The following is a 288,358-nucleotide window of genomic DNA, read 5'->3' on the forward strand; positions in this document are numbered from 1 at the left end:
GAAGTCATTGTCATCCTTCCAGGGATTCAGGTGCAGAGAGCATCACTAGGTTTCTCCAGCCACAGCTTGCTTTCCTTGGTGCTTATTAACATGAAGGCTTTCTCTCTCTCTCTCTCTCTCTCTCTCTCTCTCTCTCTTTCTCTCTCTGTGTGTGTATGTGTGTGTGTCTCTGTCTCCCTCTGTCTCTGCCTCTATCTCTCTGTCTGTCTCTCTCTTCTCTCTCTGCCCTGTGTACCTTCCATCTCTCATGTCATTTTCTGTGGAGAGTTCCTACTCTGGCCACACTTCAACCTCAAAAGTATCAGGTGTATCACCTCAAAAGTATGAGGTGAGTTAAATCACCTCAAAAAATAGTGGGCAAGGCAGAGATGATTATCCCTCCCATTTCACAGACGAGGAAACCCAGGCCTGTAGAGGTTTTGCTTGTTCAGGTGTTCATTCAACCAGCCTATGTTGGATGTCTGCTATGTGCCAGGCACTGGGACAGGCAACACCTTGGACAGGGGCTCACCTAATGATTCTGAGACATCATCGAGCACCAGGGCCCTTCAGGGAGCTTATTAAAATTCAGATCCAGGCTGGGCACCGTGGCTCATGCCTGTGATCCCAGCACTTTGGGAGGCTGAGGCGGAAGGATTGCTTGAGCTCAGGAGTTTGAGACCAGCCTGGGCAACATGGTGAAACCTCATCTCTACAAGATATACAAAAATTAGCTGGGCATGGTGGCATGTGCCTGTAATCCCAGCTACTCAGGAGGCTTAAACACGAGAAGCGCTTGAACCCTGGAAGCGGAGGTTGTAGTGAGCCAAGGTCACACCAGTGCACTCCAGCCTGAGAGACAGAACGATAGTCTGTCTCAAAAAAAATGCAGGTTCCAGGGCCCCATCCCCAGAGATGGCAATTCAGTGGGTATGGTTCAGGAGAAGACCAAAAATCTGCAGAGTAACCCCCCCGAGCTCTACCAAACACTGCAGGTGATTCTGGGACAACGGGTCCTCCCTGGAAAGACTCTGAGAAACACCAATTCAGGAGAGGTAGATTTGGGCCAGGACAGGAGGATGCGCAGGACCCAAGGATGCAGCGGAGCCCCACCCCAGGGTGGGAGGCAGGAACTCTCCAGCCAGTGGTTTCCCAGTGCTGGGGCCCTGCCCTTCCAGCCGTCTGGTCTCCCTCTGCCAAGATCTCAAGGCTGTGGATCCTATCCACAGAGCTAGATCAGCTGAGCACTCACATCTCCCCAAGGGGAGGTTTGTCAGGTGACTTGGGCCAGACAGGGACCAGAGTCAAAAAGTTTGAATTTTGTAATGTCCTTTTCAATGGATAAAGCACTCCACAGTGTATAAAGTGCTCACCCACATCGTGAAGCACTTCCCAGTGAGTAAAGGTTTCCAGAGTGCTTCTGCCCTCCTTGCCTTTCATCCTCACAGCCACTCCTTGAGGGGGACTTCTCATCACCATTTTGCAGTTGGGGAGACTGAGTCTGAAGTAGCCAGCCCAAGGGCCCCAGCAAGTGAGTTGAGACTGGAACCCACGGGCTCTGAATCTGAATTCTGAGCTTTTTCTGATCGGGAGGTCATGGAGGACAAGACGTGGTCTGAAGGTGTTTCTAACCTCAGATGACCAATGCCGCCACCCATTGATGGGGAAAATGCCCAGCACAGGGCATCTTGCCATACCTTCCCCCCTCCTAGCATCCTCTGGCTCCTGGCACGTGTAGCAACAAGTCCTCGTCACTAGTTGAGGTCAGCTGCCTGCACATCCTTCCCTCCGACCCTGCCCTCCACTTTTCAAAAGGCTCCCATTAGAAGACCGACCCCAGCCCTTTATATCTAATCCTCATACCCCCGCAATATGGGCAGCTTTATTCCTGTTTCACAGAAGAAGAAACAGAGGGTCTGGGAGGCCAAGTTGCTTGCCTGAACTCACATCCACTGAACCAGTGTGGCAGACCTGAATCCAGGTCTAAGTCCTATGTATGTGCTTCCCACAGCTGGGCTGCATTCTCTACCCTGTCTTCGAAGCCTGGATCCCGACCACAGTCCTCAGGACCATCCTCAGGCGGGCAGAGACAGTGGTCAGTCCATCTATCCACACCTGTCCCCAGAGCGGAGGGAAGGGGGCTGCATTGCATCATTCAGAGTGCCCCCTGGTGGAGCCCTCATCGCTGAGAGTTTTGGGATGTTGTTATTGCTGAATACTACAATTAATTGCAGAGACAGATTAATTGCAGATGATTCTAGGACAAGGGGTCCTTCCTGGAAAGACTCTGAGAAACAGCAATTAAGAAGGAGAGGCAGATTTGGGCCAGGACAGGAGGCACCGGGCCCACAGATGCCGCAGAGAGAGAGACAGAATTAATTGCAGAGACAGAAACAGAGAAAAACAGATGGAGACAGAGACAGAGAGAGAGAGAGAAGAGGAAGGGCTGAGAGGGCCCTTTGCTGGATTCCTCTGTTGGCTGCGTAGAAAACTAAGAACAGATTTTTTTTAGGCCAGGCGTGGTGACTCATGCCTATAATCCATCCCAGCACTTTGGAGGCCAGGGCAGGTGCATAACTTGAGGTCAGGAGTTCGAGACCAACCTGGCCAGCATGGTGAAACCCCATCTCTACTAAAAATACAAAAATTAGCTCGGTGTGGTGGCACAAACCTGTAATCCCAGCTACTCAGGAGACTGAGGCAGCAGGAGAATTGCTTGAACCAGGGAGGCGGAGGTTGCAGTGAGCCGAGCTCATGCCACTGCACTCCAACCTGGGTGAGAGATCAAGACTCCGTTTCAAAAAAAAACCAAAACAAAACAAAACAAAAACCAGACTCTCTCTAACCTGGTGAGTGAGTTTCTGTTAAAGAAATGACCGAAAATAAATCTATAAAGGTTAGGTTGGGACCCATAAGATGTGGCAAGGCCACCAGTGGCCCAGAGCCTCTGAGACTGAAACAAACTAGTCCTGGGGATCAGAAGAGGCTGCCACGTACAGACAGGCAGGTTGGTCCCTGCAACAAAGGTACTAGGCCAAGGAGATGTCTAGTGAGGGGGAGCAGTCTGTCTACCAAGCCATTGCCCCAGGCCCAGGGTTGTGCCCACCTGGAAGATGGGAAGCCTTTCTCTAATATGTACAAAGATGCCCTATGGGCGAATGACAGTGCTGGTTCAGAGGGAGTGGGAACCTGGTGACCGTCAGTCTGGAACTATCCCCAAGCTAGCAAAAGTCTGGAAGGAAAAGGTTCAGTTTCAGCCTCATTGAATTATACGGGAATCTCAACCTCCCACAGGAGAGAAACACAGAGCAGAAAAGAAGGAGATGACTTTCATTTGTTTTGATTTTCAAAATACCTTATTTGCTTGAAGATCAGAGATAAGCCATTGTTGCCAGGTAAATGCTACTTTAATTTGTTTTTCCTCTTTCAGGAGACTTGTCTTCTTTCAGTTTTGATGGGAATGTATTTTAAAGTGATTTTCATTGGAAACTTTCCTTTGGAGATTCAAAGTCTAGAATGGGAAAACAAACCCTTCCCAAACCCCGAGACTATCTAAATTCCATCTATCCGTGCATCTATTCATCCACCCATCCATTCATTCATCCATCCATCCTTATTCATCCATCAATTTTCCGTCCATCCATCCATCTATCCATCCATCCATCCTTATTCATCCACCAGTTTCCCATCCATCCATCCATCCATCCAGTTTTCATCCATCCATTCATCCTTATCTATCAATTTTTTTTTTGCTTTCTTTTTTTTTTTTTTTTCCTTGAGATGGAGTCTCGCTGTCACCCATGCTGGAGTGCAGTGGCACGATCTCAGCTCACTGCAACCTCTGCCTCCCAGGTTCAAGTGATTCTCCTGCCTCAGCCTCCCGAGTAGCTGGGATTACAGGTGCATGCCATCATGCCTGGCTAATTCTTTTGTATTTTTAGTAGAAACGGGGTTTCACTATGTTAGCCAGGCTGGTCTCAAACTCCTGACCTCAGGTGATCCACCTGCCTCGGCCTCCCGAAGTGCTGGGATTACAGGCGTGAGCCACCACACCCAGTCTGAATCCCTGCCCTTCTGGGGCTGACATTCCAGCTAGGGAAGACAGACAAAAGACAAGTCAAATAAGCAAAATCATGTCGGTCAATGCCAAGTGCCACACCAAGAGTTAAGACACGGTGATGTGCTAGACAAAGACAAAGACCACACTGAGACCACATGGTCAGAAAAGGCCTCTCTGAGGGAGTGACACATATATGAGATCTGCCTGGCAAGCAGGAAGCTCTTCCATGCAGCTGATCACCCAATATTTGCTAATTACAATATGGCGCACCAACATCATCAACATGAAAGCTCTGCAAAGCATTTTATAAAACCTGGAAATATTCACAGCCAGGCTCATGCCGGTTGGCAAGGCCAGTCTCTCAAGGTGATTGAGAATACACAGCTGGTCCTTGGTAACTATCTTCAGCTGACATCAAAAACCACGTATTGATTCTCACTGATGACAATGATGTCCTCCATTTGAGGGGTGGAGTGAAGTGTAGTGTGGTGGGAAGATCAGAGGGATAAATTCCCTCGTCCCTTCCTCTGCTGCTGCCACTCCTAGTCCCTCCCTTTGAAGCTTCTGACAGCATGGCCCTTGGAGATCTGGCTCTATCATTTCCAAGCTGTGTGACCTTGGACAAGTAACTTTGCCTCTCTGAGCCTCAATTTCCTCATTTGAAATGAAAACCTCCCTATGTTCTTGATTCGAAAACATGCATTTCCCCCCATATTTCAATGATGCCAAAATCAAAATAGGTTTTTTAATCCAGTGCCTCTCAGACTTCAGTGGGCACAAAAATCCCCTGGGGGTGTTGTTAAAAATGCAGATTCTGATTCAGGAGGTCTGAGGTGGAGGCCAAGATTCTGCACTTCTCCCAAGTTCTCAGGTGACGTGGATGCTGCTGGTTCACGGACCACCCTTCAATAGCCAGAAAGCAGCGGACTTATACATGTAATGTGGTTGTTATTAAATCTAGGGGCAAAGCTACAGTTGATGGAATTTTCGATTTCGGGAAATGCATTAACCCTGTGTTTCATTTTATTCCCCCAGTAACCCCATAAAAATGTTTGTAAAGCACCCAGCACACAGCTCGGTACGTCGAAAACATTAATAGATGTTAGCTCACTCCTTTGAAAACCTCAGGAGCTGGTGCGGGATGTGAAGGCAGACGCTGGACTTTGAGGTCCGTCTATAATTGGATGCTATCCCCATGAGGCCGAATGCAGGAGGGGGCGGGACGCCGGCAGGCTCAGCAGAGAGAAAAATGTTAATTCCTCTCTCCATCCCCACATCCTCCAGCTCAGGGACGTGTTTGATCAGGCCTGCATCAAACGACACATTTGCAACAAGACAAAACTGAACGCAGGGGACTTGAGCCTGTTTGAATTGGTCCCGCTCACCCCCCGGCCACCCCCCACCCTGACCTCCTTCAGACGGACACGTGCAAAAGCTTGTTTCAAGCCACAAAAACTGAGAAGCACCTGGACAATTCTGCCTGCTATGAGAGACTCCAAGGGGAGGGGCGGGCAGGAGAAGCAGGAAGGGGAATTTGGGTTTTATTTAGGGACTGGGAACTTGGGAGCAGAGAAACAAAGAGAGGAAGAGGGTTAGCTAGAAAGGAAGTTGAGGAAGCAGGGTACTATTTATAACCCTCCAACCACTCATAACAGGAATGATGCCATCTTGTAAACAGCGTATTCAAGTTTGCACCTTCCAGTCCATTCTCTCACCTGATATGGGCAACAGCGCTAGGAAGAGGCAGTAAAGGGCTTTATTACCTTTTATTTTTCAGCTGAGGAAACTGAGACTTGGAGACTTATGTGCAATTACCCTCAAGCAAGTGGTGAACTGGATTCAGTCCATGCAGATGTCTGGGGTGGGATACTGAGATGCTGCGTTGCTCATGAGCTCCCAGGTGATGAGAAGGGGCCTCGTCCATGGACTACACGTGGAGCAGCAGAGATGTATCGACTTGTCCATTGAAGAGACACAGACCAGGAAATTGATCTGCTGCCACCCCAGAACTGTGTCATTTATTTATTCTGCCCATACGTATTGGGTGTTTCTCCTGTCCCAGGCATTGTATTGAGATACAATAGAAGACTAGAAGACGAGACAGGCCTGCTCCCTGACCTGGTGGACTTTAGACCTAAAGCAAATAAATTAGACTCTTACAAAGTGTAATAAGAGGGGTTTTGCTTACAGCACACAGAAGTACATTATATTGTGGGGATGGATGTGATGTGTAAAAGGGCCGCAGCGAAAAGACATGGGTCGGTGTAGCAGAGGCAGGATATCTGCAGACAGGCTTGAGTGTCAGACTCTCACTTCTCTTGAGAGTCTCTGAGAGTGGTATGCCTTAGTATGTCCATACAAGTGGTGGGAAAATTACCCCCCAACCACAGTATGGACGCTGAAGCCCAGCCCTCAGTTTACTGTGAGAGTCAGCTCTTTGGATTTTTTGAATTGCAAAGGATGTCATTGACCCCAGTGTTACCCTATCTTCACGGGGTCCTCTGAATTTTCTGGGCATATGGTTGCCAGAGTTGGCAAATAAAAACACAGGATGGTCAGTTAAATTAGAAATTCAGATAGACAAGGAATAACTAGGGGCATATAAGTATAGCCCAAAATTTGGGATATACTTATACTAAAAAATTTAGCAACCCTAACTGGGAAGCTTTTAAAAATAACAGTGTCCTGGCCACAAGCCCAGATATTCAGGGTCAACAGGTATTAGCATTGTTTTGAAACTCTCAGGTGATTTTAATCAGTGGCTAACAGATGAGATCCACTGATTTGAAAGTGGCAAATCCAAGCTGGCGAAAAGAGCTAGTTCCACAGGGCAGTGATCACCTGGCCTTATTGCTATGACCCTGGAAGAGGCTGGGAATCTCCTACATTCAATTTTAAAAGCAGTCTTGGGGTTAAACATACTACAGATGATTTTCAGCCCCTTGCCAGTGCCTAATAAGAACTATTTTGATGGGCCAGGCGTGGTGACTCACGCCTGTAATCCCAACACTTTGGGAGGTTGTGGCAGGCAGATCACTTGAGCTCATGAGTTTAATAACATCCTGGGCAACATAGTGAAACCCTGTCTCTACAAAAAATACAACAACAAAAAATTAGCCAGGCATGGCGGTGTATGCCTGTAGTCCCAGCTACTTGGGAGGCTGAGGTGGGAGGTTGGCTTAACCCAGGAGGTGGAGGTTGCAGTTAGCTGAAAGCATGCCACTGCACACTAGCCTGGGCCACAGAGACAGACCTTGCCTAAAAAAGAAAAAAAAAGAGAACTATTGTGATGGACTAGCAGCTGTGAATGAAGGCAGCAGCAATGAGTGAAATAGTAACCAACTCCTTAGTCTAATATTTAATATTATTACTATCGCTTTTATTGGGCCCTTACTCTGTGCCAGGTACTGTGTTAAGCATTTTCACAACATGCTGTCAGTTTGTTAACTAACCCTTACAGCAATGCTATAAGATAGGCACTATTATAATGCCCATTTCAGAAGTGAAGAATTTGAGGCCCAGAGAGGTTAACTATTTTTCCCAAGGTCACATAGTCCTTTGATGAACTCTGACTCACTGGCCAGACTGATGTGACTGGCTTGGTGGAAATCTAAAGGGAGAAGGGTTGGTAGAGTGGGGAGTGTACCCCCTGCCCTTATCAGCCCTCCACTGGGCCAGCTCTGTAGAGGATGACAGCAACTCCAAAACTGTAGGCTTTCCTGGGAGGAACAGTTAGAAGCTGACATCACCTGGATACATAGTTCCAGACTTAGTAGATCCAGAAGACCTGTTGCAAAACCTTTTTTCTCAAAAACCCTAGAAGAGAACTCTGGACGAGAAGGAAGCAAACTTCTTGGCTACTGAGAAGGACAGTGTGTATGCTGGTCCCAAGGACAAGAAGGAGAGCTGGCTCTTGAGTCCCCTGTAGCAGAGAAGGGGAGGTTGTCAGGACCCCACGCACTGAGCATCTCTTCTGTATTCCCTGGTCTTCCCTCTCCCCCAACCTCTTTCTGTCTCTCTCTCTTTGTCTCTCTCTCTCTCCAGGCTTCTCCATACCAGTTACAACTACTTAGATCTACACATATGGTTTAATGTGGTCACCTTGCACCTGCTGAGTTTACATATCCTCGGTCAGCAACAGATAATTTAATGTGGTGATCAGAAAATGGACAAGTGAAAGTGTATTCATTTGGAAGTCTGGAAGGTGTACTAGTTTCCTGTTGCTGCTGCCGTTTGGGCACTTGGCTTAGCTTTCTGAGCCATCTTCCTTTTTTTTTTTTTTTTTTTAGTAGAGATGGGATCTTGCCATGTTGCCCAGGCTGGTCTAACTCCTGGGCTCAGCCAATCCTCCTGCCTTGGCCTCCCAAAGTGTTGGGATTACAGGCATGAGCCACTGCACCTAGCCATATTTCTTTTCTTTGCTTTGCTTTTTTTTTTTTTTTTAAAAAAATGATAGTATGTTTTCAGCTGAGCACTACCATCAGCCTATTTCCTGCCTGTAGAATTCTGAGAGACAGATAGCCTTTTTCAGTTTGTCATCTCTCTGTCCCTCTTAGTCCAAGGTGACAGTGTTTCTGCTGGTATAACAGTCTCAGAAACCTTGTGGATTTCCCATGCATGTCACAGAGATTCACTTCATTAGACAAGAGGCTCCTCTACAAATCTTTCCTGGATCGTCTCATCTCTATTCCTGTCTTCTGCTGAGATGGCTGAGGGAATCAACAAGTCACATGTTTAATCCCTCCAAAAGCCCTGTATGTGACTCAATACTGTGACCTTTGGGTCTTTCTGAGGCACTAGTAAGGTGCTTTCCAGTCATACCCTTGGCTTTCTCTCCAGAGCACGCTTTGCTGACAGTGAATCTACTAATGTTAGTATCATTTGCAATCCGAATAATCTGATAATATCTCAAATCTTCAAGTCCTGGTTCCTTTTTGTTTAATAGTTCTTCTCTGAATTTTTTTCTTTCCTCTCATATTTTACTTTAAGCAGCAAAAAGAAGCCAGGCTACACTTTCAACACTTTGCTTGGACATCTTCTCAGCTAAAATATAGAAATTCATCATTTGCAAGTCCTGGCTTCCACATAATTGCAGGATAGAATTCAGCTAGGCTTTCTTACAGTATATAACAAGTATCCCCTTTCCTCTACTTTCCAAAAACGTGTTTTTATTTCCTTCTGAGCCTTCATTGGCAGAATCGTTAGTATTTGTATTTCTATCATCAGAGAGTTTTTGATGATTTAGATACTCTCTTAAGATGATATGGACTTTCTCCATCATGGTCCACTATTCCTTCTGAGCCCTCACTGGCAACAGCTTTAACATCTTTTCTTTTTCTTTTCTTTTCTTTTTTTCTTTTCTTTTCTTTTTCTCTTCTCTTCTTTTCTTTTCTTTTGAAACAGAGTCTCACTCTGTTACCCACCCAAGAGTGCAGTGGCACAATCTTGGCTCATTGCAACCTCTGCCTCCCAGGCTTAAACGATCCTCCCACCTCAGTCTCCCAAGTAGCTGGGACCACAGGTATGTCCCACCACACCTGGCTAATTTTTGTAGTTTTTGTAGAGATGGGGTTTTGCCATGTTGCCCCAGCGGGTTTCCAACTCCTGGGCTCAAGTGATCCATTCACTTCAGCCGCCCAAAATGCTGAACAACCACATTCGTATCAACAGTCTGTTTAAGGCAATCTAGGCCTTTTCTGTCATGTGCCTCAAAATTCTTATGGATTCTACCTATCACCCAATTCCAAAGTCACTTGCACATGTGTAAGTACTTGTTACAGTAGCACTCCACTCTTGGTACTAAAATTTGTAATGGTTTTCTATTGTTGCTGCGAAAAATTACCATGTGCTTAGTGGCCAAAGACAACACAAATTTTTTCTCTTACAGCTCTGGAGGTCAGAAATCTAAAACCAGCCTTACAGGGCTAAAAGCAAGATGTTGATAGGACTGACTGCTTCTGGAGGCTCCAAGGAAGAATCCATTCCTTGCTCTTTCCAGGTTCTAGAGGCTGCTTTGGCATGCATTGGCTCATACCTACATCATTGCATTTTTTTCCTTCTGTCTTTACGTTGCCTTGTTCCCTAACATGGACTCCTCCTGCATCCCTTTTATAAGGTTACTTGTGGTTACATTAGGACCACTCAGATAATCCAGATAACCTCCCCATCTCAAGGCCCTTAATCTAATCACATTTGCAAGTCCTTTTTGCCATATAAGGAAACACTCACAGGTTCCACATGGATCTCTTTTGGAGACCATTATGCAGCTTACCACAAAAAAAAAAAAAATACATCAGGTTATGAACTGGTTATTAGGGCTAGGTCTGGGGTGGGGGAGGGTAAGGAAGTGGAAGGTATGCAAAAAGAAGAGGACAAAGTGAGGAGAGAGGGTGTGAGGGAGGAATAAAGAAAAAAACCCTCTATTATAAGAAAAAAATGACCATATTTAAGCCAGCACGTGTGACATGAGCCCATTCATTTAAAATTCCATTTATATAAAATTAGATATATGTGTGTGAGTTAATACACAAAGAAATGAATGAAAGAATGGTCACCAAATATAAATGGCTAACAGGATGATGGGCTTTCAGGTAATTTTTATTGCCTTCCTTCTATTTTTATGTAAAAGTTTGAATATTTTTTACAATCAGCATGTATTATTTACATAATTTAAAAATAATAAAACTATTTTATGTGACAGTTTTAAAAAATTAAAAAGAAAAAAGATTAGATTCCCAATTCCAAACTTCAGGTGAGAGAGGATCTGATTAGCTCATCTTGGATCAGGTGATCACCCTTGATCCAATCAGCCTGGGAGGCAGGGTCACATGACACCAACATGGCTCCCAAGGGCTTTCTCCATTAGGGGATGAGGGAATGTGAGGTGAAGAAGGGTGTTGACCTGGCACACGCCCCAGAAATATTGATTACTCCATGTTAGGGATTTTGTTAAAGAAGAACTGTATGTGAGCCATGATCAAAGTGTTATAACCTTGAATTTGCTATTTTAATTTCTGACCCAATCTGAGTGAAGACCAGCCATCTTGATGGAAAGCTCAGCTGTAATTCTCAGCCTTTCCTGGGTATGGATATGGTTTTAGGCATTCTTCCTTGGTGAAAGGCTATAGCTAAGATGCCCAATGGTTTCTGCTGAGACAGTGATGGGGCTGGCCCCTGAGCCAGGTTCCCAGGGAGGGATGATTTGTAGACCAGAGTTCCAGCCCTGACTGGGATTCCCATGGCTTCCCAGACTCCCTCCTGTAGCAGATCAGTGAGGTGAAGTTCCAGAAGACCTTGTTTCCAGCCCTGCTTCATGTCTTACCAACTGTGTGACCTTGATCAACTCATTTAACCTCTCTTGGCCTCAGTTTCCTCATTTGTAGAGTAGGGATAATAATGCCTATTTCTTGGAGGTGCCCAGGGGATTCCTGGAGATGATATACATAAAGGATTTAGTACAGAGAAAATGCCTGATAATTTTTTATCTTCATGATTATCATGATCATCATCATCATCACTATTAACAGCCACAATGTGCTTGGATTCCAGAAACGTCACACATGAGCATCCTGGGTCCAGATGCAAACAAGGCCCTCAGAAAGAGATACCAGGAGCCAGGAGCAATATCTGCCCCACTGGCTGTGTGAGGATTGAGGAATGAATGCCCATAAGTGTGAAGAGCTCAGAACAGTGTCCAGAACAAAGCACACACCCAATATATGCTAGCTGTAGTGAATACCTATAAAGAGAGAGGAGAGGGGGGGAAGGAGGGAGGAGGAGGGGAGAATAAGAAAGTCACATCCACACCCAGAGAAAAAACAGAGGAAGAGAGAGAGGGAGGGAAGGAGAGACAGAAAGAGATGGAGAGAGAGAAGGGGAAGGGAAAAGGGGAAGAGAAGGAGGAATGAAGGGAAGAGAAGGAAAGGGACAAGAGAGAAAAAGGAAAACCAAACATAGATGAGGAGACAGAGGCAGAGACATGGAAAGATAGAACGTGAAAGAGACAGTATGTATCTAGGGGTCTCTTGTCCTCTCCCCAGATCGCCACCCAAGCTGTTCCCACTGCCACCCTTTTATCCACCTTCCCCAACCTGGCGTGAAAATCCACACCTTCCACCCATCCATGCCACGTTGCAGAGGGCTGTCCAGCTTCTTCCCTACCCACAGGCTTACTGAAGGGGCTGTAGTGGGGGCTGGCTGTCTCTGCAGTCATCCGTCTTGGACTCATCCAGATCCTATCGGTCGTAAGTACCACCGACCACACTGACCTATCTGCTGCCCCGCTGGCCTCCACCCCAGCTTCCCTATTGGTCCATCAGAACAATAAATGTCCTGCTGTCACTTTCTGTTTGCCCACCACCCCTCCTGCTTGGATCCAGGACAGGCACGGCCACAAAAGGAGATTTATACAATAAGATCCTATCCCTATGCAACTGTCATCCTCCACCCATCTGCAGAGGGGCAACTAGGGGCAGGGGGCTCTGTGGGGGCACCTGCAAGGGGCTCCACCATGGTCCTCGCCCCTGGGCAGCAGCAGCGGCGCTGATGGATGAAGAGGCCAGCTTCCCTTGCACTGTCTGCCTGCACTCCGCTCAATACTTCTTGGAGTGGCTCTATTTGTGTTGGGTGATATATAGGTCTATCCGGGCACCATTGGAGTGGAGTGGATCCTGCTGCCACCTCCCCTTCCTCACCTCAGCCCCTCCGTCAAGAGGGAGGCAGTGAATTCAGCCAAATCGCTTCACCAGCCTTCTGCCTTCTGGTGCCCTGGGCAGTGAGCATGGCTGTGGCAGTCATGAGATGAGGAGGCCTCCCAGGACATGTCACATGCAAGAGGGCATGTAGATGATGGGTCAGTTCAAAAACATGTGCATCTACTATGTGCCAGGAACCATGCAATACATGCGGGATCCGAGGCTCCATTAGACATGTTCCATGCCCTTGGGGAGTCTGGTGAGTTAGGCAGGGAATGTGTCCAAAACCAACTAAGGATGAAGGAAGCACCAAAGTAAGTGTCCCTTTGTGTGCCACGATCACTTGCTTATCCTTCAAATATTCAGTATGAAATGGTCACAAGTTTCTGCACTTGGTCAATGAGAGGCTGGGAGGATGAAATATGTAGAATGCTCAGCACAGTGCCTGGCACCCAACAGGCCTGCAGTAAATAACAGGCAGCTGGAGTGAGGCTGCCGGGGTGCAAATTCCAGCTCAAGCTTGAGCAAGCCCTTAGTGTCTTTTTATTTCTGTTTCCTCACCTGTAAAATGGGAAGAATCATAGTAAGTCCCTCATCAGGTTACTGTGAGAGTGAAATGAATTAACATGCATGCAAAGCTCTTAGACCACTATCTGGCACGTCCGAATCTTGTGGAAGTGCAAGCTGTTTTTATTATTACAGCAGTGCCCCCTGACCTGAGGGGGATACATTTCAAGACTTTTAGTGGATGCTTAAAACCATGGATAGTAATACACAGATGGTCCCCAACATATGATGGTTAGACTTATAATTTTCTGACTTTACAATGGTGTGAGAGTGATATGCATTCAGCAGAAAACATACTTACAGTACCCATACAACCATTCAATTTTTTACTTTAAGTACAATATTCAATATATAAGAAGAAGCTGGGCACAGTGGTTCACGCCTGTAATCCCAGCACTTTGGGAGGCCAAGGTGGGAAGATCACTTGAGGCCAGGAGTTCAAGACCACCCTGGGAAACAGTACCTCGTCTCTACAAAAATAAAAATTAAAAGATTAGCCAGGTGTGGTGGCATGCACTTGTATCCTAGCTACTCAGGAGGCTGAAGTGGGAGGATGGCCTGAGCCCAGGAGTTCAGGGTTGCAGTGAGCTATGATCATGCCACTGCACTCCAGCCTGAGTAACAGAGCAGCCTGTTACTCAGAAAAAAAAAAAATTAAAATTAAGAGATGAGATATTCAATGCTTTGTTAGAAAATAGGTTTTGTGTTAGACGATTTTTTTTCAACTGTAGGCTAGTGTAAGTGTTTTGAGGATGTTTAAGGTATGCTAGGCTAAGCTCTGATGTTTGGTAGGTTAGAGGTATTAAATGCATTTTCAACTTAAAGATCTTTTCAACTGAACGAAGGGTTTATCAGGACATAACCCTATTATGAGTTGAGAAACATCCGTACTGTTTTTTCCTATACACACATGCCTGTGGTAAAGCTTAATTTATAAATTAGGCACAATAAGAGACTAACAATAACAACGAATGAAATAGAACAATTGTAACAATATACTGCAATAAAAGATACGTGAATGTGGCCTCTCTCTTTCTCAGAATATCTTAGCGTACTGTACTGTACCATGGGTAAAGGGGACTACTGAACATGGTAGCTATTGGTTTTACTTTCCTCGATGCTGCAGTTCTTTGGGAGCTTGAGGTTTCACCTGCAAAATGGGGATAATAGCAGTTTATCTACCTAATAGGTGAGGATTAAAAGAGATAATGTAGGGAGATAATGTATATTCAGGGCAACTTGAATCTATGTTCCTGGGTAAAAACATTATTTTTAATAAGACAGATAATGTATGCAAAATGCTGTCTTAGTCCATTTTCTGCCACTATAACAGAATATAAGGAAAAGACATGTATTTCTCAGTTCTGGAGGCCGGAAGTCCAATAGCAAGGTGCCAGCATCTGGTGAGGGGCTTCTTGCTGTGTTATCCCATGGTGAAAGGAGGAAGCACAAGCTAACATGAGAGACAGACAGCAAGAGAAAAAGGGGGTCCACTACTGCGATAGCGGTATTAATCCATTCACGAGGGCACAGTTCTCATGACCTGATCATCTCTTAAAGTTCTCACCTTGCAACACTGTTGCAATGGCAATTAAATTTTAGCATGAGCTTTGGAGGGGACATTCAAACCACAGCAAATGCTCATCTCAGGCGTGGTGCTTAGCAGGCACACAATATACTCGTAGTGATGATTATCTGTTCACGCAAGCTTGTGTTGGAATAATTAAGGTATTTGACTTCTCCGTCCTCCAGAGGAGGTTCATAGTGACGTACGTGGTAGCAAATATGTATCATAGGTGCTGTAACGACATAAAACAAAGGCACATGGGTCTGGGCAGCTAGGATAGACAATTCCAGCCTCATCTACATCTACTCTTCAGGCAGAGGAGGCATCCTGGCACCTCCATGCCTTTGTGCTGGTAGGATTTTCCTCCCTGTATTCATTTCCTAGGGCTGTCATGACGAAATGTTACACACTAGGTACCTTAAAATAACAGATGTTTATCATTTCACTGTTCTGAAGGCCACAAGTCCAAAATCAAGGTGTTGGCAGAGTTGATTCCTTCTGGAGGCTCTAGTAGAGAATCAGTTCTCTGCTGTCTCTCTTTTCAATTTCTTTTCTCATTTCTCTTGTTTCTATATGCATTAAGACTCAATCTGTCTTAATGCCAAAGGGTATTTATGAACTCAAGTAACTGCAAAGTCCAGGAGATCGTGGTGGCTTCAGGTGCAGCTGGACCCAGGGGCTCAAATGATATTTTCAGGCATCTGCTCTCTCACCATCTCTTGGCTCTGCTCTTCCCTTATTGGCTTTATTATCAGGCAGGCTCTTCTATCACGGATGCACATATTATCAGTAGCCCAGCAGAAAGAGAGTGCCCCTTTCAGAATAGTTCCAGGCAAAGCCCTGCATGCCACTCCCTTGGTCTGGCTTGAGTCACAGGTCCAGAGTTGAACCAATCACTGTGCATTTGGTTGTCCAGGCTTGAGACCTTCACTCATTTATAACTGGGGGAAGGAGGTAGTGCCTTCAAAGGGAAATTGGTTTGAAGTTTCTATACAAAGGGGGAAGGTATGATGAGCTTGCCAAAATACTGACTATTCTCCCCACTCTCCTTCCTTTCCTCTGATTCCACCTCAAATGCTGAGCTGGACTCATGATGTGTGCAGAGACCCTGAGTCCTGGGTGTTCTCCAAGAGCACATGCTAAGTGGTGGGTGGGGTGAGAAGAAACAAGCGTTTGAAAGGTGAGATGTCAGGGCAGAAGAAGACCACTCAGCACCAAGAGTTTCTTTTCAGGGAATAAAAATGTTGAGACTTGAGGCCATCAGGTCCACTGCCTTAGTACTATAAATGGAGAAACTGAGACTGAGGAGGTGAAGGGACTTGCTTGGGGTACCCTGTGAGTCAGTGGCAGAGCAAGAAGTAAAACATTCATCTCAGATTCCTGGGCTGGTCTTCATTCCCCCACACACTTGCATGGTCAGATGGGTAGTTGTTTTGTGGGATGTAGCTACCTGCTTGAAGGAGACTCTGGAGATGGTGCCCAAGAAGAGGCGCCATTTTGGATGGACACTGAAGGATGAGTAAGCTTTTGCCAGGGTAGAAGGAATGGAACCCATACATCCAAATCCATACATCCTTCCATTCTCCCTCCTTCTCTTCCTTCCTTTCTCTCCCTCTCTCTTTCATTTGATTCTCCCTCCGGCCCTCCCTCTGGTGTGACTTCAGAGGGAGCGATCCTGGCTAGCACCTGGGAAGAGAGGGAAGAATTTGTTACAGCATCCAGGACTGAACCCATGAGAGCCTGAAATGGAGGGGTAGTGGTGAGACCAGAAGTCATAGCGTTCAAAAGCTTCCCAAGAAATGCAGGTGTCCAAGCATGGAGGGTGCAGCTTCCCAGGAACAAAAACAAAACAAAACAACAGCCTCAAAAGCAGGAACTGTACCTCCCTTGCCCAGAGTGGCCACTAAAAAAATTAATTTTATTGTGGTAATCATTTTGCAGTGTATTCATATATCAAATAATCACATTGGACATCTTGAATATATGCCATTTTAACTTTTCAATTATACCTCAATAAAACTGGAAAATAAGTAAATAAAATAAGGAAAGACAAAAATTCCAATTCACCAGTGAGTTCAGGCGCAGTTCCCTGGGGATAGCAAAGCTTGTGTGTTACAAATGCTTAAGGAACAAAAGGGAAACCTCGGAGTTGGAGAAAACCATTTAAAGCTACATGCCAGCCTCTACTTTCCCTCTGTCCAACCCCACACAATTTATAATCCCAGTCTCCCTGGCAATTAGCCCAGATCTCCCTCCACAGGGAGGGGTAGTTAGAGTTGGTCATGTGACCACGGGGTCACATGGCCCAGAGCTGGGCAGAAGCAGTCCAGGTCCTCAAAGTGCTCCATGTACTTTGCTTTGTTGGGCTGATTTGTTGCCCCTTCTGTCCCAGCTTGGCCTGCTTGGAGGAACACCTGCCGTATTGGGGTCTGCCTCTGCACTTCCCAGCCTGGTTTGCCTTCTCCTGTGCTAGAGGGGAATGACTGGGAGAAGAAGCTGGGGTGGTAGGCTTTGTGGCCTTGGCAAGTCCTTTATCCTAAAAATGGAGGCTCCTAAGTGAGCCTTAGTCCTCTCCTAAGTGAGCCTAAGTGAATTATCTGCTAAGTAAGCCTTAGTCATTTTCTAAGTGAGCTTCACCATGGCTTTCCTCAGCTGCAAACTCCAGGAGATGCCCCTCTCAGGGACAGTAACAGCTGAAGTCCTCATGGAAGGGGGAACCTCTCCACCCTCGTCCCCTCACCCCCTGCACCTCTGGGAGGTTCCTTTCCCACACCAAGCTCGTTCCCTCCCCACTTTAGGTTTCTGCATTTGCTGTTCCCACTGCCTGGCACACCATTCCCCCAGCTCCTCCAGTGGCTAATTTTTTCTCATCCTTGAGGTCTCCTTTTAATTGTCACTGTCTCTTGTCATCCAATTACTGCCTACCCTCACCCCAGTTCCCATCATTGCCTCATCACCCCATTTCTCCGTCTTCACAGCACTCACCCTATCTGAAACTATTTGTTCATCTGTCAAATGGGCAATAGCCCATCTCCCTTCTAGAATGCAAACTCCATGACGTGTGTCCCATCTTACTTGTCTTATTCACAGCTGAATCCCCATTCCTGATAACTGTGCTCAACACAGTAAGGACTCAATAAAGTTCATGAATGACTGACTGCCTCCTTTTGCAGATGAGGAAACTGAGGCTCAGGGAGAGTAAGTGATTATCTTAAAGTCCACCACAAACTATCTGCAGACTCTGAAGTCCTTATTCCTTTCTTTAGGTTATACTTTTCCCCTCATCTGTAAAATGGGGACAATGATGGCTCCTGACTCTAATGAGAAAGTTACAGGACCTAGAAATACCCCTTCCTCTAGGTGGGAACTCGAATTAGAACAACGCAAGCCCAGGTTTCTTCTCCCTCTTCAGGTGGGAAGCCTTTCAAACTCACTGCTAGCAGTGCCCAGAGAAGGAAACCATAAAACCCGTGACAGCATGGTTTATTGCACCCATGCAAACACACCCTCAGGCCAAATCAAGTTTCTCCCAAATCATAAAACCCTAGAATGTCAGCGCTGGCAGAGAACTGGGGGACTGTGTAGCCTGGAGGCTGCCAGACCTCGCTCAGCAATGGCCTTACTTGGGGAACAATTTTGAAACTCAGATTTCTAGGCTCTACCCTGAGCATCTATGCTAGTTGGAAGTGCAGAGGGTTTGCTGGGCTCTAACACCTGGAAAAAACAAAGGGAGGAAGCAGGATGGGGCATGGGGTCGGGTCAGACCAGACCACAAATGTGCAGATATGACACATTTCTGCCAGCCCAGTGGGGAGCTGCAGATCAAAGGTGGTTAGAGGAGTCCTGAGTTGGGCAGAAATGACCATGGCCCTGGTGCCACTGCCATGCTCACTGGCCAGGTGCCACCCTAAGGAGATCATGCCCTCAATCTCCCAGGGCCTCACTCAGCCACTGGCCAGGGGCAGCCCAGAAAAAGCATGACCTTGAAGCAAGCAAACACAGATGAGCTGGAAGTTATCTACAGAACACACCCCCGCAGCGGGGCAAGGAGGCTTTTCTTGAAGGGAAGGCAGCGCATCTCCATGCTGCTGCACTGCTCAAATCCATAAATCATAAAATCCCAAATCATAAAACCCTAGAATGTCCCCTGGAGGGACCTGAGATTTGGTATTTTAGTAAGTTCTCTGAGTGCCTTAAGCTCCTAAATGACTCCTTTTCCAGTGCTCTTTCCTTTGCTCAGGCTTCTCCAGGCCAGCACAGTCAAGATGAGCATCCATCCCATATCTGGTAGCCACATTTCAGGAGAGATGGAAAGAGGCAGGTGGCCCAGGCTTCAGGATCTGAGAGAGATGGTTAGGGCCTTGGTTCTCAACCAAGGGTAATTGTGTCCCCAGGAGACATTTGGCAATGTCTGGAGACAGTCTGGTCATAACAACTGGGGCAGGAGGTGCTAGTGGCCTTTAGTGGGTGGAGGTCAAAGATGGTGCTAACATCCTACAATGGATAGGACAGTCCCCACCCCAAATAATTATCTGGCCCAAAATGTCAATAGAGCTGTGGTTAGTAAATCCTGGTCCACGACCTTCCTGAAATCAGGAATGGTATTTGGTGAGTACTAGGTGCATTTTCCTGATTTTGGCTTCCCCAGTTTGGGCTGTGACCCAGACTAGGTTAGGACCTTCTGTCCTCTGGGCTCTGGCTTGCCAGAGCCATCTGGTGCCTAAACCTGCCATCCTTGTGTTCCCTCCAGGCCTTTGCACTTGCTATTCCCCCTGCCAGAACAATCTCTCCTACCCACCCCCAGCCTTCTTCATCACCTGATGCCTTTATTCATCACTTACTCTGTGCCAGGAACTGTGCTCAGTACTTGCCTGGTTTTTCTCATTTAGTCCTCACAAGCACCACCCTCTGAAGGTGGTGTGATTGTTGTCCCCCATTTAGAGATGAGGGAACACAGACATAAAAGGGTTAAGTGGCTTGCCCAAGGCCACACAGTCAGGGAGTGATAAAGCTGGAATCCTAGCTCAGGCAGGCTCCAGAGCCCAGAATCCTAACCACTGCACCACCCTGCCTCCAACAGTTGCCTTCCCACACTGTCTGTCCGTGCACTGGTCTGCAGCCTCCTCCAGGCTCTGGGCTTGGTGTGGGCAGGGACCTTGTGCCTGGCATGGTTCCTTTTACAGAAAGGGCCCTCTGGAAACATTTGGTGAGTGGATGAATTCATAGCATTCTGGTCTCCTTTCTCAAAGCTCTATGGCTACACTCAGGTCAGCATCAGAAGGCAAAGAGCCTGTGATCCACCGTTGAGTTAGAATTGAGCATTCGAGTTCCTGGTTCTCATTGAAGAGTGATGGAAGAAATGACCACTTGAGGAAGGCTTCTCTAGGTTTGGTGGAAGCCATAGACACCTATGTTCATTACTGTGACTCCATGTCCCTTCTGTGAATGGTCACAGGATAGAGCTTGCTTTTGAGGACATTGTGTCTAGGGAAACACTGGGCCCCTTCCTCACCTTGGTGTTTCCAGTGCTGAGTGTGGTGCCTGCTGAACAGTGGTGCATTAGATTCCAAGGGCAGCTGTAATAAATTGCTACAAACTATGTGGCTTAATACAACAGAAATTTATTCTCTCATGGTTCTGGGGGCCAGAAATCCAAAATCAAGGTGTCAGCAGGGCCATGCTCCCTCTGAAGTCTCCAGGGGAGAATCCTTCGTTGCCTCTTTCAGCTCCTGGTGGCTCCAGCCATTCCTTGGCTTGTGGCTTCTTCACTCCAGTCTCTGCCTCCATCTTCTTGTGGGTATGCATGTGGTCTTCTTCTCCTTTTCTGTATCTTATAAGGACACTTGTCATTGGATGTAAGACCCACCCTAAATCTAGGACGAGCTTATCTTGAGATCTTTAACTACATCTGCAAAGACTCTATTTCCAAATAAGGTCACGTTCACAGGCATCAGGGGTTAGGAACTGGACATATATTTTTGATGCCACTATTCAACCCATGATAGTGAAGTAGTTACAATAAAACAACAGTATTGGTATCAATGATACTGATATCCACGGTTAATTACTGAATTCCAATCCTGAGTCCTTTTCATATGCCTTGGCCTTATTAAAGACTTTTTTTTTTTTTTTTTTCAGAGTCTTGCTCTGTCGCCCAGGCTGGAGTGCAGTGGTGTGATCTCGGCTCACTGCAACCTCCGCTTCCTGGGCTCAAGCGATTCTCCTGTCTCAGCCTCCTGAGTAGCTGGGACTATAGGCACCTGGCACCATGCCTGGCTAATTTTTGTGTATTTTTAATAGAGACAGTGTTTCATCATATTGGCCAGGCTGAACTCCTGACCTCATGATCCGCCCGCCTTGGCCTCCCAAAGTGCTGGGATTACAGGCTTGAGCCACCACGCCTGGCTGGCCCTAAAGACTTTACCTGCAGCGTCTTCTTTGATACTCATACCAACTCTCACTCCTCCCCAATTCGCAGACAAGGAAGCTGAGACTCAGAGAGGCAATGTGACTCTCTTCCAAGGTCTTAAATTTCCAAACCTGGCTGTGCATCTGAATCACCTGGGGTGGGAGAGCTTGTCTTTAAAAAAATGCAGATTCTTATACCTTATCCACAGATGATTCTGACTTATGAAGGTCTAGGATGAATAAAATAATCAGCATTTTTATCAAGAGGAAATTTCCTCCTAGTTAGGTTTGGGAATGTGTCCTGGTTACTGTTGCTATGTAACAAATTACCCTGCTCCTTAATGGCTTAAAACACTCATTTTAATTTGTTCTGGGTTTTGTGGGCCAGGAACTTGGGAAAGGCTCAGCTGGGCGGTTCTCACTTGAGGATCTCTCATGCGGTTGCAGTTCACATGTTGGTTGGGGCAGCAGTCAGTTGAAGGCTCAGCTGGGCTGGATGTCTGAGATGGCTCACTTCTGGTGACTGGCAGGTGATGCTGGCTCTCTGTCAACAGGGGCTTCTCCAAGTGGCTTCTTCAGCATGGTGGGCTCAGGGGCACTGGACTTCTCAGAGAGAGGCTCACAGGCTCCAGGCATGAGGAGATCACACAGCATCACTTCTTCCATATTCTTGGTTATAAGTGAGTCACAAGCTCATCCAGATTCAAGTAGGGGGAGGAAGGGGACAGAGACCTCACCTCTCAGCAAGAAGACAGTCAAGGAATTTGTGTTCATTAAAAAAAAAGACTATGACAGAGTGGCTGCACACTACCTAGCAATACCTTCCTTTTGTCTTTTGGCTGAATGTTCATTGAAGTAGGTTATTTTAAGATGAGCATTATCCTGGAAAAAGGACGTCAAGCCAGGCTGGAAGACCTCACTCCTACCTACCCCATCCACCCGATTCCTACCCCAACCAGACTGGAGAAATGTTGTTTAGTCACCAAGTAGGGGGACAAAAAAGAGAATGGAAACTTCTATGTCGGCTCTGACACTTTCTCCCCCTCAATCCCATCCATGCCATCTGCTGTGGTCTAATGTTTGTGTCCCCCCAAAATTCCTTGCCCTTAATGTGATGGTATTAGGAGGTGGGGCCTTTAGGGGGTGGTTAGGTCATGAGGGTGGAGCCCTCATGAATGGCATTAGTGCCCTTAGAAAAGAGACCCCTGAAAAATCCCTTACCCCTCCCACCACGTGAGGACACAGCTAGAAGGTGCCATCTATGAACAAGGAAACAAGTCCTCACCAGACACCTAATCTGCTGCCATCTTGATCTTGGACTTTCCAGCCTCCAGAACTAAGAGCAGTAAATTTCTCTTGTTTTTAAGCCAACCAGCCTATGGTATTTTTGCTACAGCAGCCCACATGGACTAAGACACCATCCCTCGTCATGGGAGAGAGGAGGAAAGAAGGAGGTCTCTGTGTGTCAGTATGAACCAGTTCTAAAGGCAGCCACAGCCTTCTGGTTCCCAAAAACAAAAGTGGATCGGGGGTTGTCTGTCCCTTGCCCTCCCTTGACAAACACTTCTCCCTCTATCTTTCTGGGTGACCAGCTCCTATTCTCTTTGCCTCAGTTTCCCCTCTATATCTGGGCTGAAACACAGATTGCAAACTTGTTAACAGATTTCATGTATCCCTTTTAATGCTTTTAATCTGAATGTGCTGTCATTTTTAAAAATAAGAAAATTTCACCTTTAAGCAAAATCTGGTTTAAGCAAAATCAGCACAGCTGGCCTTTCTGAGCCCCTCTTCCTGCATGGCAAAGACTGAATAGTGGCCACCCCCATACAGGGGCTGGGGCTCACATGTTGCCCATCCCTCAATGCCTTTCACGTGTCTTCCCACCTGCCCAGCCCCTGCAGGCACTGGAAGCTGCAAGCCATGGTTTACATTGTACACTGTGAGTTAGATAGCGTGATGCCCACTCTGCAGATGAGGAAACCAAAGCACAGAGAGTTTAAGCAACTCCCCTGAGGCCAAATGCACAGGCGATTGCAGGGCCCAGATTCAGGACTCCTTCTCCCTTTTCTCCACAGGCACTGCCGCCTCTGAGTGGTCAGCACTGCCCCTCAGAGAGAGGCCTACCTGGTTCATTTCCCAGAGAAGCACCTGAATGACGCTCCTCCCTGTTTGTCTCTTCGAGGGGCTGGGCTATTTCAGGGCCAACCTCCTCACCATCTTCACCTGCAAGGCATTTCTCCTACAAGCTGGGAGAAGCCTGTTTCAGAGAAGATTCAAGAGACAGAGCAGATCCTGCTTAATGAGCAGTGGGCAGCAATGGGAGAATGAATGTCCAAGGAGTGGGGGAGGGGATGCTGTAAGGAGAACCGGTGAGGGCACCCAGTGACTTCATGGAGCTGGCCACCCTCTCTCCTGTTGGTGCCTCAATCCACGGGGACTCCAGGTAAGAACTACCTGTGCCATGAGGGCCCTCTCGGCTCTCAGCTCCCATCAGGCTCCTCCTGTGCCCAGTGCCCCCAGAGAGCAAGGGGTCCGGGGGTTCCTGCCATTCATTTACTCATTTGCTCATTCATTTAACAGCACAAAGTGTATGTACTGAGCAACTACTATGTGCCAACACCAGGCACTGCCTTAGGACTGGGAACACAGCAGAGAATAGGTAGAAAAAGAATTCCTGTCCTGGTGGAGGTGACAGTCTGTTGGAGGCGGCAGATGGTAAACAAATACATTGACACACAAAATCATATATAGAAGGACATGCTATGCAGGAAGAGCAAAACAGAATAAAACGCCAGACCAAAACGATAAGGGTCACTATTTTACATGCAAAAAAAGAGAGGAGGGGAGGGGAGGGGAGGGGAGGGGAGGGGGAGGGAAAAACCCCACCTCCCTGCAAAGGGACATTTGTAGAGACAGGGGTATTGCTATGTTGCCCAGGATGGTCTTGAATTCTCGGCCTCAAGGTAATCTTTCCATCTCAGCCTCCCAAAGTGCTGGGATTAAAGGTGGGAGCCACCTTGCCTGGCTGGGGCAAACGGACATTTGAGAAGTCGCTGGCATGAACTAAAGGAGTGAGCCATAGAGGTGGAATGTTCCAGGCCAGGAACAGCAGGTTGGAGTCCCTGAGTGGGCGGGTACCTGGGGCACCCAGGCCGGGGTGGTAGGGATCAGGGGAGATCAGAGAGATCACAGGCAGGATCTGGTAGGTGCTTGGTTTTAGCCTGCATGAGATGGGAGCCGTGGAAGGAGTGATAGGATCTGACTTAGGTTGTCAGAGGCTCACCCTGGCCACCAAGTGGGAAATGGATGTGGGGGGCAGTAAGGCCAGGATGGAAGCAGGGAGACCAGGGAGGAGGCTCTGGTGTCATCCAGGTTAGAAGCAGTGGGGGCTTGGACCCACATAGGTGTAGAGGCGATGGGACAAAAAGGTCAGACTCATGGGGAAAGTGACAGGTTTGGGCACCTCCACCCCAGCCAGCTGTCCCTCCTCCCTTTCCTGCATAGGTGGAAAAGGAGCAATAAGTGATAGGCCCATTTCCAGATTCCTGGATGGGTGAGGGAAGGGCTCCCAGCTCCTCAAAAAAGATGCCCTGCTGGGAATCCACTCAGCCTCCCAGGAGATGGGGCCTGGGAAGCCACATTGGGGTTAGCAGCAGAGCTGGTGAGTTCAGTGCTTGGGCAATGGTATCAAGTGAGACCCATATTTCCCCTCTAGTCAGCCTCTCTAATGCTGGTCAGCCATCTCAAAATGCATGTCTTTTGCAAGAAGGGTCTATTGTGGCTCATGACATAAGGGCTAAGTCCCCACTCTGCCACTCACTAGCTGTTCAACCTTAGGCAAGTGGCTGCACCTCTGTGAGCTTTAGCGTTTCCATCTGTAAGTTGGGGACCTATAAATAGTGCTTATCATCTCAAAGGGTTACTATGAGGATGGAATGAGATAGCGTAATGAAAGCGCTTAGCACAGTGCCCGAAACTGGCCCTGTCAGAAATGGCCATGATATCTAGGAGCTCTTCCTATCAGGAGGTAGAGTCTGTTTCCCCAGTCCTTGAACCTGACCTGGCTCTGTGACTTGCTTTGTCTCCTAGAATGCAGGGGAAGTAATGTTGTGCCCATTTCAAGCCTCAGCCTTAAGTGGCCTTGTAGCTTCGGCTCTTGGAACCTGATGCCTACAAGCAAGGAAGCCTGCGCCAGCCTGTTGGATGATGACAGACCCCTATCCCTGCGGACAGCCAGCCAGCCGCCAGACACGGGAGTGAGGCCTAGATCATTCAGCCAATGTTCAACCTACCAGCTGCCTGCAGACACATGAGCAAGACTGGCCAAGACCAGCAGAGCCAGCCCACACCAAAAGTGTCACCCAGCCAACTCACAGAGTCACAGACAAAATCAATTGTTATTCTGAGTCCTAAATTTGGGGGTGGGTTGCTGTGTCATAAACACCAACTGACCCAAAGCCAACTCAGCTTGTGTGCCTTCCTGTTGTCTAGGCTTAGCACAGGTGCCATACTAAATAATGCCCCACCCCAAATGTCCACATCCTAATCTCCAGAACCTTTGACTATGTGACCTTCCATGGCAAAAGGGATTTTGTGGGTGTGATTCAGTTAAAGATCTTGAGCTGGGGAAATGATCCTGGATTATCTGGGTGAGTCCAATGTTGCCACAGGGATCTTTATAAGAGGGTGGCAGAGTCAGAGAAGGAGATGTGATAATGGACGCAGAGAGAGAGAGACTGGAAGATGCTACACAGCTGACCTTGAAGAAGGAAGAAGGAGCTACAGGCCAAGGAATGCAGGTGGCCTCTACAAGCTGGAAAAGGCAAAGAAACAGGCTCCTAGAGCCTCCAGGAGGAATGTAGCCCTACCAATGCCTTGATTTGTGGACTTTTTTTTTTTTAGAGATAGGGTCTTAAAAAAATAACCCTATCAAAACTCAGAACAATGATTGATTTTGTTTGTGACTCTGTGAGTTGGCTGGGTGAGTCTTTTGGTGTGGATCTGACCCTTGGCTATATTGCCGAGGCTAGCCTTGAACTCCTGGATTCAAGCGATCCTCCTGCCTCAGCCTCCCAAGTAACTGGGACCACAGGCATGCACCACTATGCCCAGTCTCAGGACTTCTGACCCTCAAAACTGTAAGAGAATAAATGTTTGTTATTGTAAGCCACCAGGTTCGTGGTAATTTGTGACAGCAGTAACGGGAGGCGAACACAGCATACTAGGTCTCTGTGCCCACTGCACTTCCCGCCTTCTGATTAAAAGCAAGCTGGGAACCCGTTTTCCTTGAGACAGATGACCCTGACTATTGACAGGTATAAGGAATCAGAGTGAAAACAGCAATCATAATAACAGTTACTATTAATTCTTGAACCCTTATCACATGCCAAGTACATTAGGCTAATGGCTTTGTATATGTTATTTCATTTAATCTTCACCTAAGTCATTTGAGGAAGTACTATTTCCAGCCCCATTTTACAGATGGGAAAACCGAGGCTCAGAGAGTTTCTAAAACATACCCAAGGCCACACCACTAGAAAGTGGCAGGAGAGAGTCACATCCGGGTCTGTATGATCCCTGACGATCAGACACTCAAACCTTCCCTGGGCTCAGCTCATGCAGGAGGAACCCTCTTCTCCCTCCCATCTCTGTTTTGCCTCTTCCCCAGGTTGGGCAGGGGGGCTTCCCATACATTTTCCTCACTCTCAGCCCCTTTTTCTTTCTCCCCAAGCCTCAACAAAAGGCTCTTTCACTCTTCACATGCCATTTTATCCGGCACAGACAGCCTGGCATTTTTGAGAGGAACTTTATTTTCTTTTGGCTTTCTCTCTGTTTTGTAGCAAAGAAAATAGAAATTGCAAAATTATAGACAAGTTCTCAGACTGTAGATTTCTGATCCCAAGAATTCCCTGCAGCCAGGACCGGTTGGCACTGATGACTGGCACAACGCCTGGCTTCCCCTCCTCCCAGCTCCAGGCCTCCACCTGCTGGGCGGCATCTTGTCCCCCATCCTTGCAAGAGATTTACCTAAAATTAACAGTACACGATGATCTCACTTGTAGAGGACGTCTGTGACTCGTACTTGACTCCTGGTTATGTGAGAAGCACTCCAGTTCTTTTAGGGGAACTGCAGCTTGCTCCCTCTCAGGCCAGGTGGCCTTGATGTAGCTGACTCCACCCCCAACTTGTGGGAGAGGCAGGTGACCCAAGGCCAACGACAGTGCCACATCCCCTCTCCCATAGTGACTGGTCCAGGCACGGGCATGTGCCCCAAGATGAGCCAATCAGAACTGAGGAACAAGGATGCCTGTATCTTTCCTGGCACTACTGGGTAAAAGTCACTCTCATTTTTTTGTGGTCAATGGCTGAGCAGCTGGTGACCATCGTTGCCAATGTATGGGGAGAGGGTGCCTGAGGCTGAAGCCAACACAGAGGAAAGTACCAGTGAGGTTTCAAAAAAGACAAACTCTTGAGGCCATTGTTTGAGGACCTGGATCCAGCTGTGCCTGAAGTCCTAGATATAACCATTAACTTATCAGTCAATGAGAACATAAATTGCTTTTTGCTTAAGCCACTTTGTGCCAGGTGTCTATCACATCCAGCTTGACCAATGTAATAGCCAACGTTTATGAAGACCCGTTTATTTTATTTTATGTTTTTAAGACAGAGTTCCACTCCGTCACCCAGACTGGAGTGCAGTGGTGTGGTCTCGGCTCACTGCAACCTCTGCCTCCCAGGTTCAAGTGATTCTCCTGCCTCAGTCTCCTTAGCTGAGATTACAGGCACCCACCACCATGCCCAGCTTTTTTATCTTTTTAGTAGAGATGGGGTTTCACCATATTGGCCAGGCTGGTCTTGAACTCCTAACCTCAAGTGATCCACCCACCTTGGCTTCCCAAAGTGTTGGGATTACAGGTGTGAGCCACTGCACCTGGCCAGAACTGTTTTAGTTTGGGTTCTCCTGAAAGCAGAGCTTGAGACAAGGACTTGGGTGCAGATAACTTATTTGACCAGTGATCTCTGGAAGCAGGAGTGAGGGATGAGGGAGAGTAAGTCAGGGAAGGAGGAACGTCAATGTAAAAGTGCCATTACAGATAACAAAGACTCAATCTCTCTGGAACCTGTTGAGGGGTGTAGAGAATGCTTTCCAGAATTGTCTACTGAAGACCAGAAAACTGCAATAGCATCCACTGTCCTTCACTGTCACGAGGGGCTGACCCCAGGGGCGATGTGGTAGGCAGAATGATGACCTCTAAAGCTACCATTTCCTAATCTCCAGAGCATGTGAAATGTTCGGTTACATGGCAAAGGGTATTAAGGGTGCAGATGAAATGAAGGTTGCTAACCAGCTGACCTTAAAACAGGAAGACCATGCTGGGCTATCTGGTGGGCCCCGTGTAACCACAAGAGCTCTGATAAGTGGAAGGAAGGGGATGACAGAGGGACAAGCAGAGATGGCAATGAGAGAAAGACTCAGCCCAAAACATTGCTTGCTTTGAAGATAAAGGAAGGGACCATGAGCCAAGGATTAAGGGCAGCTTCTAGAAGCTGGAAAAGGCAAGGAAACAATTCTCCCCTAAGCCTCTAAGGGTGCAGTTCTTGATTTTTAGCACAGCAAGTCCCATGTCAGGCTTTTGACCTCCAGAACTGTAAGATAGTGAAGGGGTATTGTTTCAAGCCACCCAGTGTGTGGCAATTTGATACAGTCGCTATAGGAAAGTAATACAAGTCATAACCCTCCATGTCCAGGCTGCATTGTGTATGGTTGAGTGGACTCCCATCACATCCAACAGGGCCTAAGACCAAAAGAGGAAAGACACACAGCTCATGCTGGAGGCTGTGTGCTGTCACCATGGTGAATCTCAGTTTGCTTGCACAGAATGGCCCACCGCAGCTGCAACTTAATTAGAGTTGGGCCAAAGGAACACCATGACATGGGTAACCAGAGGCAGCTGCCACAAGCAGTTCCTTTGTGCCAAGCACTGTGCAACTGAGTAACTCCATCCCTGCCCAGGACAGACATCACTAATCAATTACAGCATTCTTGCTCCATAAGTCCAGACATGGCTGCAACATCATTCATCACATAGTGCTCCAGGCAGGCATTACTGATTGGAGTTGGAAGGGTCAAGAGGTTCCATGGCCATTATCGGTTGAAGATGAAGGAAGGGGCCATGAGCCAAGGATTAAGGGCAGCTTCTAGAAGCTGGAAAAGGCAAGGAAACAATTCTCCCCTAAGCCTCTAAGGGTGCAGTTCTTGATTTTTAGCACAGCGAGTCCCATGTCAGGCTTTTGACCTCCAGAACTGTAAGATAGTGACGGTGGAGGATGAATCCACCATCCTCCTCAATAGCAAAGCTTCAAAATCCTAAAATTGAGAAAGGAAAATACTCTTGGGAACACAGCTCTGCCTAAGAGAAATGTTACTAAAGGGATTCCAAATTCTTCCCTATCTCCACCCTAAGTCCACATCACCCCAAGATTTGCCTCTTCCCTTGGGTCTTCTTATTACTTATACGACTACCACATGCTAGTAGATTACTAGTGTCTACAACCATGAAAATTGCTTCTACTTATTGAGCACCTATTCCATGCCAGACACTGTTATAGACCTGTCACCTAAATTTTAGAACATTCTCAGAATGAAGGTATTAGCCCTACTTTGAAGGTGAGGAAATTGAAGTTCAGAGACATTAAGTGCCTCTTACTAGCCTAGGGTCATATCATTGCCACTCCTAGTAAGGGAAGTGCTCCCTTAAATGAACAAAACATAAAAGCAAGCTGCTTGCATTTAATGATACAGCATGAGGGGCCGGGCGCAGTAGCTCACGTCTGTAATCCCGGCACTTTGGGGAGGCGGAGGCGAGAGGCTCCGTTGAGCTCAGGAGTTTGAGACCAGCCTGGGCAACATGATGAGACCCCACCTTTACAAAAAATAAAATAAAAAATTAGCCAGGCATGGTGGTGCACGTCTGCAGTCCCAGCTACTCAGGAGGTTGAGGTGGAAGGATTGCTTGAGCCTGGGAGGTCGAGGCTGCAGTGAGCCATAATCACGCCACTGCACTGCAGCCTGGGCAACAAAGCGAGACCTTGTCTTAATAATAATAATAACAATAATAATAAATAAAGTATGAGGACGGGGCTCGGATAGCTTTAAAATACTCAGAGCAAAAATGGGAGAAGTATGTGAAAAGGGGACTCATTCCCTCATTTATTCATCCAGAGTTTCCTAAGCAGCTACTATATGCTGGGTGCTGGGGCTACGGCACTGACTCTGCCAGATATAGTTTCTATCCTCATGGAGTTCACAGTCTCCTCGGGGAGGAGAGACCACACACAGGCCAATACACAAACAACAAACTTCCAGATTGTGACAAGTGTCCTGGTGGGCATGAGGAAGGTGCCAAGATAGAGAACTTCAAGATGGCCTCTTTGAAAGCAGCTCTTTTCCTCCTTACAAACTCCCTCCCATCTGCTTTCTGGGCTTCTCCCAAGCAGGTCACTTTTATCCTCAGTGCCCAGTGGTACAAGTCCATTTTCTCAAAAAGCTACCCATTTCCCATCATGGTTCTCATTTCAGTCTCCCTAATCATTTTGGCTCATCTTCCTGTATTAATTAATTAATTAAACATTTATTGAGCTCTGACAGTGTGTATGAGGATGGCCGTATAGTTCGCTCTGACTCTGTGATTACCCCCGTGAACTCTATCATCCTGGGCGCCCAAAACCATGGTGACTGAGGTATGAGGTCTACAATCCATATGTTAATAGATTGCTAGAGCCATAAGGATCCTGGAGTTTATTCGCAGAGTTTGAAAGTTCACCAGCACTTTGGAAGGCTGAGGCAGGAGGATCACTTAAGCCCAGGAGTTGGAGACTGGCTTGGGCAACATGCTGACACCCCATCACTACAAAAAATACAAAAATTAGTCGGGTGTGATGGTACATTCCTATAGTTCCAGATACTCAGGAGGCTGAGGTGGGAGGATCACTTAAGCCCAGGAGGGAGGTCGAGGCTGCAGTGAGCTGTGATTACGCCACCATACTCCAGCCTGTGTGACAAAGTGGGACTCTGTCTCCAAAAAACAAACAAAAACCCACAAATTCCTACACAGGGCAGGCAGTCACCATGAAGGTGTGAAAAGTAGCTGGGTGTAAGACAATAGGGAATGGTGGAAACTGTGGTAAACTGGAGACCTCATACTCTGCTTAAACATGGGGACTACTCCTCCTTTTCAGCACATGGCTGCCATGTGGAAATACAGGCCCAGCATGCATAGATTTTCCTATTTTTTTAAGAACCCAGAAATTAAACATTTTTTGCAAACTCTCCCAACTTTTAAATGCTGGCAATTAATGCAACTAAAAATAAAAACTGAATGGGGAACAGGGGGCTCATTGCCCATAGGCTGATCTGACTCTCCATCTATAACACTTTTTGTGTTACAGATGGGGAAACTGAGGCTCAGAACAGAGAGGTGGTTTGTCTAAGATTTTACATGGCAGCTCAGTAAAATTGTCCCATTTTCCTTAGAATCAGAAGCCCATGGTGCCTCTTTTCCAGGGTCACCAACCCTTCCCCAGGAACTCCAGGGCCAAGGAATCTCCCTGTGGATGGGGACCAAAGTGGGAGGTGGAGGCAGAGTTTTTCTAAGTTCAGGACTCAGCATGGGCACCCACATTCCTGATGCATTTTTCAGAGGCTGGAAAATGATTCCGGGTGTGTGGACACAAGAGTCCATGTTTTCACTCCAGGTCTCCCCCTTTGTGTCTCTCAGTCTCTCTGTCTCTGTACCGTCTATCTGTGTCTCTCAGTCCATTTCCTGGTCTCTCTTCTTTCCGTCTCTCTCATCGTTTCTGCCCATCTGTGTCTGTCTCTCTTCCTCTTCTTTCCCTCTCCTTCTCTCTCTTCCTGCTTCTCTCTCCCGCTTGTGTCTCTCTGCTCTGTCCGTTCCTCTCTGTCTCTCCGCATCTCTCCCTTCAGCTCTGCTGCTCTCCCTTACTCCCTTCCCACACCCCCGTCCCCGCCAGGTCTCTCCTCTCCTGCCCTCTGAGTCCCTCTGGCCACCATGGAAAGGTTACTGTAAACGGGAATGAAGCTGAGGGCAAAAGTAATCAACCCCCTGGCTGACCTCCGATCCCGCTCCCCACGCCCAGGCTGGCTCCAGCGGTGCCCCCTCCCCCGCCACAACCCCGGCCCCCCTCCCTCCCCACCCCCAGGTCCCCTTGCTGACAAAAGGCCTATCTTCTCTCTGCCTAAATGATTTAAATTCTAATCAAACATCATTTATAGTACATCTCGGAGCCGTCTCCTGGGAGCTGCTCCCACATGAGACGTTGCCATGGCAACCGGGGGGTCTTGTTTCAGAAATGTCAGATTGTATTATTGTCTTCACACTTCTCTGATAACCTGGTGTCTCTCCCTCTCTCTCTCCCGCTCCCTCACTCACACCACCATCCCCAGGATTTTATTCCTCCTCTTTCTCTCCCCCTCTCGCTGCCTTTCTAACCTCCATTCAACCCCCTAGACTCTTCCCAGGACCCCCCAGCCTTCCTCCAGCCCCAGGACAAAATGGCCTGATCGATTTCATCCTCCAGCCTCTCGCCAGGCCCAAGGCCCCCTCCCGTGCCTCTGGCCCCGGGGCCTCCTCCCTTTGGGAAAGGTGTCTTCCCCGCCACCACCCCTCATCTTCGGCAGACACGCTACCCCCTCTAGGGGTTTGCTGGAGTGCTCTGCTGTCATTTTATTTTGCTAGATATGAAAATGAGACATAGATTTTTTCCAGCGATGCGTATGTGAAGTTCTAATCTGGCTTTTCAGATTTTTTTTCTTTTTGGGGAGGAGGTAGTGGTGGGAGAAATCAGGCACCAGGCTCTTAACAGGATCCAAATGGAGAAGCAGAGCATGGGGCAAAAGATGTGATGAGGTGTATGCCCTTGTGCATGTGTGCATGTGTGTGTGTCTTCATGTCCGTGTGTGTGCACGTGTGTGTGCATGTCCGTGTGTGTGCATGTGCCTGAGTATATGCATGCAAGAGCATGTATGTGTGTATATGTGCTCATGTGAACGTGCGCTCATGCCCGTGTATGCATGTGTGTCCATGCATGTGTATGCATGTATGTGTGTGCGCAGGCCAGTGCCCATGCATGCATTCATATGCATGCATGAGTGTGCCCATGCCCTATGTGCATTGTGTACATGTGTGTGTGTTCATGTGTGTCCATACCCATGTGTGCATGTGTGCATACATGCATGTGTGTTTTTTGTGTGCATGTGCCTATGACCATGTGTGTGCATGCATGTGTGTGATATAGGAGATGTCTTTCCCAGCCTGGCTGTTGGCACCTAACAGACAGCTCTCAGGAGCTATGCGCTTGCCCTGGTTGTCGCACAGTCCTTCCTGTGCATAAATGGGCACATTTCAATGATATTTTCACATTTAGGTTAAATTCTTCACCCTGTCTGCTGCGGAGATGCATTATCCCTGCCATAGCCCAGAGAGATTTCTCTAAACCCAATGATCCCCTCATTCCACAGATGGGTAAGCTGAGGCCCCAGGAGGGGCAGTGGCATGTTCCAGGTCCAAGGTCACAGGAGGGCCAGAGGTGGCACTGGAGCAGAAGTTTCCCTCTGCCAGGCCACTCAGGAGACTGGCCGGGTCTCAGGGCTGGAACTGATGGAGCCCCACTGCCCCTCAGAGATGGCACCTTGGAGGCACAGGCTGGCAGCATTGGTGCAGCCCCTGCAGGCTTTTATAGGGCTGGCAATGATGCTCACTGCGTGCCACACACTGCTAAGCCATTACAAGAATTATGTCATTGAATCCTCAGAACAACTAGGAGGAGGGTCTATCATTATTCCCATTTTGCAGCTGGAGAAACTGAGGCTCTGAGTGGTGATGTGAGGCAGCCTAAGTTTGCAGAACCAGTAAATGGCAAAGGTGGGATTGTCTGTGGTTCTACAGTGCACCTTTTCCATTCACCACACTGCTTCCTGCAGTGAGGGACAGAGAAAGCCCTGCCCCCTTGAGTACTCAGAAGACTGGGAAGTGCATTTGGCTTTGTCCCTGACACCCCGAGAGTCACATCAGCAAGTTCAGGGATCAGTTGCAGTGGTCAGGAGCAGCAGTGTGGGGTGGAGGGCCTGGGATGGAGCAACCACAAAATGTGATTCAAAATATCCCCAAAAATCTTATTCCCCTATTTCACAGATGAGGAAACTGAGGCTCAGGGAGGGTCAGGAACTTGTAAACGGCAAGGATGGTGCCCAGCTGGGTCTGAGCAACTCTGGTGATTTCTACTGTGTGATGAGGAGCAGACAGCCTGGGTCTGCCCCTCCCTGGTTGAGTGACCCTAGGATCACTCCCTACTTGTCCGGAACCTCAGTTTTCCCATCTGTAAAATGCAGATCAAAAGCGTACAACCTATGTAGGATGGAAGTGAGGATGACGTGAGTTAATACTGGCCAGCACTGGTGCCTGGTGCAGGGAAGCCCTGGATAAAGCTCTGCGTGTGATGCGTGTTTTGCAGCTGGGAGCGCCTCTGCTTGGATCTAGGCCTCTTCTGTGGCTGTTTTCTTTCTGCCCCTGTCCCCGCAGCTGAGTGAGGTCAAATCCTTAATACATGCCAGATTCCCCCCTTTCCCTGTTTTTTTTTTTTTGCCTATCTCTCCAGTGAATGGGGCCTGGAAGATCAGTGCGTGGGCTCTTATGGGCCTTCCACCCCTCTAACCCCATGCCTGGTACCTCTGCAGCCCCACCCCAGCACACATAGTAAGAGAGAGAGGCTGCCAGGGCCCAGAGCTTGCCTCCTGTGCAGCCACGCACAGGAAATTCTTATTAATTTTTTAACATTTTCATTTCTCATTGGATTTTAAGAAGTATGGACCTGGTCTCCACCTAGACACAGCCAGACACGGAGAAACACGACCCGCTGTCTCTCACTGACTCTGTGGTTTCTCACTGTCTCTGTCTCCCTGGGGGTGTCTCTAGATTTCTCTGTGTCTCTCACTGTCTCTGTGTCTCTCTCTGGTGTCTTCCTGTCTCTGTCTCGCTGGGTCTCTCACTGTCTTTCTGGGTCTCTCAGTCTCTGTTTCTCTGTATCTCTCACTTTCTGTGTCTTTCTTTGTGTCTCTCACTGTCTCTGTGTCTCTCTCTTGGTGTCTCCCTGTCTCTGTCTCTCTGAGTCTCTGTCTCTATGTCTCCCTGGGAGTGTCTCTAGATCTCTCTGTGTCTCTCACTGTCTCTGTGTCTCTCTCTGGGTGTCTCCCTGTCTCTGTCTCTCTGGGTCTCTCACTGTCTTTCTGTATCTCTTGGTGTCTCTCTGTCTCTGTCTCTCTGGGTCTCTCACTGTCTTTCTGTATCTCCTGGTGTCTCTCACTATCTCTCTAGGTCTCTTGCTGTCTTTGGGTCTCTCTCTGGGTCTCTCACTCTCTCTCTGTATCTACCTCTGGGCCTCTCTCAGGGTCTCATTGTCTCTCTGGATCTCTCACTGTCTCTCTGTATCTCTCTCTCTCTCTCTGGGTCTCACTGTCTCTCTGTCTCTCTCTGGGTCTCTCACTGTCTCTGGGTCTCTCGCTATCTCTCTCTGGGCCTCTCTGTATCTCTCTCTGGGTCTCACCGTCTCTCTGTCTCTGACTCCAGGCGTACGACTCAGCCCCAGGGACAGCATGTGGAAGCGAGAGAGACAGGGAGAGAGACAAGGCGTCCCCGAGTCGCTGAGTCCCAGCCGGAGAGTGACGAGGCGCCCTCGGGCCCCGCCGCCCCACCCGGCCCCCGCGGCCGCCCCCAGCATGTTTGTCCAGGGCAGGCCGCATTGATCCGCCGCGGCCGCGCCACCGTCTGATAAATCCCGGCCGCGGTAATGAACCTCCCCGCACACCGCTCACAAAGCACACACTAGCCCTGGCCCCAGCGGTTAATATTTAACTGAATAAGGGCCATAAATATGGAAAATGGGACTTTTAATTAAATAAGCAGCTTTTAAAAGGGCCCTTGGGCGGGAGAGGCTTTTGTTTAAATATGATTGATTTGACATGTCCTTTAGCTCTCACACTCTCTCGAGCTCCCTTCCGACGTTAACTCTTGGCCCCCGGCCCCGGTAGCAAGTTGGCGAGGCCAGACCCTGTTCTGCTGGAGGGAGGGGGCTCCCTGCTGGAAGAAGCGGGGTACGGTGGGAAGGAGGTGCCCTGGGGACTGGGATTGAAAATCCGGCTGCCCGGGCCTCTCGCATTTGGCTTCACCCCCATTACAAGCTGCCTCCATTTCGCAGAATGCGTATTTCACCCTAAAAGAAGGGGCCAGTGGGGTAAGATGCCTCCAGATCCGGGGGCATAGGTTCCCTTTTAAAAGCCACGCCACCAGCTGCCTGTCCTTTGGCGGCTCAGCTGGTGGTCCGTCCCTCTGTGCCTCAGTTTCCCCATCTGTAATATGAGGATAACAATAGCACCTACTCCACAGGGCTGTGTTCGGATTAAGCACATCCCAGACCATGGGAGGGCCCACAGTGTTTGCCAGGATTCCAGCTGAAGGCTCTGTGACTGCTGCGAGGCGCGAGGCCACAGAAGCAGCTTGATGGGCACATTCTCCTATTTAGCGCCGACCCCTCATTTGCATTTTGCACTGAGCCCCGCAAAGGAAGTAGCTAATTCTACTCATACTCACCCAGAGGCTCACAATCTTGGTGGCTTATGACTCATCTGAGGAGCTTGGAATGCTCCAATTTCAGGCCGGCAAGAATTCAGCAGTCAGGGAGGTCTGTCTTCTGCCTCCAAGCTAATGGCCTTTACCTTTCAAAACTTTTCAAAAAAACAAATCATATCCTATTCTAAATTTAATATTTATGAAGCACCTTCCATACACCAGATTCTGCACATGCCTGACCTCAGAGCCATGTCATCTGCCCTACTTCCTGGGTGAGGAGGGATCTGATGCCCAGAGAAGCCAAGTAACCAGTCCAGAGTTGCCCAGCTAAGGAGCAGCTGGGATTTGAACCCAGGCTGCTTTGCCGCCAGTGCCTTAAGCCCCCTGTGGGCCTAGCCTGGTGCAGGCCCATGCCCTGGGACTCATGTCTGATCTGGTCCTGGCTTCTCTGAGCTGACGTAGAAGTCACCTTCCTGGATAATTCTGACATTCTCCATTACCTAAGGAGGGGGATGATGGTGGTCACACAGCCTCCTAGTTTATCAAGACTCTACCCCTTATGCCTAACCACCATTTCTTGCTCTCCCCAAGTCAGATAACTTAGTTTTTGCTTATTCCCACTCATAGGCTGCCTCTTCCAGGAAGTCTTCCCAGATGCACTCTGCTTGTTATGGTGGATCCCTTTTCTAACTCTTCCAGTATTGGTGAGTATAGTGAGCATAGTGAGTATTTAACTACGTTCTACTGTATTGTCATTTCCTGCAACCACCCATTCACATAGTCAATTACTATTTATTAATGACCTATGATTTTATTTCTCCAGCTTTAAGATGAACTTTTTTCTTTTTAACATTTTGAAACTGGGATCTAGTACATATATAATGCCCATTTTCATTTGCTCCGGCACTTTGGAAGGCTGAGGCAGGCAAATCACTTGAGGTCAGGAGTTCGAGACCAACCTGGCCAACATGGCAAAACCCTGTCTCTACTAATAATATAAAAATTAGCCGGGCATGGTGCTGCGTGCCTATAGTCCCAGCTACCCAAGAGGCCAAGGCACAAGAATCGCTTGAACTTGGGAGGTGGAAGTTGCAGTGAGCTGAGATCACACCACTGCACTCCAGCCTGGGTGGCAGAGCGAGACTCCATCTTAAAAAAGAAAAAGAAAGAGAAATACTCTAATTAAATGGATGCTGCCTCTTATAATGGATGGCATTTTCAGACTGTGGAAATAAAACCTTGTGCCTAGCCGTGTGCCAGGTGTTGGAAGGATTGGGGGAAATCAGACAGACTTTTACTTTGTTTTCTGCTCCCTGAAAACTTACTGTCTAGTGCAGAGTATATTAAGAAAGCACGCTTCAGCTGGGCATAGTGGCTCATGCCTGTAATCCCAGCACTTTGGGAGGCTGAGGTGGGCGGATCGTCTGAGGTCAGGAGTTTGAGATCAGCCTGGCCAACATGGTGGAACCCCGTCTTTACTAAAAATACAAAAAATTAGCTGGGCGTGGTGGCAGGCGCCTGTAATCTCAACTACTTGGGAGGCTGAGGCAGGAGAATCACTTTAACCTGGGAGGTGGAGGTTGCAGTGAGCCGAGATGGCGCCATTGCACTCCAGCCTGGGCAACAAGAGCAAAACTCTGTCTCAAAAAAAAAAAAAAAAGAAAGAAAGAAAAAAAGAAAGCACCCTTCTTTCTAATTCCCAAAACTCTCAATTCTCACTTGTTCACTCTTTTACACTTTTACTTAACCCTCTGAATTTTCATGGCCAAAAATGTGTTCCTCTCTTCCTAGGAATGGGGTGATTTTAGTGAAGGGAAGAGGTTATGGACATTAAGTGTTTATATTCTGCCAGGCCCTGTCCTAAGATTTATCACGTATTGTCTCATTTAATCCTCACCACAACCTAATAAGGTGAGTGCTACTGTAATCACTACCAGTTTGCAGATGATGAAAGGAGGCTCAGAGACATTAAGTAACTGGCCCAAGGCCACACAGCCAGTGAGTGACAGAGCTGGAGTCAAATTCAGGCAGGTCTGGCTCCAGAGGCCTCACCCCTAACCTCAGTTCTTTCGACCATTCCTTCATCCTCCCCCACCGCACCTGTGAGCTCCAGGCCCATCACAGAAAGGAGGCTTAGAAGCTCCTCTTCCATCAACAGTGCAGGGGGGAGACAGCCCCGAGGAGAAAATGGAAGCAGATGGTCTTCCAGAGGGGCTGTAATCAAAGGTGTCATGTAGAGAAAGCTGGAAGAGCCAGAGAGCTCCATCAGGAGGTTGGCCTGGAGCTCTGTGTCTAGTGACTAGTCTGTAGGAGACCTCTCCTTTGGCGGGATGTCCAGTGCCAAGTCCCCAGGGCCAGCTGCAAGGACAGTTTATGGTTCATGCACCCCTCTATAGGGGTGGCCAGCGGGCTGGGGATGGTCAGCAAAACTCCCTGTCTGTGCCGGCACATCTGTTGCCATGGTAACTCCTCTCAGGCATCACCCGGTTCTGGGTCTGTTTCCCGGGCTCAGTGTTGGGGTAGGTAGGGCTGAGGCTGGTTTTGGGGTCGAGGCACAGGGCTGGTGCTGGTGTTGGGGAAGAGGCACAAGGGCCATTTCTCATGCAGACCACCCACGGCGGTGGCAGGGGGTCGGGGAGCACTGAGCGAGGCATCTGTATTCCTTCCTTGTCAGCCCAGAGCAACAGGGGACAAAACCCTGTGTTGAGTACATTTGAGAAGAGACCTCCTCCCTAGAGAATCTCCCTACACCCCTCAGGCTAATGGTTGGGGTCCTGTACATTCCACTTCCCCGGTGACTCTCCTGCCGGCTCCGTTTCTTGCCAGCACACTCAGATGCACTCACTACCATCTCCTTGTAGACTGTTGTCCTCCTAACGGGGCTCCCTGTCTGGCAATCTGTCCCCACGGATACATCCTCTACAGGTGAGCTTGATTTATCTATTTATATAGAAACAAAGTCTCACTCTGCCGCCCAGGCTGGAGTGCGGTGGTGCCATCATAGCTCACTGTAACCTTGAATTCCTGGACTCAGTGATCCTCCCACCTCAGCCTCCCGAGTAGCTAGGACTACAGGTTTGTGCCACCACACTTGGCTAATTATTTTATTTTTGTAGAAATTGGGGTCTTGCTCGTTGCCCAGGCTGGTCTCGAACTCCTGGCCTCAAGCCATCCTCCTACCTTTCACTTTTGAGTAGCTGGAACTATAGTTGTGCACTGCCATGCCAAGCTAATTAATTTTTTTTTTTTTTTTTTTTTTTGAGAGACAGGATTTTGCTGCATTGCCCTGGCTAATCTTGAACTGGCCTCAAGCGAACCTCCCACCAAGGCCTCCCAAAGTGCTGGGATTAAAGGCATGAGCCACTGCACCCGGTCGCAGGTGTGTTTTCTTGAGCCAAAGGCCTCCACTTGCCCTGTCCCTCCCTACTCCTTCCCCAAGCACTGGTCCATCCAGGCCTCTCTCTGCTCCCTCCAGGCCACATCCATGCCGTGGGCAATGTGATGCCCATCAGGCCCAGTAAACACCGGAAATCAGTGAAGCAGGGAGCAAAGGTCGGGGTGAGGCCAACTCTTTTTGGTGTCAAAGGAGATTACGAGTCCGGCTCTCAAAGTTGAGGGCTGGGGCCAAAATCAGCCTGTGATCCCAAGTGGGATGAGTTCAGAGGTCGCCAGCTGGTTCCTTTGTGTGTCAATATTAACATGAGAGTCACCTAATTGGGGTGGGTCAGCCAGTGGCCAGAGCCAGGACACACATCAGGAGAAGAGAAAGGGCCTGATCATGCCCCAGGCAGTGTTGGGTGCTTGGCATAAGCCAGCTCATTCATTATATTAATATTACTACTAATAATACTAATATAGGAGTAGTAGAAGAATATCAGTGGCCACATACATTGAGTATCTATTAAGTTCAGGCTTGGTGGCTAGCACTTAATTCATTAACTGGCCTCATCGTTCCAACTTCTCTAAGAATTAGATTCTGTTGCTCCCTCATCCTACAGTCAAGGAAACTGAGGCTCTAAATGGTAAACCAGTGAGCCGTGTTCACACAACCAAATGGAGGAGCAGAGACTTGGACCCAGCCGTCTGTCTCCTTGCAACACAGGGATGACATCTCCGCTTTATTGATGAGGAAAGCAAGTCTTCCAGATGGATCAAGGCTGTCCAAAGCCACACAGCTAGTCAGTGACAGGGCTGAGTTACAAACCCAGGTAGGTCTTCTCCAGAGCCCACAATATCCTTATTTTATTTTATTCTTTTCCTGTCTCAAGAAAAGAATAAAAGGCTGGAGTGCCTTTCATATCTCAAATGCTCAGTAGCCTCATGAATAAAATGGGGATATTAATATCCCCTCAGTGCAGATGCAACATGAAAATATGTGTTAAACCTTTGCACATGCTGTTCCTTTTGCACAGGATGCTTTTCCTTGTTAAAATTAGCATCTTTGTTAACCTAGTATCTAACCTGGACTCTAGGCTGGAGTACAGTGGCATGATCATGGCTTACTGCAGTCTTGAACTCCTGGGCTCAAGTGATCCTTCCACCTCAGCCTCCTGGGTAGCTATGACGACAGATGTGTGCTAATTAACCAGTCCTGGCTAGTTTTTAATTTTTTTTTTTTTTGTAGAGACAGGGGCCTCACTATGTTGCCCAGGCTGGTCTCAAACTCCTGGCCTCAAACAATCCTCCTGTCTAGGCCTCCTGAGTCACTGGGATTACAAGTATGACCCACCACACCCAGCCTTCATCTCATTCCTTTTAAGCTCATCTCTTCTATGGGTTCTTTGAAGGCCACTTGTCCTTCTGTGTGCCACTGTTCCTGCCTTCCTGGACCTAAGGGAACAGTGACTGTCCATTGGCTGATGGATGAAGATCTGCCATCTGCATGGCTCAGGCTAGTCATATAGAGACCAATGCTCATCTCCATTGGTTTTGGGTCGGATGAACCCACGTGGACACTTGCTGCAATCATAGCATCCTAGTAATTTCAGATGCTCACTTCTATGTAGGCTGAGTCCAAAGAAACACTACTTACCTAAAACTTTTTTTTTTTTCAATTTTTAATTTTTATCTTTGGAGACAAGGTCTTGCTCTATCACCCAGGCTGGAGTGCAGTCACAGGATCCTAGCTCACTGCAGCCTCTAATTCCTGGGCTCTAGCCATCTTCCTACCTCAGCTTCTCAAGTAGCTAGGACTACAGGGATGCACCACCACACCCAGCTAATTTTTAAAAATTTTTTTGTAGAGATGGGGGCCTCGCTATGTTGCCCAGGTTGGTCTCACCCTCCTGGGCCCAAGCAATCCTGCCATGGCCTCCCAAATCACTGGGATTATAGGCCTGAGCACCCAACCTCCTAAAACTTCTGATTAGAGTCTAGTGCAATAGCAGTTAATGCACTGACCATTTCTCAAAGGCCTGTTCTGTGCAGGGTACTGGAGACATAGTGGTGAGCAGAAACTGACACTTCCCTGTCCCCCTGGAACTTACATTCTAGTGGGGGAGGTGAACATTAATCACATAGTCATGCCTAGAATGACACATTGATTCTTTAATGAAAGCTCCAGAGGATGGGACAATTTCACAGAACAACCGGCCTTGGCCAACGAGGTTAGGGAGATAGCTCTGACAAAATGACTCTTGAGCTGAGACTCTGAAGATGAATAGATGCTAAGTCAGCAAAGAAGAGAAGGAAGAGCATTCTGTGCAGAAGGAACAGCATGTGAAAAGGTTTAACAAACATTTTCCTGTTTCATCTGCACTGTGAGGGGAGATATTAATATCCCCAATTTACAGATGAGGCTACTGAGACTTTGAGAGATGAAAGGCCTTGCCCAAGGGCTTCAGGTCTGGAGGGAGCAGCAGGAATTTGATCCAAATCTGCCTGCCTCGGCCTCAGCAGTCCGATGCCACATTTTGACACTCTATTCCACACTGGTGCTTAGAAATAGCATCACATGGCCGGGTGCAGTGGCTCACACCTGTAATCCCAGCACTTTGAGAGGCGGAGGCAGGTGGATCACTTGAACTCAGGAGTTCGAGACCAGCCTGGCCAACATGGTGAAACCTCGTCTCTACCAAAAATACAAAAATTAGCTGGGCGTGGTGGCGCATGCCTGAAATCTCAGCTACTTGGGAGGCTGAGGCATGAGAATCGCTTGAACCCGGGAGGTAGAGGTTACAGTGAGCCCAGATTGTGCCACTGCACTCCATCCAGCCTGGGCGACAAAGCTAGACCATGCCACAAAAAAAAAAAAAAAAAAAAAAAAAAAAATATGGCATCACATGATGATGGGAGGAAAGCTGCTTTTGGGGGAAAAAAATAATGCAAACAGGCCAGACATTTGTGTCTGACAGAGCTTTTTAAGTTGCTGTAGTAGAAACCCAACTCACACTGACTTAAGCAAAAAAAAAGGAAATTTATTGTCCCATGTAACAAGAATCCAGGAATGGAAGACTTTAGGCTCAGCTGGACCCAGAAGCTGAAACAAGATAATCAGGGCTTTGTGTGTGTGTCTCCCTTCCCCTGATCCTGCTTCCTGGGTGTTAGCTTCCTTCTCAAGTCCCACGAGATGGCCCCCGGGAAGTCTCTTGCTTACCCCTTCCTGGCTGTTAGCAGTTGCTGAATTTCGAGAGACTCCTCTTTTCCAGCCGCTCCAGGGAAATGTCCCTGGGTTGGCCCCGATTGGACCAACTTGGTCATGTGCCCATCCCAAAGCCAATCAGTGTAGTTAGAGAGCTGAAATGTTCTAATTGACCAAACCTTGGTCACCTGCCTATCCTGGAACCAATCAATGAGGCCAGGGGCTGGACTCCTTTGGCGGGTGCTGGGTCATGTGATCACCCTTGTATCTGAAGATGGTTCAGCCTCACCCAAGCTCTATGGACTGAGCATGTAGGAAAATAGGAAAAAAGGAATAGGGAATGCTGGAAAGGAAAAAAAAATGGCTGGACCCCCAAAAAACTCAAAATAGAAAAGTCAGCCAGGTGTGGTGGCTCACGCCTGCGATCCCAGCACTTTGGGAGGCCGAGGCAGGTGGATCACTTCAGGTTAGGAGTTCGAGACCAGCCTGGCCAACATGGTGGAACCATGTGTCTACTAAAAATATAAAAATTAGCTGGGCGTGGTAGCACATGCCTGTAATCCCAGCTACTCGGGAGGCTGAGGCATAAGAATCGCTTGAACCCGGGAGGCAGAGGTTGCAGTGAGCCAAGATCATGCCATTGCACTCCAGCCTGGGTGACAGGGTAAGACTCTGTCTTAAAAAAAAAAAAAAAAGGAAAAGAAAAGAAAGCTTGCGTTTTACTGAACACAGGGATGCTTATGTAGATAATTTAACTTGCCCTGCCCTCATGAGGGCTCTGTCCAGCAAGCATCCCAGATAGTCATAGCATCATTTAATTTCCCAAACTTTTATGGTTGAATCTCCCATTTTTATCTCATACCCTGGGTTTATCCCAGTTTCTGCTAGAAATTAAGATGCTCCCTACTTCTGAAACTGCCAGTTCTCCCTCTGGATGGTTTCTTTACCTCATCTGGAAAATGGAGAGCATTCTAATACCAACCTCACACACTTCAGGGGTCGTGTAAATAAATAAATTTAGCCCAATACATAGGCACATAGCATTATGTCAGTGTTAGTGTTAGAGCTTTATCGCACCCATTTTGCAGACACATAACCTGAGGCTGAGAAAGAAAACACAGCTTCCTTTAGGCTACGTAATGGTTGGTGGAATCAGACGCGGCCAGATGTGGGTCTTCAAAGCCTGAGCTTTGTCATCTCACCTCTGGAAGGGTAAATCTATGTTGTTTGTTGTGGTTTTTCCTTTAGCTGCTTGGGCCAATTCATAGAATGGATGCATTTATGCACACCTCATTTTAATCACAATTCTGATTAGAAGATCCCTTAGACATGGATTCATCCACACATGGGTAAGCCGAGGGAATGTATCCATCACTAGAAATTAATGCTGTGTTCTACTGTGCCCTACATGAGAATCAGAATCATCAGGTCTAGCAGGGATGGGAGCACAAGGCAGGGATGCAAAGGAGACACCCCATATAAGGCACTTTCAGAAAATTGCTCTAAGTGCTTCTAAAGGCCGTTACAATGGCTACTCTTTCTTGAGTACCTACTATGTGCAAAGTACATTAACACAATCTCATCAGATCTTCCAACAGCCATATGAGGGAGGTATTATCATGCACATTTTAGAAATGGAGGTTCAGAGAAGTGAGGTGACTTGTGCAAAGTTGCAGTTACATGGTGGAGCCAAGATTGGAACTCAGGTCTGTCTCCAACTGACTCAGGAATCAATGTCATAACCCTGACCTTCCATCTTCTCTCAGGATGTCCTATGGTTTACATAGCTGCTTCTTGATTGATTGATGCTTAAACGGGTTCTGGGTTTTCAGCAGGGCTGGGCATTTGCATGACTCCAAGAATGGACCCTTCCTTAAAGTCTGGGCCTTCGGCACCTCTCTTGCCTCACCTGGTCCCGCTCCTGTTTTTTTTTTTTTTTTTTTTTTTTAATAACAGGCAATATGTTGATTCAACAAGCATTTACTGAACACCTGTGATCTTCAATTAGACTCCCTTTCTAGGAAGAGCCTTAGAGCCTTAGGATTCACATGAAGTCTTTTATGGAGGCTGCGTTTGCAGGAGAAACCCACGAGAAGTTAGGGAAGCAGGGCTGAGCAGGAGAAGAATCTGGGCAGACCTGATAGTAACTAGAGTCCAACCTCAGTCAGATCCCATAGGGAACTGTGGGGTGTTACTAGTCCCACAGAGTTGCCCCCAACCCTGAGGCCAAGGGCTGGCCTTTTGTACCCCTGTATCAAACAGCATTGGCTGTGGGCCGCCTTAGGGGCTGCACGTGGCAAAACTTCCTACTCAGTGGCAGCTCCCATTAGCAGAGCTCTGGTTCCTTCTCTGGACATGGAAGATGCTGACAGCCTAGAGGAACAGTGAGGGACAGGTCCATGAGTAAAGAGATCTGAGTGGGATACCAGCAGCATCTACTATACCTACTATGTCTTGGGCACTGTTTGCCCTTGTGGTATTACCTACATCATCCAGAAGGGCTATCATTTGCCTAACATTTTAGACATGTGGTCAAACTGAATTCTCCCTACAATCCTATGAGGCAGATACAGCCCATTTAACAGATGAGAAAGATGAGACTCAAGGAGATGTTGGTACCAGAGCTGAGAAAAACACAAAGCCCATCTTCTGTCTCTGAGTCCAGTCCGCAGGTCTGGGCAGCTCCCTGCTGTGCTGTCCTCTGCCTTTGAGAAGGTCAGCAGGGAGGCGGAGATCCAGCCAGCAGCAGGCAAGAGCTGTAGCCAAGGACGGCTTTAATGGCCCTGGCATTGGCTGACGTTTGGGTTTCACTCTCTGTGGGAAGTGCACTAATTACTCCTGTTCACTCAGAAGTCCAACTTAACTACTGCTTGAGTTTTATGGAGTGCTTTGGGGTTGCCATTTCTTGAGACCACGATGGTGACAGGGAGACTTGCCTCTTCCCGAGTCTCCAGTGGTGGCTCGCATGTGGACCATTTACAAGCCAGATGCTGGGGGAGCCTCTTTGATCTGTTCTCTCTGTGCCAGGCACATCATACACAGCTCTGTCACCCTCCCAACCATCCTAGGAGGTAGGTTCAACAAATCCACCCCATCTGGCAGATGAAAAGACTGAGGTCCAGGGAGGGTAAATGGTTGCCCCAGCTCCCTGAGCTAGGAAGTCCGACGTCAGAGCCTGGATGGTCTCGACCGCTTGGCATCATGGTCTCGACCGCTTGGCATCATGGTCTCAGCCTCTCTGACAGCCCTCAGCTCCCACAGGGAGAACTCTTCTCAATACCCGTGCTAGGTCTACAAGGAAGATACTGAGAGCCCCACTTGGTAGGTGGGGAAACTGAGTCAATAAGCCATACAGCAAAGAGGTGAAAAGCACAGGCCACGATGAAGTTAGACTATCTGGTTTGTAGCCTAGCCTCCCTACACACCAGCTGTGTAACGTTGTGTACCTCTCTGGACCTCTGTTTTTCATCTGTTGGGAGAATGAACTGTAAGGACAACAAATGGAGAATGGAAAGTTCTTGGCACATGCTGGCGATTGCTAGGGTAATGAGTCCAGGGTGAGTTTGGGGCACTACTTTACGTCCCCACCTCTCCCACTGTATGCTCTACCTGACCCCCACCTTAGTTCCTGGGTCTTTTCCCCAAAAAGCAACTGCTCTTAAGAAACTCTGTCACTTCAACAAGTGTCCTGAGTTCCTGTGACTGGGGACTGCCACGATTTCTGCCTTTGGGGAAAAATATCACGCAGGGAACAGATACAGGAGCTGCTTCCAGGGAAAAGGGGGAGGGGTTTCTCAGTCTCGTGTTAGAGACATGCTAGTTTCTCATCACATGTTAGACAAGAAGGAATTGCCTTATCCAATGGTCCCCTCCCCATGCCCCATTTTATAGGTGGGGAAACTGAAATGGCATCAACAAATATTCACTGATGAATGAATGAATGAATGAATGAGTCACACATGAAAACAGGAGGCAACACCTGCCAAGCCCTAGGCCAAAGGCTGGGATCTGACAGTGAGCAGAGCTGCCTGGTAAGGTGACTCAGCCTGTGTTCTGCAGACCTTTGTGGATGCTGGTCACTGGTCACGAGGTGGCAGGTGCCTCCAGAGTGGCCCTAGGTCTAGGACACAGTCTTTGCTCCCAAGGAGTCCATGAATGGCTAGTAGAGACAAAAGATGACCATTCCACGTGATAAATGAAATACAGTTGGCTTTCCATATATCCATGGTTTCACATCTGTGGATTCACCCAACCTTGGATAAAGAATATTTAAAAAAAAATAACAAATGCCAATATACAATTTTAAAAATGCAAAAAATATGGTATAACAAGTATTTACAGAGTGTTTACATTGCATCAGGTATTACATGTAATCTAGAGACAATTTAAAGTATAAGGAGGATGTGTGTAAGTTACATGAAAATACTATTCCATATAGGATATGCCTTATATCAAGGACTTGAACATTCATGGATTTTGATATCTCTGTGTGTGGCGGGGGAGGGGTGGGTGTCCTTGAATGAATTCCCCATGGATATTGAGGGACAATTACAATAACGGTAGGAGGAAGCACCCATTACATGCAGGGCACCACTCTAGGTATCAGTTGCATCTTCTCAGTAACTCTCAAAGACGGTGTTACCATTCCCATTGCATAGATGAGGAAATGGAGGCTCAGAGATGTTAGGTAATATGCCCGAAGTCACATAGGACACAGTTGGTATGGAATCCAAACCCAATCTCTTTAGGTCCAGAACTGCGTGGCTGGGACTGGGGACTGCCTACCTCTTCCCTCTGCCCTTGAGGGGAAATGAGTCTCTGAAGAGGCAGGAATGTGAGCCAGCTGAGGTTTCAGCTCTGGAATGTGGTACCCGGATGGGCAGCAGTCAAAGCAAGCCCATCCAAGCCAGAAGCTTCTTAGCAAACTCCCTCCTCCTCCCCATCTCCTCCTGGGACGGGATTCAAACTGAGCTTAGCCCCTTTGTGTTCCGTCTGGAAAGCAGATATCCTGCCCCCATGGGGGCTCCGGCTTCCATCCCACCCCCTACCTTTCCCCAGATTCCAGTGGCTTTCAGTGCCCCACCAGGCCTTCTAGACAACTGACAGTTTACACCGCCCCACGCTTTCCCCTGTGGTCAGCGCCAGGCAGCGGTAACAGGATTAACAACCCCATGGAGGCAGATCACTTAATTAAACTTTGGGAGGAAGAAGGCTGTCTCCTCATCACAGCTCTAGGGGAAGGGGAGGGGGCTTCTAATGGGCCAAGTTGAGGGGTTGTGTCCCCCTGCAGTTAATACTGGCTCAACCAGTGGCCGAGAACATCCACCCATTATCTTCTACCTGTACATCCGTCCAACAGTCACTGAGAGCCTCACCTGTGCCCTGGCATGTGTTATCACTAGGGATAAATCAGTGGTGGACCCAACTGGCTTTCCTCTATCCACTCTTCCCACCTTTTGCCACCCCGTAGTTCATTCCTCACACAGCAGCCAGAGAGATCTGTATGAACCGTAGTGGGATGGTGTATCTGCCCTGCTTAAAACCTTCCATGGCTTCTGTGGCTCCAGCTCTCCCCCATCTCCATGTTCTCCCTTTGACATGTGACTTACACTCCACTTTTTGATGGGAGGAGGAGGTGGGGCAGTTTCCCCACCCCTTGAACCTGGGCTGGACTTGGTTTGACAAATAGAATTTTGCAGAAGTGACATTGTGACAATCCCAAGACCTTGTGGCTTCCATGCTCTCTTACTAGTAGCCCTGCTTCCACTTTGAGAATAAGCCTAGGCTGGAGGATGAGTGATCACATGGGTGAGAGCCAAGTCCACCCAGCAGTGCCATTCTAAACCCACTGCCAGGAAGCTGACCCTCAAACAAGTGGGAAAGGCCAGCCTAGATCAGCAGAGCCACCTATGTGACCCCTAGCTGACCACAGAAGCATGACAGGGCCCAGACAAAGCCAGAAGGACTATGACACCTAGATTCATGAACTAATACTTAATGCTTATTGTTTTAAGCCACGGAATGTTGGGGTAATTTGTTTTGCAGCATTATTGTAGCACTCACTGACTGAGACAGTCTCCCTTTGCTTTTTGTATTAAAGCCAACCTCCCCCTTGATCTCAGCTCTTCCCACTCCTCCCCTCTCTCACTCTCGCCCCCTCACTCACTTTGCCCAGTTACAGTTTTTTTTGCATTCATTTTCTTATAAGAATCTCCCTTTTTCCTGCTTCCTGGTCTCCCTGACCATCCAATCTGGCAGATGATAGGTCCTCAATAAATATTTGTTGAGTGAATGAATGAATGCATGAATGAATCAGTTGATAAATGAACAGACACCATTACTCATTGTTCTCATGGGGTTTATCACCCAGTGGAGGAGATGATGTTACCAGATCACAAACAACCTGGCACGAAGGAGCGTGTCTAAGGAGGGAAAAGTCAGGCTATAGAGAAGGGCTTCCCCAGGAAAGGACATCAGAGCTGGGATCTGAAGGATGAGTAAACACCAATTAGGTAAAATGGGGAGGGAAGGGCATTTCAGGAAAAGAGAACAGCAGGTGCCAAGGCCCTAAGACAGGAAGGGGTGTAACAAAGTCAAAGAAATGAAGAGAAGCGGCCAGGTGTGGTGGCTCATGCCTGTAATCCCAGCACTTTGGGAGGCCCGGGTGGGTGCATCACGAGGTCAGGAATTTGAGACCAGCCTGGCCAGTACGGTGAAACTGCATCTCTACTAAAAATATAAAAATTAGCCGGGCGTGGTGGCGCGCACCTGTAGTCACAGCTACTGGGGAGGCTGAGGCAGGAGAATCACTGGAACCCAGGAGGCAGAGGTTGCAGTGAGCAGAGATCATGCCACTGCATTCCAGCCTGGGTGACAGAGTGAGACTCCTTCTCAAAAAATAAAATAAAATAAAATAAAATAAAATAAAATAAAATAAAATAAAATAAAATAAAATGAAATAAAATAAAATAAAGAGAAAAGGAAAAGAAAAAAAGAATGAAGAGAAGCTGGAGAAGGGGATTTTGATTTTTTTTTAAAGCAAAAGGAGCCTTTAAAGCCCCAGAGGATGGTCACCCCTTCCTTCCCCTGCATATGCACCCCCACCTTGGGAAGTTTGGGGCTATTTCATTAGTATTTTCCCACTCTTTCTCTTATGAGAAATAGGGGACCTGAATTACTAGGAAGCAGAAGATCCTAGGGTTTAGCTAACTACCCTCAAAACTTCTCCCAGGATTTGCTAGACCCAATTTCTTCCATTTGGGCTCAAATCTTCCAGACAAAGCCAAGTTGGAGCCAGTAACCTCGGAAGCTCCCATTTATGGGACTCATAGCAACTCCCATTTATGGGGCTCATAGTATTGTGCTAAGGATTTTAGAAACACTTTTATCTCAGACTTCAGGACTTTCCCGGTCATAAAAGAAACTAGCACTAAAGCAGCTATTTTCTTTCTTCTTATGGGGCCTGAATGGCAATTAGCTTTTATCACAAAAGCAACTCTATTTGATTTAATGGCTACCTAAGGTGGGAAAGATTGTCTTGATTGATTAGTAATGTCTGCCTTGGTATAGGAAGGGAACTTGCATAACGTGTGCTCCGCATTTGCCATTTTGCTTTAGGTAGCGCCCTAGTAGTTCCTCAAAATCTCAGCTTGGTATGTGAGCCAACTCTTGAAGGTCAACTCTGCACTGACCAGCCAGGGAAAGAGTAAAGTCATTTCCACCAGGGAAAACTTCAAGGAACAAGTTATTGGAGGGCCACAGGGCAGGACGGTGGGGCAGCAGGGAGTGACAGGAGGCATGCACTTGGAAGGGCAAGTCCAGGACAGGTCAGGGAGGGAGGACATCCAGGGCTGGCTTAAGGAAATGGTTGGGAAACTGATTCAGCTTTTGGAATTGCTTGTGTTTTCCTGCAATCCTGATGCTCATACACACAACTGAGGTAATTTCAGCTTGACAGAGTGCTGATCTAGGTGGGTTTCTCATGCTATGGTTTTGTTCCATTAGACCAGGGGTCAACAAACTGTGACCCATGGGCCAATCTGGCCCGTGGCTTGTTTTTGTAAATATGTGTTATTGGAACACAGTCACACCATTTGTTTACATACTGTTTATGGCTGCTTTACTCAACTCTGCTACAATGGCAGAGTTGAGTCATTGCAGCAAAGACCATCTGGCCTGCAAAAAGGAAAATACTATCTAGCCCTTTGTTGAAAGAGTTTGGAGAACCTCCAGTCATCACTACACTAGGCAGGTCACACACAGTATTGCTAATCCTCCCAGCAACCCTGCGAGATATTACAACCTGCTCTTTGCAGATGGGGAAACTGAGGCCCAACGAAGTAAAGTGACTTGCCAAGGGTCACACCATGGGTGATAGATCTAGGACTCTAACCAGATTTGTTTGATGATAAATTCTGCTTCTTTTTTTTTTTTTTCAACCTCTCACTTTAAAAGCTCTTAAGAGCTTTTTATACACATGAGAAATGGCAACTCCAAGGCGTCACCCACTGTCAATTTGGGGCAGCGAGAATATGGGTGGCGGTTGGTAGTTCCTTTGTCATTTCCTGTTATTTCTCTTATTACTACTATTGAGTGATTACAAGGTGCCAGACACTTTATCTATCATTCTCAGTTTGTCCTCACAATAGCCCTATGAGATATGGTGCATTATTGTCCCCAGATTACAAATGGGGAAACTGAGGCAAAGACAGGGGTTGCAATTTTCCCAGGTCCTCTTAGGACGGCACTGGGATTTGAACCCTGGCTTGTTCTGGTCTCTGCCTGCAGGCTTCGTCTGTCTTTGGAGAACATCGATCCTGTTCCTCCCATACCTTTGTTTTCATGGTCCAGATTCTCCGAAATGTTCCCATATGTTATCTCCTATGTGTGTTGTGCGGGAAGGGGTGCAGGTGCTGAGTGCAGGAGGGCTTTATTATCCCTGTTTTCTTAATGGGGAAACTGAGGCCCAGAGGGGGGAAGTGGGCCTGAGTAGCTGGGACAGGAGGGCAGGGCTCCATGCGTGGCTCAGTCCTTCCTCCCGCCCTTCGATCAGAGCTAAGCGCCATCCTCTCCCCTCCCTCCCGCGGCCCCCCTCCTCCAGACTCATCCCCCCTAGGGAGAGCCGAGGAGGACAGTGATGGATTTGGGCCAGGCTTCATTTTCATTGTCGATCCCTGCATCTCGCGCTCGCTCTCCCTCCCTCTCCACTTCTCCTCCTGCAGACGGATGACAAGTGAGAATGTCTGTGACCCAGAGAAATTATCTTCCCTTCTCTTTCACCGCATAATTTTCTGCCCTCTCGTCTGGACAAGCCTGGGTGATTTTTAGCTACAAAAAAGGGGGAAAATTATCATTCAGGAAAAAAAAAATAGAAGGAGGCTCCTAGCCATCCAACAGACAGGCTGTCTTCTGGGTGAAAATGAGAATCTCCTGTCTTGTGAACTCGGTGGGGGACTTTGCAGGGGGTGTTCACACCGCAGTATGACTGTGAGCACCCCGGAGGGCCAGGCCCATGCCCCAGCAGATTCTAGAGGCTTGAGGCCCCTGCAGATTTTTCTGGGAGTACCCCAATGTCTACCACATGTGGGTGTACACCTGGAGGACTTCATGGGGGAGGCAGCACAGTCATGAGGCCCCTGTGATTCCCTTGCATCACCTCACTCTCCAGCCCTGTGCCTAGCACCTGGCAACTTTTCCCCAGCCTGTGGCTTTCTGGAAGTTTCTTTCTCCCTCCCCACCAATCACATACACCTGCATGCCCAGACACTACGCTACATGCTCGGGGCCTGCTCCACAGGTCAACATACTAAGTCTTATTATTTCTATAAAAAAAATCTCTATTTTATTTTTCTGATTTAAAATTTCAAACATTACAAGAAAAGGTTTAGCAAGTAAAGGTCCATCTTTTTTCTCAACCCTTTTAGGATAACCACTGCTAATGGGTTGGTATCTGTTTTGCCAGACTTTCCCATGCAAGCATCATGATTATAAAAAGGTACACACACATGCATATGCACACGCACGTGCACACACACACGATTCACTGAGTTCCTCACTCAGCACTGCCATTTTCTGTGTGACCTTATGCACGTTGCTCAACCTCTCTGAATCTGCTTCCTCATCTGTAAAACAGAAACAGTTATAGATTGTAGGTTATAGGGAAAACTGAATAAATTAACACGTGTAATGTGCTTAGAACAGTGCTGAGTACATAGAAAGGATAGAGGAAGAGCATTGGAATACACTCTTCCCAGCCCCAGCACTTTAATCAGCCTAGCCTCTCTTTGTTTTACATATTATGAATTGTTTAGGAAAATAGGTTCTCCTGCTTAACACAGCACACACACACACACATACACACACATTAGTTGTAAAGCTGCTAGCACTGGGGCTGAGCAAGGCTGTGGTTAGCAGACTAAGCTGGTGTACTCCCACTGTGTGACCTTGGATGAGTGACTTTACCTATCTGGGTCCCAGTTTTGCCATCTATAAAATGGGCATAATAATAGCACGGAGGGCTCTTGTGAGGAGTAACTTAGGTAAAGTGTGTAAAATAGACAGCAGAGCCTGACATACCATAAAGATTGCCCCCAAATAGTAGCTGTTGTTGTTATTAATTAGCTATGAACATGACTTTGCATTGAATGGATTAGAGGGGGTGTGTACTTATTCAGGGCCTAGAAGCAACTATGACCTCCCTCTTTCCCAACCCCTACTGTCACTTTGGGGTCAGAGATGGGCCTCATAGGGTTAGTGAAACCTCTGGAATTAGGCGCATGCACACCGCTTTTGCATCCACTAAAAACCGTTTTCTTCTCAGGAAAGAGTATCTTTCTCTTTCATCAGATACTCAAAGTGGTCATTAACCCAAGAGAGTTAAGAACCCCTGAGGCTTAACACAGGCTCTCTGCTTCCTGCAAAGATCTGCTTTTCTACTAAGGAGGAGCCAGAGTTTGAATCTCTAAGCAGTGTTCTGAGGACTCTTGATGGTCCCAGAAATCCTTCCAGGGAACCTGGGGGCTTCTCCCTTTCCCACCTCATATTTTTGTACAACTAGATTTTCTTCATATGCCTCAAGCAAAACAACAGGTCGCAAAAGTGGGTTTAAGAATCCAGGTGTTTCTGGGAGCGGTGGCTCATGCCTGTCACCTGAACACTTCGGGAGGCCGAGACAGGTGGATCACTTCAGCTCAGGAGTTCAAGACCAGCCTGGGCAACAAGGTGAGAACTTGTCTCTACTAAAAATACAAAAAATCAGCCAGGTGTGGTGGCGTGTGCCTGTGGTCCCAGCTACTCAGAAGGCTGTAGTGGGAGGATCACTTGAGCCTGGTGGCGGAGGTTGCAGTGAGTAAGCTGAGATCATGCCACTGCACTCCAACCTGGGTGACAGAGTGAGATCTTGTCTCCAAAAAAAAAAAAAAAAAAAAAAGAAAAAGAAAAAGAAAAAAAAAAAAGAACCCAGGTGTTTTCTATTAAGTCAGACATTTGCAAAAATGTAGAACAATGCCACTCTGCAACCTCCGCCTCCTGGGTTCAAGCAATTCTCCTGCCTCAGCCTCCTGAGTAGCTGAGATTATAGGTGCCCACCACCACGTCTGGCTAATTTTTTGTATTTTTAGTAGAGATGGGGTTTCACCACGTTGGCCAGGATGGTCTCAAACTCCTAACCTCAGGTAATCTGCCCACCTCGGCCTCCCAAAGTGCTGGGATTACAGGTGTGAGCCACCGTGCCTGGCCCTCCTCATTAAATTTTTATTTTTAGAAAATTATTTGCTTTCTATAAATATGTTATATGTTAGTATATAATGACTTTATAATTATTATTTTAAAAAATTAAACCTTTTAAATGTCTCAGTTTTAATTTCTAAAACAGTAAATATGGATACACATAGCTTACATAAATAAAAGCTCTTTGAGATCCTCAATATTTTATGAGTGTAAAAGTGTCTTGAAACCCCAAAAGTTTGAGAACTGCTGTTCTTTGGAAACCTACCTGGTTGTGATAGAAGGAGCTGTGACACATCCAACTCTAACCCAGGGCTTTGGCTATGGGGCATTCTGGGAGATGTGGTAGGCCAGGCAGGCTAGTGGCAGAAAAAGGGGTGGATTAAGGATCAGGCCAGCTGAACAGTAGCCAGAAACAGCCACCCTTAAGGGTCATAAAATCAGCAATGGATGTGTAATAATATGGAGAAAATAGTGTTTTGTCCAATTCCTCTCAGGAGAGTCTTGTATGAGGCTGTTACAGGGATAAGTAGTGAGATCCCCAAGAGGCTTTCTCAAGTAACAGTGATGATTGCTAAACTGCCCTGTAAGGACTGTGTACCTAGTAACTAACTGCAAGGCCATTCTTTGCTGAAGAGGTTATGCAAGTTTGGGTCCAGAACGGAATTGCTGCAGTTCCTGGAGGAGAGGCTGAACTTTGCCACCAGAGGACACTCTTTCTTGCCATCTCCCCTAGAAGCTCTCTGCTACCCCTTAAAACAGTGCAGAGCAAATACCTTTACTGGCTTTTACTTGAAGGGGCAGCAAGTTATTGGTTATACTGGGCAGAAAATGTGGGCTGATTGTAAAGAAGGAGCAAATGGAGAAGCAGGTGAAATCAGCAAAGAGGCAAATCAGGACTCCTGGGCAGGAAAGGGCTCCCTTATTCATCAAGAGTGAGTTTGTGGATCACTCTGTAAGACTCAAGACCCAAGGTGAAAACATGAACTCTCCCGTTAGGAAATGATGCTTGCTGAGAAACATCCTCAGGGGCCACAAGGAAGGTGAAAATCCCAAATCTGCTCGGGAAGGAGGCTGGCGATAGGAAAGGAGTTTCCTTGACCAACTAGCATGGATCATTTAATATGGAATGCTTTATCTTTAAGAAATAGATTCAAAAAATTCAAACCCAAGGTTGACTCGCACAGAACCTGGCTGTCTTTGCAGGTTGGAGGTGAATAATCAAGATACCAGTCTGCCTTGTTAAAGAGGCTAAAATTCTTCTCCTTCCCTTCTGTCCCTAGTTTTCCCTGAACAAGGAGTGCAGTTACTGCCCACCTGAGGAAATTCTGAATGCTCTTGAAAAGCTTCTGGAATGCAGCTGTGAAGCCAGAGGTATTTCTTTCACAGATAAGCTCCGGGGCAGTCAGCCACAAGAGGGGCAAGTCATGCCAGGCTCTGCCAATGGGAAGACAGAGGTTTTGGGATTGGGGGAGCTGTGGATGACTCCCAACTCTCAAATCTTACTTCTAGAACATCCCAGAACATTCCTGTGGTATGTTCTTGGTTCTGTCACTGAATCTCCATCAGCCAGGGTTCTGGGAGGAATGAAATGCTAATTGAGGGGGGTTTAAAGGAACAAATGTGTGGATGAGGTTAAGAGACGTCAGAAAGGGGAGTGAAGCTACTTAGGACTGGCAGCAGTGAGGAGCCATTACACCTTGTTCCTATAAGGCAAGGTGAAGCAGAAGCTACTGGTGGTCCCCAGGGAGCTCATGATTTCTTAATAGGGTCAATTTCACCCTGAAAAGGGGCAAAAATTGATTATTGGGAGGTGAAACAAATCTTACTCTGTATGTAGAAAGCAGAAATATACATACAGCACATAAACAGCAACACAGTATATCTGCAGTATTGTAATTTCATGGGGAGGATGAGTGATTAGAAAAAAGTCTAGAAAGTCTTAGAGGGATGATCATTTTTAAAAAGCTTGGCTGAGTGTAGTGGCTCATACTTGTAATCCCAGCACTTTGGGAGACTGAGGCAGGCAGATTGCTTGAGCCCAGGAGTTTGAGACCAGCTGGGAAACAGGGAAACCCCCATCTCTGCAAAAAATAGAAAAATTAGCTGGGTGTGATGTCGCATGCCTGTGGTCCCAGCTACTCAGGAGGCTGAGGTGAGAGGATCACTGGAGCCCAGGAGGTCAAGGCTGCAGTGAGCTGTGATTGTGCCACTGTACTCCAGCCTGGGCAACAGAGTGAGACCCTGTGAAAGAAAGAAGAAATAAGAAAGAAAGAAAGAAAGAAAGAAAGGGAAAGAAAGAACAAAAGAAAGAGAAGGAAAGAAAGAGAAAGGAGAGAGAAAGAAGGAAAGAAAGAAATACAGAAAGAGAAAGAAAGAAGAAAGAAATAAAGAGAAAGAAAGGAAGGAAGGAATGGGAAAGAAAGGAAGGAAGGAGGGAGAAAGAAGGAAAGAAAGAGAAAGAAAGAAAGAAAAAAGAGAAAGAAAGGAGAAAGAAGGAAAGAAATACAGAAAGAGAAAGAGAGAAAGAAGAAAGGAGAAAGAAAGAAGAGAAAGAAAGAGAGAAAGGAAGGAAGAGGGAAAGAAAGAAAGAGAGAAAGAAAGAAGAAAGAGAGAAATAAGGAAAGAAAGAAATACAGAAAGAGAGAAAGAAAGAAAGAAAAAAGAAAAAGAAAAGGAAAGAAAGGAAGGAAAGGAAAGGAAAGGAAGGAAGGAAAGAAGGCCAGCCTCAGCCTCCCAAAGTGCTGGGATTACACGTGTGAGTCACCACGCCGGGCAAGACATGGATGTTTTTCAAAAACCCCCTAGGGGATCTTGATATTTATCTAGGTCCGGTCTGAATCATATGATATGCTTTATAACTATTATCTACCCATACATGTGTACATTTCTATCCTTCCTATGTTTTTTAAACTGAGGTATAAATTAGATAATGTACACATGTTGATGAATTTTGACCTAGGTATACACTGTGTACCTATCACCCAGATTAAAATGTAGAACGTTTCTCTTCCCCAAAGGCCATTGCTATCCTGTTACCACCTTCAGTTTTGCACGTTCTTGAACTTCAGGCCAGTGCTGCTGTGGATGCCAGTGGTTTCTTTTTCACTGCTGAGCTGTATTCTGTTGTGCGGATATACCACAATTTTATTATCCATCTTCTGTTGACAGACATTTGGGTTGTTTCCAGTCTTTCGCTATTGCAAATAATGCTGCTATGGACATTTGTATATAGATCCTTTGTCTATATTCTTATTTTAATGACATTTTATTCCTTTCTCCTTTCATGTTATACTCCAAGTCCAATTTTCTTTTTTTTTTCACATCTGCAACATATTTATTTTTCAAAGGAATGGATTTTGAGAGAAAATAACATGGGGCAGAGATATGGAACAGAAAATAAACACAAGGCCCGGTGTGGTGCTCACGCCTGTAATCCCAGCACTCTGGGAGCTCAAGGCAGGCAGATCACTTGAGGCCAGGAGTTCGAGACCAGCCTGGGCAACATGGGGAAACCCCGTCTCCACTAAAAATACAAAAATTAGCTGGATGTGGTGGTGCACGCCTGTAATCCCAGCTACTCGAGAGGCTGAGGTAGGAGAATCACTTGAACCCAGGAGGCAGAGACTGTAGTGAGCCGAGATCGTGCCACTGCACACTCCAGCCTGGGTAACAGAGTGGAACTCTGTTTTAAAAAAAAAAAAAAGAAAGAAAAGAAAAGAAATACAAATGTAGGCAGTTTTGCTAATTGTTTTATAACCATAACAAACTAGTTCAGTGACTGTCCTGTATAAAACACAATGAAGCTTCCAAGATCAAGGCTAAAAATTTCAGTCTCTGGTTTTTGGGACTTAGGGTGCAGTCCTTGATTTCAGATGGATCACTGGGTGCGTGGTACAGTCCATGCTTTTAACCAGATTTGAACAGAAGAGTGGCCACTTGGCCCAGGTAGAAACAGATGAAGCATTTGGTTTCATGTGTCACATAACTCCTGAAGTTCCTCCCCATGATGCAAGCCGCATGGGACTGGACTTCTTGTCAAATTCCTTCTTGATATGAGCTGGAATGTCCTTCTCTATATTATATTTCTCTAGCGCCTGAGTAGTGCACTCCACCAAGTCCTGTTGCATCTCTTCCAAGATGTCAGCATTTTTTATTATGGCCTTTAGGTTGCACATGGTTACCTAGGGAGCAAGCAACCCTCCCACCTTGGCCTCCCAAAGTGCTGTGATTACAGGCATGAGCCACCATGCTCAGCCATGTCTGGAGTTTTCTAGCTGCAGAACGACCATGTCCTGGTTAAAATGCAGCTGGAAGCACATTCCCTAGAGGCAAATACGGCATGTAGAATATCCTATATTATTTCTGGGACAGCTACCTTGACATCCATCTTTTATGATAATCCTTTGGTCTTAGATGATTCCAGCACACGAGGCGGTATGTGCACAGTAGGTAGGTATTTCTTCAACAAATGTTTGTTGGTGTATTAGTCCATTCTCACACTGCTAATAAAGACATACCTGAGACTGGGTAATTTACAAAGGAAAGGGGTTTAATTGATTCACAGTTCAGTATGGCTGGGTAGGCCTCAGCAAACTTACAATCATGGAGGAAGGAGAAGCAAACACGTCCTTCTACACATGGCAGTGGGGAGAAGAAGAATGAGTGCCTAGTGAAGGGGGAAACCCCTTATAAAACCATCAGCTCTTGTGAGAACTAACTCAATATCATGAGAACAGATGGGGGAAATGGCCCCCATGATTTAAGTATCTCCACCTGGTCCCTCCCACAACACATGGGGATTATGGGAACTAAAATTCAAGATGAAATTTGGGTGGGGACAAAGCCAAACTATATCAGTTGGTTACAAGTCAATATGCCACACACTTAGGCAGAGAGCTGCATATTTAGCATTTACACTATAGGGTGGATGCCTTCTCCTGGGGCATGATGGTTTCTCTTGGCCCAACTGGACCTTAACACTTGCTGGCATTAGATTAAGTGGACAGGATGGGGACTGCCCTGATGCCGGATTCTTGGAACCAAGGCTCCCAGTTTCATCTCATCCCATGTCATTTGTTCTCTCAGCCTTCCATGATTTTGAGACCTTAACTCTGCTATCTAGAACCTGTGGCCATCCGTATGATTTATATTTCATTGCAGACTTTTACTTTACAAGAATTTACATGGGACTTGAGGGAACACAAAAAGCAAATACACGTTCTTTTTTGTTTGTTTGTTTTCTAACACTGTATAATGAATCTGCACATCCCATAACTTTTCTTTCATATTCCACAAAAAGTTTATTGTCACAATATGCCTCAAATCCTGGAAGCCCAGGGGATGGCAGAGCTCATGTGGAAAGATGTTCTACTTTCCACTGTTGTTCACTTTCCATCATCTCCAGCCCTTCCCCATCCAGGCTCAATGGATACACAAATTAAACCCCAGGAAGCAGTCTTTCTGCAGTGGTGCTGTCTGTCCATCAAACTTGCTTTTGGGTGAAATAAGGATCACATATAAAATAAGGATTCTTGGAACCAAGGTTCACAGTTTCATCTCATCCCATGTCATTTGTGCTCTCAGCCTTCCATGATTTTGAGACCTTAACTCTGTGCTATCTAGAACCTGTGGCCATCCGTATGATTTATATTTCATTGCAGACTTTTACTTTTCATGCCTATCTTGATTCATTTCATCTTAGCCCTTCCCCCAAAATATGGAACTTGAAGTGGAGATATTTAAGTAAGCAATAGATTCATTTTACCATCAGAGATGGCTCTTTCAAGCATGGTGTCCATCTTAGAGTCTTAAGGCTGCTGCTTTTGAATTCAGACTCACCCATATTGTTATTCCCCCATCCACAGCCCCAAACCCTTACTCCACGGATCAACTCAAGAATGCATTTGAGAGCAAGTAACAGAAAAGCCAACTATGGCTTAAACAGATGGGAGCCATTCTTCTTATATAATGAAGAGTCTGGAGGGAGGTGACTGGTGTGGATTAAATAGCTTGTTTGTCTTTGTGATTCTTTTTTTTGTTTGTTTTTTGAGACAGAGTCTCGCTCTGTTGCCCAGGCTAGAGTGTAGTGGTGCGATCTTGGCTCACTGCAACCTCTGCCTCCCAGGTTCAAGCGATTCTCATGCCTCAGCCTCCCGAGTAGCTGGGATTACAGATGTGTACCACCACGCCCTGCTAATTTTTGTATTTTTAGTAGAGATGAGGCTTCACCATGGTGGACAGGCTGGTCTCAAACTCCTGACCTTAAGTGATCCATCCCTCTTGGCCTCCGAAAGTGCTTGGATTGCAGGCATGAGCCACCAAGCCCAGCTTCTGTCTTTGTGATTCTATTGGCCTTTGCCTCAAGGTTGGGAAACAGCTGTCACAGCTCCAGACATCACATCTGCCTCTGTTAAAGAAAGACAGAAAGAAGGCAGGAAGGGAGAGGGCCTATGGTTTCACTATCATTTTAATCAGGAAAACAAAAACTTTTCTGGAAAGCTCCTAGCAGATTTCTGGGTTTTTTTTGATGGAGTCTTGCTCTGCTACCTACGCTGGAGTGCAGAAGTGCAGTGGCACAATCTCAGCTCACTGCAACCTCTGCCTTCCGGGTTCAAACGATTCTCCTGCCTCAGCCTGCCAAGTAGCTGAGATTACAGGCACCTGCCACTACTCCCAGGTAACTTTTTGTATTTTGAGTAGAGATGAGGTTTCACCATGTTGGCAGGCTGGTCTTGAACTCCTGACCAGCGATCCACCTACCTTGGCCTCCCAAAGTGCTGGGATTACAGGCGTGAGCAACCACACCCAGCCAAATTTCTGTTTATGTCTGATTGGCTTGAACTCTGTCTTGGACACCCCCTAGCTGCCATCAGGGCTGAGAAATCAAGTGGAAGGCAGCACTGGTGAAGGGGATTGGAAATAACTGGTTATCCCACAGTGTCTGCCGTGTCCTGTTTTCACCCCATCTCCTGCAACTCTCTGTTGCGTCATTGAACCTTCCAGTTTCAATGAATGGCAAGCTCTCAACAGTTGCTTCTACGAGGCTAAATATCTCTCCAGTTCATTCCGCACATGGATTGTGTTCCAGAAACCTGGGCCAACTTTACATCCTCAAACACAAAGTCTCCCCGCTTCTGGACCTTTGAACTTTCTTTTCCCTCCACCCAACATACTGCTGGCCCCAGCTCCATTCTCAGCAAACATGGGTGGTATCTTCTTAGCCTTCAAGTCTTGGCTGAAATGTCACCTCCTCAGGGTGACCTTCCTGGGCCACTGCAACCTAAAATCAGCCCTTTCTTTACCCCTCATCCCTATCTGAAATGATAAATGTTTGTGTTCCTGGCTTATTATCTGTTTTCGCAGGAGACCTCAGAAGAACTTTCTCTCCTACTATAGTATGCCCACGTGCAAAAAACAGTGTAAAGATGTTGACAAATGTTTGTTGAATGAATGTGTGAATACGTGAAAGGGAGGAGGGAAAAATCCCAATAGTCTCCGAATTGTTGGTATATATTATCAAGTGCGGACCATGGTCCAAATAAGTACAGAACTTTAAATGGTTACCACAGCACTTGTTAGGAGTAAAATGCATGTACATGCAAACACGCACACACACACACGCCAAAATAAGACAATAAGAAAAAAGCAGAGGAATATTGAGGTAAGGGAAAGAAGTAGGGGCAAATTTTGTTGTCAGCATTTTTGCTTCATTATTCCATCTTAAGGAGTACGAGGCTGAAGGCAGGCAGCCTCACAGAACAGATAACAGAATTTGTCATTTGCAGTGGCCGTGTTATTTTTAGATCCAAATGCACTTCTTTCAACGTGGACTCCATATTGCTGGCTGCCAGCTTATGCAAATCGGGCCTCCATATGGAGGGACCAGGCTCTATTTTACACATAATGCACACGTGCATCTTTGTTTGAAATAGGTTAGCTTGAAAACAGCCCTGCTCCACCCAGCTACAGGGGTCTCAGTGCATGTGTGAAGTTGGTGTTTCATCACTGTGGCAACCTCCCACCTGGATGCCCCCTTTCTAAGGGTCATCTGCATGCAAAGGTCATTCCCAGTACACTTCAGCCCTCCAAGACCAGGGACTGTGTCTCTTATGTTTGCCACTCTTGTGCTGAGCACCTAGTGGTGTTTATTAAATGCTCACAGCATTAATATCTGAACCCCACCTTGTTTTGCTCTTTCAGAAGCCTCTGCACCTCTCACATGGAGTTCATTCAATTCGTTCTTGTCTTCTGAACCCCACATGCCATTTTAAGCTCTTTCACCACAGGGTCTGCAGCTCTGCCCCTCAGCGCCAAGCCCCGTGCCTGGTCAATCACAGATCTCTGCAAACAGCGATTCCAGAGTTGATGCCCAGCTTTCAAAATGCTCACAGCAATTTCCCTGCCTCTGTGAACTCTGAACAAAGAGAGGTGTTGCTTTTTGGCAAAGGAGGTTGTCAAGAAGCTTGGGGAAAGAAGCCTCCCTCTGGCCTCTAACCTCCCCGAACCTTCCTTTGCCCCATCTTCTGCTTCTGGAATATTCTGGATTTGGAGAACATCAGTTACACATGAAGGGAGACATGAGGGAACCAAGTGGGTGGAGAGACAAGCAGAAATCTGTCTCTGCAAAGGCACCGTCTAGAGTCTCTTTGAACCCTTGGGGCAAACCCCATAGACCTTCCTTTATCTTCATCCTTCCTGGACAATCTCAGCAGCCGAGACCTCCTCCTCTCCATGCACAGTGCCCAGCCCCTCCTTCTCCCATTGCTGGACTCCATCCAGCCAGCCATGTTTGCTTCTGTGGAAACTTCCCCCACCCAAATTCTTCTCTGGCCCCAACTATCCCGGCCATGAAGGGAGAGTGAACTCTGTGTAGAACCAACTGAGCCTGCTGTGCAGAAGACAGATCTTGCCTACTTAGCAGGAGGGCAGAACCGACCTCCTCGCAGGCCCGGGTAGCCTCAGGTGCCCATTGCCAGGGAGCAAATGGTCAGGACCTCGGTGGCATTCTCCCTCTCTCTCAAGGACAGGAGGGTGACCATCTGGGCCTTGGCCAGAGTTCCATGGAGGAAGCCCCAGCCTTTTCTCTCCAGCAATGATGCCATTATCAAAACCAGGAGAGGGAATTTGAATAAAAAGGAGAGGGGAGAGAGAGTCACCACCCCCGCCCCCCCACTGTGGTTTCCAGGCGACACGTCGTCTGTTGCGGTCGCTGTCATACAAACCCTTCCCCCGTAAGACGGCGGGTCCCACAGGGAGAAGGGGTGAAGAGGAATATTTTATCAGCCGTGTACATATGTAACCAGAAACGGGGCTGAAAAGCAAAACCTCGTTTCCCTGAATAGGGGGAAGGAGGGAGGGGGTGGGGATGCTGGTGGAGGTGGCAGAAGGGACTTATCTCTAGGAGGTCAACAGTGGGAACATGCGGTGACTGATTTCCACCCTCCGTCTTGTCAACGCGGGGAGCGTCTGCACAGACGGCTGTTTGGGGCACAAAGTTTAAAAGGCATCTTGTTTTTGTATTTAGATATAAGAACCCAATATACATATCATAGGTGAAAGAAAAAAGAATAATAAATATTCTAAAACCATGCCAGAATGGGGTGGTTGAGTCTTTAGAGAATGGGACGCGAATTTCTCATTCATGGGCTACTTCTCACTCATGGTTTGAAGATTACTTTGCTCCTTTGGGGAAGAAACCCTAAGCACTGGGAAGCCTGCCTTCCTCTGTATTGAAGTCTCATGCTCATTCTACAACACAGGGCAGTGCCGCACTGGGCTGGAGGAAGTCCAGCTTCCCCGTCCAGGTCTGAGAAGCCTGGAGGCCTGGTCAGCATTAAATGTCCAAGCATGCAGGGCAGAAGAGATGATTTCATCTCTGCTCCAGAAAAGGCAGCCATCTCGCCCCTTCCCCACTGAGCACCATTCTCAGAGGACCTTAGCAATGAGTTAAAAGAAAACAATTGTGATGACACGCTAGCTTTGCCCAAGAGTTTAGTGCGAATGCAACTAACCTTGCAGACAGTCACCAGCCCGCTTGCCTGGGGGAAGTGACCACTCACAAGGTACTTCGCGAAGGAGGCTGGTTTATTTATGCCGCTTTGTTTATTGTGCTGGTTGGGGAAGTCTAGCGGGAGAAGGTGAACCCGTGCATTCTCTGGGAGGCATTTTTCTGGTGACTGGTCTGTAAGCCCATTTCCAAAGAACACTGCATGAAAATGATCAGATGTGAAGACAGCCATCCTGCAACCACTCTACTCAAATGCTCGGGTGGGGCTCCTGTTACTACTGGCTCATTCAAAAGTTTGGGAGGTTAGGAAATAAAAAAGTTAAGCAAAGAGGAATGGAGATAGAACGAGAGGGAGAGAAGAGGAGAAAGAGAGAGAGAGAGAGGTGAGAAACGCAAGAACCCATCTGGACCATGCATCACATTGAAATTGCCCCACATTAAAAATTCACCAGCCAGTGAATTTTCAAGGGATTTGTAGTAATTAGATGACAAAATGCTGGCAAATCTCAGGCTTGCCAAAGATGTTACTCAGGGGTCAAAGACTCGACACTTTCGGCTGGGTAATTTGTAAGTGTCAATCACTCGCAGCCATCAGAGAGGATGCAGCGATCTAACGGCTGCATTCTAAGTAAGTCAGGCGAGCCCGCAGCCAGCCGGCTGCCAGCAAGCCCCCAGACCCCGCGGCCTGCCACTCTCTGCCCCGCTCCCGGCTCGGGCACAGACAGCGGCTGTGGCCTCGCCAGGGACTTGGAGCCAGGAGGGCCGACCCAAGTTTCCAACTTCTAGTTTGATTTGATCCCCCTTTATTCTTTTTTGAAAGCTGCGGAGGCTTGCCAAGAGTTGAACTTCCCACCTGCGTGGAGGACAAAGTTCCCTGTTGTGCTGGTGCCATCAAAGGGTGACATGGGACTCTCTGCATTTGTGCAGGGTGGCCATTTCAGTGTCAAGGAGACTAGGTTCTCCTGCTTCGAGCTTCGTGATACTCAGCCCCTGGGACCTCAGTCTTCTGATCTGTGAAGTGGGGATAAGATGACTTACCCTGAAGGGTGGTGATGACTAAGGAGGGAGCTCGCGGCGCTCTCTGCCTACAAACTCTCGTTCACTCCATATCCATGTGCCTTTGTCCAGGCGTCGTTCTGGGCACTGGGGACTCAACAGAGACCAAGATAACACACCCCACCCTCATGGAACATTCTAGTTGGGGACGGAGGAGAAGCAATAAACAAATAAATATAAAGTATGTCAGAGGATGTTAAGTGCTAGGAAGAAAATCAAAGGAGTTGGGGACAGAGCGTGTTGGGGGTGGTATTTTACACAGGATGGAAGGGAAGGCCTCTCCGATGAGGCCATATCTGAGCAGAGACCTGGAGAAAAGAAGGGGACAGAGAGCATAAGGGACTGCAAGGTGGCCCTAGTGGCTGAAGTGGAGCAGACAACTCTAATCACAATGAGAATTATTACCATGAGGCTGGAGACCACTGGGCAAAGGCAGCAGGGATACGGTGGGGGCTCGGCTCCAGAAGCCTTTGACACTTTGAAGCTTCAAGAAGCTGGACTCGTGTTGCCCAGCCTGATGACCCTGATAACCCCGATTCCAGAGCCCTATGAGGGCAGAGAAAGCACCCTGAGATGCCCACATGTGGTGCCTGACCCTGTCTATGGGCCAGGGCTGACACTGGCAGGAGGGTCTCATTCCAGTTGCTGGCACTGATTGAAAGCAAGCTGCAAAGGGGACCAGTGAGCCTGAGGGGAAATTGATGCTGTCACAGCTGCAGCCGGCTGGGACTTCCTGGACCCCAGACCGGAAGCTGTTTGCAAGATGATGGCCCCGTTTCCTCCCTCCCTGCTCCGGCCCATCCGGGTATCTTCTGGAACTAACACTGACTTCAGAATCAGATGGACAGGGGTGGGGAGTGGGGGTGGATGGGCCTGAAGCCTGAGGCCTGAGTCTGTGGTTTCTGAGCTGTATGACCCTGGGCAAGTCACCACACCTCTCTGAGCCTCAGTTGCTGCACCTGAAAAATGGGCATAAGAGCCTCCCTCACATGGTTATGGGCCAGCATTGTTAATGAGCATCTGGGGGAGGGCAGATTCTCAAAAGTAGCACTTCCAACCCCCCTATAACTAAAGATGATCACACCCCTGGCTATCACAATCAAAGCAAGAATTCTGCAGCTGAACCACACATTAGGGAAATGGACCAGGGGGCAAATTGCTGCTCTAAAAGATAAGGAGCTGCAATAGGATGTCTTTGTGTGGTTTGCTGTTCAGTTTGCAAAATAAATGTCCCAAAGTGGGATCTCTGTGCGGTGTCTTTTTTCGTATTTGGGGAATGCTTGTCTTGGAGCCAGGGCCAGTGTTTGTAAATCACTTTCTCCTTTGAGTTCTTCCTGGCCATTTCATATTTTTGTGTGTGTGGTGGGGGCAGGGCACAGTGTGGGGTATATTTGCTTCCCCTCGCCCGCCTCCTTCCTGGGCCTGGGTCTCCATCCCAGCCAGCCTTTGCTGCAGGTTTAACTGGGCTGTGAAACTACTCAAGGGGAAAATGAGAAACTACCCAGTGTTTCACGGGAGGCAACGGGCTGGGCCTTCCGAGCTCTGATGGCAAACCCTCTCCAGCCGCCAGCCATGGATGCAGAGAGCCCCTGGATTCCCTCCGACCAGGGGGCACGTGTTCCCTGCCCCCACTGAATCCTCGTGGTGCTTCCCCACATCAGGAAGGTGACAAGGCCCACTTGAGATGCAAATAAAAATTAGCAGCGGTGGCAAGCTGGCCCATCTATTCCCCATGGCCCCTCATGAATATCGCTCGTCTTTGCAGTTTAGATGGGGAAATTTCGAGCTGACCTGGCATCTGCTTAAGAATCGATGGGACCGAGAATAGGAATGTAAATAATAAGAGCAGGCACCATGCCAGTGGTGGCTGTTTATTGAGCACTTACTATGTGTAGGCCCTGTGTTGAGGAGCCCTGGACAAGCTTCCTCCCGGTCATCCTCAGGGCAGCTGTAGCATGACTGTCACCTCATCAGCGAGGCCGTGCCTGGGTCCCGAGTGAGGGCGCTCCCTGACCGATGCGGTGCCTGCCCCTTGCTCTGACGACATTGCAGCACCCTCTGCCTGACATTACGTTCTGACTTGCGGAATGTCTGTCTCTGGGAGTGAGATGTGAGCTTCAGGGGGGCGGGGCTTTCTGTCTGTTCTCTTCACCGCGGTATCCCCAGTGCCTAGAACAGGGCTTGGCACTTAGGTGCCTTTCAATACACACTTACCAAATAAGCGGATCCCCACTTTATAGAGACGGAACGGGGGCCACGAGGATCCCAGGGGCTGGTGGGCAGGGCTGGATCTCGGCCACAGTGCAGGGCCATGGGCCACCTTCTGCCCACCCACTCCTGGACATGTCCTTTAGCATTTAACATTTGATCAGGAGAGGGGGCACTCACCCAACCTACGCCCTGTTTCCTCACAATTCAAACCTTTCCCCTCTGGCTGACTCACACCTTCCAGCAAAGGGCCGGGTGACCGCACAAGCTGGGAGAAGATGCTCAGAGTATGCTTTTGAAGCTCATCTCTCTCTCTTTTTTTTTTTTTCTGAGACAGAGTCTTGCTCTGTCACCCAGGCTGGAGTGCAGTGGCAGGATCTCGGCTCACTGCAAACTCCACCTCCTGGGTTCACGCCATTCTCCTGCCTCAGTAGCTACTGAGCGCCGAGTAGCTGGGACTACAGGCACCCGCCACCACGCCCAGCTAATTTTTTGTATTTTTAGTAGAGACGGGGTTTCACCATGTTAGTCAGGATGGTCTCACTCTCCTGACCTCGTGATCCACCCGCCTCGGCCTCCCAAAATGCTGGGATTACAGGTGTGAGCCACTGCGCCCGGCTGAAGCTCATCTCTTGATGGGCTCTGACTTCCATAGGCTGAGTGGTGCAGACAGAGGCCCCGCTTGCCGGGAGCCCCCTGCCAGGAGCACATGCAGGTGTGGAAGGGACCATCCCAAAGTTATGGTGTGCTGTGGTCAAGGGTGTAGGCCCTGGAGCCAGGTTCCCTGACTTCTAAACCTAGTCCTGCCACTTAGAAGCTGTGTGGTCTTGGGCACTCCACGACACCTCTCTGTGCCTTGTTTCCTTGTCTGGAAAAAGAGGGGAACGCTAGTATCTGTTTCAAAGGCTGAATGAGTTCATTCACCTAGAAGACTTAGAACAGGGTCAGTGCTCATGGAATTCATGATCCAGAAGAACTGGATCCTCACACATGCCAGAGTGAAATGGAACATGGTGTGCCTGGGGTGTTTTTTTCTTTTTCTTTTTTTTTTTGAGATGGAGTTTCACTCTTGTTGCCCAGGCTGGAGTGCAATGGCGCGATCTCGGCTCACCACAACCTCCGCCTCCCGGGTTCAAGAGATTCTCCTGCCTCAGCCTCCCAAGTAGCCAGGCGCCCGCCACCACGCCTGGCTAATTTTTGTATTCTTAGCAGATTCTCCATGTTGGTCAGGATGGTCTCGAACTCCCGACCTCAGGTGATCCGCCCTCCCCGGCCTTCCAAAGTGCTGGGATTACAGGCGCTGGGGTGTTTTTTTCAGGTGGGAGAAATGCCGCTTGTGTATTAGGGAAGGGAAACTGAGACTGATCAGTCCTGAGCTGCCCCCAGCCTGACCGTGTGCCAAAAACACTGCTCCGTCAGAGTCCCAGTGGTGCTGTCTCATTTTCCTGGGGCCACTCCAGGCCTAACACCCAGCCCGCTGTCAGCAGTGGCCTTGGGAAAGCCCTGATGCCTTGTCTCCCTGGGCCCCTCTGCACAAGACTTGACGTCATGTTCAAGATGTCCTGGCTGGAGGCGTCGACACCAACGCAGCTTGTCTGTGATGAAGGCAGACAACCTGCTCACCTGCCTCCCTGGGTTACAAAGCCTGCTGGTTTTGGCTGGGCACGGTGGCTCACGCCTGTAATCCCAGCACTTTGGGAGGCCAAGGCAGGCGGATCACTTGAGGTTAGGAGTTCAAGACCAGCCTGACCAACGTGGTGAGACACCGTCTCTACTAAAAATACAACAACAAAAAAATTAGCCGGGCATGGTGGTGCACTCCCAGCTGCTTTGGAGGCTGAGGCACAACAATTGCTTCAACCCGGGAGGTGGAGGTTGCAGTGAGCTGAGATCAAAACACTGCACTCCGGCCTAGGCAACAGAGTGAGACTCTGTCTCAGAAACAAAAAACAAAACAAACCCCCAATCTGCTGGTTTTAAAACTACCTTTTATGTCATCCCACATCAGAAAAACAGGCAGTGTGGCTGGGGAGGGGGCCTAGAGGGCGCTGAATCCATGTCCTGGCTACTGTTTGGATGAGTAAAGGCAGTGCCTGGTGCTTTCTGAAGGCCAAGGCTAAGCTCGGGATGACCACGGAACTGTATGTCTGTGGCTTGCTGTCCCCTTCCACATGTGGGTGCACACACAAACACACACGTCCAATAGGGCCCCAGGTATGCCCCGACCTCGGCATTCTCAATCCTCCATAATCTTTGGAACCGTCTGCTCCCCCCACTAGCCTGTGGCTCCCCCTGTGACCAGGGGCTGTGTCCACCCTCTTCCCCATGGAAGCTAAGGCCAGGCCCAGCGGGGAAAGGTGCTAGTCAATGTCTGTTCTGACGAATGAACAAATGCACTAGGCTCTCTGTCACCGGCCTTCAGCTGGGGGTCCAGTCTTGGGGCTGGAAGTCAGAGACACCCGGCAGGAATGCCACGCCAGCTTATTCCAAGCCGTTTGGCGCTGAGAAGCCCCCGGAGCAGCCCTGCGCCTCAGTTTCCTCAACTGTAAAATGAGGGAGACAGCAGTACCCATGGGGCTGTGGGGAGGATTCCATAATGGAGTGATGGATTCAATTTATCATTGAATCCCCAGGACCTCGAATTTAGCTCTCAAAGAAGGCTGGCTACCATCTTTAAGACGCAATCCCCAGCCCGAGAACCTGTCCAAGATGAGCCTGGATGGATGCAGCGTCTTCTGATTTGAGCCCCACATTTCTCCCGTCCCTACTCTGGGTTGACCATTGTCCCCGATGGAAGGGAATCTTTTGAAGGTGGAGAAGCTGTCCTCTCCTGGAGCTGGGCTGCAGCAGACACCATGAGTGGGAGCATGCAGCTGCTTCTGGGAACCGATCGCGTCTTAACAGCTAGGGACACCAAGACGGCGCTGCACCAGGAAAATAAAGGATTCGGTATGATTGATTCTCTGCAAATCCCCCCATCAGCTCCTGCTGAAAACCCAACGCTCCTTCCGGTGCGGGAGGGAAGGGGAAGTTCTCTCAGCCACCAGCAGCCTGCAGCTGGGGGCTGGAGGGAGATGTCCAGTTTCCAGAGCCTTCCATTGCTTTCTCCAATGGGCAGAAGCACATGCCTGTATTTAAGACGTCAGGTAAAGACTGACCCAGCCGGCTGAGGGGTACAGCGCCAGGTGGAGAGCACAGACCCCAGAATCAGGCCACCTGGTTGTAACCCTGGCTCAACCATGAGCTGTGTGGTCTTGAGCAAGTGACGGGCCCTCTCTGGGCTCCTGCTTCCTCATGGGAGATAAGGATGGCAATAATGGTACCCATCTTGTGGGATGGCGTGAGGGTTGAATGAGTTAACCCATGGCTAGGACAATGATGACAATCACGTGTCAGGGTAGTGGATGAACCAAGACTCCAATGGGGGAGGTGGAGGGAAGGAGGAAAGCGACCCTCATCCAATGCCCACGGTGTGCAGGGGGCTTTCTACCTCCCATTTCAGTCTCCTGACCTCACCCTACAGATGGGGACGTGGCTCAGGGAGGCACAGTGCTTGCCTGAGTCACACAGCCGGGAGGCGACACACCCGGGTGCGCTCAGTTAATCCTCGGAGATGAGCGTTCCTCTCATGCCCGTTTTACAGAGGAGGAAACTGAGGCACAGAACAGCCCTGAGGTAACTGCCCTGAGGTCACAGAGCTTGTAAGCAGTAGAGGCAGATTTTCACCCAGCACTCTGGCTGGTTCCCATGAAACTGTACACAATTCAGACTTGCAGCTGGTTCTGCTGAGATTGAGCCTATTGCTCACAGAAGTGCTCAGAACAGGGCTGGGTGCCACCCTCGACTCTCAGGGCCCCGAGCTCTCAGGGTGCTCTCTCTCCTGGACCATGGCCCCAGGAGTCTCACCCCTCCTGGAGCACTCTGCCCAGACAACTCATCTCTCCTGGGATCCCCAGTCGGACCCCACAACTGCAGAGAGAGGCACTGGCTCTCAGCCGGGACGGAGAAGAGACCCGCAGGGCTCTCATGTTCCTGATGCCAACCAAAACACTAGGGTGGGCATCAGACATCCCTGAAAGGCTGCAGCCCTTTCCTCAGCCCTGCCTGGGACCGACAGCTGCCTCCTTCTACCCTGAGCAAGCCCATCAGCCCCTGGCCCCTCGTCACACTGCAGGGGTTTTTGAACCATTCCCTTGGGCTACACATGCTCTGTGCCAGGGCTTAGAGCCTGCTGCCGGTGAGGGGACCCCCGCTCCCCAGGCTGTTTGGCGGCCCCTCCAGTGAGTGAGCAGGCGACCACGGCCACCTTGTTGCCTGTGGCTCTGCTGTCGGGTTTTCCAATTCTGGTCACATCATGCCCACACCTGCCCGCCGCCCGCCGCTGCCACTCTCCTTCCCCAGACCCAGTTTGGGGTGAAAGCCTTGCTTATTAGTCAATCTGCATCTCACTTACTGTGAATTACCAGGCCTCATTGATATTCATGAGTCGTCACATCTGAAACCTCAGTCAGCTGCCACGTGACTCCCTGCCTCGGGGAGGAGGCCGGTCTGAGGACAGGGGCACCTGTGCAGCCCTGACCCAAGACGTCGGCCCCCAGATGGGGACAGTTCAGTGTCCTGGGAGCAGCCCCCGGCTGATGGTGTTCCATCCTGGGACTGGAGGCGCCAGCAGGGCTTTCCAGCAGGGCAGGTAATGGAGAAGAGGGGCTGGGGGCTGGGGTTGGAGGGGAGCCGGCAGCCACGCACTCAGTTCTCACTGCTGCACCTTTGCACAGGCCGCTCCTCCCTCCTGAACCTCTTCTTCCCTTTGCTCGGCTGCCTCCTACTCTCCCTTGACTGGAAAATCACTTCCTAGAGAAACCTGCTCATTGTCCCTCTGAAGGAGGCCCCCCAGCATCCTTCTCTCATGGCACCGTGCACTGTCCCTGCACACACATTACACAGGCGCCACTGGCTGTCATTTTAAGTCTGGATGTGTGGGGATGACTCCCATGGGGACCTGGATGTGGATCCTTGGCTTACCAACCAGTGCCTGGCGCTGGGCAGCGTTAAGCAAAACTTGGTGGAATGAATGGTTTACGTGTTTCCTGCAAACCAGGCACTCTGCGGTGGCTCAACACTCATCTCCTGGGTCTTCCTAACACCTCTGGGAAGGAATGGACACGTTATCCCTGTTTTCTGATGAGGAAGCAGATGCAGAGATGTGGGAATTGGGAAGGAGAATCCTGGCTGGGGTGATTTTCCAGCCTGTGCTTCCAGATTAAAGGGAGAAGCTTGACCTGTCACTCCTAAGGGACTGGGTTTTTCTTTTTTCTTTTTTTTTTTTTTGAGACAAGAGTCTCACTGTGTTGCCCAGGCTGGAGTGCAGTGGTATGATCTCAGTCACTGCAACCTCCGCCTCCTGGGTTCAAGTGATTCTCCTGCCTCAGCCTCCCAAGTAGCTGAGACTATAGGCACCCACCACCATGCCCGGCTAATTTTTGTATTTTTAGTAGAGACAGGGTTTCACCATGTTAACCAGGCTGGTATTGAACTCCCGACCTCAGGTGATCCACCCGCCTCAGCCTCTCAAAGTGCTAGGGTTACAGGCGTGAGCCACCATGCCTGCCCAGGGCCTGGGTTTCTTGGAAGCACTGGAATCTCATCTCGAGGGGCCAACGGCTTCTGCCCCAGAAGCCAGGACTCTCAGGCAAGATGCAATCAAAGTAAAAACAGCAATCAACTCAGAAAATACAAAGGCTGACTGCACCCCTTCCCAGCCACCATCCCGCCTCGTTTTGAAAACTGCTTTACTGAGTTGGTTGGGTGGAGGGCAAGGGGAGAGGTATGAATACACTACTCTTCTAAGTAGATCACCTACCTAACCAGAGAGAAGAGAGACTGAAGAATCGGGACTGCTTTTAAGACACCAGGAAGTTAAAAATCTGGGCTTCTCTGGGCAGGAACAAGGACGAGTTGGTTTTTCATCTCCCCCCAGAAATGAGGCCGCCCCAGCTGGGTGGCAAGGCAGGGTGGGGCAGCTTGCCCCTGATTCAGGGCTCCACAGTGAGGGCAGGGAGGCCTAGGGAATTGGAGAGGAAGCAGAATGCAGAGAAATGAGGCTAAATCCAAAACTCAGATTTCTAAATTCAAAGGTTTCCCAGGGAAAATGGGGTTTGAAATGACTGAGTCTTGGGAACCAGAATGAACTAGATAGATCCGGCTGTTGAAGAGCCCTGGGGGCACATTTTAAACCGGGGATGGGCACCATTTCCAATCCACACGGCGGCCAATCTGAGCAGGCCGGCAGAGCGAACGAACGTGTGGGCACGTGCAGGGTCTGCTACGGAGGAGGTGGGTGGGGGGAAGGAGGGGGGTCCGGTTTGCCATCTGCCCTGGCAGGGAAGGAGGGATTGGCCTTGAGCTGGCTGGGCTGGCTTCCCTTCCTTAAAGATGATTGGGACTGGAGGCTGCCTGGTCCGAGGGAACCTGTCAGTGACCTCTGGGTGGTCCTGGGATCCACCTGGCTGTGATGATCAAGCTGGTTGGACCACAGTGAGGGAGAAAGACAAAGAGCACAGACCCTTTTGGCAGGAGGGAATTAATTCACTGGCCCACTCACACCCGGGGCTTGGGGAGCGCCATCTGGGTCCCTTGGCAGCACAAATACCCCTGAAGTCGGAAGACAACCATGGGTGAGGCTGAGCTCACCTGCTGGCCAGAACTTTCCTGGTTTTGGCAATGACAAGTCTCTGAATGCTCCGTTTCTCAAGGGGACAGTCTAGGGACTACCTGCACGCTAGCAAACACTTAGTGGGTGCCTCTCGCTTGTGGACACTGCTGTGAATAAGGCATGGTTTCTGTCTTCAAATTGCTGGCAGCAGGGTGACAGAGCATATAGACTCTACAGTGCACTGAGGGAAGTACCCTACAGCAGTGACAAGCCCTACAGAGGACCAGAGGGAGAGCACCTGTCTTGGGTGGTCAGTGGACTGCTCAGAGGAAGTGATGTCTAGACCTCAAGGATGAGCAGGTGGTAACTAGGGAAGTGGGGTGAGGGAAAGGGGAGAGGCAGGCTGTCCCACTAATCTAGGCAGCACATGGGGGCTGGCACAAAGATGGTGCCCAAGGAAAATGATGGATACAAGATATATTTAAGAGGTATGTGGGAGAGAGACTGTATTCATGGTCCCAGTTTTTTGTCCCTTTCCAGCCCATATCCATGCCTTCTGATAGACCCCTCCCTTGCTGACTTGAAGCTCCACCATGAGACTTGCTTTGACCAATGGGGCAAGTAGCAAACTTGGCACAAGAGGCTTTGAATAAACTCTTCCTCTCTGGCTCCTCTGCCTCACCCATGAAAAGATGCCTAGCCTGGCCATTTGGAGGATGAGAGAGCACTGAGTCAGTTCAGCCTGAAGCCAGGCCAGACAAGGAGACAGCTCTGAGATATAGAAGAGTCCAGCCAAGATCTGCAAAGCCACCTAATTAACCTGCAGCTGAGGGCAGAGGCGTGAATGACCAAGCTGGACAAAGACTGCCCACCTCACCTACAGACCCCTGAGCTAAATAAGCATGTAATGTTTTAAGCCACCAAGTCTTGTGATTGTTCATTAAGCAGCAACAGATAACTAATATAAGATGGAACTGGCAGAGCTTGTGTATGTAACAGGTATTTAAGGCTATGACTTTTCCTCTAGGCATAGCTTTAGCTGTCATCAGAACCATGAATGTTTCTATTACTGCTGTTTTTAGTAGATATTATGCAATTTCAGTGTATTTTTTGACTCAAGTTCTTTGAGAGTTTTAATTTATAAGAGCTTTTCTTTCCCCTGTTTTGATACAAATTTCTACTTTTATTGCATGTAGTCAAAGGATGTAATCAATATTATTTCCTCTTTCTGGAATGTATTGAGGTTTTCTTTGGTAGCCTTATAGATGGTGCTCTTTTATACATGTTCCCATGATTGTTTGAAAGGAGGTACATTACATTCTATGCTTACAGCAAAGAATCTGATTCCTGAAGGCAGAAAACATACATGTACACTTCACAATGGTGGATCCCAAACTGGGATACAGACAAATTGCAGGGGTGGGTTATATTTGCATTCTCACACTGATATAAAGAAATACTTGAGACTGGGTAATTCATAAAGAAAAGAGGTTTTAATTGGTTCGTGGTTCCATGGGCTATACAGGAAGCATAGCAGCTTCCGCTCCTGGGGAGGCCTCAAGAAACTTACAATCATGGCAGAAGGTGAAGGGGAGGCAGGCACGTCTTACGTGGCCAGAGCAGGAGGAAGAGAGAGAGGGGGAAGGTGTTACATGCTTTTTTCTTTCTTTCTTTCTTTTTTTTTTTGAGATAGAGTCTCACTCGGTCGTCCAGGTCGGAGGGCAGTGGTGTGATCTTGGCTCACTGCAACCTCCTCCTCCCGGGTTCAAGCAATTCTCCTGCCTTAGCCTCCCGAGAAGCTGGGACTTCAGGCATGAGCCACCATGCCCAGTTAATTTTTGTATTTTTAGTAGAGACGGGGTTTCACCTTGTTGGCCAGGATGGTCTTGATCTCTTGACCTCATGATCTGCCCACCTCGGCCTCCCAAAGTGCTGGGATTACAGGCAAGAGCCACCACGCACTTTTAAACAACCAGATCTCATGAGAACGCACTCAGTATCATGAGAACGGCACCCAGGGAGACGGTGTTAAAGCATTCATGAGAAACCGCTCCCATGATTCAATCACCTCCTACCAGGCCCCACACTGGGGATTATTATTTGACATGAGACTTGGGGGACACAAATCCAAACCATATCATGGGGGTAGGGGAGAAGGTGCCTGGTTCAATACAGAGTCTTAAGACTCAACCTCATTAGTATTAATTCATTTGGTACAAGGAGGGCCTGGTAATTGGGATTTTACCCCCTTCCATCCCAACCATAGCCAGGTTCTATGAACCAAAGAAAGTCACTGACTGTTCTTTGAATAACATTATGCTTTATCTTTGATTGTTTATTGCTTTCGTAGACAGAGAAAGGGCCCTTAAAGTCTCTTGACTCCTCCCACTAATAGCCTTGTGAATTTGGGCAAGGCATGCCGTCTCTCTGCACCGGTTTCACTTGTCAAATGGGGACAACAACCCCATCAATTCTGGCTGTCGTGAGAACTCCCTGGCTTATAGTGCCTGGCCCAGAGTAAGGCTCAGTAATTGTGACCACTGCTGCTATGATGGCCTTGGATTCCCATGTCTGTTCGTTAGGTTCCTATGCCGGAACTGGCTTTCAGGCCTCTGCTTACAAGACAATGACCTTCTGTCTCTTGCAATGAGTTAGCATTTACAGTTGAAATGGGGCTCAGCACCCACCCACGTAGTCAGTCTTCAGCAAACCAGACATGTTTCTAGATTTCATATACATATGATGTAAGCTCACTCATTAAGCAAATATTCTTTAGCTCAGACTAAGTGTCCTGTGCTGTGCGGCTGCAAGTCATGGTCCCGCCTGAAGGCAGCCTTGCCCTCAGCTGAACCCTGTCCCCGAGATGCCTTCTCTACCTATTCCCATTCCCTGCAACTCACTCCAGGCCCCCTGGAGTGGTACCTGCCCCACTCTCAGGAACATGCTTTGAAGTTATGCTTTCATAGTTCCAAAGTCCACAAGTCTGAAATCCAGGTGTGAGCAGGGCTATGCTCCCCTGGAGGCTCTAGAGGATACTTCCTCGGCCCTTCCAGCTTCTGGTGGCTCCTGGCGTTTCTGGCCTTGGCTGCCTTGCTCTGGCCTCTGCCTTCTCTACCCATCATTGGAACCTACCCACTCTGCTACAACCACGGCTTCAAAGTCAGCCGGGGAGAGAACAGGTCGGGCTTCGTGGGGTGAGGGTGTTGTTTCTGCAGAGGTGGTGGAGGGCTGGCCACAAGGTTATCTACAAAAGTAACCAGAAGGTCCACTAGAGGAATGCTTTTCCTGGGAGTGTGGGCTGCGGGGGCGTGTCCCTGAGTGTCGGGGTATGGAGGGAGAAGAGGTGGCAGCTTCACAGGCAGCTGGGCATGGCTGCTCTCCTGCTCTTGGACCTTCAGGGGCTCTCTGCTGCCCTCAGGGTAAGTCCACCTCTCAGGGTAGCCCCTACTCACCTCCTGGGACACAGTTTAGAAGCCACGTCTTTTGGGAAGCCCTCCCCACCCTTCCTTTGGACATCTGCCCCACTTCTCCCTTGGCACCATGACCACCTGTTACTTAGCCATCTCCCAACAGACTGTGAACTTTCACAGCAGCAGTGAGCCTACTGTGTTGTATGTTTGTTTGTTTTCGAGACAGAGCCTCGCTCTGTCGCCCAGGCTGCAGTGCAGTGGTGCCATCTCAGCTCACTGCAACCTCCACCTCCCGGGCTCAAGTGATTCTCACGCCTCCTGAGTAGCTGGGACTACAGGCGCCCGCCTCATACAAAAAATGCCCAGCTCATTTTTTGTATTTTTAGTAGAGATGGGGTTTTGCCATGTTGGCTAGACTGGTCTTGAACTCCTGACCTCAAGTGATCCACCCGCCTCAACCTCCCAAACTGCTGGGATTACAGGCGTGAGCCACAGCGCCCAGCCAAGTTATGTATTTTAGTAGAGATGGGGTTTCACCATGTTGGCCAAGCTGGTCTCAAACTCCTGACCTCAAGTGATCTGCCTGCCTCAGCCTCCCAAAGTGCTGGGATTACAGGCATGAGTCACCGGGACTGGCCGATCCTGCTGTGTTGATTGCTGGATCCCTGGCCGCCAGTTCAGGGCTGGCCAATAGGAGGTGCTCATTAAATGCTTGTAGAGCAAGGAAAGGGGACTCAGATGGTCTGCAGAGGGTTGAATGGTGACCTCCCCCAAAATATACGTCCACCTGGAACCTGTAAATATGACCTTATTTGGGAAAAAAGGGTCTTTGTACATATAAGTAATGATCTTGAGATGAGATTATAGGTGCCAACTGTCCTCAGAAGAGAAAGGCAGGCTGGGCGTGGTGGCTCAGGCCTGTAATCCCAACACTTTGGGAGGCTGAGGCGGGTGGATCACCTGAGGCCAGGAGTTCAAGATCAGCCTGGCCAATGGTGAAAACTTGTCTCTACTAAAAATACAAAAATTAGTTGGGCATGGTGGCGGGCACCTGTAATCTCAGCTACTCGGGAGGCAGAGGTTTCAGGGAGCCGAGATCGTGCCATTGCACTCCAGCGTGGGTGACGGAGCAAGACTGTCTCAAAAATAAGTTGAGCAAGGATCCTCCCCTAGAGCCTTCGGAGGGAGCGTGGCCCTGCCCACACCTGGATTTCAGACCTGTGGACTCCGGAACTGTGAGAGCACAACTTTCTGTTGCTTTAAGCCCCCCAGTTTGAGGTATTTTGTTACAGCAGTCACAGGAATTAACATACTGCCCTATCAGAGAAAGCCTTTCTGAAGATCTGCGGAAAAGAAGGACATTAGGGAAAAGCCAGCCTCTATGTAGGCAACACCCCGAGGGTGCACTTGATCAGACATGAGTGAATCTACACATGGGGCGAACTTGATGCCTTATTCCCCTGGCCCCCAAAATTGGCATTTTGTCTTAATGTGTAAGCAACAAGATCCACATGTTACTTTGGAGTTTTTCACTGACAACCAACACTAGTGTCTAACACAGTGGGTTAAGAAAAGTGGGTTAACTTTTCTTGGTTTAAGAATGCGATGATGAGGCCAGGCATAGTGGCTCACACCTGTAATGCCAGAACTTTGGGAAGCCACGGCAGGAGGATTACTTGAGCCCAGGAGTTTGAGGCCAGCCTGGGCAACATAGGGAGACCCCTTCCCTAAAAAAAATTAAAAAATTAGCCGAGCATGGTGGTGCATGCCTGTAGTCCCAGCTACTCAGGAGGCTGAGGCAAGAGGATGACTTGAGCCTGGGAGGTTGAGGCTGCAGTGAGCCGTGATCACACTACTGCACTCCGGCCTGGGTGATACAGCAAGACCCAGTCTCAAAAAAAAAAAAGAAAAAAAGAAAAAAAAATCTGATGAACACATTAGATTCATGAGTCTTTTTCTTTTTTCTTTAAAATACTTTAAGTTCTGGGATACGTATGCAGAAAGTGCAGGTTTGTCACATAGGCATACATGTGCCATGGTGGTTTGCTGCACCATCTACATTAGGTATTTCTCCTAATGCTATCCCTCCCTTAGCCCTCCACCCCCGACAGGTCCCGGTGTGTGATGTTCCCTTCCCTGTGTCCATGTGTCCTCACTGTTCAACTCCCACTTATGAGTGAGAACATGTGGTGTTTGGTTTTCTGTTCCTGTGTTATTTGGCTGAGAATGCTGGTTTCCAGCTTCATCCATGTCCCTGCAAAGGACATGAACTCATTCTTTTTTACGGCTGTGATACATGAGTCTTTAAACAATACTTATGTGGGGTTAGGTTCTAATGTCAGCTCAAAAGGTGGAAATCAAGGACAGTCAAATTGACCTTGAAAATGCCCTGGGAAGACCCCAGGCAGCACCCAACGATCAGTGGCTGAGGCTGCTGGCTGCCCCCAGCATTTGTTTTCCCGCTTCCTGTAGAAGGAGGGGCTGTATGTTTTGGGGAGCACACGGCTGCCCAAGAGAAAGACCATTTCCCAGCATCTCTTGCAGCTAGGCTCAACCAGGTGACCATATTCTGGTCAAAGTGACATGAGAATGCCCAGGCTGTGTCCTTGAAGGGCAGGGCAAGCCCTCTTTTTCCTCCCCACTCCCAGTGACTGGGTGGTGGCAGCACAGCGGGGTGCTGTCTGGGCCATGGAGGCGTGTCAGAGTGACAGTTCAGAGGGGCTGGGCCCCTGCTGCTGTCAGACCAGGCCTGTTCACCTTCCAACTGTCATGTGACAGAAATCCACCTCCATCTCATTTAAGCCCACTAATGTCTGGGTCTGTCACAGGAACCAACACATTCCCTGACCTATATACACTGTTGCTCTGGGAGGCGAACACAGCAGGCTGTCCCCTAGCACTGGGGCAGCTGCTGTTCTTTGGTTGAGCATTGGGTGAAGTTGTTGACTTGTGTTCAGGGTTCACAAAATACCTCGCAGCTCACAAAGATTGCAGTGAGATGCTTACACTATGAGGGTTGGGCAATTGAGCCTAGGAATATAAAATCCTGGGAGGTGGAGGGGTTAAGGGTGCTGGACTCCTCAGCCACACATCTCAGCATCTCTGGGGAATGCAGTCTGAGAACCGTTCATGGGACGCAGTGTTTCCTGCTATCCCTTGCACGGACTGCCACATATCCAGCTTCCTGTCCTCTTCCACAAAGCCAGAAGGGAAGGAGAGGAGGATCTTTGACTGTGGAGCCACAGCCTGGGAAAGGGGACTGCCTTCTTTCTGGAACATCGGCCACGGGCTGCTCCCCTCCTTTCCTGGAGCCTCAGTTTCCTCATCTGTGCCATGGCAGTGACCGCCCCTGCCTAGTGACTCAGCTCCCACCTGCGAAAGTGCTTTGTAAACTGCAGGTGTACAAGGTGGCAGCGATGTTATCGCCTGGAATCTTTTTGGGGACCAGGAGAAGGGAGGGCTCCTGACAGTTTCCAGGAAAGGCAGGAGCAGCTGCTATCCAGAAATCTGCACAACAAAATGTCTGCTATTGGCCTAAGCCCAAGGATGGGACATGGTGGCCCCAGTGGACCGCTTCCATGAAATCTGCAATTATGGGGAAGTGGGGCTTATTAAGGAAGCTGGAGGGGAATGCGGCCCTGGCTTCTAGCAATGCTATAATTAGATTGCAGGGCCCCTTTTACTTTGCTGACGATCCAGAAGGCCTTGGCCCGGGGCTTGTGCTGAAATACCCTGGCCTCCTGGGCGGCGGGTGATGGCCCAAGCCTGTCGGGGTGCAGGAGGACACTGCCTTTATGTTAGGGGGATGGGGTAACAACAGCTGAGGCTTGTGTAGTGCTCATGTGGGGCCGGCGCCATTCTCAGCCTTCACTTCATCCTGGCATCTGCAGGAGTCTGTCCTGTTCTCGGTTCACAGGTGAGAACACAGGCACAGAGAGGTCAAGGAGGTTGCTCAAGGTCACATTGTGGCTAAGTGGCAAAGTAGTAAAGAAGGGACATGAATGATTGAAATCAGGGGTCGCCAAACCACAGCTCGTTTTTTATTTTTCCTGCTACTGTTGCCTGGTCTTGTCCATAAAGTTTTACTCAGCACATGTGCCGAGGCAGCACGGCAGAGGTGAAAGAGCCGGAACGGGGAATTCTGCACAGTGTGACCTTGTAGAAGACACTCTGGGCTTTCTAATCTGTAAAATGATGGGGGTTTGCTTTAGATCAGGGTCACCTCACTTGATGCAAAGGGCCAGATGGTAAATATTTTAGGCTTTGCAGGTCATAAGGTCTCTGTTGCTACTCAACTCTGCTACATGCAGCAACTATTGACAATATGTAAACTAATGGGCATGGCTGTATTCCAATAAAACTTTATTTACAAAACCAGGCAACAGCAGCACAAAAAAAAAAAAAAAAAAAAAGAGGGCCATGGTTTGCCAACCCCTGATTTCGATCATTCACGTCGCTTCTTTACTACTTTGCCTTACGAAATTCATGTTTTTAATACTTTTCTTTATACGAATTCACTGGTATTCCTTAGAGCTTAGCAACACCATAGGTTTGATGACCTAAACAAATACAGGTTTGTATTTGTGGCATACATGTGAAAATAAACTTGTGAGTTAAAAATTAAAAAGAAAAGTGTGTGGGCCACCTAAACCATCTCCTGAAGCACAGAGGTCCATGCTCTGTGCTTTGGGAGACATTTTTTAGTTCAATATTTATTTTTTCGAGATGGAGTCTCACTCTGTCATCCAGGCTGGAGAGCAGTGGCACGATCTCGGCTCACTGCAACCTCTACCTCCCGGGTTCAAGTGATTCTCCTGTCTCAGCCTCCCGAGTAGCTGGGACTACAGGCACGTGCCACCATGCCCGGCTAATTTTTTATATTTTTAGTAGAGATGGGGTTTCACCATGTTAGCCAGGATGGTCTCCATCTCCTGACTTTGCGATGACCCACCTTGGCCTCCCAAAGTGCTGGGATTACAGGCGTGAGCCACTGCGCCAGGCCTAGGTCAGTGTTTTTCAAATCACTGAGGAGTTGAGGGGGAAGAGGAGTCTGGGTGGGGGAGGTCAGGCCTGTACCCTGACTTGGAACAAAGCAGTTTTGCTTAATCTGTTTAAGACATTTGTTTGGGAAATGGGTTCTGGGGCCAAAGGAGTTTGGAACCATCTAGAAGTGGCTTCAAAATGAAATTGAGGCCCGTGCAGTGGCTCATGCCTGTAATCCCAGCACTTTGGGAGGACGAGGCAGGAGGATTACCTGAGGTCAGGAGTTCATGACCAGTCTGGCCAACATGGCAAAACCTCACCTCTACTAAAGATACAAAACTTAGCCAGGCATGGTGGTGCATGCCTGTAATCTCAGCTACTTGGGAGGATGAAGTGGGAGGACTGCTTGAACCCAGAGAGGCAGGGGCTGCAGTGAGCCAAGATCGCGCCACTGCACTCCAGGCTGGGCGACAGAGTGAGACTCCATCTCAAAAAAAAAATAAAAAATAAAAAAATTAACTTGAAGCATTGAAGCTATGAGACTTCCGAGGTCTGTCTACACGGGGCTGTTAGTTCCCATGCTGACTCTTAGATTTCTTTTTTTTCCCCCCCTTTTTTTTGGGAGACTGCATCTCACTCCATTGCCCAGGCTGGAGTGCGGTGGTGTGATCATGGCTCACTGCAGCCTCGACCTCCTGGGCTCAAGTGATCCTCCCACCTCAGCCTCCTGAGTAGCTGGGACCACAGGCCCACACTACCACAGCCGGCTAATGTTAAAAATTATTTGTAGAGATGGGGTCTCCCTATGTTGCCCAGGCTGGTCTCGAACTCCTGGCCTCAAAGCGATCCTCCCACCTCAGCCTCCCAAAGTGCCGGGATTACAGGAGTGAAGCACCGAGGCTGGCCCCTTTTAGATTTCTTAACCAAAGAAGGATAATTTCCTGTTATACCTCGGTCCAACCCTCTCTCCTCAACCTGAGACACGTATCCTCCGGTGTGTTCTCTACCTCTTAGCAGTCAACAGCTTACCGAGTTTAAAGCCAGTTCCTGCTTCCCTCCAAGCCAGCTCTTCCTGCAATGGTCTCAGCGCACACTAGCTTCCTTCTTCCCACTGCTTGGGCTGGAGCCAGGGCGCTAGCCTTGGTTGTGCACACCCCACAGCCAAACCTTTAGGCCACTGGCTGCATTTTCAGTCTGTCTACAGGCTTGGGCCACCTCACCCCTCCACTGCCACCTCCCTGCTCTCCTGGCCACTGCAATGGCTTTTGAACACCTGTCCCTGCTTCGGTCCTTGACCTTCTGCTATTGATCCTTAACATGGTAACATGGTGGCAGACTGGGCCGGCTCTGCTCCCCTCCACAGGCCCAGACTTGACACCCAAGCCTGAGCCGGGTTGGCAGGCCCCTGCCCACTCTCCCTGGCTTTTTCTGGGGCCCGGGCTGTCCCCCTCACTCTCCCTTGAGCACACAGAGCTGTCCCCTTCCTCCCAGCTCTGCTCACATGCCACCTCCTCAGGGAGCCCTTCCTTGACCCTGCCAGACATCCCCAGAGAGAAGGGAGCCTCAGCAGTGCCAGGGAAGCAATCCTCCACCCACTCATGTCTGGGTCTCCCCACATTTGACTACCAGCTCCTCGAGGCCAGGGAGTCTTATCTGCTGTGTCAACTCCTGCATTCCCAGCATCATGGCCATGCCTGGTGCACATAAGCTCAACACACATTTGCTGGGTGTTTCAGGTTTGAACCTCTCCCTTGCGCTCCTGGTCTGTATGAGCCCTGGAGGATGAAGCCAAGGACTCAGTCCTTGGAAGCCAACTGTCCTGAAGGTGGTCTCAGGGCTGCCCCCATCACCCCACTCTACCCTGAAAACCTATGATGCCTGGTCAATGCCTGGCACTGTCTGTCCACAGCCATAATGAGCTGCCATGCATGCCCACTGGTCCGGCACTGATGGCATTTGATATTTAAAAACAAAACAAAAAACACACTGGGGGTTCCATGGCAAGCAGGAGCTGAATAGGAGAACCTCACTGGGGGTGAGGAGAGAGAGCCCTTCACCCACACCGCCTTGAGGACAGGGCTCGAGTCGGCACACATTGGGCCTGCCCTCGCTGTAAAGAGGAGGCAGCAGTTCAGGCCCTGCAGCAGGAGCGAGAGCACAGGGTACGCCTCTAAAGCCCGGCACAGGGCCGGGCCCCCTGCATGTGGGAACTGCCCTCACTGCTCTGCGGAGGTAGGGGCTTGGGCTTGTGCCAGAGTGAGCTGAGTGTGAGCCTGGTGGCAGCCCTCTGTGCAGCGCCGTCTTGGGAATGTCACCCACCTCTCCATTTCTACATCTCCCATCAACTTACCTCTCACAGTTGCTAAAAGGACAAAGTGGGGCCACTGATTCCTTCCTCGAGTATTTACTAAGCATCTACTCCACGATGCAGCACGCACAAAACAGGCACAGACCTTGCTCTCCTGGGACTTCCGGTCCAGAGAGAGAGGTCAGACATGAAATAAAAACACAGAAACTGTTCACAGCTGTAAGGAGCTAGGGAGGTGTTCGGTGTGACGAGTGCATCTAACGAGGGGCCTGGGCTTGTCTAGGATGGGGCTTGGGAAAGTCATCTAGGCAAGGTGCCTATTTCAACGGCCTAGGCGGCATGGGTGAATAAATTATTATTATGCAAGCATTCTATTAATCTTTTATTATTAAGACGGCTGAAAAAAATGATTACATATTATTAGTGAAGCTCAGTGGAAGAGAAGTGGGTGGAAAGCTCTAACCCGAGAGGCCGCTTTCACAGGATGGGAGGATGGGTTACATTTTGCAAGGTGTACCAAAGGGTTAAAGTCATTTTCATTAAAATTTAAATTTCAGCAGGCGCTCACTCTCCCTTCCCCGTCCTTTGAACGTTTGACTGGCAACCATTTCATATTTCAATCTCGGCAGAACAAATTGAATTAGATGTTGAAACCAAGCTCGGCTCTGTTCACCAAAGCCTGCATGCTCTGCTCACACTAATCCTTTCCTAGACGCTGCGGAGCACAGACGGGCGCTGCGAGAGACGGCCGTGCACAAAAGACAAAAAAGACCAAGGCGGCAGGAAAAGGAGAGGAGGAAAAACAAGCGGGCAGAGGCCGCTGGAAATTGTCTTCCACCTGATGCATGGGGCTTAAAGCCTAGGAGACAGAGCCTGCGTCCACGCAGCAGGGAAGGCCAGTGTGGAGGCACACAGGGCGACCCGAGTTTCTGTCTTGTGTCTGGGGCACCCAGCACAGTGTCTCGCACACAGCAGATGCCCAGAAGGTGTCTGATGGATGAATGAATGAATGAATGAATGAGGGAGAGGACTCACTCTATCAGCCCGTGCCTCTAGCCTGTGCCTGTTCCTCTTCTCTGCAGAGTGGGCCCGGCTATTCTCCTCACCCTCACAACTTCCTGAGAAGTGACAGCATGCTGCGCTCAGTGGTCTCGTGGCTCTCCAGTCCCCGTGCCCAGTGCAAACCAGCGGAGGATCCCAGCTCAAGTTTCTGGGGACGAAACAGGCAGAACTCCGGGCCTGGCTTGGGATCCCAATGGCACCCCAGGATCACCCCATGTTCGCTGGCTCTTTCTTTAAACTGTGTAAGTCTGTGGAATGACCTAGAGGTGCTGACCCAGGGGCCCCAGAGTCTGGTTTTCAGAAGAGACAGTTCTGCTGCTGTGGCCACGGAGTCCTCACCCACTTGAGACCCCCCAGTTGAAAGGGTTAGGAACAGGCTGGGCATGGTGGCTCACACCTGTAATCTCAGCACTTTGGGAGAACAAGGTGGGTGGATCACTTGAGGTTGGGAGTTCAAGACCAGCCTGGCCCACATGGTGAAACCCTGTCTCTACTAAAAATACAAAAAATTAGCTGGGCGTGGTGGCTCACACCTGTAATCCCCACACTTTGGGAGGCCGAGGCAGGTGGATCACTTGAGGTCAGGAATTCGAGACCAGCCTGGTCTACATGGTGAAACCCAGTCTCTACGAAAAATACAAAATTAGCCGGGCGTGGTGGTGCACACCTGTAATCCCAGCCTTGGGAGGCTGAGGCGGGACAATCGCTTGAACCAGGGAGGTGAGCCCAGATCACACCACTGCACTCCAGCCTGGGGAACAGAGCAAGACTTTGTCTCAAAAAAAAAAAAAAAAGAAAGGGTTAGGAACAGACACACAGACACAGCAACAGACAGGCAGCTGCTCCTGGGGGGGTGCTCACCTGTTTCCCCACAACCATTGACCCATTTGGGCTTGAACTTTGGTTCTGTGCAGGAAGAGCCAGGTGCTGGTTTGCCTACTGGGGCCAGTGGGCAGGGGGGCACCTCCTACAGGCTCCTTCCTGGATCATAGGCTCCTCCCCAACATGGCACAGCGCCCTGTGAGTCCCTATCCCGCCCCAGCCTCTGGACGTGGGCCCAGCTGGCCTGACATCTGCTGGGTGCAGCCCCACAAGCTTGCCTTGTTTTGAAGTTATGTTCATAATAATGATGGCAACTACCATTACTAAGTACTCACTAGGCATGACACAGTCTGCTAACTACTTTCCATTCATGACCTTCTGTTTCTGTCTTAACCAATCCAATGAGGCAGGAATTCCTGGACCCATTTGAAAGACATGGAACGCAAGGCCTGGAGACACTGAGAGCCTAGAGATTCTAACGCAGGCCTTTGGAGTCAGGGCCTGTGCATTCCGCTCTCCTCCTCCCGTCCCCACTGTCCCTCACTCCTGTCCCTCCTCCAGGCCCCACTGTCCCTCACCCCTGTCTGTTCTCCAGGACCTGTCTGACCACCCATCTCCCTCCTGCAGTCTGACTGTGTGTATCCTAGAGTAGAGATGCCAGGGCCCTCCTCACCCATCCAGGGGTGGACCCTTGGAGACGCCAAGTGGGACAGAGGGAGAGGGCGGGATGCCTGGAGTTTCTCTTCTACCAGCCTTCCAGGCGCCCGCTAGTGCCCACTGCTGGCCAAACTGAATACAAGCCTCTTGACAAGGGAGTTTCAGAGACACAGCTCAAGGGGCCAGGCCCCTGAGACCCACAGCGGGTGGGAGACGGACGTGAGGACAGCAGAAGCGGTTCCAGCCAGCCCTCCACTCTGGAAACAGCCTGTCCCCGTTCCTCCCAGCTAACTGAGCCACACTCTGAACACCGGGTCACAGGCCTCATCCAGATGTGTGCCTCTGGCTTTTCTGAGGCACGTGTCCTACTGACCTCCCACCTCCCTGTGTCCCTTTGGCCCCTCTGGCCTCTTGGTGTCACCTCTCCTTTCCTATGCAAGTGCTCTGGTCCAGCCTGTCATGGTTCTCTTTCCTGGCTCTCTGGTGACCATATCGGCAGGGAAGGGTCACAGCCCCCTGAGATGTGGCTGAGGCAGTTTCCTGCCCCCTGCAGCAGTCAGTCCTGAGCCGGGTCAGGAGGCTCACCGCCCTGGAGGAGTGCTCCCTCCTCAGTGCCACCTCTGTGGGTTATTTCTGGAGTTTCTCTCCCAGATCTTCTGGGTGTCTGAGTCTACCAACGTCCCATCATTGCTTCAAAAACAACTGAAGCCGCCTTTCAGAAAGCTCCCGTGTCTCCCTCCCAGTGACAGTGGTGACTATCAGTCCCTTGCTGCCTTGGCTCAAAGGCTTAGAGTCTCCCAGTTCAACCCCCACATGCTGGATGGAGGAATTTCTCATAAGACGCTTTCACCAGTCCCTCTTCTCCAAAGGAAGAAGAGATGAAGCCCCTCCTCTGGGCCAGGCAAACGACTTTCCCGAGCTCCGCTTTATGGCTGCCTGGCTGTACTTTACTGCATTCTAGAACAATGATGATGATCGTAACAAAAATCTTAATTGCTTTCCTAGTTCCCGTTTAAAACAGTTATTTTTGAGGGGGTAAAAGGCTCTGGGTCACTGAGATCTTGCTCACACTCCAGGTTGTCCCCTGTACTGAGTGCTGTGACTGAGAGGGACAGGGGATGGGGGATAGGGGGTTGGGGCTGGGTGTGAAGAGGAGCTGGGTGTGGTTACTGCAGATGAACTGATCAGGAGTCTGTCTCCCTCAGTGAGGAAGCAGAAGTTAAACCGGGGCATCCAAACTTTTGGCTTCCCTGGGTCACCCTGGAAGAACTGTCTTGGACCACACATAAAATACAATAACACTAGTGATAACTGATGAACTAAAAAAAAAAAAAAAAAAAAAATTGCAAAAAAAATCTCATGTTTTAAGGAAGTTTACAAATTTGTGTTGGGCTGCATTCAAAGCCCAAGCTTGGGTTGGACAAGCGTGATTTAAGATCTCAAAGGAAAATAAAAAGGCGCCACGCAGGAAGAATGTGAGGGAAGGGCATCCCAGGCAGAGGGAAGAGGCAGCGCTAGGGCCCTGGGGTGGGAGCCTGCAGGGAGGAAGGCCGGGACAGCGAGTGCAGGGTCAGGTGAGGTGGGGCCTCGGTGCTGGGGTGAGCAGCGGGACTCGACTTTCCACGCGTCAGGGAGGCCCTAGAGAGTTTGAAGCTGCAGACTGACATGATCCAGCTCACGGATCAGTCAGGCCACACTGGCTGCACGAGGACAGCTGAGCCAAAGAGAGGAGATGAGGGTGCAGTCTGGTGGGCGCGGCATGAAGGGGCACCCCGAGATCTCTGTGGGAGTGGACTCCACTACTCCTGTGTGCTCACAGATCTGCCCCTTCCAAACAGTGCGTGCCTGGGGCAGGGGCGCAGGGGCCAGGCTCGGTATATGGTCTCTAGGCTGCCTCACTTCCCACTGCCAATTCCAGGCCAGGCCTGGCGAGTGGCTGGAAGCTCTCCCTCCTCTTGCTACCTTTCATTCTCCTACAGTTCCTGAACCTTCCCCAGCTCACCGGCTTTTTCTTTTGGCCACAGGGAAGGCAGTGACGCAGGAAGGGTTGGACAGCCCTGATTCCCATCATTTCACTGTGTGAGCCCTGGCAGGGGCCTGCAGCTGCCTGGGCCTGATAACGCTTTTGTGACGGAGATGCTACTTGCATCACCCCATTTTAAAGATGAGGAGACTGAGGACTCAGCAGGTTAAGTCACTTGCCGAGGCTCACGAGGCTGGAGAGTGGTGGACTGTTATGGAGCCCAGGCAGGTCCGAATACAGAGCCCATGTCTGCTCACCCCGCACCAAGCCCTGGATGATGCTGAATCCTGCTCTGGGGGGAGGTTCTAGAAGCATCCTCTGGGCCAGTTAAGTCAGTGCCAAAAGATGCCTGCCTCTGCACCAGGCCCGTGGGTCTACACCTGAGTTTTGGTGATCAGCCAGCCATCCCTGCTGGCTCTGGTGGTGTGGAAATGTGAGTACAAATTGTATAGACCAGAAGGTTCAGCCAGAAGGAGCCACGTGCTGCCGAACAGGACACGATCCAGCTCACGGATCTGAGCAGTGGGAAGGCATGGGGTAGGTCTCCAGCCCTGTCATTCCGCAAGACCCACGGCAACTTGGGACCCTGGTCACCTGAGGGTCGGCCTGGGTGTGGTTTAACAGAGACACTGTTCAGCCCCCACATCCAGAAGGCTGTGGTCGATGTGACTCTGTGAGCCATCCCACTATAAAAGCTGGAGAATGTGGCTGGGTGTGATGGCTCACACCTGTAATCCCAGAGCTTTGGGAGCCTAAGGTGGGAGGACCACTTGAGGCTGCAGTGAGCTATGATCATGCCACTGCACCCTGTCTCTAAAAAAATTAAAAATAAATGGCTGGGGAACGAGCCATTCTGTGTCTTTTGTTTCCACGAATTCTCAGGGATGAGCTTGGATGGCTAAGGGGGTGCCTGCCCTAGAGGACACAAGGCGCACGCTTGGTCGTGCAGGCTGCCAGCTCTGTGTGGCCTTGCCTGGGCTCTGGGCCACTCCGAAAACTGGATGAAGACTGGAACCTCATCCCCACCAAAATGCACAGACCATGTTTTATGCAGAGTCTGAAGATTCCCGAACTCTCACTTGGAGGCCCACCCAGTGATTCTAAATGAAGAAGAAAACAAAAGTGCTGATGAGAATCTTCTCTGGGCTTTACTTGGCTTGACTCACTTAATTCTGGCACTGTCTATCTGAGGTAGGCACAATTATCACCCCCATTTCCTAGAGAGAAAAACAGAGGCTCAGACAGGACGTCATTAGTCTGAGGTCGCACCTCGGGGAATGGCGATGTCTAGATTCAGACTGCAGTGAGATGCAGTGCAGTTCTTGCTCTGCCCTCTCCGTCTTGCCCTCTGCCTGGTGCTGGCACAGGCCCTTCCAGGCGGGAGGCTGGGTCTCAGGCTGGAGAAAATGTGAACACGGGCGCCTGAGAGAAGCCTGGGGATGCTGCTGGCCAGCGGAGAGGACCTTGATGCATTTCACAGGGCTCTGGGCCCGTGAGCAGAATGCGTCCACCATGAGTGACATCATTCAGCTCAGCCAGGGAGCTTGGCATCTGGGCTTGGAGCTCGATGCTTCATGAGCCGCTGGGAGGCTTCCCTGGGTGACTGAACCAGGGCTCGTGGTCCCAAGTGACGAGGATGGGGCAGGACAGAGACCAAGTCCCAAGCCGTGAACAGTCCCTTGGAAAGACATAGGTGGGAATTCTAGCTCAGCAGCCCTGGAGGGAGAGCAGGAACAGGGCTCAGCACCATGCCCAGCACTCTTCATGCATTACTGCGTTTATTTCTCTCTAAAACCTTATGAGGTAAGAACTAGCTAGCAAGGGGAAGGCTGGGCCCAAGGAGATAAGGAAACTGGGCCAGGGTCTCCCAGCTTGAACTTGGAGATGGGGTTTCATGTCCAAGCAGCCTGATGCCGGAGAGCTGGCCCTCATCCCCTTACTCTCCTGGGGTGGGGACAGGGGGAGCAGTGGTTCTAGCTCCCTGTGTAGCTGTTCCCAAGTCTCTCTTCCTAATGTGGCTGCTCCCTTGGACTCTTCCGTGTCTGCTACAGAGCAGGTGCGCAGTGTCTGCTAGAACGCGTCACTGGTGAAACCCAGGATGCCTGGGCCGCCGGGCAGTGGCCTGAGGCCTTCCTCATCCCCTGTCCCCTCCGACCTTGGACCAGTGCAGGGTGGGGCCACCTGCCGCTCCCCACCCCCACCCCCCAGCCCACATGGTGGTGAGTGCAGAAGCTGGAGCCGCTGTCCCGGTCCCCAGGGCCCCGGAGCCACGCACCCTCTCGGCGCCAGCTCACAGCTGAAGGGTCTGCTCCTCGCTGTCGCTGTCACTGCCTTCCAGCTGCTCCAGGATCTCGTCCAACACCACAGACCGCTTTTTCTTCGGGGGCTCTGTGGGAGCCCAGATGGCAAGAGAGGAGAAAAGAACAGCCGAGAGGGTTGGGAGGCAGGAAGAGAGAAATGACAGGAAGGAGGGAGAGGGGAGAGATGAGCAGAACACGGGTGCGGGGAGACAGAACAGAAGCGAGAGAATGCAAGAGAGGGAAGTGGGGGAGAGCGGAGGGAGAGAAGATAGAGAGGGAGGGGGAGAGAGGATGGGGCAATGAAGAAAGACCAGGAGTAGGGGAGAGAATCAAAGGGGAAATGAGGAGGAGAGAGAAACACTAGAGTTAGTCTCAGCATCACCATGGCGGGGCTGCCTCCCTCGCACCCCCAGAAACTCTCCTGCTTCCCTGGCCATCCCCTCCCCATCTTCTACCCGCAGGGGAAAGGATTCCCTCGAGAAAAAAGAGAGAGAGGGTCTTCTGCGCTGCTTCCTCACAGCAGGTCAGAGCTTGGCTTGGAGGAAGCTGAAACCCTTCAGAGAGGCTGGGCCAAGCAGTGGGCAACGGCTGGGGAGACAAGTAGAAGTTGTTTCTGTTTTCTTGGAGGCCAGGCTAATGGTGTAGTACATGGCTGGCATACAACAGGTGCTCAATAAGTGGTGGGTGAATAGAACAGATGCAAAGCTCAAGGATTCCAGAGGAGGTGTGGAGGGAATGACAATTAGAGGTGGCTTTGAAGAGGAGGACTATTTGACTTGGGCTTTGAAGAATGCAGAGGAGTTTTCTGTGAGGAGAGGGGATTCAGGGTCATGAAGAAAAGCATGGAGGTAGGAAAGGGCATGGTGGGCTTAGCCCCACAAGCACCTCCTAATTAGGTACCATCATGAGCCATGGCTCCACTCCTGTCAGCAACCCCACAGGCAGGTGGTATGCTGCCTCTTGCAGGAGACGGAACTGAGGCACGGACAGGCAGGTCTGAAGTCACTCAGCTAGGAAGCGGTGGAGCCAGGATTCGAACCCCAGTCACACCTAAGCCCACAGTCTTTCTGCTTTTTATGAAAGTCTCGGGTTCTAGGCAGAGAACTCCAAGGGGATCAATGGTGGCAGGAGAGGACGTGTGGGGCCCCTTGGCCCTCCAGGAAAAGAGCGAGGCTGGAATCCAGGCTGGCTTCCTCTGTCAGTCCCTCTGCTAGTCTAACCACTTGTCGATGAGCAGCCTTGCTCACAGATAAGGCTTGATTTGTACAGAGGCAGTGTAAAGAGGCTGTCCAAATCCCCTCCCTTTCCATGGCTCGAACACCTCCCCAAATAAATCACCCTGAGGCCCTTTACCTCCATTTATCCGCAGGCTGTGAGCTCCCTGGAGCTCACAGCAGCGGCCTAGCCTTTTCTACTGAGACCTCCCCAGGGCCAGCACAGTGCCTGGCCCGGAGATGAAGACTTGGTTTCCCTCTGCGTGTTCCTGGGTGAGCGATTTCACCTCTCTGAGCCTGTTTCTTCAATCTCTTCCCTCCTAAATCAATTCAAACATTGACCCCGTTTCTCATCATCTCCACGGCTGCACCCCAATCCAAGTACCTCTCAGCCCCTCACTAGAGACCCCCTCCCACCAAGGGATCCCTCTAAAACATGTGCGTCAGATCCACCACTCCCTAAGAAAGCCCCAAGTTCCTCTGGAGGCGTCACTGGAGCTGGCCCACCTCCCCCTGCTCAAGACCTTTGCACCGGCAGCACCCAGATCTCCCTCTCCCTCTACCCCTGAGCTCCAATGCCACCCCACCCCCTGGCACTTTTTATTACCCACACTGCCGCAGGCCTTTCTTTGTGTGGGATGTTGTCTCACTCACTGCTGTGTCCCTGGCCTCAGCACACTGCCTGGCACCTAGCAAGTGCTTTTGAAATATCCCAGAAAGGGGAATGAGCGGACCGAGCAAGGGTGAGAGAGAGACGGCAGAGCCTGCCCCATGGTGAGCTTGCAGAAGGTGCGGGAGGTGCCCACCTGCCTGCCACCTGAGAGCCTCAAGGCCTTGCAGCTCTACTCATCATTGTTAATCATGAAAAGGGAGAGAGGGACAGGGTGGGCTCGGGTGGTGGGGGCTGGCGGCCTGGGGCTCGGACTCCGGCTTCCTCTCCTTCCTTGTGACCTCCTAGACACTCTTGGTTTCCTTATAATCGCCAGCCCTGGACGTGCACAATGGCCTCTGGAAATTGAATTTGTGGGCAGGTAATAGGAACTGGAAAATAGAACGCAACAAAACAGGGCCCACAGGCGATCACTGACGCCCCTCCCATCTGCTAACATGAGTTGGGGATGGCAGCTCACTCCTGGGGCAGGGTCCCTGCCTTCCTGGGCCAGGCCTGGCCTGGGGTCTAAGGGATGGCCAGCGGTGGCGGTATGGGATTTTTTCTTCTCTCCCACATCCTGACAACTTGGAGGGACTGGCGAGGGGCGAGTTCTAGCCCCATCCATTGTGTCGGCTCAACCTGTAAGATAGACCTGGACTTGGGGTGCTTCTTCCCCATGCTCCTGCACCCCTGGGCCGTGCCACCATTGCCTCTGGCTTCCTCTGCCCTCCTCCCAGGAGTCTGGTCTCAAATGGCAGCCAGAGGGAGCTTGTTAAATCCTCCATCACGGCATGCCGTTCCTTTGCTCAAGCCTCCAGGGGCACCATCTCACCTGGGGAAAAGCTAAAGCTGTCACGTCGGCTGCCAGGGCTACTGAGCAGGCCCTGCCACCTCTCTGCTTCCCTCCCACTCTGCTCAGGCACTCGGGCCCCTTGCTGGCTCCTGGCTTCCAGCACTCCCACCTCAGGGCCTTGCATCTGCTGTTCCCTTGGTCTGGAATGCTCTTCCTCCACGGAGCCACTCAGGGGCCTTACCTTTTCAGTGAAGCTTCCCTCCTTATTTAAAATTCCAAGTCCTCCAGAGTGCCCTGATGTACACTTCCTAATCCCTTTCCTGTCCACTTCCCCCACAGCATGTCTCCCGGTCTCACTGTGTGTCATGTTTCCACTTTATTATCTGTCTTCCTGGCTGGAACGTCTGCTCTAGGAGGGCAGGGGTTTCTGCCTGTTTTGTCCACTGTTCCATTCCCAATGCCCAGAACTGTGCCTGGCACATAGTAGATGCTCAATAAATGTGTGCTGAGAGACTGAGGGAGTGAATGACAGGGAAAATTGAGGGTCAAGTAGTGTAGGTTGCTGAAGGACAAACAGCACCTGAGACGAGGCCAAGAGCAGTTGTTCAGAGCCTTCATCCATGCTCTCATCCCCTCACATGACGGAGACACCTGCAGCACCTGCTCTGGGTCGGGCATGGTGGGGAACAAGCCTGGCTTGGCCCCACCTAAGGCTTTCTGGTCTGGCAGGGGGAGATGGAGAAAGAACCAGATAGTTGTGCCTCAATTTCTAACCTGTAAAATGGAAATACTAGGGGTTGTGGTGAGGCTGAAATGAGTAAAAAGGGCAATGCCCAGCCCCTGGCTCAGTCGATGGTGCTGAGACCAACACCTGTGTTACTATTATTGATAGGAAAGGTGTTGACTTCGTGTCTCTCTTGGTCTTTGGGGCAGTGAGCACTCATGGGGCGGGGGCTCTTACGCGGAGCCTGGCTTTGTGGCCTTGATGAACCAAAACATCTCATTCCTCTACCTGCCAACTATGTACTCATGTATCATAAGCCAGCCTCCGTGCTCCTGGGCCTGGGATATCTGCCACGGTTCAGGCTGGGCCCCCAACTGCCCCCTGGAGGACATGTCAGGCCCCGAGTTCCCACCAAATGACACCCCGCACCTCCCGCTGGCCCTGCTTCCTTGAGGAGCACCCTGTTTGCAGCGAACAGCTGCTGAAATCCCACTTCCCCGACATCAAAAGCCTCAGTGGGTTTTCACCAAACAAACATAATGCAGAACCGGAGAAAGGTGTAAAATAAATAAACGAAACAAGCTGTGCATTTTCTTTCAGTATTACAGCTGCACCCGAAGATAAACAACAAGTGAATGTCACCAAACATCAATACCCGAGAAATTAACTTGACAAAAAGCTCAGCCGTCCCCCGACAACCCCCCAGTCCTGCCCCCCTCCCCACCAACCTCCAACCACCATTTTTGCATTTCTGGAGTTCCCACCTAATGATTTTATTTTTCAATTAATTCCTTGACAGAATGCCAGCCTGTGTCTCTCCCTTCCCTGGCTGGCGCTCTCGGCCCTGCATGGGAGGCGCAGGCAGGCAGGGAAAAAGGCGCAGGCAGGGAGAAAGGGCGGGGGGGCGGCGTCGGGAGGACAAGAGAAAGCGCTTCTTGGGGTTTTGTTCTGGAAGCAGACGTTGAGGAAAGGCAAGCCGGGGGAAAAGAGCGTGGCTGATAAGGGGAGAAGGGAGTTCTGAAAGGAACCCTGGGATGAGGCAGGCGTGAACAGTTCGGGGAGGGGAAAAGCACTGGGCCAGGAAGCCCAGGGCTGGATTCTGAGTGGAGAGGCCTGAGGTACAGGGTGGAGGGTGCTAGATGCAGGGTGCCAGGTGGGTGAGCTGCCAGGATCAAACCCTGCTGCTCCTGGCTGAGCAACCTCGGGTAAGTTGCTTCACCTCTCTGGGCTCCTCTCAGTTTCTGCAGTTACTGAATGGTGATGAAATTTACACGCCTAGGGTGTGTAAGGGTATTAAAAGAATGAATATATGTATGTAAGGCCTTCACAATAGTGCCTAGCACACGGCAAGCTGTCAATATAGGTTGGTCATTCTTACTGCTGTTGATGGAATCTGTTACTGAGAGCACGAGGGTGGGCTGCTCCCCTCCTCTATAACACGATGATAGCAAGAGCAGCTCTCCACTCTGTCTCAAAAAAAAAAAAAAAAAGTGACCAATGGGATGGAGCAGGGCCTCCCACTGTGGGCTCACAGAAGAGTGTCTGGATTCGCTGACACGATTTGCCATGAATACAGAAATCAGTGACTAATGTTCAAAAACAGGGAGATGCTACATGAGAATCTGCACCTCTCGTTTCTCTTGAACCTGGAATGGCTAATCTGTGAGTGTGGCAGACCTGTCCCCTCCCTGCCTACAGGTAACTGATGAGGCCGTGCACTAGCTGCCCCTGGAGACAGGCAGCCTCACTTATGGGGGCTTTTCTTCCTGTTCCTGGAGGCTCCTGAGTTGCTACTTCCCGAGACAGAGGATAGGCAAGGCTTCGACAAACTCCGCTAAGTCGGAGACAGAACTGATTCCAAGAGGCCAGGGTGAAGGGCAGGGGGCGGGGGCACAGGTGGGTGAGGGGAGGAAGGAGGTTGGGGCAGAGTGTGGAGGCCAGAATGAGGCACCACAATCTTCAGACTCAGTGGTGTGCAGTCCTAGGCTGCTGGGGGACACCAGCCACCTGTAGCTCCCACCCTTGGGGAGTATGAGGGTGCCATGATGTGGGTACCGCAGGGGGGCTGGGCACCCGGGGGCTGGCCTGGCTTGGGAGGCTGCCTGCTCTGGAAGGCTGGCTGAGCCAGACCCCCACCCTCAGCTGCTGGTGCCTCTGCATGGGTCTCTCCCTGTCCTCCCTGGCTTCAGATCTTGCAGCCCCCATGGGCAGAGCTCTCCTACCCAGATGGGTCTGCATCTCAGGGCTCTGTGTACAGCAGGCACACATTAGGTACGCACAGAATAAAGGGTACTCTTCAGGAGACTGGCCTGGCTCCTAAGACCAAGCCAATGTCCCTTTATTGATACAGGAGGCCGTTTTAGGGCTGTGCCTTTTTTTTTTTTTAAATAGACAGAATCACACTGTCACCCAGGTGAGTGCAGTGGAGCGATCTCGGCTCACTGCAACTTCTGCTTTCCGGGTTTGAGTGATTCTTGTGCCTCAGCCTCCCAGGTAGCTGGGATTACAGGCGTACACCACCAGGCCCAACTAATTTTTGTATTTTTAGTAGAAATGAGATTTCACCATGTTGGACATGAGCTCAAGTGATCCACCCGCCTTGGCCTCCTAACGTGCTGGGATTATAGGCATGAGCCACTACGTCTGGCCAGTTGTGCCTTTTTAAAACACAGCGAGTCCTTCTAAGAACTAGGTATGATCTGAGAGGGTCCTTGTGCAGAGCAGGTGGGCAGGAGCCTGGGCCGCAGACTGGCCTCTGCCACTGTGGGACTCCCAGGAGCTGCTAAGCTCCTTACCTCAGTGTTCCCACCTGTTAAATGGGGACGGTGCCTGCTCTGCTTATCTCATGGGGACCGTAAGGGTTCCTGCCTTCAGTCACTCTTAGCAAGCATGACCCAGCATATTCTATGTGCCAGGAATGATGCTGGGGATACGGCAGTGAACAAAACTCCACAGGATAAACTAAATCACCAGCCACGGGGGCCACACTGGGGCTCAGGGTGGACAGGACGAGGTGGGACCTGAGTGCTGCCACTTGGTGGTCCCAGCCTTCTCTGAGTTACCAAAGTTACTCTTCTGCAGACAGGACACAGTAGTAGCACCCACCACAGGGGATTTGATGAGATAAAGCATGAGAGCACTTAGCCCAGGGCCCGGCCCATTGAGGTGCCAGGCAAACATGAAAGCTAACAATCAAAGGGTCCTGTGAGGCCACCCCAGAGGACAGGCAGTGCCCAGCAAAGGGGAAATCCAGCTGCCCAAGATAAGGCTGAGGGGCGAGCCGCAGGGACCGCTCCTCAGGCGCCTGCTGGCTCTAAGCAGCAGGCTGGCTCTGGACTTTCCTACAGAAATTCCACCAGCTAGGCAACATCATTGTCCCACTTTTCAGATGAGGAAGCAGCCGCACTAGGGCTCTGAAGAGTCAAGTGGTCACACTTTCCAAGCAGGACCTTGAGCTCAGATAGGGTTGGCTCCAGCCTTGCTGGCACAGCACAGCAAAAGCCTGCCCCGCAGAGGGGGACACCAGCCCAGCCTCCCTAGGAGGGGGGTCTCAACAGGAAAAGCATGAACAGACCCAGGCTGTGTAGCAGCAATTTCCTTTTCAAAGGCCATTGGTTCTCAATCCAGCTGTCTGACAGCATCAGCTAGGAACCCACTGATGCCTGGATCCTACCTCCAGAGGTTCTGATGCAAATGGCCTGGGGTGGGCACGGGATATGATGAATGCTATGATGACTGATGTTATTAATCTTGGTGCTGAGGACCTGGGCTCCCTGAGTGGCTGGAGAGTGGGTCGGTGGGTGGAGTAACTTCCCTCTGTGCTCTGGGTGTCTGTGTGTGTGCAGAATTCTATGACTGGCCACGCACAACCCCATACACAGGGGCTGGTGAAGGTGCTGCAGCCCTGATACCCATGGAGTTACCCTGCGCTAGGGCTGTGGGTGTGGGCTACGCCTGGGGGCTTCTAGACTTGGTCCCACATGTTTGTATTAGTTACAGATACTGGGAGACCTGTGTGGGCTGGGAAGCAAGGGGAGTGTCCCAGTGAGGGTGACTCACTGCAGAGGGAAAAGGGAAAAAGAACCAGGAAAGGTGGGAAGGCATCCCCTACTCCTCTGCCTCAGGTCTGGAGGAATCTCCCAAGTCTTAGGGTTTGGTCCACATTAGTTACTGATCTCTTTTCTTTTGGCATAGGCCCTGGGTTGGAAAGCAGAGGCTGAAAGGGAGCAGCTGGTAACATCTCATAGGGCCAAGGTATAGTGGTGTCTGTACCAGGCTGTGTAAGTGCAAAGGCTCGAGGGTCCAGATAGGAATATGATGGCATCAAACAGTCCAGGGGGTCGGGGGAGACTACAGGGAGGGCTATACATTGTGCGTAAGGGGAAGCCCAGCCTTCGTATAAACGTGCAGCCATTCCTTGGGCCTGGTGCCCTGTGGGAATGTGGAACCAGGCTGGCCAAATCTGATTTTTCAGAAGAGGTCAGAATCTTGATTTTCAGGTCAAATCTTCCAGTAGGAAAATAGTGATGATTCATTCAAAACCATTGTTTTCATACCTGGTAGGCAAAATAAAGATCTAATTTCAGCCGACAACTTGCCAGTGTGGTCTCTGCTCTTTTCTCTCTCTCCTCTCTGTCTACTAAAGCCCACTACTTTCACTTGTGGTCATGAAGCAGTAATAAAAACCTTGTCTGTGTGTTTTCCTTGGGTTTCTCCGGGCTGGGCCAGCCTACAGTTCAGAAATAAAACCGGCCACCCCCTACCACCAGCTACAACCCTGGAGGGAAACCCACCCTCCTCCTGTCCCTGTTTCTAGCACTGTGGTCCCCAAGTCCCCAAACCCTCGTCCAATCCCGGCCCAGCCCCTGCCCCTCCCAAGTCGCTCTGAAATTCTCCTTCTGTCTGTTTAATTCTGTGATCGATGAGGAAGAGCACGAGAAATGGCCCGGCACAGCTGGCTTCCCCGTTAGCCCTAGCAGGGATTCCCGGCCTTGCTGGCGACGGCTGAGTGAAATGTTTGCGGAACGCAGAGAACACAAGTCAATAACAATTTAGCTGGATTGGGAGCAAGTACCTTCCCCACACGGACAGCCGCTCCCGGGGGAAGGGGAAGAGAGTGTGCGGGATATTGCCGAAGCACTTGGAATTATTTCCAAAACACCGCCCAGCGAGGCTCAGGCGTGGGGAGTGGAAGGAAGTAGGAGGGGGTGACTGGGCGATACCTGCTCCAGCTGGCCTCCAGGCCCCCCAGCCTCCCTGCACTGCTGCAGGGAGAAGGATCTTGCTCTCTGATCATGGCTCCCTGCATGGCCAGCCATGTGCACCACTTGGGCGCACACTTGGGAACTGCCTTGACCGAAAGAATTCCCTCTCCTTGATTTTTCTCCTCTGGATTCAGCCTCCAGCAGCTGAGGTAGCCAGGGGTGTGAGAAAGAGTGGGTTTCCCGGGCAACCTCAACCTCTCCTGGAACCACTTCCCAACATGACCAGGAGCTGGAGATAGGTTAAAACACACTACCCTGAACACAAAAAGTGATCATTTCTTTTTTCTTTTTTTTTTTTAGACTAAGTCTCACTCTGTTGCCCAGGCTGGAGTGCAGTGGTGTGATCTCGGCTCACTGCAACTTCTGTCTCCCGGGTTCAAGTGATTATCCTGCCTCAGCCTCCTGAGTAGCTGGGATTATGGGCGCACGCCACCACGCCTGGCTAATTTTTGTATTTTTAGAAGAGACAGGGCTTCGCTGTGTTGGCCAGGCTGGTCTCGAACTCCTGGGCTCAAGTGATCCACCCACCTTGGCCTCCCAAAGTGCTGGGATTACAGGCATGGGCCACCACTTTTGGCTGTAAAGTGATCATTTCAAAGAGGTCAGGGATAAATCACCCACATATTCCCACGCACCACCCAGTCTCGGCCTTTCCTGTCAGGACCCGCTATGGCAATCCGGGACAGTTTCCCTCTTTGCCCGCCTCCTGCTTAGGCCTTCAACACCTCTGGAGGAAGGGCTGCTACAGTCAAGTCTTCAGGAGAAACAAGAAGGACCCAGGTGAAGGAATGAAAATGTGAAGCTTACAGAAAACCTCTGTCTCCAGGTGGATGAAAGGAACCACGACCAAGGGATATTTTGAATAACAAATTCTGTGGCTTCACATCTTTGCTTGAACTTTCCTGACTGTGAATTTTAAAGCCCGATGATTATGTTTTCATGGGCAAGATCAAGGCGGCCTATTCGCAAGGGTTGATGTGGGGATAACGGGCTCTCTTGGTCTCCAGTCTTTTGAAAATGTACGGTCCTGTGAATGATTAAGTTATGGAAGTGGGGAGGGGGGGTTAACTCTTGCAGGCTTTAAATATCATCTGTCTGCTGATGACTTCCAAATTTATATCTCAGCCTAGACTTCGCCCCTGAGCTCCCAACTCATAGATCTTATCTGCCTGACATCGAGGGGAGTCCTAATAGGTGTCTCAACTTCAACACGTTCAGAACACCCCCGCCCAGCCACCTGTTCTTCCCAGCTTCCTGGGCCTCTGCTCACCACGCAGCACCACCATCCTGTGAGTGGCTTGGAGCAAAAACCTATGCACCAGTTTTGATTTTTCTCCTGCCTTCCAGAAGCAAGTCTGGCTGGCTCTACCTTTACCCAAAATGCTCAATCCACCTGCTTCCCCACCTCCACAGCCTCTGCTCCATGGCCCTTATTGGCCTGGATGGGACCTCTGCCCTCCATTCTTGCCCCTCTACAATGCAGGGGATGAGGTCTGACAGTGTGAATCAGGTCTTGAGACTCTTCTCTTCAAATCTTCTGGGAGCTTCCCACTGCACCTTGAATACAAGCTGGGCTTCCTGCCAGGCCAGACAAGGCCCCAGGAGGAAGCCCTGCTGGCTTCTCTGCCTGCTTTGAACACACTGACCCCAGGACCTTGGCACCCATGGCTTCTGCTACCTGGGATGGTTCCCCCAAGATCCTTGGCTGGTTGGTCCCTTTGAATCACACAGAAATGCTGACTCGGCAGAAAGACTTTCCAACCATCATATTTGGAATCTCTCCTTCCCCTCTCTGGTCCTGAAGAGCTCATTAGGCTATCCTTTCTTTTCTTTTTTAAAAAGAGACAGGGTCTTGCTCTGTTGCCCAGGCTGGAGTGCAGTGGCGTAATCATGGCTTGCTGCAGCCTCGAACTCCTGGGCTCAAGTGATCCTCCCACCTCAGCCTCCCGAGTAGCTGGGACTACAGGTGTGCGCCACCATGCCTGGCTAATTTTAAAAGTTTTTTTTTAGAGACGGGGTCTCACTATGTGGCTCAGGCTGGTCTCAAACTCCTAGGCTCAAGTGATCCTCCTGCCTCAGCATCTCAAAGCACTGGGATTACAGGTGTGAGCCACTGCATCAACCATATTTTACCCTTTCTAATTTCCACCACAGGACTTGGTATCATTAGAACTTTGTTGCTATTTATTTATTTATTTTTTTGGTAGGGCAGGGGAGGGGGGCAATCATCTGTCTCTCTCACTCAAATCAGCTCCATGAGGGAGGACTTTCTCTTTCGTACACTGCTTTGCCCTCAGTGCCTAGAGCACGGCTTGATAATAAGGTCATCAGTGAAGAACTGTTGAATGAATGAATGAATGGGGTCTCCTATCCAGGGAAGCTGGAGATCTAAGCACAGGACTCCAGTTGCAGGGCACTGGGGGTGCAGTTATGAGGCCTCTAGAGTTATATGCTCTGAGAAAGTGGGGAGTCACCGTGGGAGGAACTAGCCACCCCTGGCTTTTGGATAAAAGAAGGGCAGCCACTTTAGAAGCCCTAGGGGCTGCAAGGCCTTTCTTTGAAGAGCCAGAAAGTAAATACTTTAGGCTTGGTGGGCCATAGGGTCTCTGTCACAACCACTCAGCTTTGTCCTTGCAGGGGAAGAAAGTAGCCCTAGACGATATATGAACAAATGGGCATGCCTGTGTTCCAATACAACTTTATTTATAAAAACAGATTGTAGGCTGTGGTTTGCAACTGCTGCTGTACCTGGATCAGGAGCCCAGATCCAATAAAGAGAGGGCAATTTGGGATTTAGGAGGTGCTGAGGATACAGGGTACGATGGAACACGCAGGTATAGACATTAACTACAGTTCTGCAGTGTCCAGACCTGTATGCCTTCAGACCGGGCACTAGACTGCTCTGGGTCTTGGCTTGTGCTTCAGTAAAATGGAAGCAACACTGTTCTTAAGGGAGCTGTGAGCCTGAAATGAGACTGAGTTACGTAAAACCACCTGATATCACTCTCTGCACATGGTAGGTCCATGACGAAGCTTTCTTGCCCTCTTTCTTTCCTTTCCCTCTGACTTGATCTTTATAAGAACTTACATGATTGCCTTTTCAGACCAGCGGTGCTTCGAAGCACCCAGTTAGGAATATCTGGCTTCGACCACACAGGGCTCCAGTGCCGACCGCACACCTGGCTAAGTGTGGGGCTTGGAGCACATTAGCCAGCTTTTCTGAGCCCGGCTTCCTTCCTTGTGGGGTGACCGTGAAGATGAACTGAGTTAACGCTCACACAGTGTCCAGCACCTATTAGATGCTCAATTAAATTCTAATCATCATTCTGATGATTAGGTTCTTATGTATGTTCATTTTTTCACCCCACAAATGGTCACTGAGTGCCTCCTCTCTGTGTTAGATGTGGGGCCCAGGCAGGGTGGTCAAAGGGCCTTGTACCCCCGCAAAGGATAAAGTGTCACACGGAGAAGGATCTTAATTGCACACGTGAGCACCTGACGGCAGGCTGTGGTATTCGAGGAGGACCAGGGGAGGGGCATGACAAGGGAATCACGAAAAGGAGAGGTGTGGGGGAAAAGCTGCATCTTTGACACTCTGGCTGGGAGGCAGTGGGGGCCGGGGTCAGTGGGGGCTGCCGGGACCAGGGCTCTAGCAAGCAGGCTCCTTCCCTGCTCCTCGTGAGGCTGGGAGGGTGACTGTTTGCTGGAGGCAGGCGACCCATGGGGACAGCCACCCGTCTGTGCCGGAAGGGCGCTTCTCCGGGCGCTCTGCTCATAGATCTCCCGCCCCAGCCCAACCTGGCTTGGGCAGGCGGGGGAAGGCCCCACTGCCAGCCACTCGCCATGCTGGTCATGTCTGCGCTCCCAGCTCTGGAGGTGAAAGGTAGAGACGCTAACCACAGCCCATCAGTCCTCCCCAGCTGGAATAAGACAACACGGGAAGCAGAGCCACGCTCCCGGCCAAATAAAAGCCTGTTTGCCCAGCCTCCCTGGCTGTGAGTGCTGTAAAACACAGGGTTCTGAGCACGGATTTCTTCCATACCATTATATTCTCTCGGCTGCGCTCGCAGGTACTGTGGCCTGCCGCGGCCCTGAAAGCTTCTCGATGCTGTGACCCTGCTGGTTTGTAACACGCTCAGGAAGAAAAGGACACAGCCAGCGGCGGACTTTCCTCTTTCTTCCCTCCTTGCTCTCTCTTTTCAAACTCCCACATGCAAGGCAGTGAAGAATAGCACTTCACCTACCACGGGGCTGCTGCGCTGGAGATGAGAAACCTGATTCTTGGCCAGCAAGGAAGGGAGGGAGGTGCGGGGCAGCGGGCAGGGGCAGGAAGAGGACAGGGGAGATGGGGAGGGCAGTTTGGTGGAAAACGTCTGTCTTGCTATTCCCTTTTGAAAGCATCTCTGTCTGGTGTCAAGGTCTTTGCCTACTCAGGCCAACTTTTACAATGACTTTCAAAGCCCTGTCCTTCGCTGTTCAATTTGACAGGTGTTTTGCAAGCATCAACTTGCAAGGAAAAATATAATGCCCTGCCATTATACAGGGAAAATGGATAAAATGAAGGCTTCCGCTTGGTGGGGAGGGGCTGGGGGGTTTACAACAAGTTTCTTTTGGCTGCCAGTAAGGAACCTGGATAAGCAGAGAGCTTGAGTCTGGGCGCAGAGCATAATGAGTTATTGTAACTGACTTGGAAGGCAGGACATTACGGTTGCTGCTTGAGCAGTGAGTCCTCCTCCTTCTCCTCATGGCACCTGGGCACTAATAAGCTCCTACTAGGTGCCAGGCTCTGTGCTATGCCATGGAGACAAGGGAGAACAGGTGGCATCTGTGGCCAGATGTAAACATCCTATCCCAAGCAATGCTTATGTGTCGGGCATACCTGTCCTCCTACTTACTACATACACACACCCCCCGCCCCCCACACACACGTGTCCCAAGCAATGCTTATGTGTCAGGCATACCTGTCCTCCTACTTACTACATACACACACCCCCCGCCCCCCCCACACACGTGTCCCAAGCAATGCTTATGTGTCAGGCATACCTGTCCTCCTACTTACTACATACACACACCCCCCGCCCCCCACACACACGTGTCCCAAGCAATGCTTATGTGTCAGGCATACCTGTCCTCCTACTTACTACATACACACCCCCCCCGCCCCCCACACACACGTGTCCCAAGCAATGCTTATGTGTCAGGCATACCTGTCCTCCTACTTACTACATACAAACACACACACACACACATACACATACACGTCCCAAGCAATGCTTATGTGTCAGGCATGCCTATCCCCCTACTTACTACATACATACACACACACACACACACACACGTCCCAAGCAATGCTTCTGTGTCAGGTATACCCATCCTCCTACTTAATATACACACACAGACACACACACACACTCTCACGTGCTACTGCCCAGGCTTATAACCCATCCTCCTACTTAATACACACACACACACACACACACACACACACACACGCTACTGCCCAGGCTTATAAACACCAGGGCTCGTCTCTGTGTCTCGGTCCTTTGCCCAGAGAGCATCCTCCCTTAGCCTGGCCTGACTGGAATGCAAAGAAAGTGGGAGTATTTTTGGCAACTCAGAAAAGGAAGAGTGAGTGCCCCGAAGGACAATGAGGCCCCTCAACAATCCTATTTGTTGACTGCACGTGATGTGCCAGGAGCTGTGCGCCATCTCCTTTATAGGCATCCTTCCCTTGGAGCCCCACCGTTTCCCTAACGAGGTGGGCGCTGTGGCCCCATCATACCAATGACAGAGCTGAGGCAGAGCGACTTGCCTGAGGTCACAGAACGGGTATGAGGACACATTCAGGTAAAATGCAAGGGGCAGCCGCTCAGATCAGCTGATACAAATACTCGGTACAGCAGGATGGTGGAAAACACAGGTTTGAATCCTGGCTCTGTGGTCAGTAGCTGGGTGCCCTTGGGCAAGTTACTTGCCCTCTCTGTGCCTTAGTTTTCTCATATTTAAAACAGAGGATTGCAACAGTACAGTAAATTGACAGGTTCATAGGTTCTTGGAAATCTCGCAACTTTTAGTGAAAAGATGTATAACAAACTCAATGTTACCACAGGCTAATGGATGTAAACAAGAGCTAAACTCCTACACACTAATGTATTTCTAGTAACAAAAACATCACCAAACTTCTGAATAAAGACACCAAAACGTCTAAATATTAAACACTGAAATAAATGTGAGCTATATATACATTTAAGACAGATCAGTAAAAACAAGGAAGATAACGATTTACCCAACGATTCCAGTTCACGGCTGCAGGGGGCCAGAGCCTCTCCTGGCAGCTGAGGACACTGGGAGTGAACCCACCCCGGGTAGGGCACCGATCACACACATAACTGCACTCACCCACTCTGGGACCACTGAGACTTGCCAATTCACCCAGCGTGCATGGCTTTGGGATGTGGGAGGAAACCAGAGGACCTGGAGAAAACCCACATGGGGTGAACACACAAACCCCACAGGGTGAGCACGCAAACTCCACGGGGAGAACACGTAAACTCCATGGGGAGAGCATGCAAACTCCACAGGATGAGCATGCAAACTCCATGGGGAGAACACACAAACTCCACGGGGTGAGCACACAAACTCCATGGGGAGAACACACAAACTCCATGGGGAGAACATGCAAACTCCACGGGGAGAACATGCAAACAACATGGGGAGAGCATGCACACTCCACAGGGTGAGCACGCAAACACCACAGGGAGAACACACAAACTGCACACAGATAGTGGCCCTGGATGGGAAGCTATTTTTTTCTTATCAATTATGATAAAATGATGTTATCTGAGGACCTGTATTTACCTCCCAGGATTCTGCAGGACTTGTTCCCATGAAAGCTTGCAGATAGTACCTGGCCGCCAAGTAAGGCTTGACACATGAAGATTGCTAGTTACAGTAACGATAATAATAATTGGTATTATTTAGCTTGAACTACAAATTGAATGTTCTACTATGACCTAGGTGCCTCAGGGACCCAGGGAAGATGAGGCCAGTCCTGGGAGCTGGGAAGCTGAGCCCAGGGGCATGGGCACTCTAGGGTAATTCATGCTGGTGGGGCACGGACCACATCAAGGGCTTCGGCTGGTGCCAAAGCTCCACTCTATCTGCTCTGGCCACTTCCCACTGTCCCTGAGTGCGGCTCACAGGCTACGGTGTCACTGGCATCTTCCTGCCAGGTCCTGCCGAATGGTTAAGATACCTGCCTGCCTTTCATTCTGTGGCCCACATTCTGCAGGGAGCTCTTTGTTGTGGCCTCAGAGCTCGGCAGTCTCCACCTGAGATCTGAGTGCCTTCCTGGCAGAGTTCAGGGCCGAGGCCAGAGCCAGGGGAGGGAACTGGGCATGGACACCACCTGCTCTTAGGGTCTGCCAGGGCCCCAGGAGCTCTGAACAATGCGGATTTTCACACAAATGAACTGAGTTATTTTTCTCCATGGGAAAAGGGCACAGGGTGGGGAGAAGGGTCTGGCCAGGAGGGCAAGAGGCCAGGAGGCCTATTCTGAACATTTGAGGCTGCTGTGGGCACCTCCTGTGTCCCAGAGACATCAATCGGACAATAGGTGTCTCAGTGGGTGAGAGAGACTGACATCTCTAGCACGCCTGCTCTGTGCTGGACACACTCCGGGCATCACCTCACTTTCCCAATCCAGTGTCACACTCCCAGGGGAGGACGGATAGAGAGGTAAACCTGACTATCGTTCAAGTTCAACCATTCACTACCTGTGTGACCTTGGGCAAGGTGCTTCATCTCTGTGTGCCTCAGTTCCCTTATCTGCAGAATGGGGAGATGAACAGCATCTCACTCATAGCGGTGGTGTGTGAATGACATGAGACCCCTCACTGCAAGGGATTTAGAAGAGTTCCTGGTCCCCAGTAAGGAAAGCTGCTACTATGGCTTTTGTTACTTCCCTGATCACTGTCAAATCAATTCCAGAAGGGGTACCCCTGTTAACATCTTTCAAATGAGAAAACAGAAGCTCACAGGGAGGAGCGACTTGCCCCAGGACAACAGCCAGAATGCGGAATCCGGGTCTTGCCCTGGGACACACAGCCAGAATGCGGAATCCAGGTCTTGCCCTGGAACACACAGCCAGAATGCAGAATCTGGGTCTTGCTGACTCCAAAGTTGATGCTCTTTTTCCTAAGCTGGTGGTTCCTAAACCTTTTGGGACCCATGACCTCCTAGAAAATCTGATGAAAACAAAAGATCCTCTTGCCACACACGCAGACACAAACGCAGTTACCAGGCATTCCCAGTCCCTCTGAGGCCAGCCATACTGGGACCCAGGTAATCCAATTACCAGGCGTTCCCAGTTCCTCCGAGGCCAGCCATACTGGAAGACAAAGTTTCATGGATTCTTAGTTAAAAAACAATCCCCATCTTACATCTTGCTGTATTCTACAGAGTGTGTTCTTTTGTTTTCAAGGGATTATCATGTTTCTTTGGAAAACAGTGCTGAAAAATGCAACGAGGAATTCAGACTCTTTGGCTCCAAACTCTCAGGCCACCTTCTTGCCCCCTCGTCCTGGTCCACACAGGTGAGGCCAGCAGGGAGGTCTGACACTCTGCTGTGCTTGGCCCTGATGCCTGTGGATGGGTCACATCCAGGGCCATATCAGCATCCTCTCCAACCTGGGCACCGTTTCTCAGGCCTGCTCCTACCCCCGGGAAAACATAACCCCTACCTCTGGCAACATGCCCTGACATGTCCATAGGTCACCATACACGCTGGACATTCTCTGTCTGGTCCCTCCACATCCATCCTCTGTCCTGCTCCATCCCTGGAAGGCTGAACCCTATTGAATGTGTCACAGGGACAATTTGGGCCTGTGGCCGACAGGTGGGATGGCCTGATGGGAGGCCGTGGCCGGAGAGCAGACGGCTGCAGGAGAGAGAGCTGCAGCTGTTCTGTCCCCAGCCCCTTCTTCCTGCTTTGCTGCTGCCCTCTGGCAGGGGCTGTGTCCCTCCACACTGCAGTGCCCACTGGTAGCTGCTCCTAGGCTCCTGTCCTCACTGGACCCCAGGAATATCACTTCCTCCCCCTGCCCTTTCAGCCCCTGGGGTGGTTAAGAGCTCTGACACTACTCCGCTCTGGGAGCCCCAGCATCCTGTTGCTCCATGGGCACTGCCTATACCCCCGTAAGCTGCCATTGCATGACAGGGTCTTTCTATGAGGCTCCTGTGCGAATTCTGCTCCCTCCTGGGGCCTTGGCCCATCTCCCGTGGCACTGGGGAAGGGTCTGTTAGTGCTCATCTTTGACATACTTGGGGAACCCAAAGCTGATGTTCCCTTCCAGAACCTGGGAGGGCAGTGCTCTTTCAGAGGGACTCAGAGGGGTGGAAACACATGGCTCTGACACTCAAGCCCGCCCTGAGGGGCCTTATCTCACCTATGCATGTCGGCTTCCTCATCTATACAATGGGGACAATGAAACATGCACATAACAGGGCCTTCTATGAGCACATGCTGTGCCAATTCCGAACGGACAGCAGTGTTTGTCATTATGATTTGTTATTCATTCTCTCAGTTTCTGAAGGAACCCTGCAGATCTTGGGTTCATGGTCCCGATGAGTCAGAAGGGCCAAAGCCTTGCAGTCAGTGAACACTCACATACCCCAGGTTTAGTGAGGGCCCGGGACTTTCTTTTTCTTTTCTTTTTTTTTTTTTTTTGAGATGGAGTCTCGCTCTGTCACCCAGGCTGGAGTGCAGTGGTGTGATCCTGGCTCACTGCAACCTCCGCCTCCCGGGTTCAAGTGATTCTCCTGCCTCAGCCTCCCAAGTAGCTGGGACTATAGGCATGCGCCACCAAGCCTGGCTATTTTTTTGTATTTTTAGTAGAGACGGGGTTTCACCATGTTGGCCAGGCTGGTCTCAAATTCCTGACCTCAAGTGATCCACCCACCTCGGCCTCACAAAGCGCTGGGATTACAGGCCTGAGCCACTGCGCCTGGCCAGGAGTTTTTTCTTGAGTGACGTTTGCTAGTATAACATAGTTGGGGCCGGTGGGTGGGGTGGGAGGCTCTAGAGTCGGTCTGGAGATCAAGTCTGAGCTCTGCCACTTCCTTGCTGAGTAGACATAGCACTGCCTACAGCTGCTACAGTTGCTGTGAGCACTGAGATGATGCCGGTGTGAGGACGGCCCCCTGATGCACACTAAGTGCTTAATAAACAGTAGTCGTCATAAATTACCGCAGTGCTTGGCAGGCCTCAGTTCTCTCATCTGTGAAATGGGGCTAATAGTGTCCATCTCATAGAGCTGCTAGGGAGTGAATGGGAAGATGTAGGCAAATGAAGAACTGTCTTTGTTACTGTTTTCATTCTATCTGCCCCTGTCTGGGCCTTGGCCTGGCTGGTAAGTGGCTGTGGAGACAGTCAATCCCACAGAAATGCTGCCAGCCAAGTCTTTCCACTGTGGCAAGGCAATAGTGCTGTCTTTGGAACTCAATTTATTGAAGGGGGCTTCTCTCTAAGGCAGGGCAGAACCACTGAGCCTGCACTCCTCGGCTGGCCCCGGGGGGTGGGGGATGGGGGTGGCGGGGGAGATGGGCCCCCGTCTCCACTCCAGGGAGAGTCCCTTACACAAACATTTGCCGAAGGGCGCATTTGGGCTTGTCAATGGTTGTCGATAAGGACAGGCTCTCTTTCTGCACATCAGGATTTGGGGTCTTATTGAGTTGTGAGCTTGCAACTGTGTATTTAGCCTTCATTTCTCTGGTTCCACATTTGCCTCAGCTCAAATATTCCCCAGTCTGAGACTGGGAGCCTGGCATGTGCCAGGTACTATGCTGGGCATGGGGGACCCAGGGAAGAACTGATCACTAAGAGAGATGAGCATGACACAGCCCCCATGTGGGGAAGGCACGGGTCCAGAGAGGATAACAAACCGTAAAGAAATAAGTTACAACTTGGCAAGAGGGCACGGTGACAGAAGAGGAGAGTAGAGGATGGAGAAATTACTGATACCTGTGGAGGGGGAGGGAACAGGGAAGGCTTCCTGGAGGAGGTGTCATTCTATCTGGGTTTTGAAGGCATTTATCAGGTTAAAAAAAAAAAAAGTGAGGGGCAAGGCATTCTAAGCAGAGGGAACAGCATGTGCAAAGGCACAGAATCCTGTCTGGAGTCTGGGGAACAATGAACTCTGTGGGAGGTGTGGTGGGAGGAAGGAGGAGTCTGGGAAGACCACAGGTGTGGGCAGGAGGCAGTGTTCTGAAGCGTGTGGCAGCTGGGCTAGAATCAAGGGGCTTCCCTGCTATCTCTGGAGTTCCAAGTCCACTTGTGGGGGATGCAGTCCTGCTGCATTGCTGAGACGCTGCTTCTCAGAAGCCCAGTCGTTTCACCCTAAGCAAGACCAGTGGCCCCGCTGGAAGGCTCCTATCTCCATAAGAGAAACTGTTCCCAAGGTGCTGCCTGGTTTGGCAACAGAGCTGCACCAGTCAGGCAAGGGAATAATCACTCCTGGCTCCAGGTTCCATGTCTACACAGAGAAGTGGGGTTGGGGGATGCTGGCAGCAAACACCCCTAGTCTGTACCCAGGTGACACCCGAGGCCCTGAGCTGCCCCACAGAGAAGGGATGGATGAGGGCACAATGGTGGCTCCATCCAGGAAAGGTCCTGAGACCTGGGACCCACGCGACAATGAGGTGGGGAGGAATGCAGTGGCGTGCCAGGAAGACCTCAGAGCACCATGGGTGGCACCACAGACAGGACTGTTCCCCATGATGAAGCCTGGCTTTTCTGGGCATGCAAAAGGCAGAGAAAGTCCCCAGTTGGGTGACCCATCGCCAAGTAAGTGGGATCCAAAGTGGGTGGAAAGCCAGCAGCTGCCCTTTTGCTGCTGGGCCCAGGCCACAGTGGAAGCACTTCTGTGATGGGAGGCGGAGGTGTGGAGATGGGGATCAAGGTCAAGTACCCCTTGATATCCCAAGTTTGGAGGGTGTGTACCCAACAGCAAGGGGCACCTGCCATACTTTCCATGTGTCCAGGGTGGAGCGATTCTTGGGGCTGTCTCACCCTCTCCTCACCTGACTGAATACAACCTCTTGGAGAAGACGAGGCCCTGTTGACCTCATCTGCTCCCTCTCTCCTCCCCTCACCTCCAGCCACGCTGTCCTCCCTGTTTCTCACACATACCGAGCTTGCTCCAACCTTGGGGTCTCCCCTGCCCCTGGCCTCCTGCTTAGGCAGCCCTTTGTTGGGTACAGAAGTCACCTCTGCAGTGAAGCCTCTCTAGCCCACCTGATGAGGAATGTGTCCCAGCCTCTTCCACCTGAGCCTAGGGCCCTGCTTGGTTACTGTCATGTGGGTGCATGAGGGCACAGCGGGCGCTCAGTATTTTCTGGCCACCACCTGAATAGTCACTGAGGCCACATGACACCACCAAGGTGGGTAAGAGGTGAGTGAGACCTGTGGGCATCAGCCCTCCGGCAGGAAGTGGCCGGAGTCATAGAGGAAAGTGATCAGCAAGAGTGTGGTCCCCAGGGCTGGCCACCAGGAAGGCCGTGAGCATCCCTGCCCTGCGGACACCGGAATCTGAACACAGAGCACTGTGAGGACAGAGCCAAAGGCCACGAGCTGTGACCTGGCAACCTGGCAGGCAGGGAGGGATAAACACTCTGACCTCTGTCTCTTCCTGCCAAGGCCCCCAGTGACCTAACCCGACTGCAACCCAAAAGGGCACAGAACCCAGATGCTTCCACGTAGGCCAGCCTCACGGCAGGGAGTGCCCAAGGAAGGTGGAGAGCAGGTCTGGAGGGGCTGTGGGAGGATGCCCAGCAGGAGGTGCTTGGCAGCCTTTGTGCCCATAGCCTGCTGGGTCGAGGGCAGTTCTCTCAGATGTCCCACCCACCTCTTGTGTTCCCCAGGGGGCCCATGAGTCAGCCCAAAAGACCGTCCCGCTCCTACCGTGAAAGTGCGCGGCCGTCTTCCGCCGCAGGGCCTGCAGGGTCACCTCGGAGTCGGCCCACTCCAGCACCAGCCTCCGCCCGTACAAGTGGGTGCTGTGACACAGGGCGTTGAAGGCTCTCTGCAGAGGGACAAGAAACGAAACTGCACATCAGCTGGATCAGTGCGGCAGACACTGCACTCTGCCCGCCAGCTGCCTGCCCGCGTCTCAGATGCCAAAGCCCAGGTTCCGGCCCCGTGACATCTGATCTCCAGCGAGGGTTTGGGGAGCGGTTGGGCGCATCTATTTAATTAGTGGGTTGCATTCCCAGGGAGAAAGCTGCAAGTGACTGAGCAGTCAATATATCTGCCGTCTGGGCTGTAATTGGTGCCTGGGCCGAGGCAGCCGTCTATTTGCCGTGTGTCATCCGATCTGTGGAGGGCGACCCCATTAGTGGGCTCGCCTCCCACCCGGCTGTCTGCATGGCGGCCACTTGAGAAAGCCGAGCCCTGGCTGGCTGCCGGATGACAAGCGTGCAGGCCTCTGGGTGTCACTGGGTGTCGCTCTCCTTCACTGCCCTGGTGACTCTGTCCCCCACGCTGCTCTTGAAGGGGCCCCTTCTGTCTCTGCTGCCAGTGCCCTTCGCCTCCTCGCTGGTTCCCCCAGCCCTGCGCTCCCAACTCCCGCTCCCAGCTCCCACCCCCAGCTCAGCAGCCTGGGTCCTGGCACAGGCTGTTCCCGCTTACTCTTTGCTGTTCCCGACTCCCACATGCTGCCTGGTTCCCTCTTTCTGCTTTTTAACAGCTATACTGAGACAGAATTCACATACTATATACACTGCTTGTCTGAAGACAATTCAATGCATTTTAGTATAATCGCAGAGCTGTGCAAAATGTCATCAAATCAATTTTAGAACATTTTCATCACCCCCAAAGGAAACCCCACACCCCTTAGCTAGCAGTCCCCCAGCCCCTGGCAACCACCAGTCTGCTTTCTGTCTCTATGGATTTGCATATTCTGGACATTTCATAGGAACGGAATCATATGGTAGTGATCAGTACCGTCTTAAACATCGCTAGGTCTCAAGTTCAGTGGCACTGCACAGGGACACCCTAACTTGATGGGCTCATCCCCAAACACTCCCACGGCACAGAGAGTCCGTGAGCTTAGTGGACAAAAGCTTGGAGTCTGAGGTCACCCTGACCAGGAAGGACAGACCCTGCAGGTCCTAACTTGAAGATCTTGGGCAAGTTAAAGAAATCTTCCTGGACTCTGTTTCCTTATCCATAAAATGAGTATGTTCATATATGCCAATCTCAAGGGTTCTAGGGACAAAAATGAGTTAACAGCATCTAGAACAGTATGGGCACACCATAATTACTCAATAGATGCTACTTCTCGTTGCTGTTGTTTTGTTTCCGTAGACATCACATTTGCAGCTGCTTTCTCTCAGCAGACAGCTTTCGGGCAGGCATTGGTTTAAAGAGCAGTAGGCTCCAGGTGCTTGAGCATTGGCAGTGGAGAGCAACAGTGGCTAAGAAGCCCCTTTGCTTTGCTTCTGGGTTGCAGAGAGCACCAGTGGGTACAAGAAGAGGAGGGGTTTGCTGCTCTTGTTTCTTTTATGCTGTGAAGAATCATATAACTGGAAGGGTCTGGATGGGAACCCATCCAACTGTGCTCCTTATCTACAATGTAGCTCTTATGGTCAGACCCTGTCCCACAAGAGGGGCCATGTTGAGTCCTAACCCCCTGTGCTTCAGTATGTGACCTTATTTGGAAATAGGTAGCTGCAGATGTAATCAGTCAAGACGAGGTCATACTGGAGAACAGCAGGCCCTGAGCCAATGACTAGTGTCATTGGATGGCCATGTGAAGACAGAGACACACGGCAAATGCCGTGGGGAGATGGAGGCAGATACTGGGTGATGAGTCTACAAACCAAGGATGCCAACTGTCCCCAGCAGCCAGGGGAGAGGCACCAAACAGGATTTCCCTCGGAAGGAACCAATCCTGCCAGCACCTTGATTTTGGACTTCCGGCCTCCAGAACTGTGAAACACATTTCTGGATTTTTAAAATGTGTTTTGAGGCAAGGTCTCGCTGTCACCCAGGCTAGAGTGCAGTGGTGTGATCATGGCTCACTGCATCCTCGAACCCCTGGGCTCAAGCAATCCTCCCACCTTGGCCTACCGAGTAACTGGGACCACAGGCACATGCTGCAATGCCTCGCTAAGTTTTTAACTTTTTGTAGAGACGGGGTCTCCCTACATTGCCCAGGCTGGTCTTGAACTCCTGAACTCTAGTGATCCTCCTGCCTCAGCTTCCCAAAGTGCTGGGATTACAGGCCTGAGCCACTGTACCCAGCCCATTTCTGTGGTTTGAAGCCATCTGGTCTGTGGCATTTTGTTATAGTAGCCCTACGGAAAGGACGCAATGCCCTTGGGTAATCAACTGCCACATCTTGAGCCTCCGTTTCCTCATCCCTGTTGGGGCTGGCTGTGAGATTTACACAAAACGAGCACAGAGGGCAGCACATAATACACATTCAATAAACAAATGAATCCGAAGAGACAAAAGGGAGGTGACTAGAACATGCATCTTTTTAAAACTAGACATGCAGCCAAATTAAAGAAACGCTTTGTTCTCTTCTGTGCTGTTCTGCGAAGGACCAGGTGCAGAAAACTTTTTCTTTCCTTTTTTTTTTTAACTTTAATTTAAAAAACTCTTTCTGACTGCCAGCAGAGCCTCTGCATTTTTTTCCATGTGGATATAAAAATGCATCTGGACTCTGAGCCGAAATGGCCCATTCAGAGCTTTAAAACACACGCGTTCTCAGCTGGCGAGGCAGAGAAACGGCTTGACTGGGGGAGCTGGGGTTTTAAGATGGGGGAGAGGAATTGGTGGGGAGTCTGGTGTGGTGGATGTTCCATCCTCGTGCCAGGGTCCCTGAGGAGCTGTGGTCCCGGGGACACGGTGGGGTGGGGGTGGCCAAGGGGATGCATCTGGTGAATGCTAGGCTGGAACTCTCAAGAACGGAATAAGATCCCAGGAGGTAGGTCCGGGTGAGAGGCCCCAACCCCAGCCTCTCTGATTCCCACTGTCAGATTTCAATGTTTCTTTCTCTCCCTTGGAAGCCAGTTCTCTATTCCCATACCACAGAAAGCCCGGGAGATCTCTATTCATTGCAGGAGTCACTAAAAATTCCCTCTTCTGGCTTCTTTGCGACATCACCTCTCACAAATCTTTCTCTCTTCCCTCTGCACTCCTCTGACACGTTATTGGCCTCTCTCTGGCAGAGCTCTTCACGGTAAGAGGGGAGGTGGCATGGCAGTTTAGAGGGTGGGCTCTGCTGCTGGCCTGTCTTGGTTCAAATCCCTGCTCCAGTGCTTATGAGCTGTGTGATCTCAGGCAAGCTGCTGAACCTCTCTGAGCCCGAGCTTCCTCATATGTAAAAGGAGGGCAGCAGCAAAGAGTAGTCAGAATTCAGAGAACTGTTAAGTCTGACACTTAGAACACTGGCACATAACATGTGTCACTTAAGATTGGCTGTTATGATGATGATGTATGCCTCCACTTTTCATTATCAGGCTAAAGAGCGGGGAGAAGGGAAGGTAAGACACAAAAGCTCTTTTGTATTTGAAGTTAGAGCACAATACGTGGTTCTCCAAAAATAGCAGAATTACCCTGCTGAGTTCTAGTCCCTGCAGGTTAATATGAAATCAGGTTGCATTCCCAAGTGCCCACTGCCTGGGTGGCTGGAATGTGGTGGCCTCAAACTGTCGCAGGCAGTGTGAGGACAGTGATTTGAGGCTAAAATAGGCCTTGGATAATCCAGAGTAATTGTGTTTCATTAAAAGAGCATAACGAGAGCTTGTTATATTTGACACATTCTAGGGGCACGGCAGGTGGGGAGGAGGAAGATGCAGGCCTGGGTCTCAAGGGGCTTTTGGGTTGGCACAGAAAAGACTGTGAGGAGCTTGGAAGGTTCCAGCCATCACAGAGGGAAAAGTGCAAGCCAGAGAGGTCCACTAGCAGCTCCCTCCCTGGTGTCTACCTACACTTGACCCCACTGAAACTTGACCTCCACCTTCTCCCAAGCGTTTTTCTAAACCTCAGCTGCGGGCATGATGCTCCTCAGCCAAAACAGCCCCTGGGCTTGTTCATCTCAGGAGACTGAGGAGTTACTGCACCTTTGTTCCTCTCCAAGTCTGGCTCCTGCTGTCTGATTTTCCTTTTGTGGCATCGAAGGCCTTCTTAGCATGGATGATCCTATCTCCTAGCTCCACGGCACTCCAAGCATATGACCTCAGCCTACTCCTGAGAACAGACATTACTCTCCCATTTCAATGAATGGGAAATTGAGGCACTGGCCAAGGTTTGTATGCAGGTCAACTTCCTTCTCCTTCTTCCTTTTGGCCTCTACACATTGTCTCTGGCCCCTTACACAGACGGCCCAGGGAGGGTTCTGCTCCTCCTGCACAGGCAACAGCCAGGCACCCTCCCTGTGCCCTGGACACCTGGCCTCCGTTTCCAGAACCTGCTCCCTGCCCCATAATGCCTTCTGTGTGCCAGTCTTCCTGACTCAATCTTGAACCCTGGAGGGTAGGCGCTCCATGCTTAAGATCCTCAGCCTGGTGCTGGGGCAGAGGCCACTCAATGTTCACAAAGCACACTGTGGCGTCTCCTTCCCTGGGTGTCTTGAGAACACGTCTCCAGACTGGGGTAGATGGTTAGGCTGGTCCTAGCTGGGGACGGAGGGCTTGCTTAGATGTCCTGCCACAGTTCCCTTCAAACCCCTGCACTTTATAGACTACAAACGCAATGGGGATAGGAATATGTCCTATTCTGAGAGAGCAGGCAGTGCCTGACCATCCAGACGAGTGGGACATTTGGCCTTTTGAAACGATACACAAATAATCTTGGGTCTGGCTCTGCTCCCAACATGCCTGGCTTGGGGCTTTGCAGGATGGGAACAGTAACCTGCACCACTATGGCTCGAGAGATCGCATATCAGACCCCTAGATGGTCTGCTGGAGAGGCCTGAAGATCCAGCACAGAACCCCGAGGATGCAGGAGTCCAGCAAAATGAACATCACAGAAGAGAAGCCACCTCTGCTCTTGGGAGCATTTCCTGCCATCATTGATGGCCAGGGCTGGTTATTCCTGGTCCCTCCTCCCCCATCCTCTACGCTTTAGGAGCCGACTCTGCACAGTGTGACCAGGGCTCCCTTGGCCTCTCGTTTCTACTGAGGTGAAGCAAATGGGTGGCACTTCTGGGAGGCTGGAGGAAACAGGGGAAGAGGGAGGAGAGAGGTTGGTGCTGCATACCTCCCCCTCCCTGCAGGGCTATAGCTCCTGCTCAAGGCCTCTCCTCAGCAGCTCCAGCCCTGGCTTTCCTTCCAACCCTCCTCTTGGCCTAAGGGAGACGACAGTTCTGGGGGCTTCGCCATCCCTGGGGAATCCCTTAGCCCTACCTATGCCTCCATAAATACCTCTTCATTCACACCACCTGGGGGTGGGGGTAGATTCTGTTTCCTGCCAGATCCCTGGCAGGATCTGGAGTCCCTTTGCCTTGACCGGGGGACAGGTGGATTTCCTACTTCAGATGGGGTGTCTCGCATGCCTTGGCCCTACTCAGAATTTGAGGCCTACCCAGGAAAGCTCTGAGCAGGTCTAGCCAGACTCCAGGGCTGCCCTCATGATCCAGCTCTCTGGCTCTGCTGTCCTGAAATCACAGCTCTTTGAGCTCCTCTGACTCAAGCCATGGACTCCAGGCATCAAGAAGCCTGGCCTCCTGCCGCCTTTTCTGAATTCCCTTAGAAGGCAATCTGCTAAGGTGGTGTGGGTTGACAGCCGCAGGCTAGACTGTGGCCCAGCCTGGCGGCCTCTTTCAAGAACTGGGAAGGCATTGGAAGGCTGCCATTGCAGCACTGGGCCTGACCTTTCTGCAGCTTCCCTGGAGACAGACCTCCTCTCAGCAACAAAAGGCACTGCATGCCCTTGGCAGGACTTCCATCCCAAGGGGCTGCGAGGAACTGCCCAGGGCCACGGCTTCTGGGCAGAGCTGAGGACAGTATTCCTGTCTTTAGAACTCTAAGGCATTCTCCTGGCCCCTTCTGCTCCTCAGGGAGCTGTCTCTGGCAAAGCCAGAGGGCTGCATCTCTCAGCAGACGCTAAATCTGTCCCAACAAGGACGACATCAACCCCTCCGAAACCTGCTGTGCCCCCAACACCTAGAGTAAGTGGCTGGCACTGTTGGGGGCTCTCTGCAGAGGTGGTCAAAATATTGAGGCCAAGGACTTCTGGGAGGAGGGTCTGCCTCCCTGGGGTGTTTTAACGCCATCACCCTGAGAGAGAGATAGATCCTTTCCTTTGGTCCCAAGGCTCCCACTGTCCTGTGAGTAAGCTCTCAGCAAACCTCACTAGCTGCTTCCATCCTCACAGGGTAGCTGTCTGCTAGGCAGGAGTTTGCCCAGAATAAGTTAAGCTCCCTGCACAATCTTGGGTGACTCCCATCCCGGTCCCTTCCCAGAAATGACACCATGGAGCTGAGAGTGAACTTCTAGGAGAGACATCCAGGGTCCGCTTCTGGGTGATGCTGTCTGAACTCTTCAGACAAAGAGGCACCTCTCCCTCTCATTCATTCATTCCCTAGCTCGCTCAGCTCAGTGCGATTCGGCTCAAAGTCTCTGGGGAGCTGATTGTGAGGCAAACATGAGACGAGGAGACAAAGGTGGGACACACTTTGGACCTCTGCAAGTTTATAGCACCCCTGGGAGAGGAAAGAGAGCCACTAGGGAGAGAGGGCCAATGCCAGGGACCCAAGGGCACCAAGCCACAAGGCCACGGGCAGCTGAGGCTCTGGGCTCCCCTCAGGCACAGGCCTGGGCCTGCTGCTTTCAATAAACTTCTCTGAGTTTTCAATTTTTCAACTGCAAAATGGGGGTGCTTCAGCCTCTCAGAGCTGCTGGGAAGCATAACTAAGACAGCAACTCTTCCTTTAGCCCCACGCCTGGCATAATGGGAAGGGCCTAATTCCTGGTACCTGTTGCTGGTGCCATTTGTGGTAAAGTTTTTTTTTCTTTTTTAATTTAAATTATTTTAGGCTGGGTGCAGTGGCTCATGCCTGTAATCCCAGCACTTTGGGAAGCCGAGGCGGTGGGAATCACTTGAGGCCAGGAGTTCGAGACTAGCCTGGCCAACATGGAGAAACCCCGTGTCTACTAAAAATACAAAAATTAGCCGGGTGTGGGGGCGCACGTCTGTGATCCTAGCTACTTGGGAGGCTGAGGCAGGAGAATCGCTTGAACCGAGGAGGTGGAGGTTGCAGGGAGCAGAGAACATGCCACTGCACTCCAGCCTGAGCGACAGAACGAGATTGTCTCAAAAAAAAAAAAAAATTATTTTAATGCTGTTAAAAGGGAGGAAGGCTGTCAAACTTGGCTGGGAGTTTTACCTTTCCTTGATGACTAGTACGGCCTGCCTGATAAATCTGAAATGAGGATGTCTGAACCTGAGTCCTTCTCACTCTGATCTCTGTAGGACTGTGCAGTCCTCAGTCCGCACAGAAGCTCCAGGGACACAATTAGCAGGCGGGTCCGTCCTGGCACTGAGTCTTGGCCACAAGGGCTGCTCACCTGCCCATCTGAGGAGGGCAGCCTGTCCTGATCCCAGGTCTCGGCCCATACACATGTGTGCTGGCCGAGCCTGCCTTGAAATGCAAGCTCGGGATTCAAATACATTTTCAATTCCTCCAGGGCTCTGCTGAAGAAAACTTGGCAAAAAGCCCACAATTACAAAACAGTCATGAGTGCACACACGTCACATGCACACCTGAACAGAAAAGTGGGGACAAAACTCCAATTCCTGAATTTGCTTTCGGTTAACATTTTGGGACACACAGGACAATGGACACCTAGGTTTCAGGCTGCAGCACCTCTGATCCCCGGGGGCCCAGAGGAACACTCAGCCACCCTCACTTCTTTGGTGTCACGTGCCACAGCCTGTGTTAAATGCTTTGCATGCAACATTCTGCTTCGTCTTCACAAACGCCTCAAGGGCAGCCTTATTATTGCCTGTGTGGGGACAAGTCACTTGGGCTAAAGGGATCTGAGGTCCCTTGTCCATGTTCGCACAGCTGCAAAGAGGCCGCTTGATGTCACAGGCCACACTAACCAGCGTGCAGCACGCTCGTCCTCTGCACTCAGTTTAAACAAACGTGTTGAACACACGCCACTGACAATCTAATAGTGATGGTTTACTGTGCACACAACACGGCTCAGCACTGTGCTGGGTGCGCTGGGCACCTGGCGAGGAGGAAGGCTGTCCCTGCCTTAATGAGCTTTGTTCGGCTCGCTCATCATTGGTCCCTTCCACTACAGGTCCTGTTTGGCTAGAATCTGCCAGGTGAAGACAGTAGGCTCACAGAACACTCCTTGAGAGGCCCAGTGAGAGCTTCTGCCAAAACACTGGCATCCCCCAGGCTGGGGAGGGGCTGGGCCACATGTCCACATCCCTTCCTCTGCCCCCACCCTTGGCAGAGTGGAAAAGTGAGAAATGAGGAAGGAGACATTAACTGGTGCGACCCTACAATGAAAGCTGTGGTTGTTTACCACAGTGAGAACAGCTCTGCCTGCCAACGCCAACCACCATCGCGTCTCCCTACTGCCGGCTCCCCCCAAGTGTTTATTTAAGCCAACACATTGCTCTGCTAATTGGATAACATTCCATGTGAAAATAGACCTTTTAAAACAACAGCAGCGGTGGCAAATAAAAACAGCTGCAACTGCAAAAGTACAAAGGCACGGCAGGCCTGGGGAAGGGAAAAATTAAAGGCGCATTGCATGGGAAAAAATTAATATTCTGGCTTCTGGGCTGCAAGTCTATTCTTTGTGGTCTTCCCCTTCCGTGTTGCCCTTCCTTTCTTCCTTCAGGACCAGCCCAGTCTGGGTAAAGAGAGAGGAGGTGGCAGCTTCTAACTGGAATCCCAATGGCTATTGGTGGCCACTCAGCCAATGGGGATGAGTGTACCTGGTAGGGAGTCCCCATTACAGCTGCCCAGGTGAAAGGCTGCTGCCTCCTCAGTGAGGCTACTCCTGGGGATTGGCAGGGTTGGAAGGCAGCACGGTAGAGTGTGCTAGTGGGGGCAGCTGACTGAATGCCCACTCCTCCTCTGGGGGCTGGGGGGAGTTGATTTCATTCTGGACTTGTTCCCAAGAGACGTTTTAAGGGACAACCTCTTGGCCTTCCTCCAAAGTGTCCCTCTAATTGAAGAGTCCTTCTCCTTGGTGAGGTGTCAGGGCTGGGTGAGAGGTGGTGGGCATGGTAGGGAGAAGGGGTGCTACCCAGAGCCTGGCGTGGAGATACACAGAATTTAAGTGAATCAGTGAATGAAGGGAGGAGGAATCCCTGAATACAAGCTTTGGAATTAGATTTTTCCCAGCTCTGCCAAGTACCACTATAAGATCTTGAGCAAGCAACTTTGTCCCTTTGAGCCTTGGTTTCCCCAGCTGTCAAATGGCCTCCTACCACCTATCTCCTAGAGTCCCATGAGGATTAAAACTTATATATGCAAATATCCTACACCATCCCTGCCAAAGACGGGCTTCCAGAAGTTGATAGTTTTTATCAACTCAAAGATATTGCCCTTTTAGAAACTTCCAGGTCGTGTGGTCCCCTGGTTGCATGGCGTTGATGACACAACTGACAGCCATGCACACGGTGTAGACCCAGGCCACCCAGGAGACCACTGCATTCAGGATGCAGTCCTGCTTGAGTCCTTGACTTCCTACACCACCCCCATTCTCCTTCCCCCATCAACCTCTGTCCCCTGCTTCCCTCCACATATGGGGAAGGCTCTTTAAGAAATGCCGGATCATCACACCTGGAGGTTTAGATAACACCAGCATTTTCAGAGGGACTGACATTTACTGCCCGGGACATCAGGGGCTGATAGAATGTCCTAGAGTGGGAGAATATGCCAGCTCATCGATCCTGCTTCCTCTGAGCAGGCCTCTGGTCACCAGGGCCCGTGATGAGGGCAGATGGTCGGGACCCACCCCCGGTTCACTGGAGCAGCTCAGTAACAGACCGGGGTCTGGGCTTCCCATCAATTCATAGGGCTCCACGGTGGCTTCAGTGCTGGAGTTTAGCAAATATTCAGCGAGACTGGGGAGGGAGACTGGATGCAAATCTCCCACCCGATGCTGGAGCTGCCGCAGGTTGGGGTGGGGCAGTGCGAATGTGGTGAATGTCACATACAAAGCCACCGCGCTCGCGGGAGCCTCTTGCTATTATCATCAGTTGCCTGGTTACTCTGAGCTCTGCCACAACAGCCTTTGAGGAGCCTCTGGCTAGGATTCTCTTTCCAGTTTGGGGGTATGTGTGCTGAATCCAAAAGGGGCTTGATAGATATCACAGAGCCCTCGAGGATATGCACAGTGGGACGTGGGTCTCATGGAGAAGGGTCAGACAACTCAGAACCCCTCAGTTCAGGGACGGCAGAGACGGCATGTGCTCAGGGCCACAGCAGGGACTGTGGTGTTGAGGGGATGCCTTAACTCTTCTATCCTCTGTCAGCAGGCAAATGGACTGGTGGATGATGGGGAAAGAGCACTGTTCTGGGAGTTGAGATACCGGGGATCAAGCCGCGGCACTGGCCCCTCCCAGAAACCATTCATTTCTCCATTCCTGTTCCAGCCTCAACTTCTACAATGAGCTTAGCTGCCCCCTCCTTTCAGCCTATCCTGGTCCCTTCTTTCCTCCCATCTGACGATTGCTGGGGCAGACCTCCTGGCTTAAGAGGTGGCCGATGCCAACACAGGGGGTGACTATTTATCTTCATTGAGGGTGCCATGACAGGAAATGGGATCAATGCCCTTGGCGGGGGATCTGAGTGGGTCAGGGTTGAACTGAGCCCTGGGAAGGGTTTTTGAAGGAAATCTCCTTCCCTAAGAGCTTCAACAGGGGGAGGACGCACAGGAGCCGGCCCTGAGAGGCTGGGATCATGGAGGATCCTCTACCAGCCCTGGGTTCTCACTAATTCCTTCTGCTGAGATAAAAAAGATCACCAGTGCTTTTGACTCCATGTCTCTGGCAGTATTGCTCTCCCTCTTCAAATTCATGCCCACCCTCAAGAGCTAACTAGATATTTACAATATTCAGAATCCTATTCACTAATATGCAGTGTGCACGATTCTGTGGGTCAGTGGAGAGTGCTAAATGTTCCACTCAGAAGACAATAAAGTTCTCCAGACAGACCTGGAGCTGGGGAGGGAAAAAGCAATGGCAGCTTCCCTAGGAAACAAAAAGAGCAAAGGGATCCTTGCAGGAAAGATGTGCTTGTGATGGGCTCCTCCTTCCTGGAAGACGAGTGCTTTCCACGGCACAAGCCCCAGTGTGGGAGAGGGAAGTCACTACAGGGATGGAGGGGCCAGAAATAGCCACCTGATGGGGAGAAGGGCCAATCCTGGAGAGGCTGTGAGTTGAGCCTCTACTGTCCTCGGCTGCCCTTTCTCCTCCCAGAGCCTGGAGTAAAGGCAGGGAAGGGATGGAGGGGGAGGAGCTGCCACCTCCATAAATCACTAGAGGGCTGTGCTGGGCTTCAGAAAGAACATCCACAGCCGGGCCTGGGTGTGCCAAGTGCGAGCCACCTGGGCACTTGGTGAACTTCCTCAATGGCACTCACTGCCTTGATTACCTGGGAGTCCACCTTCTGTCCTAATAAAGCTGAAGAGCAAAACTTAGCCAACGGTGACATGTCAAAGGGCTCATGGCTGGGGCCCAGCCCTGGTTGGACCCTCCATGTCCCAAGGGCTGTGTCAACTCGGCATCAACCTCTTGGTACTGAAAGAGGGCTTCCAGTGAAGGGGCTCCAAGGCCTTTGCTCTCTGCTCTCATCAATGGCTGGGATCCCCTCCACCTCTGACAAGCCATTCAGAACTGCAGTGAGCGTTTCCTGGAGGTGCACCCATTGGGCTTTAAATTTAAGGTTGGCATCACAAGAGGCCCAGTGGGTGGGTGAGAAAAGAGGCCCAGTGGGTGGCCAAATAAGAAGGGGAACACCCTTTCTTATTTCAGACCATCACCACTGTCACCACCAACGCCTTCCGCCTCCTCATCACAGCCAACAGCCCATATGCAGGGCCAGGCCCTGTTCTAAATTATCACCCCATCCAAACCTCACAATGACTCTATGAAAATATGGAAAACCCTATGACCATTTTACGAGGGGGGGAAACTGAGGCACACAGAAAGGATGTCACTTGCCCAAGGTCACACGGGAGATGTGTGGCAGCCCAGGGGTTCAAACTCAGGCAGTCTGGCTTTGAAGTTTGTGTTGTGACGACAAGCTCTTGCATTGTTCTTTGTAAGAGACATTTCTTAGGAGCAGAGAGTGAATCCCTCATTTCTCCCCCAAGCACAGCCTCCTATAGGAACTCTGATATAAGACAGATGACAACACTTCTACACCATCACTGCCCAATCCCCTTGGATACCCAGAGCTCAGTGGAATGCAGTAGAGAAAAGACGCTGCCCTGTACTGTCTTCTATCCACAGAGCATCACATGTGTGCACGAATCCACAGACCAAGGGTGGCTCTGAAGGGAACCAGGCTGGTGGCAATGAGAAGGAAACGGTGTACTGGTATCGAGTACCCACCACATGCCAGGACCGAGTCAGTGTCTCCCATGCATCACCTGCCCTAACCCTGGGAGGGGGGCACAGCCATCATTCCCGTTTCACAGATCAGAAAACTGTGGCACAGGGAAGGCCAGTGTGGGTTGAGCTGCCATGGGTGGGAGCTCTGAAAGGCAGCCCTCCGCTGCTGCCCTGAGCCAACACAGGGCACCACGTGCCTGCCCCGCTGTGAGGGTGAGGGCCGTGACCTGCTGCATGCAAGGTGTGTCCCCTGCTGTCTCTGATGAGAGGCGAGGGAAAGGCTGCCAGCCAGGAGGAGAGAGGAGCAGATGTCCAGACAAATATGGCCATGTGTCAACAAAACAGGCACTTGAGCTCAAGACTCGGAGACAAAGGTGGCTGGCGAGGCTCTCCGAGGGTCCCCATGCGCCTTCTCTGCCTGTGCGTGTTCCCAGGGCCCACAAAGGCCACAGCTGTGTCCCGGAGCTGCCACCTTTGGCTCTGCACAGCTGACCCACCCCCTGGGCCTCTTGTGATGCCAGCCTGCTAAAGCCCAATGGCTGTGACTCCAGGAAACATTCACTGTTCTTCTGAGGAGCAGCTCGTCAGAGGTGAAGGGGATCCCAGCCATTAATGAGACCTCCCTGTCACTTTATTTTAGCCTTGAGGAATAGTGAGGCTGAGAGAGGGGACAGGCCACCTGTGGGCAGAGCTCACAGAAGGCAGCCCACTGTGACAGCTCTGCAGCCACATTCCTTCTGGATTCTGACCTGGAGCTCAATGCCACGAGGGCAGTGGCTTTGGGTACAGCCGGGCTCTTGTTCACACAACCTCTGCCCCACATCGGTGGCTGGGCCCAGCACCCACTGCAGGAGCAAAGCCTGGCTGTGCTGTACTGAACCAATTTGGAGATGCCGCCTTGCTTCAAAAATAAAAGGTTCTCAAGGAGCCTGGAGGGATTTCGGTACGCACGCTTGCATGCAGCTGCACCTGCAGGGGCTGCCCTCACAGATAACCAGCACAAAACAGAAGCCCTGGCCATGAGCGGAAAAACGGAAGGGGAAGACGCATTCCCGTGGCTGCTTCTTGGGTGTCTCCTACTCTCCAAGCGCCCTGCCCTCTCCGTGCTGTTCTGCGTGGCATTTCCCATACTGCCTACCCCAGGGGGCCACCTGAACTGAGGAATTTTCTTGATGACGTGGAGAGGCCTGGGAAACCCATTTGCTTCCCATCCCCAGTTTATGTCCCAGGTTCCTGCATATGTGAAACTCGTGGAGGGAAGGGGACACAGAAACTGCCCCTTCCTCCAAATACAAACCCCCCAGGATCTTCTCCAAGGATGTTGTACACACTAGGCAGAATCAAAGGCAAAAAAAGAACACCTGCATGGGGAGGTGACTGTGTGTGTGTTAGAGGCCTGGCTGCCTCTCCTACAATGGGTACTGGAAAGGGGAGGCCTGGACAGGTGGGGAAGGGATTCACGGTCTCACCTTCGCATCCTGCTTGGTGAGGAAGTCCACAAAGCCGAAGCCTCTGTGTGTGCCTGTCCCAGTCATCTTCTTTGGCAGGCGGACCGTCTTCAACTCCCCAAAGGTGCTAGAAACAAAAGGCAAGACACAGGGGTTTAAGAATAGAGGCCTGCAAGGGAGGTCGGGAAGGCAGGACTGATTCTCACATGTAAATCCCTTTGGGTTATAAAAGACAAGTGCATGCAGGCACACAGACGCTCACACATGTCAGCTCAGGGGCATGAGCGGCCTTCTCCTCCCCGGCCCGGGCCATCAGGCAGGGTAGGGAGGGAACAATCAGGCTGGAGATGTGAATGGAGAATTTTTAGTTCCTCTGCAACCAGCTAGAGACTCCCTGCCCCCATGGGGCCCCACTTCCCTGTGGGGTAACTATGCACTGGGGAGGACCCTGCCTAGTACACAAGCAGCCAGGCTCCGGTTGGGGGGCCTGGCCAGGGCAAGGGGCTGCCCATGTGTGCGAGTCGGGGCTCTGGACATGTGATCAGCAGGGTTGCCTGACCTTTCCAAACTGCCTGTATGTCTGAGCTGAGCACACAGCGACCCCAGGCTGAGCAAATGGGATGGGACCCTTTCTCCTGGACCTGGGACCTGGGACATGTGTTTCTTCAGCACTCAAATGATACACAGCTACTCCCTTTAAACCCTGCTTCCCCTCCCTCTGAGCTTTCATTTCGATATCTTCTAAGCCAAAGTCAGGCAAAGCTCTGGAGAAGAAAATGGCTTGGCTCCTCCTGACAGGGATCAAACTGGTAACCACGGCCTTGGACCATTCCCCCGGTTCCCTCCTCTCCTCTCCTCCAGGTTAAATCTTTGAGAAATTGTAGGACAAAGGGATAGGGCTTTCTCAGGCCTCCCTTGCCTCACTGTCTCACTTCCCACCTCCCAATCCCTTCCTAATGTCCATTTATCAAATATATACGCACAAATTGCTACCGATAAATATTTAATGTGCACGGCATCTGAAGAGAGGTATTATTTTATTTGAAAATCTACACACACTTGCGGCTGCCTGGGCACACACACATACGCACGATGGTCTAGGATGCTTCGGGGCCAAAGACCGATTGGGTAAAAAACACAGTAAAGGCCGTAAGCTCTCGTGAAATGATATAAGCTAAATCCGAAGTGTTAACCCACAGCCCTGCCAGCATGACCAGGCATCTGCCAGCCCAATTTCTGAAGGCAGGACGGTGTGTAAATGCGGCATTATGAATCCTCAAAATGAATCTGCACGTCTCCTCGGAGCTCTCCCCAGCAGCTCTGCTCCCCCCTCCTGGTGCCTCCTCTGTGCAGGCAACGAGAAACGGCAGAGAGGCACTGGTGACACGGCCAGCCTCCCGGGGAGGGGAAGGAGCCAGGAACGTGGGGAGTGGAGCCCGGTCAGGTTTCCCTGCTGGAGGGGGGCCAGGGCTGGGGACCAGAGGCTGGGCAGGTGGGGACAAGGTGAGGTTGGAGAGCTGAGGAGTCAAGCCCACAAACCCTGCTTCATTCTGCCACCTAAAGGCGGATGCATCCCATGACAGACACTGTCTCTCTTCCCTCCACCAAAGCCCCTCTGCCATGCTGGCTTTGAACAGGGAGGGAAGGGCGTGGACAAATTTTCTTGTAAGCTCGTTCAGATGAATGGTTCTTTGGGTCCAAGTCTTCAGGAACCCACTGGGACTACAGGGATGGCACATCCGGCGGCTAAGGGGCTGGAGCCTGAGAGTGTTCAGAGCTGGTATGAGGCAACTGAGAGGCACATGGAAGACCAGGCTGGGTGCTTTCTCAACACGGCCATAGACAGCCACTGGGTGAGCTGGTTCCTCCGTCCATGCCTTGGCCTCACCTAACTGCACTAGCCCTGAGATGTCTTTCCTGACCCCTCGAGGCTGGGGTGACTGCCCCCATCCACAGTGTCACCGCTCACTGTGCTCCCTGACCAGGGCTCTGTGGGGTGCATGCCTTCCCTGGCGGGGGCTAGGGCTCAGCTCCGCAAGAGTCCAGGCCCCATCTATCTTGCTTATCACTGGACCTGTGGCAGTGAGCCCAGGAGTCTGGCTCAGGGTAGAAGCCTGAAGGTGTTTTGGAACGAATAAACAAGCAAATGGTAGCCCTGGAAGGTAGACATTACCATGGGTAAATTACACCTACCCTCAGAGGGCGGTGATGAGGGTGAAATGAAATACACATAGCACAAATGTGAACTATTGTTAGCCTTATCATTCCCATGTTACAGATGAAGAAACCAAGGCTCTGGGAGCCAGGGATCCTTCCTCACAGGCAGCAGGGTTAGAATGTGAATCCAGGCATGTCTGACGTTAAGCCCAAGCTCTCTTTCTGCTGCACAATGACTCAACCCCCTTGCATCATCTGGACGGGGACTGGCCACTTGCAAGAGCTGGGGCCTCTTTCTTCCCGAGTCTCGGCCAGGTCTGAGGTGAAGCAGGTAGGCCCCATACAGGGTGGCTAGGAATGCCCTGTGTGGACTCCCAGGGGTCCAGTGACTTCCCTAAGACCACCAGGCAAGGTGGGGGTAGACCGAGTCCCAGTTCCTTCTGCCCACACTGTGTGCAAACCCTCTACTTCTGCCCACAAGGGCTATAATCTCCTATCCCTTGATGGTCTCAATGACCTCTGCCCAGATTTCTGGTAAGCCAGACTCTGTGTGTGTGTGTGTGTGTATGAGAAGGAGAGAAGGGGTCGGGGGGGTAGTGGTGTGAGAGAGAAAGAGAGAAGGAGAGAAAGAGAGAGAGAAAGAGACTGTTGAGGTTAATTCCTCCCTCTCTGCAGCACATTGCAAGCTGTGGATGCTCTGTGCATGGTAAGCAGCTAAGGGTCCGCAGAAAGGCGAGAAAAATAATTAAAAGGTAGGGAAAAACGCTGTTGAGGAGAGGCTACAGAAGCCATGCTTTTGTGGCCTGCAAAAGTGGCATTTGAGAGTTCAGCAGGGAAAGCTGGGAAAGAAGGGCACCCTGGATCTACCAGGGATCGTAGGCAGGGATCAGGGAGCTGGGGATCCCATCCCAGGCAGCTGAAGGGCCTTGGGGGAGGTCACAGCTGTGGTTGGGGGTTTCCAGGCAGACATCAGCACGACAAATGAAACGCCGCCCACGAAGACTCTAGAAGCTTCAGAAATCCTATTATTCTTCAGAGTCAGAGAAATGGCTACAGTGAGCAGGTTTCTTTCCTCCTTCTAAGAACAGGACATGAGAGAACTGAAGCTTAAGGAGGAGCTGAAAGATTAGGGTTAGATCTTAGAAGGAACTTCCCGATGTCTGTGGACACTTCCTGAAATGCATGGATGAGGCTTCAAGACACCATCATTGCTGCCATCATTTCCGCTACCAATGAGTGCCTGCAATATGCGGTCTTTTAAATACATCATATCCATGCCTCTGTTTTACAGATGGGAAAACCAAGGGCCGGAGAAGAAAAGCGACTTGCCCATGTCTCATGGCCCCAGGAACTCAAAATCCAGGCGAGATCTTTCTCATTCGGGCTGCTTCTCCCAGCCCAAGAACAAAGCTGGACAGTGAGTGGCTTGGTTGCTTGTGTAACGGTGTGGGATCATATAAGGCCAATACTAATGATCTCAGAGAGCTATCGAAAGAGAATTAAAAAGAAAAAAAAAGGTTGGGGGAGAAGAAATCGATGAAGTACCTTTAGCTCCTTGGAGATAAGCGATATATAAATACCTGCCATTATTAAGGTTCTTATCTGACAGCAAGGTCTACGAAGCTGTTTTTAAGAGCAGCTTTTGAAGGAAGTTGTGCATGAACCTTTGTCTCCTGGGAGCTTAGGCCACTGTTGGGGCGAAGCTGCGCAGGGCCACCAGGGACTGGGGAGGAAGAAAATCACAGGGCACCCAGGAACTCCTCCCTGAGCCCACTCTGCCACTCGGGGGGGGGAAGGAGACGCACACCACACTCCCCACTGTGCAGATAATAGAAACCACAAAGTAGCAATTACTGTATCAGAAGCTGTGAATAAAGAGGACATACCGGGCTTTTAAACACAGCCCTCCTTCCCTCCCCCACCAGGCTCACACTTCGGTAACAAACTCACACCTCACTTTTCCAATTATTTCATTCACCCTGGGTTCACCAATTACTCCCCCACCCTGCAGCCCCACCCCCTCTGCCATGCCAGGAGCATGATTGGTGGTGGGTTTGTGGGTTTTCCACAACTAGAGTTTGTTGTCACATTTCTAATTTCTTTTGAGGTGTGTGGTGGGGGGAGAGAAGGGAGGAGGGGGGAGGAGGTGGGATGGGGCTCCGAGGTGTTGCATGAGGCAAGCCAATTATGCCCAGCACTCATAAACAAGTCCGGGGATGGAAATCGTGTTTGCACACAGGCCTGAAGGCAGACACAATATGTGTGTGTGTGTGTGTGTGTGGCCAGCGTATGGGTGGGTGGGGATTTCCTCTCTCCGTGCAAACTGCGTGCCCCCTGACTGGTCTTGCCCCAGCCCTGGCCAGCAGCTGCTACCGAAAAGGGATGAATCATCTTGGGTCTCTCTCTCCCTCCCTGATTGAAGCGACAGGCTCAGGGGGAAAGAAGTGAGAGGAAGGGTGGAGCAGAGGAAGCGAGAACCCTCCAGAGATGCAGAGCTGGACAGTTTTGCAGCTGTGCTGGTACCTGGAGCCTGGGCAGGCTGGGAGTCCTGCTTAACCCCACAGCCTGCATGCTGGCACCAAGTGGGGGTCAAACCTAGGGCCTTCTGCTCCCAGGACATAAGTCCCCCTCACTATTCGGATCTGCTGGAAGAAACAGAATCCCAGCAGAAGTGCTGAGTCATGTGGGGGAGTTTGCTGGCATAACTTCTCCCCACCTGCGCCCAAGGCATTGTTGAGAAAAGAAAGTCTGCTGCCACCCAAGAGACCCAGAATCAGAACAATGGTGTGATCTGAACAAGATGAAGGGGTGGTTTCATGATAAGAATAAACTGCAAGCTTCTTCTGCTCCTTCTAGAGGTAAGAAAAAATAGCTAAATCTCTTGGCATTAAAAAGCCTTTCAAAATATGCCACCCCCACCAATTTTCTAACACACATGATGCACATACACGCACATCTGTCCATTCACTGGGTACTTCCTCAGCGCTTACGTGCCCTGCAGCATGTTAGCACCTGCTGGACGTGAACTCACAAGGCCCATGTGAGCTGAGCAATGCCAATCCCATTTCCTAGATGGAGAAAACTGAAGCTCAAAGAAGGAACACGATTTCTCCAAGGTCTCGGTGAGCCCTTACCTATCACAACGGGCAAAGTGACTTGCCCAAGGTTCCATGGGCAGCATCAGGCTGAGCTAGGCTCAAAGTAGGCGGTGTGCCCCACAGGTCTATGCTTTGCTAAGAGCTCACACGACAGGTCCACCTATCTACAAGCAGCCAAAGATGATGCAGAGTGCAGGGAGGGAGTCACCAGCAGGTCAAGTATTAACCTTGCCCTCACCTTGATTGGGGGCAGCTGCATGGGAAGCCTCTTAGCTGGGAAGCAGCCAGTGAGCTCCCTCCCCTCTTCCTCAGATGCACAAGAAGACTATGGGATAAAGCCACTTATCTCAATTGATAAAGGTCTAGAGCTGAGGATGCCTGATCTTTGCTTACTGCTCCCCTGGCCCCATCCTAAAGAAGGGCCCCACCAGTGAACTTATGGACCCATGGAACCATTCCCACCGGGCAATAAATATGGTAAGATGGCAGCTGCCTTGCATGGTGTCCTATCTCACATTCCCCTTCCCTTACAGAGTTCCCATGTGGCCAAGGGCCCCAGTTGTGGCAAGCTGGAGAAATAGATCAACTGCACAGCTAGGAACAAACCTATCCCTTCATCTATAATGGGCAATTTCTGTAGTGGAGGGAGGCTTGGGAACAGAACTATCATCTAAAATTCTCACTTTTCCTGAGATACATACAAACTAAAGCCTTTGGTGAGGGCTTGTCTCAAGCCTGCCTCATCCAACTCTCTAACAGAGGCTAATCCAATCAGGCTGGTGGGTTTCAACGGATACTAGTGCCCCGAGTTTCACAAATATGTGCTAGTCATCGCCACTCCCACAGTGGGTTTCAATGGCTACTACTGTCCCCAGTTTCATGAATATCTGTCAGTCATCACCATTCCCACAGTGGGTTTCAATGGCCACTACTGCCTGGAGTTTTGTGTGTATGTGCCAGTCATCATCTCTTCCAAATTGCTTAACTCTCTAATGGTTTTTGCATCCTTAGAATAATTTCTGAGCTCCTTACTTGGGAATCAAGGCTGTGCCTGATCAGACATACTTTTCTTGCTCTCCAATCTTATCTCATGCCCTGCACCTCCTCATTTACTATGAAGAATCCACACTGGCTTTCCCCATTCCCTGAACCTACCAAACGTATGCTTACCTCAGGGCCTTTGCACTTGCTTTTTGCATCACCTGGAACCCTGCTTGCCTAGATGTTTTCACAATTGACTCTTTCTTGCCATTCAATTCTCAGCTGAAATGCCACCTCCTCAAAGAGGCCTTCCATGACCATCCTATCTAACGTTGCCTCCTTTGCACACCCACCCCTGCCTGTCACATCTGAGCACTGTCTGAAATGGCTTGTTTACTTATTTATCTTTCCTCTCATTTTGCTAGAGACTGAAAGTGGACTCCAAGATGTCATGGCTCTTATACTCTGTTGTGTCTACAGAACCTGAGACTGTGTCTAGCACTCAGAAAAAACTGTATCCATTCATTTAATCATGAATTCATCATCTATTGACATCTCCCCGAGTGCCAGGTCCCTATACTTCACATGCATTATCTCATATAACTGTATGTTCTTGTGGAAGCATAGTCACACTTGGGGGCAACACATTCAGTCTTTCTGTCCCATAGGATGATGCTCTTTTATGCAGTGCAACCATATGCTATTACAAGGAGCGTTTGGTCCTCAAGAATCAATACTCTTTCCAAAGTATCCATGTTTATTCCTTCCAGGCAATGAATCATCACAGCAAGGAAAAAAAAAAAGGGCAGGGGGGCCAGCTAGATCATTTACCAAGAGAATACTGTCTGGATAATGATGTTCAAATCATGTGCTGCTTGGTGGGAACGAGAAGACACTGGCTCCTCCACAGACAACCCTGGCCAAGATGCAGACACAACTAAGGAGTTTCAGCATGGTTTGCCCTGCACTGAGATGCTTTCTCTCCCGCAGAAGGTTATGTTGATGAGTGTGTACAAAGTGCAGGGTCAAGCCTGCTCTGACAAGAGGCAATAGCTTTGGAAGCCATTTAATGGAGGCATATTTAGGTGTGGAGTTTCTTCCTCTTCTGTTCTTGCTCTCCCTTCTTAGAGTGCCTTTTAGACTGAACTTCTCCAGTTACTGCTCATCACGGTGAGAGCCAGGTGTAGAAAGGTTACCTTATCACCATCAATGCAATATTCCCTTTCATTTTTGCCTCCTGGAGGCTGAAAAATGGCCTAGTTTCCAAGAAAGTGAAAAAAAGAGGTGTGGAGGAGGGCCTTTAGCTTTTCTCAATAGCGTTTCATTGGGGTCCTTTCCAGGCAAGCATGACCCTCTCATTTTCTAGATGAGAAATCCCAGGGATGAGCACTTAAATGGTATTTCTAAATCAGAGTCAGGGCCTGCGTTTCAGATGGAACCCACAGACTCTCCTGAGAGGCTCTGGATGGGGCGGATTTGGCATGCAAAAAGTAGGCTCCTGGCCTGGCTCTGCCCTCACCAACTGGGTGAACTTGGGCAAATCATTTCCAGCCTGGACTGATACCTGGACTGGTAGCATCAGCATCACCAGGGAGCTTGTCAAAAATGCAATGTTCTGCCCTCCTCTTGTCTTTCTGGATCAGAAGCTCAGGGGCTGCACCAAGCCCTCTAGGTGAGTGTTGGCCTGCTCAGGGTTGAGGTCCACTGCCCCACTGGAAGGGACAGGGGCCACTCAGCCCCAAGCCAGATAGCCAGGTGGACATCTGGGCCCGGGACTAGCAGATCTTCCCCTTCTTCCAAAGAAGCTAGTGGTCCACATTATTTTAAGAAATGAGATTTTAAAATACTGGTAACAAAGTCAAGACACCGTGTTGCCAAAAACAACAGAAGGAGTCTGTGGGCTGCCTTGGGTACCACGTTCTACATTTGGGCTCCATTCTGATTTTGGTTTCAAGAGATCATAAGGGCTGGTCTACTTCCCAAAATGAGGAATCCTCTTACCTCCTTATGACCTGGGGTTAGGTCTTGGGACAAGCGACAGGGCCTTTCTGACCTCTCCTTTGGCCCCTGCAGCCTACCAGCCCTCTCAGTTGTGTTCACATCATGTAGCCTCTGCAGGATTCTAAGGTCCTTGGGGACAGAGAGGGTCTTGCCATGGCAATTTGCTGCACAGCATCTACCTCAGATGTGAACACATTTGTGGCTACACTTAATGAATGAGTTGAATCATCCCTCTCCAATCTCCAGCACTGAAACCACAATTTGAAGCTTGGTAGGAATTTTCATGGGACTCATCATTCAGATACTATGGATCCTGCAATCACCAGGCAAATATTTCCCAAGCATATCCTGTGTGCAGGCACCAAGCTCTGGGCTGGGAAAGAAATGTGGACCTGATGTGCTCTGGCCTCCAGGGGGCGTGGATTTTAAGCTGGTGGTTTTCAATCCCCTCCAACCCAGGGTTGGTGCACACTCTCAGCAAAATAGTTTTCAGCATGCATCTCCAATATATGTACAGTTTAAAACTGATAAATGATATGCGCATGTACTGCTATTTCATTCTCTTTGTAAATCTTTAAATAAAAATTAGGAAATTTAAGGCCAGCTACGGTGGCTCACACCTGTAATCCTAGAACTCTGGGAGCCCAAGGTAGGTGAATAACTTGGGGTTAGGAGTACTAGACTGCCCTGGCCAACATGGTGAAGCCCCATTTCTACTAAAAACACAAAACAAAAATTAGCCAGGCATGGTGGCGTACACCTGTAAACAGCCCAGCTAGTGGGGAGGCTGAGGCAGGAGAACTGCTTGAACCCGGGAGGCGGAGATTATAGCAAGCCGAGATTGCACCACTGCACTCTAGCCTGGTCGAGAGTGAGACACTTGTCTCAATAAATAAATAAATAAATAAATAAATAGGAAATGTAGAAGGATGAAATAAAACCTAAGTAGAAATGGACATTCTAGTATTTTTTCTCCTGTTCCATCGCAGGCACCTTCTGTAGTCACACCCTTTATTTAAGAGCACACAACAGGCCAGGCATTGTGCTAAATATAGTCCATGTATGACTCTTATGCGTCCTCAGTAACTCTGTGAGGCAGCTGTGTGCCCATTTTACATACAGGAAAAATGAGTCTCTGGTTGCTTAAGGTATTTACCAAAATGTACAAAGCTATTAAATGGTGAGACAGGTCTCACACCAAAGCCTGATGAAACCCCAAAGCCTATGCTCTCCTTACCTGTTGCCTCACAGTAGACAAGGTAGATCTGTGCATAGAGTTTAGAAGCAACTGAAGGGGGAACCCTGTCTGCTGAACCTGAATAGAGTCCTCGGGCAGAGAATTTCATAAAAATAGAGTTTTTAAAATCAGAGATAACTTTTTTAAAACAGTGTTTCTTGAACCTGTCCTGAAAGATATTGATAGATATTCTGTGTTTAAAGTCTTCTGGGATTTGGTAAGTTTGGGAGTTGCCAAACAGAGTTCAGCAAGCTTTTCTGCTGCAGACCTTGACAGTGCCTTTAAGATGTTAGGTGCATGGAGGATTTCTCTGGGAAAGGAAAAGACATAGTGTTTCTCAAACTCCCAAACAAGGAAAGCTATTAGCATCTCTCAGGACACTGGTATTCCATGGAATACAGCTGGGAGGTACGATAATGGGAGAGGAGAAGAAGACAGTCATTTCAGAAGGGCTGAACATACACATTAAGGCACAAGGCCTTGGTCTTTAACTAACATTCAGGTAACACTTGTAACTCACCAGGGACTGTATACAGCAGGGAGCTTCTGCAGAGGAAGTCTAGCTCTGACAGTGGGGCTGAGTCACAGCATCACCAAAAGAACCTAAGTGCGGAGCCAGACTTTGGTTCAGATCCCAGCCCGGCACCTGCCACCACCTTTCTGAGGCTCAGTTCTGTCACCTATAAAATGGGCTCCAACCAACGTCCCCCAGCCCACACAATGTCGTTGAATCCAGGTTCCTGGCATATATCAGGAACTGAAGAAATGGGAGCTGTTGTGAGTAATGTGCTTATCTGTGAAAAGGATCTATATTGGTGCCAAGCAGGTGACCCCTCCTAAGCCCTTATGGTATTTTGGGTCAAAGTGAGGAACTGGCTGAGCGAGTCCAACCCCTTCTAGTGAACATCAGGAGTTCCCAGAAAAGACCTGAGATGGCAAAGGGGCCTAAGCAAAAGAGGCCAGATGTGATTCTGTGATTCGTGGAGCTCTGAAGAAGCAGTGGATCTCCCTCTTATCCACATGGATAATTGGAAGAAATTGTCCCCAAGGAGGCATCTCTCAGCCAGACCCAGGCACCTCTGCCATCCCTTGGGCGGGGCAAGTCCTTGGGACAGCTGTGCATGCTCCTCCTCTCAGGAGAGGATGGAGGCACGATTTCTGGCCTGGGATACTGCATTCTGGTCAGTTCCACCCCTCTGCCTGAGTGAGTTAATGAAACACACAGTGGACGCTCTCCCCCACTTTCTCCCCCTCTAGTCTTCAGCTGCCTCAAGTACAGCTAATCCCATTACAAGAAAATAAAGTGGATAATTCAGGCTAATGAAATTGTTACTAAAATGTGGCCAGCCAGAGGTGGACATTCAGAACCAATTTAACACCCTTTGGTGTCGTTATCCTCAGTACACGAAATGTTTGAAAAGAGGAAGGACAAAAATTAAAGAGGAAAAAAAAAAAACCCAGCCGTTTGCTTGTTATCTTAAAAATGGTTCAAGAATTAATCAGCCGCATATCTTGCTTTTTGCTATTATCTCCATCAGGCCTGATATCTCCACGGTAACTCCAGAAACTCCAAGAGGAGATGAAGAGAATCCAGGAAGTCACCAGCTGTGGTGAACATTGTGCCTAACTTGACACCCTTTGTTTTGCCCATTTCTGCTGCCACTCTAAGAAAAGCCACTATGGGGTGAACTCCTGGGCTCCCAGGGCTGCTCCACATCAACACCAAATCTAGAAACCTCTGGTACTGGATTTAACTACCCCTGGGGTTGCTATGAAGATGAAGTTCCAGGATCCTGGAAGGCTGAGGGTGGAAACCAAGTTAGTGATGAGGCAGGAGGAGAAGATGGGGTGAGCTCTCTTGTAAAACAGAGCAGGGAGCTGGACCTACTGTTTCAGAGTGAGCAGGCGATGGCAAGCAGGGAGACACACTGTGTCGCCGGCTCACACCCACTCCTGCTGCCTGCTGCCTGCTGATGGCCACGCCTCCTGAAAAGGCTGGATTCAGGGTGGCCGCTCAACTTCGCAGCACCTGCTATCTCCACTCTGTGCCCACTCCTTCGCCTGCCACGTCTCCTACAGACACTGAAAGGGCCCTATCAATTTCATTTGGTTCAGATCCATTTCAATGCTCAGAACCCTAATGTGGTCTGCAGAGCATGAATCCAGATGGCCTCGGGTTGCCTTGCACCAGTCCTGTACTGTGCTGCTCTCCCAGTCTGTTTTGACTCCTCAACCTATGGCAGGAATCTTCCAAAGACCTGGATCCTCCTACTTAGAGAACAAGGAGGGCAGGTGATGAGAATAAGGGGTCTATCAATGGAAAAGCAGAGCAACAAGATCTTACAAATACAGGGAGAACGTCCACTGAGGTTGCAGGGTTTTGCAGGGTTTTGCAGGGATCAAGGGAGGGGCACAGGTGGGTAGGTAGAAAGTTCCAGTCCCTAGGAAATTAGAAAACTCTCCATGTATCGTCTCCGCACTAACAGCACCAAGCAGCAGCCCATAGCCACCAACACCGGCTTCTGCTTACTGGTCAAGAGGAAGACATCCCAGGGAGATTTGAGATTCGTGACATAGCAGTTTGTGACTATCAGGGTGCTGACCTCTCTGAGAAGCACAAGGTGACACACCTCAACATCCAGACACATCTACATGGTTTCCAGAGGGCATCTCTATGACAGGGGCCCTCCAATGGCAGCAGGAGGCCCCTGCATATGGTTCAGGGAACCAGACTCCTCTTGCGGGGCACAAATGGAATGTGAGGCAATGCCACCATTCAGGGGCCAGCACAGAGACTCAGGGAACAAGAAGCTTAGAGCAAAGCAAGTCACATGATGTTAAGGCTATGTGACTACTACAGCCTGCACAAGGAGAGGTTGTCACCCACTCCTCAAGACTCCAGAGAAGCCAAAATAAAGAAAAGAGCCCCTGGCAAACAAAATGATGCCTGAAACCCACATACTAAGCTTCTGCCTGTCACCTATGGGAAAGCCCTTGGCCCTGCCCCATGGCCCAGCCACTGAAAGCCTATTTACTTTTATTTTAGAAACAAACTCGTTTATTTAATTTCTCATCCCAGAGGAGTTGAAAAGGGCACTGGGATTAATAGTGGCAGGTTCCTAAAAGACTTCCAGAAGTGACAACTAGCAGCCACGAATTAGACCAGGGATGCACACATTTTTTCTATAAAGGGTCAGACAGTCAATAATTTTAGCCTTGCGACTACTCTACTTTGCTCTGTAGCGTGAAAGCGGCCCCTGATGATATGTAAATGAGTGGGTATGGCTAAGTGCCAGTGAAACTTTATTTACAAAAATGGATGATGGGGACGTAGGCTTTAGTTTTTTGATCCCTTGATTACACAAAAAGTATCAAAACATGATATTAAAACCACTGGAAAAGCACAGCAGTCTGGGGCTATTTAGGACAGGGGCAAATAGCAGACACACCTCAACAGATCTGACCAGTGTCCCCAGACTGTGGCCTGGGCTCAGGATTCCTTGCACTGGTTAGAAAAGGCACTGTGTATTTTAGGAAGATTTCCACTGAATGGCTAACATTTTCAGAGGGCTGATACTTAAAGGTATAAGGTGGCAAAGTCACTTACTGGGGAAACCCCACATTGTTCAGTGACGGGAGAAATGAGACGCATGGTGTGGGTGATGAGCTGAGTTACACGTGTCTGGACCAAGTGGGGAGTGCTGTGCCCCAGAGGGCCAAGAGCCAGACATCTCGCCATCACCCTGGAGACCTGCTTAGCACAGAGACAAACAGATGAACCTAGAAACCCAGTCACCGCCCTGCTAAATGGAAACAGAGAACAGCAGCAAGGTGGGGGGTGCCACCTCAAAGGTGTTCCGACCCAGGCTGCTTGTCTGCACACGACTAGCATTTGCTGTCACCCTGCTTCATTTGTCACCTCGATGTTATGGGACTTTGCATTCTATTGCACATTTTTTCCCCTCTATTTGTTTATGGTTGGTCTTCCTTGCTGACTACTGAATGGCCGGCACCCAGAACAGTTCCAACAGCACCTGGCACACAGTAGGTGCCCACTAAAAAGTGTCTGTGGAGTGCTGATGAATGGAGTTATTAATGGATGCTTGTCTTTTCCTGGCTTTTCTGATTTCTGGCCCCTCTCATGATCGGGCTCTCAATACCTGAAATAAGAAACGGGGAGTGGGAGGAAGCGGCACTTGCTGAGCACCTGCCCTGGCCATGCCAAATGCTCTATACGTGCTGCCTCCCTTTAGGCCCAGAGTGGACCCAGTGGGCTGCAGGCCTCCCAGGACGCATGTGAGACCTCGAGGGGAGGTCTTATCTGAGGTCACAGGACTTGTGTGTGGGTCTGACTGTGGATTTTGCTTTGGCACACTGTGCCCCACTCTGGGGACAGTAACCCGCTTCAGCCCTTGAACTCAGTCCTTACGTTCTAGCTGGAGCCTGCCAGCCACTGGGAAATGATGGCAGAAGTGGAAAAAGAGGCTGAGGAGATGATGATGGATAGGGAGGGTGGCTTCTGAAGAGCTAGCATTCTAGAGGTTTCTGACACCTGCCATGAGGAGGAACACTGCAGAACCCCCATGATGTTGGAAAGCCCAGTTCAGATGCTCCCCATCCTCTTGGCAAAAGGCCCAAGCATCCAAATGGCCCTACTCAACGGCTGGAAAGAGGGAGCAGGCATGGTCACTGAGTCTCCCTGGGAAGTCCCAGACCAAGAGGTCACAGCCATGAGGGGACCACTTTTCCAGACCAGTGGGGTACAGATTGGGGTGTCCTTCAGGTAATTGAGTAGCTTCAACATCTGAGCTTCTCAAGAAAGCCAGGCCTACTGTCAACCAGGAGATGACAGCCAAGACACCTCTGCAGAAGATGCAAGCGGTGAAGCCATGGTGCGGACCGTTCGACAGAAAGCGTTGGAGGCCTCCCAGGGACATGTCAGGGGACAGGGAGCACGGGAGCGAGTGATTCATGCCGCAGAGCCTGCCAGTGCTCATGGGGAGGAGAACGACTCACCCTGCTGGGACAAATATTATTTTTAAAAGTCTGGGAAAGAAAACAACAATAAAACAAGCCGAGCTCAGGATGACTGGTGCGTTTTAAGATGCAGGGAAGGGTTGAAATGAATCTGCGAGTTGGACCATTTGTTTGAGGCCAAATAAACCAACAAAGAACTCGATTCAATTACAAAAGTTTAGAATTGGATGGTGAGTCAGAAGCTGAGAGCCCAAGAGGTCTAATCGGGTCTGTGCGTGGCCTGGAGTCCAGGACCGAGAGGAATGGACTCTGGAAGGCTGGTTCCTGGTGGTGATAGGAAAAGGCAGAACATGTGAGTCAGAGCACGCAAATGTGACAGCCCAAGTGGGGACAGCCCTTGGACATCTTGGTGTATGTAGGTGGGAGGCTCTTTTCTTAATAAGAAATCCAATTAGGACCAGATAGGATTTGGGGTGTAGCAAAACCAAGGAGCCTGAGGCAGAAGTGAAGAGAAAGAAGAGAAAAATCAATGGTCAGGAGGCCCCTTGCAACAGCCACTGTTTATCTCACAAGTGCGTTAAAGAGCGTCATTTGCAAAGTTCGCGCAGAGGGAAAAGTCAATGATGGTGTCTCTGGCGACGCACAAAGCCCAGGATGTGCTTCATCTCCCAGCTGCCTCTCTGTGCACGCACAGGAGAGGGGCCGTTTGTGTGAATCTCGGCCACACCTCCCCTGTCCTCACTTCCTCCTCCTCCATTCCATTTGGAAGATGGGGAAGTGTGGTCACAGCTTTTTCTGAGGCACAGTGACTATTCCAGCAGGCCTGTAGTGACGTGTGCCTTGGGGTGGGTGTGGGGTGGGGAATTTATTGTTAGAGGAAAAATAATCAAAGGTTTTCACACCCTCATGGGGCAAGGTGGGAAATAATTAAAACCAGACTAGGATTCTCTGGCTGGATTCAAGTCCCGCATTAAACAGAAATTCTGTCTGGATCAGATGTTGTGTTTCCTATATCCGGGTGGGGGGCTGCTCCCGCAACTGCAGGGCAGAATCTGCAACCTATGCTGGGAGTGGCTGCCACCCACACTGGGAAGAAGGTAAGTCTAGAGGCATAGCTGGGAGGTGGGGGTCATGAGTGTGAGCCTGGGAGTCCAGCTGCCTCCAGTGCTTATAAGCCTCTCTCCTCCACTTGGCCTCGGCTTGCCCATCTGTGAAATGGGGACAATGGTCTCCATGTTCAATAGAGTTGTGTTAAGGCTTAAAACAGATAATAAATCTATGGCAATGAACATAGAGCTGGGCCCATAGTGAGTATTCAAGAAGAAGTAAAATGGGGTTGAGCTTGGTGGCTTACGCTTGTAATCCCAGCACTTTGGGAGGCTGAGGTGGGAGGATCATTTGAGCTCAGGAGTTCGTGACCAGCCTGGGCAACATGGTGAAACCCCGTCTGTACCAAAAATACAAAAATAAGCTGGGCGTGGTGGTGTGTGCCTGTGTTCCCAGATACCATAGGGGCTGAGGTAGGAGGAATGCTTGAGCCCAGGAGGTTAGAGCTACAGAGAGCTGAGATCGTGCCACTGCACTACAGCCTAGGTGACAGTGAGACCCTGTCTCCAAAAAAAAAAAAAAAAAAGTAATAATAAAATAAAAAATGTAAAAAAAAGAAGTAAAATGGACAAATTAAATGAACGAATGACAGGATGAACTTTGGGATTACATGTGGGGCAGTTTAAGAATAACCCTCCCTCCAGAGTGTTCTGACACCTGCGTCCTCGGAGCCAGTGAAGGGCCAGGACTGAAATCCCACTTTACACATGAGGAAAGGGAAGGTGCTTCCCCTGCCTAGGTGCAAAATGTCAAGCCACAGAGATGGCACTTGGAGCCCACCAAGGTCCCATGCCCCCACTGGGCTGCCCCTGCAGCCACAAGGATGCTTGGCTTGTCTCACTCTCTGCAAATCAAGACAGGGAAGCTTCTCTAGGGTGTGGAGGTGATTTTACTTGAAACAAGGTTTCCGTCGGGGAGAGGCCCTCCTCTGATACACCAGTGACCACTGATGACCGTGAACCACAAAGACCCACAGGTTGGAACTGTGCTGTCCCAGGAACTTTTACTGACAGTACATTGTGGAGGGGGCCCGTTACCATAGAAGAAGCATTACCTGCTTGCCAAGTATCTATGGCCCCCACTACCCCTCCCAGACCCTACAGGGAGGTGGAGTTAGGGGGAGCCCTGTGGCCAGATCTGGCCTGTGAGGTGTGAGCAGAGGCCTAAGTGTGGGGCTGCAGCTGTCTTCTCCCCGGCCATGGTGAAACCTGGGGGCCTGGGTGACTATGTGGAGCAGAGCCTCCTGGACGTGTCCATACACTGTAGCTAAGGTAAGCTACTGAGGTTTGAGGCTAAGTTGTTACTGCAATGCATCTAGTCCATCCTGACTAAAAGAGGCCTCAAAAAGGAAGTGCTGAAGGGAAGATCAGGATGGGTATGAGCAGGCAGCAATGAAAGCAAGAGAAATGCAAAAGGACAGCAGCTGCAAGAACAGCAGCCCCAGGATGAGAGCTCATGTAGACTGGTCTTCAGAATCCAAGTTGGGTTTGGTTCTCTACTCAGTTACAAATCACCTACTATGTGCAGGCACCTACTATGTTCAGAACGGATGGGCGAGTGAGGCCCAGCTCCTGCTCTCTAATGTCCACTGGGACAGCAATTACCATTTTAAATGATACAGAGGAAAAAAGGAAAAAAATGACTGGTTCTTTTAGACAAGGGCTCAATAAACCATGGCCTACCGGCAGAATCTGTCCTACTAAATATTTGGGGTAAATACAATTTTACTAGAACACGGCTACATTTATTCTCCTATGTCTCATCTACGGCTGCTTTCAAGCTACAGCAGAGCTGAAGATCTGAGACAGAAATCACATGGCCCATGAAGCTAGGGTATTTACTCTCTGGCCCTTTACAGAAACATCAACAACCCTTGTTCTCAACTCATCTCCTCCCCATCCAAACCCCACTCCATCCTTAGGCATCACATCACCACTGTATCCCCAGCCCAGGGCCCCTCTCTGCCACTATGTCCTCATCATGTCACCCTAAACACCCGGTGTCTTGACCTCCTCACTCCCTGAGTTATTTGTTTTCCTTAATCAGGTACTTACAGGGGGCACTTATTAGAAGCCGTGAGAAGATCAAGTCAATTGGTAATTAGGGAGGTTAGCACAAAGCCTCATTAGGCCTCTCCACCTCTGTCTCCCAATGTGTCATTTACCTGAGGGGGCCTTAATGATGGATAAGTTTCCAGGGATCCTGCCACTGCAGACAGCTGAACCTGGCATCGGCCATCGCAGGCCCCAAGCTGGCTCTTTACTGCAAGTGACCAGGAGAAGGGACAAGCCACCTTACCACCCTGCCCTGAGAGTGGCAAGACATGGGGCCCAGAAGAAAGAAGGTGCATCCATTCTCCCTGACACACACACACACACACACACACACACACACACACACACACACCCTCACTCAGCAAATGTCCCATAGCACGGGGATGGCAGGAAAGCCGCCCAAGGTCACCTATGCGGAGGACCATTAGAAAGCTGTTCCCTAAACTGGACCATAGCCAAGGCGTGCAACTGAGTGAAAAGAAAAAAAGCCAGGTGCCAAAGAATTGAAAAAAAAAAAAAAAGGGCGGGGGGGTGAGAGGGTGAGATTGGGGGAGGAGATGTACGTATGTGTCTATGTATGTGTATCTGTTGTGTGTCACACACGTGAGTGAGTGGCACACAGAGAATTAGTTCTGGAGTGACAGCAGGGGCTGCCTGTGGGAGGCAGAACTAAGAACTAGACCGTGTGTCCCATCCCCGCCGTCTTGAAGCGTGGCTGCAGCTGTGGTGGATGGTCCTGTGAGCACTTGGCTTCCCCATCCCCCGCCAGCGTTCTGCCCCTCCTGGCCACCCATCCTGCCCTGGGAGCTTGCTCAATCCATGGGGAAGAAAAGTGAAAGCCTGGGGCAGTCCTCTGTGGGGTCCACCAGGGCACAGGACACCAGTGGGCAATTCTGGACTACATTCTGTACATTTCTTGCATGTTATGTTCATTGCAGTGGCTGCAATGACACACCTATATATGGACCTGTCCCTTCCCTGTCTGTCCTGCTGTCCCAGCTCCCTGGGGTCATCTGTACCTAAGGTCTTCTGGTTTGGAGAGAACAAATTAAGATAGACATTTAGCATTTTTCCATACTCTTTTCTGTAAAAATGATCATACATACATTTTATATATATATATGGAGTTTTCTTTTTTTAAGGGGAAAAAGAAAACCCACTAACACTTCAAACACTAGCCCCTCCCACCAGGGCTGGATGACTTGCCCATTCCTTCCTCCTACGCCCCCCTTCCACCATGGCTGGATGGCTCGCCCATTCCTTCCTCCTAAGAGCTTAGTGCATAGAAAACACTGTTCTGCCTTGATCCCCGTATCCATAACGCCCAGGAGAATCACTTGCTTCCCTTCCTCCCTAGGCTGCTGGGGAGCTCGGGCTACATCCAGCATTCCATTGCAGGAACCCTCCTTAGCTGAAGTCTCCTGGCACAAATAGCACCCTCCTCCACCCCAGCTTGTACATGGCTCCATTTGTCCTTTTCCCAGATGCCAACGGAGGGCAGTACTGTGACTCCTGGTGGGCAGGCAGAGGGTGAGCAGAGAGGGGCTGAGGCATTTCTTCCTGGTGCCTTCTTGCTTAGAAGCCCCTTCTCTGGCAGCAGCTCTGCCCTCCAAAATGACAGCTCCCCGGGCAGCCCCTCCTCTGTGCTCAGTGGTGGTTCTGACTGTCTCCCCAAAGCCCGTCACTCTGGTCCCAGGGGTGGTGATGAAGGCCACCAGATAAAATGAAGAAGGGCCACTTAAGTATAAATTCCAGAAAAAGAACAAATAGATACTGCATGTACATCCAAGTACTGTATGGGACATACTTATGCCCCCCCCCCCAGAAAAAAACCACTTAAAAATTTTTATCTAAAATTCAAATTAAATGGGGAATCCTGTCATTTTATTTGCTCTGATACCCCCTGAGGTGACAGATTCTGTTTGCTGTGGTTGGTCTCTGGGCATGCTGAGTACATCCCCCACCCTCACTGGTTCCTCGTGGGTTCCATGATCCTGCCTAAATCTGTAAAGATCCATTCGGTAAGTAATGAACACAGTGACATGAATTCTGTTTCTAGCTGAGATCCTGACAGGTACGACAGCTCTTGTTCTGTGAGCCTTGTCGTAAACATTTTTCTGCATGAGGGTCATATTTCAAGTGGCTTCAGTCTCAGGGGAAGCAGAGTGATGTCACAGCTGCGAACGGCCAGACTCTGGGCTACAGCCCTACTTACTCAGGGCTGGGGCATTTGACACTCCCCCTGCCTTGGTCTCTGCTAGCCTCCCGTCAAAGACACCTTTCCAGGGAAACCTTCCCTGCCCACCGAGCTACACTCCCAGGCTCCCTCAACCCCATCGCCCCATAACAAGCCTGCGTCACCTGACCACTCTCTGATGCCCCCTAATTTACTGTTCCGTTTTCCCACCTGTACCTTAGCTCCGTGACTGCAGGGGCCTTACTGGTCTTGGCCAAAAACACATCCCCCATGACCCTCTCATGTGCTCAATAATTCAAGAAATGAATAAATGAGGGCAAACATCAGGAACGTAGACAGAAAGAGGCTCTCTCTGCCTTGCCCCCTTCCTAAAAACACTGCTGTCATCAAATGTCCCTTAGTCTGCAAACGCGGGTGAGTTTTGGGCTGTGAACATCAGTACCCACATCACATCCTGAACACCATCATCCCCTCAATTTGCTTCCTTACACACACAAGGCTTGCCTGAACTGGGGCGCTGCTCTAATGGGTCTGAGGAGGCAGGAGGGAGTTCTGGAACACGCACTGTCTTGGATTCCCCACCCAGGCCCGATAATGACTTCTCTCGAGCGAGTTCTGGAACACGCACTGTCTTGGATTCCCCACCCAGGCCCGATAATGACTTCTCTCGAGCGAGTTTCTCGGTAGCTGCAGCTGCAGAACCACAGACAGGTACAGTTGCCATGATACGGCCGTTGTGGTCATTTAGCCTCAGAGCTCTGGCTCCCCTGCAATAATTTAACGATCTGTCATGGGAAGGGAGGAAGGAGGACAAGTGTCGTGTGGCTTGGTGTCTCCACCTCCAAAAAATAATCTAAGTTTCCATAGCCAGAGGAGGCCCACGGCTGGGGAGATGGAAGAGTGAGAACAGTTTTTCCAGGACCCTGGTGGGAATGCCTGACTTCTCTACTTTTGGGGGAGGAAACAAGTGAATTAAAAAAATGGCAGGGACATCTACACCGAACGGTGTCTTCCTCTGGCCACCAGTTACCTCCCTTTTGCATCCAGAGCCTGGAGTGTCTTTCTTTAAAGTGACAGCTTATATTAATAAAAACTCTGACGTGGCAGCCTCTCTCTTTCCCTCAAGGGCCCATTTCATGGAAGACGAAACTACGGCCAGACAGGAAGGCAAAACGCTGCCATCTCTGCTAACAAACACTTTGGAGGATGGGTGTGAACAACTGTCCTGGCTCCCTGACTTAAGAGGAAGTCTCTTTCACAGGCTGGACAAAATCCTTCCTTGTGAAAACCACATGTTGCTTCCTTGCAACACCAACTCTTGGAAAGAACTGAGGCCTGGTAGTGTCTCTTCCGGAGGCCCAGTTATTCTGTGGGGTAGAAGCAAAGCCTTCCTGCAGAGATGACCCACATGCCTTCCACCCATCGGGGTGCACACGCACCCTGACCGTCACTAATTGTGCTGCTGGCCACTCGGTACAGCTGGGTCCTCTTATAACGGAGCTTCTGTCCTCAAATCCTCCCGGCCCCCATGGGCAAGTCACAGAGTCCTGGTGGCCCCTGTTCTCTGGGAGTTCTGTCAGCTCATGTGCTCTCCCCTCTAAGGGGAGAAGGGCTCTGGCAGCTGGGCTGAGGACACAGCGAAGGGCAGGTGTGTAGGAAAGATAGGTGCTGAGACCTCATGGCTTGGGGTGAAAAGAAAGAGAACCCCATTCCTCTTGCATAGGACAGGCACCAGGTGTCTTAAGGAGGACATTGTTCTCTCTGTCTCAACTGGCCATTGAGAGTTGTCCCAAACCTGGCCTGTGGGGCTCAGTGACCTTGAGCAAATCACTCACACCCTGTGTGAAGTGGAGGAATGGCCTGGCCACCTCCATGGGAGTTCAAGGCTCTGTAAACCTTAAAGCATGATCCTAAATCACCAGAATTCTGTGTTCTAGAAAACTCTTCCTCCTCCACGGTAAAGAATCAGCATATTTTATTTGAAAGGAGCTCTAGGCTCATAGTAAAAGGAATCTCAAGATGAACGACTGGCACAGCCTGCTCAGTACTGAAAAGAGCCAGAGAAGGCCCTGGAGCTGAGTGGATTCTAAATGAGAGCTGGAGGCACGGGGGGAGGGAGAGGACTGAGAATTATGGGAAGCGGGGCCCATGCCAAGCCCAGGGGTGGCTCCAAGGAGCGGCTTGGGGTATCTTAACCCTCTGGACTCCCATTAGCCCCTCCCCAGCCACCCAAAATCTACATAAAAGCATGTGCTTACTGGGCAAATGGAGCTCCCTGGCAGGTACCCTCAGATGACCCACAGCATTGGAGAAATTCTGGAGCCACTAAGAGTCCAGAGATACAAGAGTTCAAGCCCCAGCTCTTATGCTGAGTCTGCAAGCCCTGTGTGGTCACGTTGTCAATAATAAAGCAGCCCTCTTTTTCCCAGGAGAGGCAGTTGCTGGCAACATGAAGCCCTTGGGATGCCTTGAAAAAATTGCCAAGCCTAAACATTTTTGGGAAAAGGCAAAAGGAGAGAAAGAGAGACAGAGAGAGACAGAGAGGGAAGGAGAGAGAGACAGACAGAGAGAGGTTGTAGGGAATGAGGGAGAAAAAACAGAGAGATAACTTTGAGGAACAGGACATGCAAAAGGCAGGTCATCGCCTCTAAAGAAAACTCCTGCCCAGAAATTTCAAGAAGTCACCTGTGGCTACCAGAATGACAGTGACAGTAGGAAATGGTGAACAGACTGATTGCAGGTGGTGTTCTGGACAACACAGCCTGGGCTGGGGGTGGCCAGTTCTGGCAAGAAAGCAAGAAAGCAAGAGAGGCTGCTGTCTAGTGCAGACAGAACCCTCTTTGATGCCACATGTGGGTCAGGGTGTCTGCTGGAATTAACTGGCTGAGCTATCAGTCAAGGAAGAGGGAAAAGAAGGGGCTTATCAAATACTGAGAAAGACCCTCTTGTAGTCCATCTTCTCTTTTCTTCTGGAATGTAGTAGCAGAACACTGCACACTAATAGGGCAGAGTGACTGACTCCAAATTCTCAATCACAAAGACAGCTATTATCTTCTATAACCAGTGATTCCACAATAGTGCCTACAGATATTTTTCCCATTTTACAGATGAGGAAATCAGGCAGGTTAGGTAACCTGGCCAAGGCCATGAGACTGATCAGCGTTGAGCTGAGATTTGGACCCAGGTCTGTCTGGTTTCTGAGTCTCTGCTCTTTCCCATGATGCCATCCTGCTGTAGACGGGGCCACTGTGGGAACTCAATTGCCTGTCCACCAGCCCTGGATAACAGGAGGAGGTTTCTCACTGCCTGAGAAGACAGCTATAAACATGAATAGGGGGAAGTAGAGAATGAACCCTGTAATATAACCCTGGATAGGAACTGGAGGTATCAGTGTGAACTCATGATTTTAATACAGATACAGAAATAGAGATAGAAGCATATGCATCCATGTGTGTATTTAAAAATATATATATGTTGGGCACAGTGGCTTACGCCTGTAATCTCAGCACTTTGGGAGGCTGAAGTGAGAGGACAGCTTGAACCCAGGAGTTCAAGACCAGCCCAGGCAACATAGGGATACTCCATCTCTACCAAAAAAAAAAAAAAAAAAAAACTCGCCAGGCATGGTGATGCAAGATTGTGGACCCAGCTACTCAGGAGGCTGAGGTGGGAGGATCGCTTGAGCTAGGAGTTTGTAGCTGCAGTAGTCCATTATAGCACCACTGCACTCCAGCCTAGGTGACAGAGCAAGACAATGTCTCAAAAAAAAAAGTATACACACACACACAAACACACACACGCACACACACGTACTTTTTGCTAAGACAGGTTGGTTCTCAATCAGGCAATTTGGCCCCTGTCTCCACCTCTATTCCTGCAGGACATCTGGCAATGTCTGGAGGCATTTTTAGTTGTCATATCTGGGTGCTACTGGCCTCTCTAGTGGGTAGAGGCCAGGGATGCTGCTGACCATCCCATAATGCACAGAATGGCCTCCCACCACAGATAATTATTCAGCCCAAGATGTGCCAAGGTTGGGAAACTCCGTACTGGAGGCAATGAGACCCTGTAGCCATGAGCACACCTGGCACCCAGATCTTGGCTTCTAAGTACCATCACCCACTGCAGAGAACTAGGGCTCCCTGGAGAAATGGCTGATTCCAAGTTGGCACTGAGAAAGTACAAGATGAATCTGAAATATCTCCATAGAAAACACTTAAGAAAGAATAACTTAAGGGTCGAAAAAAAAAGATGGGGACACATCGAAAGAACACAATCTACCTTGAAGGGGTTCCCACTGGTCAAATTGGGGACAATTTGCAAAACAAAATAAATAATGATAATAATGGTTTGTAACTCATTAAATAAAATAACCACTGACCCCACACTGATAAAAAATAAGAAAATAAATAACTATGAGGAAACGGAATGTGGAGAAAAGCCCTTCCCGGGGGAGAATACCCACTAATAAATGTCATGTGGAAGGAATGATGGAATTACACAATCATCAGTTGGCCACCAGCACAGTGATGAATAATTCAGGTAAGGATCTTCAGTGGAAGCTAAAACTAGTAAAGTGAGTCCACACACAGGATATTTTCAGGGTCCTGAACTATCTTCCAACGTATTTCTTAATTACAAAGGGACAAATAGTAAGTTAGTGGAGAAAACCTGGCTGAAACTACTTTAACCAAATGATCAAAGATAACATTACCAGCAATGGGACAAATCTTCGGTATTTCTATGTGAGAATCCTAACCAATCCAATCAGGACGAATCATCCCACAAACCCAATCGGGGAACTTCTACAAGGCAACTGGCTTGTACTTTTCAAAACTGTCAGTGTCGTGGAAAAGAAAGCAATACAGGGTAACATTTCCAAAATTAAAGAAAACTAAAGAGACATGAAAATGGAATGTAACGTGTGGTTCTGGATGGGGTTCTGAATCAGTTGTTTCCGGTTCTATGGAGGACATTATTAGAATAAGTGGTAGCATCTGGAATAAGATCTATAGATAAGATAACATTGTCTCTAGGTTAATTTCCTGGTTTTGATAACTGTACTATAACGTATAAAAAGGATCTTGTTTTTTTTAAACAATATAGTTTTAGATATTTACTGGTGAAGTAGCATCATCTATGAAACTTACTTTCAAATGGTTCAGAAAAACCAGTATGGGAATATAGAGAGAATGATAAACATTAACTTTGGGGAATATGAGTGAAGGGTATCTGGAACTCTTTATAATATTCTTGTAACTTTTCTATATGTTTGAATTTTTTTTAAGTTAAAATAAGTTTAACATCATATGCTTTTATATTGCTCCTCTCAGCTTTGCCTTTTTTTTTTTTTTGAGATGGGGTCTCTCTCTGTCGCCCAGGCTGGAGTGCAGTGGTGCAATCTCGGCTCACTGCAAGCTCTGCCTCCCGGGTTCATGCAATTCTCCTGCCTTAGCCTCCCAAGTAGCTGGGGCTACAGGCTCCCCGCCACCATGCCCAGCTAATTTTTTTTGTATTTTTAATAGAGACAGGGTTTCACCATGTTAGCCAGGATGGTCTCTATCTCTTGACCTTGTGGTCCGCCTGCCTCAGCCTCCCAAAGTGCTGGGATTACAGGCGTGAGCCACCGCCATTCTGTTGCCCAGGCTAGAATGCAGTGGCGTAACCACAGCTCACTGCAACCTCTGCCTCATAGGCTCAAGTGATTCTCCCACCTCAGCCTCCAGAGTAGTTGGGACTACAGGCATGCACCACCATGCCCGGCTAATTTTTAAATTTTTTATAGAGATGGAGTTTCACTATGTTGTCCATGCTAGTCTCAAACTCCTGGGCTCGAGTGATGCACCCACCTCTGCCTCCCGAAGTGCTGAGATTAGAGGTGTAAGCCACCGCGACTGGCCAGCTTTGCCATTTTAACCAGTGACAGACCCAGGCCTGTTAAGATAGATGCAGACTCCTCTAAAGCTTTTTTGAATAAGTAATCACATAAAGTAATGCATGAACAGCTGCAATGGAGTCTTACTCCTGTGCTGGATAAAGGCTCAGCTCTGCATAGTCCACCATGGACCTTGCAACTGTGGTGTGGCCTTTCTCAGTAGTTTGGACCTAACAGGCACTTTTCACAATGCGGTTTTGTTTTGTTTTTTTGTTTTTGTTTTTTTTTAACCCAAAGATTTGCTCTTGTCTTGCATGAGGAAAAAACACTCATTTTCTTTGGATGGGGATCCTATGGGTCCACCTCCAAGAGAATCCGTTAGTTCCAACTTTAACACGAGTTTCTCAAACAGTAAACATCACACAGGCCACGCAGCCCAAGGACAGAGGGGTCTGGGTGTGCAAGTGCAGAGGACTTTAGAGATGAACACCTGTTTCTCAGAGGAACGCAGAAAGCCTGCGCTGAGAGGGAATTCTGTGTTCATCTACACCAGGGTTTGGCAAACTGTACCGCCTGTTTTGTACAGCCATCGAAGCAAGGGTGGTTTTTACATTTTTAAAATATTTTGGGGGGGAAAAAAATCACAAGAATAACATTTTGTGACACAAGAAAATCATATGAAACTCCAATTTCATCGTCTATGATACAGATTTACTGGAAGAGCCACACCTACTTGTTGACTTCTTGTCTTTGCTTTTTGAGCTGTAGGCAGAGTTGGGTAATCCTGATGGAGAGCTGGGGGCCCACAAAGCTAAAACTCTTGACTGGCCCTTTATGGATAAATTTGACAATCTCTGATCTAGAGGAGCCTTTCTCACCCATGGCTGCCTATCTGAATCACCTGACAGGGAGTGTTTTAAAAAATGCCAACATTGGCTGGGCGCAGTGGCTCATGCCTGTAAATCCCAGCACTTTGGGAGGCCGAGGTGGGCACATCACGAAGTCAGGAGATCGAGACCACTCTGGCTAACACAGTGAAACCCCGTCTCTGCTAAAAATACAAAAAATTAGCCAGGTGTGGTGGCACGCACTTGTGGTCGCAGCTACTCGGGAGGCTGAGGCAGGAGAATCGCTTAAACCCGGGAGGTGAGGTTGCAGTGAGCTGAGATCGCATCACTGCTCTCCAGCCTGAGCAACAGAGCAAGACTCCATCACAAAAAAAAAAAAAAAAAAAGGGAAAAAGAAAAAGCCAACATCTAGTAGATCTGATTTCACTGATCTTGGGTGGGCCTCAGGCACCCAACTTTTTGTGTGTGACAGGGTCTTGCTCTGTCACCCAGGCTGGAGTGCAAATGGTGCGATCTCAGCTCACTGCAACCTCTGCCTCCTGGGTTCGGGTGATCCTCTTACCTCAGCCCCCTGAGTACCTGGGACTACAAGAGTGCACCAACATGCTCAGCTAGTTTTTAAAATTTTCTGTAGAGGTGAGGTCTCACTACATTGCCCAGGCTGTTGTTGAACTCGTGGGCTCAACTGATCCTCCTGGCTTGGGCTCCCAAAGTGTTGAGATTACAGGTGTGAGCCACTGTGCCTGGCTCATCCCAACTTTCTACAAGTCCCTGAGGCCACCTGGATGCACAGCCAGACCTGTGGTTAGCTCCCTGGACTTGCTCCTCCCACTGCCTGGCCAACCATCAGAAAGCTGGAGAAAGACAGCGAGAGAACAGAATGCTGCTCTACTAAGATTCTGAGTCAGGGGCCTCTGCCAGCATGTGCACTGCTTTTAGTGAAAAAAAAAACTCAATGCTTTACAAACATTCCCTTTGAAATGACATAATATAACCAATCTGTTTAATGACATAACAAATAACAGAATCCCGTGGAAGCTGACATCACATCCGTCAAAGACTATTTGGTTCTGCTTTGCAACCACTTTGTAGATTTCAGCCCAAATCTCGTCTGGCTTTAAACCTTGACCTTCTAAGTCCACATTCCAGTGGCCACTGTCTCACCTGTCAATGTGGGGCCCATAAAGAACACTCTTCACTGTCCACATGATTTTAGGTTCTTCCCAGGAACAGTATGGCAATTTCCGTATATTGTATATGATTTTTTTCAAAGCCCCTTTATGTACATTCTCTTAAGATTCTTAAGAGAAACATGTGAGAGGACAGGCATCAGTTCCCCCATTCAACAGATGAGGAAGCTGAGGTTCCCAGAAGAGCAGTGCTCAGCAGAGCAGTTACAAGCAGAGACTGGCCTCTGCCAGGGCTGGACTTTCAACCTGTCTTCCCTGCATTTTAGCTGTAGGCAGGGACACTGCCTCTGTAAGCTGTACTTCCCGTCTTCATCTCTAAAATGGAGGTAAAAACTTCAACCTCATGGGACTATTGTGAGGACCAAAGGGATATTAGAGAACTTAGCTTGGCATTTGGCATGTGGTCAACACTAGAAAAATAAGATATAGATAGAAATAAAGGCAGCGGTTCTTAACGGGTGGTACTGCCCCCCTGAAAGCCTTTGGGGGGCTCTTCTGGACGTCGCAATGACTGTGATCATGGCTGATATTTAGTGGGTGGTGGCCATGCATGTGAAATGCCCACAGGCAGAGGACAGCCCTCTCCCCACATGCCGACAGAAACACTGGGATGCTCCCAGCTCCTCTGCTGTTTCCTCCACACATTTCCCTCTGGTCCTTTCCCTACAGGCCACAGTCTCTTGGCCCCATCTGTCCTGTGCACTGTAGGGTGTTAAGAAGCACCCCTGGCTTCCATCCACTAGATGCCAGCAGCACCCTTCAGGCTGCAACAACCAAAAGTGACTCTAGACATTTCCAAATGTCCCCCGGCAGGCAAAGTGCCCCGGTGGATCAGCACTGCTATGGGGAAAGGCACATCCCGAGCTGCAGTTCCCTTCAGCTCTCAGGTACCCACAGGCAAGGAGAACCCACAGGAATGTGGGAGCTGCACTCTGTAAAACCCAACTCAGCTCAGCCCCAGACCTGGGCAAAGCAGCTGAAGCCTGAGTCAATCTGGGGAAATTTTGGGGGTAGCAAACAAAAATGACACATGGTCTCCCTCATCTGGAACACAAAGATGGCATTCTCCTGCAGTCACTCTGCCTTTAAGACCAGCCCCACGGGTCCTCAGTTGAAAGCAAAAGTGTGCCTGCTTCCTGATCACCACACATCTGCTTTCTAGTGTCGCTGACATTTGTTTTTCATACTAAAAAAACAAAAACAAACAAACAAAATAAAAAGACCCCAAAACCCAAACAAACAACGAATTTCAAACTGCTTAGGTAAAAGGAAGAGAATATAAAGCATTATTTATTCCTTTGCCTGGATGCACGGCTCTTGGAAAGAAACACATGTGGAACGATTTATATCATGGCTAGAGGAGTCTTCGAGGAAGAAGGGAAAATACATGCATTCCATTGCATTTCAATCAAGCTGAGGGGGGGAAAAAAAAAGCAAAGAAAAGGCGTAATCGATCAGAGAGCCTCGGCGCTCGGATCCGCACCTCCTTCTCCAGCTCCCCAGCTCCCTGCTCCGAGGCTGCAGCTACCTCCGGCTTTCCGGGCTGGAGCCCAGGCAGCTGGAAGCCTGGGAGTGGTAACCTCGCTAATTCAATAAATGAACTCTGACAAGCCTAAATGGTTGTTTGGATGGATCCTCTCTCATTCCCCCCTCCCTCGCTGCCCAAAACCTCAAATAAAATAAATTAAATAAAACGCTAGACACAATCTGAGTCTTTTACGGCCGCCTTCTCTAGTGGGAGTCAGAAAAATGCTAATGATTCTGGGGCTGCCGGAGCCGAGCCAGGCTGGCTCCGGGCCGTGAGTGGCCGGGGTGTTTTCCCTTCCTCTGCTCTGCTGTTTTCTTTTCCTCCCCTGGCACCCCCTTTCCTCCCTGCCTTGCTCTCTGGTGGGGGCAGGGGTGGGATGGAATATTATTCAGCATCCTGCCATAGGTGTCTGCAGCCAATCGGAGGCGATGGCAGCCGCTTGCACCTTGCTGATAGTTGCTGTCAAAATACTCTCACAACCGGCAGCTTGATAATAACTCGAAAATGAGATACAAATGAGTGACTCTTCATGAGTGGAACACGCTGCCGATCACCCCCACCCCACTGGCTTCCGAGCGTATCGGGGAATGTTCAGGGATGGCAGAGAGAAGCTCTGGCCATGGTGGAGAGACTGGTTGAAAAACAAAAACCAACCAGCTAGAAGTGCTGGCTTCGCCCCATTCCATGTCCCTAGGGCGAGGCAGGGGTGTCCCACAGGACTTCAGAACAGTTCCGAGATCCTTCCCCCAAGGGATGCTGTGTGCTCCCCAATGCAAATGGATGTGCCTGTGGAATATATATAATTTTTGAGACAGGGTGTTGCAGTGTCGCCTGGCTGGAGAGCAGTGGCGCGATCACAGCTCACTGTAGCCTCAAACTCTCAGGCTCAAGCCATGCTCCCACCTCAGCCTTCCGAGTAGCTGGGACTATAGACTACAGGTGCATACCACTATGCCTGGCTAATATTTCAATTTTTTTTCTTTTTTTGTAGAGACAGGGTCTTGCTATGTTGGCCAGGCTGGTCTCAAACTCCTGGCCTTAAGGGATCCTCCTGCCTCAGCCTACCAAGGTGTTGGGATTACAGGCATGAGCCACCAGGCCTGGCCTTGATGGAATATTTAGGTGGAAACAACCCATGGGGCTATTTCCTAGCCACCAATTTAGGAAGGGCTGCATCAGGATCCCCAGCAAGAGAAAATAACCTTCTTCCCAGGAAACATCCCGCCATCTCCTGCCCTGTCCTGTTGTCCACAGGTGGGACGCTGGTTGCTTTTATTCGTCCAGCCAACTCTCTCTTGCTCAAACTTGGGCTGTTCCTCCCATGGGGAAGTCAACATTAGCACAACTTGTTTAGAAAAGCACCAATAAGCCCCAGGGAGTACAAAGAGTGTGGTCAGCACATTTCCACATTTCTCCAGCAGGGAGGGGGCTGACAGCAGGAGAGGGCAGAGACTCAGGCAGATCTTAAAAACTTCTTTCCCATTTGCCAGGGTTGGTTTGGACCTGGCATCACTCTCTGCTTCTCAAGGCAGAGCTGGAATCGTCCAGGTGGACAGGGAGGAAGGGGCTGTCATGTTCACTTACTTGAGGATATAGTACATCTCTGAAAATTGCAGAGCGCACACCACATCCATCCAGGAGGCTTAGAGGCCCTTAAAAAAAAATTCACTGACTTTTTCTTTTTAATAATAGACCATTTTGGGTTGCAGCTACTGCTCTGCTATATTAACAGAAGCCAAGGTGATGGTTCAGGCTGGGATGAAAAAAGATAAAACTTTTGCGAACACGCCTCTGTTAAAGGGACTTGATTTAAATTTCAGGTAGGCAGAGTATAATTGCCCCACGAAGTGTAATCACACTGCCTGGATTCAAACCTCTCCCATGTGATTCCCTCTGTCTTCCCGCTCATTTCCCTGTAGAAAGCCTTTATTCCTCCGTCGTGTGTCGGGTAAACACTGAGACCATTCTGCTTGTATGTGACAACGCACATCCTGAATAACCCTGTCTGTGTCACCCGTGTCTACTTTAAATAGTAAACTCCTGTAAAGAAAGGATCAGCCCGGTGTAACTTACTCTGTGAGCTGAGCCATTATAGAAGGCTTTTAAGCACTGCACTTGGAAGGATAAGAGGCTCTCAGCATCCTATGAATAGGTGAGATGCCTATTTGGGGGTTACATCAAGCCTCACCTACAAAGCCAGGCAAAGAACACAGACTAGAACTCAGGCTCGGGCCTCGGTTCTGCCACTTAACCAGCCACGAGACCTCAGGTGAGTCACTTAACCTCTCTGACCTGCTATCTCCTCATCTGTGGGGTGGTGATATTAATACCAGCCCTGCCTCCAGAGGCATATGAGAAAATGATGGGGCAAGGCAGACAGAAACAGGATTGCTATTGTTGCCCAGTGGGGACTGGGGTGGTTTTCTTTTGCATTTGCTCAATTTCCCAAACTCTCAGGAATGAGATTCGTTTTATAATCAGGAGAAAGAATTTTGAAAGAGTAAAACTTTGACTTGCTAATAGGGTAAGATTCAAAAGAGTTTTGTGTATGAAAGAGTTTTGAAATGATATAAAGTGCTGGGCAAAAAGACAGCAGAGCAGTATTGTCCTGGCTTCGTTTAATGCAATTAGGTTTTTAAAAGGGTCAGCTTTGGAGTTAAAGAGGAATGCTGAACAGAGACGGGGAAGAGAGAATGCAGACAGCCACTCAAAAGGTTTATTAAAAGTGAAATGGGTCTTGAGTTTGAACCTGAGTATCTCATGAAACACCCTCCTCGCCCTCCCCTGACAACTGTGATAGAGCAATGAACAGCTGTCTTATTTTGAAGAAATATTTTTTCTTCTGATTCTAAAGTGGTATCTGTGTTCGGTGTAGGTAATTTGCCAAATGCACAGTAATATGGGGGAGGAAATAAAAAGTGCCTAAAAACTCACCAATAACGATCTTTATTTTGGGTGCATTTCCTTCCAGTCTTTTTTTCTATGCATATATGTCTATGCGGGTCTACTCAATGACCACACTGTATCTGTTGATTTTTTTTTTTTTTTTTTTAATAAGAGAGATGGGGTCTTGCTCTGTCACACAGGCTGGAGTGCAGTGGGGCAATCATGGCTCACAGCAGCCTCCAACTCCTGGGCTCAAGCCATCCTCCCACCTCAGTCTCCTGAGTAACTGGCACTACAGACACATGCCACCATACCTGTCTAATTTTTAATTTTTTGTAGAGACACACTGGTCTTGAATTTCTGGGTTCAAGCAATCCGCCTGCCTCAGCCTCCCAAAGTTCTGGGATTACAGGTGTGAGCCACCGCACCTGGCCACCCAATTTTTAACTTTTTTGTAGCGACATGCTGTTCTTGAACTTCTGGGCTCAAGCAATCTGCCCGCCTTGCCCTCCCAAAAGTGCTGGGATTACAGGTGTGAGCCACCACGGCTGGCCTACTGTTTTGATTCTTGCTTTCTTCCCTTGATTGCTGGATGGGAAAGCATTTCTCCTCGCAGTAACATTCTTGATAAACACTGCGGATGTCTTTTCCTTCCATCATTTAGCCCGCCCTGTCTCACTGCTGAACACTGGTAGTGTTTCTAATTTTTTGCTATCATAAGCAACCCACCATTGAAGATCCTCCCATTTAAAAACTTTGTCCACATTTCCAATTATTTCTTTAGAATAGAGCTCTAGGAGAAGAATCACTAGATCGAAAGGTATCAGCGTTTTAAAGAATCTAGATCCGTGCTGCCCAATATGGCAGCCTCTGCCATATGTGACTAAAATGAGAAAAATACAGGTTTTTGGCTCTTTCAATTGACATTGAGTAAAGTGAAAATTCAATTCCTCAGTCACACTTGCCAGATTTCAAGTGCTCAGGAGCGACACGGGGCCAGCAGCTACTGTACTGGACAGCGCAGATGGAGAGTATCTTTATTGCGGCAGAAAGTTCTAATGGATGGTGTTGTCTCGGCACACACAACAGTCAGAGAGCGCAGGCAAGCAAGGTGGGACAAGCTTGGCACTGAAGATCAGCACTGAGCACTCCACCTTTTCCTGGTCTGCACCACCTTCTCTCTTTCATAGCTCCCTTTTCTACCTCTTTCTCTCCACTTATGAGTTAGGCCAAGATGTCTCAAGACTTTCCGGCAACACATCTTTCCCCTTCCCCTGAATGGTAGGTGAGAGGAGCACACACTTCCAGAGGCTCAGGGGGTGTTAGTCAAAGTCATCTTGTGCTTATTTTAACCCTGCATGCCAACTTTGCATTCTGTTCCACAACAGGGCAGTATGTGTGCAGTAACATTCAAAAAATAAGTTTGTGCTATATTACTGAGTAAAACTGATGCTGCAAGAGGCTAAGCCTTGTTAATCTTGAAGTTTTAGGTACCAAAATACAAACAGAACATGCCCTCTCCAGCCTGAGAAATAACAGGCTTAATCTAGGCTGCCAGAACCCCTGGCACCCTCTGAGAGAGGGGCATCTCTTTAGAGGGCTGGGTGGCAGAGTAAGAGTTAGCAGGCACAGTGCCTCTCCCCTTTCTTGCTTTGGTTGCTAGGGAGCTCTGATTGAAGTTTTGTGCCCCTTTATAAACATACTCCTTAGACTGAGGGTTGCAATGTAATTTTCTTTCAACTGACATTTTTCTCAAATTCTGCAGGGATGAATTAAGGTCTTAATTATTCTGGAAGTAGATGAGGAATCTACCTGCTTACAGAGCTGCATTTTCCTGAAAAGGGAATAATAAGCTACAAACCTGCTTCTCCAAATGAAGGTCTGGGCTAGGACTCAAAGCCTGTGCTGAGAGCAGAGTCCAAGCACTGGCTGAAGTGCTTTGCAGACAGTCAAGTGGGACACACCCTTGTGCGACGACACTAAGGCCACGACTGGGACAGCCACATGCCTGACCATTTTGATATTGGACAGGGGCTGTCCTTCACCTGAGCAAAGCACTTCCCCAAGCCTGCTCTTCTGGCCAGAGGACAAGGCCCGTCGCAGGGGACGTGGCACACAATGAGAACCACTTAGGCCAGCAGCCAGGGAACTTCACTCATCAAGGCTTCTGTGCAGCATGCACAGTGATAGGTGATATTTGCAAGGATGAAACAGGGCCCAGCAGGTCCTGAATCACCTTCTGGATCATCAAAGATTTCAATTACACTCCATCGAGTTCCCATATTAAGTATATTTTATTATATTTGAATTCCCTGGAAAGTGGCCATCTATGGTATTGATGGTAACTCTCCATTAACCTGCAAGGTGGCCTGCCAGGAAGCCCAATGCCTCATCTTGGTTGGGCGGGAGAGAGCGTGTGTCAGTCCACGAGGGATGATGGGGCAGGGAAGGTGAGCTGCTGGGAGGGAAACAGTCAGGACCACCTCTCAACCATATAACATGCCCGGCTCCAAACCCACTTTCCTTATCTGTGAAATGGGCTGCCTGGCCTCCTGAGAGTGAAGGATACGTACGGCATTATGAAAGATGAGGAGAGTTACATGGGTGAAATAGGCAAGATTGCCAGACACATGTCAGAGAGGGGAAGACGCCTAACAATACAGAAAACACGACATCATTTTCTCTAAATGGACACAACACTATCACATCCGTCGCCTACAGGTTCACATATGTACAAAATGCAAAGACAAAGATCTAGAAGGAGATTCGCAAATGAGTGGCATGAATTTCTCCAGGGAGGAGGGTGGCACAAGACTTGGGTGGCAGTGGATGAAAGGATATCTTGGCCTTAAATTTTACTTTCAGCAAGGAAAACATATTCATGTTTTAATTGTGCAACTACATTTTTTAAAAAAGACAAAATCCTATATATAGGATATATACTATATATCTATTGGATTATATATAGAATATATACTATAGCTATATACAGGATTACATACAGGATATATTTTATATATGTGTATATATGAAAATCCAAGATATACATTTCGTTCTCTCTCAAATATACATGTACATATCTATGTATCTCTCTATACACATATCTATAGATATATATGTAGAGAGGAGAAAGGGAGAGAGAGCTCATGTGTGCTGGATGCATGGTAGGGGTACAATAAAGGATGAACGATTATAATTAGGCTGTTTTTGAATGTCAAAGATGACCACATATTAGCATTTTTCTGTAATTTAACCTGTCAACTGTCAACTAAAGGGCACCCCAATCCATGAGGTCGCTGGAGGTAGCTAGAATGAGGATGGAAGTGAAAACAAAACAAAGCAAACCAAAGAGAAACATCCTGGGCCCTGGGTCCACTTATCTTCCCTGTAATGTGCTTTGTTCGCTTGCCCCAGAGCAGGGAAAACCAGGCAAATTCTCCGGAATGCAGCGGCCCCATCACGTGCGGTGCTTAGAGCTCCAGGGAATTTCTGGGCTCGGGGGCGTGTCCGCCTTAAAGGTTCAGGCCCAGGCTGTCCCCACAGGCTCCGCCCCCCACGGGAGGGAAGCCACACCCTGGCTCCAACCTGGAGGACCAGCTCTTGCCAGGAACAGTGGGAGGCACAGACATTACAGTGAAGGAAATTAATTTTCTTCTGAGACTTTTATGTTTTGGATGCTCTTGTGACACCCCTTTGAGATGGCTGCAGGCAGGCTGGGTTTTTTCCCAAAATCTGGGCTGAGAAATCAATGTTCTGAAATGCATTTTACAAGAGAACAGAGGTGAGGAGAGGGAAGGTGGGAGGAATGGTGAATAACCCTGGATACCAATCCCAGCGCCTCCAAGACGATGGTGAAATGTACGAAGAGTCGAAACAAAATGGAATCTTGAGGCCAGCACAGCCTTTCTGGCCCTATTACAACAAAAGAACCTCTCCTATTTATTGAGTGCTGATTTTGCACCAAACACTAGGCTGCAGGATCTTTTCATGGCACTCCTAGGCCGAAAAAAATACCTAACAGTTTGTTTATTAAGCAGTTAGGGCTAAACAACTTGACAGTAGCAGTTTACACCATCTCTGACAGATGTGGCTGTTTTTCCTCAGAAATCTGAAATAGCCCACAGGGAAGGTGTCAGTTGACTGTGGCACCCTGAGGTGCCTTGGTACACAGTTTGGGAACCATGGTTTTGGGCCAATGGCTTTACTTGTTACTTTACTGAGCCCTCCCAATAGACCCGGCAAGTATTTATTATGATCTCCATTTTATAGATGCAGATACTGACAGTCAGTGTTTATTTTTTTTATTTTTTGAGATAGAATCTCGCTCTGTCGCCCAGGCTGGAGTGCACTGGTGTGATCTCAGCTCACTGCAACCTTTGCTTCCTGGGTTCAAGCGATTCTCCTGCCTCAGCCTCCCAAGCTGGGATTACAGGCGCCCACCACCATACCCAGCTAAGTTTTGTATTTTTAGTAGAGACGGGGTTTTACCCCGTTGGCCAGGCTGGTCTCAAGCTCCTAACCTCAAGTAATCCATCTACTTTGGCCTCCCAAAGCACTGGGATTACAGGTGTGAGTCATGGTACCCGGCCCAGAGTGTTTAAATGATTCGTCCAAGCGTGACAGCTGAAGGAGGTAAGATTCAAACACCAATCTAGCCAGGTGTGGTGGCTCGCACCTACAATCCCGGCTACTCGGGAGGCTGAGGTGGGAGGATCACTTGAGGCCAGGAGTTCAAGACTGGCCTGGGCAATATAGCAAGACTCTGTCTCTTAAAAGCAAACAGAAACACCAATCTGATAGACTCTCAGGGCGGCCACGTTTGGTCGTGCAGGTTGAATACTGCACAATCCTAGAGGCCGCCACTCCTGCAGATTACAGTACTGACCATCTGAATCACTACGCTAGCAGTTGAGGCTTGACTGTGCACAAAGCCTCCAGCTGCAGTAGCCCTTCTCTCTTCACTGAGCAACCTCTTGCTTTGACTTCTATGATTACCTGAGCAGAGCCTCTGGCCACATCCCATTCCCAGGTAAACAGACTCACAGGACATGCCAAGGAGCACCAGAAGCTTCATTTAACCTTGGTGGCCAAGTAGCAAAATGACTAACTCCAATAGGTAAATTGCATCAAAACCAGCAGCATTTCAACCACAGGTGGGCTTGGCTGGGAAAAAGATCTACAGGTCCAAGTGAACCTGACAGGTATCCTGGAACCTGAAATTTGGACTAAAGTAAGAGTCCATTTAATGGAACAGTTTCTCTAATTAGGGTCTGCTGCCTCTCGGATACATTTGGGCATATATACCTGTGCATGTGTGTTGAGGGTGGGGTGGGGGTGGAGAGGATTTGCTCTTTTGGTAGGACAATTTCAGATTTTTCTGTTTTTATTTAGACAGTCTAATTTTTAATATGTGTACATACATGTGTATCATGATAGAACCGTGAAGAGATTTCAGTGCCTGTACTGGACTTCAGGGACAGGCAAGTGACATCCTACAGACACAGACATGATGCCTTTGGACACTAGAGTGTTCAGATCATGTCTCTGCACCTAACCAACTGGCAACAAGAGATCAATTCACTGGGATGAACAATGAAACATTTTTCTGTTCCCAATTCCAAGAGTAATTGGTTATCCATTCATTCATAATTTCAATAACACTACAATGCTAACTTTTATTTTTAAGTGATCAGGATAGAACCAATAAGCACCGCTGCATGAAAAGGGGTGTTTGATGACCGGCAAGACTCAGACAAGCAAGAGGTCTAATTGTGCTGAACCAGCAAATGAAGGCTTCAATTTGGTATTCTCATCCTGCACAAGCACTTACTTATGCAAACAGGCATTCTCTGCATTAGTATTACTGACGTAAAAGAACCGAAACAGATTATAGATCTGGACCTGAGGCTACATCTTTCTAATATTAAAAACCCACGTTCTGAATTTAGTTTCTGCAAAACGACATCATCCATCACGCTAAAATAATGTTGTTAATTTGAATTTTATTGATTTTAAATTTTGTTTGTATTTAACGTGAAATTGTGTTTTGGTTTCATAGTCCTAAAAGAACCATAAGCATGAGTTGTCAGTTTATTCTGAGTTTTATATTTGTACATAGTTAAATAACATAATAATAAAAATATTTACATTATCACCATGGGGAAGGACTGTGGAATTTTATTTTACTTTAAAAGGGCTCTTTATACCTTGCTCAAGTTTGAGAAACACTGTGATGGCCCAAGATTGCATGCAATGTTACTTTAGGAATGAAACTCAGAGACCATCACGTCGATGGGAATTCCCTTACTTCAGTTTCCTCAGGGAAGATCAGAAAGGTTAGGTGACTTTCCTAAGAGCACACAGCTAGTTAGCAGCAGGGCTGGGAGTCACAGCCTAGTCTCCTGGCTCCTTACGCAGCCCAAGTGTATTACTGAAGTCCGAGGCAGGAGCCACAATAGAGATGACAGCAACCCTAAGCCAGGAGTGATACCAGGTGCTTTACCAGCCTCACTGACCTTGTATCTTACAGCAAACCAGACACAGCTGTTAATCCTGCCATTTTACAGAGACAGACACTGAGTCCCAGAGAACTCATCAGACCAAGTTACTAAGTCAAGACAAAACAGCATGCACAATCCGGGCTTCTACCCTGAGGGTTTTAATGGGGTAAGCCTTGTATCCACCTCCCTCTAAGCCAAAACGGTTCCTTCCCTTTCTGGAGTTCATGGTTGTTTCTGTAACCTAGCACCTGGCGCAGTCCCTGCTTCATTAGTGATGCTTAGTAAATATTTGCTAAACCGACAAGTTATTTCTTAACTAAAAAGCAGTGTTTGAGACCTCCCTTTTCCGTGGAAAACTCTGCGATGCGTGAGGGGAGAGAAGCTGTTCCTAAAGAGGAATCCCCCAAGCTGTCTGGGGCTCCCTGCTGCCTTTCACCACCCAGAATGCTGGGAGACATGGCGCACAATTATCAGCTCCAACAATGAGCCGACGACGGCCCTCCGAGCAAGCCCAGACAAAGCACAGAGACCTTGCAGCTGAAAAGGCTCTGAATGCAGACAGGGGAGGTGTGAAAGCAAGGTTAGAGTGAGCTGCCGCGGCTGCTTGGGGCAGGAGGGGAGGAATGAGGGCGCACAATGCCACCCTTCCCGCGGCACAGGCACGCTCTCCCTGGGGCACCCTGTTCCACTGTCTGAGCTTTTGTCGCCCACTCTGGAACCAGTCTAGGCGTGCAGTGAGGGAAAACGCCAGCTGCAGCGGAAGCCCGAGCCTGCGAAATCTCAAAGGAAGGACGAAAACAACGGCAAGAAAACCCTTCTCAGTGCTCAGGGTTAATTATTTATTTTTTTAAGGAGGCAAACTAAGGAGGCTTCCACGTGGCCGTGGTTTGGGATTGCTCGACCAGTTAGTCTGGCAGATGGAAACAGCCTCATGGCAGATAAACGACATACTCTTAGGCAAGTACGTGCAGCTGTTGACTTATCAAAGACGCTGGCCCCACGTCTGTGGCAGACATCACTAATCAATTTCGGTGCCATTTTCCACGGAGCCCAAACAGTCTCAATCCTCCCGCACAGGGTTCCAGGCAGCCATGACCAATGGGTTTGTGTTGGCTTGGAAATGGCAGGCCTATCCCAAACCCTTCATGGAATCATTCAACAAATGAGGCCCCGAGAGGTCATGTAATCGCCGGAGGTCAAGCAGCAGGGCCCAGGCCAGAATTCAGGTCTCCTGACTCCCTGGCTAGTGTTTTTTTTCACGTGGAAAATCACACTGGCTCCTTTCCAAGCTGACAGCCAACTCCTGATGAAGGAGGAGGAAGGACAGCATGAAGACAAGAACTCAGCTAAACCGAGTATGTCCTCTGAGCAAGTGGCACTTCTCTTGGCTTGAGCAGCAGTAACTTTTACAGCCTCTGATCATCCTCTGGACATATTGGTAGGATGATTAAAAAGGAGAAGAGTCTGCAAAGCCAGCTTCTCCAATGAAGAAGGTATAACTCAGTAAACATCCCTCCCAAACTCCTTGGGGCTGCATTCCCAGAGATCTTAAATAGGGCAGGGCATGTTCTGAGAAACATGGCTTTGTGCGCATCCTGCAATATGGAGAATCTGGAGAGACACAGATAGATAGAAGCCTAAGAAAGTTCCGCACTGGTTTCTTTGCTTTCTGAAAAGGGTCTAGAAAGATCCCCAAACAGTGTTTCCTCACACTGCAAACTGAAGGTTAATATTTTCTACATTCTTTATAGTACAAGGTTCATGTATGAACCTACTAAATAAAAATAGATCCTAGATAAAATGTACTTACTAGGTCAGCCTTTTGATTTCCCTAGGTACAGTTAGCCTAGATTTAAGTAATAAACTGTATAAATTGTCTATATGGAGTATAAAAGTTGGGATAATTTCTCTTCCCCCACTTATCCCCCCTATCTGTTGACTCTGTGGCAGCTGAATATTAGTTTCCTTCTGACCAAGGAACCACCACCTGCAGGTGACCCTAAAGCCTAGAGGATTCTACCTTCTTTGACCCCATAAAAGACTACTGCTGGCATACTTTGGTGAGGAAGTTTCACATAGAGAGTAAGCCTGGCCTCTCACTCCATCAGGAATTCCTTCTTTTATTCATTCATTCATTCATTCATTCATTCGAGACAGAGTCTTGCTCTGTCACCCAGGCTGGACTGCAGTGGCATAATCTTGGCTTACTGCAACCTCCACCTCCTGGGTTCAAGTGATTCTCCCACCTTAGCCTCCCGAGTAGCTGGGACGACAGGCGCCTGCCACCACGCCTGGCTAATTTTTTCTTTTCTATTTTTGGTAGAGACGGGGTTTCACCATGTTGGCTAGGCTGGTCTTGAACTCCTGACCTCAGGTGATCCGCCTGCTTCAGCTTCCCAAAGTGCTGGGATTGCAGGCGTGAGCCACCATGCCCAGCCCCAGGAATTCCTTCTTAAGCATCCTTAACAAACAGTTAACCTTGACATCACTTGCTTACCGCTGATGATGGGCAACTCATTACTGCAGGAAATGGCCTTTTTCTAATGCTTTATAGTTTGGGATATTCACTTTTAAAAAACCTTTGAATTTTGAGATAATTATAGATCTATATGCAGTTGTAAGAAAGAATCAGAGAGATCTTATACACCCTTCACCCAGTTTCCCTCAATGGTGACATCTGGCAAAACTACAGTACAATATCATCATCAGAAAATCAACATTAATAATTGACCTTATTCAGATTTCACTAGTTTTATATGCGGTCATTTGCATGTATGTATTGAGTTCCATGAAATCTTATGAGTAGTTATGAGTGTCCACCACAATGAAAACACAGAATGGTTTTATCACAAGGACCCCCTAAGCTACCTTTTGATAGACACAGCCACCTCCCTCCCTCCTGCTTCCCACTCATCTAATTTTGTCATTTCAAGAACATTATAGAGCTGTGTGTGGTGGCTCACACCTGTAATCCCAGCACTTTGGGAGGCTGACACAGGACTACTTGGGCTCAGTTCAAGACCAGCCTGGGCAACATAGCAAGCCCTGCCTCTACAAAAAAAACTGAAAAATTAGCTGGGCGTGGAAGTGCATGCCTGTAATCTCAGCTACTCAGGAGGCTGGGGAAGGAGGATCCCTTGAGCCCAGGAGTTTGAGGCTTCAGTGAGCAATGATTACACTACTGCACTCTAGCCTGGACAACAGAATGAGACCCAGTCTCAAAAAAAACCAAAAAAAAAAACAAAAAAAACACAACGTTATATAAATGGAATCACACAGTATGTCATCTTTTCGGGATTATCTTTTTCTATTTAGTATAAATCTCTGGAGATTTAGCCACGTTGTTTTGTGAATCAATAGTTTGTCCCTTTTTACTGCTGAGCAGCATCCCATGTCTTGAACACACCAGTTTGTGTAGCTATTTTCCTACTGAAAGACATTTGGGTTGTTTCCAAGTTTTGGCTATTTATGCATAAAGGTATTATGAACATTCAATTAGAGATTCCTTTTATGGGGGGGTAGCAGCTTTATTGAGATATAATTCACATCTTATACAGTTCACCCATTTAAAGTGCACAACTTGATGGTTTTTGCTACATTTACAGAGCTGTGCAACCCTGGCCACAGCCAATTTTAGAAGATTTTCATTACCTCACACAGAAGTCCTGTACCCTTTATCCAGTAACTCCCAACCTACCTTCCCCTTCCCTAAGCAACTGTGAATCTACTTTCAGTCTCTATGGATGTGCCTAGTCATCCCTCGGTATCCACAGGGGATGGGTTCCAGGACCCTCATGGGTACCAAAATCCAAGGACGCTCAAGTCCCTTCTGCATTATTTTCGATCTGTGGTTGGTGGAATCTGTGGGTGCAGAATCTGTGGATGTGGAACCCACAGATACAGAATCATAGGATACGTGGCCTTTCGTATCTGGCTTCTTTCACTCAGCATCATGTTTTCAAATCCACGTTATCAGTAGTCCATTCCTATTTATGGCCGAATAACATTCCATTGTATGAATACACCCCATTTTGTTTATCCACTCATCAGCTGACAGACATGTGAGTCTGTTTTTGTGTGAACGTGAGTTGTCATTTCTCTGTTGTTGATGCCCAAGAGTGCAATCACTGGGTCACAGAGAAAGTGCATGTTTTACTTTGTAAGAAACTGCCCACACTTGGAATTTCCCAGAGCAGCTGTACCATTTTTGGCTCCCACGAGCAATGCGTAAACAATCCAGTTTCTCTGCATCATTGTTAGCATTTTGTGTCACCACTATTTTTTATTTTAGCCATCCTGACGGTTACATGTATATTCATTTGTTTGTACCCTCAGCAGAAATCTGATTTTCGGTAACATTTGCTGTGAGTCAGAGCCCTGAATATTCCTCTTGGGCATTCCTTTTGTAGGCTGGCCAACCCTAGATCTTCTATCTTGATATAATCTGGGTAGTTCCTGTCTCTCCCTCCTAAAATAAGAGGACACACTTACTCACTTTACCCGTTAAAAGACAGATTTAAGATGTGGTCATGCCATAGAGGAGTTGAGACCTCTGGGATCCGGACCATGGGATTCTGTTGAGCTACATCCCACAGCTGGTTAATGTGAACCTTGGAGTCCACTAAGAACTCAAGATCTTTTTTTTGAAATAAAAAGATATGAGGCAAGGACTCCTACATTCTGTCCTGGGGCCATTCCCTTAGTGGAACTGATTCCCTGGCATTTTGTAGTCACTGCCTGGTACCTGTGCTCGTCTTCCAGGTGGCTCATCACTTCCTTAGACTGTGGTTATTCTGAGGGTAGGAGGGGGCTCTTTGAAACTGGTAGAGCGCTGAGCTCCCAATAAGCACGTGGTTATTTGTGGACTGCCCTTGATAAGCACAGTGGACAGTAAAACCTCAGGGGTGATGCTTGCTGAAGATAGGCATGTTGTAAGGGCTCAGCAGATACGTTGCTGAATGGGCACATGAAAGAGTTAAAAAAAACTCTTTCCCTTGAATTCATAATAGGAAAGACAGCACAGGAAGAGTATCTGTGAGTGCAAATACGGCTTTGCCACTTGTGCAGGGTTTTATAGCTGGGAAGCCATCTGACTTGTGTACTTCAGTTCCCCAGGCTTCTTGGCGGGGGAATGAATGAAATCCTGAGCACAAAAGCACTTCAGGCCCTGGCAGGGCCCTTGGGTAAGGTGCTGTGCAGACATCGGGAGGTATCGTTAATGGTGCCTTGCTCACATAGGCAGAGAATGCGGCAGCGAGGACCATCAATACTCAAATGCTGGTGCTGAGGCTGACATGCATGGATCCCAACAGGAATGCTCACAGAAGCCCCCAAACACACATAGACACACGGCCAGATGGGTTGAGGCACACAACCTTGGCATCACGACTGTGGCCAGTGGTTATTTGTGCTGTATGACAGGTGAGGAGAGGATGTGTGTGTGTGGAGCGGGGCTGTGAGGGACGCACACTCCACCAAGATGGCAGCTCTCTCAGACTTTCCCATCCCCAAATGTGGCCAATCATCCAGCTAGCTGCTTATTATCTAAATATAGGTGTCATCTGCAATCCCTCTCTCTGCCACAGCCCTCACCAAAGCCATCATCAAACATATTCCCAAACTGACCTGGCATCCCACTTCCATGGCTGACGCCTGGTCCAAGCCACAGTCAGCTCTGGCCCAGGTGAAGCAAAAACCCCCTCTTGGGTCTCCTCACACCTGCTAGTCCCCCTGAGAGACTTTTCTCCTTACAAGATCTTTTACAAATGTAAGTCAAGAAAGCCCAAAGACCTGAAGTGCTAACGGCCAACCCCAGCCAGGCAATCACGAGAAAGAACAAAGCCACTGGATATCAAGTCTATTACAAAGCCTTGGTAATTAACACAGGTTGGTATTGGCATGGGGGCAGACAAATAGACCCGGGGAGCAGATTAGAGTCAGAAGCAGACCCTCACACACAGTCACCTGATTTATGACAAAATCAATGCTGCAGAGGGAGGGGAAAGAATGGTCTTTGCAATAAATGATATTGGGCCAATTGAATATCCAAGTGGAAAAAAAATGCTCCTTGGTCTGCACCTCACGCCATATACAAAAATCAATGCCAGATGGATTGCATACCTTGATGTGAAGGGTCAAAGAGAAGCCTTTCCTTTTAGAGAAAAATATAGGTGGCCACCTTCATGAGCTCAGAGGACGCAAGGATCTCTTAGCAGACACAAAAAGTTATAACCAGGAAGGAGAAAAAATGACAGTGACAATATCTAAGTGAAGAGCCTCTGTTCATCAAAGGATACCACCGAGAAGGTGAAAGCAACCCACAGAATGGGAGACACTGCAATCACACAGTCCAGAATACAGAAAGTTAAATAAAAAGTAATTAGAAAATTGAAAAGAAAAATAAATTTAAAAATCATACAAGCCAGTTTTTAAAAAGTGGGCAAAAGACTTGAACAGACATCCCACAAGAGACAATAGATATCCAAATGGCTCATAAACATAGGAGAAAATATTTGACTTCCTGAACTATCAGGGAAGCACAGATTAGAACCATAATACGGTAATACCACTGTAGCCATTATCCACCTACCAGAATGGCTAAGGAAAAGACAGACAACACCAAGTGTGGACGAGGATGAGGGGCACCAGAACACCATAAACTGACCATGGAAGGAAGCGCAAACTGATACAACCACTTTGGAAACCTGCCTGGAAATAAATATCTACTAAAGCTAAAATATGCATACCCTGTGACCCTGCAATTCCATAGCTACACATACACTCTACAGGGACGCATGCATGTGGATGCCAAAGAAATGCTCACAGGAGCAGTATTTGAAATAGCCCAAACCCTGCCAACTACCCAAATGCTCATTGGTAAAATGGGTAAGTATATTGCAACATATTCACACAATGGAATTCTAGATGGTCACAACAATGAACGGATTACAACTGCAAGGTAACAAGTGCGGATCTCAGAAATAGAATGATGAGCAAAGAAGCCAGACACAAATGAGAATATATGTTCCAGTTCCATTTACAGGAAGTACAAAAACAGGCAACACTAATATATGTTTTTCGAAGTTAAGAGAGTGGCTGCTCTTGGTGGGGGGCAGGTAGTGACTGGCAGGAGGCGCTGGGCAGGGGCTAGCTGGAAATGCTCTGCCTCTTGAGCCAGGTGCTGGTTACACAGTGGTGCTGAATTTGTGACCACCTGCCATACTGTCCGCTTAGGATCTGTGCACTTTTCTGCACGCATGCTAGCTGGCAATCACACGGGGCAAGGCTGGTCCTGCCTCGTCGGGGCTCGGCATTTACTGTCTCTGGATCTGCACGTGCTCACTCCTTCACAACCCAGGTCTCCACGCAAATGTCCCCTGCTCGGAGGAGCCTTACCTAACTGCCCAATCTAAGATTCCCTGTACTGGATGTCTCCCAAATGATGTGTACTTGAAACCTGTAATGTGACCTTATTTAGAAATAGGACCTCTGCAGATGTGATCAAGGTCAGATGGGGTCATATGGATTAGTGTGGGTCCTCGATGCAATGCCCGGTGTCCTTATCAGGAGAAGGCACAGAAGGAAGAACGCCAGAGACGACAGAGGCAGAGACGGGACTGACACAGCCCCATGCCAAGCAATAGCAGGGATTGGCAGCAGCTGCCAGGAGCGGGAGGAGGTGAGGAAGGATCCCCCCTGCAGCCTTCGGAGGCAGCACGGCCCTGCCCACACCTTGAACTGGGACTTCTGGCTTCTGGAACTGTGAGAATACATGTCTGCTGTTTAAGACCCCCATTTGTGGCATGTTGTCATGGCAGCCACAGAAACTGGTACTGGTCTTATTCTCATCCCTCCTACCTCTTGCTTTAACTGTCTTCAGAACGCTCATGCCACCATGTCATAGAATTTATTTGTTCATTTGTTTACTGCCCCTACTGCCAACCACCATTAGAACATAAGAGCCACGAGGGCAGGAACTTTGCCTTGTTCACAGCCACCTTCCCAGTGCTGAGCAATGCACCTGGTACAGAGAGAGGCTCCATCAACGCCAGAGGAATGCCAGGGGAATAAATCTGCATCTCCCGTGGTGCAGAGGAGACAGGAGGCGCCCCGTGCACACTGAAGGAACGAAAGCACGCATTCATTCCGTCCTTTCAAACCACAGCAAAGTAGGAAGAGTGGGAATATCCTGATAGGAAAACAGGGCAGAGTGGGGAAATGACCCGGTCCTCGCGGCCAGCCCTCCGAGGGGGTCAACAGGACTTAGCTTTATTTGTAACCCCTGTATGTTTTATAACGGGAGGAAAAAAATACCTTATTTGTGTAACTGAAACTAGAAGGCCACAAACCCCGTTCTCTGACTTCAGGTTCCCAGTGCTCTGTGAGGACATGCCAAATCCCCACTTAGGCCTTGTGTTTAACTGAGTCCAGGGGTTGGCAAACTTTTCCCAGCCAGGGCCAGAGCATCGATATTTGGAAATACCTCATCAAGGTAGGATGAGGTCATATGGATGAGGTTGCAAGCTCTTAACTCTGCTGCGGAAGCCCCAAAGCACCAGGCAATAATGAGCAAGCATAGCTGGAGTTGGTCAGTGGTCAGTGGCTGTGATGCCCCCTGACCTAGGGCCTCTCTGGGGAAGTGGATTTGGGAGGAGACGACCTGTGCAGAGGAGAGACACCTGGGGTCAGCCTTATCCTCCTCACCCATCCCTTTGAGAACTTGGCTAAGGGTTTTCTCCCACCCCACACACCTCACTCAACCCATCCTGCCTGGCTGGCTCTCAGGAGCTGCCTGAGCCTGATTTTTGCAGAGTTTCTTCAGGGAAAGCCTGGAGAATGGGAAGTCCTCCCCCATCCTGCTCTGTGTCTCTGCCCTAGCAGATGAAAGGGCTCAAAGGGCTCGAAGCTTTTGGAAAAGTACTGCTGACAACCAGGAGTCAATCGGGCAGTGACCCCATGCCTGCGTGGGAGACAAGGGAGGTGTGTGTGGGGAACATGAGCGAGCAAGCTGTCCTCGGCCCTCCCTCCACCGTCACGGCCACTGCAAGAGGAAATGAGAAGGCCAGGAGGCGAGGGATGGACAGACGCTGCCCACAAAGCAGGCACAACAGGTGTGGGGTGGACAGGAGATGCAAGCCATCTAATTAAGATCTCCAGACACCTGTTGTGAACTCTCGCCCATTCACACCCTAGCAGGTGGTTCACACCTCGAGGAAGAAAATAGCAAAAAAAAAAAAAAAAAAAAAAGATGCTGAGATAAAAGGAGAAAAGTAGCTCTCCATCTGCCAGCCTGCAATTGCTGCCTGCTCTCACCAGACATCCCTGACCCATGGCAGGAGTTCCAGGGCGATAAGTGAAGCTCTGGAGGGAGAGCTGGTTGTGCTGCCTCAGAGCTGTGTGACCTGGGGCAGACTGCTGAACCTCTCTGTGCCTTACACTTCACGTTTCTACCAGGATTGTATAGAGAAAGGCTTCACATAGTGGGTATGCACTCCACAAACATTATCACAGCACCAGCTATGTAGCAGGCACCTGTGGACATGACAGTGAGCCAGTCAGAGTGTCCCAGCTTATATTCGGGGGTTGGGGGTCAGTACACTAAACAACCACATGGAGCAGTTCCAAGGGGAGCTGAGGCAGCTGGGGTGCAATGGTAACGGGACTGCAGGACCGCAGGACAGGCTGAGCTACCCTGGACAGGGGTCAGGAGTTAGTCAGTGGAAGAGTGTGCTGGAGTGTGCTGAAGGCCTCATTTTATTCTATTTTTTTAGAGAGAAGGTCTCACTCTGTTGCACAGGCTGGAGTGCAGTGGCCTGATTATAGCTCACTGCAAACTCAGACTCCCAGACTCAAACAATTTTCCTGCCTCAGCCTCCTGAGTAACTGGGACTACAGGAGTGCCACACAGTTCAGCTAATTTTTGTATTTGTTGTAGAGATGGGGTCTTGCTATGTTGTCCAGCATAGTCTCGAATTCCTAGCTTCAAAGGATCCTCCTGCTTTGGCCTCCCAAAGTGTGGGAACAGACTTTTAGCATTTGCTACCCTGGTGATGGCCATGCGGGTGATTTTCTCTCAGGGGCCACGCTCAAGGAAAAGCTAATTGCCCAAAGCCCCAACCAAGAAGGTAACTCTCTCACAAATGTCCACCTGACTCCAATGGCTGGAAGGCAACGTGAACCACCTGTCGGTAAAAAGGAAGGGAGGGAGCGGTGAAGGAAGAAAGCGAAATCGGGTCTTGACTGTGAACCTGTGGATGCCAGCTTCCCACAGAGAAGACAGCGGAAGCTCACAGGTGGAAAGTGAGCTGTGGGACTCTGGAGTACTGTGTACATGGACAGGCTAAGCGTGAGCCACCCAAGCCTTCCTTCTCACCTCCAGACCCGCTTGACTCTGTCTTCCTAAACCTAATCCCAAACAGTGTTCCTGACGTGGCAGACCACCAGAAGGAAACACGGTAATAACAGCTACGCTGGCTGGGAGCTTTTCATGAGCCCGGCACTACGCTAGGCGTCTCACATACTTGACTTATCTTTTATCACCCAGCTGTCAGGCAGGGTCTTTTCATCCCCATTTTACAGATGAGGAAAACTGAGGCCCGGAGAGCTAACATGACATAGCATAGGAAGGGAGAGAAGTGCATTGAACCCACAGATTTATTGCCAGAACTGACTCTTCACCATGACTTGACCTGGCCTGGACTTCAGAGCTGCCTAGACATTCCCATGCCATCCTCAGAGAGGCAGGTCTGAAACATGCTCCTTAGCAGTTTCCACAGAGGGCCTTAGTGATGATCATGACAGTGACAGACATACTCCCATAAACACCTCCCTCCTTTAGTCAGCCTGTCCACCCACCTTCTCCCTGAGCCTTTCACCGCCTGGGCAGGGAGGCAGGGGAGGCAGACACACTCTTCATTCCCACCCTGCAGGCGAGCAAACTAAGCCTGGCCAATGGCCACTACACCCAGGCTCCAAACTTCCCGATTCTTCCACTGGTTCACAGGCAGAACTGGCTATATAATTTGCAGGGCCTGGCGCAAAATAAAAATCCAGGACCCCTTGTTCAAACATTACTAAGAATTTCAAGATGGTGACAGCAGTGCATTTAACCAAGTGTGAGGCCAACCCTGTTTGCAGAACCTCCTTCCTGGAAGATGCGGGGTACTGCCTGCCAGAACCCAGGTGGCTCAAACCAGGCTGCCCCATGGACTATGACAGAAATGGGCAAGCCGAGGGTCCATCTAGGAATAGCACCGTTACTGTCTGTACCCTAGTTTCTTCATCTAGAAGGCAGGTTTAACAACAGTCTTACCATGTTGGGCTGCTGTGTGGACGAACTGATACAAAGACTGCGTGGGACGTGGTTCACCCCATGTCCCATGCCTCCCCGATGCCTGTATTAGCCAGCTCTGTTTTTAACACCACTTCCAGCTTTTGAAATGGGGGTGGACATAAGACCCTCTCCACCAAATGCTTGAGCTCTGCATACAGCTGCTGTGTATCAGCAGGAGAGCCCCAAGTGTAAGCTTCATTTGCATGTATACACTTAGGCCCGATCCAGGCCCTGAACTGCCTCTCTGCCCTGGGCACTTCCTGGTGGAGACAGGGAAAGAGGAAAATAAACAACATGGCAAAACACACATGTGCAACATACCTACTCCAGAGCAAACCCAGATGGGGTGGCGGTTGGGGGGTGGGAAGCCCAGTCTCCACCTCCTTCCTTCCTTCTTTTAGATCCATACTAACCTAAGACTCTGGGCACCTGCCGGGTGAGCTGACCACTGGCCATTTCCGTCCTTGTTCGAGTGGTGGGGTGAGAAGTTTGTGTGTACATGCATACTTGCACAGTCTGGGACACCCCTATTTGTGTGTCTTCCACATTTCCTTTTGGGGGATAAAGGGGAGCTGGCTCAGCCTGTCCCTCAAGGTCCTTCCTGACTCTACCCCAGAGCACAGACGAATGGGGCAGAAAGAGAGGATTACAGGATTACAGCCTTCCTTTACAGAAGAAAAAACAAAAACAAAACAAACAAACAAAAAAACCAGGAAAACGCTGCCCAGGACCTTCAAGGCTTCAGCACTGCCGTTGTGGACCTGGGTTCTGTCTATAAACTCAGATTCAAACCCTGGGTTCAAATCCTGGCTCCACTGGTTTGGTGCTGTTGAACACCACAGTCAACATTTATTAACTACCTGTTACTCTGCCAGGGGCTGGATTAAGTGCCTCATTTGTACAATCTCATTTAATCCTTATAGTCCTTGAGGCCGCTGAGCAGCGTGGCGGCCTGAGGCATCTGATGACCCAGTGGGTGGAATTTGGGCTCTGGAGCTGGTTTCTTCACTGAGAAACAGAGACATGAAACTACTTTACCGGGCCACGGTGATGAATGGGCTCCTAGAAACATGAGGCACTGCAGCGCACGGGGCCAGGGACATGAGAAAGAAATCAACACTCACATGTATTACCACAGCATCATCACAAATTAGTGTATGTTATCACTAGTGTTACTACCACTAGTTTATGCCAGGGGAAACTGAGGTCCGAAAAGAGAGCCACAGAGAAGACGAGAATCGCTGTCTGCAAATCCACTGCTGTGCCTCTCTCTGAGTTTCCAAAGGCATAATCCTTGAGTCACCCTAGACAGTGATCCCACAGAAACATGGAAATGCAGTGCCTCTTGATGCCTGTCTGGTTTAACCTAGGGCTGGTTAGTTAAGGGGCTGGAGTGTGGTGCACTGAGGCCTGAGTGGAAGGCTGGTGGCCTCCGGGAAGGGCCTCAGGCACTGCTGCCTCGGGCTAGGAGGCCGCCTTCTCTCCCCTCCAGCAGGCGGGGTAGCTTGAGGCCCTGCCCAGAGAATGCTCTCTGGAGCCCTGCACTCTCACCTGCACACCTGTCCCACTGGCTGTCCCTGTCAGTTTCCTCTCTGGTCCCCCACAGAGAGACCTGAGTCTCTCCTGAAATGGCTACATGCCTCGTGCCTAGCACAGTGCCTGGTATAAATGACACACTCGCTGTCATTTGGTCCCACTGGAATGATCTGGAGGAAGACAGTTCCTTCTAGACCCAAGAAAACAGGCAGCAGAGAGGAGCGGCTCCAAGCCGGGGCTCTGGGTTAGGCTGACTTAGATCCAAATCCCCATTCAGCGGCATGGTCCCAGGCAGGACACTCCATCTCCCTAGTTTCCATCTCCAGTTTCTGTCTGGGTGCAAAAGGGATGACAGCATCCATCCCTCGCAGGGCTGCTGTGCGGCTTAAAAGAGGTGATTCTGCATGGGAAGGCATTCAAGCTCAGAGCCCCGCACACAGCAAGCGTGTAATAAAAGGGAGTTGTGATTTTTACTACACCTGGTAGGAGAAACCCATAGAACCTGCCTGCCCAAATGGACCAGCTTGGTTCCCCGAAACCCTGAAACCTCCCCCTGGCTAATGACCTTTACCGGCCAGTGGCTTTGTCTGAAATCCTGTCTGGGGCTTCCCTGGACAACCTTGAAGTCCCTGAGAAGGCTCACAGCGACCCCTGCTGTCTGCAACGAGGAACTGCCTTACATCCCCAGCCGGAGTGAACAACAATAGCAGGTACGGCCCTCCAAGAAGGTCTTACGTTTCCAGGGTTTTAAGAAAACTCTCATCAGAACAATGGCAAGGAGAAGAGTCACCACATGTAATTATGTTCAGTGGACACTAATTCCCTGTCTTCTAAAAATAAATATAATACATGAGATCACACAAAGTGCTCTCTCTTCCCTTGTGGTCTTTTGTTTCCCCGGATAAGTGTCATCCTAAATATACTGCAGAACCAAGTGAAACTGTCATTTCAGCGGGATATTATTTCCCGATCAACATGCGCTCTTCTTAGCAAGCCCGTTTTAATCTGGCAGTTCTTAAATTGGACTCCTTTTAAAAAGCAGAGCATGTTTAAACAAGCAGACATACCGAGAGGCTAAGGATATGTACCTTCCTGGAGGGACGACTGATCAATCGAGGTTTAGGGAAATGGGAAACCTCCCCCCAGGTCACGACCCCATCTCGCCAGGCTATTCCTGCTGTGCAGGATACCCGGAGATCATAGCTAAGATCCTGCTTCCCAGATACTGGCAGGATTGGTCTCTGCCTCAGATCCCAGCTCACCACACACCACATCTGTTTATGAACTGAATACTAGTGTATGATTTAGAACAAACAGAGGGGAAAAGGAGGACAAAGATATCTGAAGTTCCCCACATGACTTCTTATTCTTCAAACTACAGAGTGAGAGCAAAGAAGGTAGATGCCACACAAAGATAATTCTTTCTCATCTCTAAAACACAAGGCTGATTTTGTATCCACAGATTACCTTGCAAGATGCTAACTGGCAACTCTAACAGAGGCTTCACTCTCGGACCCTTGTGCAAGCGTAGAATGAACGAACGAGACCTAGTGTCTAGAATCCTAAATGTTCACCCATGCGCAGGCCACGGTGCTGCAGGTCCCCCGAGCAGTCCTGGATCCCACCCAAGCCTCAACAATGTGTTTAGGTGAAGCTGACTTCATCTGCCTTTGCATTCTGAGAGCTAGATGGTCTCTCTATTACCCTGCCCATGCCTTGAGGGGGGGCCTTGGCTTCAAGCATTCTCCTTAGGCCCTGATATGAGGACGTTTCTTTCATTCATGGCTTGGTGCTGGGTGGTGCCTACCTAATCTGAAAAGCCAAACACTGTATGTAACATGGCAGCGTAGGGATCACCAACTAGGGGCCCTGGGGTAGGCCAGACTTGTTTTGTTTTTAAAAAGTGAATTAGTTGCTGATGAATTCTCCTTAAGAATCCACATGGCTGGTTTCTCTTTCAAAACATGAGAACTGGTCTTATGAAGCCTGAGTTCCTGTGTGGCATCCCAGCTGGATGACCAGAGAGAGGCCCGCCTGCTGCTCAGTCCCCACCCAGCCTGCTGCCGTTACCGGCTGGGTCCCTGCGACAGCTGCATTTTCCACCCCTGTGCAAGCAGGTGCTGAGGGACTGCTTTATGTGTGCAGGTAATTCACCTTCGTTTCCATAGAGCCATTTAGGCCACTGGTCCCCAACCCCGGCTGGACATTAGGATCCCCTGGGAAGCTTTTAGCAAAACACCGATGTCTAGACCCCACTGTTGAAAAATGGAATCCAACTCTCTGGGGGTGCAGCCTCGGGAAAGGTGTATTTTAGCCATCGCCAGGTGGCTGGAATGTGTGGCTAAGGTGGAAAACCAGCACCTTAAACCAAAGGGGTGGCCTGGATGGAGGAAATTTCAAGCAGATCATGGGTAGGGCTGGGTTTTAGCCACTGGGGCCCCTGCCCCTCTTGCACATTGTGGATGGGGACAAGAAAGCCTGCCTGCCCTTTCTCCATCTGCCTCGGAGAGGGGGAAGCCTGGCTGTTTTGACTTTTTTCCTGCACAGTGCTCTGGGGAGCCACATCTGAGATTAAGGGAGATAAATCAAAAGCAGCCAAAAGATGACCTTTGAAAGACCACTGTGCCGGCCTGCAACGCAACCATCCAGGACCCAAAGGACATCTTCCCTGAGACTCGGGCAGGCTCCCTGCCCACACGCCAGTCCCCTGGACTAAACCTGAAGTTCTCACCTGAAGAGCTCTCGGATCTCCCGGCTGTGGGCCTGGAAGGGGATGTTCCGCACCAGGATCTTGGAGGTGGTCTGCTTTCTGGGAACTTGTTTCTTCCGAGCTGATGTCATGGCTGGCCTGGAGTGGTAGGGGGAGAGGGTCCAAGTTATTCGTGGCTTCAGCAGCTCCTGCCCAACATTGACTCCACTACGCCTCCATCAGAATATTCAGGTGATGGATTCAAGGAGTGTGCGTGGGATGCGGGACCAACGTGAAAGGAGAGGAAGGCCGTCTCCCACCAGGTGATAGGGCCCAAAACAGCTGCAGACGTCAGGGGGACACATCCGTGCTTGGGTGGCTGCTGCCCTTCATTTGAGAGACTCCGGGGCCACCAGGGACTTAAGGAGCCCTGCTAAGGGTGGGGCTGGTTTCTCACCAAACCCAATCTCCATTGTGTCTTTCTCTCCAGTTGCAAAGAAAGACCCTGGTTGGTTTCCAAAGGTCTTGTGACACTTCATCAATAACCCGAGGAGGAACATGCGGGGGCCTAACCATGCAGATGGACCAGGTGGCGAGCAAGGACACTCTCAGCCCAGGTTCAAGGCCATCCCCAATGCAGTGCTACCTGGCCTGTCTCCCTGCTCTCCCAGGGAAACCTCCCACTCCACCAAAACAGGGTAGGGAAGTGAGCAAGGCTGGGAGTTAACAAGCTGGGTGTGAATGCCAAATCCGACACTTAGGATCTCTGTGATCTTGGGCAAGTAACATGGCCGCTCTGGGCCTCCATTTCCTCCACTGTAGAATGGGTGTAATGATAGGCCCACCTAATTTGATTGTTTGAAGATTTAATAAGCAGACTCAGCGCTGGACCCAGAATGTGGTAAACATTCAATAAACAGCAGCTGTCATGATAATGACCATGTTAGGACTTACCTCCTTCAGGCCTGCTCCACGTCACCTCCTCACAGGCCTTCCCTGTCTCCATTAAAATGGCAACCCCCTCACCCACAGCCCCCAGCTTCATTTCTCTTCCTGGCACTGATCCCTGTGCTAGTACACTATACATTTAATCATGTTTCTTTTCTTTTTTTTGTCTTGTCATTCTGGGGCTATGCTGTCTCATATGGCAGCCACCAGCCACATGTGGCTAGTTGAATCTAAATTAAAATGAAGCAAAACTAGGCTGGGCATGGTGGCTCACACCTGTAATCCCAACACTTTGGGAGGCTTAGGTGGATCACCTGAGGTCAGGAGTTCAAGACCAGCCTGGCCAACATAGTGAAACCCTGTCTCTACTGAAAATACAAAAATTAGCCAGGTGTGGTGGCAGGCGCCTGTAATCCCAGTTACTTGGGAGGCTGAGGCACGAGAATTGCTTGAACCCAGGAGGCGGAGGTTGCAGTGAGCTAAGATCACACCACTGCAGTCCAGCCTGGGTGACAGGGTGAGACTCCGTCTCAAAAAAATAGAAGCAGCAAAACTACAAATTCACTTCCTTGGTCGCTGGGGTATCAGGCTCCAAGATGGTGCCCAATGATTCCTGGCTCTTGGTGTTCATGCCCTGGGTAATCCCTTCCCATGCTGTATCAGGGCAGGTCTGGGTGACGAGCAGCATACAGCAGAGGGATGGTGTGTGAATTCTAAGACTAGGTTGTAGAAGACATTGTGGCCTCCTTCTTCCCCATTCTTGGATCACTCACTCTGGAGAGACATGGGGACACTCAAGCAGTCCCAGAAAGAGATCCCTGAGGTGAGGAACTGAGGCCCCCTGCCAGCAGCCATGTGAGTGTATCATCTTAATGACAGATCTACCAGCCCCAGCTGAGCCTTGAGATGACTGCTGCCCTAGCTGACATCCTGACTGTAACCTCATGAGAGACCCTGAGCCAGAATTCCCAGCTAAGCTGCTCCTGAATTCCTGACCCATGAAACTATGAGATAATGTTTTCTTTTCAGCTTTAAGTTCTGGGATACTTTGTGATGCAGCAATAGATAGCTAAAACAGTTGCACTTGCCACATCTCAAGAGCTAAATAGCCATGTGTGGCAATTGGCTACCATCTTGGACAGAAGAGATGTGGAACATTTCCATTGCTGCAGAAGCTTCTATGGAACAGCACTGCCCTAGGGTGTAAACTCCCAAGGAAACACCATCCCCAGTGCCTAGAAGGAGGATGTGGTACACAGTGGGCTTGCTGTAATTTTTTCTTGAGTAAAACAATGGTTCCATGAACACTGGCTAGGAAGTGAGACCTTGCAAGGCTGAATTCAGGCTGGCTCTCTGGAGATAGGGTACTGGAAAGAAACCGCTGGCTCAGTGCTCATGGGCACTGCAAGTGCTGGATGCCTAACACACAACCTCTAGTTAGCACATTTCACTTCAGAGGCAAAGTCACCCATGCAAGGTCACAGAGCTCCTGAATTAGAAACTACAGGTGTGGGGCTCAAAGCCTGAGCTCCTTCTGTTATACTGGCAGCTCAGGAACCCCCACTAGACTTCTGAGGGCCTCTGTACCAAGCCATCTTCCCTCCAAGGATGCTTAACATAGCACAGACCACAATGGGTGAAAAACACCAGAGCTGGCCCAAGCTGGACTCACAGGAAGCATTAACAACAAAGAAAGAAGGAAAAAGAAAGGTCAATTCGCTGGAAGCTAATTTGCCGGATGACCACACAAATTACCAACTTGTTGAAAACTACCAAATAAATATCTGAAACCAGCTCTAGGGCTGTTAGAGGCATTCATTTTATCACCCGAGGTAAGTAGATGATAATGACAATAATGGCTTACGCTGGGCACCTGTTATGTGCCGGACACTGTTGGAGGCACGTCGGGTGTAATAGTTCATTTAGATATACAAGCAGGTAGAAATGGAGGTGCAAAGATAAATCTCCAAACAATCCCCCTACTTCAGTATACTGGTCATTGGGCAAATTGGCCTGCCTCCATCTCTAACACCTACGGAATCTCTTTCCCATTAACTGGAGGCCATCGTAGGCACTGCCATTCAGCTCTAAGAAAGCACGTCCCATAAAGCTGAATGTCTAGGTTTTACAGCTTCTTCTGGTTCATCCACAGCACCAGCAACCTCCAGCTCTTCCTTGGTTTATTTATCCCAAGATGAGTGTTGTTTGCCTGTTTCTCCTGCACTTGTTCCTTTTCTTATTAAAAAAAAAAAGAAAAAAAAAAACAACCCTGTGCATTAAACATTCACCCAAAGGACTAACACTGTTGTAGTTCACTGGGAAAACCGGGGTCGGAGTTGGTAAATGCCAACATAATTAGGCATCTTAATTAGGAAGAGTCCTAAATGGTAAAGGGATAGGTGGAAAGGACATTGAAGGGTTGTGAGACAGCCTCCAGGGTGGCCGGCACCAAGCACAGGAAGCCCCAGCTCGTAGGAAAGGAAATGAGGACACTGAAGACTCACTTAGTGGCTCGTTCCGAGATCCTCACTTCCAGCTTGTGGCCGTCCACGACGTGACCCTAAGAGAGAAGACAACATGGCTCATCTCTCTGTCCCGAGAAATACTCACCCGAATCCTTGCCCTTCACCAGAGCAGAGCCCTGGCTCGCAGATGGGAGCCTGATTGTTCCCCGGGGAGCGGGGCTAGCTGGTCTAGAGGACAGAGGATGGTTTTTCCCTGAAATGGCTCACACCGTGCCCAGGCAGCAGCTGGTGGTCAGAGACTCAGCCCTTGGACGCTCTCTTAAGCCACAGGTAGGCCTTGACCTAGATGTCATTCAAGGGACACGGAATTTTCCATTGTTTATAAGCATGTTCAGGCAAAGTAAGGCCCTTAGGTCTGGCTTGCAGAGAGAGTTGGGTTTAGTTTGTATGTTCCTGAAAAATATTCTAAATCCTAGTGGAGTTGCATCTAAAGCTAGATTCTAACATTGGTCCCTCAAGGCAGAACTGGTGTATTAGCAAAATTACCCTTGAAAATCCCTTAAATCTCCCATAAAATACAGCACACAGAGCTTCGTAGGAACAATTCTTGGAGGCAATATTCACATATGCATGCACACAATGATGTCCAGAACATAATACAGTACACGTGCAAAGTGAAATTTCATAGAATCTTATATCGTGTGAAAGAGAAACACGGACCACTGAACCTGCAGAGCCAATTTTAAGTTAAATGAGTACACAGCCCCTGACCAGGAAGGGCCTAGGATGTGGGGCATTATGAAAGGAACAGAGGATACCTTCTCAAGCTACTAACACCTACTGCATCTCCTTCACTTTAGCTGAAGGCCATCCTAGGCACCATGCATCAGGATGCATTAGATGCATCATCTAATGCAAAGCCACAGAGCTTCTGGATTAGAACTTAGGCTGAGCATGGTGGCTCACGCCTGTAATCCCAGCACTTTGGGAGGCTAAGGCGGGCGGATCATGGGGTCAGGAGATCGAGACCATCCTGGCTAACACGGTGAAACCCCGTCTCTACTAAAAACACGAAAAATTAGCCGGGCTTGGTGGCGGGCGCCTGTAGTCCCAGCTACACCGGAAGCTGAGGCAGGAGAATGGCGTGAACCTGGGAGGCGGAGCTTGCAGTGAGCCGAGATTGCGCCACTGCACTCCAGCCTGGGCGACAGAGTGAGACTCCGTCTCAAGAAAAAAAAAAGAAGAACTTATAGGTGGTGCAAAATTTGCCCTTTGGGATGGTGCCAATCCCAGGCTGTTTTGCTCTCCACAGCCCTAGCTCCCCTCCTGCTAGAGAGTATCAATCTGTCCTTGTACTTAGGATCCAGCAGGAAGGCATATCTCCTTCTCTGTCTGAATAGGATGTTGAGTCTCTGTCCAAACAGCTTTCGGTTCAGCCCTGTTCTCCCCACCTTCTCCCCCACTGGCCAAGCGTGGATGACTCAAGGGTCTCCTACCTGCCCCCTGCCCCCAGCCATCGTCCCCTCTCCACACCAGCAGCTGCAGAGGCTGGAGCAGAAGCCAGTGTGCTCACAGCCCCCTAATGGTCTCCCACTGCCTTTAGGCTGAGCAGTAAAATGGCCTAGAAGATCCTGCCCTGCACACCTCTCTCCTCATCCTGCACCCTGAACCGCCACCCCACGCCGCCCCTGCCACAGTGGCCTCTTAGCTTTTCAAACATACTAAGCTCATTCCCACCTTACGGCCCCTGCCTCAGACCCTCTGCACACGGTCCCTCCTCCCCAACTACCTTCCTCCCAGATCTCTGTGCAGCTGACTTCTGGCCAAGTAGGTGTGGCCTCAACTGTCACCTCCTTAGAGAGGCCTTCCCTGACCACACAGCCTAAGTGCCCCACCTCCACCCCCAACTCGCAGCTTTGTCTTCATGACCTGGTCCTGCATGTTTATTCAGAGGTCCATGGCCTGTCTACCCTACCAGAAAGAGGGGCCCACGTGAGCAACCTCTCCCAGGCCTAGCACCACCCCTGGCTCACGTCAGGCCCTTGATAATAGTGCTGTGGATCGAATGAATGAACTATGGTGACCGTGGAGTGTTGGGAAAGGTTCTTAATTTTTTCTTGGGCCACAGTCCCATAGAGATCTGGGAAAAGCAATGGGCCCGGTCAAGTGTAGACTTCACACACATTCTCACTCAATTTCAGAGGGCTGACGGGACCTCCCACTACCTGCCAAGTGCCTCCGTGGCCCTCAGCTGAGAATCTTCACTTTACCTGGAGCTGCTTGAGAGCTTTCTGGGCTTGCTCCGGCTTCCTGTATTCCACAAATCCAAACCCCATGGAAAGCAGCGCTCCTGAGAGAGAGAGGTGGAAATCACATCAGTGGGTGAGGCGGAAGCACAAGGCCAAGTGCAAGGGCTGTGATGGGCCCACAGACCTGCGCTGTATTTCCTCTTCTTTTCATACCCCCTTCATTCCCCCAAAAAATCTCAGCACCTGGCTTGCTGTTTATCATTAGTCATCTTGACGAATCAGCCAACGCAGTTAACATGGCTGCCACCTGAGGCCCATTTGACTATTAATTAACAGATGACTGACATGATAATTAACTTCATAATAGGATTCTGCTTTGGGAGGGAGACTGACCTAAGAGAGATGACCATCGTTAAGGCAAGTGGCAAAACCTCTACCTGGGCAGTCCTCTGCCTCCACACGTAATGCCTAAAATGAATATGTGCGTGAGAGTCAAACGCACCAAAGGCTTGCTCTTCACAACTATTTCTCACCAGCCAATCACATTCAATTTCCTGGGTTTCAGATATAAAGTTTGGATCATGTGGGCAACTGCATTATTCAAACTTCTCTGGTTCCTTACTTCTAGGTTGCAAGTAGCAAGAGTTCAGATAGCAAAGAATACCGCAAAAATTTCATCAGAAACTTCCGCTTCCTCACTATGTGTAACTGGGGAGGGAGGAGTGTTTTTATAGGGCACTAAAAAACATTAAGATCCCTAATTACATCTTGCCCTCTTGACATTAGATTTGATGTCCCCCCACCTTCCACCCACACCCCAGCATCTCATACATATTTGTTAGGTTTATTCTTTATTGTGAATTCAAAGAAGATTCCCTTCAGTCTGATGGGTTCAAATGAGGCTCAAGGCTCTCTACCTTTGGCTCACTTTGCAGGTCCTATCTTTACCTTTACTGTGCTGTTTGTGACACCTATGCTCCTGCCTTTCCATTGACAGCAGGTGTTACAAAATAAGAGCCAACTGCATTAAGGAATTCCATTAATTGCCCATACATGGCTCAGACAGAACTGACAGCCAGTGCCACCCCATGGCGACTTTAAATGTTCGTTCTGCAAGCAGATACTGCTCGAAAGCTCTCTTTTGGAGGCTCGAGGCTGCAGGTGGTGGGCTGGCATGTCTGTGCACCTGTGAGATTTTAAAAGTGCAGTGACTGTGTGAAAGGCAACTGTGAGAAGGTCAAGTTCATCTCTGAGTTACTGACACTATGCAGATCCACTCTCCGCCACCATCCTCTATGGGAAACTGACCTCTATAGATAGCTCTACCTGGGCTCCCCAGATTCCTTGCTTCCTGTTGGGATCAGCCAGCAAGAGGCTCTGATCTGGCATCGCGGGGTCGGGGGATGGAGGAGAGAGAGGCTGGAGTACTGGATCCTTCCACATGTCCCCACCCGCCTCCTTGCTTTGGGTGGCTCTGCAGTGGCCACATCCAATCCACGGCCACCACTCCTGCAGGTTATCTCGTGGCTCCAACTCTCAGCTGAGCTCTGGTCACACGCTTTCCTTTAATGCCCCTCCAGGCACGGCAGGCGGAAAGGCATTCTTCCTGTAGAGCCCACTTCCTGGACATCCCTGTGGGCTCCCTTAGCCCAGCCACACCTCGGCCCCTTCCTTACAGACATCTCTGCTCCAACCCCAGCTGAGAGTGCTTTCTGTTTCCTGCTGCAACCCTGACTGATATACTTTGTCTAGATTTTCCCCAAACTGTGACGGATGGGCCCCAGAGAACAGGGCTCTCAAATACAGGCCCTTGAAAAAGACAGTGTATGTTTTAAGAGCTGCTTATGACATGGAAAGATCAGATAACCACTTCTAAAACATGCTGAAGAGTGCTCCCCAGGAGTACAAGGCTGGCCCCACAGAGCATCTGACTGGGCGCAGTGAGAGGCAGGGACAGCCACCTCCACCTGCTGGCCTGGGTGCACCTCTGTCAATCTGACCCCCATCCTGGACTTCAGCAATAACTTTTTTTTTTTTTCCTGAAATCCTCAAAACTGGTCCTTCTCATAATTAACTTGGTACTTAGCTGCCTTTCCTTGCACCCAAAACTATATCTGAAGACCCTGGAGAACAGGGATGTTAAGGGGTGAACAGTGTCTTCCCAGACTCACATGTAGAAATCCTGACCCCCAGTATCTCAGATGTGACCTTATCTGAGACAAGCTCTTTACAGAGGTAACCAAGTTACCTCTGTAACTGGCCAAGGTCACAGGCCAGGCGCGGAAGCTCACGCTTGTAATACCAGCACTTTGGGAGGCCAAAGTGCCTGTCTGAGGAGTAACTCAACAGCAGACATTCTGGCCACCCAGTACTTTGCATGCAGTAGGTGCTCAAGACACAGTTTGGGCTGACACATGTAGCATTCCTACAAATCCTGCCAAACCAAAGGGACTCAGGATAGGGCTGGCATGGCTGTGTGAAAGCAAGGACGTATCCCCTGCAGGAAGCCAGGGCTGGAGCCCAGCAGAGGCCAGAAGACTCAGAATAGCACCCAGGGCCAAATGGAGAGATGAGGGTGCTCTCTGCCTGTCCATGTACCCACTGGCCTGGGAGGTGCATGGTTATTGACTCAGGAAAATCTGTGTGGTTAATGACTCGGTAGAACGTTCCAGATGTTCTACAACTGGGTTATCTCCCTCAGAAGGGAAGAGGGAGAGTGCAAGACTGGTTGTTTCTTGCTATTTCCTAGGAAACTTCCAGAGCACAAAAGTGCTGGGAGGAGGCAGAGGTTCCTGATACCATCCAGGGTCCTCGCTATCTGCCCACAAATGGCACTGCTCTGAAACCACCCCTGACAGTTTGAGGTGGTGGAGGCTCTAGGTTCAGAAGGATCTGACCCAAGAGGCTGCTTTGACTGGAAAGGAGACTCCAGGGGAACAGAAAGAGGGGCTATTTCAAAGAGTCTGAGGCTGACCATGCTTCAGAAAAAAGAGAACCTTCAAAATGTGCAAGGGAGAACTCCCCCAACCCCTTGTCTGAAGCTGGACCTTCTTTTGGAATCCACTCTTTCCGGCTGAATACTGAATACTTTCCGAATTTCATGAGGAATACCTGCTTTGTTCTTCTTCTTGGAGATGGAGCAGCTCTTCACTGTCCCCACTTTTGAAAACACCTGGATAAGAAAGTAACAAGTATCATCGGCAGCTCTAAACCACTATGCAGGCAAGGGCACCTGTAAAACACTATACCCCCAAATTTGCCATATGGACAACTTGGGGTCCCAAAAACATTTTGAGGTGATGAGTGATGACCTCCTTTAAGTAACCTGGGCAGTCCCTTAGGGTTCCCCATAAGAGCAGCTGGGCTTGTTTCTTGTTCCAGTTTTAGAAGAAGGAAGTAGGACACAGAACAGCGAGAGACTGACTGCAGATCATGCAATCGGGAAGCCGGGCCTAAGTTCCGAAGCATGGGGTCTACTGCCCCAGTCCGGACCTCTCTCACTGGCCCCTGCACCAAATGCCAAAATAATTTTTACAAAAATTTTAAGTCATAGTCTATTCTATTTTCCCCTTTACTTTTTCTGTCTCCTTTGCTAGAATTTGAAACCCACCCAGAGCAAAATCCATGTTTACCTGGTTCCCGGCTATGTCTTCAGCACTACACACAGAGCCCAGGGAAAGGCAGGTACCCAATAAACATTCACTAAATGAGCAATGGGGAAGCCCAGGGCCCGGGGAGAATCTTGAGAAACAAATACTACGAGCAGCAGCTGCTTACTGACTCTTGTGTTTAAAGTGTCAGATGCTTTATTTGGAGTATCTCCTTCATCCAAATCATCAAAACAACTCCATGAGAAGAGTCTATTAACATCCCCACGTTACAGATGAAGAAACTGAGGCACAGAAAGGCTGAAGGACTCACTCAGGGTCACATCATTAGCAAGGGGCAAAGCTGGGATCCAAGCCCAGGCAGACTGATCGCTACGCATGGCTCTCCACTCAGGGTGCTGAGACAGGAGCCCTGGGAACTAGGGGCTCTTCCCCCCAGGGCCTCAAGTGGACTGTGTGACCTAAGGACAGTGAACTGGCCTCTCTGAAGCTCAGTCTCCAGCCATGTTGCATGAAGAGACTGAACTAGGTCATCTTGGCTATGACTTCCAGCTCCAGAATCCTTGAATTCAGAGGATGCTCTTGGGCTGCTGTTTGAGTGCATCTCCCAGGAAACAATGATCCCGGATAATGATGTTCCCATACCAGACCCGCACCAGAAAAAAAATAAAACTAACATTCAAATCTATCTGACATATTCAAATCTATCTACCTTTTGGATGCTACAAGCACATGCCGCCATTTAAAAGCAAAGCAAAACAAAAATGGAACCAGGAAATAGCCAAAGACAAGTCTAAGGGTGGGTTTCCAATTGCTGAAGAAGGTGAATCTTGGCTCCTTAAACGCTGTTGCTTTAGTCAGGGTATCTCTGCTGTTGGGGCTGCTCTTCTAATAGGTAAGGGGACAGTCACGTCACAGAGGCTGAGCCAGAGGGTGTCAGAGGGGCTCTGACCCTCTGCCTCTCTACCACATCCCAATGTTTGCCTCCATATCTTCTGCCCACCATGTTCCTACCCCTGAGGTTCAGTGGACACTGTCTTCTCTCCTGACCCCATGATCGAATTTTAGGGTTCAGAGGGATTTTTAGAAATCAATCAGGTCAATTCTTATGGCCAGCTTCCTTATCAGAACAAGTTGATGGCGATCAGCCTGCTGTTATTCATTAAAACAAAACAAAAAAACTGAAAAACCCACTGAGTGTTTATTCTGTGCCAAGCCCAGACTCTAGAAATAAACAGTCTCCTGAGGGAGGTGCCACAAATTGGGGACCTTGCAGACCCCACTCCTTTGGAACTGGAGGCCCCGTTGTTTCCTGATCGCTGGTCCAATTCCTTCTAGAAGCCCCCGGCCCTCACTCAGGGAAGCCCTCATTTGGCTTTTACTAACCTTCTATTTGGAGCTCCCTGTCCTTTCATCCCCTTCCCTTTCCCCATAAATGCAAAAATCTCACCCCATCCAGGGATTCCAGGGTCAAGCCCAGACCCTCACTCACTGATGTGGCTTCTCCATTATTCCTGGCGGGTGAGAGGATTGTGCTGACATTTACTTTTGGGTATTTACATCATAGAAACAACTACTGCCTTCATATTACACGGTCTCCCGAGAGATTCTGGTATGCCTCCAAAGCGTATGTGGTAGCCCCTATCAGGCCCCCTGGCCAGCCTTGCTACTGCTTTAGTCTTCCATTGAGTCATCTACTGGACACCCCAGGGGAAAGGTTCAAGTAGGTGGTGCTGGTTGTTGCTCCCAAGTGCATATTAACAAGCATCATGTTTCAGGGCAGAATAAATGCAGTGGCCGTATCAGTAGACTGGGGTTTCCCATCCCACGCCCCTCCCTCCTGGGCTGAGAAACCACTCACTTCCTTCAGCTTCTCTTCTGTTGTGTCAAAATTGAGATTCTTAATAAACAGAGTACATCCTGGGAGGCTCTCTTCTTCTTCTTCCTCTTCCTCCTCCTCCTCTTCCATCTTTGCTGAAGAGTTGTCTGCTCCTTCCTCTGTTGGATTTTTATCTTCTGGGGTTTCGCCATCAGGCACTGAACCCCCATCAAAACAAAAACAAAAACAAAAACATCAAATCCATGAAATAATGTCAAACCCACCAGAGCCCTGGGGCCAACTGCAAAAAGCCCACTAGGTAAAGGGGTTCTGCCTCTGCGGACAGTGGCAGGAAGGGGCACCGTGATCCCCAACTTGTGCTGAGCTTCAGCAACTCTTGAGACAGAGAGAAAGTCCTGCCCCTGCTGTGTTGTAAAGAGAAAGGAATACAAAACACAGCCCCCAAACGGAGCCTTAAACAGGACCAGCTCACACTAATTTGAACTTCGAAATAAATTACCATGTGAACTGTTTTACTGAACCGTGAGCCTAAGCAAAACGTTATTTTTCCTCAAAAAAAAAAAACAAAAAAAAACCCAGCACTTAGTGAACTTTCAAACTAAAATGCAACTTAAAACTTTTAAAAAATTACAGAATGGGAACAAAACTTAGGAAGAGTCTAAATACCCCCTTGAACCTAAAGAATGTTACATACCATCGAAATCCCTCCTATGCATTACTTCAGGAAGCATATACACAAAAGGTGTGGTTTTGTCTATACATATTAAATTTAGAGTTATGCATCACAGGGAAAAACGGAAAATACTCTATGTTCACAAACAAGAGACTAGGTAAGGTAGAGTACCACCAAAAGCTGGAAAAATATGTAGTCATTAAAAATGTCATTTCCGAAGAACGTTTAATGACACACAACAAAGCTCATCGTATAAAAGTTAGAGAAAAATTAAGATATTAAAAAAGTATATACTGTAATTTTAGAAAATGTTCAATGTAATCCAAACCATGATCTAAGCTAGGTGCGGTGGCTCATGCCTGTAATCCCAGCACTCTGGGAGGCGGAGGCAGGTGGATTACTTGAGGTCAGGAGTTCAAGACTAGCCTGGCCAATGTGGTGAAACCCTGTCTCCACTAAAAACACAAAAATTAGCTGGGCATGGTGGTGGGCACCTATGATCCCAGCTACTTGGGAGGCTGAGGCACAAGAATTGCTCGAACCTGGGAGGCAGAGGTTGCAGTGAGCTGAGATCATGCCACTGCACTCCAGCCTGGGTGACAGAGTGAGACTCCACCTCAAAAATAAAACAAAACAAACAACAACAACAACAACAAAAAAGCCATGATCTGCACATTTATGAGAAAACATACATGTGCGTATACACACACACACACACACACACACACACACACACACAGTGATCACAGGAAGGAGATGCACAAAGTGCTCCTGGTTTATTTCTGGAGAATGGCACTAGGGATGGTCGTCATTTCAACCTGTCACTGCTAGCACTTTGTACCGCTTCCACTCTGAAGGAACAGCATTTTAGGGAGACGAAGAGCAGATGTGAAGTTGTGAGTTAGCAAGGGGTGTGTGTGTGTGTGTGTGTGTGGCTGCAGCTCAGGGAGTTGGGAACAGGGAGACTAGACCTGCTAGCCTGCAGTGGCGCTAAGCATGTAGATTTCATTCTCAGCTGCCAGAAGCCTCAGGAAGTTGGAAGAGGGCAGTGTCATGATCTTTTGAGAAATCTTAGGAGGAAATGTGTTCAATTCGTTTCAAGCTCCCCAGTTTCCCTAAGTCACATGATTAGGACCTGGAGACAAATTCCTCCTCCAAAGACAAGGCTTCTGAAGCTATTCCCATATCCCCCAGGAAATCAAACTGTCTTAGCAACTCTTCAAAGCAGTTCTCAGGCTGTGCCTTCACACCCCTCACCCTCAATGTTTCTAAGCAGATGACCAGTGACCTCCCCTAAGAGTTAAACCCTGCACCCCAGCCTGGCAGAAGCACCTGGAGGTCCCACGGGCGGGTACGCTGGAGCTGATGGAGATAGCCTGCTTCTTCTACTCACACCTTCACTTGCATAGTTCAAACTTCTTTGTGATGTAAGGGGGCTTCTTGGGGTTCAGCTGCATCCCACATACTCTCACCGCCAAGCACAAAAGATGCCTCTGTCTGTCCTGCCCTTTCTGATGCAAGCCTAATGCTTTCAAGTCCTAATTAAGCTTCGACCACTTTGTCATAAAACAACCCTTTTAAGCCCTTACAGAAACAGCTACCGTGATAATGCTGTCTCTTTAACATCAGTTGAACACACTGCCTTCCTCCCTCGGATAAGCCCAGAATCGAGACTCAGATACCAGCACAAAAAGAAGAAATCTACACAAAGGCTCCTCCCCCAACCAAGAAACTAACACAATTTACCCAACAAGAGAGACTCCATGGTGTGGCCCTTTGTACTTAAAACCCAACTTTCAAACAAAGCTGGAGGAAAAAGTACCACTAATGGTGAGAATGAAAGCTATGCAAGGCAGCTAAGACTTCAGGTCCTGGACCAGAACTTCAATGGAGATGAAAACCATGACCTTCAGCAGGGAATGATATTTCCACCCAGCTGGCCCTCCTTGGCATTTGACATCTTGGAGATTAAAGGAGAAAGGAAAGAACACTGATGAGATCCCCTGCCATGCACCAGGCATGTGGTTGGATACCCTGAGTACAGTCTCACTCATGACCACAGCAGCCACATCACAGAAAACAGGGGGCCCAAGGAGAGTTCTGGAGGCTGCCGCATCTGTACCCGAAATCTCAGGCACCTTCTGGTTGGTGAGACAGGTTCATGGAAGACTGGAAAAAAATTTTATAGAGAAAAGCATAGTGGGGATGATGGTGACCAGGAGGGCTCATGGCCGGTTTAAAGGACACCCCCTTCTTGGCACTGGCCAATTGACGGAAAGGTCAACCTTGCATGGCCAGAATTCAGATCTATTAAGAGAAGTAGGAAATCCAGCTTTACAGAAGAAATCCCATGGTTTTTAAATCTTGGCAACTTAATGGCAAGTGACTTTTGAATTAGGCAGTAGTCAGCAAGTACACCAGCTCATTGAAGCCTCAGTGCTCTGCTCCCTGCATCTGGCCTGCCCCAGAGCACTGGCAAAGACGCCCTTCCCTCTTTCTGTCTCAAGGTCCCAGAACCCAGCCAGTGCCCAGTGTGGCATTCCAGGGGTTCCCAGTCTCACAAGGGTAATAACCCGGGGAGCCCAGAACCCCTCAGCATGGCTGGAGTTGACTCCACCCTGCCTCCCTGGTCTATGAGCAGTGGCTGGTGTGCTGCAAAGGGCATCTTTAAATGCCCAGGCACCTGCCCAAGGGGGTGTGATGTTTGGGTTTAGTAACACAGCTGAAACCAGTAATGGACAGATCCCTTCCCTGGCAGATCAGCTGCCCTTAGCCCCAGCCCAGGAAGAACAAGAGGGAACTGTGAGGAAGGTGAAGACCTATTATCTGGGTGTGCAGTTGGCCTGGCATGGGGCTCACCTGGCATCTCCAACCTCCCATAAGTCAGCCTCTTACCCTCCCCTTTGGGAGGAACACCCAGCTTAAATGAAAGATGTGCTCAAAGGGGTCTGCCTTTCCTCCAGCAGCGCAGGCTCTGGCTGACCCCGGAGACGTCCGTTCTTTCCCTGAACCTTGAGTTCATAGCAACAACCGCCCTACACCTGAAACTTCACCCTGGATCCTAGAAGAACTAACAATTCAAGGGCATCATGGTCTTTAGAGATCTGCCGGAGAAGGGGGCCTGGAAAAGACGAGGAGGGCAGGCCCAGTCCCAGCCCTGCCACAACCTAGCTGCACGGCCCGGGGTGAGTGACTTCACTGCTGTCTCCGCACCCTTACCTATAAAATAGAGCTTATTAAAACCACCTCTCCCCTAATACCAAAAATACATACACAAACAAAAACCCCAAAGTCATGCTCATTTGTAGGAAAATTGGTAAACAGAACAGTGAGTGACTGTAAACTCAATTACCAAATTTTAAAAGGACGATAATGTAATAATTACGACGAAGAAAGAATGCAAAATCTACATTTGAAGTTTAAATGAATTGTAAATTAATGTGAGTATATTGTATAGGATGTATTGTATAGGTTGTTTCAAAACCCAGCAAAGTGCAGGTGTATACAGACCACTGGCAAAGATAATGGCCCTTCCCCCTCTCTCCCACAAGGCCCCAGAACCCAGCTAGTCCCAGCATGGCATTCCAGGAGTTCCCAAGTCTTATAAGGGCAACAACCTGGAGGGCCCAGCAGCCCTCAGCATGGCCTCCCAGGTCCATGAGCTGTGGCTGGTGTGCTTCGAAGGGGGAAGAGTTGTTATCTTTGCCAGCAGTCCTCATACACCTGTGCTTTGCTGGGCTGTTTAGAAATGCAAGTATCCACTATTTCCTCCACGTGCCAGGCCATGGCTCTGTTACCCCTCACCTCACCTGGACAACTGAAGAGACTCCCTGCTGCTGTGCCCTCTGCCCCTCTCCCTGGCTCGCCACCTTCCCTGACTTCATCCCTCACCCTTTTCCCTTCTCTCCCGTCACCTCCGTTCCAAACGCACTGGTCTCTTTTCTGATGGCCGAGCCTGCCAAGCCCCCTTCCCACCACAGGGTCTTTGCACCTGCTGGCCTCTGCCTGTTCTGCTGGTCTGCTGCTTTCCCAGGCCTGGCTCCTTCTCACACAGCCTCCCCGCAGGGAGCTCATCCTGTCCACTCTAGTTAAAGCAGTCTCCAGCCTGGGCCCAGCCACTCGCTGTTCCATTCTTCTGCTTTCCTCTTTTCAGAGCCCTGTCCTATTCTAGCATCACTGTATTGAGCAGTTTGCTCCTCTATCTGTGCTCTCCAACTACACAGGGAGCTCGAGACAGGACCCAGTCTGACTCAGTTGGCACTGAATCTCCAGCACTGGGCTCAGAACAGATCTACTTGTGGGCGATGAGTCTGTTGGGCACTCAGCATGTGCCTAGAACACAGCGATCATGAAATAGCCCTTATTGTGATCGAGAGGAGCTGTGAGGTCTTAGGTAAGAGCACAGGCCTCAGAGTTGATGGCTTCAGGTCATATCCCAGCTCTCTCCACATGTGTGACCTTGCTCAAGTCATGCAAACTCTCTGTGCTTCCTTCTTTCCATCTAAAAAGGGGCTGGCCATCATGGTGCCTACTTGCAGGACGATGATGAGAATGAATGCAGAGCAGGCTGCAAGACCTGAGCCTGGGCCTGCAGTGAGCACTGGGAGAGAACAGTTTCGTTCTTAATATCACCCTTGCTACCCACACTGCCCAGCAGGCCTTGCTGAGAGAGAAATCCAGGTGAAAATGTTGGAAATCCCTAACCCTGGGAGAGATAAGACAACCCAGTGTGGGGAGCCCTCGGCCCTCCCTCTCCTTCTCCCTCCAGGGTAAGCTGCTGGCTTCAGGCTCCCAGGGAGGCCAGCCAGTGCCAGGCATCCGAGTCCACAGCTGGGCACCCTTGCCAGCCAGCTACTGCTCCCCGAGTCACCAGGCCAGGCTGTGTCCAGAGAGGCATGGAGACAGCCAGGAGCCAAGGCCATGAAGCCAAAGGTCATTTTAAAAAGCACTTCTGCTGCTGGCCCCAAGTTGGGAGACAAAAGAAAGACGGGAAAGAAAAAAATAAGGTATTGTGAAACTCAAACAGATGTTTGCCAACAAAAACACCAGGAACCAGAAAAAGAGGGAAGAAGTGAGAAAGGAATCAGGGCTAGGCCTGGGGGCGGGGGAGTTGGGGGAAGGATCTAAAAGCAAGGTGGGCTGGAGGGGGCTGGGAGAGGCAGGGGAACTGTGCTTCCATCTGTAGTTAGCACAATCAAATCCAGTCACGCATCGCCACATGGGGCTTTATTATAATCAGGCCACAGAATTTACTGCGGCCTCCTCCCCTTTCCCGGCTCTCGGCGCTGGAGCTGACAGCAAAGACTGTTATCAGTTGCAAGCAGCTTTTCAGGACCTCCCCCCACTCTGAGCCCTTTATCTGGAGGTGAGGGTCTTGGTTGTGGGGAGATAAAACACGCTGTCCCCCTCCCTCGAGACTGGTACAGAGAACAGGAAAGCTTTGCAGAAAGGAAGGGGGTAAAATAAAAAAAAAAAAGGTATGTCCACTCCCCTCCTACTCTTCTTCCTTGGGAGCCTGAGAAAATCCAGGGCTTTGTGGGCTGGCTGAGTCCCCCCAGTCCTCGTTGTCCTCGTACAACGGGGGAGTCGGGGATTTGGTGAAGCTTCGGGAACAACGCAAAGAGGGTGGGGGTGGGGGAGGAGCAGGTGAAAAGAACAGCACCCGCCAGGAGGGGCTGTGCACGTGCTGCGTGCAGTGAGGGCAGGAGGAGGCCCTGGAGATCAGCTCTGTGGGAATTCACCGATGACGCGGGACGCAGTGGGGCTTGGAATTAGCACAGACACGCACAACTTCCCGGGCCAAAGGAGGCCCGGCGGCCGGGCTCTAAGGCCTTCTTTGTGTGAGTCATGGTCAGGCCCTGGAAAGCAGCCACTCTGGGAGGTAGGGGCTGTTGGGGACATGCTCAAACCTACAATGTAGACCCAGGAAGCAGGGGGACCCACGGGCAGGGGGTGGGAAAACACTCTGACTGTAAACCACAGCATGCTATCTCTGTGATGCACCCTGTGCTGTGATGCAGACATTTCTGTACTCAGGGCCTACTTCTATTACTACTTGTGACATCTCACTTGTCCCCCAACAGCTCTGTTGTCCTCCACAGCTCAAAAGCTCCTGGGGAAGGGGGTCTGTGCATCTGTGTGGTGTCCATCTTGATCACCCAGCTCGGCTGCTGGCTTGGGGCTGGTGCCCACGGTGAGTTAAAGACTATCCACTGTGCCATATTTTTCTAAATTTTAATTTAATTTTTGAGATAGGGTCTCGCTCTGTCACCCAGGCTGAGTGTAGTGGTGCAATCTCGGCTCACTGCAGTCTCGATCTTCCAGGCTCAAGTGATCCTCCAACCTCAGCCTCCTGAGTAGCTGGGACTACAAGGCATGCACCACTACGCCCAGCTAATTTTTGTATTTTTTGTAGAAATGGGGTTTTGCCATGTTGTCCAGGCTTGTCTTGAACTTCTGGACTCGAGCGATCCTCCTGCCTCAGCCTCCCAAGATGCACTGTGATTTATATTGCTCAGTCACCAACAGCAGCGGAAGACTGGTGATGTGCATGTGACATCCCACCATGCCCTCAGAGGGCAGGGCGGATATCATGCCCATTTTACAGATATGGAAACTGAGCCTCAGAGAGGCAGGTGGCTTGCCCAGTCACAGAATGGCTGCTTACTGGAAATCTCAGGGCCATTTCCCCAGGGGCTCTAGGCCTCACATGATGAGGATGCCAAGGACTTAGAACCATGCCTAGCATGGCATAACTGCTGCTTTTGCTCTTGGGTTCGCTCACACACACTTCCTGATCACTATCAGCCACTGGGGCACATTCCTGGGTGCTAGGATACTGCTGTGAGCAAGGTGAATGGGCTCTCGGCATGTGGAGTGGCCATTCCAGGGGCAGAGTCCGACAGAGCAACACCGGGGAAAGGAACCATTCATGACACAATTCCAGGAAGTGATAAGCATTTGAAATAAAATAAAGGGCCATTTGTGAGAGTGGGGACAAATGGGAGCCCCCTCTATTATTTTGATTGATGGTGTTATTGTCACCACTGTGTTCTGAGGCTGGGCTAACAACGAAAACCAAACGTTCAAACCTAACTAAGCTTCTACTGTGTGCCAGAGCCTTGGGACACAAAGACAAATATGAACCGGCCTCATCTTTCGAAGGAACAGAGAGGCAGATTCTCATGCATTCCCTCACTCCCTTGACACCTGTGAACCGAGCTTCCCTATGCCTGAGCCCCCCGGGGTGCTGGGTACCGGGCAGTGAAGGAGACAGCCCCATTCCCTGCCTTCACGGCTCAAAGTCTGGCTGATATAGGAAACAAATACAAGTAACAAATAAACAGAATAAATAGAAATTGTGACAAGTGTTAGAGAAAAAAGAAGACGGCAGAGAGGGAGAATCCCAAGGACACAAGGAAATGAAGAGCCTGGTGGAAGCAGTCACTTTGGGAGCCACCATGTGTCCCCAGCCTGCCTCCTGTTGCCACCCAAGGCTACGGGAAGAGGCCTCCACCGATTTGTTTTCAGTGCCGCTCAGCCCTGGCTGATCTCTGCGTTTCAAAGGAGAACTCGCTTTGGGCCAAAAAAAAAAAAACATTACTTAGGTTCAAGGGTGGTAACTGAAGTAAAAATCAAGGCAGCTGTGATTTGGGGGAGACAGTTAAGAACAAGCCAGGATGACATGAAGAGAATTTTGTTTTGATGGGAACAGGCACAGGTTTTGAAGGAGACCCTGATCCAAACTGAGTGGAGAGAGCTTAACTCATAAACGAGCAGGAGTCGGGCTTTCACAAGGTTTACACCAATCATCATTAACCCCAACGATGCGGGATGCTTCTGGGTCCTCAGATCACAAAGGGACTGAAGGATTTTGTTTCCTGATTGAAACAGGCCTCCAGAAAGGCACTTCCTGAATGCCTTGCGCTGGCTGAGCCAGTCCTGAAGATCCACAGTGAAACAAGGAAATGAGAAATGTGGACAAGGCAGGGGAGGTTAGGTACAGCAAAGTCTATTCCACTAAAATCTTAGACTGGGCGTGGTGGCTTATGCCTGTAATCCCAGCACTTTGGGAGGCTGAGGCAGGCAGATCACTTGAGGCCAGGAATTCCAGACCAGCCTAGCCAATATGGTGAAACCCCGTCTCTACCAAAAATACAAAAAACTTAGCCAGGCGTGGTGGTGAGCGCCTGTAGTCCCAGCTACTCGGGAGGCTGAGGCAGGAGAATTGCTTCAACCCAGGAGGCAGAGGTTGCAGTGAGCCAAGATCGTGCACTCCAGCCTGGGCAACAGAGCAAGGCTCTGTCTCAAAAAAAAACAAAAAAAAACAAAAAAAAAACCTCCTAAATCTGACAGTGTTCCTCCCCGACTATTTTTTTTTTTAACTATGAAATGTCCTTTAAAAAAAAATGAGAACAAAGGAGAGAGTAGCTGAGGACTTATTATTATTTTTTAACATCCTTATTTTAATAAGTTAAACAACTGGTTGCTGTACTGTGGGTGTGTATAGGTGAGTGGTTATTACTGACAAGGAAAATCGTAACATCTGGATAGAATGACCATGGTCCGGTTGGTCTTGGCTTCTAAGATGTGGTCATGGTCCTCAGACTATGAGGTCCTCGATGCGGGGGATACACTGCCCGCTGTGGGCATCTAGGAATGCGTGGGGGGTGTTCCAGGTTGTCACAAGGACTGGGGACACTCGTGACACTCAGAGGCACAGGCCAGGGATGTGAAATGTCTTGTGACTTGCAAAGCAGTCCTGACAAGAAAGTACTGCCCAGTCCCAAAGCCCAATGATACCCTTTTCCCAGCTAGGAAGCATTAGCCAGGGGGTGGGGGCTGCCCTATCTGGCCCCCAGGGGCCACGGCTTCCCCTTCCTTTCCTGTCTTTGCAGTCACTGGACATCAGAGGGCACTGCCACTCCAAGGACATGAGAATAAGTATCTCCCATACCAGCCACCCTCCTCCATGAGCCATTCTGGTCCATCTCTGAAACAGGAAGGTTGTTTATACTTGCTCTGCTTTGAATCCTTGTTAATAGATAGTAATTTTTTTCCCCTACAAGCTTTAATTGACAAACTAAAAGCATGTTGCATCCATAATTTTGACACTGTTTTTTACAGGACATGCCCATAAAATCTGAGAGTCTGAGCCCTGCTGGTCTCTAGCATGAACAAAGAGCTTTAAACCAGAGGCTTGATGAGAAATCTCCCACTGCCCCCAACCCTCCTTCTTTCCCTCACCAGGATCCCAAGCCATCCTGGTCTCAGACTCAGCTCTTACCTGTTTCTGGCTCTGCTGGGTCCTTTTCCATGGGTTCTGAAGGTGTGTCTTGGAGCTTTTTCTTCTGTGGGGCTGCGCTAGAGAAGACGCCAACTGGAGCCCACTCCAGATAGAGGGGGACATGATGGAACTGCAGAGACAAGAGTGATGGCCCTGTGGGTCTTCATTACAACACACTGCTGGGGAGGGACTCAGTCCCATGCAGATCACAGCCCAAGGTTCACAGAGGATGGGCAACTCACCCAAGAATGGAGCCGGAAGGAGCCCAGCCCAGAGCCCTGACTGCTGTCTACTCCCTGAGGACAACATTCAGCCCTCATGCTGCATCTCAGGGTGCAGGAGACAGGCTTTAGTGTCTGTTGCCACCAGACATATGGCAGCTCCCAGGCCCCCTTTGTGTTTTTTCCAATCAGAGTATGAAACTCTAAAGTTTCATACTTTAGATGGGAGTGGGACGAGGAGCGACCACATCATTGGTAAAGTGCAGCTCTCCAGGAGGAAGTGTAAAATACCCGTTAAGAGAACACACTTTCTCTCTATGTGCATATATCCACGGGCAACACCTGTATACGTGTGCATATGTGTGCATGCAGATGTTATTTTTTTAAAAGGATAGCTGGGCATGGTGGCACACACCTGTAGTTCTAGCTACTCAGGAAGCTGAGGTGGGAGGATCCCTTGAGCTCAGGAGTTTGAGGCTGCAGTGAGCTAGGATTCTGCCACTGCACTCCAGGGAAATCCTGCCTCTTAAAAAAAAAAAAAAAAAAAAAGAGGGGCCGTGGGCAGGCGGGTGATAAACAAGACACTGATGACACCTGCCTCATTAGGTGGTCACTGGGGAGCTGCAGGACAGGGGTGGGAGTGAGACTTGTCAACAAATATCCTTTTTGAATCTTTTCAAATTTCCTACTCCATGAAAGCCTTGCAAATCAGTTATTTTCAGAGAAATACACATGCTTCAGAGTGAAAAAGATTGGTGTGCAGACAGCAGGCTGCATCACTACTTAGCTGTGTGATCGTGGGTCAGGGCACCTCTCTGGGCATCAGTTTCCATATGTGCAAAATGAAGACAGCAGTCTTCTTGTCGGTGAAACAGACACTGCCCAAAACAGGAGGCCTCACCTAGTCAGTGTTCTCCAACTGTGGCTCACACAGAGAGAGCTTTTGGTGATTGGCATGTCCTCCCAAAGCAGAAGGAAGAAAGGATGGTGTCACATTCCAAAGGATGCTCACATCTCAGTCATGGGGCCCCACCTAGATAATTTTTCTTATGGGTCAGGCGCAGACTGACTTCCTGAGAGCTTAGTGGCCACAGAGTCCCAAGCTAAAGACTATTACGGGGTTAAAGTGGCAGAGAATGAAAAATCATTTCCTCACCAGCAAAATGGGGACATGAATATCTATCTCTAAGAATTGCTGGGGGGCATATGAATACCTATCTCTAAGAATTGCTGGGGGGGACATGAATATCTATCTCTAAGAATTGCTGAGGGAGACCAAGGTCTACAAAGTGCTAAAGTGTCTTATAAACAGAAAATACTTGTAGTGGCACCGCAAGGGTATGTCTATATCTTGAACCCCTAGAAACCTGTGAATGCGCCCTTATTTGGAAAAAGGATCTTTGCAAATTTCATTAAGTGAAAGATTTTGAGATGAGATCATCTTGCATTATCCCGGCAGACCCTAAATCCAATGACAAGTGTCCTTATAAGAGAAACAGGAAGGAAGACTGAGAGAAGAGGAAAAGCCAAGTGAGGATGAAGGGAGAAACTGGAGGGATGCAGCCATGGGCCAGGGATGCCTGGAGCCACCAGAAGCTGGAAGAGACACTGATCAGACTCCCTAGAGCCTTCAGAGGAAGCACAACCCTGCTGACACCTTGATTTCAGACTGTGGCCTTCGGAACCGTGGGATGATCTATTTCTGTTGTTTCAAGCCAACTAGCTTGTAATAATTTGTTATGACAGCCACAGCCAGCAAACTAATACACAACTGTTGGCTTTTTTCTAAACCAAGAACCAGGAGACAGCCCCACCTACAGAACTGACTTTCATTCATCTCATTGTAGCTACAAGATTACAAAAGCATCAAGAATGCTCATTCTTGGGCAAAATAGGGAGACCTTTGTCTCTACAAAAAATAAAAAAATTAGCCAGGCGTGGTGGTGCATGCCTGTAGTCTCAGCTACATGGGAGGCTGAGGTGGGAGGATTGCTTGAGCCCCAGAGTTCAAGGGTGCAGCGAACCAAGATGGCGCCACTGCACTGTAGCCTGGGTGGCAGAGCGAGACCCTGTCTTTAAAAATAAATAAATACTTTTTAAAAAAAATAATGAACACATTTAATTAAAATTAAAATGCTAATCCAAATTAACATGGGTAAAGAAAGCCAAAGAAAAGCTAAAGTCAGGCAAGGAACCAAGGCATGCTTTCTGGAGGATGGTTCAGAACTTCCTTCTCCCGGCCCAGCGCAGTGGCTCACGCCTGTAATCCCAGCACTTTGGGAGGCTGAGGCGGGCGGGAGGCTGAGGCGGGCTGATCACGAGGTCAGGAGATTGAGACCATCCTGGTGAACACGGTGAAACCCCGTCTCTACCAAAAATATAAAAAAATTAGCCAGGCGGGGTGGCGGGTGCCTGTAGTCCCAGCTACTTGGGGGGCTGAGGCAGGAGAATGGCGTGAACCCGGGAGGCGGAGCTTGCAGTGAGCAGAGATGGCGCCACTGCACTCCAGCCTGGGTGACAGAGCGAGACTCTGTCTCAAAAAAAAAAAAGAACTTCCGTCTCCCATTCTTCCCATCCAGACAGGTTTTCAGGCTGCAGGGATGATATTCAGCCATGATCGTGACGGGCGGTTTAGGGTGAGCTCCCATGTGCCACATCTGTGAATCCATAGCCCACTGCACCCTCTCCCTTGAAGCAGCCCTCACTGGTCCTTCTCCAGATCAACTCCGGGTCTCCAGCAGCCCTACCTTGGAATAGGCCAGATGCCTGAAGGCCTTGCGGGCCTCCAGGGGCTCCAGGAACTCCACGATGGCAGTGATTCCGCCCTCTGGCAGCAGCACGCGGCCCAGGCTGCCAAAATGGCCGAAGGTCTCCTGCAGCTCGGCCACCAGGGTGCCTGCCGGGAGGTTCTTGACCAGAATCACAGTCTTGCTTCGCTCTGCTGCAGCCTGCAAAGAGGAAATGCACACACATGGGACCACAGGAGGGAGGAGGGTCCCCAGCTGACACCAGCAGGGATCGTGGGGCTCTCCAGACAAGGCTCTCCATTTGGAACCTCAGCAACCAGGCACTTAGAAGGAAGACCCAGGAGGAACGACCCTCTCTGGCATGATGCTCCCTGCAAGGCTGCAAGGCAGCTCTGCAGAGGGGGTAAGGCCTGGGACTCTGAAGCTGGAGCTTCTGGATCAAATCCCAGCCCCTCCTCCACTCCTGAGCAGGGCCGCACTTTCCAAGGCTTCCAGTGGCTGGGGTCTGCATCTCAGTACCAAGGCTTTTTTTCCTGAACTACAGACCGCCCACCTGCTACCACGTGCAGCCAGCAGGACGTGCTGCAGAGTTAACGCCCCCTGGGAGCAGCCCACAGCTCTCAGGAGTTGCTGCACTCCTTGTCCTTGGGTGGGATGAGACTGAGGTGTGAGCGCTGCAGGCTTTCCCCTAGGCAGAGCTCCAGGAAGCCACAGGACAGTGTACTGCAGCAGCACACTCTGCACCCTGGGCTCCTTCCCTTCCCTGCATCCCTTTCTCACCAGAGTTTTCTGCACTGCCCCCAAAACTGTTTGCCCTTGAATCCTTGTCTCAGAATCTGCTTCTGGGAGAACCAAAACTAAAAGACTAAGCTATTCAGCCTTGAGAAATGTACTTAACTGTGCCTCAGCTCCCGCAGCGACAGCAAGGACAGAGCATCTATTTCACAGGATCGCTCCAGGAAAAGTTTTCATTAAATAGGTTAGTAAAAGTACATGTAATATGAGCACTCTGAAAACGTTAGCAATAATTTTATTAAAAAATAATGTTGGAGGAGGATAAAAGAGCCAATAAAATATAATGGAAAAATCTAGGCATATGGCCTATCTGGGAATAAGTCTTAGCTCAGCCGCTAATGTAACCTGAGACCTTGGGTCAATTACCTTGTTTCTGTGGGCCTCAATTTTTCTCATCTGCAAAATGGGCTAACAGTCACACCCATCTTATAGAGGCCACACAAGGTTACTACGAGGATTGAGTGAGGTGAGGGGAGTGAAAACCATCTGCAGGTGGGAAAGGCTGGGCACCTGTGGGCCTTTTAGGTGCAACTCAGGCCGCAGTGTTACAGTTAGAGAGACAGACTCTGGGGCCAGAAGGCCTGTGTTCAAACTCAGCTCCACCATGACTAGCTGTGAAGTGACTTCACCCCTCTGTGACTGTGGTTCCTTCTGTAGGGTGGAAGCACAGTAGAGCTGCTTTCACAGAGTGGCCATGTGAATGAAATGAGCTAATTAAACATGTAAACTTAGAAGAGTGCTTTGGTGAGTCTTAATAAATGTTAGCTATTAGTATATTTATTTTATCCATCTATCTACCCATCCATCCATCCATCCATCCATCCACCCATCCATCCATCATCTGTATTCATCCACCATCCATCCATCCATCAAGCCATCCATTCATCCACCATCCATATTCATCCTCCATCCATCCATCCATCCATCCATCCATCCATCCATCCATCCATCCACCCATCCCCCATACATCTTCATTCATCCATCCTCCTCATCCATCTTGAGGTAAAAATGTAAGGCCTGGGAAGGCTGTTGAAAGGGCTGTTTTGGGAGTCAGAAGCCCTGAGTTTTAGTCCAGGCTCCTTTCACATATAGACTGTTTGACCTTGTAAGTCACCTCCCCACTCTGAGCGTTGGTATCCCAGATTGTAAAATGAAGGGGTCTCATGATGTCTTAGGGGCCCTCTAAGCTGCAGTCATCCACAAATCTAAGACCTGCTACTTGGTGGAGAACAGGCACATGGAGGTGCTGGACTCTTCCCTGCTAGGTTCAAGAAGGGTCAAAGTCCCCGAACAGATAACAGATGCTCTGGGAAGCCACTGGGTAGGGGAGTGAGATGTTGGGGGTGCCGATCTGTGTGGGGGAACTGTGGGGTTATAGGCAGACCTCTTGTACATGGCTCTGGACAGACAGAATCAGGGTCAGATAGGCCACTTGTCTCAGCCCATGTAACATTTCTTCCTTTCTTTAGAGACAATTTAGAAATCAGTAATAGTCCTTAGAAGGCCAGATCCTTAAATCCATCTGTGTCTCCCCTGGAAAGGCCATTCTCGACTCTCCAGTGGCTGCTGGCTGGCTGGCACCGCCGAGAACACCCACCTGGCTGAAGGAATCCAGGCTGACCCCGTTGTCTATGAGAAAACGCCGCACTTCCTGGACAAGCTGGGTCTCCCCCAGAGCCACGCGCACGGCCACGCTGCCCTTGGTCTCCTGTGGAAGAGGAAAGGAAGAGTTCTGATTGGCTGTCGGCCAGGTGACTTGCTGGCCCTCCCATCTCCCAACAGCCTGAAGAGGAGGCTGGGATGGAAATGGATTCCATGGATGCCACTCACCTTCCTCCATTGATCAGATGCCCCCAACGGCTCTGTGCTTTTTTTTTTTTTTTTTAAGAAAGACAGGGTCTCACTCTGTCATATCTGTCCCCCAGGCTGGAGTGCAGTGGTGTGATCACGGCTCACTGCAGCCTCAATCTCCCAGACTCATGCAATCTTCACACTTCAGCCTCCTGAGTAGCTGGGACCACAGACGCACCCCACCACTTCCAGCTCATTTTTATATTTTTTGTAGAGATGGGATTTTGCCATACTGCCCAGGCTGATCTTGAACTGCTAGGCTTAAGCAATCCACCTGCCTCAGCTTCCCAAAGTGCCAGGATTACAGGCGTGAGCCACTGTGCTTGGCCCCCCAGTGGCTCTGGTTTCCCAGGTCTCTCACAGTAGATCTGGGACCCCAGGGTCCCCTCTCCTGCACTCCCTCCCCTCATCATATGGGTCTTTGCTGCCACCCCATGCCGAGCTCATCTCACCGCAGGGCTCCTGCAGTTGTTGACCTTGGCCTCCATGGCTTTTACCCCACATTTCCTTGCTCCATTCAGTTTCTGCTTAAGTGTCACGTTGCTGACCAGCCCACCCTTGCGGTGACACCCTATCCCTCCCTTGGCTTTTCTGTTTTCTGCCCTCACCAGGCCTGCCGCACTGCACCTCTGCTAATGTGTCAGTGTCTTTTCCCTCATCGGAAAGCACCAGAGGAACCTCACTGCTCCTGTTTTGGGGGTTGCTGCATTCCGAGAACTCAGAGTACTCGAGGGATCTGAAGCGGCTGCAGGCCCCCAGCTGGCCTGGGTCTAGAATTGTGCCATCCAACACAGTGCCACAAGCCCCTCAGAGCCCCTCAGTATGTGAAATGCAACGTGACGCATCCAAAGTGCTCTCCGTGGAAAACACACACGGAATTCCATGAGGAAAAAAAGACTACAATAGCTTGCAATTTTTTTTTTTAACATTGTGCATATGTTGAAATGATAATATTTTGGACAGCCCAGTGGCTCACGCCCATAATCCCAGCACTTTGGGAGGCTGAAGCAGGGGGATCACCTGAGGTCGGGAGTTTGAGACCAGCCTGACCAACATGGAGAAACCTCGTCTCTACTAAAAATACAAAATTAGCCAGGCATGGTGGTGCATGCCTGTAATCCCAGCTACTTGGAAGGCTGAGGCTGGAGAATTGCTTGAACCCGAGAGGCAGAGGTTTTGGTTAGTCGAGATCACACCATTGCACTCCAGCCTGGGCAACAAGAGCAAAACTCTGTCTCGGGAGGGAGGGAAAATATCTGGGATATACTGAGTTACATGAAATATATTATTAATATTAATTTTGTCTGTTTCATTTAGCCTTTTAAACATGTGGCCACTAGACCATTTCCAACTACACATGTGGCTCACATTCCCTAACGGACAGCACTGACCTTCAGTGCCTGGTGGACAGCAATGGGCAAGGAGCTTACGAGCCAAATCCACCCATGTCAAAAACATTCCCAGGTTTTCCTGGGAAGAACTCAGCTGCCTCTAACTCCAGATGCATGTTTTTTTTTTTTTTTTTTTTTTTTTTTTTTTGGGACAGACTCTCGCTCTGTCACCTGGGCTGGAGTACAGTGGCATGATCTCGGCTCATTGCAACCTGCCTCCTGGGTTCAAGCGATTCTCCTGCCTCAGCCTCCCAAATAGCTGGGATTACAGGCATGTGCCACCACACAAGGCTAATTTTTGTATTTTTAGTAGAGATGGGGTTTCTCCATGTTGGCCAGGCTGGTCTCGAACTCCTGACCTCTAGTGATCCACCTGCCTCAGCCTTCCAAAGAGCTCGGATTATAGGTGTGAGCCACCGTGCCCAACCCAGATGCATGCATTTTAAAAGAAGGTATGAGGATACAAAATATACAAAGAAGGGGGCATTTTCAGGCTTTCTACAAAGTACCTTAGACAAAGTATACTTTGTACTTCATATATATAAAATATACTTTATATGACTCCTGCCTGTAATCCCAACACTTTGGGAGGCCAAGGTGGCATGATCACTTGAGCCTAGAAGTTTGAGACCAGACTGGGCAACATAGTGAGACCCCATCTCTGCAAAAATAAAAATAAATTAGGCATGATGGCATGCATCTGTAGTCCTAGCCACTCGGGAGGGTGAGGTGGGAGGATTGCTTTAGCCAAGAATTTGGGAGGCTGCAGTGAGCTATGAGCTATGGTCATGTCACTGCACTCCAGCCTGGGTGACAGAGCAACTCTGTCTCAAAAAAAAAATTATATATATATATGTGTATATATATATATATGAATGTGTATATATATGTATATTTATATATGCATATATAAAAAAAGTATATATATACACATTTATATATATATACACACACACACACCCCTACTTGAATATACCTTTTAAAAAGTATCCTTTTATAGAAGGTACAAAGCACATATAGGATCCAAAGTAGAAAGAATACAAAAGAGCAGATATGTCAGCTGCGTAAGTCTAGAGATCTAATATAAATGTACAACATGAGGACTAGAGTTAACACTGGAGATTTCTGCTTCTAGCAAAATCTTTTGTAGTGGATTTTAGGTGTTTTTGCCACACACACAAAAAGGGCAAGTGTGAGATGATGGAAATGTTAATTGGCTGGCCTATGCTAAGCATTTCATTATCTATATGTCTATCAAAACATCATGTTGATTTTTAAAGCTATGTGATATGGAGGAGCTGGATGGATGGGGAAATCAGAAGGAATAAGGCTAGACTTGGGAGAGAAGGAGGAACGGAACCCAGCGACCCCTCCTCTGGCTTCAGAGACCGGGGTTGCCTGGGCTGCGGAAATCATGAGACACGGTTCAGAGCCAAGGCACCGGAGTTGGCCAGACCTGGTGTCCTCCCACCTCCACCTCTTTGCAAGTCTGTGACCTTGGACAAGTTATTGTGTCCCTGGATCTCGGTTTCTTCATCTGGACAATGGGATACAACAACCCCTACTTCACAGGGCCATTGTGAGGAGTACCACGCACTAATGCTCACGAATGTCACCTGTCAACACCACTGTCAATCACATTCTCCGGGGTGGCTCCACACAAGGGCATGAGAAGCCAGGGCTGGAGCCTGGCTGGGGATGTTTCCAAAGGGAGGGCTGGGAGAGCACCTTCTGTTCCAGAGGCCTCTGGGAAGGCCCAAGAGGAAAGCCCTGGCGGCCCCAGCCTCACAGCCAACAGCAGTGCAACGAGCCTCCTGCAATCTTTCTCCCCTTCAGTTTGGCCCAGATCCCAGAGAGGACTGGTTGGCCCTTACTCACGTGGTCAAACACTTGACTCTTGGTGGCGTTGTACTTCTGTGCGATGGCATCGGCCACGGCATTCGGCCCCATGAATAGTGTGTTCCAGTTGTGAGAGCTAAGAGGCAGAGGCAGAACAGGGAGATCAGACCGCAGCTGGATGAGGGGAACTCGTTCTCAGACACGAATCCTGTAAGAAATGGGCTCCTAGGCCTGCCTATCTACATGCCCCCAATTTCCCTATCATGGGCTACGTATACAGGGCCTGAAGACAACAAGACAGATGATGACAGGGACCATCCCTAACAGTGCTTCATCTGTGTCAGGGACTAAGAACTTCACATACATTCACTCATTTAAACCTTACAGCACCATAAAAGTAAGGCACTACTATTATTCTCCCATTTTACAGATGAGAAAACTGAAGCTCAGTAAGGTATGAACTAAACCCATCAGGAGTCAGAAGACCCAGGTGGCTTAGAAAGGGCAGGGTGAGGGTGGCAGAGGGTTGGGGTTGGAGCTCAGCGGCTTCAGGGGCACTGAGGACCTGGCACTGTTGGCTTTGTCCTGGGCCTCCTTCTTCTTCTTGTAGGATGACGATCCCAGGGCACTGGCATCCTCGCTGGCTTCCTTCTTGATGGTAGATGGTAACACATGGAGCATCCTGCCCTGGATGGGAATGACGGGAAGGGAGTAAACAGAAGCCCTGCCTGTAAGCCCTGCTTCCTGCCAAAGGATGTTGGCTTCTGCCACGAGTAAGCTGGACCCGGCACTGAAACCCTGACCAGAGGGTGGGAGGGAGGTCAGGTAGAAAGTGGCCACTCTCTTCCCACCTGACACAGGATCCCGATGTCGTGAGAGGGCCACCTGACACATCTACACACACGAAACTTCAATCAGTGTATAACCCCGCACCCGCAGCCCTCTCCCCGCCCTTCAAGGCTGCATCGCATCCTGTCCCTGCACCAGTGAGTAAGAATGTGAGGTCCATGCCGGCGGGGCCAGGTCTGGCCTGATGGCAACAAGGGGACCAAGAAATCATGAATAAATAAATGAATGAATGAGAAAAGGAAAAAGGGTGATGATGAGGCAGCCTGGGGCTTGAGGATGTATGCTAAGTATATTACTTGGTAACACTGGGAAAAGAGAAGTTTCTTATATTCCACTGTGGCCATTTTAATAGGTCCCTGTCAAAATTCTTTTCTTCTTACTCCTCTTCTAAGGTGGTATCTATAGAGATGGAGAGCAAATTCATCCATTCAAGGAGTATTTTTTCAGTGCCTGCTAAGTGCCAGACACAGGTGTAGGTGCCACAGATCAGTGACCAGAACAGATCAGACCGTGCCCTCACACGACTTCTCACCCTCTAGTGGCTTGAGTGAGGCAGTGACTTAGCATGCCATTGCACATTTTCTTAGGCCCACAAAGTGGACGCCCGTGTCCACACACAGACACACACACACACACAGCCTTTCCCGATCATGTGAGCCCCACAGCCTCCTGGCCAGCCCGGGAGGGGGCCTCACCTGGAATACCTGCCCGTCCACCTCCGAGTAGGCCTTCACAGCATGCTCAGGGAACATGAAGGTGATGAATGCAAAACCCTTGGGTTTCTTGGTCAGGCTGTCGATGGGGTAGTGGAGCTCAGACAGGGGACCTGAGGACAGGAGAAGTGTCGGTCTCTGGTGGGCCGCAGCCACTCGGCCCCAGGGAAGAATGTGGTGAGCACCAGCTGTGAGCCAACCTCACAGGTCACGGTGTCATTTCCCAGTCCCCTACGTGTGTCTATCCTAACAGCAACAATACCTGGGCTGGAGCCAGCACCACCACCTACTACACATGTAGCTTGCCTTGAGCAAATCACTAAGCCTCCCCATGCCTCAGTCTTTTCATCTGTAAAACAGCACAACAGTACCTAAGCTCATGGGCTAAATGCGTTCATGCATGCATAGGGCACTAAACAGTGCCTGCTAGAGTTAGTGCCAAAGAAGTGTCTTCCATGATGATATTAGCATCATGCTCAAATTAAAGCACACCCTTTCTGCATTGGTTTCAACTCTGAATGCCAGGGTGTGACCGCGTCCCCTCTCTGGGTCTTTCCTTCCCAAATGGACATTTGCAATATATCGACAAATGCTTCTCCCCCTCAGCCCAGCCATGAGGTGTAAGCTGGGACGCCAGCCTGTGTGAAGGATCTGGTGAGCAGATTGGTGAATGGAACACATAGTTCCACTGGGGCAGGCCCCAGGCTTGGAGGTCAGGTCAATTTTCCTGATGGCATGCTCCACTCAGGGCATCCTCACCCTGACAATGGGGCCCACATCAGGTGTTCAACCTACATCTCCAATCCTCCACAACCTACAGCTGGGCTCTGAATAGACATGGGGAGACACTGCGGGGATCTCAAAGGTATCAAGACCTCCCCTCATCCTGAACCCTCCCTTCCTGCCCTTCAACAATGGTAACTCCACAAACAAACACAGCCTGTTGTGACCAAGCTGGACTACAGGCCCTCAAGCCCATGGCCTGAGAAATAACAGCAACAACAACACTAACCTTGACACTATCAAATCTATTTGGTGCTCAGCTTGGATAAGAAGACTTTACATAATTAAGAGTTCAGATATGGAGGAACGCCGTGTAGGTATATTCATCAGGTGAAACCTGTACAGTTACTCAATTCCAATACTGAGTGGCAAGACTTTGGACAGCAAGGGAGTATCTCAAAAAAGTCATCTGAATTGCTTCAATTCTGAATTTGGAGAAGTTAGAGAGTTCAGACAGCAAAGGATGCCAGTGATGCTATTAATACCTTTTACTTCCTGCCCTGCGAATCCCTGCATTCATCATGTCACTGAATCCTCACAGCAGCTCAGGGGTACTTGGTCCCATTTTACAGATGAGAAAACTGAGGCAAGAGATGTGGAGTCATGTGCACACTGGGACTTGAACCCAGGACGTCAGAGTGAGAGCCCAGCTCCCATAGCCGCTGGGCTATCCATGGCCTGGAGGCCACACCCCTACCGTATTTGGAGAAGAGCTTCTCCAGATCCTCCTCGCTGCTGGTGTAGGGCAGGTTCCGTACAAAGAGCCTTCCGGATTCGGCCAGGTCCTCCTCCTCTTCGTTCTCCCCAAGTATCCGGCCTTGCCAGGATCTGGTGGTATTCTTTGGTGCACCCTTGGTGGTGGGGACGTTCTTTTCCCTGAACACCTCGATGTAGCGCCCACCTGCAATGAAGAGGAGTCAGGGCTCCAGGGGGAGGCCTAGAACTTGCCAGCAACTCCTTGCTGGTGACTCCAAACTCTTCTCTGCTGCCTTCCAGAAAACACAATCAAGGTGGCAGATGACAGCACCCAACACCTGCCCTGTCACCTGAGGCGGCAGCGTAAGCCAACACCACGCCTGAACCCAAATCTCACTCACCCTGCCAGTTCAGCTTCAGCCCTGGAGGGAGCCTGCCTGAGTTATCCCAGACCACGGTGATGCATTCTCTAAACTCCGGGCTGTATTCTCTGGCACTGCTTGCTGTTCTGCCTTGGGAAGGGTCTTAGGTGACAGCCCAGCCCTGGGTACTTACCTGCTGATGATTTATTTGCACGCATAGCCCCTGTGCCTGATTAGGGTGCTATTATCACTGTATCCTGCACAGGCACTACTAGGTGCTCAATAAATACCCACCTCCTGACTTGCTAACAAGATTCCCAAGGCTCTCCATCCTTCTCTAACACAACTCATGTCTTCACTGGGGTTGATGGCTGGATTCAAATCACTTGTCTTGGCCAGGGATTGGTCAAAGAATACAGACCTGGGTATTGTTCAGAAGACCTCCCAACTCCAGGGAATTTGCACGTGCTGTTCCCTCTACTGAACATCCTGTCCGTAGAGCCAGAGCCTATACAACTGCAGGTTTGTGTCCCAGTGTCACCCCTCGGTGAGGCCAAAGCAGACAGGACCCTGTTTAAAGCCAAGTCTCCTCCAATCCCTGCCCTCCCCAGGACCCGTGCCTGCTGTGTGTTTCCCTGTAGCATGGATCACACATTTAACCACCTGTCTCTCCCTCCTAAGTCAGTTTACTCTCTGTCAGCCCCGAAAGGGCAGGGATTTGGGTCTGTTTGCTCCCTGCCGTGTCCCCAGTGCCTAGAACAGTCTGCAGAGACACTGCATTCTTGGTGGTGGTGATGGTGCTGGTACAAGAACGTGTAAAGGAAATGAAGGAACGAAGGAACGCTGTAACAGAGACAGCACGTGGCCAGGGCTTCCTTACCCATGTACTCCCGGTTGCATTTCAGAGCTTGCTTCACTTCCTCTTCATTGCTGAAATCCACAAAGATGTATCCTGACAGAGGACAATGACAGAGGTAAAATCTGCAGGCCTTACAGACACTTGTGGTGGTCCCCAGAGGAACACCCATACTGTGCTAGGAGCAGAAAGTGAGGGAGAAACCTCTACCTTGGTCAAATCTCCAAAATACAAGGGGTCTCCCTCTCTCTCTCCCACCCACAGCCAAATTTCCCTCTGCAGGGAGTGTACAGACCCCAGCCCGGTGTCGTGGATGAAGATGCTGAATGCCAGGAGTTGGAAGCCCAGGAGGCCTTTCTGTCTCCCTCCAAGCCTCACCCCCATCCCCCGACTGGCACCTGCTCTAAGCCATTCTCTGGAGAAGGGCCTGTGGCTGCAGCATGAGGACCCATCTAGGCGCTGGAAGCACCTTCTCCACACCCACTCTGCTCCTGGGCACCTGAGGCCTTGACTTGCACAAAAAAACAAGCAAATGGGGGAGTCTTTCCTCTAGCATGAGAAGCTCTGCTTCCTGACCTCTTTGGGCCTCAAACCTGTGAGGCAACAGGTGCATTTCTGGAGCATTAAAGAAATACTCCGAGGGGCACTCGGCTAATAGTTGGCAATGTCTAATACTTGGTCCAAAGCCCTTGGGTTTTCTGCCTTTAATCACAAGTCTGTTTAGATTCTTTCTGTGACTCCTCCATGCCCTCCTTTCCTATATCCAGGCACCTCATCCATCCCCATAAACATCTTCCATCCTTTTCCCTCCACCTCTCCATGGCCACACCCTGGGCCCCATCACCACTGATCCTCCCTTAGACGATGGCAAACGCCTGGCTCCAGGACCCATTCTTCACCTGCCAGGGACCATCCTAAATGTGATCACTGCCCTCCCCTGCTCTAAGCTCCCAGGGGTCCCTGCATCCAGACTGAAGCCCACAATCTTCTTCTTTTTGAGATTGGGTCTTGCTATGTTGTCCAGGCTGGATTTGAACTCCTAGGCTCAAATAATCCTCCTACTTCAGCCTCCTGAGTAGCTGAGACACACAATCTTTAATGAGGCCCCTAAAGCTTAAGGGGCCCAGCCTGCCTCCTCCCCAGCTCTCCTGCAGGGGACATTCTGCTGCTTTTCAACATTTCATGCTTGGATGCCAGCTCTCTCCAACTCTGGGGCCTCCAATATGGTTTTCTCTTGGGTCTGACAACTCAGATATGCTTCTTCCTGCTCCCTCCCTGGTCTGTGAAGTGCCATAAAACCAAGGGTACCAGCACCATCACCACCACCATCATGAATATTAACAGCAGCTTTCATGGAGTATGCAACAGGGGCTCAGCACTGCTCTAAATGCTGTACACAGAGCCATTCGTGCAACTTGGTGAGACAGGTTTACCTGACTGCACACACACACACACACACACTCACACACACAAACAAACTGAGGCTAAGTCCCTTGTCCAAGGTCATAGGGCTCCTACCTGAGATCTGCACTTAGGCAGAGCCCTTTACCCTGACCTCACCCTGCCCTGTAATCAGTCTGCAAGGAGAAAGATGGGTGGCTGAATGGATCAGCCAGGTAAGTGGGACTTCCGTGATAAGAGGAGAGTTGGGGAAGAAATGCAGAAACATGACAGTGAGGAGACCATCCCTCAAGCACACTTTCTTCCCCAGATGTCAGCCTAGGTAGATCTCAACTGCTCTACCCAGGCCAGTGTCTTCTTGCCAAAGACAGAGTACACATCCAGCGGCTTCCGGCCTCCAGCCTCCCCGCAGCTACAGGCCCTCAGTGTGGTTCTCTTGAGAAGTAGCAAGTGAGCTGCTGAATCTCCCAGTGTCCTGGCCAGCAAGAAGTAGGCACGGACAGGTGCCCACGTCCCCGAGCTCAGACACTCTGCCTTCCAGCCACACTGCTCATCTCAGGACAACCAGAACCCAGGGCTCTGAAGCCAAGGGAGGTGCCTGGTTGCCCAGAGTATAAACCTGCAGGGAGGGTGGCACGGGGCAACACCACACATGCTCAGCAACTCAGAGCCCTGCCCACCAGCAGAGCTGCCTGTGGACTTGGCCTAGCAAACCCCAGGACCTGCTGGCATTTGTTTCAGCGTAATAGGTGAGCCCACTGAGATAGGCAAAGGCTAAGATAAGGAAGGGAAGGATGAAAAGCACAGGTGAGAACTCCATCCCTATACACTAGGCCACCAAAGGCTGGGGCAAGAGATGCAGCCTTAACCTGCCCAGGCTGACCACATCCACACAACTGAGGACCACAAACAGGAAGAAAAACGGGTGCCCTTAAAACTTCTTCCTTATTCAAGTACCCCAACCTTCAATCTTCACTGTCTACCCGCTTTCCCACCTGGAAACATCCCGGATCTTACCTGTTTTATTCCCATGAGCGTTTCTCACAATTCGAATGGCCACTGGTTTCAGGGGTGCCAGGAATTCCATAACATTTTTCTGTAAGAAGAAGTTTTTTCCCCTTACCAACCACATAATAAAAGTACAACCCAACGAAAAGACATGGGGCAAATTTCTAAATCAGAAAGGATTACAAAGTGTTTCATTCTTTAGTTTTTCTCTTTCCTTATACGTATCTCTTCTCCAATTACCTTGGAGAAAATTTGAAAAAGAAAATTGGAGAAGAAATGAGTAATATAAATATAAAATAGCAGTGTCACTATCAGCGTTAAAATAGCGATGTCACTATCCGCATTTTAAGGCACTGTTTCCCCCCTAGATAATTTTATATACTTGGGATTAAACCTGGCTTTTTTCGCTTCTCATTAAGCTTGAGTATTTGGTTTTTGTGTATTAGTTTTGCAAGTAGCCACCTAGTGGTTTTTGTTTTGTTAATTAAAGCATGTGATTTTCTGAATGGTTGGTACTGAAAGAATTCTGACAAAATTACAAGACAACTCAGTGAGTTTAATAAAACCTACATGCTTGCTACTTTGAAGTTTGATAAGTTGTAATTCAGAAATTTATAAACATAGAGTACCAGAACAGATAAAGACTTCAAGAGAAAAAAGGGCAAAAGACATGATCGGGCACTTTCCAAAAGAGAAGATATATTGGCCAGGTGGGGTGGCTCACGCCTGTAATCCCAGCACTTTGGGAGTCAAAGGCGGGTGATCACCCAAGGTCAGGAGTTCAAGACCAGCCTGGCCAACATGGTGAAACGCTGTCTCTACTAAAAATACAAAAATTAGCTGGACATGGTGACAGGTGCCTGTAATACCAGCTACCCGAGAGGCTGAGGCAGGAGAATCACTTGAACCCGGGAGGAGGAGGTTGCAGTGAGCTGAGATTGCACCATTGTACTCCAGCCTGGGAGATAAGAGCGAAACTCTGTCTCAAAACAACAATGACAACAAGATATACACGATCTACAAATGTGAGAGAGTATGATCCATCTTACAAGTAATTTAAAATATAAATTAACATGAGATGCCAATTTTACCTATCACACTGATGAAACATTAATAATACCCAGGGTTCAGGAAAATGGGCACTTGTAGACTCTGCTACAGCGAGCATAAACTAGCAACGCTCCCAGAGGGCAACTGATATTCTGTGTCAAAGCCTTAGAACTGTACACACATTTGCCTACACAGAATATTTATCTGGAGCAAAGATCAGCAAACTATGGCCCACGGGCCAAATATCACCATGGTCTGCTTTTGAATGGCTTGCAAGCTAAAAATGGTTTTTACATTTTAAAGGATTATTTACCAAAAAAAGAGAAAACAACGAATATGTGACAGAGATTAAATGGCTTACAAAGCCTAACATATTTACCATCTGGCCTTTACAGATGAAGTCTGCTCACCCCTAATCCCAAGGAACTGAATTATTATTTATAACAGCAAAAAATTGGATATAACTCCCACGTCCCAATTTAGGGGACTGAGTAAACCTACAGAAGTTTACCCTGAGTAAGGAAGAGCATGAGCATAAAAAGTGCTGCTGTAGCAGAGTATATTCAATATTCAAAGAGGTCTATAACATACCGTGATGAGGAGGAAAAAGGGGTTTCCAAAGAGTTCCCAGTAAAGGATTGCTTCTTAGACATACAAAGACAAAAACGTCCAAGAAGAGGCTTCAGTGAGCTATGATGGCAGCACTGTACTACAGCCTGGGCAACACAGTGAGACCCTGTCTCACACACACACACAAAAAAATAATAATAAAAACTAAAAACAAAGGAAAATAAAACAAAAACCATCTAAGAAGACACACCCAAAATGTATCAGTGGACGTCACTGGGTAGATACAAGTGTGTTGGCCAGGGCAGCCCTAGTTTGCCTGGGATGAGTTGTCACTGTATTTGGAGTCGTTAGACCTGCAGTAATTACATCCACAGCCTGGCACCCCATTGGGGTAGCACCCCTCTCACTCTCAATTTAGTGTAGATGATAATTTAGTAGTCATCCTACTTACAGGCAATTTTTAAATATTTTTTATTTAGCTACATGGTTTTGAGTTTTCTATATTGAACTACTACTTTCACGAAGAACGAAAATTAAGTGTTCTTCTGCTGTTACAGACCCAAAGGCAGCAAACTACAGTCCACAGGCCAAATCTGGCCCACTGCCTGTTTTTGTAACTAAAGTTTTATTTATTTTTACCTACTTTCTGAGACTGCTTCCTTGCTATAAGAGCAGGGTGAGTAGTCACAACAGAGACCGTGTTGATCACGAAGTCTTAAATATTAACTGGCTGACTGCCCCCACAACCTTTTCTTTAACAGAGTGTGTGCCCACCCTTGTGTGGGTACTGGTGAGTGAAACCAGAACCTCCTTTGTCTTGGTGTAGCCATCCCTGTTTCCTGACCCTGACGATGCCGGAGATGTTATTTCTCAGCCTTTTTGGCCCCCAATTCCTTCCAGCTCATGTCCTCAACCAACTCTAATGCCCCCATGCACCAAAGGCTCCTGGCCTCCCCACCCTCGTCTCCTGCTCCCGCAGGCTGCCGACCCTTGTCCTCAGTTAGCACATACCTCTGTGACATTGAACGGGGCTCCCCGCAGCTTCACGGTGTGGCAGGTGGTGGGTTCCTTCTGGTTTGCTGGTTTCTCTGTCTGAGTGATCAGAAAAACAAACAGAAGTGGCCACACTAACCCTTCGTACAGCTGCAGGAGGTGGCACACTGGGACATTTCAGTGCCAGAGAAGGTGCCTGCTGCCAGGGGGAGCTGGGGAATGCTGGGAAGAATCAATGTCTACCATGCATGGAGTCTGGCCAGAGGTGGGGCTAGGTGATGCCAAGTCTCCATGTGCCCCTGAGATGAGGGCTGGAACCAGAGCCTGGCAAGCTATGGGCACTTGGACAGGGACCCTGGGGCTACAAGGAGGGGCAGGGTGGGAATGTGAAGGAGCCCTGAAGAACAGGGGTGTCAGTACCACTATGTAGGGCTTATCAGTGCCAGACACTAAGCCAAGCACTTTACAGATGCCAGTGGTCTACTACATCTTCACAACAATCCCATGGGGATTATGGGTTCAGGATCCTTTTTCCCACAACTCCGGAATCCAAACACCTCTGAAAAAACCTAAGTTTCTGGTAACTTTTATGGCAACAAAACCTGCCCGACTTGAATGCACTTCCCAGCAAAGCCTGCCCTGAGTGGATGTGAGCCCATATATAGCTTATGCTGATTCACGCAGCGCAAGCAGTCTTGTCCATGCGTTGCAGAAATGTGACTGCGCTTGACTGTGGGGTGCTGCCTTTTATCCTGTATTTAGTAACAAGGTAGGCAGTGGGGAGTGAGCCCTGCTGGGGGTACTGCATTCCAGAGGGTTCTCTTCCTGAAACCTGAAGATTCCAGAATTCCAGCATATACTTAGGCACGGGGTCAGAAACCGGAGGCAGGGAGCAGTGCTACCATGAGTGCATTTTTGTAAACGAAAATTCAGAGGCTGAAGGAAGTATCTCACCCAAGGACCAACAGCTACTAAATGATGGAACTAGGATTTGAACTCATAATTCTGACTTCCCCACACTCTACTACCTCACTGAAATATACAATTTTGGGGGAAAAAAAAAGGACAGGGTGCATAATTAGAAGAGGCAGAAAATAAAAGGAGGGAGGAAGAAGAAAGGGAAAAGAGGAAAGAAAAGAGGATGAAGCTTGCTTTCATCTCATTTGAAAATACAGGGCTGGGGCCAGGTGCAGTGGCTCAGGCCTGTAATCCCAGCAATTTGGGAGGCTGAGGTGGGTTGATCACTTGAGGCCAGGAGCTCAAGATCAGCCTGGACAATATGGTGAAACTCCATCTCCACTAAAAATACAAAAATTAGCTGGGTGTGGTGGTGTGTGCCTGTAATCCCAGCTACTCGGGAGGCTGAGGCATGAGAATCACTTGAACCCGGGAGGCAGAGGCTGCAGTGAGCTGAGATCACACCACTGCACTCCAGCCTGGGTGACAGCAAGACTGTCTCAAAAAAAAAAAAAAAAAAAAAAAAAAAAAAATACAGGGCTAGGCAGGGAGAGAAGTGATGCTTCACAGAGAAAGGAGGGAACAGGGACCTGGACAACATGTCAAACTGCTCTGTCTCTGATGCAGAGAGGACTCCCAGGTCAGAGACGAGTTGGCTGACCTCTGGGGAAGCGCCCACGTTTATGATCTTGACTTCAGACCCCACAGACCTGGGGCTAAGTCCTGAACCCACCATTTCCCAGCCATGACCCTGGCTGAGGCACCTTCCTTCTCCAGGCCTGTTTCCTCATCTGTAAAATGGAACAAGAGCAATACTGCCCTCCAGATAGTGATGAGATGCAACGGCATGGCAGGCATGGTGCCTAGTGTGTAGCGCAGGCTCAGCTGATCCTCCCTATGATTGCTGATGGCTGGTCTGCACCCCTCTGCCTGTGTTGTTACTAAATACAAAGGATAAAGGCTCAAAGCCATCACTCAGCTCACTTCTGCCCCATTGGTGGGATATGGGTGTGTTGACCGGGGCTGCTCCAGTTTGCCCGGGATAGTTGTTCACTGTATCTGTAGTCATTAGACCTGCAGTTAACTACATCCACAGCCTGGCACCCCACTGGACTAGCATCTCACTTTTAACTTAGTGTTGACAATAATTTAGTTGTCACCCTACTTATAGGCAATTTCTGGAAGGCAGGTGAACTCTCCAGGTTAGCAACAAAAAATAAATGCAGAGGCTGGGTGCAGTGGCTCATGCTTATAATCCCAGCACTTTGGGAGGCCGAGATGAGGGGATCACTTGAGGTCAGGAGTTTGAGACCAGCCTGGCTAACATGACAAAACCCCATCTCGACTAAAAATACAAAAAATTAGCTGGGTGTGACTATAATCCCAGCTACTCAGGAGGCTGAGGCAGAAGAATCACTTGAACCCAGGAGGCGGAGGTTGCAGTGAGCTGAGATTGCACCACCGCACTCCAGCCTGGGTGACAGAGTGAGACTCTGTCTCAAAAAATAAAATAAAATAAAATAAAAATAACAACAGAAAAGAAACGCAGAAAGAACACACGGCGAGCAAGTGGCAGGGCCAAGATCGGGAAGGCTTTGGACTGCAGAGCTGCGTCTTTCCCCAACATTCCACTCTCCTAACAGAGGAGCTGTGGGGACCACGGGCAAGCAGGAGAGCGCACCTCCTCCCTCATCACCTGAGGGATACACACGCACCTCGGCTCTGGCCTCTGGTGGTCTCTTTTTCCCAGCTGGCATCCCTTGCTCTTGGCCTGCACCCTTGCTGTCTCTTTCCTGCAGGACTGGGGTGGCGGAGGAATCCTCTTCCTCGGCCTCACTCCCTTCATCACAGTGCACGGCTTCATCTTCACTTTCCTCTTCCTCCGAGGAAGAGGACGACCTGGCCTTCACCATCTTGGATTTCAGGTAATCCATGTCCGACAGCTCCTTCTGCACAGCTGCCTTTGGTTCGAGGCTTGCCTCTTCTGGAAAAACAGGGAGGCTGGGATCAGCGACAGCTATGAGCAAACCAGAGGTCAGAGGCAGCAAATGGTAGATGGTCCTCCTAGTGAGAGGCCTGAGGCACCACGCCCACCGTGTCCATGGCCCCTGTGCCCAGCATCCCCCATAAGTCCTCTGATTAGCAATACCAAAACGGGGCAGGGCTACTGCAGCTTTGATATTCTCTGTGCCACACATTGAGCTCCTGGCTCCCTGCCACCAGCCATGTCTTCCTAGTCCTCTATACAGCAGCCTCTGTGACACTTTACAGAGTAGGTACAGGACAGTCAGTCTCTGCTTAACACCCTCCAGGGGTTTCTGAATGCTCAGGGTGAAACCCAGGCTCCTCATCAGGGCTGGCTGCGTGGGCTTCTTCCACTGTCTCCTCCTGCTCAAGCCATCCCAACCCACATTGAGCCCCTCAAGCCCATGCACCTCCCTTTCCTCTGTGTCTTTGCGATGCTGTTCCCTTGCCTGGAACCCCTTTCCTCTCCCCTCCCCTACCGTGTCCCACTAAGTCCCCTGAGTTCCTCGGATGTGAACTTAGTGCAGAAACGTTACCAGGCATAACTGCACTAAATGTACATCTTCTCACCTTTAGACCCAAATAGATGCCCAGCTCTCCACCAAGCACGTACCCTCCTGTGTTGCAATTGTTTCCTTGCCCACCAGGCCTCCCCCACACCACAAACCCCTTCTGAGGACAAAGGCTCACTCCCTCACCTCCTCAGGGAGGCCTTCCCTCATAATTCTCCTGTCCCCCTTTCCTGCTTTCTCTCTGTAGCATTCATCATCCTATGATATACCCAACAGTGGACTTATTTGCTTATTGTTTCTCTCCACAACCATAACCACAGCTCCATAGGGGAATAAACCCTTCTGTCTTTTGCTTATCAACATGGTCCCAATGCCTGAAGTATGCCTGGCAGATAATAGGTGCTCAAGAAATATTTGTTGACTGACTGACTGAGTACACAACTAGGATCAGTGAAGACAGATGCACCCGCAGAGGGATCATCACCCCCCAATGGAGAGCTCAAGGGCTCACCTGACTCCTAGAGTCTGCACAGAGGGGCCCCCAGTGCCGGTTAGCCCAATGGCAAGCACAGGTCTGTGTGCATGGAGCACACAGTCCCCATGCCCTCACCTTCCAGGTCCTCCCCGGCTCCCTCTTCCTCACTCTCCTGCCCAGAATCGGAGTCAAAGTTCAGGTAGTCACTGGCCGGCTTGCTCTTCCCTTTCGAGGGCTCAGCATCCAGGCCATCATTCGCCCAAGTGGCTGCCTGCGCCCGCCTCTGATGAACTGACAGAAACTCCTGGAACTCTGTATCCTCCTTCAGCTGGTGGCACCAGAACCCGGGCAGCAGGGACACGGGAAAAAGGGAGAGGAAGAGGCAGAGAAGGGTCAGGTGGGGCTTGATCTTTCTAACTCTTAAGAGGGTGAGAAGATCCCTCAAGCTAATTTCCCCCATTCTCTAGAGGACCCCGAGGTTCAGCTGGGTCAGTTCTGAGGAAGGCAGAGTTGACTCCTCACTAGACAAAACTAAGAGGACAAGAAGACAAGGCCAGGGGAGACCAGAGGCACAGCTCTGCTTGCCAGGGCCAGCCTCCATCCTCTCCAGCCTCCTCCCTCTCCAGCCTCCTCCCTCTCCAGCCTCTTCCCTCTCCCAGTGTCCACCCTCTCCAGCCTCTTCCCTTTCCTAGCCTCCACCCTCTCCAGCCTCTACGGTCTCCTAGCCTCTACCCTCTCCCAGCCTCTACCCTCTCCAGTCTCCACCCTCTTCCACCTGCTGCCCGCCCTCTCTCCTCCTTGGGCAACAGGACAGACTCACCTTCTCCAGTTGACCTGCCACCTTTTTCTTCTTCTCATCCTGAAAACAGAAGGCACAGAGAGTGAGGGTCACACAGATGAAGAGAGCTGGGAAACAGAACTGCACTGACCTGGGAGGGCCCATCTTTGGGAACCAAAAGTGAGTGACTACCCTGCTGGCAGTGGGGACAGAGGCTAGAGTGACCCTTTACATACTTTCTTAATTTCTGGAGTAGTAGAGTCTTTTGGAGGCTGCTTGGGCTGGCTTGGTTTCTGCGCATGTTTGCTCCAGGCTCTGGGTTTGGCCGGGTCCCCGAATGACTTGCAGAACTCCACCTGTGTGGGAAAGAGAGTGATTTTCACACCTGCCATGGCACCCAGGCGTTGGGTGCTGCCCTTCGGCACCTGGGAGCTCGGGCATTTTAGACAACTGTCACTGCCTAGCTGAGTTTGCTGAAGTAGATTACACGTCACCCCTTAGCCTGGGCTTTCTTTCCCTTCAAGTCTAGAATACAATACTTTAACAGTCTATCATTATGAGTCTGTAATACTGTAATGGTAATAGCTGCCACTTACTGAGGAACTCCACATGCCAGGTACTGTCGGAAGTGCTCTGCAAGTACTGATACACCGAGCCTCTCACGTCAGTGACAGCTATGACTTTCTACAATTCAGATCAAGAAATTGGAGCATCAAGAAGTCAATTTCCCTGGGTTACCCAGGTAATAAGTGACAGAGTGAAGACTGGAACTCAGGGGGTCTCTGGGCTCTGGAACCTGAGTTCTTAACCATCCACTCTACAGGGTGGCTGTGAGGATGGCATGAGATGACCTGGGCCAAGCACACAACCAGACTCTGGGCAGGGTAATGTGGGGCAGTGGCTACCACGGTTACCCTACACTGCCCTGGGTTAATTATCATAAAGTAAGCTCATCTGGCTCCAGAGAACAATTCTAGGGTGATAGGGGCACTGGGGTGACCACTGGAGGCACGGAAGAGTACTGGAGACCCAGCCTGAGCTGATGCACTATTCAGGCCCTAAAACCTCCAATACACTCCTCTGAGAGGACTTTGAGAGCGCTGGTTACTGGGGCATCCACCACCGCAAGCCACTCCCAGCCACAGTTAAGGCTGACGCTGGTCAACCAACCACTGCCCCTGGGGGAAGGAGCTGCCATCTGGTTGCAATCCTTTTTAAGACACAGGGTCTCACTCCGTTGCCCAGGCTGGACTGCAGCGGCATGATCATAGCTCACTGCAGCCTCAAACTCTTGGGCTCAAGTGATCCTCTTGTCTCAGCCTTCTGAATACCTAGGACTCCAGGCACATGTCACCATGCCCGGCTAATTTTTTTTTTATTTTTGTAAAGACGCAGGCTTGCTATGTTGCACAGGCTGGTCTTGAACTCCTGGCTTCAAGTGATCCTCCCAACTCAGCCTCCCAAAGTGCTTGTATTACAGGCAGGAGCCACCACACCTGGCCAGTTACAATCCCTTTTGTGCACACTTTCAAAATAGGCTTGTTATCTCTATAATAATGACATGCTCACGGTACAAAATTCAAATAATATACAAAAGTACAATGGAAGTTAAAAAAGATGTACTCCAATTCCTATCACTCATGGAGAGGAATAATTAGTATTTTGGTACAAATCCTATCCTATGGCCTTCTATGCATTTATCATATATGTATGGATAGAGGAATACGATTGTGTCTATATAGGATCACGAGACATATATATATTTATCCATCATCTGTTTTTTCCTTCTCAACAAAGCGTTAGAGATGTTTTTACGAAGTCACTAAATACACGAGTGACCTGAGTGGAGCTCCCTCCTCCAGGAAGCTTTCCTGACTCCTCCCTGGTCCGGCTATAGATCTTTGTTCTCCCACAGTCCCTGGGGCTCACCCTATCATAGCACTGATGTCACTGAGCCAAAGCAGCCTGCTGACCTGTCAGCCCCCTGCCTGCCCAGAGACAGCAGGCTCCATGAGGACAGGGGCTGAGGCATCACCTTTTTCTCTAAACTCCCAGCATCATTGAGTGCTTGCTAAATGCATGAGTGAATAGATGAGGTACAGCTGTGGTTCTCAAGGTGTGGGCCTCAGACCAGCAGCATGGGCGTCACCTGAGGGCTTGTTGGATGTGTGAATTCTTGGGTCCTGACTCCATGCACTGAATCAGATGCTCTGGGGACGGGCCCAGGAAGCTGTTATAATAAGCTCTCAGGTGATTTGTATGCACATGAAAGTGTGTGAATCGGTGAGGAAGAAAACCAAAGACATCACAAAGTGAAGAGGGACGGTCTTTGAACTCAAGTGTTGAGTGAAAGATCAAACAACGTCACACTTGACAGGCAGGTAAGGGTGAGACTCCTGCCCACTCACTGTGATCCGGGATGTGTCGATGAAGCTCTTGTTGAAATGCTTCTGTGCCTTCTGGGCCTCTTCCTCGGACTTGAAGCCAATAAAACCAAACTTGCGGAACTTGCCATCTTTGGTGAACTTCAGGCTGCAGTCTGTCAGCGTGCCGAAGGCGGCAAACAGCTGCCTGAAACGCTCCTCCTTCATCTAGGACAGAGGGAGAGGAATGAGAGATGAACTGGAAAGTCCCCAGAGCAAGGGGACAAAATGGGCTGGAAACCTGAGGCCACGAGATTCTCCAAGGGTGGCCTTAGATGAAGAGGGACAGAGTGTACTTCTCTAGTTACAACAGGTTCCAGCTCTGACTCTAGCACGAGTTGTGTGGCCTTGAGAAAGTCCCTTAGCCACTCACTGATGTGGAAATCATGACTCATTATGGCTGCAAATGACATCTTCCTACCCTGTGGGGCTCCTATGAGGATAAGACCAATTACAGAAGCAGTATTACGTCTGCTACACAGTAGATACCTAATAAATACTTGTAGGAATAAATGAAAGAATGAATAGGCATGGTAAGCTATATATATCTTTGTTAATGAAGCCCCCCCAAAAGATGCCCACATCCTAATCCCTGGAAACTGTGGATATGTTACCTTACAAGGCAAAAGGGACTTGTCAGGTGTGACTGATGTGGAGATGGGGAGATGATCTGGATTATGCAGCCAGGTCCAATGTCACCTCAAGGGTCCTTATGAGAGGGAGGCGGGAAGATCAGAGAAGATGGAAACAGAGAGAGACTGGAAGATGCTATGCTATTGGCTCCAAATATGGAGTATATAGCTATGAACCAAGGAAGGCAGGTGCTTCTAGAAGCTGAAAAAAGGTAAAGGGACAAATATTCCCACAGAGCTTCCAGAAGGACTGCAGCCCTGCCAAAGCCTTGATTTTAGGATTTCTGACGTGCAAAACTGTAAGATAAGGATTGTGTGGATTGTTTAAGCCACTAAGTTTGTGCTAATTTGCTATAGCTGCACTAAAAAACGAACACACTATTATTATAATTTGGTCAAGAAGCCCCACACTATGGAAAACAGGCTCCTGGCTTCTCACCATCTTCACTGCAGCCAGGCTACCCTCACAACTCAGTTTTCTAAGCAGATACTGGGATATTTGTCTGTGTGGTAGTGGAGTTGAGGGGACATTCAGGGCCCCACAAACAGCCAAAATAAGTTTGAAAATGCAAGAAGCTAGAGGCCTTGGCAGTCCAGCCAGAAGATGACATTTTCTGAGGCAGCTTCTTACTAACTGATCTAATCAAAATCTCAATCACACTGTGAGTTAGGAATTTTTGTCCACATTTTATAGAGGAGAAAATGAAACTCATAAGGGATAAATGATCTGCCCAAGGCCTACAGAATCAAGGTTTGTGACTCAATTCAGAAATATAAGACAGTGAATTCAATTCCTCAGTGCCTGGGAGAGACCTGGCTCAAGTCTGAATCCATCATTCCTTTGCCAAAAACCTTTCGGTGACTTTCTGGCACCAAAGTCTCAAGGACGAGCACCTAAAGGAAAACATGCAATTCTTCAAGATCTGCCCCGACCAACCTCTTCAGCACCACGCTTTGACAAATTCCTCACAGCCTTCTCACTTCCGAGGTTTTACTTTGGTTGTCCCCTCTGGGTGACATTTCCCAAGACAGGCCCTGGCTAACTCCTCATTCTCAGTTCAATCATCTCCTATTCCAGGAGGCCTTTCTTAGATGCCTTAGATGGACGAGATAACCAACCCTCACTGTGCTCCCACAGCACTCGGTTCACATGTCAGTGATGCACCTTGCATCGTAATGATCTGGTGCCTCTCTTTTCTGCTAGCCTGCAAGTCCCATTAAAAATAAGGACACAGGCTTATCCACCTCTATCTACAGTGTCGGCAATATCACAAGTACTCTCTACTAATTATTTCCTCAATTCAATCCCTAAACTAAAGATTGCTCAATTCAATCCCTGCTCTATAAATTACACCAGTGTGTGACCTCAGGCAAATCCCTGTACCTCGCTGTATCTTGGTTTCTTTACCTTTAAAATGGGCATAAAAATAAAACTTACCGCACAGGGATATGGTGAGGATTAAATGTTACTTTACCTAAAGCACCTGGAACAGTGCCTGGCACACAGTAAACTCTCCAAGTGTTAGCTGCAACTGCCCTTGTTTTTATTATTCTTTCATTCATGAGATAAGACAAACAATGATAAGAGAGTCAACTACACTGTGAAGTGCAACAAAGCTGAATTTGGGAAGAAAAGGAAGTGCAGCCACGCTAAAAATCCTCATCGCACAAAGCAAGGCATCAAGAGACATGTCTAACCTGATGGATGGATCAGTAATAGATATTTTTAAGTATACTACTCAGAGATTATAACAGGATAATTAAAAACAAGAATATTACAGACACTGGAGAGGAGGAACAGATGATCTAAATTCCTTATTTTTCACAGTCGAGGCCTAGCAGATAGTCACTGGGGCAGGCAGGTCAAAAGGAGGAAAGTACACTCCTCGAATATACAGAGATACATGTGAGGAGTCCCAAAAACAAATCAATGAAGACGGTTACTCCTGGACAGAGAAGGAAGGTAGGACAGAGCAAAGACTTTGCTACTCATGTTATACACTACTATACTGTTTGAATTTTGAAAACCGTGTGTTACAAAGTTCCTTTGTCCCACCTGACAAAGGTAAAAAAAAAAAAAAAAAAAAAGGAAAGGAAAAAACTCACAACATTAGAACAGAAATGGGGGCCAGGTGCAGTGGCTCACGCCTGTAATCCCAGCACTTTGGGAGGCCGAGGCGGTGGATCACCTGAGGTCAGGAGTTCGAGACCAACTTGTCCAACATGGCGAAACCCCATGTCTCTACTAAAAATAAAAAAATTAGTCGGGCGTGGTGGCACGTGTCTGTAGTCCCAGCTACTTGGGAGGCTGAGGCAGGAGCATCGCTAGAACCCGGGAGGCAAAAGTTGCAGTGAACCGAGACTGCCGAGATTGCTCCACCGCACTCCAGCCTGGGAGACAGAGCCAGACTCCGTTTAAAAAAAAAAAAAAAAAGAAAAAAATACACACCAAAACCAAAAAAAAGCCATGAAAGAGAGAGAGAGAGAGAAAAAAAAAGAGATAAGACAAACAATGATAAGAGAATCAACTACACTTGAAACACAACAAAGCTGAATTTGGGAGGGAAAGGAAGTGCAGCTACGCTAAAAATCCTCATCCCACAAAGCGAGGCATCAAGAGACACTGTCTAACCTGATGGATGGAGCAGTAATCTATTTAAAAACAAAACAAAACAAAACAAAACAAAAAACAGCGAGAGAGAGAAAAAAGGATGATCCATTCGAGCCCACCGCATCTAATCATCTAATATTACGTACATTCACCTATTTTGCCTACCATGTGTCGGGTTCTGCGCTGGGGTCCAGGGAAACAAAAAAGTATGGCTGGGTCACCACTCCCCACTTAACTGAATAAATGCTTTAAAAGCCCTTTACCCACTCCGTATTCCTACTTGCCCTAAGGATGGGAGTGGGAATTGGAACGCAGGTCCGCAGATTAATATTCCCCATGTCTTCCCCCAACAGTTTCCAGACTGGGAGAGGAATATAAATACAGTGTCGGACCATGTCCCGGGTCAACAACTAAAAAACAGTGATCGAATGAAAGAGGTTGTGGGAGCAGGGTATTCGCCACAAGGTGGGAGTTGTCATCTCCCCGGGAAGAGGTGTGTTAGGAGTCAGGTACCAAACAACCGGCCGCGAAACCGTAAGCTGTCACTATTCCTCTTTCCTCGGGATCAAATGGGGATAAGCCCAGGATCCCGCCCCCTTTGAGTTCAGAATTGGCCCGGAGTCCTGCCCCAGAGCAAAAATTCTTCGATCACCTCCAGGCATCTCTTCCCTACCTCACAGCTCCCGGCTGGTCTCATTTCAGATTCCCAAGTCCTGCCTCTGCACTCACCCCATTCGGGAGATTCTTCACGATCAGTCGCGACATGGCGCAGGGTCCCCGCTGTTTTGATTCCTACACGACTGGTCAGCGTCTTCCACCAACAAGTTTCACGCTACCGCCCTGGGCGCCGCCATCTTTACCGAGCCGGAACACAGTCATGTGGCTGAGACCTTGGCCTGACCTGTCCGGAAGTAGGCGTGGCTAATCCAAAACTACTCAGGGAAGTCACACCCCACAAGGGGTGGGCCTGGGAGCTTGCATTTTGCGCAGGCGCAGGGGCTTGGGCGGATTCTGTGAGACGCCAATGCAGCGGAGAAGGTGGCAGGGGGCGCCGGTCCCTAACATGCGCCGGGTTAGCTTGGTGTTAAGGGTCGCGCCAACCGGGCAATCGCGTTCTCGCCTTTTTCTTATTTTATTTTTGTTATTGAGCCGTAGGACTGCCCTGAGAACGGGGGCAAGATTAGGGACCCTTGCCTCCCTCGTAGAAATGGGGAAAGTGAAGTTTAGAGAGATTGCCAGCCAACATAAATCAAGTATTGAGCCTTTTGTGTAAATACTTGGAATGAACATGTTGGAAATAAACGCTCTCATTTTGCAGGCAGATAAACTGGGAATCGTGCGTGTAAAGCAGCTTGCTCAAAGTCTTATAACTATGAATTGGAAAGTCAGATTCGAGCTAGGGGCTGCCTAGGGCCCTACAATGAGTCTCTATGCCTTCACCCCCAGCCCCACAAGCATTTTGCCTCCCTTCCTAATGTTTGGAACTCTCAGCTGGCCAATCTTCTAGCTGAGAGATCTTGGCCAAAATGGCCTCTGAGCCTTTGTGTCTACTTCTATAAAATGGGAATAATTCTTTATTATGCTAGGGGTTAAGGAGGTGAGAACGTGAAAGGGATATTATTTTCCTATTGCTTCTCTGAGCATTCTCGGTACCCACTCTTGGATGGAGACATCCTATGAAAACCCCTATTTTCACTCTTAAATGACGGTATTTCCTTTCTGTTTCCCCACAGTGCCTCAGCTGCACTGGACGTTGCTGCCAAGCTTCTGCAATTTCCTTCACCTAAACGACATTCCGTCCCCCCTTCTTATTGTTAACAGCTTTATCACAAACCATGCAATTCACCCACTTAAAGTGCACAATTCAGTGGTGCTGACTATATTTACAGAGGTGTGCAGCCATCACCACAATCAATGCTAGGACATTTTCATTACCCCCAAAGAAACACCACACCCTTTAGCTATAACCTTCCAATTCCTCCCTCTCCCTTCCCGCTGATAACCACTAATCTACTTTCTGTCTCTATGGATTTGTCTGTTATGGACATTTCATGTAAATGGAATAATACAGTATGTAGTCTTTTGTGATTGACTTCTTTCACTTAGCATAATGTTTTCAAGGTTCTTCCATGTTGCAGCATGAATCAACACTTTATTTATCTGTTTATTTATTTCAGACAGGGTCGGGCTCTGTCACCCCGACTGGAGTGCAGTGGCACAATCTCAGCTCACTGCAACCTCCACCTCCCAGGCTCAAGCCATCCTCCCACCTCAGCCTCCTGAGCAGCTGGGACTACAGGCACACGCCACCATGCCTGGCTAATTTTTTTTTTTTTTTGGTAATTTTTTGGTAGAGGCGAGGTTTCAACATGTTGCCCAGGCTGGTCTTGAACTCCTGGGCTCAAGCAATCCACCTGCCTTGAACTTTCAAAGTGCTGGGATTACAGATGTGAGCCACCACACTTTTTTTGCTGAATAGTATTACATATTTGGATGTACTACATTTTATTTATTCATCAGTTGATGATGGACATTTGGGTTGTTTCCGCTTTGTGGCTACTGTGAATAATCTTGCTGTGAACATTTACCTATAAGTTCCTGTGTGGGCATATGTTCTTATTTCTCTCGGATATATTCCTAGGAGTAGGATTGCCTGATCATATGGTAACTCTATGCTTAACCCTTTTAGAACCTGCTAACCTGTTATCCAAAGTGGCTTCCCCATTTTACATTCCTACCAGCGGTATATGAAGGTTCAAATATCTCCACATCTCCTCCAGTGTTTGTTATTGGGTCTTTATAATCATAGCCACTCTAGTGGGTGTACAGTGGTGACTCAATGTTTTGATTTGCATTTCCCCGATAACTAATGAAACAGCATCTTTCATGTGCTTTTGGCCACTGGAATATCTTTCTGAACCCACTCCCATCCCCTCTCTAAGACCAGCTCAAACATGGCATCCTCGAATATGCCTCTTTCCTACTGAGCCCCAAATGCAGGGAGCTCATGCATCTGCCGCAGCATAAACCTGCAGAACTCGCTGGTGAGGAGCACACAGTGTAGGTTCAGAGTTATAGATGAGGCCACTTGTTCTTTCTACATTATGTTGCCATAGGGGCATCCTTAGATCCATCTTTGCAAAGCATCACACCGGGCACCAGGAGGAGACAGGTAATAGGAGTTTATTAAATGCTAATTGTAAATTAAGGTCTGTCCATTCAACAGAATTCTATGCAGTTGTTAAAAAACGGTAAGTATGTAGCTATAAATGTTTTTGAAGGAAATGCATCAGTCAGGACACAGATGTATACTCAAAAGGATTTAACAAAAGAAAATCTGGACAAAAAGCTATTTACGGAAGTGTGGGCAGTGTAGTGGGATGAATGATCCCCTGTCCCCTCACCACCACACACACTGGGGGCATCCTGACCCCTGGAAGCTGTAAATGTGACTTTATTTGCAAAAAAGGGTTGTATTAGTTTGTTCTCACGCTGCTAATGAAGACATACCTGAGACTGGGTAATTTATAAAGGAAAGAGATTTAATGGACTCACAGTTCCACATGGCTGGGGAGGCCTCACAATCATGGTGGAAGAGCAAGGGATGTCTTACCTGGTGGCAGGCAAAGAGAGAATGAGAACCAAGTGAAAGGCTTTCCCCTTATAAAACCATCAGATCTCGTGAGACTTATTCACTACCACGAGAACAGTATGGGGAAACCACCCCCATAATCCAATTATCTCCCACTGGGTCCCTCCCAGGACACGTGGGGATTATGGGAGCTACAATTCAAGATGAGATTTGGTGGGGACACAGCCAAACCATATCAAGGGTCTTTGCAAATGTACTTAAGGGTCTCAAAATGAGATCATCCTGAATTATCCTGGTAGACCCTAAATCCAATGACACATGTCCTTTTAAAGGACACACAGAGAACGTCATGTGTAGGTGGAGGTAGAGTCTGGAGTGATGCAGTCACAAGTCAACGAAGACCTGGAGCCACCAGAAGCTGAAAGAAGCAAGGAAGCGTTCTCCCCTGGAGGTTTTGGAGGGAGCATGGCCCTGCTGGTGCTTTGGGGGATTCTGGCCTCCAGAAATGTGAGAGAATAACTTTGCATTGTTATGCCATCTAATTTGTGGTAATTTGAGACAGCACCTGCAGCAAATGAATACAGGAAGGGTTAAGGGAACCAACAAAGGATGGCCAAACCCCAGGGCCCAGCAACAGTGGGGAGCTATCACCACCCCTGGGGCTGAAGGGCAGAGCGGGACATGTCATTCCTGGGCTTCAGTGATGCCAGGATCCATGGAAGAGGGACGTACTTTAAGGACTAGAGCTATAGAGAGATACAGCCACTGTGGAACCACAGGTGTGTGTGTGTCGGGGATAAATACACTGTCCCCTCTTTCTCTTCCCGACTGCAGTTTCCTGCTGGAGCCTCCCCTTGGCCGAATCAATGGGAAGCTGGAGGCATGATCACAGATGTTGCAGTGCACACAGATTGCATCTGGGGCACAGAGCAAAGTGGAGGAGCAGGCTCAGGGAATGGGAGATGGGCTGTTAGAGAAGAACTAGCACATGGGACATGGGACAATCTCCGAAATATATTGTTAAGTGAAAACCAGCAATATACTAAATAATGTATTATGTATGCTTTCACTTAGGTAAAAACAAAACACACACACAAAAAAAGGAGGGAGATGGGTGAGGATACATAGATACTTGTCATGTTTGTTGGCCAGGGTACTCGTAAATTTCCAAATGTATTGTCTTGCAGTTCTGAAGGCTAGAAGTTCGAGATGAAGGTGTTGGCAGCGCTGGTTCCTTCTGAGAGCCATGAGGTGGAATCTGTTCCTCCCTGTCTCACTTCTGGTGGTGTGCTGGCAATCTTTGACACTCTTTGGCCTGTAGACATGTCACCCCGATCTCAGCCTTCATCTCCACATGACAGTCTCCCTGTGTCCATGAGTTCATGTTCAAACTTCCCCATTTTAAAAGACATTGGATTAGAGCTCATTCTAATGACCTCATTTTAATATAGTTACCTCTGTAAACACTCTATTTCCAAATAACATCACTTTGTGAAGTATGAAAAGTTAAGACTCCAACATAGGAATTTGGAGGGGACACTATATATGATTTATGTAAGCAAAGGCGATCTCAAAAGATACATGAGGAAGTGGTAACAGCAGTTGCTTCTGGGGAGGGGACCGAGGAAGTGGGTATACGGATGGATGGAAATGTCCTTTACCTTGAGTAACCTTTTATAATTTTGATATTTCATTATGAAAAAATTACCTATTATTTTTAATACATTAAAATGTTAATCATGTATAAACTACATCTGCATATATTTATACTTAACCATAGGGTAAAGTCAACAAGCATGTATATTAATTGTGGGCATTTCTGTAGGATGGCTTTGGAGGGGTGAAATTGTAGGGATCCCAGTAAATCTTTATGTATTTATTTTGGGTTTTGTCTTTTTTTTTTTTTTTTTGAGACGGTAACTGGGATTATAGGTGCACACCACCGTGCCTGGCTAATTGTTTGTATTTTTATTACAGATGGGTTTCACTGTGTTGGCCAGGCTGGTCTCAAATTCCAGACCTCAAGTGATCCACCTGCCTTGGCCTCCCAAAGTGCTTGGATTACAGGCATGAGTGACTGTGTCTGGCCTTTTTTTTTTTTGAGACAAGGTCTTGCTCTGTTGCCCAGACTGGAGTGCTGTGGTGTGATTGGGCCTTACTGCTGCCTTGACCTCCTGAGCACAAGTGATCCTCCTTCCTCAGCCTCCCAAGTGGGTGGGACTACATGCATGCATTACCACACCCAGCTAATTTTTAAATTTTTTGTAGAGACAGGGTCTGGCTTTGTTGCCCAGGCTGGTCTCAAATTTCTGGGCTCAAGTGATCCTCTCGCGTTGGCCTCCCAAAGTGCTGGGATCACAGGTGCACGCCACCATGCCCGGTATGTATATGTTTTAAATCAGAGATTGGCAAACTTTTTCTTAAAAAGTCAGAGAGTATTTCACTATGTGGTCTCTAATGCAACTTCTGCATCCTGCTACTGTATTTTGAACACATCCAGAGCTAACATCTGTGGCCGTGTTCCAATAAAACTTTATTTACAAAACCAGGAAGCCACTCCATGAGCTATAGTTTTAAGTTACAGGATTATGGGGTGTATTGATTTTCTAGGGCTTCTATATCAAATTACCAGAAACTGGATGGCTTCAAACAACAGAAATGTATTCTCTTGCAGTTCTGGAGGCCAGGAATTTAAAATCAAGGTGTCAGCAGGGCAGTGGTCTCTCCAAAGGCTCAAAGTGGGAGGATCCTTTTTTGTCTCCTCCAGTTTCTGGTGGCAGTAGGTATTCCTTGGCTTGTGGCTGCGTAGCGTCCATCTCTGCCTCTGTTTTCACATGACCTTCTCCACTCTGGTGTCTGAGTCAAATCCACCTCCCTATGCTTCCCCTTAGCAGGACACCTGCCATTAAGCTTAGGACCCACTGTAACTCCAGGTCAATCTCATCTTGAGATCCTTAGGTAATTATATCTGTATAGACCCTTTTGCCAAAAAGAGTCAATTCACGGGTTTTGAGGATTACGATGTAGGCATATCTTTTGGGGGCTGCTGTTCGACCCATGAGATCTGCTTGCTTGGTAGTAGTTTACTCTGAAGATCAGATTTCACCCTCTCTCTGTCTTGTGTAGACTGTCTATTCAATTAAAACACATATGCATGTAAAAATGTACCCTCAAGCCTGGAGTCGATGAGTTACGGGTCACTGTGTTTCGAAGTCAACAGATATTTATTGTTATGTCTTTAATTAAATAATAACTGGAGGGTTGTTTCCTGCACACTGTGATATTTAACAGATATTTATTGATATGTGATATGAATTAAATGACAACTGGGGGGTTGTTTGCTGCAAACCGTGACCCTGGTTAGGGTGGGCTGGGGCAGGCTTTATGAGGCAGCTCTGAGATATTAGCCTTTTACAAGAGGGCCAATGTTGCCCAGCCAGTCCTAGTTTCACGTACTTTTATTATTTTCATGAACTGCCTTTATTAAAACATACAATTCAATGTAGCCTGCCCTAAAAAAATTCACAAATCAGAAGGTCTTTCAAAGGTATTAAAAGAAAATGGAATGCCGGTTACAAATCCCCACATCCCAATTCTGGGTCCAGAAAATATGGTTGCCACATGTGGGGAGGAGAGACCATTCTCAGGCCATATATTCCTGTGCATTTAATAAGCAGCCACATTATAACATTATTATTAGTCTTCCTACTCTCCAGCCTTCCTGTTTTGTCTCCTGCCTCCTTTTTTCTCCCATCAGAACTAATCCAGGGGCACCTAGATGCCACCAGGTTGGGCTCTCCAATTATACCTAGATGTTTAAAAAATTCAGTCCCATCTAAGCCAGCTCCATCCCTGGGCTTCATCAGCGTACTTCTTTGGGAGGCTGAGATAGGAGGATCCCTTGAGCCCAGGAATTCAAGACCAGCCTGGGCAACATAGTGAGATCCTGTCTCTACAAAAAAGTACAAAAATTAGTAAAGTGTGGTGGCGCACGCCTGTAGACCCAGCTACTTGGGAAGCTGAAGTGGGAGGATCACCTGAGCCCAGGAAGTTGAGGCAGCGGTGAGCTATAATTGTGCCACCACACTCCAGCCTGGGCAACAGAGGGAGATCCTACCTCAAAAACAAAACAAAACAAAAAGCATAAGTGTACGTACTTGAGGACGTGAGAGAAGTAGTGCCTGGTCCCTGAGGGAATTAACTTCGCAGCTGGAGAAAGGCCAGTTATTGGGGAGGGATTCTAGAAGGTTCTAGAAGAGAATGGAGACAGGAGAGGAAAGCAAACTTGATTTCCTTCCTATGTCAGTTGATCCCCATGAGCGGGACCAATGGGCACCCAGGTGCTGTGGCTAGAAACCTAGGGGTCATCCTCAGCCCACCCCTCACTCATCAGCCTATGTCTAACCCATCATCAAGTTCTGCCAACCCCATTTTTTAAAGATTTGCCAAACACATCATCTTTTCCCTGTCTCCACCGCTATCAGGCTAGTCCAAGCCCATATTGTATTCATTTCCTGTAGCTGCTGTAACAACCCCAAATTTAGTGGCTTAAAACCACACACATTTATGATCTGCAGTCTGGACAGCAGAAACGCTAAAGCCGAGGGTGGCAGGGTAGGGGGGCGGTGGCAGGGCTGCTTCCCTCTGGAGGCTGCAGGGGAGAACCTGTTTCCCTTAGCTCGCGGCTCCTCCCTCCATCCTCAAAGTTCTCTCTTTGACCCTCTGGGCTGTGGTCACATCTCCTCTTCACTCTGACCCTCCTGCTGCACCTTTGTCACTACACTGGGCTCACCTGGATAATCCAGGGTCATCTCCTCACCTCAAAATCCTTAATTTATCAACTGAAAAAGTCCCTTTGCTGTAGAAGGCGATGTACTTACAGGTTCCCGGGATTAGGACGTAGACACCACTGGTGGACGTTATTCAGCCCACCAAACCTATCATCTTGCCCATGTTATTCCAGCAGCACCCTCATTGGTCCCCTTGTTCTGTCTTTTACTTCTACGGTCTTGTTAAAACAAAAGCCAGACTGACCAGTGCCTTCTCTGCCTAAGCCTCCCAGTGCCCCCAGGGCCTGACCCAAAGAAGAAGGCGTCACCTCAGTCTCTGACTTTGCTTCATCCCTTCTAGCCTCCCTGCTCATCCTCAACCCCCTCCTGCAGGATTCTGCCCCGAGACCTTTGCAATCTGCCATGTTCTCTGCCTAGAGCACCTTTCCCCCTCCATGGGTCCCCTCTGTCACTTCCCCCAGGTGTCTGATCAAAGTTCATCTTCCCAGAAAAGCCTTCCCTGGCCACCATCTCTGAAAGGGCACCAACCATTCCATCCTACCCCATCCCTCTCATCCCCCATAGTCCATTTTTTTCTGTTTTCTTTCTTTCTTTCTTTCTTTCTTTCTTTCTTTCTTTCTTTCTTTCTTTCTTTCTTTCTTTTTCTTTTCTTTTCTTTCTTTTTTTTTTTTTGAGACAGAGTGTCTAGCTCTGTTGCCAGGCTGGAGTGCAGTGGCATGATCTTGGCTCACTGCAACCTCCGCCTCCAGGGTTCGAGTGATTCTCCTGTCCTGGCCTCCTGAGTAGCTGAGACTACAGGCGCATGCCACCACACCGGCTAATTTTTATATTTTTAGCAGAGATGGGGTTTCACCATTTTGGCCAGGGTGGTCTCGATCTCTTGGCCTCGTGATCCACCCGCCTCGGCCTCCCAAAGTGGTGGGATTACAGGCGTGAGCCTGGCCTAGTCCATTTTTTCATCGTGTTATTATGACCTGGCATTTCTTACTTTTTATGTGTCTGTTTGTTGGTCTCCCACAGTAGCAGCATTATCCATGAAAGCAGAGATTGCTCTGATTTATGCACTGGGTGTCCCTGGCACCCAACCCTGTGCCTGACCAGACCCTCTGAGGCAAGACCTTTGGTTTGAATTGTTTTCTGACCCTTTATTGACCAAACCTTGAGGAATTGACTTGATGGGTAACCATAGCTGCAATGCAAGAGAGATTTTGGGTGAGGGTTGGGGGTTGGGAGAGAAAGGAGAAGGAAACTTTCCCTGCTTGGCATGAGATGGGCAGGGTGAGGATGACAGTTTCAAGAGGTGAAAATGTGCACAGGAACTGAGAATTCAGCTTTGTTCAGGGTGAGGGGTAATAGGGAGAAAGCTGTTGCTCTCTTGCCCCAATCCTTCTGTCCCTTCTGGGCATGGTTCAGAGGCACTGGGGAGGACTTGTAGAAATGTATCATATAGCTATGCTGACACATTAATATTTATTGCAGTATTGTTTGCAATCACCAAGGATGTGCAACAGCCGAAATACCCATCAATAGAGAACCGATGAGACAATGGATAAAATATCATGTAGATGTTAAGAAAAGAATGAAGCAGTGCTCAAGCCTCGATTTCAAATCCATTCCTTAATAAAAAGGACCAGGGCTATTTGGAGTAATGGCTATTTCTAGGGCTGGGGCAGGGAATACACAATGTGAACCTGGAGTATCTTGTAATGCCAAAGAGTAAGAACGAGCTCAAAACAAAATTTTTTCCCTAATGGGACACAAGAGCCAACTGAAAGGGCTTCCAGTGTCCAAGGCTGGAATATTTTGAGCAACAAAATAAATAATATGGCCGGGCACTGTGGCTCACGCCTGTAATCCCAGCCCTTTGGGAGGCCGAGACGGGCCAATCACCTGAAGTCAGGAGTTTGAGACCAGCCTGGCCAACATGGTGAAACACCGTCTCTACTAAAAATATAAAAATTAGCCAGGCATGGTAGCGGGCGACTGTAATCCCAGCTACTCAGGAGGCTAAGGCAGGAGAATTGCTTGAACCTGGGAGGTGGAGGCTGCAGTGAGCCGAGATCGCACCACTGTACTCTAGCCTGAGCGACAGAGAGAAACTCCGTCTCAAAACAAATAAATAAATAAAGAAAGTAGTATTGGATTATAACCCAAAGTATAAAATAAATATTCATAAGTCCAGTGATATAAATAAGTAATAGAAAATAAAATGGAGGATAGATAAATTGAGAATTTCAAATCATTTATGATAATACTTGTCCCTCAAGGCTGGGCATGGTGGCTCACAGCTTGTAATCCTAGCTCTCTGGGAGGCCAAGGCGGGAGGATTGCTTGGGCCCAGGAGACCAGCCTGGGCAACATGGCAAGATCCCATCTCTACAAAAAATGGAAAATTTGCCAAGTGTGGCGGTGTGCACCTGTAGTCCCAGCTACTTGTGGGGCTGAGGTGGGAGGATTGCTTGAGTCCAGGAGGTTGAGGCTGCAGTGAGCGATGGTCTCACCCCTATACTCCAGCCTGGGCAACAGAGTGAGACCCTCTCTCAAAAAAAAAAAAAAAAAAAAAAAAAAAAAAGAGGGAACATCACTTCCCAGCCTTATGTGTGGGCTGTGCATCATGACTTCCAGAGACTACACTACAGAAAAGGAGGGAGAAGAGTAGCTTTATGGTGGAGAAATCTGAGAAACATGACCTTAGCCAGGTGGTCAAGGTCAAGATCAACAGTGATAAGTCATGTTGATGTATGTATGCTTGATAGGAAATGACCATTCACCTCTGTGGTCATCCCCCCGGGGACCTATAACCAAAGTCTAATTATGAGAAAACATCAGACCAACCCGTGCTGAAGGACATCCTTCAAAATCCCTGGGCAGTGCCCCTCAAAACTGTCAAGGCCATTGAAAACAAGAGAAGTCTGAGAAACTGTCACAGCCAAGTAGAGCCTAAGGAATAAACCGAATATGGGTTGCTGGGACAGAAAGAGGACATTAGATACAAACAAACAAATATCTGAATAGAGCATAGACCTGAATGGTCATGTATCAGTATTGGTTCATTAACTGGGACAAACATTCCAGAGCAATGCTGACAATAAGGAAATCTGGGTACAGGGAATTCGGGAACTCTGTAAGGTTTTCACAACTCTTCTGTGAATTTAAACTGTTCCAAAATAGTTTATTAAATATTTCTTTTGTTGTTGTTGCCCAGGCTGGAGTGCAGTGATGTGATCTCAGCTCACTGCAGCCTCCGCCTCCTGGGTTCAAGCGATTCTCCTGCCCCAGCTTCCAGAGTAGCTGGGATTACAGGTGCGCGCCACCACACACACGTAATTTTTGCATTTTTAGTAGAGGTGGGGTTTCACCATGTTGGCCAGGCTGGTCTTGAACTCCTGACCTCAAGTGATCTGCCCACCTTGGTCTCCCAAATGGTAGGATTACAAATGTAAGCCACCACACCTGGTCTATTAGATATCTCTAAAAAGACATTGTGAAAATGAAAAAAGAAGGGTTCAGTAATTCTGTATTTATAGATGTGTATTGATAGCCAAAGTATATTCCAAGTCATCAAGAAAGCACACGGCTGCACCTTGCTTTTTTGGCAACAATTCTGCAGGCTCACATGGCGCTGTATCCTTTACAGTGCACCAGATTGAGAGGCATGTGACATCAATTTGCCTCAAAACTGATGATGGTGACTCTATTTTTTATTTTATTTTTTTGAGACATAGTCTCGCTCTGTCACCAGGCTGGAGTACAGTGGCGCAATCTCACTGCAACCTCCGCCTCCCAGGTTCAAGCGATTCTCCTGCCTCAGCCTCCTGAGTAGCTGGGACTACAGGCGTGTGCCACCACGCCCAGCTAATTTTTGTATTTTTAGTAGAGATGAGGTTTCACCATATTGGCCACGATGGTCTCGATCTCTCGACCTCATGATCCATCCACCTTGGCCTCCCAAAGTGCTAGGATTACAGGCGTGAGCAACCGCGCCTGGCCTGATGATGGTAACTTTGATTGCTTGGTTAAGGGGGTGCCTGCCAGGTTCCTCTTTTGTAAAATTTTTCTTTTTGTCATTAACAAGTAATCTATGGGTTTTTAAAAATGTTGTTAGTATGTAGAAAGGCTCAGAGTTGGTACATTTTAGTTAATTTTTGTTTTTTTTTTTTTTGGTATACGTAGGTCCTGGGGCAACCTTCTTCTCATCTGCTGACATACAGGGAAACTGAGGCCCAGAAAGGAGGAAACACTTGCCCAAGATCACATTGTAGAGACCAAGGCCAGGTTCGAGTTTGGCTCCCTTTGCTCCTCCCTGCGTGTGACCACCCCTAGGGGGCAGGAAGTGGACCCAGTGGAGGGGGGTGCTAGAGATGGTTGCCCTGGGGTGTCACCATCTGCTATGTTGAGTGTCACCAATGTAGCCCAGCATTTCACTACCCACCCCAAAAGCCCCTCTGAAGGGCAGCCTCCTATTCCCAGGCAACTGCAGAGGAGCCTCAAGGGAGAATCCAAGTGGCCAGGATGATTGGAAACAGGAGACCAGGTGTGCACTAGCTTCAGCCACATTTGCATGGAGACCAGGCAGTTCCCCTGTGGCAGGTGGCAGCTGAGCCTTGGCCCTGGTGGGCCCAACATTAAGTAGCAGGACACGACTTTGGAGAAGCATAGCCCCTTCTCCTCCAAGATGGTGCCTATGAAGGTGAAGAACTTGTCCCATAATGAGTATATCAGTCATTGTGATGGCAACAATGATGATAATGATGAATTATAGGAGTATGCCTTTTTTTTTTTTTTTTTGAGACCGAGTTTTATTCTTGTCACCCAGGCTGGAGTGCAGTGATGCGATCTCGGCTCACATCAACCTCCCAACCTCGGCCCACATCAACCTCCCAACCTCGGCCCAACATGAAGTAACTCATCCTTGATGATGACATGGAGCCCTGGAGAGAGCAGAAACGTAGGAGGTAGAGAGACCCGAGTCCAAATCCCATCTCTGACACTTCATGCTGTGTGACCCTGGGTAAGTCAGTCACCCTCTCTGAACCTCATTCCACATTTGCAAAGCAGGACCAGTAATGCCTTCTTCCAGGGTCGTGGTGAGGATTAGAGAGAATATATTTATGCTGCTTAGCACAATGCCAACGGCAGTAATAACAAAATTGTATTTTGATGTGCCAGGTACTGGTTAAAACAGACTAGCTCATTTCAACCTCACAGCAACCCAGTAATGTAGGTAGAATTACTAGCTCATTTCAACCTCACAGCAACCCAGTAATGTAGGTAGAATTATAACAGATGAAGAAATTCAAGCACAGAGAGGTGAAGTGACTTACCTGGGCTCAATCAACCAGGAAACAGTGAACAGAGATTCAGAATCTGCATTGTATCCACTATGCCATGCATCGAATAGCTGGAGTCGATGCCTCTTCTGGCGTTACATTTTTGCCTCCTAGTATTCTTTGTAATTGCCAGTCCACACTTCATCTCCTTTCCTCTTTTTCTTATTAGGCGAGAGGCATCTTAACTCAGCTATCTTTGTGAGGGTGTTAGAAAAACTGCCTACAATTCTATATAGCTACCAGCAGGGGACGCCAGAGGATCGTGGATAAGCCCGTGCTGAGCCTTGGAAGCAAGGCGAAAAATCCTTAGGAGGCTGAATTAGGAGAGCTGGGACTTTGACAACAGCGAGAGACATGTGTCCAGGCTGGCCTGGTACACAATGGATGGAGCTTATTCCTGATTTTGCCCCTGTGGGGAGACAGAATTCGGCCTTTTTACTGGAAGAACCCTGCTCAACAGAGCGCCCAGCTGTAGTTGGTCAATAAATATTTCTGCATAAATAAATATATAGATTTGAACCGGGAGGAAGTTAAGGCAGAGGCGCCTCAATACAGACAGCAAGAAGGAGCTGTCTGGCTGGGCAGGGAAACTGAGCTCATGAGGGTCCCATGCAAGGAAGAGGCCACTGAGGTTTTGCAGCTACTTCTATGAAGGTGGGGCCAGGATAAGGAAATGCCAAGAGGTTATAGGGCACCAGGAACCCGCAACAGTGGGAGTCACGGTAGGCTGAGAAATGGCCCCTTGCAAAATATGCGCTCCCTCAAAAAAAGGGGGAAGGTCTTTGCAGATGTGATGAAGTTAAGGCTCTTGGGATGAGAGATTATCCCTAAATGCCATCGCATGTACCCTTACAGAGGGAGGCAGAGGGAGATTTGACACACGACGGAGATGGAGCCAGGTGTGGTGGCTTATGCCTGTAATCCCAGCACTTTGGGAGGCCAAGGTGGGCAGATAGCTTGAGGTCAGGAGTTCGAGGCCAGCCTGGCCAACATGGTAAAACCCAGTCTCTACAAAAAATACAAAAATTAGCCAGGTGTGGTGAAACACACCTGTAGTCCCAGCTACTTGGGAGGCTGAGGTGGGAGGATTACTAGAACCTGGGATGTGGAGGGTGCAGTGAGCTGAGATTGTACCACTGCACTCCGGCCTGGGCAACAGAGTGACACCCTGTCTCAAAAAATAAATAAATAAATAAATAAATAAAAGAGGAAAGCACCGTGGAGATGGAATGCAGAGAAACTTAAAGGTGTCAGCCTTGAAGACTGGTGTAATGCAGCCACAAGCCAAGGGAAGCTGGCAGCCCCCTGAAATTGGAAGGGAGAATGGGGTGGGTTCTCCCCTAGAGCCGTCAAAGGGGCCCTGCTGATAACCTCAACTTTAACGCAGCCATACTGATTTCAGGCTTCTAGCCTCCATGGCTGTGAGAAAATAAATTTGCATTGTTTTCAATATGTGTGGTCATTTGTTACAGCAGCCACAGGAAAGGAACCCAGATGCAGGGAGAGGGAGTGAGGTTACTGGGCTACTTAGAGAGGACCTACAGACAGAGAGAAGCAGCCACCAGCAGAGCCCTGGCTGGGCTTGGGGGGACTCTAACTGCCTCTTCTTACCCCTCCTGCTGCAATCACCTGTTGGCGCCTCCCATGGGCTGACCCCAGCCAGAAGGTGAAGGACAGGTAAGGGAGCCATGGGTGATGCAGTCCGTCGGGCCAGCCTCCAGGGCACAGAGCTGGGTGGTTGAGGGGGACACATGGCTCATAACCAGTGCACCTGCTCTGTGCCCAGCATGCATGTGTGTACCCAGCCAAGACCTCCATTCCCCAGGACAGCTCCAGATTTGGGTGGATTTTCCTGTCTTCAACAACAGCAACTTATGTACATTGCAATGTGTCTTAGCTTTGGTGCTTTGGAAACACTTTCTTGAAAACACCTTGACTGATTAGGAAAAAAAGAGTTATCCATTTGATTGCAAATGGCTTAATTTTGAGCTTGGGAAAATGGGGTGACTGAATAAATGTGAGTCAGGAGTCCTACCCTCAAAGAACCTCAAACCTAACTGTATTTCATATATTCCCAAGAAGGGGACACCCAACAGTAACAGGCAGTACTTGAACTGGTGGGATTCAGGCTGAGTGGGTGTAATCCAGAAGAGCCCCCAAATCCCAGGAGGTGTTTTCATGGAATGGATGAAAGCATGCATTTTGGAGTCATCTGCCTGGGTTTGTAATCCCAGCTCTGCCTCTTAAGAGCTGTGTCACCTTGGGCAAGACACTTAAAATCTCTGTGCCTCATTTTTCTTACCTGCAAAATGGGGATAGCGATGATAGTGGTTCCCACATAGGTGTGCTGTGATGATTAAACGTGTTAATAAGCAGACAGCGCATCACACAGTCCCTGGCTGTGGTGAGCACTCCTAAGCACTTGTTCTTATCTTCACTTAAATAAATAAGCAACTTTGGGAGGCTAAGGTAGTGGGGATTGCCTGAGCCCAGAAGTTTGAGATCAGCCTGGGCAACATGCCAAAACCCTGTCTCTACTAAAAATACAAAAAAATTAGCCGGCATTGTGGTGTGTGTCTGTAGCCCCAGCTACCTTGGCGGCTGAGGCAAGAGCACCCCTTGAGCCCAGGAGGTTGAGGCTGCAGTGAGCTGTGATCACACCACTGCCCTCCAGCCTGAGCCATGAGAGTGAGACCCTATCTCAAAAAAAAAAAAAAAAAAAAAAAAAAAAATCAGCAACAGCTGCTAATTGCTTAGGGCTTGCTATGCATTATGAATTATTGTAATGAAATCCTTACCACCAGCCTCCGAGGTGGGTTCTACTCTTCCTGCTATTTTCCATGCTGAGGAGGCTGAGGTCAGGGACTTCTCCTATGTCACACAGTGAGAGGCAGAGCTGGACTCAAGTCTGTCTGGCTGCAAAATTTGTCTTCTTAACTATTGCTCCTCGTTGCCTCTAACATGGTGCAGAGATATTTCAGGAAACAGATGGCTTAAGGAAGAGTGTCACAGAGACTTCCCAGCACAGGGCTGTGCCTGAGGACTTGCAGCTTCCCCGTCTAGAAAGACCCCTTCTTGCAAATCCTAGTACACTTTGAACTCAGTGGCACAAAGTGGCTTGGGTCATTGGAGGAACTGAGTGACCTGAATCCATCCTGGTTCCTGAACCACTGGAGGAACCACTGAAGCACCAACTGCCTGGCCATGCCCAGTAGAGCCCGAAAGAAATAGCACGTCCTGAGCTTATAAGATGGGGATGCTTAGTGCAGCGGCCTGGTGGAATCTGAAAAATTAAAAGTCAATGTAGTCAGAAAATAGTTCGCGAGGGCAATGCCCCTTGTATCAGCCTGGCTCTGGCCTCAATTCAAATTGAGGAAATTGAGGAGAGTTTGATAAAGGGGAAAGTTTACCAATATGTGTGCAGGGTGTGGGAGAGCACGGTGCTCAGGGCTACTCACAGCAAGGAGCAGGATGTGTCTAGTACTGAAGAGGGAGGGGAGGGCATGGCCTCTGGACCCATCAAAAGGGATGCAGGCTGTGTCTGATGGGAGCTGGGGCCTGTCAGGCATGTGATCAGCCCAAGGCAACCCTGCAGGGACGCACTGGTGGAATAAATGTCCCAGCCCAACATGCTTCCCTCCCTGCAATCTCATTTTGGGGATCCCCTTTGGCCAAACCAAACTGGAATCCAGAGGGCACAGTGGAACCTGCAGGATCCATTCCAGGCCATCTCCCACAGCACTGAGCAGCATGGAGAAGGTGGGCGTAGAGAAGGGCAGACAGCAAACAAGCCTGCTGGAAGTTTCCCATCACCTCCCCTTCTCCCTGGGGGGATGTGCAGGTGGGACTCAGGATCTCTGGGCTCCCTCTTGAGGGTTAAGTCCTTGACCCTTGGGACAAGGAGGAGAAAACCAACAACCTGTTGCAATGTCGTTAAGCCTGAGGATTAAGTTTCTGAGCATCTTGGAGAGATGATTTAGTGAAGTGAGGTTGGGGAAGTTGCTTGACTTCTCAGCAACGTCAGAACCCAGGACCCTTGCATAAGTGTCTCCTGGAATCCTCCAGAAAAGCCTGCCTTCTTCACTCCCTCAGGGAACTTGCCCTCCTGACCCAGTGGAATCAGTGAGGCTTAGGAGAGGAGCGTTTCGCTTTGTCACTTAATATCTGGGTTCAAAATTCAGCAGCTAAACTTGGAAGCTGTGTGGCCTTAGGGTAATTACTTAACCTCTCTGAGCTGGTGCCACGAAGACAAACCTCTAGACTAAAACCTGGGTTCCAAGCTCATCTCAGCCATTAGAAGTAGAGGTAGAGTGACTTCCCCAGCTGTGTGACCTTGGGGAAGTCACTCTGCCTCTCTGAGCCTCGGTTTTCTCATCTACAAAATAGAGTACCTATCTTGACTATTTGTTATGAATTGAATTATGTTTCTCCAAAAGAGATGTTGAAGTCCTAATTCCCGTGTGTGACCTTATTTGGAAATAGGGTCTTTATAGATGTAATCAAATTAAGATGAGGTCTACTGGAGTAGGGTGGGCCCTACTCCAACATAACCAATGTCCTTATAAGAAGAGAACAGAGACAGACACACCGGGAGGACACCAAGTGACAATGGAAGCCCAGCCTGGAGTGATGCATCTATAAGACAGAGAATGCCAAGACTTGCCAACAACACCAGAAACTAAAGAAAAGGCACGGACTCCCACCAGAGCCCGCAGAGGGAGCAGAGCCCTGCCAACACCTTGACTCTGAACTTCTGGCCTCCAGAACTCTGCATGAATGAATTCTGTTGTTTTAAGGAAAGCAGACTGTGATAATTTGTTACAGCAGCTCTAGAAAGTGAACACATTATTTTTCTAGGTACTAAGGTTGCATAACAAATTATCCCAGACCTGATGGTATAGTACATCCATTCATTATGCTCATGGATTCACATTGGTTAGAATTCAGATGGGACACAGGTGGGCTGGCTTGTCTGGGGCCTCAGAGGCCTCTTCTTGTAAGTTCTTAGCCTAGGCTTGTTTCAGCTTCCTCACAGCATGGTGGCTGGCCTCCAAGGTGGCTTTCCCTGGGAGCAAGAGAGACAAGCAGAAACTGTATATAGTTTTAAAATATAGCCTCTAAAGTCATGGAGCATCACTTCTGCTATACCCTGTTGGGCAGAGCAGTCATGGCCCCAAATGGATTTAAGGGTGGGGACACAGACCTGGCCACTTGCTGGGGTGGGATTTGGGGAGTGTCAGCTGCATTGTGAGAAAAAACATGTAGGATGGGAGCTGTATATGGGATCCTGCATCCTAGGTGTGGGTGTGAGAATTAAACAAGCTCCTGTTCAGCAGAGCATTTTGGAAGCTGGGAAACACTAGATTTCCCTGCCTGTCAATGGAGGTTGTGCTTATCTGTTAGTTACAGTGGAGAGGAGGTGAATGCTAGGCGAGGGATGGATGGTCATCTCAAAGATGATGCACAGCTCAGTAAGATCTTCCTGTCGGCTTAATAGTTATAAAAAGTGCCATTTTTCTTTGGGGGAAAGGTGCATATTCATGACCATTTTCCACCCTTGGTTAGGCAGAAGGGTTTATTTTGTGCTTCTGTGAACTTGAAGGCAAATTCAATTCAACCCAAATGGGAGGGGGTCCAGGCCTGGTGGCTCATGCCTGCAATCCCAGCACTTTGGTAGGCTGAGGCAGGAGGATCACTTGAGTCCAAAAGTTCAAACCAGCCTGGGCAACATAGCAAGACCCCCTTTCCACAAAAAATACAAAAAATTAGCCGGGCATGGTTGTGTGTGCTTGTCGTCCTAGCTACTCAGGAGGCTGAGGTGGGAGTTTGAAACTGCAGTGAGCTGTGATCGCGTCACCGCACTCCTGGGTAACAGAGTGAGACCTTGTCCCAAAGAACAAAACAAAACAAAACAAATGGAAGGGGGACTCAAATGCTTCCCAAAAAGGGAAGAGCAGGCTTGTATGGACTGAACTGTGTCCTCCCATCCCAGTTCATATGTTGAAGTCGTAACCTCTTATGAAACTGTATTTGAGATAGATAGGGCCTTTAAGGAGGTAATGAAGCTTAAATGAGGTCATAAGGTGACAAAATAAGACCTTGGGGCAACCCCAAAAGGGGATTTTGAATGATATCTTGGGATCAGAGGGCAAGGCTGGGCCAAGGTGCTGAGATTAATGTAAGGATGGGGTGAGGGCTGGGGTGGGAGCTCTAAGACCTGTCTTTCTCAAAGGGGATGTGGCCTCCTCTTTGGTAATTATGGCATAAAACTCTCTTCACCAATACCCACCACCAGTGCTGGGCAGATGCCTCCTAAGCTAAGACCTGCATTGCCTGGGTTCCCCTTCCGCTCCATGTGGCCGTGTGACTTAAAATGATGAAGAAGGTAATATTGAGTTTGTACAATGTGCTGAGTACTGCTGTAAGCACTTAAAAGTGACTGCCTTAGTTAATTTTCATACTAATCTCCCTATTAGGGAGATACTGTTATGATTTCTATTTTATAAATGAGAAGACCAAGGCTCAGAAAGGGGAAGTAACTTACCTAAGGTCATAAAGCCAGACAGTAGGGGTATAATCTGTCACATTTTAATTCCAGTGTTACATTGTAATTTGTGCAGGTTACATTGTAACATTATGATTACAATGTTAGGCTGCCTTTCTCACAAGCAGAGCCAAAGTATTTGTTCATTCAAATGTTTAAGTTCCTACCTTATCCCAAGGCATTTTATTAATACACGCGTGATCCATCTACTCCTATGCAAACTACTGGCTTCAAAAACTATCATTATTGTTGAGACGGGCTCATACTCTGTTTCCCAGACTGGAGTGCAGTGGCATGATCTCAACTCACTGCAGCCTCAACCTCCCAGGCTTAGGTGATACTCCCACCTCAGCCTCCCGAGTAGCCAGGATTACAGGCACACACCACTATGCCTGGCTAATATTTGTATATATATTTTTTGTAGACACAGGGTCTCACGATGTTGCCCAGGCTGGTGTCAAACTCCTGGGCTCAAGGAATCCTCCCACCTCAGCGCCCCAACGTGCTGGGATTACAGGCATGAACCACCACACCTGGCCAAGGACTATTATGATGCCTATTTTGTAGATGAAGAAGGTGATGCCATGGAGGTTGAGTGACTTGCCCAAGGTCACACATCTGAAAAGTGGCAGACCCAGGATTTGAATCCAGGGCTCTCTGGCTTGGCTTTTCTGTCCGTTCTGCCACCAAGTGCAGCCTTGCTGGGGAGGGGGCTGGGGGATGCAGTGCCAAGCCCAGAGGGCATGAGAGCCACAAGACCAGCCTGCCTTTCCAGGCTCTCTCTGCCCCTGGGACTCTGCCTCACTCACACGTACACAGCTGCCAGGGATCAAAGTCCTCTCCAAGATGTATTTGCTGTGAGTTCTAAACAAATGAGTGTTACCATGTAGTTAAAAGAAACATTGGGAGGACACAGTGTATGAAAGCGACTGGCCTTTAAAGTCCTATTGATTGATCAGCTTCCTCTTTGGTCTCATGCTCTTAGGGGGCCAGGGTGGAAGGGTGGGGAGACTCCGGCTCTGAGAGCATCGAGGCAGAGCTTTTCAGTACTTAGGTGGCACCTCCAGACTGCCCAATTCATCTCTGCTTCCCTCCTGGAGAGAACTCCCTTTTCAGTCTATAAATCCGTAAGACTAACACACACAAAATAATAATAAACAACTACCATTTATTGAATGAGCATGTTAATTACACTAAGCACTTTGGATACATTATCCCTTTTGAGGCAAACCACAAGGCAGATGTCTTTACTGGCCCATTTTACAGATAAGGCTAAGAGCACAGAGCTAGTAAGCAGTGAGATTGGATGCCAGTTGGCATTGAGAAAATATTGATTGATCTGGCCAGGCGCAGTAGCTCACATCTGTAATCCCAGCACTTTGGGAGGCTGAGGTGTGCAGATCACTGGAGGTGAGGAGTTAGAGACCAGCCTGGCCAACATGGCGAAACCTTGTCTCTACTAAAAATACAAAAATTAGCTGAGCATGGTGGTGGGCACCTGTAATCCCAGGTACTCGTGAGGCTGAGGCAGGAGAATCGCTTGAACTTAGAAGGCAGAGGTTGCAGTGAGCCGAGATCCCACCACTGCTCTCCAGCCTGGGTGACAGAGCAAGACTCTTTCTCAAAAAAAAAGAAAGAAAAAAAAAACATAAACCAAACAAAACCAAACCAAAACAACAACAACAACAACAAACAAAAAAATAAAGAAAAAGAGAAAATATTGATTGATCAAGATGGTGGGAAACAGATCCTGTTCTTCAGTTGTTGACGTTCTTCAGAGGGAGACAGGTGGGAAATAGAATTTTGTGATTCAGTGTGATGAGGGCTAAGGCTAAGCAGGGCTGATGTTCAGCTGCTGCACAGCAAGGTGGGTTAGACCAGTTTTTTTATTGCAAATGTCTCATCTGATTGGGTCAGAGTTGATGGTGATGGGTTATTACTGCAGCTTACCAGGTGTTAGATATTTTGATTGTCACTTTTGGCAGTTTATGTGAGAGCCTGAAGGCCACAGAGGAGGCTCTCACCGGCCCAGTTTGTGCGGTGAAGATAAACCAAGAGAAAGTGGAAAGAGGGGACCCTAGTTGAGGCTGGAAGGAGAATGAGAGCGGCGATAAAGGAAGAGAGAAGGTTCCAGGGAGGAAGAACAACCTGTGAGCACAGAGCACGGATGAGGAAGGACTCGGCATTTGAGATCCTGGAATGTCTGCATGGTGGGATCACGCAGGACAAAGGAGGAACCACGAGAAACCAAACAGGAGACATTCACATGGCTCTAATCCTCTTGGATCTTGGCCTTGCTAAGGAGTTGGGACATTCACCAAAGAGCTTTGGATTGCCACGTCAAGATTTTGGGCAGGGGAATGAAATGGTAGATCTAGCTTCAACCCCCTTGGCTGTACACAGTTCCCAGGACTGCGAGACGTCACAGCTTGGGGACTGAAGGCAAATGCTGCATCTAGTGAGAGAAGAACAATTAGGGCATCTATTTGTTCTGGCCTTTCTGTGTCTCAGTTTGCACACCTGTTAAAACCAATATATAATACCACTTGATAATATAACGGTGGTTGTGCAGGTTGGAAATAATGTATGCAAAGTGCCTGGCAGAGATCACTCTTGAGAAAGGCAGGTGGCATTGTCTCAGGTCCGGTAAGAGTTTGTGGCTTTGGAGTTTCTGATGGTGGGAATTCAAGCCCATCCAGAACACCATAAATTTTTATTTTGCCTATGGGAATTGGAAACTGGAGTGAGAGAGGGTAGATGGTGTTTGCTACTTGCCAATCAGGTTGCAGGTGCTGGCGGTTCCTTGTATATTCCAGCATTTTTTTCAGCCTTATATCATGCCTGCCTATCTATCTATCTATCTATCTATCTATCTATCTATCTATCTATCATCTATCTATCTATCTATCTATCTATCTATCTATCTATCTACCTCTGTCTATCTATCTATCTATCTATCTATCTATCTATCTATCTATCTATCTATCTATCATGTATCTATCAATCATCTATCTGTCTATCTATCTATCTATCTATCATGTATCTATCAATCATCAATCTATCAATCATCTATGTATGTATCATCTATCAATGTATCTCATCTCTCTCATCATGCCTTTTAGAAAATTGTTATCGAAGCATATATACCATTTTATATTTTGCTTAAATTTTATAATTTTTTTAAATAAAAATAACATATATGAATTCTGCAAAATAGAGATGAGCCTGTTTCTGGAATCCAGTGAACATTTACTACATCTTAGGTGTTATTATTTCAAAACATGCTCATAAATTTTGTCGAATTGATGAATGAAGAAAAAAAAGCAAAGGGAAGTGCCTTCTCCCTACCCACATGTGGCCAGCCACTGAATATTCTGGCGTATGCACTTCCAGTGTTTTTTTTTCTTTTTCTCGGTTCTTATAACTGTATTTTAAAAAGTAAAATGTCACAAGGCTATCTCCTACATGCTGTTTCATGCTTTTTTTATTTAATTAACTGTAAACAGAAAATTCAGCTCTTGAGAAACCTGGTAGAAAAGATGGCTGGAGCCAGTGCTTTGAGTCAGATGGGTATTATTGTCATGGGTAGAGCTACTGGCAGCCTCTTCCTTCATCTCTGAGATTTTGTTTCTTAACTCATTTTGAGGCTAGGGCCCTGAATCTAGCTCCAGCATTTTCAAAGTTAAGCATCAGTTTCTCTGCTCAGCGTTGGTGGACCCTGGTCCTTCTGAGACCTTGCAGTGACAAGAGTAGGTCCCCAAGCCCAGCTGGCTCCCCCTTGACCCAGCCTATCCCTGCACAGTGGCCCAGCGTGTCTCCATTGTCACGTGGCTGTTCCTCCACCCTCCCGCCCTCCCACCTCTCTCTTACGTGCATCCATAATCATGTGCTTTGGGGAGGGACTGGGTAACAGCTGCCTTTGATCAGCCCAACATCTGGGCTGACGGGTGATCAAAGATGGGAACGCTGTGACAGCCAAGACTTGGCTGGGACCCAGCCTGGCTAAATACACGTGTGGGGGAGGGAAAGGATAGGCCTGGGAGTAGAGAGGAAGAGGGATGGGGGAGGGGGAAGGTCGCAGAAGCAACCCACCAAACCCAAGGGACCTGGTGGAAGGGCAGTGGGTAGAAGCATGAGCTTTGCCTCTGTGACCTTAACTCTCTGAGCCTCAGTTTCCTTTCCTGTAAAATGGGACAATAATGTGAGGACAAAATGAGGTAAGGAATAGAACAGTGCCTGGTTCCAGGAGCAAGAGCTCATATACACCACCTGTTATTGCTGTGCTGGGATTACTGCTGTTCTTATTCCTGGGACCAGTCAGGGAGGGAATGAGAGAGTCTGGTCTTTCCCAAAGTTTTAGTGCCTGTGAGTTGGTAATGAACCATTTCGAGCCTCAATTTTCCCATGTGTAAAACGGAGAGACATGACAGGACTTTGGAATTCGACAAGGACAATTTCTTTCCATTTTACCAGTGGAGAAACTGAGGTCTTGAGATGAGAGGTCATGCAATGAGGAACCAGCCCAGTATATTCCCACCTGGGAGTTGTCCCAAATTGGCTGGTTGGGCTCCTGCTCAGGAGTGCTACCAATAAAAAGGAGCCCAAAACAATGTCACTGGGCATTTTATATCAGTCAAAAATGTATCCACTTTCTCCTATAGCTTGGAGTTTAATAACATCACCACCACCTGCAGCAGCAGGTTATTTTATTTTTTGCTTTAGACTTCTCATTAAAATATATGATATATACAGAAGAGTGCACTTATCAGCACATTTGACTTATCAATAACTGTACCCACCCACTGGAACCAGCAGCTGAGTAGAGAAGCAGAGCATTCCCAGCCCCCATGGAAACCCCTCTTGTACACCCTTCTAGTCACTGTCCCCTCCACTAAGAACCAGCTGAGATAGGCACTGACCTTCATAAACGTTGCCACCACACTATGAGGCTAGTGCTATTATCATGCCCATTTTACAGATGAGAAAATGGAGGCATAAAGAGTCTAAGTAACTTGTCCACACGTTGGTAGGCAGGGCTTCAAAGCTCCAAGTCCTGGCTGCAGGGCTGTAAGCACTTGCTTCTTTAGGGATACTGCTCTTCCGGGGATGATCGCTTGCAGGGATGGCACTCTTGGCAGTGGGTCAGCAGGGAGAGTGTGTTTTGTATTTTGGGAGGAGGGTATATTAGGAAAGCAAGCTTACAAATAATAGCTGTGTAATGCCTCAGGGTTTCTTTTTGTATATGCAAGTTGTATATGCAAAGTTGCCCCCAAATGCCAGGGAAGCCAGGAAACCAAGAAGGAAAGAGACACATCCAATTTGTTGGTATAGGGGGTTTAATTAGGGGAAATTACAGGCAGAAGCATGGTCTTGGGTGGCTGCAAGACCGTGGTCTTAGGTTTCTGCACTATTACTCCCTAGACCCAGGGCTTACCTACCATAGGGAGAGGGGTACGTGCTCCAGCAAGACAACTAAAGGCCATGCTCCAGAATAGACAAGAATGCGACGTGTTCCATGTCCTGCCATATGTATGATAACATTAGGGTTGATGTGTTCTTATGCTAGGGACATATAGCAGAAACTGGAGGGAGTTCATGGGACTGGGGCTGATCAGAAGTCAGCATGGAGGACTAGCACCCTACCCAGAGTCTATTCTGTCTTCGCAAATGGCCAGCAGCTTACTCTCAGGAGCAGGAAAGATGCGGCCGCTCCTGCCCCTGCCTGCCTCTGTCTCCTCCCACCCCCTCAATTCTCTCCTCCAAAAGCTTTGTCTGTCCACATAGGGGATGTGCTGTTGACACCAGGGAGAAGCCCACTTCTCCTTCCTCTGTGATCTGGCATGCAGAATGTCTCAGCCTGGGCCTGAAAGCAGAGCTTGAGGCAAAGGTTCATGTGCAGGCAGTTTTCTTGGGAAGTGATCTGATATGGTTCGGCTCTGTGTCCCCACCCAAATCTCATCTTGAATTGTAATAATCCCCAAGTGTCAAGGGCAGGGCCACGTGGAGATAACTGAATCATGGGAGTTTTTCCCCCATACTGTTCTCATAGTAATGAATAAGTCCCGTGAGATCTAATGGTTTTATACAGGGGAGTTCCCCTGCACACGGTCTCTTGCCTGTCACCATGTAAGATGTGACTTTGCTCCTCCTTCGCTTCCCACCATGATTGTGAAGCCTCCCCAGCCTTGTGGAACTGTGAGTCCATTAAATCCCTTTCCTTTATAAATTACCCAGTCTCAGGTATGTCTTTATTTTTATTTTTTGAGAAGGAGTCTCACTCTGTTGCCCAGGCTGGAGTGCAGTGGTGCAGTCTCGGCTCACTGCCACCTCTGCCTCCCAGGTTCAAGCAATTCTCATGCCTCAGCCTCTCAAGTAGTTGGGATTACAGGCATGCACCAGCACACCCAGCCAATCTGTGTATTTTTTTTCCTAGTAGAGATGGGTTTTTACCATATTGGCCAGGCTAGTCTCGATCTCCTGACCTCCAATGAGCTGCCCCCGTCAGCCTCCCAAAGTGCTGGAATTACAGGCATGAGCCACCCCACCCAGCCTCTAGTGTGTCTTTATTAGCAGCATTAGAACAGACTAGTACATGATCCCAGGGAGAAGGAAAAAGGGACAACGTAGGAAGGAGAGGACTTGGCCACCACTACAGGCATCTGGTGCATATTTTGCAGGATCTATGAAGCCTTCTGAGAGGCATCTCAGAAGTGTCTGCCCAGGGCAGGAGGGAGAGAAGCAGTTATCCATGGGCTCCCTTCCCCCCTTGGTCAAGGCAGTCCTGTGGCTTCTAACTCATCCAGTTTTTAGGTTGTGTGATAGTGTGGTCTTTGCTTTACTGAGGGTATCCACAAGCTCCTGCACCAAGCTGGTGGCAGCTGACCTGCAGCTGCTTGCCCCATCAGCGGTAGGGGTAAGGGATGGGCCTCAGTAAACAGAAAGAGGTGCATGAAAGGAGCTGGAGACACTGGATGCCACTAGGGAGGCTTCTCAGAGCCCATGGGCTGAGGCTGGCTCATTCTCCCCATAGTCAGCCAGTCCCCTCCACTCTCAGGGGTCCTTCCTCCCTCCCACCCCCTACTGGGATGAACACTCTTCTTCCGTCCTTTGCCCCAGCACCATCCCTGACAACTCAAGATATTGGCCTATCCGACTTTAAGACGCTCTGTTATGGGCCAAACTGTGTTTCCCAACTATTCACATGTTGATGTCCTGACCCCCAGTATCTCAAAATGTCACCTTATTTAGAAATAGGTAGGTTGAGTGCAGTGGCTCACGCCTGTAATCCCAGCACTTAGGGAGGCTGAGTTGGATTACTTGAGGAGTTCGAGACCAGCCTGGGCAACATAGAGAGACCGCCCCCCATCTCTACAAAAAAATAAAGAAGTTACTCAGGCATGGTGACATGGTGGTGCACACCTGTGGTCCCAGCTACTCAGGAGGCTGGAGTAGGAGGATCCTGTGAGCCCAGGAGGTTGAGACTGCAGTGAACTGTGATCACACCACTGCACTCCAGCCTGGGTAGCAGAGAAAAGCCCTATCTCAAGAAAAAAAAAATATTTAAAAAGGTAGTCACAAATGTAATTTGTTGAGATGAGGTCATACTGGATAGGGTGGCTCTAAATCTTATAGAATTTGTATCTTTATAAAGAGGGGAAATGTGGACACAGACAAACGCACACACACACACACACACGCACACGGAGAACACCATGTCAAGGTGAAGGCAGAGATCTGGGTGAAAGCTCTACAAGCCAAGGAATGCCAAAGATGCCAGCAATTATCAGAAGCCAGAGAGAGGCATGGGCCAGGTTCACCCACAGAGCCCTCAGAAGGGACTGACTGTGCCAACCTGGGTCTTGGACTTCTGTTCTTCCTGAACTGTAAGACAGTAAATTTATTGTTTATCTGGCATGAGCCACCCAATCTGTGGTTTTGTTTGTTTTGTTTGAGATCGGGTCTCGCTCTTTTGCTCAGGATGGAGTGCAGTGGCGCGATCATTGCTCACTGCAGCTTCGAACTCCTGGGCTCAAGTGATCCTTCTACCTCTGCTTTCCAAGTTGGTGGGACTACAATGCACAGCTTCTGCCTGGCTAATTTTTAAGATTTTTTTTTTTCCTTTTGTAGAGACAGGGTATTGCTATGTTGCCCAGGCTGGTCTTGAACTTCTGGGCTCAAGTGATCCTCCCACCTTGGCCTCCCAAAGTGTGGGATTACAGGCTTGAACCACCATACTCAGCTCTTCAATCTGTGTGTGTGTGTTTGTTTGTTGTTTGTTTGTGGTTTTTTTTTGTTTTTGTTTTTGTTTTTTTTGACAGAGTCTCATTCTGTCACCCAGGCTGGAGCGCAGTGGCACGATCTTGGCTCACTGCAACCTCCATCTCCCAGGTTCCAGTGATTCTCGTGCCTCAGCCTCACAAGTAGTTGAGATTACAGCTGCCTACCACCACATCTGACTAATTTTTGTGTTTATGGTAGAGACAAGGTTTTGCCATGTTGGCCAAGCTGGTCTTGAACTCCTGAGCTCAAGTGATCTGCCCACCTTGGCCTCCCAAAGTGCTGGGATTACAGTTATGAGCCACCGTGCCCAGCCTGTAGTATTTTGTTTAAACAGCTCTAGCAAACTAATAAACATCCTGATATAGAAAATTCAATTCTACCAAAGAGAGGAACTTTTATCTTGGATTTATTTTGGGTCATGAGCCACCTGGATAATCAAACGAAACAATGGATCCTCTCTACAAAGAACTCATACCCACATCGAATTTTGAAGACAACTTTCAGAAGCTCTCCAATATCCTCAAGCCTATTGGTGGCTTCATGGGGGAGTAAAGAAACATCTCTGGGCTGACCAAGTCAAGTAGGTTTGATATACAGATGTTCTTTTGTTATGAGCTACCTTTGTAGAAGCATAAATTGTGAGCAGGGAGAGAAATCTGTAACTTCCACAATAAGAGGAGCAGGGTGGCAGAAACTGTTAGCAGGGATTTAGTATAAATAAATGCCCAGTGAGGTCATATCACAGATGCTGACTTATAATAGGGAGCTTTCTGCGGGCTCTTGAGAAGGAGAGACATACCCAGGAAGAGGAGCCACTACTTTGTACACCAACGGAAGTCCCACAAGTTTAATTCATTTTAATCTGATCACCCAGCTGTCTAGCAGATTTGCATTGTTGATGTCCCACTCAGATTCTCTTTCTTTTACTGCTTCTGTGCAAATATTCTCTGGCTTCTAGGAGCTCTGGCTTCTTGTGGTTGCGACTGTGGCTCTCTCTGGAGGCCTGCTTTTAGGCTACCAACTGCTCTGCCTGCAAGCCCGGAGGGCTGATGTCATCGGGAGGGAGTGCAGCTCTGGGGTGACCCCTAGCTGAAGACTGACCGGTGTAGGAGCATGAAAACCCAACTTCTCTGCCTTGAGTGAGTGGGGACGCACTCAGAGCGTAATTTATGCTGAAAGCTCCCCAGCAGGCTCAGCTAGTGCTGAGGTTTTGCTGAAATCTCACGCTGGCTTGGCTTCTTCCCTTGCCCACTTTTGCTCCCCCCATCGCCTGTTGGTTTCTCCTGGAGCACGTCCTTAATAAATCACTTGTGCAAGACTCCTCGGGTCCATTCCTGCCTCTGCAAACCTGACATAAGACACAAGGCAGGGAGGTTTAGACCCTTCTAAGCCCCCCACCTCCTGAATATCTTCTCAAATATATTAGGCTGTCTACTGTGGCCCAGGTCCAAATTGTGCGTAAGTGGTTCAAGGAGAGACTTGAGTATCGTGAGAGAGAATAACAGGGGAAACCTCCATCAGTTAATGAGGTGATCAGGGAAGGTGATCTCACATTAAACCATGGTTTCTCCATCTTGCTACTATTGACATTTTGAGCTGGATAATTCTTTGATGGGAAAGTCTGTCCCGGGCATTTTAGGATATTGAGCAGAATCTCTGGCCTCTATCCATGAGAGGCCAGTAGGATTCCTCCAGCTGTGATAATACAAAATGTCTCCAGGCCAGGTGTGGTGGATCATGCCTGTAATCCCAGCACTTTGGGAGGCTGAGGATGGAGGATCGCTTGAGTCCAGGAGTTTGAGACCAGCCTGGGCAACATAGTGAGACCCTGTCCTGCCAAAAAAAAAAAAAAAAAGAGTTAAAACAACTTGGCTGTGGTGTCACATGCCTGTGGTCCCAGCTTCGCAGGAGGCTGAGGCAGGAGGATCGATTGAGCCTGGGAAGTCCAGGCTGCAGTGAGCTATGATCATGACATTAGACTTCAGCCTGGGTGACAGAGCAAGACCCTGTCTCTTTCTTTTTTTAAAAGTCTCCAGACATTTCCAAATGTCCCCTGGTTGAGAACAACCACAATAAACCAAGGCCTGAGAGAGGAGTAAGGCTTAGCCAAGAGAAGTCAGCATTCCAGGTAGCAGGAACAGCATGTGCAAAAGCCCAGCGGTGGGAAGAACTTAGATCACTGGGGGAGACAAAGGAGGACAGTGCAGCTGAGTACACTGAGAAGGGGAGAAGCAGTGTGAGATGAAGCTGGAAGGGTGGGCAGAAGCCAGATCATGCAGGGACATGCAGGCCACTACAAATACTTTAGATCTTAAGAGAAATAGAAAGCCACAGATGGGATTTTCCCCATTCAATTTATTTGTCAAATACCTGCTCTGTTCCAGATAGTGTGTGAGTGAGGGTGAGAGAAGGGGTTTCAGAGGAAGGATTGTAATGAGTGGTGAGGTCCCCTCTGTGTATATAGTCATAGTTGAGAGGACCAATTCTGTGCATTTCTTCTCAGTTCTACATTCAGTGACGTCCTATCAGTAGCTTGACCTTGCATGTGTGGGCATATTTATACCTCTGAAGTTGGCTAGTGCTACAAATCAGGACCTCACCCTCCACGTGCCTTACAAGATCACAGTATCTACAAATAGAGTTTTACTCCATCCTTCCTTTCTAATCTGATTGCTTTTTCTATTTCTTTCCTAATTCCCTGGCTTGACTCTTCAGCAAAATAGTGACTAGAAGTGGTAAGAATGGCCATCCTTATCATGTTCCTGATCTTAAGGGAAATGCTTTCAATTTTTTGTCATTAAGTATGATGTTTGCTGTTGGTTTTTTTTCTCTTTTTTTGAGACTTGTTCTGGCTCTGTCACCCAGGTTGGAGTGTGGTGGCATGATCATAGCTCACTGCAGCCTCCACCTCCGGGGCTCAAGCAACCCTCCTGCCTCCGCCTCCCGAGTAGCTGTGACTACAGGCATGCACCACCATGCCTGGCTAATTTTTGTATTTTTTGTAGAGGTGGGGGTCTCACCATGTTGCTGATACTGGTCTTGAACTCCTGGGCTCAAGTGATCTGCCCACCTTGGCCTCCCAAAGTGCTGAGATTATAGGTGTGAGCCACCATGCCTGGCCCTGGTTTCTTACAGATGCTCTTTATCAGGTTTGAGGAAGTTCCCTTCGATTCCTAAGTTGTCGAGTATTATTTTTTCTTCATAAAAGGGTGTTAGAAGCCGGGTGTGGTGGCTCACACCTGTAGTCCTAGCACTTTAGGAAGCTGAGGCAGGTAGATCACGAGGTCAGGAGTTCGAGACCAGCCTGGCAGAGACAGGTGAAACCCTGTCTCTACTAGAAAAAAATACAAAAATTAGCTGGGCATGGTAGTGTGCACCTATAGTCTCAGCTACTCGGGAGGCTGAGGCAGAAGAATCGCTTGAACCTGGGAGGTGGAGGTTGCAGTGAGCCGAGGTTGCACCACTGCACTCCGGCCTGGGCAACAGAGAAGACTCTGTCTCAAAAAAAAAAAAATGTTAGATTTGCAGAAGGATTTGCAGAGGAGTATGCTCTGGTCTGAATGTTTGTGTCCTGTGAAATCCTAACACCTAAGGCACCGGTCTTAGCAGGAGGGGCCTTTGGGAGGTGATTAAGTCATGGGATAGAGCCCTCAGGAAAGGGATTAGTGCCTTATAAAAGATTCCACAGAGAGCTCGCTAGTCCCTTTCACTACTATGTGAAGATGTGGCAAGAAGGCACCATCTCTAAGCCAGAAAATGGACTCTCACTGGGCACTTTGATCTTGAACTTCCCGGCCTCTGGAACAGTGAGAAATTTCTGTTGTTTCTAAGCTACCTAGTGTATGATATTTTGTTATACCTAGCCTATGATATTTTGTTATAGCAGCCTGAATGGTTGATTTTTACTTTTAAAAGCTCCGTCTGGTCATTTTGAAGAAAATGGGGAGGATTGAAGGGAGGAGTGGAGGCAGGGAGACAGGGTGGACACTGTGTGGTCACCCATGAGAGATGATGGTGGCTTCAACTCTGGTAGCAGCAATAAAAAGAAGGGTGTTGACTCAGGAGGTACTGTGGAGGGGAAGAGGACAGCACATATTGCCCTGGGTTGGGATTTGTAGAAGCAGAGTCCAGAAGTTGGGGAGGGGTTGAGCCAGGATGTGGTCTCAGGTGCAGTCTAGCCTTGGCCTGACCCTCAGGGGGATACTGGAGCATAAACTGCATTACAGAATCGTCCCTATATCAGTCAATCTCACCAGCTGCCCCCGGTGAGAAGTGGTATGGCCTCCAGAGGTCTGCATCTCTGGGTGAAGTGGCTTGACTCAGCCAAAGTTAATTCTCCAGGCAAGGTGGTTGGTGGTTGTAAGCTGCCTGTAGTACTTGCAGCATTTAAAGAATGGGTACATTAGTGTCAAAGGAAATGAGGGGGGTGAGGGGGATGTCAGCTGCATCTACAGCATTCATGGACCATGTACATGGGACTCAGCATTGTGCCTGGGGGGTCAAGAGGAGTATGGGACTAATGTTTGCACTTGAATAACCAATATCCTTGAAAAGATCAGGGTTGGCTAGGGGTGTGTTTGTGTGTGTGTGTGTGTGTGTGTGTGTGTAGTTAGCAAGACTAATGAACCACATGGTTTTTCTCAGGACAGAGGGGTTTCCCAGGGTGCAAGACTTTTCTATGTTAAAATCAGGAGAGTCCCAGGCAAACCAGGATGGTAAATCATCCTATTAGTGGAAGGTGGGCTGAGCCACCTAATCCATAGGATTCTCATATATCAGCTTTACCTGCAGACCAGAGGTGACATACCTCTAAGTCTATTCCTAATAGTACGTCACAATAAACTGATAAGCTGAAACATCTTCCAGACATTTCCTTATTTTCCTCCTGGGGTAGCAGAAGATGGCAATTTGGTGGCTGTTGACCTGAGCCCTAGTTTTGAAGATAGGGAGATTTTGACTCAAGATTAGTTCTGTGCTGATGGGTCACAAGGCTGAGTCAGAGGATCCACCCTCCTGTTTCTGCTTCCCAACTGCTACCAGGAATTGGGACTCTCATTTCTGGTCTTCCCACATTTGCATCTTTCTACTCGACAATCTCTCTAAAAAGAGAGAGTGACCGGTTTAGATCACTGCATTAGTTTGTTTTCACACTGCTGATAAAGACATACCCAAGCTGGGCAATTTACTAAAGAAAGAGGTTTAATTGGACGCACAGTTCCACGTGTCTGGGAGGCCTCACAATCATGGCAGAAGGCAAGGAGGAGCAAGTCACATCTTACGTGGATGGTGGCAGGCAAAGAGAGCGTGTGCAGGGCAACGCCGGTTTTTAAAACCATCAGATCTCATGAGACCATTCACTATCACCAGAACAACACAAGAAGGCCCGCCCACATAATTCAATCATCTCCCACCGGGTCTCTCCCACAACACATGGGAGTTATGGGAGCTACAAGATGAGATTTGGGTGGAGACACAGAGTCAAACCATACCAATCACGAAGGCTTCTTTATAACTCCAGGCCACCAAAAAAGGCTCCAGCTGTCTCAGAGCACACCCTGGCTCTCTCTTTTTTTTTTTTTTTTTTTTGAGATGGAGTTTCACTCTTGTTGCCCAGGCTGGAGTGCAATGGCACGATCTTGGCTCACCGCAACCTCTGCCTACCGGGTTCAAGCAATTCTCCTGCCTCAGCTTCCCGAGTAGCTGGGATTACACGCATTTACCACCATGTCTAGCTAATTTTGTATTTTTAGTAGAGATGGGGTTTCTCCGTGTTGGTCAGGCTGATCTTGAACTCCCCAAACCTCAGGTGATCCACCTGCCTCAGCCTCCCAAAGTGCCGTGATTACGGGAGTGAGCCACCTCACATGGCCACCCTGGCTTTCTTCTCTACAAGGATGGGAGACACAAATAACCTTCTTATAAAATGACTATCTCCCGGACCCTCCTCCCAGGCTCTGCCAAGATACATACAGTCTCCACCTTTTCTCCTGAGCCCAGCACCCAGCTGTCTTGGAGAAAATGAGCCACTTGTGAGCCCTGCAGGGCCGCCCTGCCCAGGGTGGTCCACTGGCATCTCTTTGAGCCTGACCTCTTCTGCCCTGGGCTCGGCTGGCCCTGTCTAGGGAACTGGCTGGACTCCCCAGGGCTCCTGGGCAGCTTATGACCAGGGAATGGAAAACTGCCTCCCATGCTGGTTAGAATTTTGAGTTTTCTTGGAAGCATTTGATGATTTTTCAAAAACCTTATTCTACTTCTTTTCCAAAAGCAGCCCATAAAACAATCTTACAGCCAAAGGAAATGCATCTTGGGCACCACCCAGGCATGGGCAAGCTGATGAAGAGAGATTTCTTTTTACTCCTTTCTGTCTAGTGCTTTAAGAATGTGATAACTTGGTCTTGTGTTCTCAACATTTAGAGAAGGTCGTGTGTTTCAAATGTGCCACTTAGTGATCTCCAGGTCTCTGGATCCTGAGAATATCCTAGTTTAGCCATTCCACCTCCTGCCCCCATAAGACTCTCTACAGGCTAATAGTCACCCCCTTTTGAATGGAATTTGAAAAAAAAATCTGTTGCATAAATTGTAGCATGTTGAGGGTGGAGAGATGAGAGGGTGTCCAGGCTGAGAGCCTGCATGGGGCTCTGACCTGGGCCCTGTGATATCTAGAACTGCAGGCACTTTGCCTATTTGAGGTGGGATAGGAGCAAGGGAGGCTGCTGTGTGCTCCAGAGGAAGGTTGAAATGCTGGGCAGCTCAGGAAGCACCCTGGGAAGCCCTCTTCTCCTAATATCCTAATATTACCTGCACTGGTGGATAGAAGCCTAGCCAAGCATATCAGACACATGAAAACAACCTCAGCCCACATCAGCAGAAGGATCAAAGATTCAAACCCCTAGTTTGGGAGGTATCTTGGGCTGGACTCCCCTAGAAGCCAACCTAGAAACAATGAATCCAGTGAAAGTAGTTTGTTTGGGAGATGAGCCCAGGAAGCACTCGGAAAGGGGCAGGGAAATGAGATGGGGAAGAGAGAGAACCGAGCCCGTGGCTCCAGAACCCTGTCTCTTATTCTTCATTCATAACAGAAAAGCTTTGACTTGGTGGCTGGCTTTAACTGTGTTAAAACAAGTTGTCTGAAATGCAGCGCTTTAAAAACCCGTGTATAGTATTTTATGTGTCTGTGCCAGCTTCTATAACAAAGTGCTACAGACTGGGTAGCTTAAACAGAAATGTCTTCTCTCACCATTCTGGAGGCTAGAAGTCCAAGATCAAGGTGTGGGCAGGGCTGGTTGCTTCTGGGGCCTCTCTCTTGGCTTGTTGATGGCCTCCTCCCTGTATCTTCACATGGTCATCCCTCTGTGTGTGTGTCTGTGTCCTAATCTCTCCTTAGGAAACCAATCATGTTGGATTAGGGCCCACCCTAACAGCCTCCTTCAGCTAAATTACCTCTTTAAAGACCCTATCTCTTGCCAGGTGTGGTGGCTCATGCTTGTGATCCCAGCTCTTTGGGAGGCCGAGGCAGGTAGATCACCTGAGGTCAGGAGTTCGAGACCAGCTTGGCCAATATGGCGAAACTCCCTCTGTACTAAAAATACAAAAATTAGCCAGGCATGGTGGCAGTCACCTGTAATTCCAGCTACTTGGGAGGCTGAGGCCAGGAGAGTCACTTGAACCTGGGAGGCGGAGGTTGCAGTGAGCTGAGAACATGCCATTGCACTTCAGCCTGGGTGACAAGAGTGAAACTCTGTCTCAAAACACACACACACACACACACACACACACACACACACACACACACACACCAACCCCCCTCCCCCATCTCCAAATACAATTCCATTCTGAGGTACTAGAGTTAGGAATTTAATTAATTAATTTTTAGATACGGGGTCTTATTGTGTTGCCCAGGCTGGAGTGCCGTGGTGCAGTGATAGCTCGTTGCAGCCTTAGACGAGATCAGGCACGTTAGGGTGGTATGGCCATGCTCGCTGCAGCCTCCAACTCCCAGGCTCAACAATTCTCCCACCCCGGCTTCCCTGGTAGCTGGGACTACAGGCACACACCACCACGCTCGGCTTAGGAATTTAACCTATGAATTTTGGGGGCTACAGTTTAGCAGATAAGAGATAGTGACACTGGAAGGTGTATTGCAAGCCACAGGATCATTTTTGCTTACTATCAGGGTGGTTGAGTTTTTGGTTTGTCTTGGAGGTATCTTTATTCTCTACAATACAGTCCCTTAGTATATTTCATTAAGTGATCATCTTTAAGAGGCTTCTCAACTGTGGCATCCAGCACACGCTATGGTGAACTCATCCCGCTAGGAATAATTACGCCCTGTCTAAATTAGGGATTTAGGCTAACGAGGAGTTATAAGTGCCAGGTGGTTTCCACCAGCATCGCACACTTGCAGGGACTGAGATTGTTCTAGGTGGGGGTTCTCAGGCTTGACTTCATCAGTGAGTGCTGAAAACTCCTTATGGCAAGCCCGGCTCAGACCAGTTACAGTCTGGTTTTCTGGGGGTGGGGCCTGGCATCAGGGCTTTTAAAACACCCCAGGTGACTCCACTGTGCAGCCAGACTGTAGGAAACACCTTTTTAGGCTAATGTATCTCCCCTAAGTAATACTTTGTCATTGAAAGTAAAATAATGGAGAAGGCTCCTGTAATACGGAAACTTTGTAAGAATTCAAAGATAAGGCAAATTCTTCTTCTCTAAGGACTGTATATTATAGATATGTGATAATATATATGTATTATAGTATATAATTGCAATGTATGGTTGATACACACACACACACACACACACACACACACACACATATATATATATATTATTTTTTTGAGACAGAGTCTCATTCTGTCACCCAGGCTGGAGTGCAATGGCATGATATTAGCTCACTGCAACCTCCGCCTCCCAGGTTCAAGCAATTGTCTTCCCTCAGCCTCCCGAGTAGCTGGGATTATAGGTGCCAGCCACCACGCCTGGCTAATTTTTTGTGTTTTTAGTAAAGATGGGGTTTTGTCATGTTGGCCAGGCTTGTCTCAAACTCCTGACCTCAGGAGATCCACCCGCCTCTGCCTCCCAAAGTGCTGGGATTATAGGCATGAGCCACCCCACCCAGCTGATATGTTATATATTAATATATATTATATGATATATGTTTTGGAGGTGGAGGGATTCTCTGTCTTCTGTTCAGGCATGGGAAGTAATTTGGTTTCTGTCTGTCTGTCTTCTTCTGTATAGGATCTTGTCTATTTCCACCCCATTCTCTACCCCTTTAGATCTACTCTCCACCCTGTTCTGTGTCCTGCAAGGCTGACCTGTAAGCACCATCCATGTACCCCCTTAGCCTTGACTTCTGGTTGGTTCTGGCCAGCCTGAAGCGGGAGCCTAGACAAAGGAGAGTTAGGTCAGGTTGTTGGTTTGTGTGGCTCCCTCCCTAGGAGGTGGTCTTGGGCTGACCACGCAGATCCCTGTTTCTCTCAAGTTGGCCCGCTCTGCACATCTCCGTTTGCTTACAGGTTGTGATAGTTCCTCCCCTTGGTCCCTTCTGGTCTAAGAGTGGCAATAATTTTCCTCTGCTACCCAGAATCCTGTGTCCTCCCTCCTGGTCCCCTTCTACCCTGCCATACTCCTGCAATGAGTGCTTTGTAGATCATCCTAACTGCACTGTGTAATCCTGTTGGGACCCTAACTAGTAGGTTGTAAATGGAAAATCAGCTCTATTTGCTGTCACTTGCAGGGAACCATCATCATAAATGTAATAAAAATGATGTTTATTTTTGACCAAATGAAATAAAGTCTTTGGGGTGTCTATTTAAATGGACATGTTAAAATCATAACAGCACCAAGCTGAGACTTTCTTCTCCAGGTAACCTAAAAGGTTGAATAGGAATAAACAATGAGTTAGTTAATGAGTGTGGAATTGGCTTTCTCAAGATCATTTAATGCTATGTGCACACATTCTATCCCATTCTGAACCACCAATGCAAGATGGTCCACCCCAGCCTTTAAAATGTACCCAGGATTTATTTTAATCATAGATGGTAAGATACACAGACATGGAAATGACTGTTATGAAGAAAGAAGGTTTCCTCACATGACCCTAAAAACAGGAGACATATCACCTATGGAAGGCCGCACAGGGCAGCACCAGAGTTGGCCAGGAGGTAGTGGGAGAGGGAGGCAAAACGTGGGCAAGAACCTTTATTGTGGCTTTTGCAGGAAGACAAGACAAGGCAGGGTAAGTAGGCTTAGGATTGGCAAATTGGGGTAATTCTAGCAGGTTCTGGAGCATAGACACAGAGGGGCTGTCCCTAGTTTTCTGCTCCCCAGCCCCGGGGTGATTAAGGCAGGAGAATAGTGGCCTGACTGTGAGAGCCCACTAGAAAAGGTGGCTGGGCTGTGGGCTTCAGATCTGTTGGTTTACACATGACAGGTGCACTTGCAGATGAAATCCTTACTATCTCTAGAAATCAGCTACCCCTGGGAAGGACATTCTCTCCAGGATCAGTGAAGCCCCAGGTGTCAACACATCAGAAAATACAGAAAGTAAAAATACACAATTTATGCACCTACCTCGCAACAACCAAAGAGGAAGGGGAAGGAGAAGGGAGGATGACCTTCCCTAGGCCACACGAGAGATCTGTTAAATTTCACTGCTCATAAAAGGGGTTATGAGGTTGCTAATGTCCCTGCTGGTCCCTTGGTGACATTTGTTACCCAGAATTCAGAACCAGCCAAGGATGGGGAAAGGGTAAGAAAGGAAACTGAGGGGGAGGAGACACAGAGCCAGCTGCAGGGCAGTGGCAGACAGAGCCTTGGCAGAAAGGACTGAAGAGCACTGTGTCCAATGGGACAGGCATGTGGTCAAGTCTAGTTAGCCAGGTGACAATCATTGGACAAGCAAACTCTGCCAGGACACAGTAGCCCTGAGGCTTCCGATGCACAGGATCACCTAGGATCACATGAGCATCTAGGGAAGGAGAGATGGACGGATGGACGGTGAGAGAGAGAACCCTGGGCTGTTCTGCAGTCTACAGTCTGTCTGCTCAGCTGGGACCCAGCGAGAAGTGGAGACTCACTCAAGGTCTCACAACAAGGGTGGGGCAGAGCAGGTTCTGAGATTCAGGTTTTTTTTTTTTCTTAGATGGAGTCTTGCTCTGTTGCCCAGGCTGGAGTGCAGTGGCGTGACATCAGCTCACTGCAACCTCCGCCTCCCAGGTTCAAGCAATTCTCCTACCTCAGCCTCCCAAGTACCTGGGATTACAGGCGTGCACCACCACACCCAACTAATTTTTTGTATTTTTTAGTAGAGACAGGGTTTCACCATGTTGGCCAGGCTGGTCTCGAACCCCTGACCTTAGGTGACTCGCCCGCCTCAGCCTCCCAAAGTGCTGGGATTACATATGTCAGCCACTGCGCCTGGCCCCTGGAATTCAGGTCGTCTAATGACACAGGCACCGCAATGAGTCCCCCACATCTCCTTTGACACATCTTGACCCCTGTGGTAGGTTGCTCTTGGGTTTCTAGCTTCTCCTAGAGGCGTGAGATAGAACAACACTCTGGGCTCCATGCTGGCTTCCCTAGGACCCATCCCCATTACCTCAGAGTCTAGCAAGGAGCCCTGTCTGACCTCGGCTCATTCTGAGCCCACACACGCAACTCAGGCCCAGTCTGTTTACTCTCTGAAGCTGCTTTCTAATGCAACACACACAGAGAGTGAGTTATAACAGTGCCAAGCCTGGGCACCTCTATGCTAGATGCCCTTTGAACACTTAACATGCTTTGTCTCACTTACTCCTCACTCTAACCCTCTGAGGCAGGTTTTATTATTTTTCTGTCTTACAGATAAGGACACTGTGGTCCATTTTTCAGCATTTCACAAGGGGAGAGCAAGTGGGATAGAGGCCCTTCCCCAGGCAGTGGGGTCTGATATTCTTATTTACACTGTTCCCATATTATGAACTTCCTTTAATTAAACACTTACTGTTAAGCACTTTTTAATTTTGCAGTGAGCTCTGTTGCCCAGGCTGGGCCAGCGATGTGGTCATAGCTCACTGTAGCTGTGAACACCTGGCCTCTAGTAGTCTTCCTGCTTCAGCCTCCTGAGTGGCTGGGACTATGGGTGCATGCCAACATGCCTGGCTACCTTTTTGTGTTTATTTTGGAGATACAGGCTCGTGCTCTGTTGCTCAGGCTGGTCTCAGACTCCTGGGTGCAAGCAATCCCTCCCACCTTGTCTTCTCAAAGTGTGGAATAACAGGGATGAGCCGCTATGCCCAGCCTGCTAAGCACTTTATATATGTGATTTCATCTCTTCTTTGCAGCCACCTTATGAAATTGGTGCCATCAACATTCCCATTGATGAGGAGGTTGATGCATAAAGAGGTGATATGACTTCAGGTGACATGACTAGCCAGTGGTGAAGCTGGGATTTGAATGGAGGCCATCACATAGTGTAGGTTAATCATGAAATCTCCATGCCTCTGTCCCTTGTCTTGGGTGGAAACATTTGGGGCAGGTGCTACGTGGTTTCCCTGAGGGTGCCCAGGTGAGACTGAGACCACGTGTCCCTAGTGGAACAGCTGAATAATGCACCTGCGAATCGGCTTTCTCTCCTTCCCTAGCTCACCTCACCCCAGCCCCCTGCTTCTACTCCTGGGGACCACTTCCCCAAATAACCTTTGTGTTGGGCTCTAATCTGGGGAAAACCCAAGGCTAGGCAGTTAGTATTAATACTATGTCTCTATTCAAGACAATTTTTCTCAGGATCTAATAATTAAGCTTCTCCGTTCCCCAGGCACTAAGAGCCATTTTCACACATTTCCTCCTTTAATATTCTCTATAACTCTAGAAGTACATGGTTTTTATTTTCCTCTTGGTACAGATGAGGAAATGGAGTCTGAGACAAAGTCATTTGGTACCATTTGGTCATTTGGTGTAATTCACTTCACCTCCAGACTCCCTGCAATTCCTTTAATTTTTTTTTTTTTTTTGAGACAGATCTCACTCTGTAGCCTAGGCTAGAGTGCAATGGTGTGGTTTTGACTCACTGCAGCCTTGACCTCCTAGACTCAAGCAACTGTCCCTCCCCAGCCTCCTGAGTAGCTGGGACTATGGGTGCATGACACCCTGCCTGGATTTTTCTTTTTTGATAGAGATGGGGGTTTCACTATGTTGCCCAGGCTGGTCTTGAACGCTGGTCTCAAGTGATCCACCTGCCTCAGCCTCCCAAAATGCTAGGATTATAGATGTGAGCCACCCTGCCCAGGCACAATTCTTATTAAGTCACTAGAACGCGCAAATATCAGAAGCAAGGCCTTACAATGCTTAGGAATTCTCTAAATCAATGGTTCTCCAGTAAGGCAGATTTTGCCCTCTCCCCAGGGGACATTTGACAATGTCTGGAGATATACCTGGTTGTCATGACTTGGGATGGGAGTGCAGGTGCTACTGGTATGGTTTGCAGAATAAGGCCTCTTAAGGATGTCTATGTCCTAATCCTTGCAAACCGGTGCATGCGTTATGTAACATGGTAAAGGGAATTAAAGCTGCAGATGAATTAAGGCTGCCACTTGTTTTACCTTAGAATGGATAGATTATCCTGGATTATCTGTGTGGGCAAATGTAATCACAAGGGCCCTTAACCGAGGAAGAGAGAGGCAGAGGACTGGGTGCTGGGAGCTTCTAACGGAACAATCCCAGTGACTCCCCTCAGCACCAGCCCCCTCTGTGACAAGATTCCAGCAGCCAGGGCAAGCAGACCCCATATGTGTGCCAATGAATTAAGAAAAAAAAGCCAATCTTTTCCTCTAAAACCCTGTGGTGGGCTGCACACCCACATAAACAGGGAATGTTTATTCACCTGTGAACAAGAGCAACAAGGATTCCATCCTTTATGTAGGTAGAGTGTCAGCCGAATGAATTAGTGCACAAAGAATAGATTCTGAGATGAATTAGACACACTTCCTGGCATGAAGGACCACACCGCCTGGATCCAGGTACTGAGTGTCACATTGCATGTGTGACATCACAGTGCATGACAAGGAACTGCATGTAAAAAGGAAATTGAGGTAATATGGAGGCTCGGAGTGATTCTCAGATGTTTGGAAAGGGGAACCTGGGAAGGCTTCACAGAGGCGGTGATGTTGGAGATAAATCTTGGAGGACTAATTCAAAATACTCAGGGAACAAGAAAAGAAGGAACAATGTATGCAAAGGGGATGGCACATGCAAAATCACGATTTTCAAATCCCCCAGATGGCAGGATGGAGAGGCTGAGAGTCTGTGAAAAATGGGCACAATGATATTACTTCCCTCATAGATTTATCAATGAGAAGTGTAACAGAACCCAAGCAAAGAGTCTAGCATACATGAAGGGCTCAGAAAACATTATTGCAGAATAGTACTAGATTTACCTCTCTAATAGATCATGCAGCATAGCATGCTTACCTTAAGTTTTACGATTGTCTGTGTTGGCAGGGAGTACTCCAGGCAAAGAAATGAATTAGGAATGGTCTTAGTCTATGAGACTATAGAGTCTATATAAACAAAATAGCATGAACTGGGTAGCTTATAAAGTACAGAAATGTATGCCTTACAGTCCTGGAGGCTGGGACATTCAAGATCAATGTGCCAACAGATTCAGTGTCTGATGAGGGTCTGTTTCCTGGTTCATAGATGGCACCTTTTGACTCTGTCCTCGCATGGTGGAAGGGACAAGAGATTTCTCTGGGGCCTCTTTTTTATAAGGCCATTCATGAGGGCTCTATGACCTAATCACCTTCCAAAAGGCTCCATCTCCTAATGCCAGACTGAAGGCGATACTGTTGGCTTCCTTACTTTTGAGGTTTTGGGACTCACACTGGCTTCCTTGCTCCTCAGCTTGCAGACAGCCTATTGTGGGACTTCACCTGGTGATCACATGAGTCAATGCTCCTTAATAAACTCCCTTTCATGTATACATCTATCCTATTAGTCCTGTCCCTCTAGAGAACCCTAATACAATTGACATAATATTAAAGATCTTCCTCCTCTTTCAATTTTGCATGAAATTTTATTTCTTTGCATTAAGAGGTTTTCCACTCTATTTGATGCTAGAAATTCCCCATGAATTGCAGAGATAGTTAGGGCCAAGAGGTGTTTCTTAGAACCTCCTAAGCCAGTTTGGGTTGATGGCTTGGGAGTTAGGAAGCTTTGACTCTCATTTCAACTCTGCCAATCAACATGTCCTGTGACCTTGACATGCCACTGCCTCTCTTGGGCCTCTGTCCTAATCTAAAACCCTCATTTAGTAGATGAGAATATATAGTTTTTCTCAAAGTGTGGTATGCTTAGCACTGGAGGCATCATGAAGCATAAAAAAACACAACAAAGGAAAAGGATTTTATTAAAAAGGTTATCTTTTGTTTGTGTCTAATACTGGTTTTCAATTTCATGGTGTATTAATTTGCTAGGGCTGATGTCACAAAGTATTGCAGATGGGGTGGCTTAAATAACAGAAATTAATTTTCTCATGATTCTGGAGGCTAGAAGTATGAGATCAAGGTATTGGCGAGGGTGATTCTTTGAGGTCCCTTCTCCTTGACTTGTAGATGGCCATCTTCAAGTTCATATGACATTCTCCCTTTATGAACGTCTGTGTCCTAATCTCCTCTTTTTATAAGAAAACCAGTCCTATTGGATTAAGAACCATCCCAATAATCCCATTTAACTTATTAACCTCTTTAAAGACCCTTCCTCCAAATATAGTCATATTCTGAAATACTGGGGATTAGAACTTCAAAATATGAATTTTGAGGGGTCTCAGATTAGTTCATAAGACATGGTATTTATATGTAGATAAAATTTGTTTAAAAATATGGCAAAAATGTAAGTCAATTTAAAGTAAGAAACTTTTAATAATACATTCATATAGCAAAATTATGAAAGTGGTACAAAAATGGCAATTTCTCTTATCTATTGATGGGTAACGAGCTGTCTCAACATTTGGTGGCTTAAAACAGCCATTTTATTTTGCGCATGGTTTTGTGGGACAGGAATTCAGGAAGGGCTCAGTGGGTAATTTCTGTTTGATTCACTTGGGGTCCACTAGGGCAACAGGATCCACTTCCAAGATGGCGTCTTCACTCACATATCTGGAACCTCGGTGCTCCTTGTCCTTCACGCTCCATTTGGTGCCTTATTTTCCAGGCCCTCTTCCCCCAGGTAGCCTGGGCTTTCTCACAGCATGGTGGCATCAGGGTTGTAGGATTTCTTACAAGGCACTGACTTGTAGAAAGTGTTCAGGAGCTCCGAATGAGGAGATTCAAGGGCTCTTACCACCAACCGTCGGCTGTCCCAGTACGTCACTTCTTCCACATTCTAATGGTCAGAGTAGTCGCTAAGGCCAGTCCAGGTTTGCAGAAGGAAAATTAGATTCCACGTCTCTATGGGAGGACTAGCCACTCTAAGCCACTGCGCTGGTTTAGAACTGTCTGAAGTCCCTCCTAGAGGTCGTGTGTTTGATTCTGCATCTCCGTGATTCGTGAATCTTGCATCATTTAAATTCACCTTACACACTGATGCCTTTGGTGCCGTCCCAATATTTAGGTAGCAAACACGTAGTGGGTAGAGATTCAGGCTTAAGCTTCCAGCCTGGCTCTGAGGAGAACTGTCTGGGGCTCCCTGCCCTCTTCCCCATGGATGAGAATCTTCCCAGCCTTGGGCAAACACAGCGGGGAGCTGGCACCGTCTCCAGCTAGACACCTCCTCCTTTTCGTCTTGCCCTTACCATGACTCCCGAGTTATTCTCCGAAGTAAAATCTTTCCACGCCTGCTCTTCTCTCCTGCAGCCAGGAGTGCAAATTTAGATATTGGAGCTGCTCAGGCAGAAAAATGGCCCTGGAATCAGGGAAGCAGAAACCTGCAGCTGCCACGAAAGGACCGCGGAGATGAAGACCCGGAAGCTTGCATGTGTTGAGGCCCGGGGTGTGGGGGACTGTGGTCACGTACTCGAGGGGGCTTCAGAGACCTCTGGGAAGCCCTTTCTGCCCACTCGAAGCCTGCCCCTGTGCCTGACAGTCTTCCATCGGGAGCGATGTCATAAAGAAGAAATGGAATTCAGTGGGAAGAGTGGTGGACTCGGGGACAAAAGATCTGGGTTTGCGCCCTGGCTCTGGCCTAACTCACCAGCATTATTGGAGGCACGTTAGGTAGGTGCTTGTCAGAGTCCTGCGTTCTAGGTGCTTTACAGGTGTCCACTTACTGGATCTTCATAACACACCTATGAGGCAGGGAGTGTCATCTCTATTTCACAGCTGAAGAATCTGAAGCTAAGTGTCATGTTTGTGTGTGGAGTGAGAGAGGGAGGCCAAGAGAGAGGGATAGTGAGAGGGAGAGTGAGAGGGAGAGAGGGAGAGAGGGAGAGTGAGAGGGAGACAGAGTGAGAGGGAGACAGAGAGAGAGGGGGTGGGGCAGTGGATAGGGGGAGGGAGGAGGAGAGGGGGAGGGAGGAGGAGAGTGGGAGGGAGGAGGAGAGGGGGAGGGAGGAGGAGAGGGGAGGGAGGAGGAGAGGGGGAGGGAGGAGGAGAGGGGAAGGAGAGGGGAGGGAGGAGGGGAGGGAGGAGGAGAGGGAGGAGGGGAGGGAGGAGGAGAGGGAGGAGGAGACGGAGGAGGAGAGGGGGAGGGAGGAGGAGAGGGGGAGGGAGGAGGGGAGCGGGAGGGAGGAGGGGAGCGGGAGGGAGGAGGAGAGGGGGAGGGAGGAGGGGAGCGGGAGGGAGGAGGGGAGCGGGAGGGAGGAGGAGAGGGGGAGGAGGGGGGAGGGAGGAGGAGAGGGGAAGGAGAGGGGAGGGAGGAGGGGAGGGAGGAGGAGAGGGAGGAGGAGAGGGGGAGGGAGGAGGAGAGGGGGAGGGAGGAGGGGAGCGGGAGGGAGGAGGGGAGGGGGAGGGAGGAGGGGAGCGGGAGGGAGGAGGGGAGCGGGAGGGAGGAGGAGAGGGGGAGGGAGGAGGAGGGGGGAGGGAGGAGGAGAGGGGGAGGGAGGAGGAGGGGGGAGGGAGGAGGAGAGGGGAAGGAGGGGGAGGGAGGAGGAGAGGGGAAGGAGGGGGGAGGGAGGAGGAGAGGGGAAGGAGGGGGGAGGGAGGAGGAGAGGGGAAGGAGGGGGGAGGGAGGAGGAGAGGGAGGAGGAGAGGGGGAGGGAGGAGGAGAGGGGGAGGGAGGAGGGGAGCGGGAGGGAGGAGGGGAGCGGGAGGGAGGAGGGGAGGGGGAGGGAGGAGGGGAGCGGGAGGGAGGAGGGGAGCGGGAGGGAGGAGGAGGGGGGAGGGAGGAGGAGAGGGGAAGGAGGGGGGAGGGAGGAGGAGAGGGGAAGGAGGGGGGAGGGAGGAGGAGAGGGGAAGGAGGGGGGAGGGAGGAGGAGAGGGGAAGGAGGGGGGAGGGAGGAGGAGAGGGAGGAGGAGAGGGGGAGGGAGGAGGAGGGGGGAGGAGAGGGGAGGGAGGAGGAGAGGGGAAGGAGAGGGGAGGGAGGAGGGGAGGGAGGAAGAGAGGGAGGAGGAGAGGGGGAGGGAGGAGGAGAGGGGGAGGGAGGAGGAGAGGGGGAGGGAGGAGGAGAGGGGGAGGGAGGAGGAGAGGGGGAGGGAGGAGGAGAGGGGGAGGGAGGAGGAGAGGGAGAGGGAGGAGGAGAGGGGGAGGGAGGAGGAGAGCGGGAGGGAGGAGGAGAGGGGGAGGGAGGAGGAGAGGGGGAGGGAGGAGGAGAGGAGAGAGGAGTGATGGGGGAGAGAAGGAGTGATGGGGGAGAGAAAGAGTGATGCGGGAGAGAGGGAGAGAGAGGAGGGAGAGGGAGGTGGGAGAGAGGGAGAGATGGAGAGACGGAGGAGGGAGAGACGGAGGAGGGAGTGACGGAAGAGGGAGCAGGAGAGGGAGGAGGGAGAGGGAGGAGGGAGAGGGAGGAGGGAGAGGGAGGGGGGAGGGAGAGGGATGAGGGAGATGGAGGAGGGGGAGGGAGAGGGACGAGGGAGATGGAGGAGGGGGAGGGAGAGGGAGGAGAGGGAGGAGGAGGGGGGAGAGGGAGGAGAGAGAGGAGGAGGGAGAGGGAGGAGGGGGAGGGGGGAGGGAGGGGGAGGGAGATGGGGAGGGAGGGGGAGGGAGATGGGGAGGGAGGGAGAGGGAGATGGAGGGGGGAGGGGGAGAGGGGGAGAGGGGAAGAGGGAGAGGGGGGAGGGAGAGGCGAAGAGGGAGATGGAGTGACGGGAGGGGGGGAAGAGGGAGATAAAGGGAGTGGGGGGAGGGGGAGAGGGAGATGGAGAAAGGGAGGGGGAGAGGGAGATGGAGAGAGGGGAGAGGGAGATGGAGAGAGGGGAGGGGGAGAGGGAGATGGAGGGAGGGGGAGAGGGAGATGGAGGGAGGGGGAGAGGGAGATGGAGGGAGGGGGAGAGGGAGATGGAGAGAGGGGAGGGGGAGAGGGAGATGGAGAGAGGGAGATGGAGAGAGGGAGATGGAGAGAGGGGAGGGGGAGAGGGAGATGGAGGGAAGGGAGGGGGAGAAGGAGATGGAGAGAGGGGAGGGGGAGAGGGAGATGGAGAGAGGGAGATGGAGAGAGGGAGATGGAGAGAGGGAGATGGAGAGAGGGGAGGGGGAGAGGGAGATGGAGGGAGGGGAGGGGGAGAGGGAGATGGAGGGAGGGGAGGGGGAGGGGAAGAGGAGAGGGAGGGGGAGGGGAAGAGGAGAGGGAGGGGAAGGGGAGAGGGAGAGGGAGGGGAAGGGGAGAGGGAGAGGGAGGGAGGGGAGGGGGAGGGGAAGAGGAGAGGGAGGGGAAGGGGAGAGGGAGAGGGAGGGGAAGGGAAGAGGGAGATGGGGGTGAGGGAGGGGGGAAGGAGTGGAGAGGGAGTGGAGAGGGAGATGGAGGGAGGGGGGAGGGAGAGGGAGAGGGAGGGGAGAGGGAGAGGGAGGGAGGGGAGAGGGAGAGGGAGGGAGGGGAGAGGGAGAGGGAGGGAGGGGAGAGGGAGAGGGAGACGGAGGGAGGGGAGAGGGAGACGGAGGGAGGGGAGAGGGAGACGGAGGGAGGGGAGAGGGAGAGGGAGGGAAGGGAGAGGGAGATGGAGGGAGGGAGGAGGGAGGTGGAGAGGGAAGGGGAGGGGGGATGGAGTGGAGAAGGAGATGGAGGGAGGGGGGATGGAGAGGGAGGGAGGGTAGAGGGAGATGGAGGGAGGGAGATGGAGGGAGGGAGGGGGAGGGGGAGGGAGGGGGAGAGAGGAGGGGGGAGGAGGGGGGAGGAGGGAGGAGGGAGGGGGAGGGGGAGGGGAAGGGAGGGAGGAGGGGGAGGGGAGGGGGATGGAGAGGGAGGGAGGAGGGGGAGGGGAGGGGGATGGAGAGGGAGGGAGGAGGGGGAGGGGGAGGGAGGAGGGGGAGGGAGGAGGGGGAGGGGGATGGGGAGGGAGGGGGACATTTCAAACTTGAGCGGTGCACCTAGTGATGGAACACAATTGAATCATTCAGGTGGGGAAACAGGCCCCCAAAGAGGGGCTTTCTTCCACAATAGTTTGATAACTGTTTTAAAATATTTTCTAGAACAATGTTTTTCTCCAGAGGAAAAATAAAGCATTTAGGTTTATAAACTTGGACAGTACAAATAAGAATAAAGAAGGTCAAAAATTACCTTTATTGATCTCGCCATTCAGGTAAAACCATAGCACATTACTTCGATGTATGACAAGAATGATGTAAAATGCAGATTTTTTTTTTTTTTTGAGATGGTGTCTTGCTCTGTCAACTAGGCTGGAGTGCAGTGATGCAATATTGGCTCACTGCAACCTCTGCATCCCATGTTCAAGCAATTCTCCTGCCTCAGCCTCTGGAGTAGCTGGGATTACAGGCACGCACCACCACGCACGGATAATTTTTGTGTTTTAGTGGAGATGGGGTTTCCCCATGTTGGCCAGGCTGGTCTTGAACTCCTGACCTCAAGTGACCCGCCCACCTCAGCCTCCCAAAGTGCTGGAATTATAGGCATGAGTCACTGTGCCTGGTCAAATGCAGATGTTTTAAATAAAAAGACAGATCATGTCTTATGTGATTGTTTCCCATCTGCTTTTTAATGAACCTTTGAACATTTCCTTTCCAAATCAATGTTCTGTGACATTGGTTTAAATGGCTTCTTATATATATGTAATATATATATACATATATATATTCATTATATAAATCAATTTAGTATAAACAAAATTGATTATAAACAAAATCAATCTTTTGTTTTTGGACATTTGTGTTGTTTTAAATTTATCTTACCAATGTTGAGATGAAATAAGTCAGTTGCTTCCTTCCAATCTTCCCTCCCCTCCCCCCCTGGGGACCAGTTGGCTTTCTGTCTGAATGGTTTTCAGGTGAGACAACATTTTGCCACAAGGGGTCCTCCACACTCTTTAAGCAGAAGCAACTGTTTGCCCACGTTGAAAGGGATTTGGAGCAAGAGAAACTCTGGTTTGCATCCCAGCGCTGCCACTTGCTCTCCCTGAGACCTTGGACAAGTGATTGGGCCTCTCTGCACCTCAGCTTTCCCTGGGGAGAGCCATCATTTACCCACCTTATCTCATTTTCATAACAATCTTGCAAGAAAAGTGCACAGCACAGTGCCTGGTGGGCACTCAGTAAGTAAAGGTTCTTCATCTTATTAGTTCTACTCCAGCTCCTTCCTGGAAAAGTGAAGTTTACAATAGCTCATGGGGTGGTGGGAGAATTAAATGAGATCACACATGTAACGTACCTAGCCAATAGTTTTAGTTGATTGGATTTGAGACCTGGTCTCACTGTTGCCCAGGCTGGAGTGCAGTGGCATGATCACAGCCCACTGCAGCCTCCACCTCCTGAGCTCAAGTGATCCTCTCTCCTCAGCCTCTCAAGTAGCTGGGACTACAAGTTGCACACCTGTAGTCCCACCATGCTCCACTAATTTTTTTTTCTTGGTAAAGATGGGTTTCCTCCATGTTGCCCCGGCTGGAACTTTTAACTTTAAAAATTATTACTACATAATATTTTTATTATACAGAAAGCAGTAAGAGATAAATTAGGCTAAACCTTTGACAGGAGGTCAGAAGGGACAGTGACTTCTCTTTGGGCCTGGAAGTTGACCCTTCCATCCCAACCCCGACTTCAGCACACTTCCCAATGTTATCAGCAAAGCAAGTCCTGAGTGGGACTGCCAGAGATGCCCAGCTCCAAGAGCAGCTATTCACATAGACTCCTAAGAATGCAATAGAAATGGCACTCCTCACAGGCATGTGGCAAAATGGCCCAGTTCCTCATCCATTCTCTCAGAGGACCAAGTACCAACTCCTGCAGCACAGAAATCCCTTTCAACAGTTCTAGCCCATATGGTCTTTTCTTGAAGAAATTCATCCAAGTGGCCCTAAATTTTACAGACACTTCCCATCTGACACCAGCTCTGCAAGGGGTAGCAATAGAGTGACACTTTTCCAGCCTCCCTGTCAATCATGGTGGCTGTCTTGGGAGACTTAGTTATCTGCAGAGCAAGGATTTAAAACCAGGTCCAGTCTGAGTTCAGCACCAGAGCTCTTATCTAGTATTCGAAGGACAAATTACTGACAAGAGTACATGCTTAATATTGGCTCTGTTCATATGTGTGAGAATATATACAGAAAATAGTATATAACGTAGATAAGAGAATATGAGTCCATATACATCTTTTTTAGCATTTTTGCTTTTATTTGACATAACTGCACATATTTATAGGGTACAGTGATATTACAATAGTTATGCAATGTATAATGATCAAATCAGGGTAATTGACATAAAAATCACCTTAAACATTGATCATTTCTTTGTGTTGGGAACATTCAAAATCTGCCCTTCTGGCTATTTGAAAATATACAACAAATTGCTATCACAGTCACCTACAATGCTATAAAACACTGGAGCTTATTCCTCCTAGCTAGCTGTAACTTCATATCCATTCACCTACCTTGGGCTATCTCCACCTGCACCCCCGACCCTTCCCATCCTCTAGTAACCACTGTTCTACTCTACAAGATCAACTTTTAGTTCCCACATGACAACATGCAACATGCAGTATGTCTTTTCATGCATATGATCTTTTAGTTATAACCACTCTGAGAGGTACTGTTATGCCCATTTCACAGAAGAGCAAACTAAGGCCTGGAGATGACAGGTGACTTATTTCAGAGTCCATGCTCTTAGCTGTAAGCTCTGCTATGTAAGCGCTCAGCCATGGTGGCTGTTATCATGGGAGGCTCTGAAGGAACTCTAAATAGGCAGCCATGGGGGTCCTCCACTTGGATGCCTTTTAACTGATCTTCTGCCAGGTGGGGGCACGGAGCTGGGTTATCTCACCATGGCCTTTCAACCTCTCAGAGAACCGGGGTCAGGGCAGGGGCAGCAGGCCTGCTGAGAGCTGGTGGGCTGAGCAGCGTGGGCTGTGTCAATGTGAGATGTCCCAGGAGGACCAAGGAGGTGATGCCCTGCAATCCACATGCCTGCCCAGGAGAACAGGAGGGAAGAGGGAAGCTGGAGGCTAGGAATGAGGCTTGCTCCACCTTCCTGCTTCAACCAGCAGCTCCCAACATTTCAGTTTTAAAGTTTACCTTTGTAACTTATTCAATATTACAAAGCTGTATCTTTAAGGAAAAGTAATGCAGAGAGCTATACTGTCCAATCACTCAGGACTAACCAGTCATCATCTTTTGATGTATTACTTCCCCCACTTTTCTCCATTCTTATGTAAACATGCATACATGTAGGATTTACCCACTTTGGCAAAAGTGAGATTGCCGGCCAGTCACGGTGGCTCACATCTATATCTCAGCAATTTGGGAGGCTGAGGTGGATCACTTGAGCCCAGGAGGTTGAGGCTGCAGTGAGCTATGATCACACCACTGCACAACAGCCTGGGTGAGAGAAACCCTGTCTCAAAAAAAAGAGGGGGGAATTTGCACTGTATTGTTATCCTGCAGTGTGTGTTTTTTGCTAATGCATCCCGGACACATTTTCAACATAGAATTCATGGGTCTCTTTTTAACAGTCGCATGGTATTCCACACCAAGGGTGTCCAATCTTTTGGCTTCCCTTGGCCATATTGGAAGAATGGTCTTGGGCCACACATAAAATAAAATACACTTATCGATAGCTGATGAGCTAAAAAAAAAATCATTGTGAAAATATATTTTAAGAAAGTTTACAAATTTGTGTTGGGCCACAAAAGCCATCCTGGGGTGCTTGCAGGCCACAAGTTGGACAAGCTTGTTCCACAGTCCAGACGGATCACCACCCCTAGCCTCTTCCTTATGGATGGACGTGCAGGTCATGCCCAGTTCTTTGGATGTTATAAGATGGGCTACAGTCAACACCACTGTGTGCCTGTCGAGTACTTACTATTGTACTTACTATTGCTAGGCTAGAGTTCTGCTGGGTCAAAGGCCATGCAATTTTGGAATTTTAGAGTTCACTAGATTGCTTTCCAAAAGAATGAGCAGCTCACACTTCCTGATAGTTCTTTGAGAAACTCACTTCTACATAGCTTAAGTGTTGTGGGAGGGGGAGGAGGGAGGATCAATGAATTGAGTAGACAGAAGTCTTAAGTATAAAGAGTTGGAAGTTTTCATGTAACATGCTGTCAGAAGAAAGTCCTTCTGACTGGAATATTTCATTCTCCCTTTAAAACACTGCAAACGACCACTTCATTTCACAAAAGGGAGATAGGATTTGTAAGGAGACCTCCACCTGGTCCTGGGACTAGGACAGTAATGACCAGAGGGACAGCCGTCTGGGGGTGGGGTAGGCTACAGCACACGTTGCAATAGATTGATGGTCACAAGAGATGAAAGCAATGAAACTTCCCAGGGGGTATTGGAGTTGCTCTGGCCTCACCCACAGAGACAGAAGTATCTGGGACTTTATGTTCTAGGGCAGCCCCCCATGCAGTGACTGACTGGTGGGGACAATAGAAGCCCAGGTCCCTTGCTGGGAATCAAGACCTATTAAGAGGCTACACTGTGCCCCACAGCACCCTGCAGGATCAGGCTCAGGCTGGGATTTGCCTGAAATCATACCCTTGCTGGAATTCTACCCTTTCCTATCCTGCTTCGCCTCTCCCTTCCCAGTTCCTCCTGGAGACAATCCATTGATAGTTCCCTGGCACACAACTCCTTGTCTCAAGGTCTGCTTCTGGGAGAACTGGAGGAATGATGGCAGTGTCAGGAATGCTCTCTTTAGGGGAGATACCTTCATTCAGCAGTCATTCAACAGAAGAGTCAAGGGAACCTCAAACTCCCCTCTACAGCTGCAGGGGAATCAGCTTCCCAAAGGGGTTTTCCATTGGGGAACAGGAACCTTAGATGCAAGGGGATGAGAATGGGGAGTATACAGGTTCTAAGCAGCAGCCTGAAGAGATAGTTACCACCCACCTACCATTTACTAGCTCTACAATCATGCAAAACCTTATTCTCTATAACCTGCAATTTCCTGCCTTAAAAATAGAATAAGCAGCACCTGTCATGAAGAATTAAGAATCCACTTCGTACTTGTTTCTATGGTGTGTGCTTTGGCAGAAGATGTGGGATCAGATCATTCCATCATTCACTGTCCCCAAGTGGGGACAACTTCACCCCCTCAGGACTGTCATGAAGATTACTCAGAGGATCAGGTTCACAGCCTTGCAGAGAGTAGGTGCCCAGATGAGCCATCACCCACGCTCAGAATCATAACTGTAGAAGTACCCTAGATGCTAGACCAGGAGAGAAATAGACTATTTGTTTAAAAATTCAGTAAGAGCATTTTCATTATGCAAATAATTACATAATTGAAATGTATAAAGGGCAAAGAGATAAAGCCAAAGTCTCTCTTGACTCTTCCCCAAAGACTATCACCAGTTCTCCAGTTTTTTTCAATGCATTTTTATATTTCAAATATATACACCTAGACAGCCTCAGAGGCATGATTTTTGAAAGAGGATCATATTCAAAATATTTAGAATTACAGGTATTTTTAATGTAGTGCATCTCAGAATGGGGTGAACATTTCCAGCTTCAGTGTATCTGGCTTAGTTAGCATGCTCCTCTTGTAGGATACCATTCAGCGTTTATTTAATCACTCCTTGATGGACATGTAGGTGGCTGCCAACTCTCCCTATTAGTCATCCTGCACATAAACGTCTTTGTGCTTGTTTTGTGTATGTGTAGGTTTTTATGTGATGCATCTGTCAACTTCCCAAAGAAACTACTGGAGAAAAACCCCACATTAAAGTTCAGACTCATTGCAGTAAAGGAGAACCCCTGATAGTTTGAGGTATCTCACAATGGGGAATAGGGCAGGGTATTTGTGAGGTCTAAGGCTTGGGCTAATTTTTAGGGTGGGCCTTGACTAGGATTGGGCAAGCCTTCTGACATGGCTCTGGCCCAGTAAGGAGGGGAGTTGGGGGGAATCTTGATGAACAAGTTGTTAGTCTTGATTAGTCATCTAGCTTCATCTTTTAGGGGCAGGTAAATACCTAAGCCAAGGAAAAAACAATTGAGCTGCTTATTTCAAGATATAACAGGGACAGACAGTGATGTTAATTTCAATTGTCAATGCCTACGAGTTTCCAGGTTAAAAGTTATGACTTTAGAATTGCCAGCAGATAGCAATAAAAAGACCAATGTTTAATTCGTTTTTATTAAGATCCTTCACAGAAAGCACATTCTCACTGACTATACCTATGGCAGCCCAGTCCCACTGCATCTTCCCACCAGATGCCATGGATTAGCACAGAATTATTTTGGAGAAGAGTTGGCAGGAGATAGTAAAATATAAAACAATGCAGTAATACAATAATTCCTTCCTGTCATTTTAGATACTCTCATAAGATCCCCGTTGATACAGTACAGCTTCCCAGTTATACCCTAACCCATGTAAGGCTAATTATTCAAAAAGTTTTCAGAAAATTTTAGATTTACAAAAGCATCCCAAAGACAAGAGTTTCCATACTCCTCACACTTTCAATCGAACATCTTCCAAGACCACAGGACATTCATCAAAACTAAGAAACCAACCTCAGGACTTTACTGTGAATCCTGGACTTCATTCAGATTTCACAACTTTACTGCAGTGCCTTTCTCTGTTGTGAGATCTTCTTTGGGATTCTACATTGTGTTTGGTTCTCATGTATTAATATCTTAGTTTCTTCTAGTCTTCTCAGGTCAAAGCTTCCATCTCTCCCTGTTTCATGAACTTAACTTCTGAGGAGTACTGGTCAGGTGTTCTGTAGGATGTCCACCTGCTGTTGGTCTGATGCTTTTCACATGAGGATCCTGGGGTGATGCTTCCCAAGAAGACGACCTGAGGTGAAGCATCTTTCTCATCTCCCAGCCTCCTGCCTCCCAAATGGTATTGACCTTGATCACTCAGCTAAGGTGGCAGCTGCCAAGATCGCTCCACTGTAGAGCTATAATTTTCATCCTTTTCTTATTTTTAGGGGGGTGGGGAGGAGAAAAAAGGAATATTAAGCTCCACCTCCTGGATGGGGTTGTATTGACTTATGTTATTTGGGTTTCTTCTGTAAGAAAGATTTGTCTCTTTCCCCCCTTAATTCCTTTGGTAAAAATAACTTCTCAACATCTGCTAAATAGCTTTCTCCAAGATGGATGAAGA

The 288,358-nt window shown here is 49.2% G+C and overlaps 1 protein-coding gene, 1 long non-coding RNA gene and 1 pseudogene across 8 annotated transcripts; 1 reads left to right on the top strand and 2 right to left on the bottom strand.

The window, feature by feature from the left end:
- Positions 1 to 14,549: 14,549 nt before the first annotated feature.
- Positions 14,550 to 233,147, bottom strand: RBM19 (RNA binding motif protein 19). Of its 7 annotated transcripts, none has more exons than XM_055359196.2 (25): positions 232,931 to 233,110; positions 228,944 to 229,126; positions 226,772 to 226,891; positions 226,578 to 226,616; positions 225,893 to 226,085; positions 224,461 to 224,729; positions 221,807 to 221,887; positions 219,185 to 219,263; positions 216,791 to 216,862; positions 215,550 to 215,753; positions 214,052 to 214,182; positions 213,073 to 213,194; positions 212,547 to 212,643; positions 209,024 to 209,134; positions 206,632 to 206,832; positions 203,664 to 203,793; positions 193,726 to 193,901; positions 191,368 to 191,428; positions 188,278 to 188,357; positions 186,047 to 186,102; positions 182,637 to 182,753; positions 128,423 to 128,528; positions 114,315 to 114,435; positions 92,685 to 92,797; positions 14,550 to 16,552 (listed from the first exon to the last, which is right to left on the bottom strand). In XM_055359196.2, the coding sequence occupies exons 1-24, from the start codon at positions 232,964 to 232,966 to the stop codon at positions 92,700 to 92,702; spliced, it is 2,883 nt and encodes a 960-aa protein (XP_055215171.1). In that variant the 5' UTR covers positions 232,967 to 233,110; the 3' UTR covers positions 14,550 to 16,552; positions 92,685 to 92,699. The 7 variants fall into 7 exon arrangements, with proteins under 7 accessions (XP_055215171.1, XP_018894697.3, XP_055215172.1 ...); XM_019039152.4 differs by lacking the exon at positions 14,550 to 16,552 and adding an exon at positions 60,511 to 61,628; XM_055359197.2 differs by lacking the exon at positions 14,550 to 16,552 and adding an exon at positions 66,023 to 66,239.
- Positions 57,547 to 59,964, bottom strand: LOC129526039 (dynein light chain 1, cytoplasmic-like; annotated as a pseudogene).
- Positions 233,148 to 281,278: 48,131 nt separating the features above from the next.
- LOC129526040 (uncharacterized) lies at positions 281,279 to 288,045 on the top strand. Its single transcript, XR_008670623.1, has 4 exons — positions 281,279 to 281,382; positions 282,132 to 282,348; positions 286,912 to 287,017; positions 287,898 to 288,045. It is a non-coding gene; the product is annotated as an uncharacterized lncRNA (long non-coding RNA).
- The last annotated feature ends 313 nt before the right edge of the window (positions 288,046 to 288,358 follow it).

This window comes from Gorilla gorilla, chromosome 10, assembly GCF_029281585.2.
Source record: "Gorilla gorilla gorilla isolate KB3781 chromosome 10, NHGRI_mGorGor1-v2.1_pri, whole genome shotgun sequence".
In the NCBI taxonomy this organism is placed as follows: Eukaryota; Metazoa; Chordata; class Mammalia; order Primates; family Hominidae; genus Gorilla; species Gorilla gorilla.

What these genes read in the sequence shown, in the direction of transcription:
- RBM19 (XM_055359196.2), bottom strand. Translation starts at nt 232,966, where the DNA reads ATGTCGCGACTGATCGTGAAGAATCTCCCGAATGGG. An exon ending in GACAAAGCCAACAGTGCCAG is followed by an intron (nt 212,644 to 213,072) that starts GTCCTCAGTGCC and finishes TCTGCCTCTTAG; the next exon opens with CTCTCACAACTGGAACACAC. An exon ending in GACGGCCGCGCACTTTCACG is followed by an intron (nt 92,798 to 114,314) that starts GTAGGAGCGGGA and finishes GGGCTCCCACAG; the next exon opens with AGCCCCCGAAGAAAAAGCGG.